The sequence below is a fragment of the Micromys minutus genome, assembly GCF_963924665.1.
Source record: "Micromys minutus genome assembly, chromosome: 9".
Lineage (NCBI taxonomy): Eukaryota > Metazoa > Chordata > Mammalia > Rodentia > Muridae > Micromys > Micromys minutus.
The window spans coordinates 50856493-51141299 of record NC_137978.1 but is presented as its reverse complement, the minus strand read 5'-3'; the positions used below and the strand labels follow the sequence as shown (position 1 = coordinate 51141299).

The 284807-nt window shown below is 50.3% G+C and overlaps 6 protein-coding genes across 19 annotated transcripts in view; 2 read left to right on the top strand and 4 right to left on the bottom strand.

Annotated features, from left to right (window-relative positions):
* The window catches only part of RAP1GAP (RAP1 GTPase activating protein), a 23496-nt gene extending 1800 nt beyond the window's left edge, over positions 1-21696 (bottom strand). Inside the window, exons 1-20 of one of the 2 annotated variants that reach the window (XM_080921186.1) lie at positions 21617-21696; positions 15950-15985; positions 15265-15312; positions 14913-14951; positions 14392-14577; positions 11465-11568; positions 11152-11230; positions 10726-10779; positions 9851-9934; positions 9567-9667; positions 9314-9443; positions 8214-8369; positions 7913-7984; positions 7311-7397; positions 6890-7027; positions 5182-5313; positions 3267-3344; positions 2305-2414; positions 1537-1650; positions 451-574 (exon numbers count right to left, since the gene is read on the bottom strand). In XM_080921186.1, coding sequence (XP_080777312.1) covers positions 451-574; positions 1537-1650; positions 2305-2414; positions 3267-3344; positions 5182-5313; positions 6890-7027; positions 7311-7397; positions 7913-7984; positions 8214-8369; positions 9314-9443; positions 9567-9667; positions 9851-9934; positions 10726-10779; positions 11152-11230; positions 11465-11568; positions 14392-14577; positions 14913-14951; positions 15265-15312; positions 15950-15967 — 1854 coding nt within the window. In that variant the 5' untranslated portion in view covers positions 15968-15985; positions 21617-21696. Of the gene's footprint in view, positions 1-450; positions 575-1536; positions 1651-2304; positions 2415-3266; positions 3345-5181; positions 5314-6889; positions 7028-7310; positions 7398-7912; positions 7985-8213; positions 8370-9313; positions 9444-9566; positions 9668-9850; positions 9935-10725; positions 10780-11151; positions 11231-11464; positions 11569-14391; positions 14578-14912; positions 14952-15264; positions 15313-15949; positions 15986-18245; positions 18355-21616 lie in introns of those variants that run through there. The other variant, XM_080921185.1, reaches the window with a different exon arrangement.
* A 43844-nt stretch (positions 21697-65540) lies between these two features.
* On the bottom strand, positions 65541-120761 carry USP48 (ubiquitin specific peptidase 48). Of its 6 annotated transcripts, none has more exons than XM_080921049.1 (29): positions 120699-120761; positions 120077-120289; positions 112479-112599; positions 111088-111244; positions 110358-110485; positions 109366-109490; positions 108615-108723; positions 107588-107721; positions 106815-106897; positions 104935-105114; positions 102943-103071; positions 102125-102274; positions 98030-98227; positions 96808-96922; positions 94971-95101; positions 92888-92959; positions 88478-88602; positions 88247-88369; positions 87881-87942; positions 86710-86820; positions 85061-85126; positions 84626-84756; positions 84226-84332; positions 83404-83508; positions 78229-78384; positions 73166-73291; positions 70694-70742; positions 68632-68658; positions 65541-67801 (listed from the first exon to the last, which is right to left on the bottom strand). In XM_080921049.1, the coding sequence occupies exons 1-29, from the start codon at positions 120701-120703 to the stop codon at positions 67779-67781; spliced, it is 3261 nt and encodes a 1086-aa protein (XP_080777175.1). In that variant the 5' UTR covers positions 120704-120761; the 3' UTR covers positions 65541-67778. The 6 variants fall into 6 exon arrangements, with proteins under 6 accessions (XP_080777175.1, XP_080777176.1, XP_080777177.1 ...); XM_080921050.1 differs by having other exon boundaries at positions 102943-103068; XM_080921051.1 differs by having other exon boundaries at positions 112479-112596.
* Positions 120762-125638: 4877 nt separating this feature from the next.
* LDLRAD2 (low density lipoprotein receptor class A domain containing 2) lies at positions 125639-134951 on the top strand (the record flags this gene model as incomplete). Its single annotated transcript, XM_080921258.1, has 5 exons — positions 125639-125717; positions 128536-128988; positions 132335-132466; positions 133308-133448; positions 134722-134951. The coding sequence occupies 5 exons, from the start codon at positions 125639-125641 to the stop codon at positions 134949-134951; spliced, it is 1035 nt and encodes a 344-aa protein (XP_080777384.1).
* A 900-nt stretch (positions 134952-135851) lies between these two features.
* On the bottom strand, positions 135852-230473 carry HSPG2 (heparan sulfate proteoglycan 2). 8 transcript variants are annotated; one of them, XM_080921417.1, is made up of 103 exons: positions 230350-230473; positions 199632-199767; positions 198514-198558; positions 193756-193865; positions 193592-193650; positions 192931-193091; positions 191467-191517; positions 190968-191096; positions 190477-190725; positions 190270-190389; positions 189321-189452; positions 189064-189208; positions 188825-188976; positions 188564-188710; positions 186377-186540; positions 185912-186091; positions 185606-185802; positions 185356-185503; positions 184512-184639; positions 184146-184232; positions 184010-184068; positions 183810-183877; positions 183054-183194; positions 182760-182936; positions 182470-182649; positions 182256-182374; positions 181797-181908; positions 181573-181686; positions 181363-181490; positions 181001-181087; positions 180402-180451; positions 180056-180150; positions 179687-179827; positions 179157-179348; positions 177991-178029; positions 177423-177524; positions 176711-176905; positions 175671-175754; positions 173484-173576; positions 173167-173247; positions 172836-173066; positions 170874-170987; positions 170050-170177; positions 169857-169943; positions 168414-168472; positions 168030-168194; positions 167814-167924; positions 165584-165684; positions 165321-165501; positions 164685-164810; positions 164460-164612; positions 164237-164379; positions 163830-163965; positions 163586-163740; positions 163142-163292; positions 162553-162698; positions 162330-162465; positions 161703-161854; positions 161477-161612; positions 161232-161383; positions 160483-160618; positions 160150-160301; positions 159651-159789; positions 159413-159564; positions 158800-158935; positions 158537-158688; positions 157777-157915; positions 156597-156748; positions 156260-156404; positions 155074-155219; positions 154662-154803; positions 154189-154340; positions 153667-153808; positions 153420-153560; positions 152645-152779; positions 152300-152481; positions 151603-151798; positions 151222-151401; positions 150718-150978; positions 149108-149312; positions 147573-147670; positions 146917-147183; positions 145579-145688; positions 145264-145411; positions 145075-145191; positions 144731-144748; positions 144182-144293; positions 142809-142953; positions 142616-142715; positions 142343-142452; positions 142128-142236; positions 140945-141043; positions 140446-140667; positions 139938-140182; positions 139576-139747; positions 139347-139469; positions 139199-139255; positions 138502-138577; positions 138323-138401; positions 138125-138192; positions 137892-137975; positions 137361-137464; positions 135852-137239 (listed from the first exon to the last, which is right to left on the bottom strand). In XM_080921417.1, the coding sequence occupies exons 1-103, from the start codon at positions 230410-230412 to the stop codon at positions 137067-137069; spliced, it is 13644 nt and encodes a 4547-aa protein (XP_080777543.1). In that variant the 5' UTR covers positions 230413-230473; the 3' UTR covers positions 135852-137066. The 8 variants fall into 8 exon arrangements, with proteins under 8 accessions (XP_080777543.1, XP_080777544.1, XP_080777545.1 ...); XM_080921418.1 differs by lacking the exon at positions 144731-144748 and having other exon boundaries at positions 135853-137239; XM_080921419.1 differs by lacking the exon at positions 191467-191517 and having other exon boundaries at positions 135853-137239.
* Positions 230474-243234: 12761 nt separating this feature from the next.
* On the bottom strand, positions 243235-244101 carry LOC308425001 (uncharacterized protein; the record flags this gene model as incomplete). The annotated part of the gene is made up of 1 exon (XM_080922195.1): positions 243235-244101. One exon carries the CDS (start codon positions 244099-244101, stop codon positions 243235-243237), a length of 867 nt encoding a protein of 288 aa, XP_080778321.1.
* A 24365-nt stretch (positions 244102-268466) lies between these two features.
* On the top strand, positions 268467-277553 carry CELA3B (chymotrypsin like elastase 3B; the record flags this gene model as incomplete). The annotated part of the gene is made up of 8 exons (XM_080921257.1): positions 268467-268506; positions 270406-270491; positions 272900-272997; positions 273124-273258; positions 274104-274240; positions 274504-274646; positions 276513-276665; positions 277536-277553. The coding sequence occupies 8 exons, from the start codon at positions 268467-268469 to the stop codon at positions 277551-277553; spliced, it is 810 nt and encodes a 269-aa protein (XP_080777383.1).
* Between the last annotated feature and the right edge of the window lie 7254 nt (positions 277554-284807).

Genomic DNA, 284807 nt, shown 5'->3' with positions numbered 1-284807 from the left:
CACCCCCACCCTTTGTTCAGGCAACACACATCTGCAGATGTTCTCCCGGTCTGGGTCTCGGGGATAGAACAGACCCGGTGCCTGAGCTCTGGGAGCTTGAAGTCTCAGAGGCCAACAGGCTGTGAAGGCCCCTGGACCTCCATTCTAGAAGGCCAGCAGGCAGGGCCTGTGTCTGTCAGGGGACACAGGCCAGGCTAGTCGAAGGTGCCACCAGTTAGGGACTGCAGAGGAGCTCAGAGTGTCTGAAGAGGTGAGAGACTAGTACAAGAAGCACCTGGGCCCTCAGGGTGTCTCTGTGGACAGCGCTGGGGAGCCATGGAGGGCTAAGATCTGTCTGCATCTCCTGCAGGTAGGGGCACCCTTGCCGCCAACACCTCAGCCAAAGCACCTCCAGAGGCCTAAGGGAACCCTGTCCCACCTCCATGGGGCCCTAACCCCTCGGTATCTCACCAGGCCTGTATCATCCCCGTCTACGCCTTCCGTCTCCTCCACCACACTGGTGAAGCTGCTGGCACTGGATGAGGATCTGGAAAAGCCTTGCAGCACTTCCGTTCTCTGGGCAGCCGACTCCACTCTGCCACATAGTGCCACGAGCCATCAGCTGTGGGCACTGTGCCATGGTCCCTTTTCCCCCTGCCTTCCCCAAGGAAGCTTGGCCTGGAGCCAAGCTGGCACTCTAGGAGCACCATTACGGCTTGACCAGCCTCTTAGCTTCCATGGATTCCCAGTGAAGCCCTTCCCATTCCATGGATCTGGATAGGTGTCTCCACCCTTAAACACCCTCTCGGGACTCCCCATCTGCCCCCAGGGAAAGCTGGATGCTCTGTCTTGGTGCTCCGTTACCGTGTAACTCAATGGTTTACTGAGCACTCTTTGGTCCCCTGAGACAGTGCTATTGTGGGACCCATCTCACAGGCCTGGAAGCAGGAGGAGGGTGGTATTCAGCCTGGAGGAGCCCTCACGCTTGGGGTCTTTGTGTCTCCTGCCCAAAGTCTGGCCTAGTCCAACAATTCCGAAACCCAAATTTGTCCCTGTCACACTTTTCCGTCTCTGTTCAGCAGTCTGACTCTCCAGCTCACAACGGTCCCTCACCCCCAACCCCTGGCCGTACCAGCCCAACAAAGCAGTAGCCTCCTTAGGCCTCCCTGCCTCTGGTCCTGCCCGTTGCCAGCCTCTCTTAACAGTGTGTTTAAAACATTGCTCTCACGTAGCCTCCAGAGCTATGAGCAGGTCTCTGCCCACCTCTCTGACTTCGCTCCTACCACTGCCCAATGGGTACAGTTCTTCACACTGCTCTAGCTGCCTGTGGTCTTTCCATCCATCCATCAGCATGCCGGGGCGGGGCTTGCACCCACTAAGGATGCCTCATCCTTCCTTGTGTCCCTGTTCCCTCTCCCTGTACTCTGTGCAGATACGGTTTGTTGGGTGTATTAACCGGGCCAGCAGCTCCTCGGCTGGGTGTGCACAGCAAGCACAAGTTGCTCAGTGGGACATCAGGAAACACCTCCCCCAAGCCCAGTGCGTCCCAAGCACTACCTGTTCTTGGTCGTGGGCATCTCTGGGGAGCTCTGAGTAGATGAGTTCTCTGACTTGGGCTCCTGAGAGACGTGTCCGCTGTCTGGGGTCTTCTGGCCAGCTGGAGGGCTCTCCCTGTGGGGTACACGGGGGCAGCAGAGGGAGGCCCACGATGTGAGGGGTGGTCATGGGCATGACGTAGCTTTAGAGGCCAACCCTGGCACAGTCCCCATGGGCTTTTTAGCTAGCTGGCTGGTCTTTTCTCTACCTGTAATGGCCTCGTAAAGGATGGCCAGCCAGGACTTGGTTACAGCAGGCCCTGAAGTCAGGGTATAGGTTCTGAGTTTAGGGGGTATGAGATCTACTGGCCGCTGCCTTGTCCTCGTGAAGAGGAACCTGCACAACAGCCCCAGGCTGCTGGCTGTTCCTACCTCACTTTTCACATTGTGGTGAGTCTCAGAGAACAGGCTACGGAGCTGCAAGAGGGTAAGGTCCTCTTGTCTGCTTTCTGGGCTCAGCAGTACCCGCAGGCACTCACAGATGCTGCCAGACCCTCTCCTGCTCACCCCTGCTGGGGATGTGAACTTGATCTGAAAGGTGCTGGCCCAGGGAACCGGTGGAACTGCTCAGTGTCAGATAGAAGTGGTTCCCCCTAAGTGACAGCTGTCACTGGAGGGGTATGAGGCAGAGGGCAAGCACAGGTCAGGGTAGGCGGGGCACTGGCGGCCCCGCAGGTCAGGGTGGGAGGTGCACCAGGCTCCCTGGTGGGTCTGGCTCCCACTCACCCACCTCTTCTCCTGCACCTCTTGGATGTTCTCGATGCCAATGGCGCTGCTGCGGCGTGAGCCAAATGGACCAGACTTCTTCCTTGTGGGACTCTTTCCAGGGACAATTAAGGACTGTGGGGAAAGACTCTGTCTCAGCGCCTATCTGCCTAGGAACACCAGTGGTCCCACCTCCCACCCGGGGCCCTGCCACCGCGCCCAGAAGCCAACAGGTTATGAGCAAGAAAGGAGAGAAACTGTGCTCTCCGGAGGGCTGCCTGATAGATAGGCAGGCCCACGGAGGGCCAAGGCTGCTCCGGAGAACACTCATCAGGGCTGCGTTTGACATTAGTCCGAGAGAGGGAGAGGGCAGCCACTGGGGTGAGAAGGAAGGGCAAATCCTCAGATGGCCCCACCTCTTGCCCCTGGGCCTCATGGGAGCTGTAGTCTAAAAGTAGTGAGAAAGCAGTGGCCAAACCCAGCCCCCACCAGGGCACCTCCACCCTCAGACATCAGACTATTTGGGAGGTTCTGTGCTCCCAGTAGAGACATCCCCCTTTACACACACTATGGTGGGAGGCATTGGGGGGTAGGAAGTGGGCCCTGAGGAGGCATGAAGGGAGGGACAGGATCTGCAGGCAGCTCATGGTAAGGAGGGGACACCGGGAAAGGGAGAGATGATGCTTCATGCAGAACCGGCAATATTGGGAGACGTGCAGCTGGGCAGAGAGTCTTTTGAGTACCAGATCTCAGCAAGGACCCTGTCAGGATTTCAGGGGCCAGGCCAGGGCCAGAGTCTCCTAGTGAGGGTCTGGGGACTCTGGCCCTGGTCCCAGTATCACCAGAGCCGTGGCACTCTGCCCTGCACGCCCTTAGGCCTGTCCTGGGAAGGGGGCAACGTCCCCAATATGGCCTCCGTCCTGAGAGCGAGAGGAGAACAGCGCGTGCAGGCAGCTCCGGAGCCGCGGCCCCTGGATGGATGACAACCTCTTCCACAGCTCCTATGCCTAAGGCGCTGCCCCGGCGTCCGAATCTACTCGCGCTTTTCCCGGGAATAAGCAATGACTGGTGAGGGACAGAGAGGTACAGAGAGAGTGGTGGGGTGAGGTGGGGAGGATGTGAAGAAGAGGGAAAGGGAGAAACAGAGGAGGCAGTGGTAGGTGGGTACCACAAGATATGGGGAAGAGAGAAACCGAGGGATATGGAGGGACGGTGGGACACAGATGGGGCAAGGGAGGTGAGGCAGGTGAGAGAAAGGGGGTCCAAGGAAGGAAACCGAGGGCAGGAGGAATAAGAGGGGGTGTAAGTGGACACAGTAAGGAAGGAATGGAAGATGGTCATGAGAAAAGGAGGAGGAAACAGGAAGGATAGGAAAAGGAAGCCACATGAAGAGAGGGAGAATCGTGCGAAAACAAAAACAGAAATGGGTCTGGTTACTGCCACAGCAGGTGCTGCGGGCCTAACCCTAACCCGGGGCCCCTCCACAGCCACCCACAGGCAGGAAGGGAGGGGCTGAGAACCTGGGCTGGGGAGAAGTTGGGCCAGGTCCTGGATGACAATGGACTTGGTGACCACTGGACAGCAGAGGCCTCACCTTGCTCCCCTGGCCAGACCAGACCACACGAGAGATGGTAGGGAGACGGAGACTCCCACCACATGCACAGTCTCACAGCACAGAGCACGGGGCCCGGCATGCAGCAGACAGTAAGCAAAGAATGGGTGACTGGGTAGGTGGACAGACAGATGGACAGATGAATGGATGGATGTGTAAGTGGGAGGACTATGGTTGGACAGATGGACAGGTGGGTGGATGAATGGGTAGGTGGATGGATAGTTGGATGGGCTGATGAATGGATAGATGTATAGGTGGGTGGCTGGGTAGATGGACACATGGGTGGGTTAGTGGATGGTTGTATAAGTGTGTGAATGCGTGAGAAGGCAAGTGGGGTGGGGGAGGGGCAGAGCAATCCATGCAGTGTCTGAGGTGACCACTAGATGGCGCAAAGTAGCTAAGTCATGATGTAGGCTTCTGGAATTCCTTGAGTGGGGTGGGGGTGGGGGCAGAATCACATAGAGCGTGGCAGACAGTTAGTAATCAGAGATGAGGTTCACTTAGGCAAGCCCACACAGAAGCCCAGTTCCAGACACACAAAAGGCAATCACAGGCATTGAGGCCCAGACTGCTGCAGACACAGAGTACCACACAAGAAATGAATGTCCACACAGCAACATATGTCCTGAGAGACAGCATTTGTCCCCTGATAATCAGTTTAGCAAATATCACTTGCTCACATAGCAGCCCAATTCCTGACACACAGTAGGTACTCACACAGCAGCCTAGGGTTGGGGCATACAGAAAGTGCTTACAGAGTTGATGTCCACACAGCAGCCCATTTTCCAACACACAGTAGGTGCTCACACAGCAGCTCAGGGGCACATAGTAGGAGCTCACAAGAACTCAGAGCTGGGCTCATAGTAGGTGCTCACAAATTACATGTTCACACAGCAGCCCAGGTCCTGACACACAGTGGATGCCCACAGCCTCACATACAGAGGTGCTTCCAGAGACTTAAGGCTTGACAGTAGATGCTCACAAAGCAGCCCAGTTTCCAGTACACAACAGACAGCAGGTATTCAGTAAGGACTGGGACAGAGGCTGTAGAAAGTCACACCCAAATAAACAAAGGGCCAGGAGGAGAAGGCCAGGGGCTTGAATAGTATACCCCAGTGCCCTGAATGGGGCACTTGGCCACGGAGAACGGTATCTACACCAAGTCCAGTGCACAGGGTGAGCACATGAACAGCAGGGCAGTGGGGAGAGGTTAGGCCAGGCCTCAGGAGGAAGGGAGCACCAAGGGCCCTGGGGAGGAGGGCAGGTCAGGGAAAGCCTGGGGGTACTCACTATGCCAGCTGCCTTGGCCAGGTCAGGGTTGTTGGGGGTGAAGCTCCCGCTGTGGCTGGTAGACACGGTGTTGGGTTTCTTGTTGCTCAGTCCCATGGCGTCCATGGACTGGCTCCGGCTCCGGATGACCCTCTGTGGGAGGAGAGGCTTCCTGTGGTTCCTTACCCTTGGGAAACCTCCGGGATACATGCATCTGGCCCCTTGCCACCAATGCCATTCTGGGTGACCCTAGGAAGCCCCATCCTTTGAAGCATCAGCTTCTCCGTGTGTCACACAAGAGGCAGGCAAGCAGAGAGCCTCAGAGTAGCGGGGCTTTGGATGTGTCACCAGCATGCTGAGCATCTCATGTGGATGTCATGAGGGGGACGGGTAACACTGAGCATGTGTGTTGTTGGTCATGCTCACCAGGGGCCCTCCAGGACCCTCTCAGGATCCCTTTCCCTCCCAGGGGTCCTCCAGGGCCCTTTCAGGGTCCTCCCTTCTTTCTGTCTATTTCCAGACCTTGCTAGACCAAGTGCTTTCTCTATAGCCAGCATATAAACTCTGCGTCTAAGCCTCTCTATAAGGTGGGGCGGTCTAATGGCTACTTTAACCATAAAAGAAAACCCTAGGCAGAGGTGAGCCCGGGGCCCACAGGGCCAGATCATATGCCTTTCCCTGCAGGTTCTATTGCCTTAGGAGCACACTTTGACCTAATCTAGGGTTCCTACTTGGCACCAGCCAGATGAGAAATTCCTGGACCCTGCTCAAAGCAAAAACTAGACTTGTGATCAGTCTTTGGGTCCCCTCTGACTCTGGTTGGTGTCCTTTGTGGGCTACTAGATTAATCTTCCTATACAAGCCTACAGTCCTCACTGCAGCGGAGCCTGGGTAAGGCCACCTCCCTGCTGTGAACCAAGAAAAACCACTGTGCACCACCCTGCAGCTGGGTGAGTCTAGGCCCTGTCCAAAGGAGGCAGAAAACCCTCCTCTGCCTACCTCTAGCCTGTTGTTGCTCTGATAGATGGGCAGGATTTTAGACCCACAGGATGCCCACCTAACTGCTTTGTAAATAATTCAAAGGCATGTGCGTGTGGTGAGCTGTTATGAACCCCCATTTCCCTATTCAACAGATAACTGAGGTTTGGAGAATGCTTGCACCAATAAGAGGCAGAACTAAGATGTAAACCCATGGAATCTGTGCTCTTAGCTAAACCATCAAGTACCATGGAGGTCACACAGTGAGGTCTCTCTGCAACATCACACAAACAAGACAGGCCCCCTCCCCTTAAACCTGGCAGCCACAGCCCATGGTACCATTGGCTCTTTACTGCTCTAGAGAACTTCAGCTTTTGGGGGTGCTCCCAGACAGACTCAGAGCTTCTCCAGCCATTAACCCCATCCCGGTCCCCACCAGAGCCCCACCTTATACTCTTCCTTCTGGCTCAGAATACTCAAGGCACAGAGCACATCTCCAAATGCACCCAAAAGCTTAGGTCCATCAAACTATGTCCTCAACCCAGCTACACTTCTAAGCAGAGACACAAACCCTCAGCCAGACCCCACCTCCAGCCACATGCCTCACATATAGACACGAGCGCCGCCTATGAGCCCTGCCTCAGACCTCATTTTTGGGCCCATCCACAACTGAGCTGTCTTGCCTCTTGCTAGCACACCCGACTCCTGCTCCATCAGCCCTGCCCTCTAGGGTAGAGCTCCGGGCCCTCACCTTGAAGGACTCGAAGAAGCCACCCCCACCGCTGCCGTTCTCCATCTTGTCATCATCGCCGCCCAAGCCCATCATGGATTGGCTGTGGATATGAAGCTCCTCGTAGAGCGTCTCCAGAAGGGCAGCACGCGTCCGCTCCTGTGGGTCAGCCATGAGAGAACCCAGAGATCCACACCCCCACCTGGCAATTCCAATCCTGGCTTCGCCTTCCCTGTGCCAAGTACGGGGAGTTCTTCGGGTATCTGTGCTGGTTTCCCCAATTCTCTAGCTCCTCCTATTACATGGATTCACCTCCCACCCCAAGCGGACACTACCCCCTCTGCAGCCTCTCACTTGCCCTCCCCAATCAGCACCCCAAAGCCAAGGTTTGAGCATGCCTTTCCCCTCCAGGGAGATGTCTGTCCCTACAGGCCACACTTACCTCCAGTTTGGCAAACTTCTCTGCTTTGTAGCAAGCATACTCAGCGTTGATTAACTTCGTCAGCAGAAATTCCTGGAACTCAGGCCCCTGGGATCCCCCCAGCGTGGAGGAAGTGAGAAGAGGGTCAGGTGACCATTAGAGGGAGGGGCTGATAGGAGCTCCCAGAGTCAGCTCTCTAGCCAGGCACCTGTGAGGGACCCTGAACCCCTGATGGACACCCCCTAACCACAGAGGGACCATCAGTACAGCAAAGGGAGGGGTCAAACCAAGGTATGCCATGTGTCTACTGAGTGGTTGGCAGAGACACGTGCGCCCTCCCCAACAAACATAGAGGAAAGGCTGTCAGAGAGAAGAAATGAATGGCTACCGTCAGCTAAGAAAAATGTAAAACAGCCTTTAGTTTACGCTGAACCTTGAAGAATAAGTCACGGCATTTGTTAAGACTAAGAGGTGTCAGATGAAGGGTAAAAAGGAACCTAGATTCCCACCCAGTACACAGTGAGGCTTCAACTCCTCCTGGGGCAAAACCATGGCCCCCTCAGGCCCCTCCCATTCTAGCCATGCCCTCCTGATGGGGTGTGGGGGGGCAGGGCTGGTCTTACCTTCCTGAACACGGCAGGATCTGGGAGGGGAGGCCCGAAAAAGGGCACGTCGTCTCTCGCAGTGACTGAGACCTGAAAGGAAAGGAAGCTGAGTCTGTGGGGTCAGAGACCCCTAAATCAGTTCCTATCCTGTGGCATGGGGGAGGCTCCAGAGCTGCTCAGTTTGGGAACCTCTTCAACCAGAATCTCAGCTCCATCAGCTGCTGCCGAGTTTGCAGACCAGAACAGGAGGTGTGCGGGCCCCTCTAAGGGGTTCCCACTCCTCACAGCCATGAGCCCCAGGAGGCCCCAATTTACCCACCTTGTAGAGGGGGCCATCGGGGCCACCCCCCTCTGCCTGCACCACCACATAGGCGTGCAGGAAGTTGGATGCAATCATGTCTGGCACGAAGGGCGTGTTTTCGTCCTGGAAGACCACAGCGACGATGTCGTTCCCAATATGTCGCTTCCGCTGCAACTGAGCACAGGGACACCACAGGCCTTCGTAGTCTGGCCATGTGGGCTGTGGGGCAGGGGCACCCGGAGGGTGTAGGGCTGGGGGGGATGGAGCAAGCAGAGAGCACATCCAGGGATGTGTGTTCTCTGCCCACCCCTAAAATGGCAAAACTTGTCTTAAAATGATTCTTGTCTCCTTGGTAACCTCTTGACAGATGAAAGAATGGAAGCTAAGCAGATCCAAGGTCTCCTGATGCTCTCAGGGACTTAAGCCCTGGTCTTAAATCCAGGTCCTACCTCTCAGCCCTTCCCTATCCCAACCCTACCTCAACACCCCCAAACATGGTCCATCACTGAACAATGGCATTAGCATTGCTGAGACAGAAAATCAAAGAAAAGACCCAGTAAAAGTAATTTATCTCCTTCATCTGTTAGCACCTTTTAGCACACTGAGCTGGGGGAGTAAAGTCAAGCAGACGGCCCAACGGGAAAGCTCCAGACAAGGGGAACCGACTTGTGAGTGTAGTAGGTCTAAGAGCACGCCTGAACTCCCATCCTTTCTGCGTGAGACTCTGTGGCTCATTCTCTTAGCAGCTTGACAGCCTGTCACTTCACCTTAAAAGCGCTTCCTAACTCCTGGTTCTTTCTGCTCAGTCTCAGGACCCCCACATGACCCCAGCATGTCTCTTGCTCCTCACCTAAAAGACAAGCTCACCCAGGCAGGGGTCCTGCTGCGATAATTTACTGTAGTCACATCCCCCAATAGATGCCATTATCACCATCACCTCACAGAGGTAGAAGCCAAGGCTTTCTCTCTCCCCGTCCCACCTACATCCAGCCCTGGGTGTAGATCAATTCCATATCTACAGCACAGGGCCACACTGAGTCTGGTGTGACTGATGCTAAACAGACAAATAGGTGAGGTCATGGGTGACTGCAGGCAACAGTGGATGGTGCCCAGGCTACCTGCTGGGCGTCCCCTTCTGTGTACGGCAGCTTGGTGGACACGTGAAACATGATCTCCTTGTTGCGGAAGTTGCAGTATACAGACTCCGTCCCCGTCTGCCCGTGAGTCACGTCCAGGCCTCCTCGAAACCTGTCCCCAGGTCCCCAAGGCCATGGCTCAGTCTCCAGCTCCAGTCAGGCCTTCATGGGGCCGGGATGGGGCTCCCTCTCTGCTCGGGGACATGGTCAGAACAGCCCTTTATCTGGGGCTTACCCCTTGAAATCCTGCAATTTGACTTTCTGGCCCAGAAACTCAAGGAATTCCACAAAGGCAGGACTCTCTTCGTTAGTGCTGAATAGTTCTTCCTCAGATGTCTGGAGACCACACAGAGGCAATGTCACAAAGTTGAGGCTCCTGAGTGGCCCTCCCTCAGCCCTACTTCCTCCCAGAGTGGCCACGAACAGTCCCCCAAGTTCCTGGGAAACTGAGTGCCTTGGCAGGTGACAGTTGAGGGTGGGCTGTAGGGCCAGGCGAGGGGAGGGAAAGGGTAAACACACCTGCCCAAGCTTCTGATAAATGACGCCAAACTTGAAGTTATTGCTGATAACATGTTCGTCAAAGGTGACAATGAGCCTGGAGGCCTGCGGACAGCGAGGGTGGTGTGTGCGGGGAGCATCACAGTGGTGGCCGCCCCACGCCAGGCACCACACACTACCACCCTCAGAAGGAGAGACCCCACCCTTACCCCTTGCTTTCAAAGGCTTCAGCTGTTTGCCTTAGGTCAGCAGCCTGCCAGGGTTAGGCCTTGGCCCTGATCCTGTTGGATTTCCAAGTTCTGCCTCGAGCCCTATCTTGGCCAAGGCCACTTCAATCCACTCAACAATGCCCAGCTTACTCCCTGACACTTGGGCAAACCTCCTCATGCTCCTAGACACCCAAAGTCTGACCAGCTGGCCGTGGGGGCCTTGAATGGGCGTCCCTCCTCACTTTGAGCTTTTGTCCCACCAAAACCAAGACATGGGGCTTGATTTATGTCGTCCCTTCCTTCACCTTTTGGGAACTCAGTCTGATCAAAAACCCAGGCAGGAAGCCCCAGCATCTTTCAAAGCCATGACTTCCAAGATTTATTATTTCAGGATCTGCCACCAGAGCAAGCAGCATGGGCTGTAAGTTCGAGGAGGCATGTATGGAGCTATAGGTGTTCTGTCCCCTGTATCCCCTGGAAGGCAAGGACCATGGAAAGGAAATCCACAGCACAGACCATCCTAGGTAGCTCCCCGATAGCACGGATGCTATCATACACTGTGGGTGATGTAGGGCTGTCAGGGGTGAACCAGAGGACCTGGGGGACATGCCTAAACATCCAGAGTACCAACAGGTGCTCACTCATCCGGCTGCCACCCATCCTTGGTAAACAAGGCAGGTCAGGTACCTTAGGGTAGAGCACGGGATAGAATCGATCCACATTGACATCTTCACACACCAACTGCGAGAAAGCACAGGGAGGGGTGGGAGTTGGGCTCAGAGAGAAAGGGAGAGACTTCCTGGGTCTTGGTAAGCAAGTCTAGGGAAGACAATGGCAGAAAGGCAAGGGGACGGCTGTGCTGGCTCAAAGCAGCAGGGGCTAATAAGAGACTAAGAGCCCTCCCTGCTGCTGCTCAGAGTGGAGTTTGGAAAACTGGGGCCCCCTGGGATCTGTGGTGCTGTAAAAAAGAGCTAGTATATGCAGGTACCCAGGACAACGCAGAGCAGTGTGCACACAGGGTAGAACCAGGTAAGAGGCTGCCCACAGAGGCAGATGACATATACAGGCACAGGGATCCGGGAAGCGCCAGATCCAGGATGCTCAAGGCCTCACCTTTGCCATCTGGACCACGTTGGGGAACTCGGTGAGGCAGGAGATGGGGATGACATCATGGTAGGTCCGACACTTGGTCCTGGGAACAGAAAGCAACACAGGTGAGAGACTGAACAGTGGGAAGGTCTCAGGGAGACCAAAGATGACAGAGGCACCAAGCTTGGCTAAGGCACTACCTTGCTGTGTGACCTCAGGCAAATTCTTGCTCCTCTCTGGGCCCCCATCAGGAAGGCAGGTCCAGTGAGCCAAGCACTCAAACTCTAGACCTCGGTCTTCCCTACTGCTGTGGGCTTTCCCCCTTTACTGCCCATACCTAAGCAATAGCCGCAGGTGCTCCTGGTCCCCGATGACATCGTACTTGAGCGAGAAAACCAGGTGGCCAAGGGCAGTGTCCAGTGAATAGTAATTGAAGTGCTCCTGCGGTGGGAGGGGCAGGGGAAGTGAGGGAGATAGATAAGTGGCTTCTGGAAACCAGGAGCCAACTCGGTCCCAAACAGCAGGTGCCATGGGTGACAACAGACTCTGCATTAGCTCCGCCCCTCACCAGCTGCTTTTCCAGGCCTCACATCCCTGGTCTATTAGACCAGAAGGAGGCCACCTAGAGGGCAGGCGAGCCAGGTAAAGTGCGTGGCATGGTGTTCAAGAATGTCTGTTGGTACTTTATGTCTGGCTGTATAAGTATGACCTAGTTCCTGAGTTCTCAGCAAGCACTCAATAAGAAAGGTCAGGTGAGGTTGTGGATACGTGGCCTTCCAGCCTAGGGAAGCTGAAGCAGGCCATCCTGAGTTCGAGGCCAGCCTGAGCATCACAGGGAGACTCTGTCAGAGAGAATAACTGGATGGGGCCGGGTGCCCCTGCAGGTGAGCACGTACCAGACTTCTGTTTCCGACACCCACGTCAGGTGGCTCACGACTGCCTGTGTAACTCCAGAGGACCCATCCCACTCTTCTGACCTCCACAGAATAAAGGGAGTAGGAAGGGAGGGAGGGGTGGAGGCCAACTAGCCAAAAAGAACCGGAAATTAAAAGGGAAAGAGACAGAGCCGCTGATTGCCCAGCTGAGGCTCAGTGGCTCCTGAAGCCGGGGCCCTGTGAGAAACAGGAAGTGAAGCATCTTAACTGACCAGGCAGGTTTCTGCCCTCCTGCCTCACCTAAAGCAGAGGGCACAAAGCTGGTAAGACAGTCCCACGGGGCACAAGGGATACCTTTGACAAGAATGGCACCCCTCTACGGTACCCAGGCCCAGCACCTTTTTAAAAGGGGAAAATCCCTAAGCCCAGAAGTGAGAAGCCCCAACCCCAGCCCCAACCTGGCCCTGGGCTCCCCCTACTGGCCCAGGCCTGGGAGTGGAGCTGTTCGACCACACCCGCCCTGAGAGTCATCCTGGAAGTGAGTCTTGTTTAAACAGGAACACTGCATTTGGAGGCAGGGTGTAGAAAGAGGTGGGGCCGGGAGGGGTGGTGCCCCTCAAATTTGCAGTTCAGGGGCCAATGAATGGATCTATACCAGGGCTCCTCTAACCCCTGGCCCAGGCATAGGGTAAGAAAAGCCCCAAATGCCTAAAACTATCCATAGGTGAGCGGCAGGTACTTGGCTAGGAATCCAGGGGCCGGGAGTTCCCGACAAAGGCAGGGGAAGGTGAGCTCAGCCTCTCTAGAAGTCGGTGCCTAAGGTCACCATCAGTGACTCTTCCTGCCTGCTCTGAGCACTGCTTTCTCAGCTACCCCACCTCCATCCCGCTGTCCTGACCCCGCCACACCTCCTCCAAGCACCTCCACCTGTACCTTAGTGTCTGCTGTGCTGAAGATCTCTACCTCCGCCTAGCATTGTGACCCCATTAGCAAGCTTAAGAGCGCCAACTATGTACCAGGCTCACGGCCCTTGATTCCTAAACACAGCGGAAAGCACTGGGCACTTGGGATGACGGTCTCCCTTCCTCCACCGCAGGCTCAGTCAGGAGGTAGAATCCCTTGTCTGTCCCCAGGCAAGGGATGGAGCTTGGGCCCCCTGGGTTAGTCAGTGGCACAGTGAATTGCCCCACCCACCCCAACCCAGACAGTGATAGTATTTCCTAGAGGTAGGCTAGTGCCCTGGGTCTACACTGAGACCCCAGAGCTTCCCAATTCTGCCAGAGTACCCCTTCTCCCATTATGTGCATGTGTGTGCACACACATATCCTTCATGCTTCGAGCCCCATCTTCTGGGACATCTTAGTGGGAGGCTCCATAACTGATCCTCAGCAGAGTTCCAGCTTCCTCTTCCCTTAGAAAGGGACAGCCTTGCTCTCCTGGCCAAGCAGACAGGTGTGGCGGCAGCTACCACCAACCGTGTGTTTATTACGTGCGTGCCTTGCATGCACTGGTCTTACCCCATTTTTTTTTACAGATAAGGAAGCAGTTCAAGAGGGTTAAATGAAACACCCAAGATAACAGCAAAGATCAACAGACGGAGGCACCACTGGCACTCAGGCCCCGAGGCCTCAGAGCCCACGAGATAAGTCTCTCTTCTCGGCACACTGACACCACAACGTGTAAAACCTAGGGATCCAACACAGGGTTCCCCTCAACTGTCACCCAGTCATTTCTTTCATTTGGTTTCTGTGAAACAAAGTCTCATTCAGTGGTCCAGGTAGGAGCCTTAAACTCCTGGTGATCCTCCTGCCTCAGACTGCCAAGGGCCGTGATTACGGACATGCATCACCATATCCGGCTCACACCTGGTAACTTTGGAGAGTAATCACCTTGCCCAGCCACCATTCAGCAGAGTGTCACCAAGGGTGTCAGTTACTGGGTCTGCCCTCAGGCCATGGTGACCCCAGTCCAGGTCAAGCCATGACACCCCTGTGTCTTCCCAGCCTACCCTGGCTGCTGAGGGCCAGGTCTGATCGGTTTTGTTTGCTGCTCCATTAGCTGGTGCCCAGGGCAAGACCAGGCATACAGCTGGTGCTCACTATTTGCTGACATGCAACACTTAGTTTCAGATGTCATTCAGAATCGCCTACTAGCACCTTCTCATTGAGGCTCCCTGTCATAACTGTCACTTTTACAGATGGGGAAACAGGCTACGCAATGGGGTGACCTGGCTGAGGTGCAAACCATGGTGGGGTTGCCTCTCCTGCCAGCCAGGCCCACGCCTTTTGCAGTGTTTGTTGGAGAGAATGAATGAAGCCACTTGGCACTCCATGCTCACCTACCCACCCCTTCCACCAGGGTTCGCCTCCCACCCCAGCCAGCCCCTCACCTTGCCGAGAAAGTGCTTCCGGTAGATTCGGGCTGTGGGGTTGCACTCCAGCTTGACCTTAGTGGTGGGAGACTGCAGCGGCTCTGTCTCAGGGATGCTGCTGATTTCATGGTTGGTGCCTTCTATCCAGTAGCCCCCAAACTGGGGCAGTAGGATGAGGGGGAAGGGCCCTTCTCGCCCCAAAACCTAGAAGGGGGACTCAGAGCTACTCCACACAGCACCCATTAAGGGACCCAGGGCAACCTCCCAACTCAGCCCTGGGACTATTAGGCATTACTGACAACCCAGGGCTATGAGGTCCTAGACTCTCACCCACCCCTCTAGAGAACCCACTTGGCCCCTTACCTCTCAGCGCTAAGCAGAAGAATGAGAGAGGGGCAGAAGAGGGTGTTGGCCCAGGGGTCTCAGATTCAAAGAACCTTGGAACCCTCAGAACCAGAAAGTGGGTCTTCAATGGGACAGCCTTTCATGGGGGCTTCCTAGGGTCATGAAAAGGGTGGGTGTGGGGCTCAGGCTGGTACCTCATGGACACTTGGGTAGGGAATGTAGTCCTCCTCCGTCTGCAAAATGTAAAGAAACCAAAGGCCAGCTGAGGTGGGGCTTCATCCTTCATGATCACGCTCGAGTACACACACACACACACACACAGCTCCAGGCTGCTCTGAGACTCCCTGGGTCTGATAACTTCAGAAGCAACAGCTGGCTTTGAGGCTCTGGCCAGGGTCAGAGCAAAGGCTCTACACACTGCTAAATTCCCAGGGCCAATTCCCCTGCGCACCCAGGGCCCAGTATTGACACACAGTGGGATACTCTTCCCAGACCCTACGCTGACCAGTAGAGTGTCTGTCCCAGAGTCTGGCCTGCTTCGCCTACCTTGAGGGGTGGTGGGAAGGAGCATCGTTGTTCATCCATCCTGCTTCCCTGCAAGAGAAGGTACGCTGCTTGTTATCCTTCTGCCATGCCTGTCACCAGAAGCCCTCCCTGGGCTGAGGGGAAAGCCCTCATGTATGTAGGAGTGTGCAGAACAAGGCGCTGGCTGGATCAGGGCCTCTGGCATCCTCTCTGTAATGCTGAGGGAGGTGTAGCAGCAGGGAGGGGCTGGGGGCTCTGTGCAGGAATGCATGTGCTGTTGGGAGTGAGGGCAGGGTGGTGTGTGTGTGTGTGTGTGTGTGTGTGTGTGTGTGTGTGAAGGGAGGGAGGGGGCTAGTGCATCAAGGAATACATTGATCAATTCACCCATGCCACAAACAGGCCCCGGCTGGGAGGTGGAGTAGGGGTAAAGCAAGGGTCAGAACTGCACCCCAGGCTGCCTGGTCCATCAATACCTGCCCATCTATCCCCTCCTCCATTCTGCCTGGGGTTCCTGCAGAGAAGCTGACCAGGACTCTGAGCTGGGTGGGTGTGTACGCGTAGGGGTGGCCTGCTGGGGACCCAGGGAGCCCAGAAGAGTCCACAGTCAGAGAGGAGGCAGGTGCCTAACACTAGTCCTTCGAAGCTCTGCAGAGGGGACCTTCACCTTCAGCCCAGGTGGTTCTGGGGCTCCCTGGCCCATGCTTACCTGCATCTTTTCAATCATCTCAAATAGATCTGTGTTCTGCAACAGAGATGGGAGAGCAAGGTCAGTCCCGAGGGAAACATGGCTGATACCGCCAAGCCTGGGACAGGCTCTCACCACCCCGGCTTGCCTGGTCCTCTCATGAGGTACTAAGAGGGTGCAACTGAGACTTTGTGGGAGAAGCTTTGTACAACTGACCCTCCAGAGTTTGCCCAGTTGCCTAGTGATGTGAGCCCAGAGCCCAGGACCAGAATCTCTGGCAGGCGCCCCAACTAAGGGGCTTTCTGGAAGGAGGAGGCTGATGTTGGTCTAGGGGAAGAGATATGTTCCTCTTTGCCAGAGCAATGATATCAGTTCTGGGGTTGGCATATGAACCCCTGAGAGCCCCCAGGACCCAGCCACGGAGCCAAGCCCCTCCAGTCATGTAGGGAGGGTCTGTTGTTCCACCGGCACCCACGAAGATGCCAGCTCACTGATGCCCTGGTCAGATAGCCCTCAGCCCTCCCTACAAGAATTTGGGGCTGAAGGCTCTTTGGGGAAAGATGCTAGATTGCCATTGTCCCTTCACCTGTGCATGGTGTCCCCCGTGCACAAGCCAGCCTGTCCAAGGCCAATCAGGACACACACAGGGTTAACGCAGTGTCTGGCAGCTGCTTGGCAGCACAGACCTCTCCAGCGCCAACTCCCTTCTGAGTCTTCCTGGAAGGCAGCATCCCTACCGGATGGAGGCTGCCGATTGGGGGCCGGGCCTGGGAAGCCCCCAGAGTCTCCAGGACAGCCTTTCCTCCAGCCCTTCCAAGGTTCAACTCTGGTGGCTCCTGCTGCCCAGGAGGGGTCATCTGACCTCACACACATGTGCTAAGGTTGTGAATCCAGGAATATTATCTCCATCTGTGAGACACACACATACACACAGACCTCCACACCTTGATTTGAACATGGCACCAAGAACACCTTTTGTGTATCAAGAAACACACAAACACACACACACACACACACACACACACACAGAGAGAGAGCACACAGAGAGAGAGAGAAATCCATATGGAGTCTGTGAATAGTAATTCTTAGAGACATAGCTTAATATACACATCCACATGTCGGTGTCCTGACTTATACACTACACACACTCAAGTCCATTTACCTGATATTCACACATGTGCACACACCAGTGTAGGCCTGAACTGCACACAGTAGTAACTGCACCAACAAACACATTCTCCTGGCTGAGACCGAGAGACACGGTGGCACGTGAGAGATCAGCAATGTGCTCAGGAAAAAACAGATGCAGAATCCCAGGCATCACTGTCAGGACCAAAGCATGTGGTGGTGTAACAGACCCAAGCCAGCATCCCACATTGTAGACAAGAGTTCTGAGCAAAGAGTTCTGTACAAAAAAAATCTATGTAGAGTGTGAAGGTCATACAACCTAAGCCCTTGTTCGCATACTCTGAAGTCTACCTACAAAACAAGACCCCCCCAACCTGTAAAGTCCAATTCAGTAGAACCCAGAAGCCCCTGAGCCAAAGGCACCTGTGGCCACACCCAAAACCTCTGAGTTTGGAAGAACAGATAACAATAATTGTTTGGCAGATAGCATAGACTTACACCTATAGTCCAGGACGATAAACACACCTGTCAACGTGACAATGTCACAGCAGTGCCACCATCCTTTCAGGGTCAGTTCGTCTCTGACCTACCCATCCTAAAGAGACCCAACAGTGGGCTGAGGAAGAGAGGAGACCCACATAAGGTGACCAAACAGTCAGCCACAATGAAACACCACACACTGCTGCACCAGAATCACAACCACATAAACACTGACACATGGCACTGTCACCCAGAGTGTACACACACAGCAACAAGTAACACCCACAGTTACAGCCCCACAGGCAACAGCAGACGCCCTGACACATGGCAAAGGAAGGCTGGGAGTGGTGTGGCCAAAAGCCGGGCATCCCACCTGGGGAAGAGCCACCACAAAGTTACCCTGTGATATCGCTGCTCCATCTGTGTAGGGGAAGACAACAGGCAGTCCCAATAACAGTTACACACACGCACACACACCTAGTGTCACTGCAGCCCACGGCCACAGTGTCCCCACGTCTGACCCAGGGGCAGCTGTGGAAAACTACCCATAGGACTGGGATGCTCCGTGTAGTTCGGGTGTCAGTCCAAACACACACACACCCACCGTGACGGGGTTCAGGCGCACGCAGTCTGCCAGACTCTGGGTAGTAAGGCTGAGTGGTGGCCCTGGGTCCCCAGTCGGCCAGGCCGCCCCTGCCAGGGTCCTCACCTGCCAGCCGGCCCCCGCCGGCAACGAGCCCCTCCGCGGACGGCCTTGGGGCACTGGGGGCCGCGGCTGCGCCATCCTGAGCCCCAGCCCCAGCGGCTCTGTAAGCCGGCCCGGCCCGGGGCCCCGTAGCCGGAGCTCTGCGCTCCAGTCCCGCCGCGGCTCTGCCTTCTCTGGGCTCACCCTGCGGCCGGGCCCGAGGGGGCGGGGCGCCAGGTGCGGGAGGCGCGGAGGAGGGGCGGGGTATGTAAGCCACGCCTACTCGTGGGGCGGCCCGGCAAGCGGCCCAGGACACTGCGCCTGCGCACAGGAAGCCTTAGGCACTTCTGTTAGCAGCTGTGGCTTCCCAGACTGGAGACCCTGCCCCTGGGCTTCAAGGACAAGGTTCTCGAGACAGCTGTGCCCAGGGAATGAAAGAGTCCCGGAGAAGGTGCTTTACTTGAACACTAACTTAGCAGAACCCTTTGCATGTCTCACCATATGGCCATAACCAGGGAGGTACAAATGTCTTCATTAGACAGATAGGAAAACCATATTTCAAGAGATGCAATAGTTTATCTGCTAGGAAATCCAGGGATCCCTAAAAGAGCCTGGAGCTGCAGAGTCTCTGGTACCTCTGTTGGCCCAGTTGGCCATATGTAAAGTACAAGGCCTCTGAAGCTGTCCCTTACCTGCCCCCCTTGACACTGCTGTCCTTGTGTCTTGGGCTGGTGCAGCCACTATGCAGCAGGGACAGGCCCCAAGACAGATGCTGGAGAAGTATGGATGCTCCAGGGGCAGGGCTGTCTCCCAGCTGGGGGGCTAGACCTACTGCAACTCCTCAGAAGTGCTGTCTACTACCCTCTGTCCCCAGGGCTGGAGAGCTCCTGACAGGGAAGCAGGCAGCACTTTCCCCTCTCTCCCAGACCTGGCTCAGGGTCAGCTTTGGACTGAGAGAACCAGCGGGAACACCAGAGATGTGCATTCCAGACACCAAGTAGCTTTGGCTTTAATAATTAACAACAGCAAATATTGATTTATGCAACCACTTCCAGGCCTGCATACTTCCGGGCACCCATCACAGTGCAGCTAGAGGAACATCCTTCCCACAGTGGCCCTGGGGGAGGCCAAAGCTGGCTCATATCACAGCGATATATAGGCCAGGTAGAGTGGATGCTGGGCATGGCAGTCTAGGTTCTGTGGATGTGTACGTCTCCAAGGTTAGCTGTGGCTCTACGTGACATGCTGCATGTCTGTAGCATAGAAGAGGGGGTGGGTAGGAAGGGTTAGATAGGGATGCTCAGGGGAGTTTACTCTCTCCTTCATGTATTCATGAGCAACTCTGAATACACTATAGACATTTGTAGTTGTGTCTGTCTAAATGTAGCCTGACCCCCAGGGTAGGTATAGATAGGCCAAGTATGTACATGTATGCAGATTTTAGAGTCCCCGAGTCTTTCAGGGGGTAGCTCAGTGTCTATTTAAATGTGGCTCCCCCAAAAGACGAAAATATCACCCCTTCCCAGCCCTGGGAGCACAATGGGACTGATTATTCCCAAAGCTCTTCCTAAGGCATTGCCCAGTGATGAGCCGGCAAGGTCAATAGAGAAGACATTCCCAGCCAGGCGATGGTAACACATGCCTTTAATCCCAGCACTCAGGAGACAGAGGCAGGCAGATCTCTGTGTGTTCGAGGCCAGCCTGGTCTGCAGAGTGAATTCCAGGACAGTCAGGGATAGACAGAGAAACACTGTTTTGAAAAACTGAAGAAGGAAGAGGAGAAGGAGGAAGAAGCAAAAGAGAAAGAGGAGAAGGAAGAAGAGGAGAAAGGAGGAGGAAGAGAAGAAGAAGAGGCAGCAGCAGCAGCTGTTATAGGTGGGTTTTGCCCTTAGGGAGGTTACATGCCCCTCAAACTGGTTCCAGTGTCGTAAATATGTACCAGCACTGAGGACAACTGGAGAGTGTCCCAGGCAGGTTCCCCAAGCCCACCAATAGCCTGCTGGAAATCCAGGTGAGTCACTCTGGGAGTTGGTTTCTGAGAACTGCTGTCACAGTTCATAGAACGGGTCCTTCTTTGGAGGAGGGGTGAACTGTGTGGATGTGGTGGTCTGAAACTCACCGTGTGGGCGGTTGTAGCACAATTGGAAAGTGGGAGTCAACTGGGTGGAGGCCAAGAGGATGAAGGATAGATGCTCACTGGTAACAGAAGGGCCCACCTTGGTCTGTCCGAGGCCCAAGGCTCGAAGGGTATGCTATATTAGCCTTCCTTCCAGATGAAATGGTCCCATGGCCAGGGGAAAGCCTCACTCTCAAACCCAGCTGTTCAAGCAAATGGCTGCCATCAAGTTGCTGTTTTCTGAGGGCTTCTGTGGCCTTGTCCAGAGCTGCTGCCCTCCAGGGAAGGCAGGAGAGGGTCCCAGGAGGCCCTTATGCTACTGATAGCTTAGGATCCCCATGGAGACCGAAGTCCTACACATGGGAAACATTCCTTGGACCTTCATCCTCCTGGCCTAGGAAAGATGTCAATCCTTATTCCAGGCCAGAGCTCTGGAGGAGGTGCCCAGCAGACCTTTCCTGTCTGTGTAACCCTAGGGAAGAGCCCTTCACCTCTCTGAACATTTGGATCCTGCCTGAGGCTGATGAAAGGGACAGGTGACAAAGTAGCTGTGTGTCGGTTTTAGTCACTGCAGAACATCTTGCAGAACATAACAAGAGATCATTCCCCTCTACTGGAAAGTCCACAAGCCACATACTGGCCAGAAAGCATCAGCCGGTCCTAGTACCACAGCATCCAGCCTGTAGCCCTTTGGGCAAATAGCAGGCATCTCTGGGCTTGAATTTGAATGACCGTGGCCACAGCACCCAGTGATTAACTGAGGGGCAGAGCAACCCTACAGGCAAGACACTATGTACTATGCAGTGCCGACCAAATGAACCCCCTGAAACACCAGCTCCCCCACCCCCTGTGGCATCTGGGGATAGAATGTGTGTCCTTTATGTTTGGTACTGAGCAGGTACCTGGCAAACCAGCAGCAGAAGGGTTTTCACCACAAGACTTGGAGCCAGAACTAGCCTGGGCTACTGGAGAGATAGATACCTTTCATTGAATCCTGGTGCATGTGGTCTGCTACACAAGGGCTATTATCACATCTGGACTGTAGTGGAGACGGCTGTGGCTATGACAATACTGGAGAGGAGGACATAGTACACTTATGCAGACTCTGAGACCACACTGGCCACCCAACAGTCAGGAGCCATGTCCTTTTGGGGACTAAGCCCCAAGGCACTGACCTGAACATTTTATATCTTCCCAAGGGTTATGTTTAGGCATCTCCTGGCCCTGGCATGGTGGTGGTGGTGGGGGAGACTGAGGTCATAGGTTGGGGGTCACTTACCTTAGGGTAGAGTGAAGCAGGGTGGGAGGGAACTGAGTCCACTAGCAACAGGTTTAGTGCCTGAGGGAAGCTCTGCTTCTGCCCATCACTCCTCCTGGAAGAGAAAGAGTCTGAGGTCAGACAGAACCCCAGGTTAGGAGATTCTGGTTCTTGGAACAGAAGAGTCCTTGGAGAGTTGAGAGAGCAATGCAGGTGGGAAGGGTTATGAACTCTGTAAGAGGAAGGACAGGAGGGGTTTCCTGAACAGGGCTGACAAGCAGGTTTCTCTTCCCAGAGGTCAGAGTTATGGACTCCCAAGTTCTTTACCTCAGCTCATTCTGAAGATGGGAGACTGAGGCAAAGACAGCAAGAGTTACTATAGAAGTGGGAGCTATTAGGGTCCCCATCTCTCTGGGCCCCTCCCTGAGTCTTTAGTGGGCAACAGCCTTAGGACTGCTATTTCCGATGCCAGTGGGTGCCACACAGTGAGTGCACCATGGCTTTTCAGGCATGTTGCATGTCACGCTTCCACTTTAGGACATGAACCGGAGTGTACACAGAGGTCACCCAGCCAGCCCACAACAGGCGTCTCTGTTCACGATCCATCGGACTGGACTGGACAATGTTACACCCATAGGCAGGAAACACGTGCAAGAAGGGTGAAGTCTGCGCCTGTCTCCCCCCACAAGCCTGCTGAGTCCACCTCCCATATCAAGAGGAAGACATGCCCATTGGTTCCCGGATCCAAGGAACCTGTGGCCTGGTGAAGCAGGCCTGGCTTCTGTCGCTGCCAGAGGCCAACCTTACATGGCTACACTCCCACCCGCTTCCACCAAGGCAGGCTGGTCCAGAGAAAGTGAGTCACCTTCCAGAAGAGCTTCAGTGGCCTGTGGCAGGCTTGAGTCAGGCAGAGCGAGGTAGACACACCCAGGAGAGGGAGGGCCCTTATGATCCCAGCCCTGAAGGAGACCCTGGAAGTTCTAAGTCCCTTTGCCTCTCTCTGGGTCATAGGAACCAGCCTCAGCCCTGCTTAGCATGGGAACTCCTACTCCCCCACCCCAGGGGGGTCAGCTCTGCTTAGCACAGGGGACCCCTACCCTCCAGGGCTGTCAACTTCTTACAAGGTTTGTGCTTTGGCACTACTTGACTCAAAAGGTAACAATCTTTTAAGCCCATGGCATCAATGTGGGCATGATATCAAATACCTACTGGCTAGTGTGCCTTGAGTCCAGGACACAGCAGCTCCTCTGGGCCTCAGTCTCTAAAACAATTCGTCAACATGACTGGGGCAGTCATAAGTAGTCACACAACAAACTTGCTCCCAAGTAGGACCTCATAGAGTATTTGCTGACTGATGGCCTTACTGGACATGGGCAGGAGGAAGCCATAGAAGGTTGGTGAGCAAGGGAATGAATGCACTCAACATAATTTCTGTCGACACAAAGTGTGCTAACAGTGAGGAGGGGGAGGGGAGACATGGGTGGAAAATTAGACAAAGGCCCAGGGAAGTGTTCTGGTAGATTCTGTGAAGACCCACTCTGTGCTTAGTGTGCTGGAATCTGAGGTTACTTAGCCTCACTGTGTGTGTGTGTGTGTGTGTGTGTGTGTGTGTGTTTGTATGTGTATGATGTGTGGTGTTTGTATGTGTGTGTATATGTAAGTGTGGTGTGTGTGGTGTGTGTGTGTATATGTGTGTGTGTATATATGTGTGTGTGTGTGTGTGTGTGGTGTGTATGTAAGTGTATGTGTGGTGTCTGAATGTGTATGTATGTGTGTGTATGTGTGGTGTGTGTATGTGTATGTGTGCATGTGTGGTGTCTGGATGTGTGCCATTGTCCCAGCGTTTTACCTGGGTGCTGGGGATCTGAACTCAGGTCCTCACGCTTGCCCTGCAAGCGCTTTACCTACGGATTCAGTTCCCAGGCCCCTGCTGACCCCCCCCCTTTTTTTTTTACAGACAATGGGACTAAGTCCCTAGTAAGTGGGGACTTGACTGAGCACAGCTGGTGCCCGTGGAGTGTGATGGAAAATGTGCTCAGTGGCCAGGAAGCAGCAGTATAGCTGGAGCAGAGCTGGGTGCTCTTAGTGACTGTTCTGGGACCCTGGCTTCCACAGCCAGGCTCAGGAAGTGTTACCTCTGTCTACCCATTTGTTGGCCACAGAATCATGCTTTGCCCACTGAGGTCAGCTTGGGAGCAGCTTCTAATAGAGCAACTCCTCCTCCTGTTTCCTGTGTCCATCTCTCTCGGAACAGCTGAAGCTGGACCAGGACCTGTCCCAGCTGGAGGGAGATGCTCCAGCCCCATCCTCTTCACTTAGGCCCCGCCCCCACCCGCACCTCCCTGCTCACTCTGGCCAGAGTCCTGTCCCTCCCCACAGCAAGGGAATTCCTCTAATAAGCAACAGCTGGGTCCTAAGGGCTGGGGAAGTCAGAGGTGGGACTAGGGCAAGGGACATCCTGTGCTCAGCCCTGAAGGATGGAAGGACAATCTCAACAAAAGCCTTATCATCTAATGAGGTAGCGTTCTCAGACTGCCCACTTTCTACGCGGGGAAACTGAAACTCAGAAAAGGCAGACATCTGCACCCAAGTTTATAATGGGCCAAGTCAAAATCTAAACTCTGTAGCATGGGGTCAATCCCAAGGGCCCCAGCCTGACAGACCTTCCCAGCCTGAGGGCTGAGCGTTGCTCATCACACACTGTAGACAGCTGAAGAGATATCAGGATCCAGTAGCAGAGCCAACCACAAGGTGTGTATAAAGATAAGAGGACATCTCAACTTGTAGGAACTGGGTCTCTCCCTCCACCACGGACCCGGGGATCGAACTCAGGTCCTCAGGCTTGGCAACAAGCTACTTTACATCTTACTTACAAATTTTTTATTTTTTAATTAATTAATTAATTTTTTTTTAGAGAAGACACTGAAACGCTACAAGATTGATTGATTGATGGCCCAAGGTCATACTCTGTGAGTCCAAGATCATAAAACTACCGAGGGTCACGGTGAAGGAGTTAACTCTTTAACTACACATGACGGAGCTTCTTAACAAATAGGAGCTACTCATTTAACACTCATTTTAACAGCAAACAACAGACTTGGCCTCTCCTTCTCCTCCCTTCCCTCCTTCCCTAACGAGTCTCCCTCTTCCTTCCCTCCCCTCCCCCCTGCCTTCTGCTCAGACATTCCTGCTTCGGCCATCAGTCCCTGCAGCCTCTAGCCTGTGCCCCTCCCCACCATCCTCAGTTTGACCTTCCAGGTCCCTCCTGACTCATCTACTGGACCCTTGTCTCTGTCATTCTGTTCACATGTGGGGGGGATAGATCCCCTAAACCTTTCTAAAACCCTTCCTGACCCTCAGACCTAACTCAGTTAAAATATCTTCCATTCTTCCACCAACGGCAGCCAGGGAAAACTTGGCTTCTACAATTCACACAGGAGGTCTCCTCCCACCGCTCCAGTGGCTTAAAAATAAATTGATGTGTGCGTGCGTGCACGAGTGTATACACACGTGTGCACGTGTGTGCTTGTGTACTACAGTGTATGCAGAGGACAACACGTGGGAATTGGTTTTCTCCTTCACCATGTGGGTCCCAGGAATCAGACTCAGGTAGTAAGGCTCAGTGGCAAGAGCCTTTACCTGCTGAACCATCTCGTTCCTCACCCCTGACCAACACACATACAAATAGCTTTTTGAGGTGTGTCTCCATCAACCTTTCATCCAGATGAAAAGACGAGGCTGGGGTCTGGCTCCACTACCTATATCCCAGCTGTCTGCCAGGATGAGCTAGACAGGTCCTTTCTCCTGTCAACCAGCTTCCTGCCTACAGCGACTTCTCCACCCCAGCCCTGGGCTCCTGCACACAGTGCTAGGACCTTCCTATGTCCAGTATGTGCTGGCACAACCTTGAACATATGAGCTGGCTGCAGCCACAGAAGAGGTGACTTGCTTAGTGTCACAGGAGAAGCCAACCTGAAGTCTGGGCCAGGCATACTCTCGAGTGACCTTCAGCTCCTGCAGCTGCCTGGTCGCCAGCCAGTTGGCGGGGTGTCTTCACCTTTTGGTGGTGTGCACTTTTCCCTGAGAAGGAGTAAGGCAGGGGTCTAGGGGACAGGGGACAGCTGGAAGCTGCTGCAGACAGCTCCCGGTTTCTTGGCAACTGCTCTGCGTCTCTCTTATCTCCGCATCAAGGTAACAGCAATAATCGTACACGCGGAGTGGGGGCGGGCTCTGTGATTTCCAAAGGCCTCTTTTCTTTATCCTTTGGTTTATCTGCTCTCTAGGACTCTCACCGGAACTGAGCAGCTGAGCCGGCAGATAAGGCACTGGGCTGAGGCTACACACAACCAGAAAGGCAAACTGAGGCTTGGGGGAAGTTGAGGCATCTCTTGGAGGTGGCCCAGCATTCCATAGCAGGTCTAAAATGAAAGCTCAACCTTCCCCCACAGGACACCCCTCAGGGCTCTGGACACCTCACAAGGGTAGGACGACCCCAGAGATCCTGCCCTGGTGAACAGCGGGATCCGAGCCAGGTCTGGACACATCTGGAAGTATCAGCAGTCTGAGGGTGGCTGCTAGGCTCCTCCCCAGGATACATTCCCCTGTGACCCAACAGGAGGGTGGTGGCAGAACTTCATCTTTTCTTGATACAAGGCAAGAGCCGAGGGACTGTCTGGGACAAGTCATGATGCCAGGTACCAGAGGAAAGCCCAGCTGACCCAGGTATTCCAAGCATGGAGGACCCAGCTGATGCTCCTTCCCACCCCCCACTTCTCACTCCCCTCTCATGGTCCTGCCCTGAGCACACCCACCTGGCATACATGGGTGACCAGATACTGGAGAACTGGCCAGCCAAGGAAGGCTTGGGAGGGAAGAGGTAGCCAGAGACAGAGGGACTGAGGCCCAAAGGGTGCCTGCCAGCCTCTGCCTGCCAGCAGGAACTGGAGGAAGGGATTGTCAGCCAAGTCCTCTGCCCTCCTGGTAAGTGGGAAAGGGGCACTTTCCCAGTAAGAAACAGGTTTGGGGGGGCATACCTTCTAGGGCCCCAGCTTCCCAGCATGAACCTGGGGCTTTGGGTCTAAGAAGGTTCTATTATAAAACAGGAGCCAAATGGTTGCCGGAGAGCTTCCCCCACCCAGGGGGCACAGAGGCCCATTGTTTTCAAAGCTCAGCCATCTGGCACAGTTCTCCTCCATGCCCCATGCCCTGCCTGCCCATCCCTGCCTGTGCCCAGGTGCCAAGAAATGTGGCTAGGCATAGCCAGGTGAACAGGTTTCAAAGCAAGGTGTGTGTGTGTGTGTGTGTGTGTGTGTGATAGGTAGGGGGCTTCTGTTCAGGTGGAGACAGCCAGACATAGGCCTGAGCTATTCTGCTTCTGGCTTCTCTCCTTAGGTACCTCTGACCTCATGGCAATTGGAAGGGAGCGTGAGGCTGGGGGTGGGGAAGGGCCAAGAGCCTCTGTTGACTGTGAAGTCATTTAATCCCCATAAGAACACTCCTGTGGTGGCTGCCACCACCCATTTTTGAGATGAGCCCAGGGTCTCCCAAAACCGTCTTAAGATGGACTTAGGGATGCAGCTACCAGAGCCCCCATAGAGCAGGTACAGGAGAGAAGCCTTGTACTCCAGGCCAGGGTCACCAGTGGACAGGAAGGTGGCACATGAGACCCTTACCTTGAACTGGCTGAGAGCCCAGATACCCGGATCCCGGAGCTGGGCCAGGCAGTGGCCTCCTGAGCAAACAGCAGGTTGGCAAGCCAGAGAGGAGGTCATGGGCTGGCTCTAACCTGGGGTGCTGGTCTGCCCGGCTCAGGTGGCCTAAGCTCTGAGCTCTGCTCTCTCCCAGTTCCCCTGGTTCCAAGGCATGGATTCGGCCCTCATGGTATATAGGAAGGAAAAACCACCCATGAGAGGACGTGGGCATGGGGACCTTTGCTGCTGGGGACAGCATCTGCTAAATGCAGTCTGGCGCCTTCCAATCGACATACCACCAGCCCTCCCTAAGGACTGCTGTATCAGCTACCAAGAAATCCACTGGCAGGTAACACAATCCACATTCTACCTGGAAGAAAACCACAGCCCCAACAGATAAACAAGGACTTGCCCACAGGAACACCTGAAGCTTACACCTTGTATTTCTAGTCCTTGCCCACACCACCGTAAGACAGAGTACCATGTGCCAGCTCTCTCAGATGGACCTGCCACCCCCACCCTAGACACAAAGCCAGGATGGCCAGGGTGCCCTTTCTAGTACCCACAGGCTACAGAGTTCCAGAGCTGCCTCTGTGTCACCCCACCTACCCTTGACCTATTGTCCCAGCCAGCCTCTGCAGCCCAGGGGGTCCCCCTTCCCCAAGCTCCTAACATTCCTGTGCTCACTCACTCCTCAAGGCCCACACACCCCCGCTCTCATTCCTATGGTTGGTCATTTATCCACAGCACGTGGCTTGCCGCCTGCTCTGAGCCAGACAATGGTGCTAGATGTTGACTGGGGGCAGCGGGGACAGATCCACAGAGATACCCAGATTCTCTAGCTGTGCCCAGAACTCTCTGATTTTACCAGCAAGATGTTCAACTCCACGACCAAGGCTTTATTTCATCCACCCCTCCCCCTCTGCACCAGCCCTGCTAAAGATCAGATGTATCACCTCGAGGGCTCCAAGCTGCGACAGAAACTCCAGGACAAGGTCACCGGCTTCTGACTGGAGATGACTAGGGCAAGAAGCAACGGTTCTGTCTCGACATCGGTGCCTATGTGGTGATCTCCATAGAGATCCATCCCTTCTCCGAGCTGGAGCCTTGACGTTGGACAGTGGGTCTCAGGCTAGACAATTCTAAGGTTCAGCTGTGCGGGCCCACGGGCAAATGGAAAGACACAAAGGTGGTCTCTCAAGTCTTGTCTGGAACCAAACCCTGGAAGGAAACTTTCCCTGAGGAGAGAGACCTTAAACCCCTCAGAAGATCTTCTCTGCTACAGGTCTCAGGTTTTTTGTTTTTTGGTTTTTTTTTTTTTTTTTTTTTGTCTGCAAAATGGAATAATAAATACCTACTTGGCAGGGTTGGTTGTTACATGTGATAAACTAAGTGCTATATGTGTATCCTGACTAGCCTAGACCTGAGTATACCATAGGCACTTATTTATAACTTATGGGCTCCTGCCTGCAGAAACAGCGTGCATCATAGTGTAGGCTCTAAAAACAAGCCACCAGCCACCCGTATTTTAGTCCTAAGTCTGACAACCGCTCTGTAATACTGGAAAAGTTACCTAACCTCTGTGAGCCTCGGTTTCCACATCTATAAAACCAAGATGAAGAGAGGCTGGAGGGATTTCTCAGTGGTTAGAGCACTGCTGCTTTTGCAGAGGACCCAGGTCCAGTTCCCAGCACCCACATGGCTCACAACCATCTTTTTCTAACTCTAGTTTCCAGGGGGTCTAATGTCCTTGTTTAGCCTCAGGACATACAATGGTGTCCATACATACATATATGCACACATGCGTACAGGCAAATATCCATTCACATAAAATTTTTAAAAATATTTTTTGGTGTTTTGAGAGAGGATTTGTCTGTGTGTAGCCCTTGTTGTCTTGGAATTTGCTCTGTAGACCAGACTGGACTTGAACTCACAGAGATTTTCCTGCTTCTGCCTCCCAAGAGCTGAGATTAAAGGTGTGTACCACCACTGCCTGGCATAAAATAAATATGCCTTTAGAAAGAAATACCCAACAGAATCAGAAAGAAGAGCTGGAGATGTAGCTCAGTGCCAGATTGCTTGTCTATCATGTGTGAAGCTGTGGGTTCCATCCCCAGTGTGTGAGTGTGCACACACCCACACACCCACCCACCCACCCACCCACACACACACACACACACTTAGAATTTAAAGGAAGAATAACAACAGAGTTAGCATGTACCATTCGTAAGTTTGCACTTAGAAAGTGTGTATTAAATGAGAACCTGGAACCACCCCTTTCTCTGCCTGTCTTCTTTCTGTGCTGACAACAGGCTGGGCTCTGTTCCAGAAGGTAGATCTGAGCTCTGAAGCAGCCAGCTGTGTGGGGGATTGGTCTCCTGGTTGGTCAGGCAGGGCAGGCAGCCCCGGAACTGCAGCTGGAGACCAGAGGAACAGAGACAGAGGCCTGGGCAGGGCTTTTAAAGAGCCTGCTCCCCCTACTCCCAGATCCATAAGACCCCCAGGGCCGAAATAAATCCCCCTGGCTCCCAGGGTTTCTCCAGATGCATGGGGCAAACAAGGTTTAACCCTCTCCTAGCCAAGAACAAAGGACACGTGCTTTGGTCTGGAGACTCCATTTCTACGTTCTCCCCTATCGACACGCGCAAGGATGCGCAGAGATCTGGGAAGTCAGTGCAGCAGGGTTTGTAGTAGGTAAAGTCTGGAAGGTCCCCCTCATCAGCCACCAAAGGGTAACAGGACATTCAAGGTGGCTGAGCCCACCCATGGCATTGCACAAAGTAAAACAACTGCTTGGTCTGATGGTCTCGGCCTCTACCCATCATTCTAAGGGCTGAGACAGGATGGAATGTTCCAGGATAGCCTGGGCAACTTAGTGAGACAATGTTCCCAAATACATGTAAACAGACGGAGCATATGTGGCTCTGGGTTTGGTTCTCGCCACCATAATAAAGTGAATATTGGAAAACATTTCAAGGTACATACAGGCTATGAAGTGCCAGGCAATGGGGATAAAGCAGGTTTTCAGCTCCAGGGGTTTGGGGCACATTAAGTAAACAAAGCAAGCTCGGCCATGGTAGTGCCCGCCTTTAAATCCCAGGACTTGGGAGACTAAGGCAGACAGTTCTTTGTGAGTTCGAGGACAGGTTGGTTTATACAGTGAGTTCCAAGATTAGATAGACTCTGTCTCAGAAAGACAGACAGAAAGGAAGGAAGACAGAAAGAAGGAAAGAAAGGTAAGATTCGATACGAATATATCGTTTTCCTAAAAAGTCAAAACTACATGGGAATGTCCCCACAGCTGGCGTCTAAGAAGCGGGATGGGGCTCCACCTTTTTCTGTGACACATTTTTAAACCTTCAATTCTAGTGAGAGCCGTGTGTGCTGTCACATGAGCCTCCAGGTTGGCACATGCTAGACAACCATCTACCACTGAGTAATAGCCTCAGCCCTTTCTGAGGACTTAGTATTGTGATTTTTAAAAGGAGAAAAGTCAGGCCTAGGGGCACACATGCCCATAATCCTAGCACTTGCGAGGTGGAGGACTGAAAGTTCAGAAAGACAGAAAGAAGGAAAGAAAGAAAGGTAAGCTGCAGTACAAAAGTATTATTTTCCTAAAAAGTCAAAACCACATGCGAATGTCTTGTTGGCCACACAGCGAACTCAAGGCCAACTTGGGCTATATGAGACTCTGTCTCAAAAAAAAGAAAAAATTAAATAAATACACTGACAGCCCATGGAGGTCCACCTCTTCAAGGAAGCCACTCACAGGCTGGGTGGCTGGGTAGCAATTAGACCCTGCCTTTTAGACTGATTGACACTGTCTCGCACTGTAGCTGGCTGGCCTGAAACTCACTGTGTAAACCAGGCTGGCCTTGAACTCACAAGGGTCTGACGGCTGGGACTGACGATGCATGCCACCTCTCCAAACACCCTCACTGTGTACTCAGGGAAGCACATGCCACCACGCCATCACACACGTGTGGCGATCAGAGCACAGCTGTGGGAGCTGGTTCTCTCCTTCCACAGGGTGGGCTCTAGGGCCCAACCTTAGGTTGTCAGGCTTGGGAGCAGACACCTTCACCAGCCCCTACTCTGCATTTTAAGAAAAAGGGGAGTCATGTGACTCCGGTCCTTATTGTCTACCCCTTGCCTGCATCCCCCAAGCTACTGCCTGGGGAGCCCAAGCCGGCTGACCAGTCACTCAGCACCACCTTAAAGCTATGGTGATAGGCCCAAGACCATGCACTCGTAGGTACAATAGTAGGTCCTATGTGTGAACTGCCAATGTAACAACACACCAGCTTTGATATCCAGCAGAATCAAGGATCTGATCAGCCTATGTCTGTCCTGAAACTCTGAGGTAAGACTAACTGGCAAAAGGCTCAGTAGAATGGCATTTCACAGTAGGTTGGCAAGACCTGGGCTTAGACCGTGTGGTCAGAAAAGAGGTATCCCAGCCAGGGAAGACAAATGTGGGTTTGGAATTGCAGATATAGATGTGGAAGAGTTAACGGGTTCACAAGGAATTGTAGATAATTACACTGCAGATAAAAAGGGCGTGAAGGAAGTATTCCACAACTAATCAGATAAGAGAAAGAAGAAGAAAAGACCAAGGGAAACTTAGCACTTATTTAGGCTGTTAGGACCTGGCTCCTTTGCCTTCTCCAGTTCCCTAGAGAAGGGGATGCTGACCCAGGGAGAGCAGAACCCCCAGAGTCAGGTGGGAAGAGCTCACCTCCCTGGTACTCCACACACCTTCCCTGAGGGTTGAGGAAGGATACTGGGGTCACAGCAATATCCAGGAAGCCAATTCTGCCCATCTTATTTGTAAATGCAAACACAGGGTCTGTGCCTAGCTGGCCACCAGCTGCAGGCTCGTCCCACAGCACCCCACTCCCACCCTAGAGACCTCCCAGTCACCTGGCAGGTGGGTACTGGCTGGCCCAGCCCCCTCCCAGAGCTCTGAATAACTTGGTGTCAATCAATTTGTTTGTGGAAGACTTTGGCCTTGAAAGTCACCTGTCTGGGTCTCAGGGAGAATGGCAGACCAGCCCACACCTGCACATGCCCAAGTCAGAGGCTGAGAACAGAATGGGGGGTGGGGTGGGGGGAGTTCAGTTCCTGGATGTGTCAAGATGAGTATGTGGTCTGTGCCTCTAAGCCCCAGTTTTCTCCAGTGTGCAGGGGTGATAGCACCCCCACCTTGCAGGTTCATGGGAACATCTCAGACAGTCAGCTACCTCATGCACAGGGGCTGGGCCCCAGGAGCCAGGCTGTTTACAGTGGGTGTGTCTGTCCCTTCTGAGTTTTGGGTTCCCTGCAGATGAGCAGGAGGGGCAGGCAGTACCGGGTGGGAAGTAGCTGGGCGTGCACGACAGGAAGTGGAGGTGGCAGAGAATGCTCTTGTGTCTGGGGCATGCGTGGGTTTGGGCGCCAGTGTGCTCACATGGGACTGTGCCACCCACACCTGCCTAATGGCTTCATTCTGCGTGAGGATGAAGACACGCTGCCTCACGTGGCTCCCATCTCCCCTTCAGAACGGTCCTCCCTCCCCAGCCACTGTAGCTCCCAAGCTCCTGGGACACTTAACAACTTCAGGTCTTTGCACACACCCTGTGCCAGTCCTCACCGGCTCTGCCCTTCTTCAACCTCTCCTGAACCCCCTACAAACCAGGAGAGGCGTCTCAATTAACAGCCTGCTTCAAAAGCCTGGGCCAGGCCCACAGAACCTTGTTACCAGAACTGGCTCGGTGCACACTGTGGCCCACTGGACGCCCACCTCGTTGGGTTGTTGCCTGCTGTTCAGTGAGGGGTGTGATCCTATGTTCACCACGCAGCTGTTTGCTAGACAAGCCTGTGACGGTGAGCTTGGAGCTCTGTGGACACACGGGCAACCATGTAAGAGGCCCCATGGGCATCTGTCTGAAGGTAGAGAGGACTGTTGCCAAGCTGGCTGGGCTAGGAGACAGGAACATAAAATCTCATTTCTGACTCCTAAAACAAAGCATCTGCAACCTAGACCACCCTTTACCACAACAGACTTTTCCTTGGGACCACCCCAACGTCCTTCCAAGGTAGGCTCCTTTACTTGTCTGTTCCAGAGCATGCTAACCGTTTGAAATCACCTCAGTGGCCCATTAGCTCCTTATTTCTGTCTGTTACTCCATCTAAAGGGAAGCTGTGTGAAGCTTCATCCGTCCAGTTCCCTGCGGCTTCAGGTAAATAACTGGCCAGGGACATGAACCTGGGAAGTATCTGTTGAACGAACTATTGGCTAATGAAAAGCCTTACAGGTCCAGGCATGGTGGTAGTACTTGGGGGACAGAGGCAGGAGGATTTCTGTGAATTTGAAGTCAGCCTGGTCTTGATAGAGTCTCAGGGCAGTCAGAACTAGATAGAAAATCCTTGCCTCCAAAACACAACAAAGAAAATACACACACACACACACACACACACACACACACACAGAGAGAGAGAGAGAGAGAGAGAAAGACAGACAGACAGAGAGACAGAGAGACAGAGACAGAGAGACAGACAGACAGAGACAGAGACAGAGAGAAACAGAGGCAGAGAGAAGAGAGAGACAAGGAAAGCTCTAGCCCAAACATACACAGCAAATAGCCAGACCGGGTCAAACAAGCTAGCCCCTGAATGTATGGGGATGACCTTGGTTTTAGGAAGAAGTGATTTATCCACAGGTCACTTGGGTCACCAGGCAGGCTTCCCTCCAGCATGTTCTCCCCATGTCATTGGCCCTGAAGTGGGGAATCCCAGACATCCACTGCGTGAAGGAGAAAGGAAGACTCAGGTGAGGAACTTGGGGTCATCAGCTGAGATAGCCTGCCCATGTGTGTTCATTCACATAGGAAATGGGAAAAGTGTCATTGCCTCTAGTTATATACATGCTGGCAGCTGCTTGGGGTCTGGGCAAGATGCCCAGGGCCTAGCTAGTTCCTTACTTATCTATTAAAGTCTCTCTCTCTCTCTCTCTCTCTCTTCTTTCCCCTCCCCCTCCCCTCCATTCCCTTTCTCTCCATCCCCCTCACCTCTCCCTACCCTCTCCCTATCTCTCTCTCCACACACACAGGCTAAAGACCTAACAAGTGGGGAAACTGAGGCCCACAGAGGCTCCCTAGCTTCCCAAATCCAGACTGTGGGGGCAGTCAAAAGCAGGGTCCAGAGTCAAGAATCTGAAGCTCAACCCAGACTGAGCACCAGCAGGATACTGGTTTCCAAAGCCCCAGACGATTCAGCTTTAAAGAGGAGGTCAGGATAGGTCATGGTTCGAGGGTTCAGAGACTCCCGAGTCCCCCCCGCAGGAGATCAGACACGTGGCCTGGGGTGTAACTCTGCTGCTCTTGGTGGCCAGACATGGCCGAGGCTATGTGCCTAGCACATGCCATCTGCTCTCCTCTGCCATGATCTTCCAGAACATTCTCTTTCATGGGGCTCATACCCCACCAGACACAATCCACAATCTGTCTCTCCACCCGTCTGTCGTACACATGCCCAGTGCCTTGCAGTCCACTTCCATGTTGGGTCATTGTTGTGAGATGGTCAGCGTTAATTATCAGATTGATAGAGTCTAGAGCCACTTGACGCAAGGGTCTCCGCGCATGCCTGTGGGGTTGCTTTGGTTGGACAGGAAGAGCCCGTTACTGTGGATGGCAATCTCCTGGCTGGCATCCTGGACCCTCTAAGCAGAGTGAGCAAGCTGAACCCCAGACATTTATGGCTCTCTTCCCTGGTTGTGGATGGGATGTGTCCGGCTGCTTCAAGCTCCTGCTGCCTTGATTTCCCTGCTACGATAGTCTGTACTTTAAACTTGGCTTCATCCTTTTCCTCTCTGGACTGAGAAATTCCAAGAGTCACAGCCTCTTCCCTGTCTCAACTGCTTGTCACCCTGTCCCCTGGTTTGCACAGGCTTTGACCCTCGGAGGGTTGCCCCACATTAATACCCCAATTTGTCTACTTTGGCCAGTAATCTTGCAAAAGAGCCTGTACCCCAAGATACCAAGAGAGCCTCCTCCTAAGCCATCCACTCCCCACAAGTACTCAGGCGCATGACACTTGCTCTCTGTGGACTAATGAATCTTTTCTTTCAGCTCCAATACATACGGAGGCAGAAAACATCCCTGAAGGGTTACAGTGCAGTGATTTCTAAGTGGTAATGTGGACCATGGAAGGCCCAAAGGCAAAGCAGGCTGAGAAATGCCACAAGGTAACTGAGAGGAAAGGCACTAGAACCCAGTCTGTCTAACTAGGGAGCTCGGAGCTTTCCTGACAGAGCAGGCAGTCTGAGCATCAGCAGAATGTAGAGTCAAGCAAGAACAACCAGGAACCTTGAACAGGGTGTGGGTGCATGGTATTTATGACAATCATAGGCCAAACTGCAGAACCACAACAGTCTAGGATCAAAATCTATCTAAGCTGGTCTCCAGAAGCTACAGAGAAACTTCTTTGTAGATTGCCCAGCTGCTGTTTGTATTTCGATGCTAATTCCGCTTCCCCAAGAGGGGCAGCCAGGACGGGGAGTGAATCTTGTACTCTGGTGACTTCTCCCCATTTTAACTTGTAAAATAAAGGCTAGAGCCGGTGATTGGGCAGGGGAAGGGAAGGTGGAGCTGAAAAGTTTGAGAGAGAAGGAGAGAGGATCCACAAGGGGACAAGGGAGAAAGGAGGTGGAAGGAAAATGGAGCTGAAGCACGTGGCCTGGAGAAACCGCTAGTTCCAAGGGGTCTCATAGCTGGAAGAGTAGTGTAGTGGTGGATCTGCGAAATCTAGGTGCGCAGCTCGTATTCACACTGAGTTGTGTTTTCTTTGCACAGGCTTATTTGGGTTGGAGAGGTTACCGAAACACTTCCTGGCAGAAGGCATCTATCTCTCTTAGGCCTCTTCCAGGGGTTGCCCTTTTTGTATAGCATGATGGGAAGGGTCAAGGAAAGTGGCTTCAGCTAGGGCGGCAGTGACTGAGCTGGGGGGTGGGGGTGGGGGTGAGGGTAAAGGGGAACCAGGATGCAAATATGCAATCCTGCGTAGGAGGAGCGGTGTAGGCATGCGCGTGTGCATGTGTATGTGTGTGTGTATGTGTGTCTGTGTGTGTCTGTGTGTGTGTGTGTCTATCTGTGTGTCTGTGTGTGTGTGTTAGACCCCAGAACATACACGCAAGCTCAGGTAGCTCAGAAAAGAAGACCCTTTGAACCCCATCTAAGGTGTTTAGCAATGCAAGGGACCACTTCAAGGGCATGGACTGTCACTGGGAACAGACAAGAAGATGTGACAGGCAGGCCAGTGAGGTGACTCAGCAGGTAAGGGTGCCATCCAGCACCTGAGTTCCCTCCCTCAGCCTCCCCAGGACCCATCCAGTGGGAGGAAAGAACTGTTTCCTCAAAGCTGGCCTCTAACTTCCACAAGCAAGCTGTGGTGCTTCATACCCCACCCCCACACAACTAACTAACTAACTAACTAACTAACTAACTAACTAACTAACTAAAAGACAAATGTAATAAAAAAAATTTAAAGGGGTGGGAGGTGACGGGTTAACCGAGGAACAGGGGGCTCAAGAGGCCCACGGAAGTTACTGAAAGTAGAGATGTGTTTTTCTCACAAGGTCCCAAAAGCTTCTAGTGCTTGAAGCGGTCACGAGCTGATGAAGTGGTTCCTTGCCAAGCGGGAGGCTACAAGAGGTACTTCGATGGCTCCTCTACTGCCAAAGACTCCAGGAGGTCAGTAGCCCTTAAGGTTCCTCAAAGCCAGGCAGCTGAGACTTGGTGCTTCTGTACGTTGTGGCTGACCTATCTAAACCCCACATCTTACCTGCAGAACTCACTCAGTCCCGGCCTCTCTCAACCTCACACCCCCCTCGGGTTTCCAGCCACCTGCTCCTCACTGTTCGTGGGACATACTGAGCTCATCCTGCCTTAGGACCCACTGCCCCTAGATACCCCAACTCCACGTCTGGGTCCACTGCTTCCTCAAGTTCGAGTCTAAATGCTAGATCTTCTAAAAACCTTTCAGTACTTTCTGTCCCCACCTCAGCCTCTTCCTGGCCCAGGAACAATACATGGCTTGTGGAATCACTGGGACAAAGCAGCTCATCAACCTGTGTGAAGGGCAGTGGGACACAGCCCAGAGTGGCTAGCCTGTTTGTTACTTCAGTGCAAGGCAGAGGCAGAGGCAAGGAGATCTGTCCCTTACAATCCCTTTTTCCCATTCATTTCTCAAATGAGAACACCAAGGCCCAGAGAAGTACAGCTAATCATGGCCAAACAGAGATGTCTCAGCTTGTCTCATATTTTACTGACTTCAGCATCTGGAACCTTGCCCCCACACAGTAGGTGCTTAGTGGTTGCTGCAAACTCCTCGAACACAGTAGGTGTTTAATGGTTGCTGCTGGTTCTCTGGTCTTAGAAACCCGTAGGTGCACAACAGTTGCTTGAGGCCAAGTAGATGCATAGTAAATAATCACATCTCTACTCCACTCTGGACAGCTAGGAGTGTGTGTGTGTGTGTGTGTGTGTGTATCTCAGACTCTATCAGCTACCTCTGTTCATTTACATCTAGGTCTAGGAACTTGGGTCCCTCAGAAATGGCTGCTAGGATGTATTCTTGCCCCCATGCCCAGTAGGATTCCTCACTCTGGTTTAGCTGGGGGAGACGACATTCATTGCTATGGCCAGCTCAGCCTTGGTGTTTGCCCCACAAGGTCCCCTGCCAGAGCCGGGAGCAGGTGTGGGCTCAGGAGGCAGCTGCTGGCTCCCGGCCTGGGCTCTGCCAGCTGCCCGCCGGGGGCCTACCCACCAGCTACATAATAGATGAGGTGGCCCAGGGTGCTGTGCCTACTTGGCATTTCAGAACTGCTAATGAGGCCAGCCCTGTGCCAGGCCCCAAGACCTCTGGCTTTATGATGGCTGAGAGGAGCCACTGAGGGCAGGGGCCACCACTGAAGCCCACTGCACAACTGCTGAGTCTGGAAGACTGAGCTGGCAAGCCCCGTTCACCTGCTCTGGGTCAGCCGCTTGCCCTGAGTCTGTTTCCTCTTCTATAAAGTGGGAATGAAAATCTATTCCGGAATAAAATAATCCACATGAAGCACCTGTCATAGGCCCTGGCCACACCTTGGAGGGGACACATCTTGGTGACAGGTGAGTCCCTGTGAGAGGCTCAACTGAGCAAAACACCTATCTCTGTGGTTTCCATGTTTGACCAAGGTCCCCTCTCCAGCAAGAGAGGGAACTTGGTTTCGCCCCAGCATCGGCTAGACCTTTGCCATCCTCTGGCTAAACTGCGGCCTGTGAAATGCAGGTCTACTCTCAGGCCTGACCACGGCCATCACAGAAGAATGACCAGCACCCTGTAGGCTGGACTTCGTGCCTTTGCCTCCAAGGTTCTAGCTTTCAAGACAAATCAATTGCCTCTCTCACAGTTCTTCCCAGAAGCCCCTGCCTCATGCAAGTTCATCAGCTGCCCCACCCCCACACCTTTTGTCCTCCTGCCTCTGTCTGGATCCACCTTAGCTGCCCAGCCCTTAGGATAGCTGTGTCCTTAGGGCTGCAGGGGCAGAATCGCACCTCCATTGTGAGATCTCCACCCAGGCATTTGTCTGGGTGCAGTAGCCCTGTAGGGGACAGAGCCCTGCTGATCTGGGACTCACAGGTATATGAAGTGAAGCCCTGAAGGGGTTCTAACAGAGGAGTGCAGAGCCTGCCTCAGACTTCAGGGTCACATGGACACATGCAATGTCACGGACGTCGCCTTCTCGGAACTCCCATCTCAACAAACGTGTTGAGCTTCGAGTGGGGCTCTGAGAAGAGACTGACCTGCCCAAGGTCCCCCAACTAGAACATGTCAGAGGCGGATTCCTCCCACACCTGTCAGCCTTCCCAATCCTTGCTCTTTCTGCTAACTAGGGAACAATCAGTAACGTGTGCAAGATAAACAGTCGGCGGCGGGGCGTGATGTGGGATCAGAAAAGAGCTCCCTCCCCCGCCGCCCAGCAGCTGAGGAAGGTGTCTGGAGGAAGTGCTAGATGGCAGGGGAGACACCTGCGCAAAACATCATGGTGGCTCTAATCAAGTGTCCCTGATGACCAGAGATGCAGGCCATGTGAGCAATAAAGTCCTGCTAGAGAGGAAGGCAGAGGCAGGCCACGGGTATCAGGAGATAACCGTGGGAAGGCTGCCATTCAGGGTGTAGGAATGGGGTGGGGCACACCCAGATTAGCACCTTGGACAGCTGCTCAAGCAATGGCCAGGCAGGGGAAGGAATTGGGGGTAACAGGTGCATCCTGAGGACTCCAGATCCGTACATCCAAAGAGTGTCCAAGACACACAGCCGGTCAGTTGCTCTCAGCCAGGGGACCTCTCTAGCTCTTGGTTCAGAGTACTTGCCCAAGTCAGACTGGTATATCTGACCCCACTGGAACCTCCAGGGCTTAGAGGAAGATAGAGACCTGAAGGCAGCCCTAAGGACCCGGGTTCTACTTCGGGTCCAAGTTCAGTTCTCGGTGGCCTTGGGTTCGTCGCTTGCCCTATTCTGTCTCATCCTTACATAATTAGAGATAACAGTCCTAACATCAGGGCTGTGGTCGGGATGACTCGAGTCAATACATGCCGAGCGCCCCACAGTCACAAAGCCCTTGACAAGCGGCAGTTACTGCTGTCTGGAGCTTTGCAAGGGCCCCAGCCGCCCTCCTCACCTCTGCCTGCATCACCTCACTCCACCCCTGCTCTGGGCAGAGCACGCCAGACAGACTCCGCACAGCATCCAGAGCAGAGCTCAGAAAGGGAGAGTCACTGCCCCCAAGCTGCACAGTGAGCAACAAAGGGGACTGAGGAAGTGGCCCTGGAGCTGAGTACCTCCTGCCAGGACACCTGAGTACCTCCTGCCCCGCTTCCCAGGGCCCTGGGCCCATTCCAGCAGCTGGAGCTGTGCAGACCCTGGGAAGCCCCCAGCAGGGGCAGGAACCTAGAATGGGGACCAGAGCCACCAGGGGAGCTCCCACTGGCAGTGAGGTAACTGCAGGAACAGCCGGCAGGGCCATGTGATGCCAGGAAAGCCGGGAGGTGCCCACCTGTGGGGCATCAGGTGCCTGGGGCTGTATGAATCTCGGGGTGAGGCTGCACCTCCACCCACTGCCTGGCGCCTCTTGGTGTTGGGGAAGCTGCTGATGCCACCTCCTCCAAAGAGAGGGCGGCCTCAGACACAGGAAACAGCCTCAGGGCTGGGTATGAATCGGATTAGAGGATCTGGGGTGTCAGCAAGAAGGCAGGATCCTCCTTCCCTGCGGGAAGACATACCACACTGGAGAGTGAGAAGGAAAGGGAATAATCAGAGGGCCTCTCCTGGGTCTGCACACCTGAGTTCTCCAACCTCACACTACTAAATAGGCATTTATACCCCCATATCCCAGATGAGATGACTGAGGTTCAGAGAAGTGGCAAAGCTAAGATGTGACTCCCAGACGGAGCTTCAGAAAGAACTGTGCGGAGAATATGTGGGTTCTGGGGGAAAGATCTCCCATCTCCTTTCCTGAGGGGCTGTAGGTCTGATTTGTCATTATGGTAGGTGGGAATGGGCTGGGGGGTGTCCCCCCAGGGAACAGCCAAGGCAGCCCAGATGCTCCTGAGGATCCCCGGTACTCACCACACACTTCGTCGAGGGGAGAAGGATTTGTCCACCCTGAAACACAGTAAGTGGACAACCCATGAGGAGAGACATCCATCATGGTCTTGCCGGGTGTACCAGACCCATTGCGTTGTATCCTGCCCCCTGGTGGCCCGAGGAGGCACTGCTGCTAAAGGTGTCAGAGGTCCTCAAAATCCGACCCGACCCTGAGGTCAGTGTGGACACCTGGGAAGGCCAAGCTGAGGCTAGGCAAGTAATAGAAGCAGGAAATGGGAGTGTTGGCAGGGGTGGAGTCAGCAGTGGGTCTGAGCCAAGCAGAGAAGGACTAATGTGATTCCATTTAGGGTCAGAGTAAGGCTGTAAGGTGTCAGCAGGCTGGGAGGTATGCTAGGTGGTTATGGCTTATGGCAGAATTCCATGTCCTCTCCAAACCCCACAGCCTTATACCAGCTCATATTCTCCCGAGGGCCAATCACCTGGGGACCTGGGCATTCCTCCCCTCACCCCAACACAGACCCATGTGCTTGCGAGTTCATGGGAACCCCCAGACTACACTCCCCATTCCCTGAAGGCCTGATCTGGAGGAAAGCGGGTGGGCAGGGCTTTGCCCACCTTCTTGTTCTCTGAGAGGGCACCTTGATGTGGGGGAGTGCTGAGGCTCCGCCCTCCTTTCTAGTGGGGGAACCACAGGACTAGGCCACTGTTGGGAAAACAAACAACCCTTGCCTTTTGCCCGAGGCAAGGGGGGGGGGTTAGGGGAGATGAGGGGGCTGGGGCTGGGCAGTGCTGAGCTAGGGTGCATGGAGAATCCTGCTGGGGAGAAAGTAAGACTGAAAAAGCCAAGACCCACACCCAAGGTTACAAAGCAGACCCTGCCCTCACCTTCTGAGCTGCCCTCGGATATCATGACCAGGAAGCTCCGGGATTCACTTGACAGCTAAGGCCTTACCCCCAAAAGGGGCTTCTCTTTCTACCTACCCTGTCCCTCTGCAGGGGGTCTCCTCTGAGGTTGAGCAGCCAGGAAGAGACTGTCTCCCCTACACACAGCTCAGGGATCCCACGGCCCCACACCAAACTCTAACTGTGTCCCTCTGATGGTTATGGGGCTGGTGAAGGTCACACAGCCAGCCCCTTGGCTGGCCCAGGAAAAGCCACTGGGTCCAGTCTGTGCAGCCCACCTCCCTGTGGTTTGCCAAATCTCTGCTACTGGCAACAAACCCATCCCACCTCTGCATCCATCCCTCAGGGGTGGGTGCTTAGGGTCAATGAGGTGAGGCACCTTTCCAGCCTCCAGAGGCAAGCAAGAAGCATACGAAGAGATCAAGCTTGCACAATATGGGGTGCTCAAAGAGGGAGGGACCGACTTCCAAAAGCCTCAGTAGAGGAACTAGAGACAACATAGAGCCTTCGGAGACTCTCTGCCCCACCACACACACCTAGTCCTGCACCCACCCAGTTGGGGACACACACAGAGGCATCCTCCAGTCTCACACGCATGTTTATAGACACTGCGATCCACGCTTACTCTCACCCCCACATGTGCACGTGAACACCCAACAGAGCACGCGGGAGCTCACGAGCCTCGCGCACGACTTGGGTGTATGCTTGCCTCGCAGCCTCCGCACCCCTCCCCTCCGCGGAGGCCACCGCACCCAAGCAAGACCCCGTGTGCGCACACGCACTCGCGCACGGGGGCGCACCTACCCTCCATAGGCACCGAAGGTGAAACTGCGCTTCCGGCCGCTCATGGTATCGTTGCCGCTGCCCGTCGCCAGCCCAGCGCGGGGTCACCTTGGCAACGCTGCCCCAGCCGGGACCGTGTGCGCCCCGGGCCGCCTGCCAGCTGAGGTCCCGGCACAGAAAGGGCTGCTTGTTCGCTCCGGGCCGCGGGGCTTTCCGAGAGCGCCACCCCCACGCCGCCGCCCGGCCCAGTCCACAGAGCCACCTCCAGTCCTCCCCAGGGAGAGGTGCCAAGGGTGTCCCACAGGGAAAGTTGGATCAGCCTGGCCTCCAGCTGAGTTAAAGCTCTGGGGCTGATGGCCCTGCGGCCCGGGGCCAACCTTGTTCTGCAGGTCAGACAGAGAACGAGGGACCCTCCTGTTGTCCCAGTTGAGACCCCCTCAGAACTCTCCACTACCCCCGTGTGAAGAACAGCAAGGAGAGGGAAGGTTCAGAAATACATTTAGCCCAGGATCCTCCAAGAATCCACTTTGGGACACAAACAGGGTTGAATCATACATTTACTCCAGAGGTAGATCTCCCCTCTACTCTGACAGGTCTGGAGATATCAGCTAACAGCGGGAGTCAAGCCCAACCCCCTGCAATACTCCCTCACCCCTGTCCAGAGAGGTTCCAGGAGCCTTGAGTGTTTCTATGGAGTTTTTCTGCTTAGGGAACTTCAGGGGCAGGCTAAGAGGGAGGAGGGACCACCGAAGGAACCAGGCCGGGTGGCAAGGATTCTCAGAAGCTTTTTGGTAACTGAGCTAAGATGGGGCTAGCCCTCCTTCATCTTTTTGAATTGATGAGGGTCTAAGACTCCAATTTGCTTCACCCAGACAGGGCTGGGCAGGGCTCACAACAGTTCCTGAGCCAACTGCCCCTCCAGCCGCTTTGCTCCCTGCTCCGATGACAGATGAGGAGGCCCAAGGAGGGTCCTGCAGGGTTCAGAGCTTCTTTGAGGTTGCTAAGAACTCCCGCCTTAGTATCTGGCTCCCTCATGGTCCTCTGGGCAGAGTGCTCAGAATTGGGTTGGGGGTTGAGGCGGTTGTGCTGGATGGGACTCTGCTGAGGAGGGACCTCTACCACAGGGCAGTGTTAGAAGCCCATGGTGTACTGAGCTAGGGCTGGAGAGTGGGGAGGGGTGAGTCTGGAAGCACCAGTCACCCACGGAGGAGAGGACAACTTGTCCCCACTTCTGTGGAGCAGCAGAGGTAGGGGGATGGGCAGTATGTATAGTGGGGGCTGCGTAGCCCTGGGCTCACCCAGGACTCCAGCCCTATCCTGACTGCACTACCTCCTTGAGCACGGGCCTCAGCCTCCCTAGGTTCATTGAGGGGGCCAATTCCTGAGTAGACTCTGAATGCCCAGTTGGCAGAGTGGCCAAGAAGCCACCAACATGCCAAGTTTCCCAGCTGGGCCTGGCCCCAGGGAGGCCCCCCTGGTACTGGGACAGAGGGCCCTTGAGACAGGCCATGGGGGCTACAGGGTTCCCACCAAGGACAAAGAGCCCAGTGTGGGCTCCAGCCTCTGAGCTCTGCCCAACTGCAGCTGCCTGGTTGGCAAGAGACGGGGGGGGGGGGGGTGGGGGGGGACGGTCAGCAAGCAAGCTCATGTTCTCTCAGCCACAGATGTGGTGGGCCCTCCATGGCTAGCTCCTAGCCCCCCTTAGGCCAGCAACCATTAAGTACACCCTCTTAGCCCAATTCACCTATAAGAATTCACTCTACATCACGACATGGATGCTGAAGACAAACAGGCAAGAACGAGGGGCAGGGGAGGCCTGCGCTTACATCCTGTGGGCTCTCCTAGGGTCCCAACCCAGCTCTCTCTTCTGTCTGCTGTATGACCTACGGTACTTAACCTTTCTGTGCTTCGGTTTTTTCATCTGCAAAGTGGGGCTGGTAATGAAGGTACTGATTATTCAAACGGTTTGACTGTACATTAAACTACCATAAAACACTGGGGATCTTGCCTGGCACTGTGTGTGTGTGTGTGTGTGTGTGTGTGTGTGTGTGTGTGTATTAAGTAAAACCTTCACTGCAACATGATTTGGAGGAAGCTTAACTAGATGAGTTTGCCATTCTACAAGAATAGCAAAAAAAAAAAAATTTATTCGTCAAGAAACTATCTGGCCACCCAGAGACGGATACAGAGCCACGGTGCTCTGAGAGAGGATGGGCCAGGTGTGGTAACCACGCTTGAAAACCCAGCAGAGGGAATTGGAGCTCTCTGAGTTCAAGGCCGGCCTGATCTACATAACCAGTTCCAGGACAGTCAACATTACTACGTAGTGACACCCCTGTCACAATAAACAAATAAAACAATAGAATCAGACAGGGTGATACACTCATCCATGTATCTCAAAAGAAAAAAAAAGGCATGGGGCGGGGGGTGGGGAGCGCTGCTGGAGAAATCCTCAGAGCACTGGCCGAGAACTTTGGTTTGTTCCCAGCCCCTGCAGGGTGCCTCACAACCATCTGTAACTCCAGTTCCAGGGGATACAAAGACCTCCTCTGGTTTCCTTGGGTACCAAGCTTCTTATGATACACATGCACGTATGCATGCTTGCACACACACATACATACCTACATACATACATGCAGGCAGGCAGGCAAAACCACTCATGCACATAAAATAATAGTAAAACTTGAAAACAGTATTGAAGAAAGGCAGATCTGTATGAGCACTCAGAACAGCCTCCCAGATAAACAGAGAGAGACGGCACCACGTGGGACTGGTCCTGGAGCAGGCTCTGGAAGACATCAGCCCCCACAGACCACAGGGAGCTCACCGTCCCCACTCAGCACAGAGTGGGTGCTTGCAGGCTGGCCCTGGGGATCCCCACTGCACTCTGAGGAGTTTCCTTTCTCTGGTCTCTTACCTAGGAAAGGAAGCCACAGGCAAGGGGTGGGACTCAGTTGGCCAAATGCTTACCCAGCATGCATAAAACCCTGAGTCCAATCTCCTGTACAGAGTAAGAGCAAGAATCAGGCTCACGTGTGGCTCCCACCTTTAGCCCTAGTACTCGAGAGGCAGAGGCAGGCAGATCTCTGTTAGTTCAAGGCCAGCCTGCCTGGTTTACATGTCCAATTCCAGGTCAGACAACATTATGTAGAGAGAGCCTGTCTCAATAAACAAAAACTAACTAACTAACTAACTAACTAACTAACTAACTAACTAACTAGCTAGCTAGCTAGCTAGCTAACAGAGCCAGGGATGCCTAGAGAGGTAAGGCAAGAGAATCAGAGATTAAATGGCCTCCTCAGCTACATGCGACCCTGTCTCGAAAGGAACACGGAGCCTGCTCTTCAGGCCTGGCCTCCTCCGCTTCTAGGCCTCTTGAATCTGCAGGTGAGTTAATCAAATGCATGCCAAACATGGTGAAGAAGGGGAGATGAGGGGGCGGGGAGTGGTTCCTTCCCCAAGCTCACCCGAAGCTGAACCCTGAGCACCCAGCTCTCCTGCCTGTAACAACATTCTTCCCAGCCCTCGGCAGGGAACCAGAGAACAACAGAACGAAGGGCAAGCCCCAGGAAGATCTCAGGCTGGGCTCCACATGCCATCTGCCAGGGTCCTCAACCACCTTCTTCCCTCTCAAGTTATTCGGGTGCAGGGATGTGCTCAGGCACCCCTGGGCAGGAGGCATGGCAGGTCTCCCCGCCCTGCTCTTGGCAGCTCCTGCGTGACTTGGCTGGAATCTGTTTCCTCCCTGGGCTTAGGTCTGCTCACGTGCTAATCAATCTCCCTCACACAGGCACACTGATCTCTCTCTCCAGGCCAAAGGCCCAGCACTGACCAAGTACACTAGCCTGGAAGAAGTTCCACCAGCCACAGAAGCACTGGAATCCTTCGAACCCAGTTACCCCCATCCAGTCCCAAGAGCGGAGAATTCTCTGCTCTAAGGTGTCCTGCATAGAGGGCATCCCCGGGTCCTGGGGAAGGAGTGTGGCCCTCTCTGAGCAGCTGCCTGTGGTCCATCTGCTGTCCTGGTTCTGGTGGCAGAGCACTAACATATACACTTCCTGGAGGGCCCGAAGACACACCTGTACACAAGCTTCTCCAGGTCTGCGAGCACCTGAACTTGTACAGTGCACACGCATAGATATCTAACCTGTGGTTAGACACCACATGTAGACCTGATTACATAAAAGTCAGTCCCGACACTGTCAGTGTGCATGTGTGCACAAACACACAAACACACACACACACACACACACACACACGTGCAAAGGCCAGATGAAGTTTGCATGCCTGAGTCCCAAATCTAGATGTACTCAGCTACTGACTGTAACTTGGCTTGCACACCCACAGGCACCCAAGATCTGCGCACTGAAATCATACCTTCCAATAACGGTCACCTTACATTTATATGGCATGCATATAGACACACATACACACGTATGCCTATCTTTTTTTTTTAAGATTTATCTTTTTTATGTGTATGAGTACACAGTTTCTGTTGCCAGACACACCAGAAGAAGTGTCAGATCCTGTTACAGATGGATGTGAGCCACCATGTAGTTGCTGGGAATTGAACTCAGGACCTCTGGAAGAGAAGTCAGTGCTCTAACCACTGAGCCATCCCTCCACCGATGCCTATCTTACATGGCGCCCAGCCACTGCTGAGAAGAAAGGAGGTGCAGTGGGTGTGGAGAATGACCTTCTGTGTGCAGCCAACCATAGCACCCCCGAGGAGAGCACAGGAGAGAGGTCAAGGCCACTGTCCTATGGTACAGTAGGGGACCCGTGCACCTCCCTCTACTCCTTTACTAAGTGAACCTTCCCTGTTCATTTTCAGTGCTGTTAGTCAAAGCTCAGGCAGATACCCACAGCACCTGCCAGGGCAGCATGTTAACTGAGCCCCGGTCCCCGGGTCAGGAGACCTGGATCTAGCCCCCAGGTTTGTGAATCACCTGCTGTTTCCCAGGACAAGCCCCTTCCTAGCCTTGCCTCTGTTGGCCTACCTATAAGACGAGGGAGGAGGGCTCTAACCATTCCTTAAAACATCCCCCTTTCACACAGCAGGCCAGTCACGAAGCTCCCACCTTGGCCGTGGTTCTCAATGAGGACAACTCCGCCTCCAAGAAGCATTAGGGAAATACCAGAGGGTGCTTTTAATTTAGCAATTCCTGAGAGTTACCAAGGCCATTCAGAGGGTGGCGGCCAGAAGAGCTATTCAAGGAAGAGTCCCACTCAACGCAGGCTCCTGCACACGTTCTGTCCCGCCTTGCATGTGGCACAACCTGGGAAGCCGGCCTAGCCCCTAAGTACTTCATACACCAGTATTGATCTGTGATTTTTCTTTAAAAAAAAAAAAAGATTTATTTACTTTATGTCTGAATACGCCGTCACTGTCTTCAGACACATCGGAGGAGGGCATCTGATCCCATTACAGATGGTTGTGAGCTGCCATGTGGTTGCTGGGAACTGAACTCAGGATCTCTAGAAGAGCAGTTGGTGCTCTTAACCACTGAGCCATCTCTCCAGCCCCCAGATCTGTGATTTTTCTTGTTCTGTTGCAATGCTGGAGTTGGTTGGAACCCATGACCTTGAACAAGCCAGGCAATTGGCCTACCACTGAGCTAAAAGCCCCAGCCCCATGAGTATCTTTTTGATGTGGCTTTAATCCTTAATGAAATTTTCTGAGGTTCAGTTGCTAGAGCCATCCTGAGATGGAGGTCAGGTGCAGCCGTAAGATTTTCCCGTTAATGGAAAAGTGTCTCTGTCATAAATACCCAGGGTTTGGTTTCTTCTGCAACTATTGTGGTGTGGTCGTGCCAGGGCATTCACCCAAAGTGAGCACTGTTTGGTTCCCTTACGGTGAAATGTCATTGGCTTTTGAAAGGAGCTGAGCAGGCTTATTATCTGGAAACGAAGACTGCTCTTAACACTCTCTGAATGCAGTTTAGGAGTCAGAGGCGGTCCCTGGCGCCCTCATCTGGCCATTGGTGGAACTGCAGTCTAGCTCAGGCATCTCTCCAGGACCAGGGACAGCGCCCCAGCCCCCAGAGCCACCAGAGAAAGCGCCCCAAAACCCCGCTGTGCCCCACTTCCTCCCTCCTTCCCTAACGCGGAGGCGGCCCCACAGCCTGTCCTCGCCCTTCCCTCTAGACTGTGCCTCTCCAGGCCACAATGGCACACCTGCTTCGTGGCACCGGCTTTGCCGCCCACCTCGTTCCCTCCACCCTTTGCTCCTCTGAGAGGATTACTGAGCTGCACCTACGCACCATGTAGCCTTTGTGATCTCCACAATAGGCCCAAGAGCTAGATCATGCAGGAATAGTGTACCTTCCATGTCTGATGGGGAAACTGAGGCTGGCAACGACTCCCCTGAGTGCGCCCCAAAACCTCAGTCCCATTATTAATGCTTCAGCCCAGAACATTAGCTACCCACTAATGAGGCTCTGCACCAAGCACATCTCTTGCTGTTCCATAAATCAGGTCAAACTGCTGTCCCCATTCCACAAGCCAGGGAACCCAGGCTCCTGGGGGCTGAAGGGCCTGCCTGAGAGTGGGGTTACAAATGACTGAAAACACTCTATGACACATTTATTCTGCCTTCGAGGAGAAAGCAGCTATCCTGCTCTGGTCCTCACAGGCTGGAGTGGATGGGGCTGGAGCCCCACGCTACTCACAAGGAACATGGTATCCCTATTAGGTCAAGATTTTAGCCTTGAAAGACACACAGTAGGTTCTTAATAGATACATGCTGATTGGTAGACACTTGCTTCCCAGACCCAGTTCTTTAAGCACAGCCACACAGACTGGGCACAAAGCCCGGGCACATGCAAGCCCAGCCCGCATGACTGGAGGCTGATGTGGAGTAGAGGCGATGCCCAGGGCTCACAGGGGGGCTTGCACAGGGTGGTTATTTATACCAATAGCAGCAAGTGCACCTGCTGGGTCCTGCCCCATTTCTCTCCAGGGAAGGTCAGGTACACCATGGACACTCAAGAGGGAGCCAAGAGCATAAATAATAGGAGAGAGGCAGCCATCATGGGTGAGGTAGAGAGTAGAGGGGAGTCTAGAGATCCCCCACACCTCACAGCCTAGTCCCTGACTCTCAGCCTTACTTGACATGAGTTCATAACGATACCCTGGGCCAGCTATGACCAGAAGGAAAGGAAAGCAAAATGGACCTGTACTGGCTGCTTTTGTACTTGACACAGCTGGAGTTATCACAGAGAAAGAAGCCTCAGTTGAGGAAATGCCTCCATGAGATCCAGCTGTAAGGCATTTTCTCAACTAGTGATCAAGGGGAGAGGGTTCAGCCCATTGTGGGTGGTGCCATCCCTGGGCTGGTAGACCTGGGTTCTATAAGAAAGCAGGCTGAGCAAGCCAGGGGAAGCAACATCCCTCCATGGCCTCCATCAGCTCCTGCTTCCTGACCTGCTTGAGTTCCAGTCCTGACTTCCTTTGTTAATGAACAGCAATGTGGAAGTGTAAACTGAATAAACCCTTTCCTCCCCAACTTGCTTCTTGGTTGTGATGTTTTTGCAGGAATAGAAACCCTGACTAAGACAGGATCCCTATCAGAAGACACATGGTCTAGTGCTGGCATGAGCTTGGAATCAGTCAGGCCTGGGTTTGAGTCCTAGCTTCATGATTCCTGCATGGTGACTTAGGGTCCTTTTCACAACCTTTTCAGAGCCTGGAATTTGTAGCAGGTGATGGCATTGGCAGTATCTGGGTTTTTGTTTGTTTGTTTAAGAATTATTTAGGGTTGGAGTGATGGCTCAGAGGTTCTGAGTTCAATTCCCAGTAACCACATCTTCTATTTTTTAAATATGTATTTATTTATTTTATGTATGTGAGTACATTGTAGTTGTCTTCAGACATAACCAGAAGAGGGCATCGGATCCCTTTATAGATGGTTGTGAGCCACCATGTGGTTGCTGGGAATTGAACTCAGGACCTTTGGAAGAACAATCAGTGTTCTTAACCACTGAGCCATCTCTCCACCTCAAATAAATCTTTTAAAAATAAACAAAAGTCCAAGTTTGCAAAAGCAAGATGGGTCTTTAATATGGTGGCTATTAAGTTCCCAGAAAACTCAGGTCCTGAGCTTAGCTCCACACTGGCTCACAGAGTAAGTTGGGGTTAGGTCTCATCCCCTCTCTAGGCCCCTTTCTCTGTCTATAATGAGGGCTCTCCAAAGGCCTGTCTCATGCTGTTTCCAAGGTAGCCCAGCACAGTGGGAATGGCAGGCAGCGGTGTCTCTTGGGTAGGGGCAGAGGTGAGGCTCAGACTCGGGGACTCCTCTCAATTTACAGGACCTGGCCCTGAAGTACCCAGCCTCATCTCCTTACCAACTATTTTTGGGGCCCAGAACCCCAGAGTGGAATGGGGCAGGGAATAAGGGGTGCCTTCTGACTAGCCTGCCCCTCTGTCTGCAGGGTCCTCCAACCTGGTATACAAAATGTCCTCAGCCTAAGATCTGGAGAGAAGCCCGTAACAATGGTGGTCTCCCTGAGAAGGAATGAGTCACCTAGGGCTTCACATCCAGGTGGCCCCCTAGACCCTGGGATGCAATGTGACTCGAGGGGCCGCTGCTGTCCAATCTCACAATGAAAGTAAGGTCTGGGCCGCTCAAGACATTATGTGCGTGTGGCTGTTATACATCCTGTACTAGCACAGGCTTGGTTCTGAGAGACTCACATGATACAGGGCAAGAATTAGAATCTTGGGTGGCCAGTGAGCCCCTCCTTTCTCCCTGTCATGGGACATCCACTTTTGCCATCTTGGTACTGATAGGTCAATGGATGGAACTAGTAGAAAACCCTTGTCCTGGGGTTAACCTAGCCCCTGCCTCTACCGAGAGCAAACTTCTCAGAGCGTCTAGGGAGTATCCTATTCCTCTCAATGGCACCCTTTCTCTCCATGTCTTACTTTGTAGACCACAGTGGTTAACAGAGGCCAACAGAGCCCTAATTAAAATTTCAGCCTACTGAGCGACCTCCAGAGGCTGCTCAACCTCTCTGAGCCCCTTATGGCTGATAATGACAGTTTCACAGAAGTCGATGGGATGGGTCTATGGAAAGCATTCAATACAGGACTCTGGAAATCTATAAGTTCTCAATTAATGCCCCTCTGGGGCTCTGCCCCTCAGCTCATATTCGACATGCTCTCCCAGAATCCCAAAGGCAGCTGGGAAGTTCCCATCCTGCTGGTAAGGACTGAATATATTTGGGGTACTAGGGTAGGGACAAGCCCCGGGCTTCTCTATCCTTATGATCTCAGCTCCCTATACCTTTCTAGCCGGAAGCCTGGTAGCAGGATGAGTGAGAGCTCAGCCCTAAGGGCCCTGCCCAGTTTTGTTCTCTGTGGTACTTAGAGCTCTCGGAGATAGGCTATAAGGTGGGAGGCAGGTGTGAGAAGGCAAGGTTAAGGCCCACTCATGCCTAGCTGTAGCCCTGTGGCTTCCAGAAGACCAATGCTAAGGCTGGTGCCTGCAGCCTTATACCAGAGGGAATGTGGCCACGCTTGATCCAAGATCAGAGAGAAGGTGGCAAGGCAAAGGGCTTGCCAACCCCCAGTGCCGCCTCATTCCAGCAATGCCCTGAGGTCAGTGGTTTGGCCCACTCTGAGATTAAGAAGTCAGAAATGTCCCCCAAGTTCTGCTCCTACGCAGCCAGGCAAGGGACATTCCCCAGGTCACCCTCCATTAACCAACTCCATCTGCCCAAGGAGGGGACCCTGTCTCTCAGAGATTCAAGTCAGATATCAGGAGTGGGGAGAGGGCTGAATTCCACTGTCTGGCCTCCACTTTCTTTCCCTCTGCAAATATGTGGCTCCTGCAGGCTTTAGGAGGTGGCCCAGGTACCTGATCGCCACCTGTTGTCCCCGTGCACCTTGTCAACAGCTTCAAATTCCCGGGGCTGCCCGAGAAACAGGCAATTACAGAAACACCTGCAAGAGTAACACCCCTGGGGGCTCACACAGTTATCAGCCACAGGTATCTCCGGCACAGATCTGTCAGCCGGCTCAGAGCCTACCCCACACAGTAAGGCAGAGAGGCGGGGGCCAAGGTACAGACTTTCTGTGCAGATGACAGTCTTGCTTCCTGCAACTCTCAGCTACCCAGTTCTCTGCCAGGCTACCCTTGACCCCTCACCTGCTCCAGGGAGGGAAGACCCAGCGGCCCTTTCATCTGTATACCTGAGGAAGACAGGAAGAGGAGGTCTGGGGAGAAAGGCATTGGGCAGCCTCCACCCCACACAGCCAGGCAGAGAGCTGCACAGTGCTGGGGTGCTCCCTATCCTGTGCCTACTGAGTCTGGCCGTGGAACCAGAAGCTATGTGTACCACGCCCAGTGGGCTCCCTTGTGACTTTGGGGTAACAAAGAGTCCTCAAGCTGACATTTAAGCCAGTAATAAGCCAGGTCATGCGTCACCCTTCCCTGAAGCCAAATGCCCCCACATTGGCCTCAGTGTAGCCTTTACCCCTCTCAACATGCAACTCCGACATCCATGTTATCACGCACCAACACCTACTGTGTGCCAGGCCCTCACTCCTCGGTTGCCAATTGCCTTGAGAATGTTAAGTCACGGAAGGAGAAAGGGAGGCTCTTTTTTTTTTTTTTTTTTTTTTTTTTTAACTATAAAGTTTGGGCTGGGTGTGGTGATGTATGTCTGAAATCCCTTGCACTTGGGAGCTGAGAAGATTTCAAGCAAATTGTGAGTTTAAGGCTAGCCTGGGCTACATAGTGAGAACTTGAAAAAATAAAAAGATAAAGGAGTAGGTGATATGGCTCAGAGGGCAAAGGTGCTTGCTGACAACCTGAGTTTGATTCCTGGGACCCACATGGTGGAGAGAGGGAACTGACTTCTACAAGTTGTCCTCTGATCTCCACAGGTGTGCTATGTCATGCCCACGCATCTACACACACAAATAAACTAATAAATGTCTTCTTAAAAGGAGAGAGGAGAAGACAGGAAAGTAAATACACTGAAGAAGTAATTTGTTTTTTGTTTGCTTGTTTTCCTTTTCTTTTTTATGAGCACACTGTAGCTGTCTTCAGACACACCAGAACAGGGCATCAGATCCCATCACAGATGGTTGTGAGTCACCATGTGGTTGCTGGGAATTGAACTCAGGACCTCTGGAAGAGCAATCAGTGCTCTTAACTGCTGAGCCATCTCTCCAGCCCCTTGTTTGTTTTTTCAAAACAGGGTCTCTATATGTACCTCTGGCTGTCCCGAAATTCACTCTGTAGCCCAGGCTAGCCTCAAACTCACCGATTTGCCTGCCTCTGGGATTAAAGGTGTGCACCACCACCGCTGGCTTATTCATTTTTGAGTCAGGGTTTCTCTGTGTAGCCCTGGCTGCCCTGGAACTAAGTAGGCCGAACTGGCCCCGAACCCCAGAGATCTGCCTGCTGTGCTTGCTCCCCACGTGCTGAGATTAAGGTGTGAGCCACCTGACCATGTTCTTCAGTTTTAGAAAGGATTTCTCTCCAGGCTTCCCTGGTGTTTGCTTGTCTCTGTACACATCAGTTCCCAGAGCTGTTTATCCAGAGTAGTCCTCCGGCGACTGTGCCTCCGTCTCCACGACGCTCCCAGGAAGACAGCAGACAGGAGCTCAACACACTTGCTTTGTGGAGAACCCTGAGGTTAGAAAGGTTGGTGGCTTGTCCAGAGCCACACAGCAGGGATCAGAACTGGATCTTTCATTTGCAGGTCCAGTGCCTGAGCCCTGTACGTGGGCTACTGACCAGCCTTCTTGCTTCTTATTCTGAGACAGAGTCTCACTAAGTTGCCCAGGCTGCCCTTCAACTCATTCTGCACCCTAGACAGGCCGTGAACCTTCGCTGTTCCACCAGGGTCAGCATTTTTCATTGTTTTAGATATGATCTCCACATGTAGCCTAGGTTGGCCTTGAACTCAAGATCCCCTGGCTTTTCCTCCCAATATACTTGCTATCATAACCTGCTTAGATTGGATTTAGATTCTTTGTAAATCTTATCCTGTGTCTTTATTTTTTTATTGTGCTTCTCGTTTTGAATATGTTCTCTCTCTGTGCATACATCTGGCTGGGCTTGAACTTGCTATGTAGACCATGCTGGCCTTGAACTCCCAGAGATCTGCTTGTCTTGGTTTTCCAAGTGCTGCTATTAAAGCTATATAACACCACTATGTTAATCTTTCTAAAAAATAATTTATTTACTTTTATTTTATGTATATTGGTGCTTTGACTTGCATGTATATCTGTAGGAAGTTGTTGGATCTGTTAGAGCAGGAGTTGTGAGCTACCATGTGGGTGCTGGGAATTGAACCCCGGCCCTCCAGTCATTGCTCTTAACCACTGGGTTATCTATCTATCATTTTTTTTTAATCTGGTTTCTTTTTCTTTGAAAATATTTTAATTCCACTTCTGGGCACATACCCCAAAGATGCTTCAACATCTAACAAGGACACATGCTCTACCATGTTCATAGCAGCCTTATTTATAATAGCCAGAGCTGGAAAGAACCCAGATGTCCTTCAGTAGATGAATGGACACAGAAACTGTGGTATATTTACACAATGGAGTTCTACTCAGCTATTAGAAACAGTAACTTCATGAAATTCCTAGGCAAATGGATGTATCTAGAGAATATCATCCTCAGTGAAGTAACCCAGTCACAGAAGAACAGACATAATATTCAGTCACTGATAATTGGATACTAACCCCAGAAAGCTCTGAATACCCAAGAAACAACTCACAGACCATATGAAGCTCAAAAAAAAAAAAAAAAAAGAAAGAAAAAAGAAAGAAAGAAAGAAAGGCCAAAAAGTGGAAGCCTCAGTCCTTTTTAGAAAAAGAGCCAAGAATGTAGCCTTGAAGCAATTCTTGGTATTTAAAATTCATTATGTTTAATCTTTACACACCAAGAAAACTTTGACTATTTCCATGTTATGTTTTGTTTTACATGTACGTTATGCTCATTGTAGCTAGTAAGATTTCAATGCATACTATCAAACCTTTAAAAAATCAAGTACCGACAAAAATATATTCATATAGTTTTATGCAAAAATGCTTTTAAAAAACTGTACATTTATTTCTGTTTTTGTTAAAATAAAGTTGAAAACAAAAAAGGGAAAGGTTTTATTTATTTATTTATTTATTTATTTATTTATTTATTTACTTAATGTATGTGAGTACACTGTCACTGTCTTCAAACACACCAGAAGAGGGCATCAGATCCCATTACAGATGGTTGTGAGCCACCATGTAGTTACTAGGAATTGAACTTAGGACCTCTGGAAGAGCAGCCAGTGCTCTTAACCACTGAGCCATCTCTACACACACACACACACACACACACACACACACACACACTGCTTTAAAGATCAATTTATTTAATGTGTAGAGTACAGTGTAGCTATCTTCCGACACACCAGAAGAGGGCATCAGATCCCTTCCCTTACAGATGGTTGTGAGCCACCACGTGCTTGCTGGGAATTGAACTCAGGACCTTTGGAAGCACAGTCAGAGCTCTTAACAGCTGAGCTATCTCTCTAGTCTCTGTGTTCATCTTTTTAAATACTTAAAAAACAAAACCAAAAGAATCCACAGTCCCTGCTTTACAGATAAAGAAATGGAGCCTCAGAAAGGCGAAGAACAAAACGCCAAACCATACAACTCGCCAACGGAGTCCAAGTACAAACTCAGGTCTGTTCAACTTGACAGGAGGGTGGCCTCATACTGGCAGAGCAGCCAAGGCACAACCTCAGCAACACGTACCATGGCGATGGCCACACCCAGCTCACCTCTGTCCCCAGTCCTGCCAGTCTGTGTGACGCTCACTGAGTGTTTCCTCTACCCAGTGCTGGCACATAGGCCGATCACACGCCTGGTTTCCTATCTGCCGATGTAAAGGGCTGATATCTCAGTGAGACCTGCCTGCTCTGTTTTGGGGTGCCTTCCTACCGGTGCCTCTGAGATTCCTCTCCTTCCCTATGTTTTCTTCAATCACCCGCTTCCCAAGTGTCAGTCCTCAGCCCTAAAATTAGAGCCTGTCTTGAAGGCTAAGAACATCCACACGACAAACAAGCACTACAACTGCCACCCCCCACCCTTGTATCCTTCTCCTCCTTGGGCTGATTCCAAGATGGCTGCCTCTGAAAGTCCAGAACCTGGCAACCCCTTGGCTACTCCAGCCTTGACTAGACCTAGAGCTTTTAGCCTTTAGAAAGTCCCCAGCCAGGGACTCTGATCACCCTGCTCAGCTGAGCCCTTTCCCCTTTCTCTTTGGCCAGGGGCTACCTCTTCACACCTCTGACCCTCCTCGCTACTGAGCTGGGCCAAGCTGCTTCCCAGAATTGGAGCTGGGCCCAGAGAGGTAAAATGATTTGCCTGGCTGCAGTCAGAGGAAGGGCCGAGCCTGGGCCTAGGATAGGCACTCTTAAGCTGTCCAGGTCGGGGAAACAAATGAGTGTGACATCTCCCAGAATACCTATTATCCCCAACCTGCCATCCACCTGGCCAGGAGGCCTCACCTCAGCCTACCCAACACCTTTCAGCAAGAGCTTCCCAGTGATGCTAGCCTCCGAGAGGCACAGCCAGGGTACCAGGCTAGCAATATCTCTGCCCTGGGAAAGGCTGTGGATCTCCAAGGACCCCCTGTATTCACACTAGGTGATCCCCAGTCCTGCTGGGAGAGCAAAACAGAAACCGGGGCCTGGGACTGTTCTAAGACTTTGCTGGGGCCCTGTGGTCTCAGGAGAGATCTGAGGAATGGTTTCTCTAGGAGCCAGATGAAAGGAGAACCTCAAACAGCCCTTTGAGTAAGTGTAGGAGCAGGGACGGGAACAGGAGAGGAAGGAAGAAACACGAGGCGGCTTCAGTGGCTGTGTTCCTATTCCTTGCTGGGTTCATAAGGAAGCCAAAAGAGGGAATAAGGTAAGGGTTTGCTGGGGAAGGGGGTTCTGCTGCCCCCCAAGGGTGATAAGGCAGTTACATCCCACTCGTAGGAAGCTGGTGCCAGGAACGCATGCAAGCGTGTATCCATGTGGGCGCCTGAGCGTGTCTGCCAGGTTCATTTTTAAGGGCACAGGGCCTCCACGTGTTTCCTGAATGTTCATGTCTCCTGCGGGCACGCTGGAGGCCACTGAGGTAGACAAGCCCCTCAGATGAAGGCTTCCAAAAGCCTTTCCTCTCAGCCACAGAGGTGGCATATCTCTTGTGGGTGGGGTCAGAGAGGATAGAGAATGGGCCTCAGGGTACTGGTGAGTCAAGTCATGTTTGGGTTTAGGTCTGGCTGTGTGGGGGTCGTGGTTGTTTGACTACCAGGTGTGGCTGCTGACAGTCTGTGACAGCTGGAACAAAGGCCTCGAGGACACACAGGTGGCATGGAAGACAGACCTGCCTCAGGAGTCCTTGAAGGGGCAGGAGCAGAAGGCAAGGCTTTCCAGTCTCCCCACCTTCTCCCTGTGCAGCCTCCCCCCCTGCTGTGGGACTAAGGGGTATTCCCTGAGGCCCAAGGAGAAAAGCACCTCAAGGCGAAGGGGAGTCCTGTTGTACCCCAACATCCCAGAGAAAGAACCCTTCCTGGACGGTTGGGGGGCTTCTGAAAGCATGCCAGGCAAATGTCCTGGGAAGAAGGGGAGGGCGGGCTTTTCTCAAATAAAATAAAGCAACGAGCTGGCACAAAGCCTGGGTGGGGGACATAAAAGCCAGAAGGAAGAGCATCGCTGCAAGCAGAGACTCACGACCTTTTCCATCCAGAGGCACCTCCCCTCCCCCACACACAGGTAGGAAAAGGCCAGGAGTCCATGGCGAACCCACCACTTGGCAAAATCTCCACTTTGGATCAGAAGAATTCTGACTGTAGCCAGCTCCCAAGAGGCAGAGCAGGACAGACCTGTGGTCTCCCACGCTAATTTCTGGGCCATCCAGGGCTATATAATTAGACCCTATATCCCCCCCACCCCCCACCCCCGTCAAAATCGATTGTTGATCAGCACCAGGTAACTCAGAGGTCACATACAACCTACTTAGCTTGGCCAGGCCTCAGTTTCCGACTGTGTCGAGGGTGGCTAGGGAGGGTGGACAGGACAGGTGTTCTCCCTGTGGGTTAGTCATCTCCCTGGAATCTTCTTAAGGGCTGAAAGGTGCATCCACTTGTGCAGATGCTTCCACTGCCAGGGGGGGGGCAGAGTCATGAGGTCCCACAGGGGAGCCCCATGGGGCAGGAGTATGAATATTCCTTAGTCCTGCTGCCCTCAGGGTTCTGCTCTTATATGAGCAGTCTCTTCCCTCGGATGTCCTTAGGAAGAAGAGGTAAGGTCCTGTATAGGTGGGGTACCCCACATTCAGTTAGCTCCCTTGGAGAATAAGAGGTATTATCTCACCCCCTCCTACTTCCTCTTGGCTTCCTTCTGCTTTGTACCTGGCAGGATTTGTCTTCCTACCTTTCCTGCAACCACTAGGTGTCTGGCCCTCTGACTTTGGCAGGGAAGGGACTGAAGGACAGGGACAAATGCCAATATACCATGTGAGGATGGGGTGGGCAGTCTTTCCTAACCCCATCTCAGGTCTCAGGCCTGGGCTGTGACAATCGTTCACAAGGTCAAGCACTGGAGAGAGATGGATACAGGACACACACACACACACACACACACACACACACACACACACACACACACACACACACACACGCAAAGAGTGGAAGCAAGGTTTCTCCACCAAGCTGGCACATCAGCAAGGCTCCCAAAGGGCCTGCAGGGCACAGTGGTGACTATGAGTGGATCTGACACCAGCCCTGAGATCCAGCAGAGCCTGGGGTGGCAACAAGGACTGTGTGACGCCAGTGCCCAGCTCCGCTGTGGGTCGGGATGGGCAGGGATGCGTTCTGAACCTGGAGATACAAGGACATCAAGGCCCTAGCGGCTCGGCTCAGGGCGATGGCCAAAGGACCCCCACTTCCCTGCTTAGAGGAGCGGAGTGTCTCCCCTTAGGGATTCCGGGCTGGCCTCTCCCCAGCGTGCCCACTTCGCAGACATCCCCTCTGGAGGGTAACAGGGGTGACGGAGCCTGGAGGCACCTAAGGGTGGAACGCGAGCCTTCCCCGCGGCATGGCAGATGCCCGCGGGGTCTCCCGCCCCGCTGCGCCGCCATCTAGCCTGGCCGCACCCCTCCCTGCCGGGATCCCATGCACGGAGCTGGCACTCACCACAGGCCTGGGCCGGGTTGTCCTGGGCTTGGCACTCCGGTGCCCGCGGCTGCCGCTGCAGCTCTGCCGGGACTCGCTCACCACCGCCGCCGCCACCGCCGCCGCAGTTCGGGGAGGGGGGGCGTCACGTGACCGCCGAGCGCTCCTTCCCGGCGCCGCTCCCCCATCACTGCGGAGCCGGAGCCCCAGGCGGCGGGAGCGGCAGGGAGGCCAACCCTGCCACGCGCCCCTATCTAACAGGTAGGGGAACTAAGGCTCAGAGAGGCGTAGGGACGAGCTTAGGGTTGCACGGCCAGACTGGCAGTGCTGGCGGCTCTAGCGGACAGCCTAAGCAGTGAAAGGCAACTTCTGGCCCAAGTGGGGCAAGTGGAGAGTTGTAGGGGGCACTCTTACAGGGCGGCACTGGGCTGGAATCACGAGAGGCCCAGTTAATGGCTTCCTGCCTTTCCTTAGGTTTTTTTTTTCCCTTCCCTGCTCCAGGTTACAGGAGAGAAGGGAAGGCAGCAAGAGGACCAATAGCAAACACTATCTAGGCAGTGACTTTGGAGGACCCAGGAAGAAAAGACTTGTCCAAGGTCACCCAGCAAGCTAACAGTATGGGCTCTTGGGTTTACCCACCAGCTCCCATTACTGATGGCCAACAGAACACAGGGCTCCCTTATACTGCTCTCCCTGAGGCCAGGGGCAGGAGTTGTCTGCATAGGTGAAGAAGACCTGTGCCAGACCCTTCCTGAGAGTTCAAGATCCTGACCAAGCCACAGAACAGCAGAGCAGACCTTTACTCTCTCTGGGTTTCACTCACTGTTCTAACTGGGGAAACTGAGGCTACATGAGCTAACGGTAGAGAGAACTTCCATCCTTTTCGTCCCATTATATTTGAGGTTGTCCAAGGTCAAGGTAGGACTTAGGAGAAACAAATCACGAATTTAATTTTCTTGAGCACCCTCCACTCCCACTCTTGATTTCCTCAGCCACGGGAACTGCATTTCATTAAGGAAATGATCTGGGTCTTTGGCAACCCTTACACCAGCTGCTTGCAGAACTTGGCCAGATTTCAGACCCCCACTTACCTCCTCAAAGGATATTAGAGGAAATCCCTCATGCCATCCCCCCTATGGAAAAGGCTGAGCAAGCTCTCCTGGCAGTGTGGAGGCCACAGAAGAATGGAGAGAGAGAACACCTGGAGCTTGGGCGGTTCCAGTGCTGCTGGTGAGGTAGTCCTGGACAACACGGAGACCAGAGCTAGCTGAGGTACTGAGGGGGGTCCTGGAGAACACCCCAATGTGCCCTTTGACTTTCTACAGAGAAACACTCCAGGAATCAGTTATCGAAACTGAATAAAGCTGTCCAAAGCCTTGTGGGAATGATGGGGTTAGGACCCTGTGGTGTGGTACAACTGCCTCTGGCAGGGTTGATCTATGGAACCTTGGTTCTTGACAATTCGTGGCGGAAGTCCTAACTAAAAAAACAAAACAAAACAACCAAACATACCTTCTGGTTAGAATGTGACAGACTAGCTTCACCCAACTCGTAAGTCCAAATTCCGGGGTTCTCCTGGGCATCCTTTGGCTTTCGGTACACAGCAGAGCAGAACCCTGAACTGAGTTTCAAGCATGATCCCCGTGCCTCTTCCTGCTTCCCCAACTCTTTTCCCATCAGAAGCCACTTCCTGCCCAGCCATGTGATAAGTGGCTCAGTGCCTGGAGTCCGACAAAAGGTCCTGAGATGGACGGATGGACAACGGCCTGCTCCAGGCTGCTTATTAGACTGAAGTGTCCCATCTGGGCCCAAGGGAGAGGCAGTCGGTGGTGTAGAAATACACTGGGGAGTTGGATCTGATGGTTCATACCTGTAATTCTAGCTCCCTTGTAGGTAGGAAGACACCAAGTTCAAAGCCTGTCTTGGCTACTCAGAATTCTTTATGTAGACCAGGGTGGTCTTGAACTCAGAAAGACTCATCTGTCTCCGTGTCTCGGGTGCTGCGATTAAGCCTATGAGCCGTCATGCCCAGCTTAAGAAACAACATAAGCAGGGCCTGAAATGTAGTCAGTGGTAGAGCACTTGCCTGGTACCTGCAAGGTCTGGGGTTTGGTGTTCAGTACTGCAGTGACAGAGAATCATGAAGTGAGGTAGAGCTAGTTGGTAGACTGCTTGCTAGCATCATGAGACCTTAGGGTCACTCCCATCACATAAACCAGGCACTCAGGAGTTAGAGGAAGATCTCAAGGTCATCCCTCAGCCATATATTGAGACCCTGTCTCCAAAGGAAAAAAAACAAAAAACCAAAAAAACCCACCCAAAAGAAAAAAGCTCAGCTGTACTGATATGGGCCTTTGTCCTTCCATGATCTGGACCCATCGATTTCAAGCTCAAGGGCCTTGGTGCTTATGTGCACGGGGACTGCACATGCCCGGCATTGGCTGAGTAAAGAATGAAGGCTTTTCTGTTCCAGGTCTGCCTCTTTAGAACCAAGGAGCCTTTCAATTACAGCCTTTTCCTCTTTATAGAAAGCCTCTTCAATGAGAGGTTTATAATCTCTCGTGGGTCCAGGAGGGCGCCATTCTGAGCCAGCAAGAGTCCCCAGGGAGGCGGCAACACGTGCCCATGAAGGGGGCTGGGTGCACAGCCTGGCATGGATTGAGGGGAAGATTGGACAAAGGCCCTAGAGCTTTGCTTTCTCTGGCCTATTTCAATCCAAACCACTCAGCACTGACCACTCACACATGACTGCCTCTAGGCACAATCTTTCTTTCCCTTAATATGCTCCAACCCAGTCACCACCTTACTCTTATAATCACACACACACACACACACACACACACACACACACACACACACACACGCACGCACATACACTTGGGGGGGGGGGAGGGGGAACACTGGCCTCAAACCTTTTACCATCTAAGGCCAAAGAACAGAAATGTACAGAAAGTACAGCCTCTGAATGGCTCTTGTGCTGGGTATCCTAAAACTGAAATGATGCCTTTTGGGAAAAACACACTTCCACAGTCAGTCTGACAAAGGGCAGAAAAGCAAGGCAGGGACTTCCCAGAGAGCCTGCATCTAGGAAACAGGCATGCTGGGCTAGGGACTAGATAACAGAGTCTTCAGAAAGGGAACTTTGGCCCAACCCCAAGAGCTCTCTTCTCAATGTCCTTACTGGAGGAACCTCTCTGGCAGACCCTGAGAGAACACTATGGTCAGGGCTGGCAAGCAAGGTGGCCAGGCACCGGTGGCAGGGGCCTCAGCCAGCCCAGAACCAAGATGTTTCCCCTGCAACAGAATTAGGGACAGCCATTTCAGCCTCAACCTCTGGCTCACTCTAGTTCTAGATTCTGACAACCCTGAACAACTTGGCACCTCTTTCACCTGGAGAAGCAGCGGCGGGCTCTGGAGGGATGAGATGCTGCTGCCAAACCTTCAGACACAAACCATCCATAGGCAGTTCGAGGGGTGCATGACGAGCCCTCAGCAACATCCACACACCTGGAGCATCCTCCAGGGAGTCCATGAGTGTGGGAACAGCGCTGGGGTTGCTAGGCGGCCCCACTTTCTCCTGCCATCCAGCAGAAAGCATGTTTGACAGCATTTACACAAGAAACTTCCGATTCTTCCACCAGGAACACACTTGTCCATAAGAGGAGCTGGTTGCTCTTGGTTACAAAACAGGAATGGCAGGAACAGGAACCCAGATACAAGTGTGCAGAGGCCAGTGTGCCAGCCGGATATGGTCCAACCCAGGCAGTGGCTTCCCTGGAGTATGTGCCCATTTCCTGTGGCCCAAGGCCTGCATGGCTTGGCAGCACTAGCCTAGATCTGGAACCTGGCAGCCACAAGTTGCTGCTACAGGGCTGGCTTCTCTGAGCAATTTCAATGACAGGCCCTGGCTGCCTGAAGTTGCTGGCCAAACCAGTGCAGGATGTGCCTTTCACTGTGTATGTTGGAGGGGAGGGAAACAGATGATGTTCTTTAAGGCCTTTCTCTAAGTAACAGGGTACTGTTCTGGTGCATACCTGGTCTCCTACAAGGAGATCACAAGTTCAGGGTTGTTACTGGCTATAGAGAGTACAGGTCAGCCTGGGCTACATTCAACTGGTCTCCAAAAGGAAAAGCAAACACAATACCCCAAACAAACAATACAATCAGGAAATGATAGAGAGGCTGGGAACTTTGGTCACAAGTTCAAGGCTAGGCTGTGCTACCAGTGATGTTAAAAATAAGAAGGCAGGGAGTGGCACCTCAGGACTTTAATCCCACTACTCAGGAGGCAGAGGCAGGCGGATCTGAGCTGGAAATCAGCCTAGCCCCACAGAGGCGGTTCCAGGACAAGCAGGGCCACACAGAGAACCAATGTCTCAAAACAAAACAAAATCCACAGTTCTGCTGAATCAGCTTTCCTGCATAAGTATCTACTTTGGGATTAATCTTGAGCTTGCCTCCCCTAGACAGGACACAGCAAAGGCTCAGCCCGGGACAAACTTGGCAGGTTTCGATGATGATGACAGACTGAAGAGGACCTAGAGCGCCCAGAAATAACAGTGATTCCACCCCTACTTCCTACAACCTGGCGAGTCTCAGATGCAACTGGCTTATTAGCACAACTGGTTCTGGAGTGTGTCAAGGAACACACAAGAAAGCCTGTTACCAGTCCCCAATTCTTGAATCACTGCTTGCTTCAATACTCCACAAACAAAGTGGGTTCTGGCCAAGAAGTCCTATAGGCCCTTGCCTCTGCTGTTCCAAGCATGTTCTTTTGATGCTCTTGGCAACGGCCATCCAAACAAGGACCCACCATCAGAAAGGCATAAATCTTCTGCAGTCAGACCATGCTTTCAATACCTAGAGATGAACAGTGTGCTGCTTAGCCACTGGCTCTGGTGATACTTGTGGGCTAAAGGGGAAGATCTATAAAAGAGGCTAACCAAACATCTGTCCAGCAATTGCCGCAGCCTGCAGGGTTCCTAGCACAAGGTGTACTTAAGTTCTTGGTGAAGTCTAAGCAGGAAGCTTGGCCGGGTGGCTTCTGGATCTCCCCGGACTCTTCCCATTAAAAGCAGTTTTTCCCACCAGCATGTTTGAACTCCCAATTCTCTGGATGCTAGGGTGAAGAACAGCAGCAGCTATGCGGCTGTGCAGAAAGCCAGACCATAAAGGACAGCTTTTCATGCTAGCAAAGGCTGCAATGACTGGAAAACCTGGTGGGTCCTCCCTACACCACCTGACACACCATGTCAGGGCTAGGCACCACCTCCAGGAAGAACTGCTTCCAGGGAAATATCTGTTCAGGGTGTTATCTGCCCTTTATTTTAGGGTTCTGGAGCTTTCAGAACATATACCTCTTACACAGTTGCATTCTGTCCTACTGCCCTGTACCCTGATTGCCCCTTGAGCACTTAGTGCCCCTGCCTGGCTAGTCCAGAACAGGTAAGACAGGATTCTCCACTCTGTAGGGACAAACCAACCTCTAGGCATCAAAGCCAGGCTACTGAAGCCAAGCATCAATGACTGCTGTTGACCATGATCTGGTCAGAACTGGGACCAAAGACATACCTAATAGGTGAAAGGACAAGAACCCACTCTGGATAAAGGTCCATGGAAACAGACACAAGTGTCTTTAATTTGGCAGAAAGGTTAACAGTGATTCTTAATAATAAAGTTCATAAATACAGAAAAGGTATCTCTCAGGGAATAAAGACATCAAATAATAGCCTACATGTCTGTTAATGGCAAAAACCATTTCAGCATAGGAGACTATACACATATGCGTGGGATTAAAGAATGATTAGAAATATACAGGAGCAGAGCTGGGTATATGGGTCAGTATGCAGAAGGCTTTGTCTAGTGTGCATGAAGCCCTAGGCTTGAGCCTCCTCGCAGCACAGGAAACCTGTCACAGTGGCCACATGCCTGCAAATCCCAGCACCTGGGAGGAGAAAGTAGGAAGATCAGAAGTTAAGGTTATCCTGGTTACATAACGTATTCCGTGACTCTGCCTGGGAAAGAAAAAGGAAACATAAAGAAGTCTGGAGATTCATATGGTTTAATGCGGTTTCTGAACGTAGCTTTAGAACCCAGAATAGCCAGCCTGCACTGTCAGGCGCATCCCAGCTGAGAAGACAACCAAACGGCATGGATTAGTAAGCAGGAACATGGCAGCTGTCAAGTCCAAGTGCATACTCTTTGAAATTTGACTGCTTCAAGCTGTGAGGAAGTTGAGGCTCGGGGGGACCCGAAGCTTTTCGGGGATGGCCTTGTTTAGTGGGTGAGGAGTCTGAACTCAGTTCCAATAAGGCTCGGTAGTGGTGACAACTGTGGAGGCAGTAGCAGCAGCACACCAGCACGCTCAGGCTGGCTGTCCCACCTGCACTTGCCTGACAAGGGTTAATGGCTGACTCTGCTAACCGTATGTAAAGAAAACAAAGGACGCCTAAGCAACCAAGCACAGTGCTAACTCTGGCTTGTGCACATACAATCCCAGGAAAGGGGGGCAGGAATAGCTTCTTCTTTTCACTTATCCCCACAACCTTTTACGAGTGCTGAGATCCTGCCCAATGCATTGTCACACGGCCATAAGCTCCAGGTTGCTTTGTAAGGGCAGTCAAGGCCATTTGTCAAACGTCTTGGCCTCTGGGAAAAAGTAGGATCTTGGTGAAGCTTGCTTGGTCCCATTTCTGTGGTGCTCGTAAAGAACAGACCTGAAAACTAGGGTCATGTGAGTCCCTGTATCCCCAAAGGCAGGAGCTGCATGAGTAGTCTTCCAGGAACGTGTGCAGCTCTCCGGGCTCTTCCCTGCACTTTTCACCGTCTCTAGAACACTCTTCATTGCAAACATAAATACATTTGAGACTGACCCAGCAGCCGTAAGCACTGGCTGAAAGCTACCAGAAGATGCTGCTAATGTTGAGATCAGCTCGTATACATCAGGTAGTCTTCAAACAAACTAGAGGTTTAAAAAAAAAAAATGTATATGGCAACAACTGGGCCACAAACATAGCAACATCCACTTGGTAGAGAAGATGCAAATTTTTGCCCGGCCCAGCCCCACATTTCACTAAAACCTTTCTCTGTTCCTGCACATCCTGATGCTGCGTAGTAGACTGCCATCAATGTGATCCTGAGCTGGTGACACAGCACACCCTGTATAGTTCCTTTATCCCTCCTTTCAAAATGCCCCTGTAAGGTGTATCAGAAGAATGGTTTCAGAAAAAAGTGAGGTCCGAGGACAGTGCAACTGGAGAATGGAAGGGTTGTCTATGAAAACCCGAGCTGTCTGTCCTATGTAGCTTCATTCAGCCGAGCATTCGCTCTTCCGTCTGGCTTGTCACATGATTGGGGATACTTTCTTCACTGCCACCAAACAGTGAACATTTCCATCACCTCTGGAATGAGGGAGGAAAACTGAGCCCCTGGCTTGACAGGAAAGCACACAGGTGCCTTCTACCCAGCACTGAGACTGCGAGCATGTGGCAGGGTTGTAGCTGTCCTGTGGGAGTGGTGCTCTGACTTCCTTGTTGACAAGTCCTTCCCTTTCATGCTTTACTGAAAGATGAGTGCAGGTCAAAGACAGAGAGGGTTAGCAGGCCGTGTCTCTAGGCAGTCACTGAGTTTGCAGCGGAACGCTAGCCCATGTACTGTGACACAAATCCACTACTGACAGGACATCTGTATGAAACTGACCAGGACTTTATTCCCTCCTGTGTAAACATGATTTACTCTCACTGATACTCTGCCTGTTCAGTCCTCACACTCCCTCTCCCCACACCTTAAATAGAAAATCTGAAACATTTCCTTCAAGTCTGGTGTCCATCAGTGCAATCTGCTTTTATTTGACATAAGGCAATTAGGACAGTCTCTGTGAATGAATTTTTGCCTTTTGGAAGAGCAAGGTAAGAGTTTAATTATAAATCCACATTTTCTTTAATGCCCTAACATGTCAGGTCCGTCTTCCTTTCTGGTCATCATTCCTTGGCAGTCAGCGGGTGGTCAGAGATTAATGTCCAAGCAGGCCCGTACCTGGAACAGAACACACGTGGAGGGATGGCTAAAGTTATGTGTTTGTGTATTCAGTTTGGCAAGAAATGTGTCAGCAGAGAATATCCACCATAATAAATAAACTCAGGGGCCCTTGGCACCAGCAGACTCCAAGCTCTCAGTGAAATCCCCTTCTGCTTGCAGCCGTGTTTCCTATGCACATCACAGTTAACCTGGGCTGACTGATGCTTTCCTTTCCCGGCCATGTTCATAAAGGAGTTTTTTGCTTTGGTTTATTTAGATCCTGCCAGGAGTTCCTTTGTGGCATTCACATGCAGACAACAGAGCCACATGGGAACGAAGATGGTATTCAGGCCAGGAGTTGTGTCACTGCACAATGAGGAACTGCTGGTATTTGATCCAGTATCATTTGGGGCAGAATCATTGCCACAGACCTTGGGAGCGGTGGACAGAGGAATCACCACAGAAACTCCTGCATCTGCACATGACAAAGGTGCAGTGGCTGAGGAGTCAAGGTATCGCTGTGTCCACCAGAATGGTTTCATGAAGCCTGCATTGACCTGATGTCATTCTGCAAATTCTCCTGCCCGAGTTCATACAGTTACACAGCAGCTATGCTGTGATGGAACGTCTAGAAATGCTACCCACTACACCCCAGCCTCCCCTGAAATGAAACCGGGAGAAAATGTTCTCACACACTGGCCTCATCTGAGAGAAGCTGGGATAAAAATTCTTCCAGCTAAAATCAATTCCAGTCTTGGGTTAGACTGAAATTTAAAATCAAATTGCAGCCTTTACTTTACCAGTCACGGTGAGGCTCTGGCACGGAAGTAGCATGACAAATGCCTTACCTTTAAAGCCCTCTTCCGGCATACAAACTGCAGAAAGAAGAGAATTCCAGAGTGAAAGACAGCCTGTCAGCTAGCAAGAGCATGTCAAAGGCTTCAAGATGAGAAGTTGAAAATAACTTTTAATTGCCTTAGTCACCTGGAATGGATGGATCCCTTTGAACCTGTGGTAGCAATCAACTACTGATGAGCTGTCTTTCTCTTCACACACGTGGGCGGGCGCATGTGTGCGCACACAGACAACCCCCCCCCCTCCCCGCGCACGTGTTTAGAAAAGCAAGTGTGTGTGGTGAAGGCCTCATGGCTGACCTCTAGTATCTGTGTCTTCTCTCCTGTCTCCCACCTGAATGGAGTCACCATGAGGCTGTGGCAGTTTCTTCTTTCTGATATCTAGTTTCCTTCCTTTTTATGTTTCAAAGATTTAACTTTTATGTGTGTTTTGTCTGCATGTATCTTTCAGTGACCCTATTTATCCCTGGGCATCAGGGCCCCTGGAACTGGAGTCAACACATGGCTGTAAGCAACCGTGTTGAGCTGGGGAGCAACCTGCATCATCCACAAGAAAAACAAGTGCTCTGGCTCTTCCAATTACTTTTGAGACAGGATCTCACAATGCATAAGCCAGGCGGCCCTAGAACGTGGGCAATTCTCCTGTCTCAGACGTACCAGTGCTGAATTACAGGAATGAGCCTCCACACCTGGCTTAGTATTCTTTTTAAATAACATGTTTTCATTGCTTCCCATTATCTTAGCCTCTGATTAACTTCCAGCAAAGAACATTCAGCTCTTCTACCACCTGCCCCACCTTAGCAACACCAAGCCTGCCCCTGGCTGCCATTGGTTGCACAGCTCCTGTGCTCTTTCTCTGCCTGGCAACTCCTGCATCAATCACCTGCTCTGGGCTGCTGCAATCGCTCTATCCATCACCCTAAAGCCCCCGGCCTGCCCCAAACCTAGACCAGTGCTTACACTGCTTGCCATACAGCCTGAGATCTTCCTGTTGATGCCTGGTCCTTTCTCACCAGGTCACCAATCACTTCCTTTTTGATCTGCCAACCCTTTGTTCAAGAGCGCAGTTCTATGCAGCATGCTGGCAGGTACTTTCTGAGTGTCAGGCATGTTAGCAGAGTCGGTTTGTCAGAATGGAGAACCAGAGCCTCCTTGTCTCTGGGCATCACCCACACTTCCTGCCACTGGCTGTGGCATACCAGTTTGAGAGTCAGTCAAATTTTACTCCTATGAATTAATTTTTATTTTCTTCTAGAACTATGCCTTTAATATATGGCCTAATCACCATCTACCCATTTTCTCCGTAATTTTGTTAAGTGTTTTATAGCAAAGTTTGATTTTAGACTGAAATTTGAGTTCACAACCCTCCTGCTTCAGTTTTCCAAGGGCTGGGACTGAAGGCATGTGTTTCTATGCCCAGTTATTTGCACGCCATTTTAAAGCTTTCTGGGGCTGCTTATAATGCTCTTAGTTTGTTCAATGTCCCCCTTTATTTTCATGTTCTCAGTTTGGCTCAACTGTCACCAGGCTGTCTACTGATACTATGAAGCACCGAGCAAAGCTTCGAGGGCTCTAGTGTGCCCCCCCCCCCCGCATACCGCCACTCTTCTGTTTGTTATGACCCTACTAGTGCAAGTTCTTCCACGAGCTGAACTACCCCCTATAACTGCTCTGAGGTACCCAGTGAACAAAGGGTAATAGAGACATGAAGGCAATCATAGTGTACACAGTTGTCTGACAGCTTCTCATACAGGCGAGAAATGAACACAAGCAAAGTGTGCCCAACTTCGGAGCTGCAGGGCTTCCTGCTCCCGTGTAAAGTCACACCCCCTTGTGACCTCTTACCCCTTTTTCCAGCTTTCTCCTGTTAACAATGACAGTTCTCCCTGTTTTCCCAACCTTTACCCCACGTTATGACCAACACCAGGATGTTCTCTACCTTAAGAGCATGCACCTTTTTTCAAGGTTACAATTGAAACCCAGGGCCCTTTAGCTTCTATCTATAACCTTTTATATTAGGTTCATCACCAGGTCCTGAAAGCAGACTGGTCTTTACCTTGCATGACATCATCCATTGCAGCGTAGTCTGCAATTGGTTCATCAGCCTAGAAAACAAAGGGAGACAATTCAGAGCCTCATGGAAGAGAGGCTGAGGGAGGAGCAGGCTAGACACATCACCCTGAAGCCTAGCTGGTGGTTCCAATACTACCACTACTACAAAGCCTGTCCCACAGTTCACACCCTTCTACTGTGTCTCAGCATCAGGGTAGCACAGCAACACTCCCAGGCTACAGAGAATGTTTATGTGGAAAAGAGGCACCTGTTCCCTAAGGGCCAGCAGCAATGGTCCTCAACTATTCAGTGTTGCCTAGCTTTGTATTAACAGCTGGTACCGGGCAGGAAGAACCTTGTTCGGACTTAACAGATGCTCTGCCAACTATGGGTCTAGGCTAATTAACTCAAGAAATGCAAAGGAAAACTCAAGAAACTGCAAAGGAAAAGAGGTCGATGGCCAATCCAGAGTCCACTGCTACCCTGCTACAGGACCCTTGGAAAGAGCTCTTCTAGAGGCCGACTTAGCAAATAAACAGGACTAATGCATCATTCTGCAGACTGAAGTTCTGGGTAGAGCCAAAAGTCAGCATGGGTGCTCTGCCATCTAAGCTTACTGAATCAGAAAAGAAACAGGCCCACTCCAGGTCAGTCATCCCTGGACTTAATTCTGCCACATAGTTTACCATTGTGTGGCACAGCAGGGTCATTCTAGCCATCAAGAGACAAAAAAGACAGGGAAGTCACAAAGTAAGTTCTTGGGGAGAGGAGGAAGGAGCTAATGAGCTCTCAGAAAACACCCAACTCCCGCTAAATCCAAAGTCAATTTTCATCCAGAACAAGAGTTTCCTCATTTCACTGGGGTTTCCGTTGCATCTGAACCATGTGCCTTAAGCATCTGAACCCCCCCCCCAGCAAGTGAATACAGGGTAGCTCTTATTCCAAAATCCAAATTGTCTAATTTTCTTTCTGAGCTTGCACTAGGATATTTGAAATACCCAATTTTCATACCCAAACTCCCTTGATGGGTCACAGTTACAACACTATATTGTATGAAATTACCTCAACATTGTGCATATGGGGTATATATGAAATATATCACATATCTATGCAAATACATAAAATTCCAGGATCTCTGGCCCTTAAGCATTTTGGTCAAAGGAGCCTGAGCCCATGCCCCTGAACACAGCAGTGGAGGCTAAGCCATTGTACTGTTTGTAACAAGGAGAAAACAGCCTAGAAGTTACTTATTAAGTCACAAGAAGCCCTACTGTCAATGAGATTTTTACAATTTTGTGTCCTGATTAGGTTTTTGTCAGTTTGATAGAAGCTGTAGTTATCTAGGAGGAAGGACTTTAATTGAGAAAATATGTCCATCAAATGGGCCTGTAAACAAATCTGAGGGACAGCCTTGATGAGTAAGTGATGGTGGTGCTGTCCCTGTGCAGGTGGCCATGGTTGGCACAGGAACGCAGGTGTGTCTAAGCATGGCTCACACCTTTAAACCCAGCACTAAAACCATATCTAAAAAGGGGAGGGCAGAGAGAGCTGGTTGAAAAGACATGAGGTGCGAGCAGTCAGCAGTGTTTCTTTACCTCTAGGTACCTGCCCTGAGGTCCTGACTTCCCCACCTCCCCTTTTGTGGTGTTTATCAAAGCAATAGCAGGAGATCTGATCCTTTCCTGTCATAGCTCTACCCTCTGCTCTTCCTTGAAAGGAGGAAGCCATAATTGTTTTTTGTCGTTGTTGTTTTGTTTTAAAGATCTCTAGTAGGCTCTCAAGCTAGTACAAAACAAAGTATGATAAGACACAATGGAACGTGTCTGTAATCCTAGCACCCAGGAACATAGTCAGGAGGCCAGCCTAAGCTACACAGACCCTGTCCCAAAGCAAACCCAAGTGTGTGCACACAAAGCAAGCAAAAGAGAATGAGAGAAGAGGAAATGGCTCCACTAGAAACCACAACTAGAAACCAGGTCATCGGAGTGAGCCCAGTGTTGTGGTTGCTGGGCTGATCCTAGGTTCTGACCCAGGCTCCTCCTGCACTTGCTTTATATGAGGAGTGAAAAGAGATCTAATGTTTGGAGCAGCCGGCCCCTTGTCAGAGGAAAGTCAACTGGAATAAATCAGATGCAGACAGGAGTTTTCTTGTCAGAGCTGTCTTTCTGACTCTCTACAGCAGACACCAAGCTACATAAAAAACCAGAGAGGACCAAGAGCAGGTAGGTTTTGCTCTCAGGGTCAGGTGGCAGCTGATGTTCTTTCTGTCATCACTACAGGCTAGGATGGCTTCTGAGGACAAGACCCAATGCTCTCTGTGCAGGTATCCCCTCTGTCTCTAATAGAGCTGGATAACAGAGGAGGGCAAAAGCTCCAAGCCTCCTGAGCACTCATGTCCTTCACCACAACTATGTGTCCTTTAGCCAAGGGCACAGCACTGAAGCCCAGAGGCCACAGCTGGACAGTTGTTACTCACCTTTAATAAAATGACAGATTCAGGAATGACGCCCAGGGTCCCAAGGGTAGCACAGTCATCATTTAAAATCTTTCCATCAATCGACAAATTCTGGTCAAACGGAGCAACTGAAAATGCATGCATGATCTGTGGCAATAAAAAGCAACAAAGTCTGCACACAGGAGAACACTAAGACCTACTCCCCCCTCCAAAACATAAAACAGATTATAAAAATCACAGGAAAAACCCCAAAGGCTCCAGGGTACAGAAGCAACCAGCCCACTTGCTAGTTGTTAGAGTGCCCCTAGGAGGCTAAGCTGGAGGAGCTCAGAAAAGGGGTTCAATTATACGTTCAGGTTGGTGTTCCAGTGTCCTGCCGCTTCCACAGTCTATGGGGTGAGTTCAAATGTGCTGCTCAGCTCCAGAGTTCATCAGGATCACCCCGATCTAGGCTGTCCCACATCTTTCCACAGCAAGTGCATGCTCCCTCTCAGAACCATTTTTTAGACTTGAACTGTCTGGTACATATAATTCCTTTTATGTATTATTAGGGGAGGTTAAAACATTAGGACTCCCTGAACAAAGGCTACCCTGAGATGGACCATCCCCATCTCAGAACAACAGTAGTAGCAAACATACAGATGTTTAAATTATTAAGACATTTGGAAATTTTAAAAATCTTTCCTCTTTCTTTAGCAAATAGCCTGGATTGTGGCATTCATACCTCAGAACTGTCATATATCCTTAGGCTCCGTACTAAGTATCTAGGAACCAAAATATGACTCCAGGAGAAGGGCCACATGACTTATACCAAGACTGGCATTCTAAAACACTGTGATCTATCTAATTCCTCAATGTCTTCAGATTCGGAAAGTTAAAATAAACATATATATGACGGGTTTGGTGGTACAGGGCTGCATTTCCAACCATCCATGAGGCTGAATAGAAGGATCAAGTCAGTGTAATTCTGGCTTAGTAGTAGCAAACTCGTGGTTGGCCCTGGGTTCAAGCCCTGACCTCATAAAATGATAAATAATAGCAGTTTTCAATAATTTCTGGATAGTGATTACATCAGAGGGCAATGTTGAAAAGGTTCTCTCACACAATGACATTTTCTATTCTTAATAGGAAAGATGACTTCAATGATAGTCACTTAAAGTTTTACTTAACTACATTACTTGTTTTGATGCAGGGTCTAACTATGTAGCCTAGAACTTATATTTATTTATTTACATATGCTGGCCTCCAACTGTCAGAGATCCACTCAACCTCTGCTGGGATCAAAGGCATACATTACCAAGCTCAGCCAAGACAGTCTTAAATATATTCGGTAATCACTGCTACGTGATGCTAAAGGACTCAAAGCTTTCACGCTTTCTTCTCTGTGGTGGCAGACAGGCCACACGTACCTGTACAAGTAAGGGCTGGAGACACTTAGCACAAGAGTGGCCTTAAAATATGGCCTACAGATAAGAACCTTGGTTAGGAGGGACGCTACCAGAGATCAATCAATATGGCACTGACAGTGATCTTCCTGAAGCCTCTCCCTGAACTTTAAGTGTAGAAGAACTGACAAGGCTCTTACAGTCCCAGACCAGCACATTTCATACAAGGAAGGTACTACCCAAGCCTCTCCAGAGAGGACAGCTTACTTCTTCAAAGCACCAAATCAGCAGTGCCGTCTCTGAGGGGCCGGGAAAAGTGTGCAGAAGAGGTGCAGGGAGGAGAGAGACAATCAAATTGGGGTCCATAAACATATCTCCCTAGCTGCATGGGTGTCAGCAAACCAGGAAGGAGGTACTGCAGCCACTTTAGCCTGTGCCTAACACTCCACTTCCCACAGGGGAATAGAACTTTAGACTAGAATTTCTTACTTTACATGAGTGAGTCTGTTGTCTGCATGAATGATGTGCACCACTTGCTGCCTGGAAATTACAGAAGTTAGAAATCTCCTAGAACCGGAGTCACAGACCACTGTGAGCTACGTGGGTGCTGATAACCAAACCAGGGTCCTCTGTGATAGCAGCATGTAGTCTGTAACTACTCCAGCAACTGTAATGTTCTAAGCAGCAGTACATAGTAAAGCGTCTACAATTATGTGCTTACTTGGTTGCACAAGGTGTTACTCTATTCACCCTACAAAGCAGTATGCTGAAAGGAAAGGCTCTCTACCAACAAGGACCGTGTGCATGCACACACAGCTGAAGCAGGAAAGGGGCACGGTAGCTCTTACAGCTACCACTGAGCAGCGAGGGTAATTTATCCCCCCTTTCCATCAGTTCCATTTGACTCTGAGCTCTTTAAAGCGAGAGTGGGAGATGAGAGGAAACACCAGAGAACAGCACGTGTGGAGGTTTCATTTGAGCAGCTGCTGCCGCGAAGCAGCTCATCCGAGCAGGTAGCATGCTCCTGGGTGGAGAGGTTATTTCTGCTGCCTTCGGATTTATTCTTCAGAACTGTGATCCATAATCAGAGCAGCACAGGCCTTTACAAAGTCCCTGTCCACAGGGGCTCTTGTTGTAATTTAAGGGTTTTGAATGCTGGAGGTTTACCACTGACAGGCAGAAAGCCGGTGATGGAAACAGGCCTTCTCAGATGTAAAGGGCACAACAACAGAGGGAAGATATTATGCCAACACGCTTATTTCAGAGCCGTGGGTTCAACCAAGGGAAATGCTGTTCTCAGGACAATCTGGAACACATAACACCCTGAAAGGAAGCCTGTACTTTTGCCTCAATTACAACGATAAATATCAGCAACGAGAAAAATGCGCAGCCAGTGAATGCCACCACATAAAGGCAGCAGACGGGGAGTGTGGTCAGCTTCTGGAGATTCAACAGTGACTCAAACCACAGGGGCCAGATTGGTTTTCATGGACATCTTGAATTTATCAGCTCTTCCTGCCAAGGTTTAGAGACAAGCCATTGGAACACACACTTATACAACTTTTACTGATAGCACCACAAAGCATTTGAGTAATTGCCTGTGTCACAATCACCTTATTGATTTGGAAGTGATTATTTGGGGGCAGGAGGGGGGGCGTTAATCAACAACTGGAAAAGACTGCTGTAGGAAAGGGGTGAGGATGGCCGAGCAAATGGGCCACTGAGATGGCTCAGTGGGTGAAGGCAATTTCTGCCCAGCCTGCTGACACTGTGTGACCCTGGAGATCCACACTGCGGGAAAACACCACGTCAAAACTGCACATGCCACCATACACCACATCGTTTTTAAAAAGCATACAAATGGACAAAACAAAAGAGTAAACAAGTATAATCATATTCCAGCAGAGATCACCAGAAATACTAGGGAATGAAGCAGAGGCAGGAACACCGCTTGACGTTGACTTTGGTCAGCCTAGTTGTTAACACAATGAGTTCCAGGAGAGTCGGAAGCATACAGCTGTCTCAAAAACAGTAGGAGCTGAAGAGACAGTGGAGTAGCTAAGAGCACTGTTTTACAGAGGCCCCAAAAATGCCTTTAAATTCAGCTCCAAGGGAACCCACACCTCTACATTTTCTTAGGCATATCAGACATACATGCTAATAATGACGAGAACAAAATTTAATTTGACTTGGTATATTGGCTAGTTTTAAGTCAACATGACACAAGCTAGAATCATCTGAAAGGACATAACCTTAGTTGACAAAATACCCCATAAGACCCAACAGTAGGGCATTTTCTTAGTGAGTGATGGGGGAGGGCCCAGCGCACTATGGGTGGGGCTGTCACTGGGCTGATGGTCCTTTTATGGCCTCTGTATAAACTCCTGCAGCCAGAGCTGGGCCCCTTCTACAGTTCTTGTCTTGATTGCTTCTAGTTATGGATTTACAAAGCATGAGCCAAATAAACTCTGTCCTCCACTGCATGGCGGAGGCAGGCAGGCAGATATTGAAGAGCTCAAGTAAGTTCCAGGCCAGCCAAAGCACCGTTTCACAAACAAACAAACAAACAATACAAGCACAAATCAAACACTAACCAAAACCAATCTCCACACATGTTAGGGGCTAGAAAGAGGGCTCAGTGGTTAAGAGTACTTGCAGAGGACCCAGGTTCAAGTCCTGGCACCCACATGGTTACTCACTGACATTGTATTAGTGTAGCTCCAAGCAACTGGAGACACAGATTTCTCTTCTCTGTGAGCACTGGTGCCCACATTCAAGCAAAACACTCATACATTTGATAATAACCTAAAAAAGTTATAACACATACTCTCATGGGAACACGCATGTGTGCAAACCATATAGAAAACAAAACAACAAAGTGAGCCAGGAACTTATGAATCATTCTAGGGAGACTCTCCCAATGATGTTTCTCTCCCTCAGATTTCATAGCAGATCCTGGCTGGAGTCTCACATACTATTAAGTGGTCTAAGAGTAACACACTAGCCATGTGTGCAACCTGGATTCCTGGGAAATTGGATTAACCAGCTCTCCTGATGCCTTCCACAGCAGCTACAGTGAAAACTTTTTAAAAGTTATTTTTGTTCCAAGGAAGGGATTGTGGCCACAACGATCGTGTGGTTTGCAAGTTCATATTGAGTGTGACCCTGATAACACAATGGGGTGGGGTAGGGCCTGAAGAAACTAAGAACAATCCCTCACAACAAGGCTGTTCTTACAAAGTGAGATTTGTCTCTGGAAAACTATGTGGGACCCACACTGCAATGGATCTGAAACTTTACTACCAGAGAGGAATTTGGGTTTTTTGCCCTTGAATGCTCTTCTTAAACAATTCATATGAACAGCCTGACACAGTGCATGCCTTTAATCCCAGCACCCAGGAGACTAAGTGGTCTAAAAGAAGTTCTCCGGCAGCCAAGGCTATATAGAAAAACCCTATAATAAAAACAACAAACAAACCAAATAAATAAAAATGTTAAGGGGGTGCGCTATTTTAACTTGGGGTCCTATAAGCATATTTAAAAAAAAATCAAAAGTATTCTCCTATTGGCTTACTACAAGTAGGCAGACTAATATTAAAACTCAGCCCCAGGAAACAGTTAACTACATAAAACAGACATACAAAATCCACACAGGTCTTGAGATTTTAGGCAGACAGGAACAAATACACATTCCCTCACCTGAATCTTTAATTCTTTTAATGTCTGGTTGGCAGATACCAGCAGCGCCTTCTCTCCCCGAACCTTCCGGTGTCTCGTGCTCCTTCGGATGACCTGCTTCTGGTAGGCCACATAGCCCTGTTGGGATGTCTTCTGTCGCTTGGTACTTCCATTGCTCTACAAGATGCCAAAGATAAAGCTCTGGGGTTACCCTGCTCAGAAGCTTCTCTGGATAAACAGAAGCTGGATACACCCACTTATCCAAGATTCTACAGAGGTTAGCAGGTTCACAAATAATGGGTGTGTGTAAAAATCAACTTTAACTACATGCAAGTAATCTAAACTTGGTATAAGAAGCATTTAAAAAAAAATGAAGTTTCACCTACAACCAGTTGTGGCTGCCCTCTTCTAATCCTAGCACTGGAGAGGTGAGGCAGAGATTGAGTTCAAGGCCAGTTGAGGGCTGCACAACAAGGCCAAGGACTAGTGAGATAACTCTCACTGCCAAGCCGAACAGTGAATCGGTTCCACAGGACCCACCCAGGCCAAGGTGAGAACCAACTCCTTCAAATTGTCTTCTGACCTCTAATGACTGTAGACACAGAGACACACACACACACACACACCCCATTTGCATTTAGTAGTTTAAAACAACAAACATAAGCCAGTAACTGTCAAGATTACAGAACTTCATAAATTCTAATTTTTTTTGTTTTACACATTTTCTTCTTGGGGGTGGGAAGAGTTCGTGCACCACACATAGGCTGGTCTCCAAATCCTTGTGACTCATTTGGTAACTTTGGGATTCTAGTCCTCCAGCTCCACAGTGCACAATTAAAGCAGGTTTATGGAGCTGCGGATGGAACCCAGGGCTTCTGCTAGGGCTAGGCAGGCACCCTACCACCGAGCCACATCTCTGGCACCCTTTCCTTTTGAGAATGATATGGAAGCTAAATGCCAACTGTAAAATGAGAGGGTAGACTGTACTCAAGAAATCAAACATACTTTTACAAAAATGAAGACACTGCTTCTTTTGGTGGTATTGGTGGGGGAGAAACAACTAATAAGTATTCATGTTAAAAACTATAAATGACTTCTCAAGCCCCCCTTACAATTTATAGACAAGGTAACACACAGTACAGGCAACACAGATAGGAAACCGGTGTAGGTGCTCTCCAAGACTAGATGGAAGCCACCCGGTTATGCCAAACGTGCCAGTGGCAGTTTGGGTTGGAGAGGGAGTTGTACACAATGTCATTCCTGCCAGCTTCTCTTAAACCAACTGTAAGCACTGCAGTGCTGTGTTTATCCTTGCAATACACAGGATCAAGGATTTAGAACATCACCACCACTAAACTGACCTAAGCATTCATCAAAAAAGCAGGAACTATATATGGGCACAAGATACAGGCTGTTCCAGTCTTTAGAAAAGAGAATAGCAAGGGGCCAAATGTTCTAGAACATCTTTTGGTCTGTTTTGAAAGCGTCTCATTACTTATGTAGGTCTGCCTTGAACCTCCCATGCGAGCATTAGTTTGTCAGTGGCTCTCTACTTACAAAGCCCTCGCTGAGGGGTTAACAAAGCCAGGGAGTGAAAATTAATTATATATAGATAAAATGACTACAGCTCTCCTCCGGTCTCTAAGATGTCACTGAGAGCCAGCTGAGGTGATCGGAAGCACAGGAATCGCTGTGCACAGTGTACCCCATTCATGTTATTAATGTGTTTTGCAATTCATAAAGCAGCTACCAGGGCAGAGACTTTTCACAGGCCCCTGGCAAGGCTCTGCTCAATCTAGCCACAACTCCCCTGCCCACGGGCATGATTCTAAAATTCACAAGAAAAAGTCAAATTAGCAGTCACAAAAACAAAATCCAACTGAAAAAGAAGACAATTATCAATAGACAGAAGGTATCTCATGTACAATCCTAACCTCACCCCACGCGGCAACCAAAGATCCCAGGCGTCAACTAGAATCTTTCCAAATTGATTTTAAGAGGATCTAAAAGCTTTTCCTGGAATTATATTTTGTTAGCCCATGTCAACCCACTAAAACCAGTACAGTGTGGTGGTTGTTTTTTTCCCCCCAGTCACTGGATTTAAAAGGCTTCCAATTACCTAAGTGATACCTACTAAGTATATCATTAACCTGAATTTTAGATAAGACAGAAAGAACTCGGTTGATCTGGCTTAGAGGGGAGGAAAGGGGATTTGCTCAGCTCCATTAAGAAGCACTAATGCTTGGCTTTATGGTATGGATTTACTTCAGTGAAACCAGCCACCAAGGCTCTCAGATATATATATAAAAGGGGGGGAGGATTCTGAAGACACTAGGAATCCCGAGGAACGAACTACTTACTATGCTCTAACAGAGGGTTAGAGCCGAGGTCCCTGCCCTGAACCAAAAGTATTTAAAACATTCTAGAATATTACAATATCCAAACATGGAGAAGGGAGACGGGGAAAATTATAACATGTGCAAAATAATTATGGCATAAAAAGCAGACCTCTCTAACATTCTGAATCGTATTGTACATGTGAAATCTGTTGCAATCCGCAACTGAACGCAGGAATCCCACACACCCACCTGAAAACACTGCTGTGGTCATGACCACAGTGAACAAGACTGCATGTTCAGAGAAAGAGTCACCCTTTCAAAGTCTGGGTCAAAGGAAAATAAATGTAGAGTTTGCTAAACAACGCTTGGGCTGAGAAACAGAGAGAAACACATCTGCAAACTCCTAGGGAGGGCCAAGTTACAGCCAGTCAAGAGTGTCCACACTGGCAACCTCTGGACGCTAAACAAGATTATGGGATCAAGGCCAATGTGGGTTACGTGGCACAGCAAGCCTGTGTCTCAAAAGGAAAAAGAGGCAACAATGAAAACTTGTCTCTACCATGTCAAGAGACAGGCAACAAACAGACAGATCTGAATAGGGCAACGGCCCCTCAGTTAGAAAGCCCTGCATCATCACAGAAAGCTCTGAGGCTGAAGGCCATCAAGCTTAACCCGGGACAGATACTAAATCTGCCTGCCAACTGTCCACGGGAAGGGCATAAAACTGAAGGTTTGTTCATTCAGGTTTTTGTTGTTATTTTTAAACATTTTATATGATTCAACAAAGCATAGACAACAATGACATATCCTTCAGAACATTTATCTTGGGGTGATCAAGACTTTCTAAGATGTATTTATTATGTACAGTGTTCTGCTTGCATGTATGCCTGCATGCCAAAAGAGGGCACCAGATCTCATCGGCTGTGAGCCACCACGTGGTTGCTGGGAATTGAACTTGGAACCCTTGAAAGGTTGTGAGCCATCTCACCAGCTCCAAACTTAAAGACTTTTAGAACCAACATTAAAAGTAAAGCAGCAAGTCAGGAGGTGGTGGTGCCTGCCTTTCATCCTGGTACTCTGGAGGCAGAGGAAGGTGAATCTCCAGAGTGAATTCCAAGGCCAGGGCTACACAAAGAAACCGGGGGGGGGGGGGGGGGGGGGAGACGACAAAAACCACCCCAACCAAAACCAAACCAACCAACCAACCAACCAAAAAACCACCCCAAACCAAAGCCACTAACAACAACAGACCAGCAAGCTCAGAGACTGTGCCTCAGATGAGGCAGAGGCCGTTCAGGGAGAAGTAAACTTTACTACTAGATCTTCGGCTAAAGATATTTATTCCTACATCAAGTAGAAATTCCGTGGTTTCAAAAGAATCAGAGTTAGCTGGATGTGGGGGCACACACATAGAGGTGGGAGAAAGAAGGGGCATAAGCAGACAAAACCTGTTTCCAAAAAACGAAAGGAGGGGGAGGATAGTGGAAAGCGTGGACTTGGAGGTGAGGTGCAGCAACTCAAGAGCTGGACCCAGAGTTAAAACCACTTACAGCTTTTCCAGAAAACCCAAATTTGGTTCCCAGTGTATGGCTAAGAGCCTTACAACCAACCATCTATAACTCCAGTTCCAGAAATCCAATGCCCTCTTCAGGCCTCTGTGGGTACCCAGCACATCTATCTGCTCATGGGTGCTCACCCACCCACCCAGACACATACGTCTTTTTTCATTTTACCATTAAAGTACTTTCTATTAAGGGAAACCATCCCTTCATTTGTTTTTAGACAGTTGATCACACTGTGAACCCTAAGAATGTGGTGATGCTCAGCCCTAGCATCATAATTTAACTGACATATCAGATATGTGTGCATTTTGTTTTAGTATTTGTTTCCAACTTAAAATGATTTATTGTCTTTAAATTTTTATTTTATTATTATTATTTGAAATTCAAGGGGCTACTGAGATGAAGTAGCAATTACATATGAGCAGTGCTCTTGCAGAGGTCCGATTTCAGTTTCCAGGAGCAGAGACATCCAAGGCCTCTGGATTCTGAGGGCAGGTAAACTCATGTATACATACTCAAACCCAAGTATACTTAAAGATATCATCCTAATTACATTTTATTCATCGTGTGCACAGTAGTGTTTGTAGATCTTAGATTGTTAGAGCTGGTTTGATCCCCCTGCAGTAAGTTTCCCAGAAAATGAATGAATTCATGTTTTCAGGTCTGCCTGGTACCTTTATCCACTGAGCACAACAGATCTCATGAAACTGGAGTCCAGACTCCTCAGCTGCCTGGGGTGGGAGCTAGGAACAAAACCTCGATCTTCTGTAAGACTAGGGCCTGCAAACTTAATCCTCCTGCCTCAGTTCAGGAAAACAGGATTGTGCTTGTGCCACCATACCTATTGCCACAGACCCCTTGCTGCTTTACTTTAGACAGCCTTACTGTGGGCCAAGATGGCTTCAAAGGCACAGGTGGGCAATCCTTCCTCAGCCTCCCTGCAGGCCCTAACATGAATAGTCACATTCAGCACTTTTCATTTGTTTGGAAACAGGGTCTCACCATACAGACCAGGTTGGTCTCAGACCCACAGAAACCCACTTGCCAATGCCTCTAAGTGCTTTAACATAAAGTGCTGCCACCACAGCCATCACACGGGTACTTTTCCTTCCTTAAAAAATGAATTTTGAAAGATATGGAGCCCCTCCCTGCCCCCAAGAGGGAGGTGTGAAATTAGCTACAAGAATCAGAAATGTAAAACAAGTAGACAGGGACCAGAACAACATCCAACCAGGGAAGGCAGTCAGCAGGTGGCCGATGTGGACGAAGGTGCAATGGAGTACATCAATACGTACTTGATTAAAGTCAGGATCTTTCTCTCCATCTGGCTTAGCTTCCTCCTTGTCTTCTTCCGTCTCAGAACTACTCACATTCAACTCTGGAGCTGAGTCCTTCATCACCTGAACACACCAGGAGCAGAAAGAGTCAGACCCAGGAGAGCATGCAGCAGAGGGGCAGGGCTTGGGCCTATGAGAGGTGAGTGGATCAGGAACTACCTTCACTGATCTTTAGCTTCTTATAGTCTAACCATGTGGATTATTGTTTCTTTATTTACATTTTGCTTGGGGGTTGGGTCCATCTGACTATTGTAGCTCTTGCTTTTCTAGAACTCGCTAAGTAGAACAGGCTGCCACAATCCAGCTTAGTTTTACTTCTAATTCTGTATCTGTGTGTGTGTGTGTTAAGTGCACAACTCAGGCACAGAAACAGCAAAACCCCTAGAGTTATAACTCCTTTGACAGAAAAAGGGGAATGGACAGAAGTAGCCTTCTGCATGATACTGTGGACAATGCTATTAAACTCACATTTATAAACAATGGCTTAAAAGCTGCTCCATCTACTAGCTAAGTGGGCCAAAAGTCAAAAGGATTAAAGAAATCCTGGGAGAAGCGGAGATGCTTGTATTATTATGTTCCTATTCTCAGCAAGTTTGGATAGAAGGGCCGTTATTTTCATCTGTGAAACCTCACATTCCCTGCCCTGCTATGCTCCCACCAAGTCTAAACCCAACTGGCAGGGCAACTCTTTAATCCAGAAGTTTCTCCTATTCCTCCTTTTCAACCATTCAAGTCAACCTATTGTGGTTGGATTTGATAGGCCACGAGAAGAACTGGTACCTTTTTGTTGTCCACAACTTTGTGGACATAGATGGTGGCTTGGGTATACTCTCGAAGGTCCCTCTGCTGCTGGCACAGCAGACCTTCTCTGCAATCTGGACAGAGATCTAGAAAACAGTAGAGCAGAAGCAACTAAACAATCACTGTCAAAACCTGTCGCAGCTACTACAGCATATTCAGTCCTGACATGTAAGGCTGCAAGCAAACCCAAGTGTGCAGGAAAGCTGAGTGCTGTCTGTCTGTAACTAAATGTTCAGATGATGGCGGCTCACAGGTCTGCCAGAAGCATCTAAATGGCCACATGATCTTCAACATTAGGTAGAAAGACAGTACTGAGGGACCCCCCCCCCCAAACACTCAACTTTTAATGAAAGGAACCAAAAAGAACATGAAAACTTACTAGGCTCAGAAATATACTGTGTTTGAGAAGGGTTTACATCTCCTACTTCAATTCTTGTGATTTTAATTACTTTATCCACAACAAAGAGCTTTTGAATCATTTGCCATTCGCTGGGCCATATGAGAGCTATACTGTGCAAAAAAAAACAAAAAACAAAAAAGAACAACAACATGCCTTAAGACACGTGGAGATCAACAGAGCAAACACCCCATAGCAGAATCCACACCACCCATTTAATGCAATCGGAGGGAAGGGCTCCAATAGTAAACCAAACCAGCAGTGAAGCTATATGACCAGGTCTGGGGAAATCAGCAGTGTCTGAGTGAAGTGTGTTAGCCACAAAGGGATATGCACACAGTAATGCCATTTATAGAAAACACATTAGATATACTATATAATTAAAGAGCAAACACATCCAAATTATGTACAGCTTACTTCTGCTTTGGATTTTGAGTAGGGCTCCCAACAAGTAGATGAAATAAACTACATCCCGTCTTCACCCTAGGGGAAGTTCCCTTATTAGGTGCTGCAATGGGCCAGCATCCTTCTCCTCTCCTAAAGGCTGACAGCTGTCAAAAACTATTTATTAGGTGTGTGCAAAAGCAACTACAGGTTTTTTAATACTGCTTTAAAAAGATTTCTTTATTTTATGTATATAAGTACACTGCAGCTGTCTTCAGACACACAAGAGGGCATCAGATTCCACTACAGATGATTGTGAGCCACCATGTGGTTGGCTGGGGATTGAACTCAGGACCTCTGGAAGAGCAATCTGAACTCCTGAGTCACCTCTCTAGTTTATTTTATACTATGGAAACGATGCCATAAAAACCAGATTCATGTGACTTTCTCTTTATGGGTTTATAAAGCAGTAAAGACAATTCACACTAACCACAGCATCTGCTCCAGGAACTGCTAAAAACATACAGTGCAGTGGAAACTCAAAAGGAGACAAAAGCCAAAGATGAGAATACAGTAGCTGGCCAATTCAAGTTGAGAATAAATGATTCACTAAGAGCTGCCATGGTGCTGACCCTCTTATGAGAGCCAAGAGCTGCCCATGAACTTGGTGTGGATGTATTTTTGGTGTTTGAAGCAAACTAGAAAGGTGAGAAGGCTCGGTAACTGGGTACCTCATGAGGTAGGGTGTGTGTGTGTGTGTGTGTGTGTGTGTGTGTGAGAGAGAGAGAGAGAGAGAGAGAGAGAAGGAATCAATTCTCATCCAATAGTGATCTACAACAGTGATGAATATGACAATTTGCAACAAGCCCAGTGGCTGGCCCAAGAATCTCCAAAGCCACCCGGACAACACCAAAAAAAGACTTCTCACTGCAACTTCTGAATGCCCACAAAACCCTTACCCTGAGAAAAACTGCAATACCTCAGCCAGTATCAGTCAAGGCTTATTTCTCTATGATAATGTCCAACCACACAACTAACACCTCAAAAGCTGAGTGAACAGGACTGTGAAGCTTCGCCTCCTCCACTAACTACCTTCAACTGACTTTTTTGCTAGCAACTTTGACTCTTTTAAGAATACTAACTTTTATCACAGAAAAAATGGTTCCACAACCAGCCAGATATAGAAAAGGTCTTTCATGTCTCTGTTAAATACTGAAGCACAGAGTTTTAAACTACAGGAATAAACTTACTTCTCATCTGCAAAAACACTGTTTATAATGGTTCCTATTTTTATTAGTAAAGATACTTGAGCCTTTTAATGATTTAAACATCTATCTGAAGAAACTGCCATTCCTATTGCACAAACCTAATACAACCAAGACCATGCTGACCCCATGGGTGGTAATGATGTTGACCTAGAGACAGTCCGCTGAACACCAGTAGAACATCCAGGCAACTGGTTGGCAGTGGGAGAAGAAAGTACAGGAAGGACACATTTCCCTCTTAGCTGCTTATCTTGTCTGAATGAGCAGTCAACCCATCTCCTTTTAAAGACAAGTGTTCACGTCATAGAAGGAACAGAGTGAGGTGGTCAAGCGGATTCCTAATGGAAACCCCTCCCCTAACCAGAGTTGACTGCTGGGGACAGGCAGCCACATGAAACAAGAAGAGAAGAAACTCACAGTTTCGAGTCTTCTTTGGTGAGGGAAGGAAATGTAAACATGAGTCCTCCATGTGGACACAGAAGGGCAGCGTTCCCAATTGATGACACAGGAGTAGACCTTGCAGGCTTTCTATTCAAACAAGACAAAGAATAAATGCAACCTCACTGCTGCATGAAGAGAGGCCTGTCTGTCTACACACACATCCACCCATCTGTTTATTTGGTTTTTTATTTAATTGGGTATTTTATATATTTACATTTCAAATGCTATTCCTTTTTCTGGTTTCCCCTTGAGAAACACCCTATCTGGAATTTGTTATTTGAGACAGGGTCTCACTATACCACTTTGGCTATTCTGAACTCTAGATGTAGACAAGACTAGTTTGGTCTCCAAATCATAAGAGATCTGCCCACATCTGCTTGCCAAGTGCTGGGATTTGCTTGCCACCGTACCCAAACAACTTTAATTTGAAAAAAAATGTTTGCTCAGTGTTTGTGAGAAGAAAGTGGTGGGAGAGGAGTATATATGCATGCATGTTCAAATGTGCTGGCACACATCACATGTGTGTGACAACTTAATCCTGCTATCAGTCTTTACCACTTTCCTTCCTGACCTCTCAGTTAACCCCGAGTTCACCTATATGGGCTCGTAGTCCACCAGGAAGCTGGTTCTGGGGATACCCAGGATCTGCCTTTTGAGTACTGAATTACAGCTGAGCTTCTATTTGAATAGGTTCTGCAAATCCAAAAGTTCATGCTGTCTGTCCTTCTAGCTACTGGGCCATCTGGCTCCATAATGTGCAAATGTTTAATGATTTATGTATTGTGGTTTTGGATACAGGGTCTTACTGTGTGTATGGCTTTGGCTGTCTTGAAGCTCACAATGTAGACCAGACTGTCCTTGAACTCACCTGCATCTGCCTCTGAGTGCTAAAGTTAAAAGCATGCAACACTACACTTGACACCACATTTTTAAAGAATTAATAATTTTAAACTAGAGATATGCGTAAATGAATATTCCTGAATTTTTGGTTTGGGTTTAGTTATATAACTTATTTAGAAAAGAAAGCTCTTTTATGCATTCCAGGCAACATAACCAAGACTGCACTGTTAAGTGAATCCATTGAGTTTTAAGACAAATACCAGAGTCAGGCCACAGAAATTAACACAAAGAAACTTTTCATTTCTACCTCACAAATTTCCGCCACTCATCTAAAAAGAAATGCGACACAATGTAGAGAACGTCCGTGTCCTGTGAACAGAAGGCAGAGAATTAGCTCTGACCCCGACACCCTTCAATTTCCACGGTGATTCTCCCTTTGAAGGCTCAGGTTGTCGTCTATCTCAGACATGCCTCCCACACCAGGGTCACAGACCAGAGCTGTGAACCCACCGTGAACGACATCACAGCACAAACTTCTTGTTAATATTCAAGCTGTGCAATAAAATGGAACTAGTGAGCTGGTGTGTCCCCAATGGGGAAGGGAGTGAAGGACCAGAAGAGGGCCCTGTTGACCTCACGAAAATCTGACTGAGGCCTTAAAGCATCACAGTACCTCTGGCCAGTTACTGAGACACGGTCTGTTTTTGTCCTGGAACAAGTTTGGAAGTGAGGTCTTCTGCTCGTTTGCGATCATTTTATGCAAGGCTTCATTTTCTTCACCTTCTCGTTCTAGTATCTGAAAAAGATCGAAGCAGTCAGCTGACTCCCACTGACCACAGGCAACACCCTCTGCCCGCCCCCGACCCCAGGAAGGGGGGATAAGCCATTCCCATAAGCTGTGTACCTTGCAGTGTGAGCAGCACTCTTTGTAACTTGGGAACTCAGGAGCCTTTGGGAAATACTGCTGAAGTTTACTCCAAGCCTCTTGAGAAACGAGCCTTCTTTCATTTTCAGATATGCTTAACTCTCCTAAATTAAAAGGGAAAAAATTAACATCAACACAGGGATGAAAGAAGTCAACATCTATTTCTGTGTGCAGGAGGGTGGGGCTCACAGGCACTTTCGCCCAGGGCCATTCCTACCCTCTCTTTCCAGTCTCTTCAGTCCCCTCTTTGATTCGTTTGTGTCAGCACTGGCTCCAGCTGCACCACAACCAGGCAGCACACACAACTGTTCAACTTCATTGTAGTTAGGTTCCACAGGTTCCACCCACCTTAGGATCTTAGTTCTGGCAGGGGTTAAAAGCATTTTGTCTCAGGCCACACATAAAATTCCTAACTTCCCCCAAAGAGTTTGCTTGACTCTTAAAGCACCTTGCACTGAAGCAGTCAGTGTGTTCAAGGCTGTGTGGACCTAGGTCTGCTCTTTAAATCAATGTCTTGACTCATCTGAGCTCTTGCCATTCAACCTCCAAATTGGTTCTGGTTTTCCTGTTTTGTTTTGTCTTTTAAATCCTATTTTAAGTGTGTGGAAGCTTTCCTGGCTGTTTATCTGTGGATACATACACTACATGGGTGCCTAATGTGAACAGGGGTCAGAACGCATCAGCATCCTAGAAGAGCAAGAACTTGGCTTTCTATGAAACTGTAACAACAGAGTTAGTCCCTATGCTGGGATGACGGGTGTGCACCACCCCACCCAGTCTGCAGTAAGACAAATGAAGAATGCTGACAGGAGGGCTATGTTCGGAGCCATGGTAATCCCAGAATGCTCAGATTACTGCTAAATGGCTGCAGCCAGCTGTCAGGTACATCCCCTGACTGGTTTCTATTCTGTCCAGATATTCCAAAGTAAAACAGGAGTGAACCAGGCCGACTGATAAGGGCCTCACTGCTCAGAGACCCACCTCCAAGTTCATTCCATGCCCTCTGGCCAGGAAGCTACAGATGTTAAGATATACAGCCACATTTCAGAGTAAAAAGTCAATCTACCAGAGGCAGCACAGCACCTGGGTTAACAAGGCTGTCTTTGCCATGACCAATACATTCCAAAAACAAAATGTAATGTGGTCCTTTGAATCATCTCAGGAAAGGCTACATCTCAACCACCAGTGTGGTTGGTGGTGGTGAACGCCGTTGCAGCTAGACCCTGGAGGAGGTCAAAAGCTCAGGATCAGCCAGTGCTGCAAAGCAGACAGGGCTCAAGCCAGCCCTCTCCTACTGTCCACCCTCCAACTCACCCTTCCTCCCTGTCCCTGACTCAGGGCCAGAACAACCTTCTCCTGTACCTCAGAGTGTCAGGAACAAGAAAACTCTGGAAAGGTCCAGAGAATAGCTAGACACAGGGGGAAACCGAAAAATAAAACATCTTCCAAGCTTAGAAAACAATCATGGATGGATTCAATTCTGGCTGCTTTGGAGATGAGTTCAACCAGGAAGATGCTGGGTGGGCTGGCAGCTCAGTGGTTGTCTATGTTACATGAAGCCCTAGGCCCTATTCCTAAAACAACTGTATCTTGCTAATAAACTTAGCAGTCAGGTGGCAAGCTGAGCATTTAGTGGGTCAGTGAAATGGCTAGGCATTTGCTGTGCTAGACTGACCTTTAAATTCAGTCCCTGGAACCATGTAAAGGCAGAAAAGAGCCACTCCCCAGAGTACTTTGTTTCACAGATGAGTTACAGAATATCACCCCCAGATATCAAAACAATAAGAAAACAAACAAACAAACCAACAAAATCCCAGGGACTGGAGAGAGCAGTTAAGAGCAGTTGCCAGTCTTTCAGAGGACCTGGGTCCAGTTCCCAGCATCCACATGATGACTCACAATCACCTGTAACTATGGATGTAATGCCATCTGTGGGCTTCCATGGGCACCTGCATACAGGGTACATACACATGCATATAGACAACACGCATTAAGGCTCAACTCTGCTCCATAAACTGGCTAGCCCTGACCTGCAGATTAGCAGTTAAGGGTAACAATGAGGAAGTATGCTTCCTGCTTGTCTCCCCAAACCCTGACACAGCAGGAAGGTTGTCAGTTACAAAGAATAGAAGATGAAATAGAAAACCTAACAGGAAGTTATACTGCACAGCAGAGAGAAAGCTTTACTGGCTACAAGTCAAACATGCACAGGGTATTAGAGACACAAAAGACAAGTTTTGCTATAAGATAGGAAAATTCAATGGGGCTCCCTACATCAGTGGATAAGAGCCCTTGTCGCTCTTACAGACCCAGGTTCAGTTCCCACCACCCACAAAGCAGCCAGCTCACTACCAACTAACCCTAACTAATTCCAGAGAATCCAATGTTCCCTGTAGCCTCCACAGACAAGGATGCTCACATGTAACCCACAAACACACATACAGGAAAGACAACCATGCACATTAAACAAACACACCAGTTAATAAAAACCAAAAGCATCATTCTAGTCAAGCATTTACATGATTATGGTCACTGCCAGCTCAGCAGCACACACCACAACCTTGAGGTGCTTCTCTCCCACTGAGCTCAAGTTCCAGCCCCCAAAATGGGTCCTTTAAAACGACAATTATTTTCAGTGGTCAATCAACAACATTTTGTCCTCTTCTTTGCTTTGATTTTTTGAGACAGGGTCTCACTTATGTAGCCTTGACTAACCTGAAACACTCTGTATGAAGACTACAAAGAACTGGCATCCACAAAAACAAGCAAACAAACAAAATAAAATAAAGCTTAAAGGGGGTTAGGAAAATAGCTCAGTTGGTCAAGCGTTTGCCCTACTAAGCTGCTCCCAGAGCCTAAGAGAGCCTGAGTGATGTCACACACTCAGCACAGGCGAGGTGGAGGCAGATAGATCTGATTGAGCTAGCTAGCCAGAGAAAGCATCTCTATTTTGTGCCCACGAGATCATTGGGTCCCTTAGAACTGGAGTCACAGACGGTTCTAAGCATTTTGGGCAACAATGTGAATGCTTGGAATCAAGCCTGGATCTTTCTGCAAAAGCAAGCACTCTGAACTGCAGAGCCATCTCTCCAGCAGCAGAGGTGCTTTTTTAAAAAGGTGAAAGGTGTCCATGATTGATTGTCCTCTGGTTCCTATGACTTGTGCGCCCAGACATACCACACAAAATATACCCACACACTGGATGTATACAACACCAGAAAAATTACACAAAGTTGGCAAAATCAAGAGGTGACCAGAGGGACAGGCAAGATGGCTCAGCAGACGCCTGCCAACCCGAGGTCAACCCTTGTGAATCATGTAAAGGCTGAAGAAGACCAACCCTATGAAGCTGTCTTCGACCTAATACTTGCACAGAAGCATGCCCCTTACCAGAAGCTTAACACTTAGAATCTCAGCACTAAGAAGGCTGAGGCAAGGGGAGTAATTTAAGCTTGAAACTATACCATAGCTATTGAATTTTGTCAAAAAAGAATTGATTTAAAAACCTATGGTACTGCTTTGATTAGCTTAGAAATCGATTTGATAAATTTCTAATAGAAATCACCTTTCACCTGACACTTCCACCTGACTGCTGGAATTAAAGGGGTGCTCCACCACACTTAGCAAAAGGTCCCTTGCAAGCTCTTCAGACATGTCACTCTATAAACACTGACAAGATGCTCCCCAAATTTAATATAAACTTAAGACTACAAATGAGCCTTTTCAAAAATAAATGAGTAGAAAACCACACATCACCATTATTTATGAGATGGTTAGCTGTCAGCCTCTGTCCTATAAGAGGCATTTAGCAACACATATAAAACCTAAACTACAAGGTTGACAAGATTCAATGCTCTGCCCTAAGGGTGGGGGAGGTCACAAGATAGAGCAGAGCTGGGTTAAGTATGTTCTACCCTCAACACAGGTTTGCTGAGCCCTCTTCCTGCATGCGGTCCAACAGTGAAAACAGGTCTGTACTTTCCAAACAAGGAAAGAAATAGCAACCCTAAGCTCCTGAGATTGTACTTAACTTCTAGAGCCCAAGCACTGTAAGTGAACAGGGACAGCACTGAGTGGGGCAAGTCTCATGATCTATACTGACTTTTGAAAACAGTGGTGTAGAATCTACCTAACAGAAAAACGCATTTGGACTTCCGACTCCAATTCTGGGATTATAAATTCTCAAATACTCGAACTTTCGGGAAGGTGTTCTGACATATACCTATAATCCCAGCACCTGGGAGGTTCAGGGCTATCCCAAGTTGCTACCCAATAAAACTCTAGCTCAAAAATCAAAATAAACCATTAGGGTTGCCACCTCAGGGAACGTGTAGAACAAGACCTGTCAAACTGATGCAAACCAACAACAGACTCAAGCTTCTGGCTTACCGTGAGGACACAGAATGTCTTCATTAAAATTTAGTTCCTCCTCCTCTTCTTTCTTTTCTTCCTTTGATTCATCTAATCAAAAGGAACAGAGAGTTACCACTCATGATGGTGTAATTCAAAGGTAAAAGCAGCAAAACAAGATAATTCTGAAATCAGACCCTCATCTTATACCATTGTGCAGAGAAGGGCAGCTTTCCTTTCCCTTAGAAGGGGAGACCTCAGTGAGAGCTAATCATTTTAAAATAAGCCTGCTGTGATCCCAACACAGGGGACAATGAACACAGAAAAATCTGGAGACAACCTGGCCTTTATTTAAAAAATAAATGGGTTGAGGCTAGTCTGGTCTAGCATGAGTTCCAGGATATCCAGGGCTACACACAGAACTAAATAAAAGAAGGATAAAAAGGCAGGCAGGCAGATCTCCCCACACACAGAACTAAATAAAAGAAGGATAAAAAGGCAGGCAGGCAGATCTCCCCCAGGAGTTCAAGGCCAGGCTGATCTGTAAAGCAGAGTTCCATGATAACCAGTATACAGAGAAAACTTGTCTTAAAATGAATGAGTAAAGTTATAATAAACCACTAAAATTTGCTTTTTCTAAATCTGACATTTACAAGTCCAATGAACTCTGGTGTCATTTGTCATTCTCATCATCCGCTCTTACAGGGGTCGAACAGAAACATGAGACACATACTGCTGTTTAGGAAGTCTGTGTTACAGTAAATACCTGCCTGCCCTTGCTTGTCTGTACTCTCGCTGCAAAATGGATCAAAGGAAGGAATCTCGAACATTTGGAAACCAGACTTTTTTTCAAGGGCTTTTCAGGTCAAGACAGGAGACAGCAGAACACACTAAAGTTTCATAAAGGTTCTTACTGCCAAGTGTGGAGGCACACACCTATAATCTCAAGTGTGTGGGAGGTAGGAGGCAGCCTGGGCGGTGTGCACACTTGCAGCTGCAGCACTAAGCTGGGCAGAAAGACGCCAAGCTCAGGCTCCCCTGTGCGGTGCAGTGAGTAGGGAAAAAGGCAGGGAGTAGGACTACCATGGCTAGGTGTGGTGGAGCACAGGAAGAAGGAAGGTCAGAAGGTAAAGGTCATCCTCAGCTATAATTTTGGGAGCAGCTTAGGCTACATGAGACCTTATCTGTTAAAGGGGGGAGGGTAGTGTTTAGTGTAGAAAATACATAACTTCAACACAGCTTAAAAAACTGAATGAATATAAAAATAAACATGCATGTATGTACATCAGTATTTGAAAATAAGACAATAGCAGAGGTGGTCAGGGCTCTTGCCTAGCTCCTGAGGCCCTGGGTTCCATGGCCAGTACCGTAAGTCTGGGTGAAAATAACTGCTCACAAGACATCCTAAATGCAACTGATCTCAAAATTAGTAACAGAATCACAATCTCCATTTGAGACCTATAAGTCACTCTAAATGCCTTAATTTCCTTTGGTATCTGTTTACTGCTAGGTATAAAATAACACGATTTCCTGTCTAAAAGCAGGGCTCAGTCAAAGAATGGACAAGCAATAAACTGCCCAAATCCTGTGCTCCTTGGGGCAAGGTGAAGAGATCACACTGCTAAAATGGCTACTATCCTCAGCCAAAACATGAATTGAACTCACTCCCTTGCTGCTGGAACAGAACAGGCCCTGCTGAGTCTGTGAGTAGAACATTAAAAGCTTGAACATATTATTTTTGCCCCTAAGAGACCTTGAGACTTAATGAACATTTTTAACATACATGGACATAAATTTTACACAGGTGATTTCACTGTAAATGAAGACTGAAAGGCCCTGGCCTAGTGTTGCCGCCTAGAACACAAGAGCAAGTGGAGCACAGCACAGCCCTTACAGACTTCTGATCAGACACCCCAAACTAGGAAGGGGACCACAGTGAAGATTTATTTGCCACTGAGATGTTCCAACTCTCTAAGTAGACATGAGTTCCCTCAGAAAAGGCTAGGGACACAAATCTACAGAGTAACTGCAATCTAGCAGCTGTGGTGGTACGAGTTGCCCTGTGGACAAAGAGACTGGTGCTCACACACAGCACACAGAGTAAGCATGGACAACCCATCACCTTTATTGAAGGGGGTCCCATTTATCTTCCCGTTGCTTTGCTCCGCCTCACCATCTTGCTCATCTAGTTGTTCGAGAGCCAGCTGGCGCCAGCTACGCAAGGAAGACTTTCCTACCCAAAATCCATCAGTGCTGTGGAAAAGAGAGATCATTAAAACCCTAGCAAGTGATTTCCAATTTCCCTCCTTTCTGTCCCCGGAAGCCCACAACTAAAATGAATAATTACAAACATTCAAATCAATCACTGAGCACACAACTGATTTTTTTAAATCCAATTCCTGATGTGAGCCATTTTCACACTTTACTACTGAACTTCAGGTGTTACTTCCGTCTCCGCTCTTGCCCTCTTTCTCATGCATCAAACTAAAATCCACTGCTAATCATATCTGGCCTTCAACTTGATCACTTTCTGCACAGCCAGCTGTACCTTGGCACAGACGCTCTTACCACACACACACAGGTCCTGTAGAATGACCCCAAAGGGAGCTCAGGCCAGCTAGAGGAGTGAATGACATGAGTGCAGCAAATGCCATCACTTCATTGCTCTTGGTTGAATGACAGGTGCTCTGGAGTTGGGGTCAACACACTTCTAATATTGTTTCCTAAGGATGTCCAACTTAGGTCCCCTTTCAACTTCACATCGTCCTTGAAAGAAGGGCACACTACTTTCCCAGGCCTACTGGGATACTTTCTCTACACAAGTTCCTGTACAACCTGAATGAGTCACACAGTCAAATCAAGACCTCTCTTTTTCCTTTCTAGCAAATAAAGTGAAGGCTCTATCTGGCTTTTTTTTTTTCTTTTTTTTAAACAGAATAAACACTACATAAATTCATTTTTAAAAAATCCTAGTTTAAAGGCTGGAAAGATGGCTCAGTGGAAAGACTGATTGTTCTTCCAGAGTTCCTGAGTTTGAGTCCCAGCACCCATGTTGTAGCTCCCAACTGTCTGTACCCTAATCTCCCAGGGATCCAATGCCTTCTTATAGCCTCCGTGGGCAACAGCCATACATGTGAGGTACAGAAAAACACGCAAGCAAAACACCTACACACGTAAATTAAATAAAAATGCCTTTACTTTCACTTAAAATATTTGTGGGGGTTGGAGAGATGGCTCAGTGGTTAAGACCACTGACTGCTGTTCCAGAGGTCCTGAGTTCAATTCCCAACAACCACATGGTGGCTCACAACCATCTTTAATGGGATCTGATGCCATCTTCTGGTGTGTCTGTAGACAGCGACAGTGTACTCATAAGTAAATCTTTTTAAAAAAAAATTTGTGTGGTGCATGTTAGAATTTGTGGGGGTATAGGGAAAGATAAGTACAAAGTTGTGTTGGGGGTGCTCCTCTTTACTTTGAGATCACTGAATCTCAACTCTTCTTCACATTGGCAAGGCAAGCCAAGCCCATCATCCACAAAGCCATAGAAAATCCAATGAAGATTTTGCTCTTTCTTTAAAAGAGTCCTGGGTTCACCAGTAAAGGCATTAGCTGCCAATACAACGAGCCTAAGTTCAATCCCTATGACACACATGGTGGAGAATGGCAATGCCTGAAAGTTGTCCTCTTTTATGTCTGCGCATGCTTCCTGACACAGGCACACACATAAAATAAATGAATGTAAAAAAAGTTTAAAGGGCAACCACTCATGTAGTGCAGGCTGCCCTCTTGCCTCAGTCTCTAAAGTGCTAGGAACGGAGATGTGAGCCATGTTCCCCTTACAAGCTTTACCTGACTGCCCTGCTCTGTCTACCTACCCCACTTTCAAACAGCCAGCTCAGCTGCCTGACAACCACCTGGCAATAGTGTAGGCTCTCAGAAACAATGCTGTAACATACCCCTTTGTTGTTGCTTTCAGCAAATTGTTGACAGTTTTGTAATCTTCATTTAGTTGATTCTTCAGGCGCAGTACGCGACAGCGTTCCACAACACAATCTTTACAAAGGGCTTTCACTAGAAGCAAGGTATCCAAGAGACGTCATTATCATAGCAACTGGCTATGAGAATCTTTTTTGTGTTGAACAAAGTACAATTTTAAATCTAAAGCACAAAATTTTACAGCACATCCTAGTTTTGCTGATTCAGACCCTCGTACAGAGATGGTATTTATCAGCTGTAATTAACTGTGGCATTAAAGCACCACGTACCACACAGCAAAGGTACTGGAAAGCAAATGACTGACCAAAGCAGGAAGAGTCAACCATCTGACCTTCTAAGATGTAATGAATGGTCTTCAGGCAGACATGACTCAAGAGCACAGATATTCTAGGAATCACATGCAGTGTAATTCTTTTATTAAATAAAATTTCATTTATTATCACTGTGGGCACATACTGTGTGTGCGTGCGCATGTTTTCGTCCATCATGGGGATCCCAGGATTTGCTCAGGTCAGCAGGAATTGTGGCAAATACTTTCACCTTCTGACCACCACATTGATCCTGAACTCTGATTCTTTGAAAGAGCTTGTGGGCTGGAGAGATGCCTCAGCAGTAACTCAAAAACAAAAGCACTGAGCATTTGTTCTTGATTGGACTCAGGTTTAAGTCCTCCTAAGTCAAGTCTGATGTCATCTTCTGACCTGCTTCTCCTTGGCACCGCACATGCACATGGTGTAGCTAAACATTCATAAAATTAAGATTAAAAAAAAAGTTTCCCACTGATTGCATGATTTATTAATTCTGAATGAATAATTTAGAATGCAAAATCCTATATATAGACAGAGAAGCCTATAGCATTTAATTAAATGCTGTGCATAAACAAAGATAGAACTTGACTTCAGGAAAGGGGAACTGGAGGTCATGCCTCACCAGAGATTAGAAAGGAATCCATGTTGCCAGCTCCTCATGCTGACAAAAGATACACTGAACAAATGGAAAAAGTTAAGTACAAATGGATAGAAAACTTCTTGAGAAGAAGCCAGAAGTAAACAGATTGGCTGTTCAGTTATATACAGCAACGGTTTTGTCTGCAGCCCCTCAGCTGCCCAGCTTCACTCAGCAAATCCATTCTGCAAAGTCTAGGCATCACTCTGTGCAAGCAGAGCAGTTGCCCTGACTTACCAGTAAGTCTTGGGCCTCCTCCATATCGACTATAGAAAATGTCAGCAGCATATTCTGATATTCTCTTCATAATTGGTATTTTATCTGGATGAAGCTTAGCATGGGAGCACAGGCAAGCATTATTATCAATAGGCTTGGTGGGTGTTGATTCATCCAACCACTTCTGCAGCCATTCAAGAGAGACAAACTCGTAGGGCTCTGAGAGAGAGAGAGGAATGAAGAAACTATGTATTCTACAGTTTGGACTGAGTGATATAAGCCATTGTCCTCTAGACAGTGCAAGCTTGGTTCTAAGTCAGCAGGATCAGAATTGCTGGGAGGTGCCTGATGTGTAACTACAAACCCAGTTAGCTAGCACTCCTGTGAGCTCCAGGTGCCCATGGAAACACATCTGTACAGAGCCCTATGGGATCGGCGGGTATTATTAGCCACATTCTACAAGAGGCATCCACACAGAGAAGTGCCTTGCTTGAGATCACAGCAGAGCTTCCCTGTGCTGAACAGAAAAACTGCCACTTCCTCCTTTACTTTTTAAAATAAGTAGCCAGTACTGGGCTCTGAGTTACAAATTAACCTTGTCAGCTACAACCACCTGCACAGGCTCCTTTCAACACTCAGCTTTCCTGCACCCAAGGGGAGGCTGGGGTTGATTAAGGAAAAGGTATGACTTCCCAAAATCTTTATGATATAGTCATTTCATTATTTCAAGAAAATAACATATTTGAGATGCAGTGCACGACAACAGAATTAATAATTTTGAAGTTCAAAAATTAATACCAATTAATCTCAAAATGAATTTTACTTTGGTGAGAGGGAGTCCCAAATTTCCACAAAAGGCAAAATTAAAAATAAAGGGACAGCTTTGTTTACTTACAAAATCTCCAGTGAGTCCCAGCATAAAACATAGGAGAAAACATACAGAGGTTGAATTCATGAATTTGTATTGTGTGCTACTTCTGGTGAGATGTGAGGGCAGACACTGCGAAGCTCGTTCTGACCAGCTCCAGTCTCCCCATCACATACAGAAAGCTAACTTCCTCTGAATCTTAAGTGTAAAACATTTCAATGTTTTGGGGAGGGGGTGAACAAAGTGTCAGATGTTTTTTTGCTCTGAAACTGGACAGCCATGGCCTCTTCTGATCAGCACTAAGGTACACAAGGCAAGGTGGTGATTGCCAGGTGAGGCCAAGTCCCTTAGACTCTCTATGCTGCAGAGCTTTCTAATTTGCAAAATGAAGGTAATAATACCTGCCTTCTACCTACCTCACAGAGATGTTGCTGAGTGTAAAAGATAAGATATGTGAAGCATTTTGAGCTTTTTGGAAGAAAAGAGATATAGAAAAGTTAATTATACATCTAAACAATATATATATAAGAGAAGACCGTAAGACATAGAACAGGTAAAATGGTAGTGGTATTCTACAAGATATCAGCACAGCAAGGGCTGGGGCTGTAGTTCAGTGGTAGATTACTTGTTTAACACAAGGAAGCCCTGGGCTGAATCCCCAGCATCACCAATAAAGAAATGAGAAAGCAAAACTGTAACACAAGCGCCTTTCTGAGGCACAGCCCGGAGGGAAAGTGACAGCTCTGAATGAAAGTGTACTGCCCCCAAATTCAATCCCCAGGATTAGTCATTCTGAACCCCAAATCAGATCATAGCCAATTATACTCAAAACATCTCCGGAATTTTGGGCTTTTTATCAGGTTAGACTAGGTATCAAAAGAATGAGGTGCTGGGGTGACCTATATCCGAGAGAAATAAAGTTTCCAAGATAATGCTACTTCCTGATACAAAGTCTAGGAGTAGGGTTTTGAGGATTATTTATTATTAAGTTTTTCAAGGTAGTCGGGCTGATATAGGGTCCCACTTAAGGACTAATTCTCCAGGTGTGCTGTTTTTCCAGCTCTCAGGAGGAGGTGAACAGAGGACAATACCTTCTATTCATGATGGTGATAATTATAATAATAAACCAAACGCATTTGGCTATTAAGATGCTTAGCCCCAGAGGACCGACTAGAGGCTCACCATGCTTGAGGCCATCGGGTTATATGGTGAGTTCTAGACCAGTCTGAGCTAGGGTGAGAAACTAACCACTGTAAGGAGGGTTCCTAGGATGACTAAAAATACATACAAGTGGTACATACTGGGATGCAGGGACAGGTGGGTCAGAGTCCAGCTGTCTAAGCTACTAATTCCACCAAAAACATACAATGTTTATTTGCAGTTTTAGCTTTTTAATGATTATGAATAGATTTAAGATCCAAAGACTGGGGGGATCACTTCTGGCTTTAAAGTTAAGAACAGGAAGAAAAAAGCAGAAGCCATGGCCACAATTCGGATCTTACATCCTATATGTCCAGCTTTTGAGTTCGTTTACTAGGGTAATAAGTCTTGCAGTGTCTAGGACTATAAAAGAGTGTGGCCTACACACAGTGATGATGATCCTTTAATCCTAGCACTGGGTGGATTGCCATGAATTCGAGGCCACTCTGAGCAACAGAGTTAACCATCTTAAAGCCAAATATCTTAAGTCAGTTTAAAGCAAGGTCCCAAAAATAAAAATCAATGAATTTTAAACAAAACAGTCAAGAAGCTTGAATAGTAACAGCACTTTTACCTAGAAGTCAGGCACCTGAGTGTAAATACAGAGCCAAAGAGTTGGAGTTTCTGGTGAGACTTGGATTTTCAAGAGAATGTTCACAGGCTAAAATTTGCCAACCAAGGCAATATAAAACAATGGTGGCTTCAGAACGAGGAGTCTCTGCTAGTGAGACTCCTGATGGGCAAGGCACAGAGGAGATCTCAGCACCATGAAGGGTGCTCCTGATCGGGCCTCTCCAGATCCCAACACTTGTTCTCCCCCGAGGCCTTCACTTCACTGCCTCATGCCGTTTTGTCTTGGGGCAGAGGTCCTTCACGTGCAGTACAGAAACTGCCTCCAGTTGGTAGAACAGAAAGCAGGGCCAACTCTTTTAATCAGAATGGAGTGATGTGCCTCCTGGGTTCACTTCCAGTAAGCACAGGTCAGTGACTCTTCTAGCACAGTTCAAGAAGCAAGCCACAAAGAAGGAATTTAATCAAATTAAGCAGCAGTTTGGAATGATCCCCCCCCCCCTTTGAGTGCTAGGGTAGAAACCAGGATCTATCTGAGTGAGCAGTGTGCTCTGTCCTTGAGTGATACCAGTCACCAGAGAACATCTAGACTTTTCATACAGACCCAGTGACTTCAAAGTTAGTTTTGATTTAAAATTACACCAGGAATGGGAAATTAATTTTAAAAAGCAAAAAGACTTCAATATATTTATGCTTGAACAGAAATTTTTTTATGTTGACGCACTGTTCTCTTTCACATGTAGGAGTAAGGCTGGCTTTGTCACAAACAAATTGCAGCCTCTGAAGGCACAAGATAAATTCAAATAACACACAAAAAAGAACAGGTTGTGTAGATAAGTCTAAGCCAGAGAAGTAACCAAAGATTCCTACTTCTAGCTTAATATTTCATATTAAAAACTGTACACATGTATGTCAGTTAATACTCTTAGGAAAAACGCTTTACTACATAGCTGTGGCCAGCCTGGAACTTGCCTATATCTCAGAGATCTGCCAGTCTCTGTTGAGATTAAAGGCATACATCACCACATCTGACATTAAAAATACTCTTTTCTTTCATTCTGTGTCTGTGGTGAGGAGGGGGAAGCACAGGAGCTAAGCTCAGAACAGCCTGTAGGAGTCAGCTCCCTTCCGCCACGTGTCCTGAAAATCAAACTCAAGGTTGGCAGGCTTGGTGGCAAGCACTTTCCCTAAGCTGCTCACCAGCTTAGGTGAGCTTTACCGGTCATGAGTGCAGAATGTGTTGACCTAGGATTTCATTCATTAACAGTCTCCCTCTTTGAAAAGGAGGTGACAAAGTGTATATGGGATTCTCTAAGTCTATTCTGCCAATTAGCATAATGAGTGTTAATGAAGTTGGACTCTAAGAGGAGGAAACAAGTTTTTCATATACATTTTGCAACATCTAAAGACAAAAACACCACAGAACCAAACCCCAGGCATTCAATGGCAATAGTGTTGTCCTGGAATATCTCACAGACCAGCTCCAGCAGGCAACCTTTGGTACAGCTCCTTCACCTCCTCGTGCTTCGCTTTGCCTTTGTCCACGCTCTGCTTGCGCATCTCAGCCATTTCAACACACCACTCCTCAAATTTGGAATTATCCCGATCTACCAGCTCTTGAAGAAAGGCTATCCAAAAGAGGAACACAAAAACCAATCTTATCCCTGTTTCCAAAGACAAAGACTACACTGGTGTATACATTATTCTAAAATGGATAAGTACACATTAATGGAATCCTCCACTAGAGTTCACCTTTTGCTAGACCTCCAGGTTGAAAATATTCAGGCAGAATGCTCAGAATTGGAACCACCAAGTGCTCCGACTTCTTTTGTTCGAGAAGTTGAACAAAACAAAACCAAACTTCAATCTAGGTTACCTTTTCCTTTTAACATAATTAAAAATTGCTTCTGGGGCTGGAGAGACATTATCTTCTGGGGCTCAGTGGTTAAGAGCACTGGCTGCTCTTCCAGCGGCCCTGAGTTCAAATCCCAGCAACCACATGGTGGCTCACAACCATCTGTAATGAGTTCTGAAGACAGCTACAGTGTACTTATAATAAATAATTTTTTTTTAAAAGTTGCTTCTGACTTTCTTTGGGGTGGGATAATAGAATAGCCCAAGGTTCAGTCATTCCAAAAGCTAAAAATTGGTAAATTTGTGACCAGCACTTACTTTTCAGTAACATTTACCACACTGAACAGATCTGTCCCAATGAGCACTATGGTGGCAATCTTTAATTGACCTAGAGTACAGAATTCTAAAGCATTCCCAAAAACAATCCAAGAAAAGAGGTTACCTGGGACTTGAACCATTGTGTGGTTCTTTTCCTGGGTTTGCAATCTATAAACCAACATGTATGCATTTCTAGAGCAGTGAGTTCCTTTGCCACACTTGGGTTTACGGGTCTGGGATTTAGAAGGTTCTGCTGGGAAAAAGAAATTAAAAGACAACTAGATGGGTTAAGAGGTTTGGTGGAGGAGGGGAGTACATAAAATATGACTTATATGGCTCAGTGAATAAAGGTCTCACTGCACAAACATGACTTGATTCCTTCCCCAGGGTCCACATTTGAAAAGCTGGGCACAGCAGCATATACTTGCAATGTCAACGCTCAGGCTTTGGAGTAAGGCAGATCCCTGGGGATCACAGGCCCTAAACAACAAGCACCAAGCTATTTAGAGACCCTGTCTTAGAAAAAACAAAATGGATGGTACCCAGGAGACCTACACACAAACAGGATTTCTAATAGCTGAGAAGCTGGCTCAGCAGTTAAGAGCACTGGCTGCTCTTGCAGAGGACCAGTGTTTCAGCTCCCAGCACACGAGTGGCAGCTCCCAACCTATGCTTCCTGTTCTGACACACTGCTGGTTCCTCGGGCACTAGAAGCACACGGTGCACTTGGACAGCAAAGCAGGCACACATAAGAAGTCTAAGACAGCCGAAGACCTACACCATTAAAAGGCAACATGTAAAAAGAAATGTAACATGTCCTGGGATAGGTTCTGTGCCTTTTGCATGCACAAGCAGAGGCAGCACCGGCAGAAGTCAGGACAACTGTTAGGAGCCACCCACCATGCGGCTCTAGGACTCGAACTCAGGCAAGAGGCTTTTCAGCGAGCACTCTTACCCACCGAGCCATGAGATGTGTAAGAAAAAGACAAGTGCCCATTCTCACTTGTCACACTCCATTCATGTTTTGAGACAGTCTCACCCTATAGCCAAGGTTGGTGTCAAACTTGTGGCCCTTCTGCCTCAGGCTCTACTGTAGAAGCTAGAATTAAAGGTGTGTGTCACCATGTCCATTTTTAAAAGATGAAAATACATCCTGAGGACAAACTACAAAAAAGCAAAGCCCTAACTGCTGAGCATAAAATATGTAATAACTATACTCAGGGGCAGAGTTGGAAAAACTAAAAAGGAAGTCAACTTGATCTATACTGTTCCAGTCCAACCAGGGCAAGATCAAACACTGCCCTGTTATTTCGCACCCCCAACCCTTGGTGGGCTTTTTTTTTTTTTGGAGACAGTGTTTCACTACATATACAGTTGGCAGGTCGGGAGTTGCTAAGTAAACCAAGCTGGCCTCCGTGTGTCTGAAGACAGTGATGATGTGCTCATATACATAAAATAAATACATCTTGAAAGGGAGAGAGGAAACTTAATTTAAAGGGGGGGGGGCATAATTGCCACAAGAGAGTCCGAGGACAACCTGGGCCTGGTTCAAAACAGCAAAGCTCTCAGTTCAGACCCCAGGAGAGAAGTGCTGAGAGCACTGGCTCCCATGAGACCTGGCCACTGTGGCAAACAAAGCTGTAGATGGCTGAGGGGAAAAGCTGTCGTGAGACTGGCTCACAACAGTTTCTCTGCTGCAGGTATTAAGTAAGTCTTGACCTCGGGAAGAGGAGGACACAATCACTCTCTACCTAACAATATCCTGCTGGTCAGCCAGCTTCCCTGTAACTCTCACCTAACTCTTGCCTATACCCTTTTCATGGCAGTCCTCACTGTGGCAATATAGGTTTGGTTATCCTTGAAGCAGGAACTGCTACAAATGATGCCTGGTGGTGTTAAATAGCCAGACACTACCAAAGATTACGATTGCCAGTAAATAAATTTATATTCAGTTCAGGCAAAGTAGTACATGCCCTTAATCCAGCACTCGGTTCAAGACCAGTCTTGTCTCTATATAACAAGTTCCAGGACAACCAGGGATATATAGTGAGACCCTGTCTCAAAAATCAACAAAAAAGTTATATTTTAAAAGGCACTCACAACTTAAAGATTTTACCTAGATCTTCCTCAATCCCCAGCTGCAGTTTCTTCCCCTCCATCTTCTCTATGTCCTCATCATTGAACTTGTACCACTCTCCAGACTGAGGGTCTTTCACATGGGCAATGTAGTGGCCAGAATAGGCACTGACCCCCCTGTGGATGAGGACTGCACTGAGCTCGTACACGAAGGACCCGCCTGCAGAGAGAAAGGCATGAGAACGGCTTCAACCAGCAGCCAGGCACAGTCGTTTCACCCCACCACTCAGCACCCAAAGACTGTGGTAGGCGGTATGACAACTTCACCAGGAGGATTACCACAGCTGGAAGATGGTGTGGGCTATTTGGTAAATTCTAGGCAGGGATGAATGTCTCAAAATGACTAAACTACAAAACACAACTGTAGGCTGATGTCAAGGCCATACATGATTGGACAGTAGAGAGTAGGGGGGAGACAAAGTTTTTGTGAGGTGGGAGAAGGAAGGAATAAGAATCAAGAGAATCAAGGGCTGGAGGAGGAGCAAGATCCAGGTGGTCTTAATTGGTGATAGGTCAATTTGTCTTATCTAGGTGGGTGGTTTATATCTTTGTCAACCAGTTGTAAGCTTATTGTGTAGATGTATTAGGATTGAGAATTTAACATATAAATCTGACTGACTCTTGAGCCATGATTTTATCAAACTGTGGGGAATGTGAGCAAAGTTCCCGGCTGGATGAGAGAACCGGGAGAAGGTGGCTCGTGGTAAGAGGCAGCGAGAGCATTCGAGAACTGGTAGCCACCGCTCATGTTTTATTTTTACCACATCACACAACAAAAAGTGCAGAATTTTTGACATGTTTTCCCTAAGTGGTCTTGTCTGACCTGGAATGTAGCTATGTAGAGACAGCACATAAATTCAGCTATCTACCTGCCTCAGCCTCTTGAATGTTGGGAAACAAGTGTGTACCATCATACACAGCTTAATAAAACCTTCTAAAGTTAGGAAAAAGTAGCTGGGTGTGGTTTGTATTTTTAATTCCCAAACTAGGAAAGCAGAGGCAGGAGGATCTTTGTAAATTCTAATCTAGCTTGATCTATATATGGAGGTCCAGCCCAGTCAGGACTACATATTGATCCCATTTCAAAAGAAAAAAGGTACACAAACATACATGCAGACAAAACACTGACATAAATACAAAGTTGCAACAAAAATCAAAACAAACATTAAAAAAAAAGATAGTTTCAACATCCACTCATACCCTCTATAACTCAAGAGGGAGGCTCATCCCCTCAATAACTGAATCTAATGGCCTCCCTCTTCTGACCTTAGCAGGCACAAGGGATGCACACACAGATAAAACAACCACACATATAAAAACAAAACACCTAAAACAAATTCTTAAAGAAAGAAAAACAAAAACTATTTAACAATGACTAACCACACTGTATGGAGTTACTCCTATACTGAGTGTCCCATACATAAACCCAAGGGTCTTATGGAGGAATCCACATGTTATCTATGCCTGGCATTATTACCCCAGGAGGTAAAAATAGTGAACTCAACCATCAAGTCCAGGGAAATGCTTAATGGACAGGAGGAACAAGGAACAATTTGTAACCATCCAGTGGATATTAATTTGCTGGGATGGTTTCCTCACTTTTAGGTGGTTCATGCAGATGTTCACTTTTATACTATGCAGAACCACATTTCTACTCTGAACTTTAAAAGGAGCTGGGACAGGATCTGGTAAGACGTGTAAAATTTAAGTGTGCTAACTCTGACAAATGAATGTAACATCCTTCAAAAAGCTGCTGTTCAGAGTCTGCAAACAGGAGTTCAAGGAACACCACAGCTGTGCACATGGATAGCAGGCCAGGGTTCCATCAAGATAACAGTCACAGTTTGGTAAAAACAGTACCTTTGTGCTCCACATAAGGCCCCATATCTAGACTCTCCGAGAAGCCAATGTAGGCGTTGAGCTTCTTCTTGTGTCCAGTTTGCCTGCCGTGAAGAAGACAGTTAAACCATCAGGACGAGTGCACATGCTGCCAGATCCCTGACAAGCTCCAAAGCAGCTGGAGTCCATCCAGAAGTCTATACACACAAGCAAGGGCTGAGCCCCCTGCAATGTTCTGACACCGAACAGTCCATTCCTGAAGCAGAGACTGCCCTTCCAAGTGCAGAGCTACCTTAATTATATGATGAGAAATGCCTTCCCATGTTTTTATTTGTATATAATTATACAAAAATATCAAGGCAATTCATATCCTTATGGTTTTTTAATTAAAAAGCTAAAATATTAAGTGTTTCTAGAAACACAGATTCCCTTTCTACCTCCAGCTACTATCTGTATAGTACTGGCCTCTGAAAAATTTACTGCTCCAGTGCTGGGATGCACTGTTTCAAGTCCCGTGTATTACTCAATTTTTAATTCTGTAGAGGCTCCGGATGAACTTTGTCACTGTTGTGATGTGTACTTGGATTGTCAGCTACTAAGTTACATGAGCTGGGAAGCAGCCTAAGCCAAGACCTAAGGTACAGCACAGTTAAGTCTCTGTATCATTATTCATCTGCTGCTTTGTCCAAGAAAGTCCAGCAATACACCATCATGAAATATATTTGGAAGAGCCAAAGGCTCCATGCAAGCCAGTCTACCATTGTCTTCTCTGCCGGCTGCCTGCACAGACTCACCTGTCAAACACAAAACGCATCAGCTGCAAGTTCAGAGTGCAAGGGAGGCTCAGAAGTCGGATTTTCCGTGTAGCATTCTGTTTGCTTTGACAGTTTTCACAGAAGTATCGATTGTCTCCTTCTAATCTTTCTTCCTGATTAGGAATAAGACAGACTAGTTTGCAAGAGTGTGTAGCAAGCATGGAAAACTAAAGCACAACTGTGAGTTAGCAGCTCCCACACTTCTTCCACCCTCTTCCTGTTCACCCTCTTTCCCTCCCTCCCCTGGGCCTTCTGCAGCTTCCTCCCCTCCTTCATGTTCTATATGTTCTTGAAAATCCTCATTTCTCCCCCTTCAAGTGAGACCTGTTTAACACCAATTTCTGCGTGCGTGTGTGCCCATGTGCAGTTCTGGCATTCAACATGCTGAGCAACATAGAACAGTCTCTCCCTAAAGTAGCTGAAGCTGGCCCACTGAAGGCTGAGCTGAGGTGGGACTGGTTTGAGGACAGGAAGGTGTGTATGGCATAGTGCTTGAGTGCATGAAGAGTGACCAAAAAAGTCACAGCAGGGAGGCCTGGCTAGAAGTCTGACTTGGACATCAAGTGACACTCAAGGGCCATCACAGTTGTGGTCATGGGCCATTGGTGGGTTCTCAGAGGATGACTGCAGGTTCTGTCTCTTGAGGAGAAGCTGAAGGGCGGGGCTGCCAGGACTGGGTTAGCAGAAGTGCTGAGGATGGCTGGCTGGCTTTTCTATTTTCAGGGTGGAGTCAGTCAAACTTATACACTGAGTCTGAAGGTGAGAGTCAAGGGGTTTTAGGTCTATGGCCTGATGAGCTGGAAGAATGCCTTTGCTAAGATGGAAGAGGACTGAGGAGGATTGAGAAGAATTGTTTGGGAGTTGAGGGTAGACTTGATAGTCAGGAATTCAAGGCCAGCAGGTATATCTTATACCTCCAATAATGGATGTACCTAGGAATCAAAGTGCTACCCAAAATGACACAGCCACAAGCAAGCAGAAACCACCCATGATGACATGTAAGTACCTTCAGGAACTCAGAGATGCAGTCTGTTAACTGCTTATGGCCTTGGATGTTTAGCTCCAGTTCATAGAACTTCGATACAAGCTTAGACTCTCGGCCACACTGATTGCACCTGCGACGAAGCAATTAACACCGAGTCAGAGTGAGGAAAGCAGTGCCTCACTGGCACCCAGTGTCCTACACCAACGGTTCTCAACCCGGGCACTCACATGCCAAATATCCTGCAAAGCAGGTACTTAGACTGCGACTCATGACAGTAGCAAAGTTACAATCATAAAGTAGCAATGAAATAATTTCATGGTTGAGGTCACCACGACATAAGAAGCTGAATTAAAGGGTCCAACATGAGGAAGGTTGAGAACCACTGCTCTAGACGGAGGGGAGGGAATATTTAAAACCTTAATTATTTTTATTACAGAAATTGTAGCACATGTATTACATGTAAAATAAAAACAAAACTGACTAGGCATCAGTCACTCTTGGACTAAACCCTCCCCAAGAGACAGACGTTCGACATGATTTAGTCGGCCAGCCCATTACAACCTTACATTTCAGCCCACATTACACAGCCATCAAAGACTTTAGCCAGAAAGCACAACACCTGGAGCACTCAACTGCAATAGGCAAGGAAGCTGCTTCAACGCGTTCCCATGGAAATGCATTGCTATAAATACCTCAGGCGCTGTGATAACCCACCACCAGGATAACCTGGGCCTGAGATGAGAGGGAATGGCAGGGGAGCTGCGATACTCACACAGTCACATAGGCGTACTCCCCACAGAACTGCTGCTGCACGACGTTCCGAACATCCGGGTTCTTCTGCTTAGATAAAGTATCTTCCAACAGCGACATAAAGAGCTTGGAAAACTCTTGTGCATCCTACAGTTTAAATTAATGAGGGGGGAAAAAAGTTGTACCCTGCTTCCTGACTTCTAATGCAAACACTACTCAGAAACTACCCATATTTCCAACTTGGCATTTCACAAAGACTACAGCTATACTTGATCAGTCCCACGATTCAGTTTTAAGGAACAGTTGGCAGACTGGACAAATGGCTGCTCTGGCATTTCAGTTCCCAGGTTCGGTTCCCAGCACCTACAGGGTGAATTGCAGCTGTATCAGTTCCAAAAGACCCCACACCTTAGCCTCTTTGGGGAAGAGGCACGAGACAGAGACAGTGCACAGATATCTGCAGAACACCCTGACATTTAAGAAAACAAAACAATTTTAAGAAAGGGAGAGTAAAGAGGACAGTGAGCTGGAGAGATGGCTCAGCAGTCACTCTTGCTCTTCTGGGGGACCCCCAGTTCCCAGCACCACATCAGCAGCTCACAGCCACCTGTCTCTCCAGTTTCAAGGGACCCAACACCCTCCTCTGGCTTCCATAACCACCTGAGAACACACGTTATACACACATACATTAAACAAAAGCAAACGAAATGGCAAGCATAGTAAGAAAGACGGTGGTCAGCAAATAAAGCCACTAAGATCCAAGGTACAACTTCTTTTAGAAAGATTATTAGTATGTCCTGATACTAAGCAGACTGGGCTGGCCTCAAACTCAGATCTTGCTGCTTTTGCCTCCCAAGTACTGGGATCACAGGTGTTCGCCACCACACCAAGTCCAAATTTACATTTTAACAAGCACTCTGCTTCCGTCTTCCCCAGAGAGGTGCTAAGGAGCACCAGGAGCACCTGTGGAGGTGAGGATGAGGGGTGGTGGGAGCCCAGGACTGACGTTCTCACCTGCTGCTGCCCAGTGTCCAAGCCCAAGGCTTTAACAAATCCCGAAGGATCGATGTATCGTCTGTTACTGTTTTGCAACAAAGCAAACAAGTACTGAAGATGCTCACAAATTGTCTGAGGCTCATAATCTATTAAAAGAAAGAAGCAAGTTTCGATTTAAAAAAACAAACAAACTACCTACTTCCAGCCAAGCATGTGGTACATGCTCATAATCTCTGAACCTTATGGTTGTTGGGAACTGAACTCAGACCTCTCTGGAAGAAGTTAGTGCTATTAACTGCTCAGCCATCTCTCCAGCCCCGAAATGCTGTATTTTTACTTTATGTGTATGAGTGTCTGGCTCTGTGTTTGTGCTCCATGTGTGTGCTTGGTCCTGGTAAAGGGCACTAGACTCCCTGGTGGAGTCACAGATACTGGAAACCTGAACCGAGTCCTTTACAAGAATAGCAAGTGTTCTAAACAGCTGAACCACCTCTCTAACCAAAATCCAAAAATTTTTAAGTTTTCTTGGAGGGGCAATGAATGGTCTAGACTCCTTGTGTACCTGAGGATGACCAGAGAAGAATAATTTTTTAAAAAGCCTCACTTATTGATGTATTGTGGATCCCCAGTGTATATCACCCTTGGCACGGAGCCAACACTCCTATCTCCTCCTTAGCAGGTTCATAAGAGTAGGCTGGCAATACCCTCAGCAGGAACCCCCCCCCCCCGCTCCCCATTCCCTACAGACCTTTTCCTCCATGGATACCATCTCCCTTGGTGTAATCACTACAGGTGCTTGGGCACAAGTACAGCGCCTGCCGAAGCTCCAAGTTGAGGAACCACACCTGGAGAAAGGTGTTGACGTAACAGGTGGCTCCTAGGTTAGTCAGGCCCACAAAAGAGTTCTACAGAAAACAAGAGTTACAGTAGCAACGTTAGCCTCCACAAAACTAAAGATTCATAGAGAGCATGACTTTTAAATTTACAGACTGAAGATTTTAAGCCTGTCTTCATCAGCTTGGCATGAGCACCCGAACTCCTCTTAGCTGCAGGGAGAGCAGAACTTTTTTAAAAATTTTTATCTATTTTATGTGAGTACACTGTAGCTGTCTTCAGACACACCAGAAGAGGGCATCAGATGCCATGACAGATGGTTCTGAACCACCACGTGGTTGCTGGGAATTGAACTCAGGACCTCTGAGCAGCCGGTGCTCTTAACCGCTGAGCCATCTATCCAGTTCCCAGGGCAGAACTTTCATGGAAGCCTTTTCTGTTTGACCACCATTGTGTCTGCCCAAAGTAGAAAGAGACTTTAGAGCCACAGAGTGCATTACTGTCACCTCCCGCCTTCTAGCCTAAAATTAGAAGAGACGTTTCTAGATCTGTCTGCAGCACTTGTGCTCAGGTTTCTCCTTATAAACACCAGCACCAAGTAGGACAAAATTCAACTTCTAAAGAACTTCAAGACAAGAGGAAGGAAGGACCTCCTATCACAGAGATCTAATAAGTGACCCTTTTAATCCAGAAAATACCAATACAACACAGCAGACTGGTGCGTGCTGGCTTTGTAAGAAATAATGCATTTTTTAACCCCTAACTGTGCCAGAGAAACGCAAGTATACTAATTACACAGAACAGATGACACCCAAGAAGGCAAAGGGAAGCCTCTACAAGAACTGCTGAATTAGCGCCACTCCTTTAAAGACATTCTAAGGTCTAGGTTAGAGCACAGATGCAGAATGCAAACCAGAGCCTTTGGCTTGGCTAAGGGCTTCCGCACTCCGTGATGAACTCCTTTATAGTATTTGGGGGCTGTGGGTGCAGCCTAGTGTGTGCAGAGAGTGACTGGCATGTGCATAATGGATTTCATTCCCTGGCACAACTAGTTTTATACAATTATAATGTCACTAAACTTTCTGCAATTAAAAAGCAAGAGTTCAATTGCACATGACCATGTGTCTCCAGTCCTCTGACACCTACACAGGTCACCAAAACCATTGACACCTGTGGTGATTCACTTTTTTAAAGGGGGAGGGAGTTGTAAGAATGGCATGCAGCCCCACCCCCCTTTTAGCAGGTTTCCGATCATAGGTACTGAATAGTCAAAGTAACTAAGTCCTACCAGCTGCAGTCACTCACCTTTTTTCTCCTCTCACAGTTGGGATCATCAATGTTATGAAAACTATTCTCATCTATCTCTCCTAACCAAATGTGCTCGCCAATCCCAACCAAGCAATTCGGATTTCCTCTGCAGTTTCTTCTACAAGGAAAGAAAAAAAAAAAAGAATTACAGTTTAAAAAATACTCCCAGGAATGAAAAGGGGATTGAGCTGTTAAGTTTGTTTACATTCCATAATCCCCAACCCTTAAGATAGGGTCTCCATGTGTCCCTGGCTGTCCTTGAACTCAGACATCCAGCCTGCATTTGCCTCTGGAATGCTGGGGTTAAAGGTGTGCACCACCACTGCCTGGCTGAGATTAAGCTTCTTAAATATAAGCATGGTGTGAGAAATGGAGATCCATGGTGGGTTGATAGTGTTACAGCGCTACACAACTGTAAATTAAAAAAAAAAAAGAATTAAATAAATCTAATAGTTGATTCTCTTTTTTTATTTGAGTGCACTGTAGCTGTGTCCAGGAACACCAGAAGAGGGCATCAAATGCCATTACAGATGGTTGTGAGCCACCATGTGGTTGCTGGGGATTTGAACTCAGGACCTCTGGAAGAGCAGTCAGTGCTCTTAACCACTGAGCCATCTCTCCAGCCTCTAATAGTTGATTCTTAAAAAGGATTAGTTAAGAAACAGTTACTCATCTGTGTTAAAAGAAACATAAACAACCCAGACTCTAATGGCACTACTGACCTGCAGGTTGTGAATCAGAAGATGGTTAAGTGGGTGTGAAGCTGGTCTCTGAATACTGAGTCTCCGTGTTACTGGGGTGGGGTTGGTGTTAACAGCTTCTCACCACAAATAAACAGGAGCCCAGCAACAAAAGCAGAACATATTTCAGCTGAATAAAACACCCACAGTTGGGGGATGGGGTGAGGCCAAGCCACTTGAATACCATCCTTAACCAGAGCATTCATTAAGTAGTATCCCCAAAATAAAAACAAAGGAACAAGGACCAAGCTCGTTAGCAAACCTTCATTTCTAAATATTTCCCACTAACGTCTCAGGCTCCTGCGAGCAATGGTAAGATGAACCTACAGTGAAGGCACATAACAGACATGGATCCCATGGGGGAGGGGCATGGCACCTACTGGTCAAATCTAGCAACATAATGGGTAGATCACCAAACGTGGGTGTGGTGGCACACGGCTGAGGCAAGGTCTCAGTCAGCAGGGGCTACACAGAAGACACTATCTCAAAAAGGAAGAGGAAGCCACAGAGGCTCACAAGTGTAATTCTAGCAGTCAGGAGCAGAAGGAAGTTGGAGGCCAGCTTGGGCTACACACTAAGCTTCCAGGTCTAAACACTGAAATCCTGTCTCTAAAGACTCCACCAATTTTACTGTAAGACAAAGGGACAGATGGAGAAAAGCCACTTGGGGGGGGGGGGGTGAGAGGCGAGCAGCTATGGAGTACGTAGCAACTCCAACAGGATCAGAAAAGTAAGAGACCCAAACCAAACTCTAACCAAACAAGTTATATCACCAAGAACAACAGATCTACCTGACAGCCACTTGCCCACCGGGCTCTTGCTTATGTTCACTTCTATAGTGTTCAGGCCAAAAGCACATGACATATGCCCACCTCAGAAACATCCCACAAAACGTCAAAATCATACACACAAAGAAACAACTCCAGATTACAAGAGACTAGAGACCCAAATGAATGTAACAGAACCTTGGACTCTCCTTTCCTATTAGAACACCTTAAGATGTGTTCCATATTTGTGAAGGTGACAATTCAAGACTGGAACATGGGGCCAGGGAGATGAGCGATGGTTCAGAGGATTAAAGCACTTGCTCCCAAGCCTGAGAACGTGTGACAATCTACCTGCCTCTACCTCCTGAATGTTTGGAGTACAAGTGCGCACCACCATTCCCAGCTGCTTTTGAATTATTTTTATTTTTGGTAGGGAAGAAACATACATACCCACTCACAACTGTATTATATATGGGCAGGCATGTGCCACACATGCACGAGGAGGTCAGAGAACTACATCTCTTCCACTGCATGGATTCCAGAAATGGAACTGGGAATGGCCACCAGGTTTGGAAGCAAGTGGTTTCTTTACCTCCTGAGCTACCCTGGTGGTTCTATTCTCTTACACTCTCTACAGTGAACATACAAATCTATTCATGAAATAGGTAAATAACTTTCATGGTTCTATAAATATACTGTCTTCCAGGGACAAGCCCCCTGATAGTTTTTGAATCTCACCCCTTGACACATGTATAGATAACCCACATTGAGTAGACTCAGCAGGTTGTATGTGTGTGTATACAGGAGATCATGAGAACGAGGGTGGGCACACTGTAAAACACTGGTTAAAGAAAAAGATTTGGGGGCTGGAGAGATGGCTCAACAGGTAAGAGCACTGACTGCTCTCTTAGAGGTCATGAGTTCAATTCCCAGCAACTACATGGTGGCTTTTAACCATCTGAGTTCTGATGCCCTCTTCTGGTGTTCAGGTATGCAAACAGAGCACTCATATACATAAATAAATCTTAAGAAAAAGAAAAAAGAGGTCAAGAAGTTGAGAGGGAGTGGCAGGAGCACGGGAGGGGCTGGAGTTCCATCCTGTGCGATGGGAAAGGTATGGATGAATGAAGCCTGGTGTGCTCCTGCACTTTTAGTCCAGCACTCAGAAAGAGGCAAGCCAATCTGGGTTCCAGGCTAGCCAAGATACCACAATGACACCCTGCCTCAAATGAATGTCATGTAATATGGCTGGGCAGAAAGTCTCAAGGGTCTTTCAGGAAGCAGTTCTGGTGGATAGCTTGGGACTTGTCTCCTGTTGCTGCAGGCTTCCATCTTTCTCCACCCTCCAAAACACAAGGAAGTTACTCACTCAACTGGCTCCTAAGCTGGCTTCCAAGAGTGGAGGCAAACAGTAAGTCTGTGGCCTACAAACTTCAGTAAAATGTTCAAAAGCTAAAAGGTGTGGGTGATTTGCACTGTTTAGCCTTTGTAATTCTGGCCTCCCCACCCCCTTCCCTCAAAGACATAGGTCTCATTGTGTAGTCCTGGCGTGGCCTCAGATTCAGAGATCCTCCTCTCTGCCTCTGCACTGGAGATTAAAGGTGTGAACACCATATTTGTAAATTAGTTTTATTTTGTTGCCTTTAAGACAGAGTCTCACTTAGCCCAGGCTGTCCTGGGAACTCCACAGTCTTGACTCAAGCTTTTACTCCAGGAGCAGGAATTATAAACATGTTACTATGCTTGACTTTAATTTCTTAATAATTGTTATTAAGTCTCAAATCAGCAAAAAGACCACCTCCTCACTGGTGAGATAAAACTGCCTTTTTTCTGGCCTGCAGCACTTAAGAGGGACTGGGGCTGACTAGAGCTTTCCAAAATGGTGGCTGTCCTGACACAGCCCAATGTTGCTGTAGGCATTTCTGTGTTGCTGTTAGAGGAATAAAAGACATTTCTTTTCCTCCCCCCCCCCCTTTTGAGACAGGGCCTGCTATGCCATCCTGTGTGCCCTTCATGCAGGTTTTTAAGCTCATTTAGTGGGAGCAATAGACCATGGTGACAGCCATGGAAGTGGCACTGGCTTAAGACCCCTGTGCTGATGAATATCCATTTGGGTAGTTTACACTGAGTGATGCTGTCACAAAGCTGTCATTTCGATACTGACATATCTGCTGGCAGCATCTGGCCTTCCATCCATGTCACAAGACACCCAAGTAAAGGTAACAATGTGATTATGTATAATTAAATCCTGTCACCTTAGCACAGCAACAAGGCTTTGCAGGTTCATGAAGTCTCAAACACAGATGTCCAACTAAGGAGGACAGACCAGGGATGCCTTTGATGAAAGACAAAAGGTCCCAGTCCTTAAAGAATGGCTGGGAGAGGGGGGGACAGGCCCTTAATTCTAGCACTCAAGAGGCAGAGTGGATTGCTGTGTTTGAGACTAGCCCATCTCAAAAAAACAAAGAGACTCAGAACAGGTATAACAAACTGGTAAGTACACAGACATCAGATAAACAAGTGCTATCGCTATGGTAACGGTGGACGCAGAGCACTGGTGCAGAAGCCTCACAGAGCCAGAGGGGAAAGTGCTGCCCCACTGGGAGTCTCCAAGAACAAGCAGAAATGCACTCACTGCAGAAGACAGCAAATGGAGAGATTAGGCTAGGGAAGCCGTCCAGCACGCCAAATGGGAAAGCTTAAGAAGCCACATCAGGTAGGACAAGTCCCCCAATGAAAAGGTAGACCTACCCAGGAGGAACACATAGCCACAAAGAACCTGATCCTCACTGCAAAGGTCCTAACTGCTTCTCCAAGCTGTGTGCACCATGTAGGTGCAGGAGCCCTTGGAGGCTGTAAGACAGCAGAGGCATCAGATTGCTTGTCACTGAGTTACATACAGGAGCCCGTGAGCCACCAAGTGGATGCTTAGAACCAAGTGAACTCATGTCCTCTGCAAGAACAGTCAGTGGTCTTAACCAGAGTCATCTCCCCAAAAATTCTCCTAGACACGCAGTTTTGCAAAGCAGGTTTTCTAGCCCTCTGAGCATTGGCTACTCTTCCAAAGGTTTCTGAACATCTCCATTTACCTTTCATCTAGGAGTCAAGCTGCCACTACCTGCTATACATCATTAAAGCAAGAACTTTTACCTAAAGCTTTCGCCTCCTCGGGACAATCTAAACAGAAAAAAGTTCCTCATGGCAAATATACTACCAAAACAGTGTTTAACAGACCTCTGGAACAAAGATATCATCTCTCTTTGCCAGCAAAGTGTCAAAAGCTGCCACACAGGTGCCTCTTCCAGGCTTGAAGAGGCCCTTCCTGGTAACATTAGCTTTCAAACTGAAATGAAACCAACTAAGCTGTTTGCCTACCCTTGCTTACTAGATGAAAATACAGAAGACAGGAAATAGGACTTAGGGCTTGGTGGTACAACATATGCTGATTGGCACTGTTGAAGCCCAACAGAACAAATGGCATCCAGTGCCTCCTATCTTACAGGATAGGCATGCTGTGTCTTCACAGATCACCATTTCTGCTGTGACAAGGCCCGTGGACCAGCCCTGGAGAGACCTGGCTGACCTTGCATTTCTAGTAATCAATCTGCCTCTGCTTCCTGAGAGCTGGGATTACAGATATGTGTCCTGTCTATGCAGCAGGAACAGAACACAGGGTTTCCTGCACATAACACTCTTTCCAGAGCCAAAGCTCCAGCTTGACTTTATTTTATTTCATGAACATTGGTACTTTGCCTGCATGTACTTCTGTGTGCAGCTATCAGGTCCCCTGGAACTGGAGCTACAGGCAGTTGCCATGTGGGTGCTGGTACTTGAACCCAGGTCTCTGAAAGAGCAGCTAGTGTTCTCTTAAAGACTGAACCATCTATCCAGTACCTTCACCCCTACCACCTTTTTTCCCAAATTTTCTTTAAAGAATTAGTGGTGGTAGCACAAGACTTTAATTCCAACAGGGGGAGGCAGAGGCAGACAGATTTCGCTGAAGCCAGCCTGGTCTACAGAGCAAGTTCAAGGACAGCCAAAGCTACACAGAGAAACTGTTTCAAAAAGCCCAAACAAACAAAAAACAAAAACAAAATTCTACATTTTGTCTCAAAAAAATAATTCATTTATTTATTAATTTTATAAAGGCCAGGGCAAAAGAATCTCAAGGAAAAGGTGGGCTACACAATGAGACGTGTCTGAGAACATGGGCAATAGGCTGAGGCCTGTGGTTAGGGCCACTCTCACCGTGTTCCCAACGGTGCCCATCTTTAGTCCTAACACGGGATCTCTGAACTCAAGGTTAGCCTGGTCTACACACCAAGTTCCAGGCTGACCAGTGGTAGATACATAGTGAGAAGAGTTCATACCAAAAGTAGGCTGTAGGGATGGATGCCTGCTGGAGAAGCAAAGGGAGAGTCCCTCTAAATGCAAGGACAGTTTAAGCTACAGTCTAAAAACCCACACAAGAGGCCAGCAGAACAGATCCTACAAGGTAGGAGTGCAAACTCCAAAGTGACCTTTTCTTACCCACCCAAAGGAAAAGCTTAGTCCCATTGTTCTTAACCCCATTGTTCTTCAAAATAGTTTCAGAAATACAAACTGTCCTAGAGGCAGGGTGTGGAGGCACACGCCTTTACTCCTAGGGGCAGAGGCAGGCAGATCAGTTAATTCAAGGCCTACCTCCTACCTGGTCTAGGTAATAAGACCCTCTCTTCCCTCCCCCAAGCCACCTCTCAAAAAGTGGGAGAGAATGGGGTGGGTTTGAGGGTGCCTATTATACAGCAACCCCTGTGTATGCACCCCAGCAACTCACAGATACAATATAGACTCAGGAGGTAGAAAAGAGGAACAGACATTTGAGGACATCCTTGGCCACAGAGACTAACATTAGCTGTAAGTCTCAAAACAGACAGACCCCCTAAAAATAGTTTCTCTAAAGAAAGTGTGTGAATGAGCTGGGCACGGTGGCACACACCTTTACTCTCAGCACTTTGGAGGCAGAGACAGGCAGATCTCTGTGAGTTTGAGGTGTGTATATTAGTTAATACTCAGGTACCCAGTGTCTAGTAGGCTCTTCATAGTCCGGAGCTGAGCTGGAGTTCCAGGTGAACCACCTGATGTGGGTTCTCAGAAAGTGGTACTGGGATCCTTTGAACCAATCTTTCCAGCCCCAGACTGAACTTTTTTATCCCCAGTTCCGGGAAATTGAACCAAAGGGCTCAAGCCTACAAAACAGCCACTCCCAAACTAACCCACCAGCACTGTAACTACACTTCAAATGAGTATCTCAGTAAAGCTGTTTAAATTCCATAATATACAAATTGATGCCATTCCAGAACTTTGAAGAGTCCGAACTGTCCTTATGAGCAGACACCTACAGTTTAGAGCAAGGTAACTGCTTTACTTTTGAAAACTTTCCAACTTGCACTATATCTCAAATGAAGCAGTTCCGAGGCCAGGAACCAAGGCTTCCACGTCTTCCAGATCTCCGTATATGCCCGCTGAAACGGAGCTACTGAGCATGCCTAGGTCTATCAATTCGACTGAACACTCGCCGGTGCAGGCTACCGGGTGGGAAAAAGGAAACCACTCTACGGAAAAAGCTATCAACCAAGGGCTAAGCAAAAGCAGCAGAACTTGCACAGGTAAAAGCACTTTACTCTGTGAAGTGGTGTGGAGTTAGGGTGACCAAAAGAAAACACATTGATCAAAGAGAGCCGACCAATGATAGTGGAGGTCCGATGACGCAGGCTAACCAAAGGTTTTTCTAAACCTGCTCTTTGCAAATGATACTTAAGTGGTCAGGCCTTCTCAGCGTGCAATGACAGATGATGTCGATGAAGTTCGCTGCCCGCAAGTTCCCTTTTTACAAATGAAAAGGGCACAGCTCTGGCCAAGACCAACCAACCCTCCAGCGTCACTTACTAAGCCCTATCTCCAACTATCTCCACCGCCATCTTCAGGATGAGAGCCCAGCAGCAGCATCACTTCGGGGCTGCCTAACTCTCGGGTCGTGCAAACCCAGAAGAGATGCATTAGCACCTTGCATCGCAGTGGTCCCTCCTCGTCCACGCAAGGTCCTTACCTGCACACGCCTCGGATACAAGGCTCCAGCCAGATGCGGTAGGCGGTTTCAATGTGCTCCTGCGACACCTCCTCGGGCCGCACTGTCTCCGTCCAGCGCCAGGCCGCCTTCTCCAGCTGCAGTCGCGGAGCCATAGCCTTGACCGAAATAGCACTTGCTGAGCCGGGTGGCCTCCGGCGCCGCCTCCGTCTCCGCGCGAACGGGCACCGGCACCTGGCAGCCGAAAGAACCAAGCGCTCCCCTCAGCAAGAAGACCAGTCAATCACCTGCGCGCGCCACAGCCGCCGCACCCGCCCGCGCCCAACTTGCACGACCAGCCGCAAAGCGCCGCTACCCACACCCGACAGTCCCCGCGCCTGCGGACGTTGGAGGCGTACTCCCAGCGGCAGTCTGCGCATGCGTGCTCCCAAGAGTCCCTGCGCCGAAAGCGCCTGTAATCCGACTGGCGGAAGAAAGCAAAGCGAGTGCCCTAAGGACGCTTGCCACGTCTTTTCCGCTACGGCGAAGGCAGCTAGCTACGCTTCAGCCTCGGTTGTCTACTTTGACGAGCAGGCACTAGTCCTTGCTCCCCATACTTCCCCAGTAACCGTGACAAAGTCACATTAAAGAGTTCTCAACGCACACCATAGGGCTACCGGGACTGTGGACGGGACCTCTGAATAGTAGAAACCGGGTCAGCCAGAACTCCAAAGTCGGATCCCTGAAGGATGATTTAACTTGAGACTGGGCCGGTTCCGGTTCCTTTCCCGTGCTCTCTGACGTCACGAGGCGTTACGTTTTGCCGAAGCTACAATCGGACTACATATCCCAGCATGCACTGCGTTCTGCCACTTGCAGACTGCGAGGCATCCTGGGATTTGTAGTCTTAGACGTGATAGGCTCAGTCATTGAGTTGCAGATTTTGTTAGACACATTCCTTAAGGCGTACCCTCTCAGGTTTGGGGCGTATTCTTTGCTGTAGGCTGTCTCTGGTTTACATTTTGACCTCTTATTTCTTTTTGAGGCTACACCCAAGCTCCAGGCTATGATACTACTTCCTTTTTGCTACCCCTTAAGGCTAAAGGGCATCACAAGGTTTTGTAACTTTACTACTAAAGAAAAACTATTAAAGGACTTTAAAAATGTAAATGTCCTGGGGGGGGGGGAATTTAAGGGCTAAATTCTTTCCTAATCTACTCTGCCACTCCCAATTCATACCCCACCCCACCTGCCCCCAATTAACCTTGAATTGAAGTCAGCTAATTTACTGAAGGAAAGCAAGATTTGGTCCTGTGGTTGAGGTTGACTTTTAGGTTGAAAATAAAAAAACACAAAGATCTCCTCAGAATGTGGTGTGTCAGGGGATGGTGGCCAACCTGATCTACAGAGTGAGTTCGAGGACAGCCAGGGCCACACAGAGAAACCCTATCTCAAAAACAAACAACAACTAAAATCAAACAAACACTGAATTCCTACAGCACTAATTAACAGTTGACCACTGTTGTGGGGCACAGTGGTGACCACCTTCAATTCTAGCACTCTGATGGTCACAAACAGATCCTTGTGAGTTTACTTTGTTTCAAGACGGCCAAAGCTACATGATGAGATCCTGTTGCAAAAACACAAAAAAAAGTTGGAACAAACTACTTTCTTAAGTCAGTAAAAGGCACCATTCCAGATTGATAACACACTCGTTAAAAATCGTCAGGAACAGCTGAAAGTAGTGGCCAAGCTGTGCAAAGGTGCAAAAGCTGGGAATGACAGGGTGGATATTTGCTTCCTCTTCAGTCTGGGTCAAAGTTAAACACAGAAATGTCATGGGAGTTGCTGCAAAGCCAACTGGGCACAATCCTGTCATTCCAGCATATTCCAGGAGTCAGAGGCAAGAGGATCAGGAGTTCAAGGTCATCCTTGAGGAAGAGGAGACAGTGTAGATTAGAGCCTGGGCTATAATGTAAATCCCTGTCTCAGAAAGACGATTACAGTAAATATAGGCTCGAGATAAAGCTGGGGCTGTGTAGAACTGGGAAATGAAAAGGCTGAATTTCATTCTTTTTTTTTTTTTTAAAGATTTATTTATTATATTTAAGTACACTGTAGCTGTCTTCAGACACACCAGAAGAGGACATCATATCTCATTACAGATGGTTGTGAACCATCCTGTGGTTGCTAGAATTTGAACTCAGGACCTCTGGAAGTGCAGTCAATCCTCTTAACCACTGAGCCATCTCTCCAGCCCCTGAATTTCTATAATGAGGATGAGTTCACCACTTTGTATCACCTTCTAGTAATGAACTTTCTTGTTGTTTTTAAGATTTATTTATATAAGTAGCTGTCTTCAGACACAGAAGAGGGCTTTGGGTCCCATTACAGATGGTTGTGAGCCACCATGTGGTTGCTGGGAATTGAACTCAGAACCTCTGGAAGGACAGTCAGTGCTCTTAACCACTAAGCCATCTCTCCAGCCTTTGTTGTTTCCTAGACAGGGTTTCTCTGTGTAGCTCTGGCTGTCCTGGAACTCTGTAGAGCAAGCTGACTTCTAACTCAAAAATTCACCTGTCTCTGCCTCCCAAATGCTGGAATTAAAGGTCTGCACCACAGTCCCATTTAGTAATTTACCTTCAGTCTCAGGTCCTGGGCCTTTCCTCTCTTCCTGGGCTTCCTGTTCCTCTTTGCTTCATTAAGCATATGATGACACATTACTGCACTGCCCACTATGGTATCCTGGTTTCTCTACCATGAATAATGAAGGAGACAGAATGTCTACCAAAGACCTAGAAACCCCAGAAGGAGCAGATTCAGAAGGGAGAGAAATGGAAAGGGCTGAAAGTGGGGCCTTGGAGAGTGGGCAGTGAAGGGTTAATAATAAAATTAACCCTGAAGGTGGTTGAGCATCCTCCTAGTGCTCCTGGGAATGGTTGAGAAAGTTTTTACTGAAGTTATGAGGGAATACACAGCCAGAGGCATGTACAAGGCTCCAGACTGAACCAGGCCAGGAGAGGGGATGGGAAAAGAAGGGCAAGTGAGGAAAAATGGGGAGAAAAGAAAAAGAGGAGAGGACAAAGTAGACCAAGCAAGGAGCCAAGAACTAAAAGGCCAGGAGCAGGGGCAAGAGAGCTTAAGGTCCAAATGAGTGGTTTATATCAGAAGGGGAAGCTGGATTAAAGCAAGGTCAGCCCCTAAACTGGAGATGTTTGGGGTAGGGGGAGGATAGGGAGAAGAACTGGGAGGAGCCACAGGTGCCAGGTGAGACTTATCCTGTTTCTTAGGGACCTGACAATGAGCAAAAGCCTCAGGTGGACTGAGAGCTCTGGACTGGAAAGCTGACTTGATTGAGGGCACCTGTGGACACATTGGATAAGGCAGTGCATACCCCAAACCCACTGCTACCTACCATTGTGAGACTGCAGGAAAACTGCTCTGTGAATGAAACCTACCATCACCAAAGGTCCCCCTTTTCAGTAAAACCCAAACCTCCTGTGTCACGTGGGCAGAGGCTCCACGAACTGTTGCCCTTCAATTTTCCGTCAGACTATTAAAGGGACAGAACCATGGAGGAGGGGGAAGAGCAGAAGAAAAAGAAGAAGAGAAAGAGGAAGAAATGGGCTAGAGAGGTGGGTTAAGACCTCTTGTAGGACCCAAGTTCAGTTCCCAATACCCAAGTCAGGTGGCTCACATGCCAGCCAGCACTTGTACATAATCACAACCAGACCCACACGCTCATACACATAATTAAATAAAGCAACATTTAAAAACCGGTAAAGAGCTGGAGAGATGGCTCAGGGTTTAAGAGCACTGACTGCTCTCCCAGAGGTCCTGAGATCAATTCCCAGGAACCACATGGTGGTTTGTAACCATCTATAAAAACATTCAAACCTTTTCTGGTGTGTTTGGAGACAGCTACAGTGTATCATATATATAAAATAAATAAATCTTTTTAAAAACCCGGTAAAGATGACATCTGGAAAAAACCCTCCCCCAGGTAACATTTGTTAAAGATCAAAATATGTGTTCAAGGTCACATGTCCTTCTCAAAAATTAAGCATGCTTTGCTTAGCAACCACGTTGTGCTTTTAAGTCAATAGATCATGTACTAAAGTGAGAGAGCTCTGCCCACACAGAGAAAAGAAAAGGACACCTTTGTATCAAGAATAAAAACCCAATGTAGCTCCTGACCTAAAGCTGAACATCCTTCTGAGGAAGGAAAGCCATGCTTTTCTGGAGTGCCTAGGATTGGGGTAACTTTCTTTAGATCCGTCTTCAGTGACCCATTTCTAGATACAAGATACAAGACTTGCATTTTCTGAGCAAACTGGGATTTGGGGTCAGAAATTTAAGAGTCAGGGATAGAGATGCACATAGCAGCAGAGTGCATTACTTTTAATTGTCCTTCTCCCCATTTCCTCCCCTTTATCTTCCTCCCTCCCTCCTCCTCCCTTTCCTACTGCTCCTCCTCCTTCCTTTTCCCCTTCTTTTTTTTTTTTTTTTTTTTTTTTTTTAAAGATTTATTTATTTTATGTATGTGAGTACACTGTCTTTATCTTCAGACATACCAGAAAAGGGCATCAGATCCCATTACAGATGGTTGTGAGCCACCAAGTGGTTTCTGGGAATTGAACTCAGGACCTCTGGAAGAACGGTCAGCGCTTTTAATCCCAAAACCATCTCTCCAGACCCTTGAAAACTAAATTTATATTGTTAATTTAACATGAAATTTCCCAATAGCCCAATAAGATATTTTAGTGTTGTCCCATTTTGTACAAAAGAGAAGTGAGAAACTAAAGGTTAAGACCATTCTGCAAGGGTCATGAAGGTAGGAAATGTGGTAGACCACACCTCCTCCTAATAGTGCCACTTTCCATGGGCCAAGCATATTCAAACCACCACCACATGAAAATCAATCGGTCAATTTCTAGAGAGTGCTGGGCAGAGAAATTCAGAGAGATGTGATTGAGTTATTGGTTGGGAGCTTAGTCAGGTTTAGAAGCGGGTGGAGAAAGGCATTCTGAAGAGGTAAAATGTGAGCCAAGACCAAATGGCCTAACATACTAGTCATGGACAAACAGCTATGGGCACTGAGCACCATGGATAGAAATGCCAAGACCCTGGCCCAGAAACCCTTGGTTAGGAATTCAAGCAACTCCTGGTGCCATATGCCATCCCTTACTGATTCTTTAGCTCTCCAGAGAAATTCCTTTGGTATTCTAGGACTCTGTCAAGCTCAGTCCCTCCACCTATCTGGGAAAACAGCAGTTCCTGGAAAGCAGAGGCCTCCCTTCTAGAAGCCCTGCAGCTAAGCTGGATCTGCGTTTCCTGGTTCCTGTCTGGCAAAGGGTGAGCAGACATCCTTGTCTTCTCCAGCTTGGGGCCCCAAATCTCCATGGCAACCCTTAGACGCAATTTTGATCCAAAGGAGGAAGACCTGGGAGGGAGATCCCAGAACACAGTGAGGAGACCTGAGGAGCCTCCCTGCCCCCCTTGTGTCCTGTTCACTTCCTGGAGCATCCAGGGTCTGCACTCCAGTCTCCCAAAGACCCCAAAGGAGATTGAATAGGTCTGTCCCCTGTTGGGCACAGACCCAGGATGGCTACTCTTGGGCAGCTGCTTCAAAGGCTGCTCCTGCTGGGGACAACAGCCTTGACTGTGTCTGCCTTAGGGACAGGTGAGTAGGAAGGGCCTGGTGACCTGGGGTTCCCAGGCTCTCCCCAGGTAGCATTCATTAGTATTCTTGAATCTATTCCAACCCCTTCTGGAAGGCTGGAGATCCAAATGGGTCAGAGGCAGGGTTCTGGGGGTGGGTGGGGTAGCCCTTGGGTCTGGGGCTGTGCTTGGGACAGTTTGTATTGGGTATTCCTGGTCACTGCTCCCATCTACTGTGTCCCCTGCAGTCAACAAGCCAGGGGTCCAGCTCAGTTTTAGAGCATTGGCTTAAGGTGTGTAAGGCCCTGGGTTCTAGTCCCAGGACCACGTTAAAAAACAAAAATTCTAGAATTGGGGAGTGGTGACACATGCTCCCTCATTCCTCAGGACTCTGAGGCAGGGGATCTCTCCCAAGTTTGAGGCCAGCCAGAATGACATGAGTTTCCATCTCAAACGAGCAAACAAACGGAACGGAGATCAAAGTAAGATGTGTTTGTGAAAGCCAGGACTTTATTTATTTTATCCTTAACAACAGTCATAAGTAATTCCAGGGATGGTAACTCCAGCAGCTAAACCATATCATAACCCCATCCTTGAAAGAGGGCCACCGTGGCTCCTGACATCGGTCAATTTCTGCGTCAACAGCTGCTAGAAGCTAGAAGGAAAAAGACGTTCTAGACCACTCCGTCTTTTGTTTTTCACAATGCTGGATGCTGTGCCTACAGTCTCACTCGGGTTCGATACACACTCTGTCTCTGAGCTACATCCCAGCCTGCTCTTTTCAGTCTTTATGAGAAAATACCAGCTGGGCGGTGGTAGTGCACACCTTTGATCTCAGAGGCAGAGGCAGGCAGATCTCTGAGTTCCAGGCCAACCTGGTCTACAGAGTGAGTTCCAGGACAGTCAGGGTTACCCAGAGAAACCCTGTCTTGAAAAAAATTTTTAAAAAAATTTTAAAGGCTGCCTTTGAACACACATTATAGCTCAGGCAGGCCTTGTGTTTATAATCTTTTTAGCTGGGATTATAGAAATGACCCCCCCCCCCCCAGTTACTCCTGCTCCGTCATCATTGTCAGCATCAGCATCATTTACTATTGTTTATATGTTGAGTGAGTAAGGGCTTGATATGCAGTGTAGATGGTCTCAGACTTTGGGAGATCCTCGCCTCTGTCTTCTGAGTGCTGAAATTAAATGTATGTGTCACTATGCTTTTGTGTTTGTTTGTTTTTGTTTTTCAAGTCAGTATTTCTTTATGTAGTCTTGGCTGTCCCATCCTGGAATTGAAACCAGGCTGACCTCATAGAGATCCAATGACCTCTGTTTCCCCAGTGCTGGGATTAAAGGCATGAGCCACCACCAGCCTCCTCCCCACCCCACCCCCCCTTTTTAAAAAAGATGAGTACACTGTAGCTGTCTTCAGACACACCAGAAGAGGGCACCGGATCCCACTACAGATGTTTGTGAGTCACCGGGAATTGGACGGAGGACCTCTGGAAGAACAGTCAGTGCTCTTAACCACTGAATTCCATCGCCCTTTGCTGAAAGCAGGGAGGAAAACTATTCCCCAGAAACTCCCAGCAGACCTCTCCTTAAGTCTTACAGGTCAGGGCTGGAGAGATGGCTCAGCAGTTAAGAGCACTGACTGCTCTTCCAGAGGTCCTGAGTTCAATCCCCAGCAACCACATGGTGGCTCACAACCATCTGTAATGGGATCTGATGCCCTCTTCTGGTGTGTCTGAAAACAGCTACAATGTACCTATATATAATAAACAAATAAATCTTTAAAAAAAAAAAAAAAGTCTTACAGGTCAGAACTAGGTCACATACTAAAGTATGGAATTAGGAAAGAGAAATAGAGAATGGGAAACAGGTGGGTAGGCTCCCAACTGTATCCACCCCATCCTCGCACAAGATACTCTACCCCAGGTGGCTGACACTTTAGAAATTAATAACATTTTGAGCAGAATGGGAAACTTAGAAGTCTAGTTTTTGTTGTTGTTGTTTTGTTTTGCTTTGCTTTTTTGTTTTTTTCTTGTTGGGTTTTTTGTTGTTGTTGTTGTTGTTGCAATCCCAGCCTACAAAATACGTGGGAAAGTAACATTGTTATCTTGACCACAAGACCCAATTTGACAGGAGACATTTGTTGGTCTGGCCCTTTGACTGTTTCTGTCCGTCCTTCCTGTCTTGAACACAGTAGTCCTTGGGGTAGTATCTGATCTAAGAGAGGTCTGCAGATTCTGCAGCTGCCTCGGAAATCATTCCCGGCCCTTTTATTGAGACAGGAGTCTCATGTATCTCAGCTGGCCTTGAACTCACTGTGTAGCTAAGAGTGACCTAATCCTCCTGCCCCCCACCCCCCAAGTATTGGGATCTGAGGTATTCGCCACCTGAGAACCTTATTTTCTGTTCAGATTCCAGCTCTGGTCCTGGAATTCACTCCAGACCAGAGCTGACCTTTAACTCACAGAGATCCGTGTGCCTCTGCCTCACGGGTCCAGGGACTTAAAGGCGTGCATAACCAAGGCCTTATTATATTTTTCCCTTTTGAGACCCGGTCTGGATATGTAATCCAGGCTAGTCCTGACTCACCATGCTTCTTCCTGTCCTCCAGAATACTGGTTTTTACAGGCAGATACCACCACCCTAGGGGCTGAAGTCCAGGGATTTAAAATGAGGAGTTATTACTTTGAATTAAGTCATAATGTGCTCACAAAAATTCATCCTTGTTTTGCCGATGAGGCTTATAGAGGATGCGCAACTTCCTGGATCGCACAGACAGGGCGGGCCCGGGACAGCGGGGTGATGCCGCATGACCCCGTCCCTGCACTCTCTCCCCACAGCGGACCTGACCGACCTGTGCGGAGAGACATGGCAGGGGGACGCGCTACAGCTGCGCTCCCACTCGGCTTCGCGCAAGTTCTACTTCGTGACTCCGGACACCGACTGCATGCTGTGGCTGCGGGCTGCAGCCCCTGAAGATAGGATGCGCTTCCAGTTCCGCTTCTTTCTGGTTTACAGCCTGTCCTCCGCCACCCGGACCACCGCCACCACCCTGGCCACTGAGGCCACACCAACCGCCAAAGCATCCTCCCGCGACCCATGCGCACCGGGCTCCTACCTGCAATTCTACGACGGCCCGCAGGAGGCGCCCCGAGCCCTGGGACCCCCGATCTGTGGCCTGACCATCCCAGCCCCATTCATGTCCTCAGGGCCCTGGCTTGGCCTGCGCCTGGTCACCAGGGGCCGCCAACCTCGGGTGGATTTTTTGGGCGAAGTCACCTCTTTCCGCCTGGGTGGGTTTGGGCTAATGGCTAGGGTGAGGTGAGAAGGAATAGAGCAGGAGAGGACAGGAAGGGGGGGATGGGGTCACAGTGGGAAACAGTGGGTGATGGGGACATGGTTGGGGAACCAGTGAGGAAATCCTGCCTCCTAGCCCCAGCACACACTTTGAAGGTACACTTGGGCGAGGTTCACACAGGACACCTGTTCACACCCAAACTTTACCCATATCTCACAACTGAACCCAGACTTGCACATGCCCCTCACATACTCACTATTTTCTCACCTAAATTGCCACACACCTCACACCTGGAACTCAATAGCACCTCTCACACAGATACAGACACTGGCCCCTCTGTTGGGCCAACCTGTCAGGTTTGTAGAAGGCCTCAGCTAGGACTCTCCCCTAAAATTCACTTAGGCAAGGCAGGGTCCTCTCTGGGTCCTCTTTGGCTGCCAGCTCACCCCACTGCAACTCTGTTGTCAGAATTTTCAGATTTCTTTGTTTCTTGGTTCTGTTTCTTGGCAGGGTCTATGTAGCATAGTCTGAACTTGAGCTTACAGTCATCCTCCTGCCTCAGCCTCTTGTGTGCTGAAACCACGGGCTTAGAACTGTGTGTGTGTGTAAGAGAGACACTCAAACAGCACATGTGTGTCACAGCTTTTATGCTCCAAGCTATGTTATTGAAACTGGTTTGTTTGGTTTTTTTTTTTTTTTTTTTTTTTGTTATTTTTACTTGTTTGTTTTGAGACAGGGTTTCTCTGTGTAGCGATGGCTGTCCTGAAACTTACTTTGTAGACCAGGCTGTCCTTGAACTCACAGAGATCTTCCTGCCTCTGCCTCCTGAGTGCTGGAATTTAAGGAGTGCACCTGGATTGATATTTTCTTAATAGTATAGAGTTTATTCAGGTCATGGGGAGGGGAGTTAAGAGGGTGGTAAGGGCAGAGAGAGAGAGAAGAAAGGAGTAAAATAGAGGCTGGCCATGAGCATGTGGAGAGAGAGAAGAAAATGGGAGAAGAGGAGCAAGGGGGAAGGAAAGCAAGGGTGAGAGACCAAGAGAGCAGGGAGGCAAGAGCTAGCTTGATTTTGTTATTGTTCATATTTTTGGTTTTTTGAGCCAAGGTTTCACTCTGTAGCCCAAGTTGGCTTTGACCTAGAGATCCTTCTGCCTCTGCTCCCGAGGTCTTAGATCACAGGCTTTTAACACGATGCCTGGCTCAAGCTGAGGTGTTAAATGCTGGAATCTGTCTTGCAAGTCAAGATCAAGCCCCAGTCTGTAGAACCCTGCAGGTTGCCCTAGTGTCACATGCTGATGTCACTGCTGCAAGGGAGATCAGGCTAGCTCTCAAAGCCCAGGAGAGCCCCGGCTCAGTAGGAGCTTTCCAACCATTTCTGGCTAAATCTCCAGGTGGAGACTGAAGCATGAGGCTTGTGAGCAGGCCAAGGTTAGGGGTCTCTGGCTCTGCCTTAGGTCCTAGAGATTAGATGGTGGGCCAGCTCTTGGCGATGAGCTACTTGGCCCTTCAGGCAGGCTCATGTGTCTACTCGACTATCACTCACCTTTGTCTGCCCTAGAATTGTGTGTGTGTGTCTCAAGGAAAGGATAGGAGGTTTTGTCCCTTCCCTGTTGAGTCTCTGGCTCTCTATAAGTGTGCCCTAATGGTATGTATGTTAGAGGTCAGAGGTCAACTGGTAGGAGTTGCTTTTTCCTCTGCCTTGTGGGGAAAGTGCCTCTGCCTGCTGAACCATCTTATTGGATTCTACCTTATTATTTGAGAAAGTCTTTTATTGAACCTGGAGACCCCCATTTCAGCTAAACTAGCTGGTTACCAAGTTCCAGTATCTGCCTGTCTCACATCCCACCCCCAGCATAATAGGAGAACATCACTGTGCCCAGAATTTACATGGGTGCTTGGGATTCAAATGTAGGTACTCATGGTTGCACAAAAAGTACTTTATCAACTGGACAGCCTGCCCAGCTCCTTGATCTTTTGAGTCAGGGTCTCATGTAACCCAGGCTAGCCTTGAACTTACTATGTAGGTTATCCTTGAATTCTTGATCCTCCTGCCTCTGCTTCCCAAATGTTGCCATTGCTGGCCAGCTACCATTATAAATACCTGAAGCTAGCTTTTGTCCACAGCATGGGATCAGTCAAGCTGTATACTGAGTCTCATTCTTTTGCTCATGTGTGGTCATTCATAAACATGAACTGAGCACCTGCTGTGTGCCAGGTGTTATCACTGGCACCAAGGATACTGCAGAAAGCAGTAGAGAAGGTGCTGGGTGCTGGGTGCTGGGTGCTGGTAGGGAAGGTAGGCTCTAAGCAAATGAACACACGGATCTGTGTCTAGCGGTTTAGGGGACCCTCCGTTGGGATGAGCATCCATGGGGTGGAGGAGGCTTGTGGTTCTAGGTGAACTGAGGGATAAAATAGCACTTGAGTGGAGATTTGAATAGAGCATCACTAATGCTAAGTGCAAAGGCAGGAGCCAGTATCTGTGGCAGAGTCTGTGGCGAATGTTCAGAGCGACGGTGATTCTCTTAAGATTTATTTATTTACGAACGTGGGTACTTTTGTCTGCATGTACTCTGCACACCAGAGAGATGGCATCGGACAGCTGTGAGCTGCCTTATGGGTGCTGGGGATTGAACTCAGAACCTTCAGAAGAGCAGTCAGTAACTTTTAACTGTGGAGCCATCTCTTCAGCTCCCACTGTGACTGTAAGTCATGGGCTCCTGCAGGAGCACAGACCCACACTCAAATTACTTTATGAACTTCACACTCAGATAACAAGCCCTGTGGCCATAGTCAGGTGATCCAACCTCCCCCTTGCTTTCAGTCTTCTTAGCACTGCTTCAGAGTTAAGATACTCATGGCACAGAAAATGTTAGAGTCTAGACTGGGTCACAGCAGGAGACCCTGTCTTGAAATAAAAAACAGAACTTGAAAATATTAAATTGGAGGTGTTGGGATGTGGCTTGCCTAGCTCAAAGCCGGCCCTGAGTTTGGTCCCCAGCACTGCAGAAATTGGACATGGTGGCTCACCCCTGCAATCCCAGCAGTTGGGAGGCAGAGGTGATAGGACCAGAGGTCAAAGGTCATCAGCACAACAAATTCAAGGACATCCTGGGCTACCTATTTTATGAATTCAGTGTTAGCCACTAAGCCACCATGGCGACCAGCACCACAGACAGTTGTCACTGTGTTGAGCACCCTAAAGATTGTACTGTATCTCTCCAGGAAACAGCCGTTCCCCTTCTGTGACCATACCAACGACAGCTTTGTCTGCCCCCCAGTTCTCTATGGGACCACACTGTTGTAGGATCCTTACTCCCAGCTTCCCTTTTCTACTCCAGGGTCTTGCGGCACCTACTTCCGCTGTCGGAACGGCAGATGTGTGCCCCGGAGCCTACTATGTGATAACTGGAACATGGACAACTGTGGTGATGGTAGTGACCAGGACTCCCGTCCCCCAGCCAGCTGCAGAGGTCAGTGACAGGGATCACTTGGACTCTATTTGAACAGGAAAGTGAAGAGGCTGACCGGCCCTAACGTTCTTCTCCTGGGTAGCAGGGCCTGGGTAGGGAGGTAACATGCAGCAGAGGAGGATCCAGTCTGGCTTGTGCCCCTGAGACCTGGGGAGAGATGCTTCACAGGACCTAATGACCTGTCATCATTTTCAGTCCCTATGACACCTCTGGGTTATGGCAGATGCTTGAGAAACTATATCTCTATCTCTATCTATCTATATACCTATATATTCTATCTATCTATATACCTATATATAGGTATATCTATCTATAGATATATATACCAGAAGAGGGTCTTTGATCTTATTAAAGATGGTTGTGAGCCACCATGTGGTTGCTGGGATTTGAACTCAGGACCTCTGGAAGAGCAGTCAGTGCTCTTAACCACTGAGCCATCTCTCCAGCCTGAGAAACCACAGCTAACTGATTAGAATAGCAGATTTCATGACTCCTTGGTTCTCTCATTGGCGGGGTGTGGGGTCATCACATCTAACCCTGCAGACCTCTGACCTGCCAGCACCGTCAGTTAGCTGTTCTGCTTAGAGGGAGACACTTGCTGCCCGGAGACTAATCACCCCAGACTGCTCTGTCTTGAGAAGCAGCAGCTCCACTTACCAGCCTGCTGGATAGACTAGACCTCACTTTCAGCTGCGTGACTTTGGCCAGATGTTTTATTAACTCTTTGTCCCTTGTTTCCCTTCTTCTAGTAGTGAGGAACGCAGAGAACCCTCATGGGGAGGAAGGGACACTACAGAGTCCCCTGAAGCAGAAGCTCTCAGTGTGCTCTTACTGCTCACAGGTCCCTCTCTGGTACCCAAGGAGACCGGGACAATGGAAGGTCACACTTCGAAGCCTCTGACTCTCCTTGTGACTCTTGGTTCTGCAGCTGAGCGGACCTCTCCAGCAGGCCTGGCGCCCACCACACAAGAAGCGTTGGAAGGTAGGAAAACCCCTTACTTTCTTCTACCAAAGTGCCACCGGGGTCAGTCAAGAAAATGCTTGGATCCCACCACATACGCAAAAAGCCAGGCTCAGTGGGGGTGAACCTGTAACCCTAGCACTGGGAAAGCCAGTCTAGCCCAACAGACAAGCCTTGGGTTCAGTGGGAGAGACCTTGTCTGGGAAAATGAGGTGGCAAGAAAGAGACTGAGCAAGGAAGTATCCTGGGTTAGAGATGATTTGGAGGCTAAGAGTTCATACTTTTGCGGAGGATTTGAGTTTGGTTATCAGGACCCAAGTTGGGCAGCTCACAACTACTTGTAACCCCAGACCCACAAGGATCTGAACGCCTCTGGCATCCCAGGACACCTGCTTTCCCATGCACATGCCCACACACACACATATAATTAAAAGTAAATTAAATCTTTAAAAAAAGATTATATATATATATATATATATATATATATATATATATATATATGATTACACTCTAGCTGTCTTCAGACACACCAGAAGATGGCATCAGATCTCATTATAGATGGTTGTGAGCCACCATGTGGTTGCTGGGATTTGAACGTAGGACCTTTGGAAAAGCAGTCAGTGCTCTTAACCACTGAACCATCTCTCCAGCCCCAAATTAAATCTTAAAACAACAACAACAACAACAACAACAATAACAAAAAACCCTTCCTGCTGTCAGCCTGCATCTCCACAATCAAATGCACACACTTGTATCTACACACACATGAGAATATGTATAAAAAGACAAGCAAGCTGGGCAGTGGTGGAGCACGCCTTTAACCCTGGCACTCTGGAAGCAGAGACTGGTGGATTGCTGAGTTTGAAGCCAGCCTGGTCTACAGAGTGAGTTCTAGGCCAGCCAGGGCTACACAGAGAAAACTTGTCTCAACAAAGAACCCCCCACACAAGCACATACCATATAGACACATGCCAGACAGCAATAAATGCAAAAAAGAGGGGGGGCTGCCAGGAAAGCTTAGGGGGTAAAGGCGCTTGCTGAGTGAGCCTGAAAGCCTCACTTTGATGTTACCCATGTAAAGGGAGGAAGGAGAGAACAGAGTCCATGAAGTGGTCCCCTGTCCTCTACATATTTGCTGTAATACACATGCCCTCATTTCGCCATAAATTATCCTGTGGTAACACACTCACACACACACACACACACACACACACACACACTCACACGTCTCATCCATATGACAACAGGACATTAGGCCCAGTAGAAGCTGACCGGACTCTCATTCCTCCCACAGGTCCTTGGCTCTGGTGGGTGGCTCTGGTCTCCTCCATACTGTTGACCTGCACTGGCCTCCTGGGGTGCTGCTTCTGCCTGGGATGGCTGGCCTGGCACCCAGATGCCCACAGGCTTCGCCTCAGATGCTGTGCAGCCTGCAGTGTCTGTCATCTATGTCCTGGCCGGGTGGCTCCTGGAGATCTGTGGCTGAGCCGGCCGGCCTTCCAGAACCAGGGAGGTCATTGTTAGGAGGCTGTAGTCATCAGCTGAGTGGGTTCTGGGATCTGACAGGCCTGGGTTTTAAGCTCTTTTAGCTGGCTGCCTTGGAAGAGGTCACTCAGTTCTTTGAACCTCAGTCAGCCTCTCTGAGAAATGGGCCATGTCCTATTTCCCAAATAAGGTAAAGGCTGCAGAAAGCAGAAGGATCGGGCCAGCCTGGTCTACATGTCTCGAGTTCTAGAACAGCTAGGGCTACAAAGAGAGACCCTGTCACAAAGAAACCAAACCAGCAGAGATGGCAAGTGCTTAAGAGCACTGGCTGCTCCTCCAGAGGACCCCGGTTTGATTTCTAGCACCCACATGGCAGCTCACTGTCTAGAATTCCAGTTCCAGGGCATCCAACACTAGACCTAAGAACCAACAGAACAATGAATGATGAAATCTCTTGCTCTGGGTCATATACAAGGAAGGACACCTAATGCAGGACTACAGTGGCCACCAGCAACTGGTGGTGTCCTAGATGGAAGGGTGAAACATTTGGGACAGTGTCCTGATATGGAGTCTCAGTGCAGCAGGATCCCCTGCTTGTCTTGTTTTAGCTGCAACCTCTTGGGACCCAGCTCCATGGTGGGTAGCCATGCTAACTGGGCTGTTCAATTCTAACTACAGCAGGGCCTCTCTGCATCTCAGCCACTGCTTTCTTCAAACCTTCTGTGGTCATGCTGTAAGACAGCCAGCCACACACCGATATACCCACAGATACACAAGAAGTGTCCCGTGACGTCTGAGAATTGCCATCAGTCACGAGGGTTGGAAGGAGAGGATCTGAGATTGCCAAGTGCCACGTCTGAGAGAGACGCTGTAGCCAATGAGATTGACTTTGCTTATATGAATAGTGCTGATGTAGGTTATATGAATTTATTGTCATTCAATAAAACTTGGTTTGTGGGAAGACAATCTGACCATCTGCTTCTGAGGCAGAGTGCTCATGACAGAGAGAACAGGTCCTGTGGGTAGAGGTGGGTCACTGTGCCCGATGGGGGAAGGGTGCCTGGGGCAGGAACTGGGGATTTAACTCAGTTGGGGTTTGCTACTCTTCCATATCTCAGAAACACAACCCTGCCTTACCCTTCCCCCACCAGTACTGAGTGAATCCTTTGTCATTGAGACAGGAGACCTTTAGCCTTTATATGGATAGCACCATTTATTAAGAAAAAAAAATCAGATAAAGACCACAGGGGGCTCCCCCTAGGACCCAAGAGCCAGAGTCTGGGCCTGCTTACCCCTTAGTTGGGTTCTCAGGTTCCCAGATGGGCGGGGCTATCCTCATTCCTCTTTGCCTTCCCAAGCTGAGGTCTCAGCTGCCCCAACCAAGCCACCGGTGTTGTTCCTGATTCCTGCTCCCCTACACCCTGGGCCTTCACCTCCAGAAGAGTGGGGGGTGGGGAGTGGCCTGGTGTAGTGGGACCTCATAGCTGGGCTCTGCCTACCAGTTCTAGGAAAGAGTTGGTTTCCCTTGCAGCTCCTGAGGGCAGGGCCCTGAGCTGTGAGTGTGGGATGTGGGGGAGGGGGGAAGCAGGTGGAGGAGGGCTGGGCGGGAGGGGAGACTGCCAGGGACCTGGGACCTCTGGCTAGGTGGGTGTGGTGGAGGCTGGGATGTTATGTGGCCAGTGGGGGGTGAGCTGCCTTCTGCTCCCAGAACAGTGGCTCAGGCCATTGCCACCCACCCCACATTTCGGTGTGACACTGAGGTACCAGGTGATAACTGAAGTTGGCGCTCAGCAATGAGGGCTGTCCACATGGACTGCTGAAGTGGGCAGCCCGGTCCGGCTTTGAAGCAGGGAAGGAGTGGGAACAGTTCTGAGCCCTACCGGGTCACGTCATGATGCCTGACTCCAAGTCCCAGGAGCCTTCTTGAGGAAACCTCTTCCAGTCCCCTTGTCCCGCCCACTAGCCTCAGGGCTCTGCCCACGCATATGTGGGAGCTAGCGCACCCACCCTCCAGTCCAGCCCAGGGTGGTAGCAGCGAAGCGTGGTGTTGGTTGCCTCAGTCTCTTACAAAAAGTCATAATAATATTAATAATAATATACTCGACACTGTCAGGCTGGGTGTTGCCCAGGAGTCCGTGGGAGGCAGGCGGGTGCCTATGAGGGGCAGGGACGTGTGTTGGTTCCTGCCTGGGCACGATGATGCAGGTCCAGGGGCTGTGGGGGTGGGGCTCCAGGGTGGGCTGAGTGCAGAACCAGATTCTTGATACAGCCTGTGATCCCAGAGGAGAACTTGCCCCTGGTCAGTGTGGCCACATCTGGGGCACCACCTGAGGCAGGAAGAGGATCATTGTGACAGTGGGTCATTTGGTGGAACAGAGAGGCAAGGAAGCCAAGCTGCAGCCCTGAAGGCTGCCATCCCCTCCCCCTCAACACCCTTTGGGCACTCACCAATGTAGATCATGTCCTTGGTGTTGACTGCTACATTAGGACCCGGGGACTGGCCGCTGACCATCTCCTCACCGTCTATTTGGATGGATCCTTTCTGGCCCTCTCTGCCGGTGTGACAGGGTCAGGTCCCTTGCTCTGAATTCCCATCCTCCCCTTGTCATTGAGACTCCCAATAAGCAAATCTAGGCCCTGCTTGCTCTCAGTTCTCTACTTTTCTACTGGCCACACTTCTGAGGTCTGTCCTCAGGTTTCCCCTTCTTTAAGAAGCCAAGGCTGGGCTCGAACTCAGAATCTTCTTGCCTCCACCTCCCAAGTGCTGGGATCACAATCAGGCATCCCTGCCTGGGTACTGGTGGAGTTCTGGATAGCTAGGAGTTCCTTTTGCCAGCAATGTATCCACCTAAATCAGTTACTTTGTCTCTCAGATCTCAAAGCCTCCACCTTGCTCCAAGCCTGGGGTGGCAAGGCACGTGCACCTGACCCTATGCCCACCTCTGGTCCCCTCCCCTAGTGCCAGGCTGGACTCCTTACCTCAGCGCTGTTACCCGATGCCGTTCACCATCATTGATGGGGTCTTCAGAGATAATAGTGGCCTCCCCACTGCCCAGTTGATAGCTGAAGTAACAGAGAACCCACAAAGGTGTGAGTTTTGGGGTGGGATGAAGGTACAGAGTACTGGGATGTGCGGCTGGGGCACCTGAACCTGCAGCTTCCCTTGGGAGAAGTCAGGGTTAGAAGAGGGGGATAGAGGTGCTGGGGCTCACCTGAAGACAATATGACCATTCTGTAGTCCAAGGCCAATGAAGTCCGAGCTGCGGCTGGCCTCTCTCATCTGCCAAGGAAACATGGGGTTCCTAGGGTCCCACACTGGAATGCTGAGACCCCAGGTACTGCCGTGACCAGGAAGGAGGCCTGTTTCCAACCCCAGAAGCCCCAGGACCCCTAGGACGATGTCCACTCACGTCACCCTGCCAGAGCAAGAGGCCATTGTCTGTGTTGGTCTGAACCTCGAATTCGATGGTCTCAGGTATTTCAGGCAGGCTGGGAAGAGGGAGCAGGAAGAAATGGGTGGGGGGGAGTCTGTGTCTCAGACTCCTGTTAACCCTGCTGGGCCCAGAGAGTCAACTAACACCCATCTTACCTCCTTAAGAAGCTGTTGCCAGGGAGGCCTAGGAAGCCATTGTCATGAAAGTAGGCTCCATATTGCCCAGGGGCATCTGTGGGAGCATGGGAGACAGTGAGTGTGAATCTCTAAGTGTGAACCTCTATTGTTACTTATAGCTAATTATCATTGTGTTATGTATCTGATGTGCACATGTGGGCATGCTCATGCCACGGGGTTTGTGTGTGTGTGTGTGTGTGTGTGTGTGCACATCAGTCTTGTCGAGGTTATTAGGTTGTCAGATCCCCTAGATTCATAGGCAGTTGTGAGCTTGATGTAGGTGGTGGGAAACGGAACTCAGGTCTCTCTGTAGGAGCCTCCAGCCTCTTAACCGCTGAGCCATCTCCCCAGCCCTGTCACAGATTTTTACTTTTAAATATGTGGAATTCTAGAGAATGAGAGTCCTGCATTGCTCACACCGGCACACCACAGATGCTTGCTGACCGAAGGGAACTGATGCTAGAGCAGTGGTCCAAAGGCTTGCCCAAGGCTACCTTGCCAATAAACTGTGTATGGCTCTGTCCCTCTATGTTCCTGCCTATCTATCCCCATAGAAATTCTTCACATGGGCTTGTTTTCCTCGAGGACCAACAACTGAGGAAAAGGGGCTGGGCGTCCTAGACCAAGGAGAAGCCAAGGCCACCGTTCGCCTAGCTGGCCAACAGTGGGTACGTACCATTGCCTCCACTGCCTTCAAGGTGCCAGTCTGACTCCACTATTCCATATCCAGTGCCTATGGGGAAGGGAGGGATCTAGTTGGTGGACACAGATAACCAGAAACTGTGTCTGGCCCCAGAGGAAGGTACAAAAGAACTAACAACCACCTTTCTGGCAGCGTGGACCAGAGAAGCCAGGCAGACAGAGGCAATGGGCACCCCGGCAGGTGCCACCGTTCAGACAAGGTTCTCGGAGCTGGCAAGGGTTCTCCTCGTGCTCACAAAGGTCTCCTGTAAGTCAAGGTCGAGGTGGGTGGGTGGGCAGGAGCTAGAGTTACCCTCTGACCCTTGGGCTGCTTGTCCTATGGCCTGCTGTGCCCTGGGCTGGTCCTGGTACCTTTGAAGCCATCTTGACAAAGGCACTGGAACTCGTATTCGCCCGCAGGCATGCACGTGGCGCCATTCCGGCAGGGCTGGCGCTCGCACGGGGAGCTGTCATAACACTGCCCCACACCCTGGCTGCCCAAGAAGCTGTAGGTGAGGTCCAACCGCTTGCCATTCACAGACACCTGTGGGTACAGGGCCACCAAGGGACTCACGGGATGTGGAAGCCCGGGTGTGCCAGTAGAGTGAGCATGTGATACATTTTGGAGAAACTGGCTCATCAGAAAAATGTATGATCCCAGGGCCCTTGGGCGTGACAGGTGGTCCCACACTGAACCCTTCCCTCCCACTGTTTGTCTGGGGGCTGCTCCTCACCTCACCCACACAGCCACGGAAGTGAGCACTCATATTGGTGGCAGGGGACAGCTGTACAGAGGGCTCCACACCACCCAGGTAGAGTAGGGTGTGCAGGTTGAGGCCCTGGCTCTTCCCTGGGGAGGAACGTAACACAGGACGCCCTCCATCCACCCGCAGGCTGCCATCTTTGTTCAGGCGTTCTGCAGACACTCGGTGCCAGCGTCCTAAGGCCAGTGGCTCATGGCTCCGCAGAACAGCCAGACCTGCGGAGACCATAGGTCGTGCTGGGTAACAGAGGGATCCTGACACTCCCTTACTCCAGGATATGATTAACGGGGCACTTCTCATAGCTCTGAGGAATCCGTGAGGGCTTTGTTGTTAGGGGTGACTTGAAAGTCACAGAGAAGTGTTCAAGGACAGACCTCACAGCTCTGATTCCTGAACATACCTCCTCTTGCCTCCTGGCACCAGAGTGACCCAAGGACAGTGACACCCGAGGATGACACACATGGCACCTACTGCTTACCTGACCCTAACTCATAGCGGAACTCCAGGTGGCCACCAACCATCGCTAGGGACACAAAGTCTTCCACAGGCCCGGTCTTGCCCCCACTGAACAGTAAGATCCCATCAGGTTCCAGTGGCTTGAACTCTACATCCAGGCGTAGCTCGTGGTGGGTATTGGTGAGAGCTGGTAGTACCAGGTAGGAGCCAGCACCAGACATCGATGGGGTGGTCACCGTTACACCTGTAGCAGCCATAGCCAGGAGCAGTTCAAATAGCAGAGTCCTGGGAAGGGCCCCCACCAACCCCCTACCCTAGCAGAGTCTCAGGACCAACCCTGCCCATCAGGCTGAGGATCCCCAGGAAAGAGAAGTCCTCTTGGGGAGCCCCAGGTAAGGGACTCAGGCTTCTAGGAGAGTGGCCAGTTGATTTTGCTCTGGATTAATTTCATTATTGACAGGACGTGTTCTAGCCACAGTGTACCTTGTACAGTGTTCCCAGCCACCACAGAGAACACTCACCTTCTTCACACCTCGCTCCCGAGCGGCCCAGGTGGCAGCGGCAGGTGTACCCTCGACCGTCTGGCCGGTTCACACAGGTGGCATCGGGCCCACAGGCCTCTGCAGGCACAGAGATAAGTCAGCACAGGAGACTCTCATGCCTAACCGCTACCTCTCACCTCCTGGGGACCTCGTAGGGCCCAGCCAGCCTGGGAGAATTGTCTGGGACCGAGGCCCAATATGTGTGGGGTAATCAAGGAAGAGAATATTACTAGGGGAGAACCCCTAAGACAGCTGTGGCAGGGGTGATTGTACCTGTGTTTGTTTCTGCTTTTAGGCAGTCAAGCGCTGTGGAAGGCAGTGGCTCAGTCTGGTTTTGAACCGGTACATGATCCACCTGCCTGTGCTTTCTGGGTGCTGGTATTACACCTAAGTGCTACCACCCAGTACGGTTTTGGTGTTGTTGTTGTTTGCTTGCTTGTTTTTGTTGTTGTTTGTTTTTCCGAGACAGAGTTTCGCTGTGCAAGAGCCTGGATATCCAGGAACTCATCTTGTAGACCAGGCTAGCCTTGAACTCACAGAGAGCCACACCTACCTCTCCGTCCTGAGTGCAGGGATTAAAGGTGTGAGCTCCCATGCCTGTCCCTTGTTTGCTTTTTGAAACAAGGTCATCCAGGCTGGCCTCAAACTCACTCTTTGATGACCTTGAACTTCTGACCCTCCGGCTTGCCCTCATTTCCAAATGCTGGGACTATAGACGTGCTTCGGTATACCTAGTTTAGGAGGTGCTGAAAGCGGAAGCTAAGGCCTTGGGAATGCAAACACTAGGTGAACGCTCCACCAACAGCGTTAAATCCCCAGCTCTGGGTACGGTTTCTTTTGAGTCTTTGTAACCCAGGCTCGCCTCGAACTCATGGTAATCCTGTCTCAGTCACCCAAGTCCTGAGATGTGTGCCACCTTGCCCAGCTTGTGATATTAAGACTGGGGTGGGGTTGGGTGGAGGGAGGGTCAGGGCCGTGGTTAAGTGTCAAGGCACTTGTCTAGCATGTGGGAGACCCTGGGTTCAATGGCAGCGCGTGTCATGGAGAAACAGTAGAGGCCTAGACAGCAGTGTCTGGACTACACAGAGAGGTTAGTCACCATCATGAGACAGGTCTTAAGTTCTCTTGGAGGAGGAATGAGGAACTGGCGTGGGGTGTTCACCTGGATGGCAGTGTAGGGCTTGCGAGTGTTCACAGCGGCTGCCGGTGAAGCCAGCAGGGCAGACGCAGGTGTAGCTGCTGCTCTCAGAATCATGGCACTGACCCCCATTCTGCAAAGCAACCCCAGACATCAAGCCAAAGAGACCACAGCCTTCCCCCTCCCCATCCCTAGCCGGGCAAGCTGGGGCAGCCAGGGAGTGGTATAGGAAGAGGCACCTGGCAGGGCCGGTCCTGGCAAGTAGGGCAGTGGGAGATGCCATGTGTTGTGAGGTTGACGTCATGGAAGACAATCTCCTCGCCTTGGATGCGCAGCTCACGGACACAACCTGGCATGGGGGGATTGGGGGAGTCAGGATGAGCATCTGGAGGGGATGGGAAGCTGACCAGCAGCAATCCATGTCTGCAGTGCCCCCCCCCCCCCTTAGCTCCTGGGGCTCTATAACCAGCCAGGGGAGTTTAGCCAGGGAGGCGGGGAGAAGGAAGGCTCACCTACAAAGCCGCTACTCAGCCCAGCCTTGGGGATGGCACCGTAGTCAGGATAGCCACCCAGGTAGAGCTCCTCATTCAGGTCTAAACCTTGGAACTTGCCCTGTGGAGATGGGTAAGTCAGGTCCAGCTATTACAGTGGGTATCTCAGGTCACCTAGGCTGAGAGCTGGGAATGGGGACAGGCTGTGTCTCACCTGGGAAGTCCCGTTGACAGGGGATAAATTGCCCACAATCAGAGATCCTTGAGTGAGGCTTCGTAGCAGGGTCACAGTGTGGAACTGGCCTAGGGCCAGAGGTGTGGGGTGGCGGATAGTGGCCATGCCAGAGCCTGCATCAAATCTGCTCCATGGGGTGGGACAGGGGCAAAAGAGTGTTTGTAAGCATGTCTGTAAAACAGGCTCGGGCTGGGCAATCGGATCCAGAGGAATGACATCATTATTCCTTACTACTGTCCTTGATTTGTCCCTTCCCCCCAATCACCCAGGCCAGGCTATCCCTACCACTTTCAAAAGTTTTTTTTTCCCTCACCACTTTTTCCCTGGAACATCTTCAGAGCAGGCTCTTAGGGCTGGGAGAATTCTCTGCTCTGAGGTCCTGAAGCCTAGTGCCTAGCCTCATTTCATTTGCCCCTGAGATGACCTTGATTTAGTTATGGTTTTGGGTTCCCCAACTAGAGTGGATACCCCCATAGGGCACAATCTGACCTGTTGTTCATACCTGTTCATACCAGTTCATACCAGTGCCTGACACATGGCAAGAGTCAAGCAATTAGTTATTAGATGGATGAATGATTGGTGGAAGGATGAATGAACAAATGGATGAGTGAATAGATGAGTTGATGGTTATGTGAGTGGATGGATGCATGGGTGGGTGGATAAATGGGATAGACAGATGGGTGATGGATGGACAGGTAAGTGCATGGATGGATAGATGGATGAATGGGTGAATGGATGGATGGATGGATAAGTGGGTGGATAGATGGATAGGTGAGTGAATGGATGGATGGATGGATGGATGGATGGATGAATGGGTGGGTAGATAAATGGGATAGACAGATGGGTGATGGATGGAGGGTGGATGAGTAGATGGACAGGTAAGTACATGGATGGATAGATGGATGGGTAGGTGAATTGATGGAGGGATGGGTGGGTGGGTGGGTGGGTGGGTGGGTGGATGGATGGATGGATGGATGGATGGATGGATGGATGGATGGATGGGTAGGTGGGTGGGTGGATGGATGGATATGTGGGTGAGTAGATGGGTAAATGGATAGACAGATGGACATGTGGATGAATGGATGGATAGATGAATTAATGAATGGACAGACAGATGAATGGATTAATGAGTGCTGGCCTATAGTAGTCCTAAATCTTTGGAGGCTCTCTGCTCCGCCTGCCTGGGATATGGCACCTACTCCAGTAGACCAAGTGGTCATTAACAGTGACAGCTGCAACTCCCCTAGAATCACGACACTGTAACTCAACCTAACACAGGCTATGCCCAACTAGAAACCTGTGTCCAGTCCCCAGTCCATCTCTCCCTAAAGACAGGGAGGAAGAGATCTCACCGGAACTCAGGTCTTCCGCCCACGAGGCCAAAGGAGATGAAATCCGGTTGTCTGTGGGCTAGGTTGGTGGGACGCCCTGGGATCCGCTTCTGCCCGTTGTACAGCAGCATCCCTGGAGGACACAGCAGAGTGAGCGGCTTCCCTCAACCCGCCCCTTCCGGCCACCAGCCGTCCATCACTCTCGCTTGAGCTCTTAACCCAGCCTTCAACCTTTCTAACCCCGTGACCCCTTCACACAGCTGACCCCCAACCATAATATTATTCTCGTTATTACTTCATAAGTGGAATTTTGCTACTATTGTGAATTATAATGTAAATATCTGTTAAGCAAATAGTCTTAGGTGACCCCTGTGAAAGGGACCCCTCAGGTTGAGGACCACGGTCTTGAGCCTTTCCATTCTTTGCTATCTCACTCTGGCACGGGCCAGGGGCCTCCCAATCAGACACTCGGTGGCCTGAGGAGAAGAGCCATGCTAAGAACTCCAAGATGACTTTTGGGCGTGTATCCTTGGGGTGTGCTTGAAGGAGAAGAGGGAGACAGAAACTCACCTGAATAGAGAAGGAGACCTGGACAGTGAAAGTCAGAGACCAGCAAGATGAGGAGATGAGGAGAGAGAAGGGGCGGGGAGAGAGAATGAGATCGATCAGATAAAGAAAGACTTTGAGCAGGACAGGAAGGCTGGGCATCAAAGCACCGATGCAGCAGGACCAGGTGGAGGCCAGAAGGCCACAGGGGAGGAATGGGAAAGCAAGGAGGCAAGAGAAAGCCAGCGGGGCTCTGAACAGGACAGAAGTTTCTGTCAGGGTTCATATTGTGATGACAGATCCAAGAGACAGGTCCCCACCAGTCCCCAGGCCAGCCTCCTAGCTAGACCCACGAGGTGCCTGCTCACCATCCGCAGAGTCTGGCCGGAAGGTGATCTTGATCTCAAACTTCCTGTAGGCATCTTTGATGGTGGGAAGTGGCAGGAAGGAGTAGGGTGTCTGGGTGAAGTAGGGTACCACCCGCTCTGCAGAGAGAAGACTGTCAGACAGAGCCCCGTGGGTGAGTTGGCTGCTGATTAGGGCTGGAGTCCTCCTACCTGGCACCTGCAGATAGGCAAAGGCTTTGACCTTGCCCTGACGGTTGGTGGCAGTGCACACGTAGGTGCCAGCATCCTCGGGGCGAACTGATGGTAGCATCAGCATGTTGTTCTCCAGGCGGCTGTTGGGTGGAAGGTCGCCATCCACCTAGAAACACTGGTACTGAAGGCCTGGCCTTGGCTCATGCCCCTACCTCTGCCCCAGGTTGGGCTTCAAATTGGACATTCACTCTCGGCCAGGTCCTGTAGCACTGAGCTGGCTCAGCGCTCGTCCTGGCCTGGAGGAATGTCGGCTGGCACCTGCCCAGCATTTACCTTACTCCAGGTGATGGTAGGTGTCGGGTAGCCTGAGGCCATGCACGGGAAGACAGCTGCAGAACCAGCAGGCACTCGGACCTCTGGGGGAGTTGAGATCTGGGGCAAGGCTGAGGGGACAGAGAACCATCATGTGATGGCATTTGCCAACTTCATGTCACCTTATTATTATTATTTCTTTTAAGTCTTCATTTGACCTTGAGAGAGAGAGGCACTGTACGAATGAGGGGACTATGACTGTTTGCTCCTGGTTCGGCAGAGGGGCCCGGGCACAGCTGCCGTTCAGGCCCAGAACTGGTGACATCACTTCATGCCTCAGCAGACATCAGTACAACCGGGACCTCAGAAGGGGGAACTGAGGCAGTGTACACGAGCAAGTCTGGAGTTCGGAGTAAAAGGAATTGCCTTTATAGGAAACAGGCTTGTGTCTATACTGTTTTTCCTTCCCTTGATGTCTTTTTATTTATTTATCTAAACATTGTCTGCTCATGTCTGTGTGTGTGTCCATGCGCCATGGTCACATGTGTGGAAGTCAGAGGACAACTTGCAGGAGTCGGTTCTCTCCTTCCACCCTGTGGGTCCTGGAGCTTGGCAGCTAGTCTCTTTATGCTACCTCCACCCCTTAAAAAAACAAACAACAACAACAACAAAAACTGGGTCCCTCATAGCCCAGGCTGGTCTGTACCTGCTCTGTGTAGCACAGGGTGGCCCTAAACTTGCCTTCACCTTGGAGGTGCTGGCTAATAGGTGTGTGTTGATTGATTGATTTTGAGATGGTGTCGTATTATGTAGCCCAGGCTGGCCTCAAACCCAGGCTTTCTTCCCCAGTCTCCTGAGTGCAGGAATGGCAAATGTGCATTCGACACTCCAGGTTTCGCATCGTCTGTTTCTGTAAAGTCTACCATCAGACTAGGGTATGGGTCTCCTCCATCTTTCCCCTTCCTCTTTCTGCTCCTCCCCCTCCTCCCCTTGCTCCTCCTCCTCTTTTATTTTTATTTTTGAAGACAGGATCTCGTTATGTACCTCTAACTGCCCTAGAACACGATAGTAGACCAGGCTGGCCTCAAATTCACAGACACTGGCCTGTCTCTGCCTCCGGAGTCAGTGAGCCCAGGGACCCACCTGCCTCTACCTCCCTAGAGTGTTAGGATTAAAGGCATGCACCACCACACCAGGCCTACTTTTTCTCCTCGATAGCCCTTGGCATGCAGCCTGCTCCAAAAAACACCCATATTCACTCATTTGCTGGGAAAGCAGGAGTGACAGCACCATGGAGCTGGCAACACTTCAGGGTCCCGTTCCTCCCAGGTCCCTTCCATTGTCCCTCCTGGTCTCTACCTTGTACCAGCAGCCGCACATGGGACTGGGTGGTGCCAGCAGCGTTGGTGGCCGCACAGCGGTACTCTCCTGCATCAGCCAGCTCCACATGGGCAATCCTGATGATGCTTCCGCTTTGCACGATGCCAGACCTTAGGCGACCTCCGACTTTGCTCCATGTCACCTGAGGCTTAGGGTCACCCAGGGCCAAGCACTCAAACTCGACAGAGTGGCCGACCACCACGGAGTGCACCGACGTGCGGACGTTGATAAGCACTGAGGGCAAGGCTGGGGGAGGGGTGGGGTGGTGAGCCAGGCCAGGGTGAGGTCAGATCTGGGAGAGGGATGGCTTGGAGCACTACCACTTACTATGTCTCCTGGTTTGCTTTTTTCGTGGTCACTCACGCATCCCTCATTAAGCTTCTGTTTATTTATGCACCCAAGTATCTGCTAATTCACCCTTTACTGCTCTGCTGAGCACCCACTCATGCACCATTTCCCTTCTTCCCTTCCTGCAATACTGGTCACAGCCATTACTCCATGCAAGGTGCAAGCAAGGAAAGTAATTCTCTTTCCCATGCACATTTACGGGGCTTCCTGAGGAGCACCCTGAATCACCCCTTTCCTTTCTGTCTCTGGCCTTGCTCTTTGCAGAGAGGCCTGAAGCCACCTCCTACCTTGAACAATTAGCTGGGCAGTGGCCTGGGCTTGTCCCCAAGGCCCATGGGCCTGACAAACGTATGTCCCTTGGCAGCTCTGGTCTAAGTTCTGGATTCTGAGAAGAAAGAAGGTACTGTCAGAAGTAAAGCCAAGAGTTTTGCAGCTGTGTGAGTTAAAACAGAACATGGGGCTGATGAGATATGGCTCAGTGGATAAAGGCTTTTGTCCCTCAGCCAGATGACCTGAGTTTAATCCCTGGGTTTTACATGGTGGAAGAGAAGAACTGACTCCTGCAAATTGCCCTCTGATCTACATACAAGTACATGAGTATGCACACGTACAGACACACATGCAGATATGCATAGCATACACAAACATAAGACCAGATCCAGGGCCAGTATCAGAGACCAGGATGCGGGTGGGCAGGATGATATACCATACCACATTATCTATCTATCTATCTATCTATCTATCTATCTATCTATCTATCTATCCATCCATCCATTCATCCATCCATCCATCCATCCATCTATCTATCCATCTATCTATCTATTATCTGTCTGTCTATCTATCCATCCATCCATCTATCTAGTATCTCTCTATCATCTATATATAATCTATTATCGATATATAATCTATCATCTATATATAATCTATTTATCTACCCATCATCTATATATAATCTATTATCTATATATAATCTAATATATCTATCATCTATATATAATCTATCTATCTACCTATCATCTATATATAATCTATCTATCTACCTATCATCTATATATAATCTATCTATCTAAACTATCTACCCACTTATCATCTATCTGTATAACTGAACTTTAGGCCTCACCACAGCAGGCCAGTGCTTTAACCACTAAGCTACTTTTTTTTTCGATTTTCACTATTTATTTTGAAACATGCTCTCAATTATATTGTGCAGGCTGACCTTAATTCTCTCTGTAGCCTTGAACTAAGGCTCTTCCTCCTTCAGCCTCCCTATTACAGGCCTGTGCCAGGAGGCGCGGCTCCCACACCCATCTCAGACAGATTTTCTGCTCTAAGGCTCACTGTCACACTGGCTCAAGGTCTCACGGTGACTGAGCTGCAGACCTCCGACACCGGAGCCTTTAATAATAGTAGGAATGCAGAGATGGGCACAGTGGCTCACACCTGTAATCCCAGTACTTGGGAGACTGAGGCAGGAGGATCACAGCTAGTTAAGAGGCCAATCTGATCTACACAGTGAGTTTCAAGCCAGCCTGAGCTACAGAGTGAGGCCTGGTCTCAGAAATCTAATACCAAAAAGCAAGCCGAACCGGAAGCAAAGGAATAATGTCCACTCTTAGCAGATGGCCTTCGGGGCGCAAGGAAAGCATTGAGCATATTGGGGACAACAGCACCTCAATTCCATAACTTACAGATGTGAGGACTAAGGAGTTAAGGTCACTCAAGGACATTGTTCTGAGGTGGGCCCCATAGGCAGGTAAAGTGACTCAGTCTCAGTGAGCCTTAGGAAGGGCTGAGACCAGTCCTCGCCCAACACGGGACTCACCGGAGGACTCCATCTTGTACACTGTGTCCAGGAGGCAGCTGACCGCCCTCCTTGAGCCAACGAAGGTGGGTGCCATGCTCATTGGGAACAGCGCAGTGGAACTCAACGCTGGCCCCTATGTTCTTGGTCTCTAGCTGAGGAGTGACTTGCACGGTGCGTGTAGATCCTACTGGGATGGAAGTGTCAGGGAGCTCGCCAGAGGAGCCTGTGGAGACATGTAAGATTCACTTATTCATCGAATGATTGAGACAGGGTCTCATGTAGCACAGGTCATCTTCAGTCTCACTGAGGATGACCTTGAACTTTGAACTTTTGATTTCCCTGCCCGAATGCTGGGCTTACAGGCAGGTGTCCTCACATCTAGTCAGTGTGGTGCCGGGGATTGAACTTGTACGTTAAACACACTCTCCACCCACTGAGCCACAAACCCAGCCTAACCACATGAGGTTTTATGATAGGACTCTGCTGGCCAGACTGGTGCTGGACTCCTACGCTCAAGTGCTCCCTCAGCCCAGGGTCTTGATGAGCTTGGACAAAGGTGCACACCGTCACATCTGACACCAACAGTTCTTTTGTACACACGTCATATCCTTGATGCGCAGGGTACCAGGACACCCTCATCTCAATAATTCAAGGACTTTCAAAGTCCTTTCAGTACAGAACCATTCGCCTGTTTGCTCACTTAGGCATGCATTTGACGCATGTAAGAACCACTGTGGGGCTGGGCTCTGTGTCTCAGAGTCTGGATCCTTGGGTAGGAAGGGTGGCTTAAGACAAGAATGAGAAGGGGACACATTCTCTCTCTCTCTCTCTCTCTCTCTCTCTCTCTCTCTCTCTCAAGATTTATTTATTTATCATTATATTTAAGTACACTGTCACTATCTTCAGACACACCAGATCAGATCTCATCACAGACGGTTGTGAGCCACCATGTGGTTGCTGGGAATTGAACTCAGGATCTTTGGAAGAGCAGTCAGTGCTCTTAACTGCTGAGCCGTCTCTCCAGCCCCCCCCCCCCACCTTTTTCTCTTTAAAAACATGAAAGAAACACTGAGGATCAAGGTGAGACAACTTAGCAAAAGTTGTCTCTGAGGCTCTGAGGCCATGGTCCAGGCTCTTGACCAGTAGTAAGCTAGGTGCTTTTCCGATCCTAGAATTTCCTGTCCAAAGGCTTGTGTGGCTCTGTAGGAGGCCACGAGGATGTTAGAGTCATCAAAGACACACTGGGATCCTGGTCTTGTGAAAGATGGCCCTGTCACTTGTTCTGTTTCAGTCACGTGTTTACTTTCTCTGGGCCTATGGAGGACAAGCTTGGGGGTTTTCTGGGGCAGCGCGGTCCAGGCCCTACATGGAGTGTCCTCCCTGTCTGGCAAGTGATGTAACTTTCCTGTAAGTATAGAGTACATAGAGAGAAGGCCAAAAGCTAGGGTGAACAGGAATGGAGGGAGGGGTTTCCTGGGTATGCAAGCTGCCTCGGGCCTTAGAGATGGACGCTCGCTGAGGATGGGTAAACCATCTGGGGCCTTTGTATCCCAAGTGTATACTCGGTCAAGTAAAAGCTTGTGGGGAATTTGATTTCTGGCTTCCCACTGAGACTCCCAGTTGCTTACCTTGGATCAGCACTTGAGCAAAGGCCTCAGCAGAGCCCACCTTGTTGGAGACCTGGCAGCGATAGCGGCCGGAGTCTGCAGGGCCCGTGGGCTCCAGGCGCAGCAGCTGGTTCCTGGCATCAGCCTTCTCAGGGAGAATGCCGCCCACACGGCTCCACTGGTAGGTGAGTGGGGGTGTGCCATGAGCCAGGCATTGCAGCTGAACCAGTTTCCCTGGCTGCACTGAGGTATGTTCGGGAATTATGGTGGCATATGGAGGACCTAAAGGACACACAAAGAGACCAGGTGGGAAAGGGCAGAGGTCACTGTAGGAAGCTGGTTCTTTGTAGTGTAATGAAGGGTCCAAGGGGAGAGACATGGGTGGCACCAGGGCAGGCACTGGAATCCTCTAGATTCGAGATGGATGGGGATCCTGAGGTTCTGCCGGAGGAGGAAGATGGCAGGAGAACATAGACCTCCATGGAACACTGATGGAAGTCTGAGGACAGGGTGTGGAAGCCTTACTCTCCACGTGCAGGACAACAGTAGCTTCAGCATGCCCAGCAGAGTTGGTGGCGTTACAGATGTACTGTCCTGAGTCCTGCTGGGCCACCCTGGGAATGACCAGTTTGTTGCCTTCTATCCGGTGCTGCCAGGGCAGGGGTGCGCGAAGCTTGGACCAGTGGATGGTGGGTGGGGGGTTGCCTATGGGGTTGAAGATAGCACTGGTCACTAGGTTGTCCCAGTGACCAATCAAGCATAGGGGTGATAGGGAAAGGTTCTAAGTGACCCGTCCCTCCAGGGAGTGGCTAAGCGGATGTTTCTGGGATGTGGAAATCTTCAGATGCAGTCCAAGCCCAGGAGCAGTACTGATCTGCCTTTCTGTGGGTCCCCACCACACCACACCTGTGGCTGAGCAGTGTAGAGTGGCCGTGTGTCCAGCCTCCAAGGTCAGCTCAGCTTCTTCAACTTGGACCTGTGGAGCACCCGGGGCCACCATGCCAGTGTCCACGATCAGCTCCACCTGCTTTTGTGCTGTGCCTAGGGCATTCTGGGCTTGGCACACATAGGTGCCTGCATCTGATGGTTTCACTGATGCGATCTAAAAGAAAGAAGTCAGCTTTGGGGGCGCACAGCAGAAAACATAAGCATGGATCCCTTCCTTTGAATGGTGATTACTCCTTGTTTTCTGAGCAGTGGTCTCAAGGAGCCCAGGCTAGCCTCGAACTCTACCCTTGATGATCATGATTTCCTGAGCCTCCTGCCTCCCACACCCTGAATACTTCAAGTGCAGGCAGGATTTGGTTCATGGTAGGCAAGCCCTTTCCAAACTGAGCTACATTTCCCCAGATGCCTTCTTTTCTAGCTCCTCTGTGTGCTGCCGGATGGTTCACCCTCCCAACTTCCCGTGAGTCAATTCACCTGCTTAAGTACCAACCTACCTATCACTCAGTCACCTGACCACCCCGGCTTCTGAGCCATTCCTCCTTCCTTTCCGTCTTCCACCTTTCTCTGCCCATCTACTTATGCCCCTTCTAGACACCTGCTTCAGTCAGATCTTAGAAAGGACCTCAGGTGCACACACAGAACAAGCCAAGCTCACCTTCAGCATCGCGTGGCTGTTCATAAGCCCAAACAACCGTGGCTCCAACTTGACGGGGATGCCGAGTCGGGTCCAACGTGGGGAAGAGCGGGGCTCCCCAGAACTGATGCACTCCAGGGTGATGTCCTTGCCCATCTTCACATGCACAGGGCCCTCAGGGAGCACAGACACGGTCGGGGGCCCTGAGAGGAAAATGACACGCAGAGCTGTGGGTTACATCCGAGTCCACAGCTGAACACCACATGTGTGAAAATTAACCTACAGGGTGGGCGGTGGTGGGGCAGGCTTTAAACATGGAGGAAGTGTGCTGGAAAAGGGGCAGATCCACTGGTTGGTGTCTCTTACCATGCACACTGAGATTGACGACACTCTGGGCCACGCCATAGGCATTGGAAGCCACGCACCGATAGGCTCCATGGTTGCTCGGCCGGGTGCCCACAATGGTAATGATGGAGCCGTTGGGGCTGATGTGGACATTGTCTATAGAGTTGCATTGAGAACATGTGAAGGTTAGTATCAGCTGTCTCTCAACAGGTTCTAGAATGATCTAGGGGACAGGCCTATGAGGGGTTATCTGGAATAGGTTAATTGGCGTGGGAAGTCTCGAGTTACCCGCGAAGAAAGCTATTTCTTGAACAAAGAATTCTGGACTTTATGAAAAGAGAGTGTGAGCCAAACAGGGGTATTCATTCATTCATTCATTCATTCATTCATTCATTCCTCTCCGCCATCTGATTGTGGATGCTCAGGAGCAGCTGCTTCAAGCTCTTGCCGCCTTGGCTTCCCTGCTTTGATGGACTACATCCCCTAAGCTGGGACCTGAAATAAGTCCTCCCCCAAAGCCCCCAGTTGCTCTCATCTGGGTATTTTATCACATCGACACTAAAAAAAAGGAAGGCCAGGGACAAGTAGCCCACTGTCGATCATTTGTGCCTGGGCATGGGATTAAAATCAAAGGTGGCAGAAAGTGGGAGTCCTTGGAGTCTCCTGGGTCCTGCTCCATTATTACATGGGTGGGTTCAAGCCTTACTCAGAGTGACTTAAGAATATGGTATGGACCCTGACCACCACACTGGATGGCCCTTCCTCTTCCCTCCAGCCTAGGCCGTCTGCCACCCACCCTCCAACTCTTGATTCCGAGTCTTCCATTCAAGGCTGATGGGTGTTGCTCCCTCGTGGATAAGGCACTTGAAACTGGCATCTTGGCCCTGTTGTACTGTGCTGCTTGGTGGTTCAATGGAGATGACAGGGCTTCTGAGGCCTGCATGGTCAGATACTAGACTCAGCTGGGTAGGCTGGCTCTACCCGAGTAGGCCCTCCCTAGGCTTGAGTCTCTCTTTCCCACTCCTGGCATTCCCCACACTCACGGTAAGATGACCCTTCACTGGGGGGTACGGTGATCTTGAAGGAAGCCTCATGCTCAGGGCGGGAGCTACCAGCCACTTGGCACACATACTCGCCAGAGTCAGCAGGGGAGATATGGTAGAGCCTCAGCAGGGAGCCGTGAGTCTGCCAGAGAAAAAAGAGAAGGAAGCCATCAAGGGTTCTGGACAATGAGGCAAGTTCCCAAGTGAGACTGTTTCTCCAGGAGACTCGGGAGCTAGGCCTCTAGCTGTGGGGCTGAAGGAGCTTCCTGCACAGAATCTCTGAAACCCACCCACTCTCTTTACTGAGGAGGAAACACGTTCAAATGCTAGCTGCCAAACAAGGCTAGTGGGGGTGGGGAGGGGGGAAGCCCAGGTCTCTCAGCAACTGTCTCTTGGTCTAGGGAACAATTCTCTGACAGATACCTGGCTCCTATGATCCCATGGGTCTGCGTGAGGCGTAGGCACAGAGGAGACTGTGAGACTGTGCCTACCCTGGGTTTCTCCGCATCCTGACCTAGTTACCTGGTGACGAGCAGGCAGGCTGCTCCCTCGTTTGTGCCATGTGACCTGGGCATGGGCTTGCCCTGGTACCACACATTTCAGATCCACAGTCTGCCCTTCAGCAAAGTGGGAGGAGGAAGATTCTATGTAGATGGGCTGGACCAGTCCCGGGGCTGTGGGCACAGAGATGGAAAACAGCTAAGGCCCCTGGTTTGAGGTCAAGGGCCTAACTGTGGTGATTCTTTTAGAGGTGACATGGCTGAGCCATATTGACCAAGGAAGTCCCTTCCCTGGGTCTGCAGTGTCTTCTTGAGACACAGGACTAAAGGACTAGCAACCCAGACACAGATCATGGGAGCTTTGACCTGGGTGGGCTTGATCATCAGCCATAGCAAAACCAAATGCCCAACCCAGCCAGGTGTGCTGACAAGTGCCTGCAATCCCAGAACTTAAGGTAGAGAGGAGTGCCTCACCCACAGTCACTTGTCACTCACCAGGGATAGGGCTGGGCTCAGAGGCCTCGATGGTGACCAGGACTGAAGCCTCCAGGGTACCTGAGCTGCCAGTCACTTGGCATGAGTACTCGCCAGAGTCCGCTGGGGACACACGATTCAACCTTAGCACGTGGCCATGGACCTGCACAGAGGGAAGAGAGTGGGGAAGGGCTGGGCTCCCCTGCGTTATGCAAAACTCTGTACTGTTCAGGAAGTAGGGCCTTGAAGAAGTGTTCTCTCTTATAGAAAGGTGTTGGGGACTGCTTTGTGTCTAATCTACTGGCAACCACTTGTCTCTAGTGGCTGTACAAAGTCCCCCAAACTATCATTGACTGCTGGGGTTAACCTTCCTTCGGGGATGGACTCGGGAAATGAGGAGGGGGCATATGCTTGCTCTTCCCAGGCTCTGTACCTGGTGCCCAGCGGGCAGGCTGCCTCCACGTTTGTGCCATGTGACCTGAGCATGGGCCTGCCCAGGAACCACACAGCTTAGATCCAGGGTCTGTCCCTCAGCGACTCGGGAAGAGGAGGTCTCGATGCGGATGGGCGGGACTCCACCTGGGGCCAGGACACAGCTAGGGGTCAGTGATTAAGGCCTCTTGGCCTCTCACCGGGTGCTCTACTGTGTAGACTGGATTCGAGGGTTTCTTTCTCTTTCAAGCCACTCAGATATGGAGGATAGAGCTCCCTGGTCCTCTTTTTCCTAGTCCATCCCACCTCCACCCCAGGCAACTTTGAACTCTCGGAGTCACCATGCCAGGCCCCTCGACAGAGTAGCTGACACTCCCCAATCTCCAGTAAGATGGCAGCTAAGAACTCAGACCTTGGGGCCAAGCTGCAAGAGGTCAGCTCCCAGCACAGCCATTTAATGTGTGATCTTTGGAAAGCCCCCCCCCCCCCCCCCCCCGCTTTCCTCAACCGTAAAACGGAGAAGAGGATGAAATGTACTTCACATGTATACGGTGAGGATTGGTATCTGGGCACTTTACAACTCAGACATGGCTTCTGCTGGGAGTTCCCATCATGGTCGGGTCCCAGTTCCGCATTATTATTTCCTGTGTTTTCCTTTAATTACATCACTGTTAAAACCCTGAAGTCCTTGGCCCCACCCTAGCTCGACCTACCACGAACCACAACAGGTCTGAGGTGCCACAGTTGTTGCTGTACCACAACTAGTACCTACTCCCTGAGAGCCACCTCAGATGACTGCTAACACCCTGTAGGACAAGCCCAGGCCTTAGGGACCTCACTGTTCAGTGAGATGGCAGAGGGTAGGAACCCCACTATCCTTTCCCGTTGGGGACAGCAATATGAAGAGGCAAAGTTCTTTGTGTGACATCCCCAGGTGGGGACATTAAGACCCAAGTCCACTGATGCCACACTAGCAAACTTATGTTTTCCAGCCCTTAGTGAGACAGGACCCACACCACACAGCCTGGCCGTCTGTTCTGTAACATCAAGGGTGGCCAAGAGGCAGGAGGCAGAAGTCTGCAATCAGATGCCTACTTGTTTCCAGGTCTCAAAGAGCTTTTCACTTGCCCAACTCAGCTGCTCTCTCTCCCTTGTCTCTTTTGCCAGACCCGTACAGGGACCCTCACCAGGCACGTGGACGTTAGAGGCGGCTGCCGTAATGGAGACCAGGACGGAAGCCTCCAGAGGACCAGAGCTGCTCAGAACGCTGCACACATATTCGCCCGAGTCAGCTGGGGACACCTGGTACAGCCGCAGCCTTGAGCCGTGGGCCTGGCCAGGGATGGGACAGAGTGAAAGGAACAGGAGTAAGATGTCAAGCAAGAGCCCTGGAGGGTTGGCAGCCAGGGTCCAGCCTCCTGTTCAGGGGTGCGAGGCATCCCCTGAAGGGCTCTCAGGCCTCCCTCTGGGGCAGAGCAACCGGGGCTCCCAGACAACACTTCTCATTTCATTTCTAGTTCATACCTGATGATGAGTGGGGAGGCTGCCCCCTCGCTTGTGCCATGTGACCTGGGCATGGGCCTGCCCAGGGACCACACAGTTCAGATCCAGGGTCTGTCCTTCGGCCACATGTGAAGATGAAGACTCGATTCTGATGGATGCAGGGTTGGCGGGGGCTAAGGACAGAGGAGAGCAGGATGGCCTGAGTCAGATTCTCAAGTGAGGTTGAGAATCCATAACACACCAAGCCTGTAGCCCAAGGCAGTCTCAGATACCCCTTGACAAGCACCAATAGTGTGCTAGGCTGTGCTCGAAGGGCCCGCATCCTTGACTAACTCATTTAACCGTCACAATCCCATATTCTGTTATGATGGAAATGTTCCTTCATGTGAATTTTATTTATTTATTTCTATTTTTTTAAAAAATATTTATTCATTTTATTTATGAACACACTATAGCTGTCCTCAGACACACCAGAAGAGGGCACCAGATCCCATTACAGATGGTTGTGAGCCACCATGTGGTTGCTGGGATCTGAACTCAGGACCTCTGGAAGAGCAGTCAATGCTCTTAATTGCTGAGCCATTTCTCTAGCACCTTGGACTTTCTTTCTTTCTTTCTTTCTTTCTTTCTTTCTTTCTTTCTTTCTTTCTTTTCTTTCCTTCCTTCCTTTCTTTCTTTACAGGTCCAAGCTGTCATGTTTGACATAAAATGTAACTGTGTGCTTGTGTGAGTGTGTGTGGTGTGGTGTGTGATGTGTGTGTGTGTGTGTGTGTGTGTGTGTGTGTGTGTGTGTGTGTATCAGCAATAGGCCAACCTTAGGTGTTGTTTCTCTGTTTCTCAGAGCCACGCATCCTGATTTTATTTATTTGTTTACATTTATTTGTGTATTTATTTTGGAGACAGGGATTCACTCTGTAGCCCAGGCTGGCCAAATCTTGTCTTTTTGAGATACGTTCTCTTAATGGCCTAGAATGCTCACCAGGCAAGCTGAACTGGCTGGCAGATTAATCCTCCTGTCTCTGTTTCCCCCACACCAGGGCAACAAGCATTTGGGCATCACACCCAGCGTTTTTATGTGGGCTCTAACTCAAGTTCCACCCCGCTTTCGCCTACACCCGGGTCTGTGGGCCTCAACTCGAGGTTCCTCTTCCTAGGGAGCTATGTCTTTCTGTCCCTTTCCTGGATCAGGGGTCAGACTCACCAGAGGGGCTGTTGGTGCTGGGGGAGACAGAGATCATGATGGAGGTCTCCTGGGCGTCAATGTTGTTGTTGGCTCGGCACACATACTCGCCGGAGTCAGCCACCGACATCTGGTGTAGCCGTAGATGAGAGCCATGGGCCTGGGACAGGTGGAAATAGGGCAGGGACAGAGCTGGGGTCAGCAGCCACAGGGTCCCTGATTCTAACTCCCTTGCCAAGCCTGCTGAGGCTATATCTTCTTTTGTTTATTTCCGTGTATATGTGTTTTGGGGAGTCTGTAGGGTATGAGGGTAGTGTCAGTAAATGTACATGTGCCTGTACATGCACAAAAAGGCCAGAGGAGGGCACCAGGGATCCCCCACTATTGCTGTTAGCATGGTTGCTTTGAGGCTGAGTTTTGGCCTTGTAGACTGGCAGCCAGCAAGGCCCAGAAGCATTCTGTCCCTGCCCACTTCAGTGTTGGGATTACAGGTAGGTGCAGAAAAATGCCTGGCTAACACTTACACGTGAGTGCTGGGATCTGAACTCAGGTCCCCACATAGACTGGAATGGTTTGGATTTTTCTGGATCACAGCACAACTCCTGGCTTACTGTTGGGCTTGGGAGGAAATCCTCATGTAAAGCATAACTCTACCAATTGAGCTGTCTCCCTAGCCTGCTGGATGTCTCTTGTCTACTACCCAAAGTCCAGATCGATGGAGGGCCCCGGGCATGAGTCGCGCCGCCCCGAGAGATCCAAGGGCTACAGTTCTTCTCAGTACCTGGTGCTTGTGTGGCAGGCTGCCCCCACGCCTGTACCATGTGATGGTGGCCTGGGGCCGCCCGACCACCACACAGTTCAGATCCAGGGTCTGTCCTTCCGTCACCGTGGGAGATGAGGTCTCAATTCTCATTGGCGGGGAGACACTGGGCACTGGGGCCAGAGCAAGGGGGGGGGGTGAGAATACAGTCAAGCAACAATGACAGTGCTGACCACTGACTCCCCAGTGCTCACTTTCCCAGTCCCTGTTTACCACATTCTCACCATGGGACGGCCCCCTGCTCTCAATAGTAACAATGAGAGAGGTCTCCTGGGAGCCAACACCATTACTGACGTGACACACGTACTCTCCGGAGTCTGCTGGGGTCACTTGAGGGATCCGGAGGCGGGAGCCCACGATCTGGAGGGAAGAGGGCAGCGAATGGAAACAGCACCCAAGTACTGCTAGGTGTGAACGCCAGATGTCGGAAGTCCCCCGCTCCCAACCTGGCTCAGGTGCCCAGCAGTGCCTTCTTGAGGCTCCTAGTGTGACACTCTATGGGTCCCGTGGAAGGAGCCTCTAGTCTTTGTGATTTTCCTATACCTCACCCCTCCAAAGGCCTACTGAGAGCCCACAGTGGGTCCTACTTGTTACTTCTGTCATTTAGAATGCCAGCTTCCCTTGAGACCAACAGCTGCATGTGGGCTGACACCTGTCTTACTCTACAGGGCTCAGCAGTGGCTCCAGCAACCTCTTCCGAGGAACTGGAACCAGGACCTGCAGGCTGGGTCTATACCCTAGTGCCAACCCAAGCCTACCTAGAGGAGATGCTCAGTGCTTGTTGAGTGACTGAATGACTGCAAGGCCAGGGGCTAGAATCCACTCTGGACTTCCTACCTGATGCCGACTGGGTAAGCTGCCTCCACGTTTATACCAGGTGATGGTGTGGGGGGTGAGGCTGGCAACCAGGCAGTTCAGGTCCAGAGTATGCCCATTGGCCAGTGAAGGTGACGAGGATTCAATGCGCACGGGGTACACCACGCTCTGGGCTGCGAGGAGACAGAATACAGGCTGTGGGTGCAGCCGGACCCCTCACAGGCCCTGCTATATTCACTGCCATCCCTAAGACACTCACAGTGGGAGGGTTTGAGGTGCTGCTGGATAGTGACAAGGACAGAAGCTTCGTGGGTGCCCGAGCCACTGACGACTCGGCACACATACTCCCCAGAGTCGGCTGGGGTCACCTGGAGCAGTCTCAGCCTCGAGCCGTGTACCTGGGAGAAGGGGGTCAGAGGTGCAAGGTTCAGAGACCAGCATGGTAGTCACCCACCAGACTGGCTGCCTTCTCCACCTCCCTCCCAGCCCAGTCAGTTAGTGATTGCCCAGGTTAGGACCCGTTAGGTCCCCTGGGGCTTGCCACCAGACGCACACGAGGCCAGCACTCATGATATGGTCGTCTACTTGACAGATGATCTTAAGGACCAGAGAAGTGAAGCAACTGGCCCAAGGTAACTCAGCAGGCAAGTGGCATAGTGCATCTGAACTGCTGTAATATGCTTGAACTCACAGCCAGTGCCTCTTACTTCCGGGCTACGAGGGCTCTTTAGGCTCTTCCTTAGCTTCCCATCTCCTACCTGATGCCGGGCAGGGAGGCTGCCCCCACGCTTGTGCCAGGAGATCTGGGGGTGAGTCTGCCCAGCAACAAGGCAGTTCAGATCCAGGCTTTGTCCTTCTGACACGTGGGAGGAAGATGACTCGATTCGGACTGGAGGGGTGACGCCTAGTGCTAGCAACAGAGGGGGCAGAGTGTTGGTCTTCAGCAGCTGAGAGACGGGTGTGAGAGGGGGGCAGGGACCCCTGGACTCATGGGGTGCTGTCTCCAGGTCTTGCCATGGCTGCAGCAAGGAGCCTCCATGTGGGGTATCCAGTTCTATTCTCTTCCGTCCCCTCCCAATCTGGCTACTTACCAGGCACAAAGTCTGCAGGTTCAATGGCGACCAGGACAGAGCTCTCCAGAGGCACGGGACCTCCCTCCACTCGGCACACATATTCTCCCGAGTCCACAGGAGACACCTGGTTCAGCCGCAGCAGGGAGCCATGGGTCTGGCCAAGAGAGGATGACATCATTGGGATTCCTCCCAGGACCCCAACACAATACTCATAATCTGTGAACTGCTGCCCTCTTTTAGCTCCATGGTTTGGCCATCAGCTCTGGGTCAGCTGGGTCTTGTCCTAGGAGTGGGGGCTTCTAGGAGAAGCCCCTGGAGAAGTGGCACACGTTTCTCCCACACTGCACCAATGCTAAGCACACACCCTCCACTCCTAGGCAAGAGCCGGTGCAGCTCTGCTCTGGGGATTGTAAACACCCCCTCCCCCACAGAGGTGCGCTGCAGTCAGTGGGATCCAAAGGTTGCAAATGCCGGCACAGCACATAAGCCACAAGGATAGCTAGGCACACTACACACAAGCCAAACAAAAACACAAAACTGAACTTGGTCCCGAGACCACTCTGAGCACACGGATCACTATCTTCTTGTAGACCCGGAACCTACAGCACAGAGAGGCTGAGCAAGTGGCCTAAGTTCAGGGTAGTAGACTGTGATTCATACCTAGGCACTGGCTTTGGGAACACACCTGAGTGATGGGGCCCACGCTACCATTCCCATTCAGAATCTCCCTTCTTCTTCGTGACTCCTTTGCACCCCTTATCCTCTACCTGGTGCCGGGCAGGGAGGCTGCCTCCTCGCTTGTGCCATGTGACCTGGGCGTGGGCCTGTCCGGCCACCACACAGTTGAGATCCAGCGTCTGACCCTCGGCCACGTGAGAGGAAGAGGACTCAATGCGAATGGGTGGGGTGCTCCCCGGGGCTGGAGGAAAAGTCACAGTCAGACATCTTCTCGAGAGCTGCCCCAGCCTCTCCCCTCCTTCGACATCGCAGCCCAGCTGAGTAGGCTACTCACGGTAGGCAAAGTTGGCCCCTTGGTTGCCCGTGACCGTGACTGTGATGGTGGCTTCCTGCCCATTGCCTGCCCTGCAAACATACTCTCCTGCATCTGCTGGGGAAGCCTGGAAGATGTACAGGCGGGAGCCGCGGACCTGGCCAGCCATGACAGAAACATAAGAGAGCTTCCCAGAGCCCAGCAGGACCCCTATATAGCCTACCACCCACATCCTAGGAGTGAGTACCTGATGCCGGGCAGGCAGGCTGCCCCCACGCTTGTACCATGTGACCTGTGTGTGGGCCTGTCCTGCTACCACACAGTTGAGATCCACCGTCTGACCCTCAGTCACTGTGGAGGACGAGGACTCAATTCTGACAGAAGGGACAGGTCCAGGGGCTGTGGGGACAGGGGGAAGGTAACAGATACTTCCCAAGAGACAGGGTTAAAACTCCTCCCTCTTGGAGCTGGCTCAGCCTTGTAATCTGAGGTCAGATGTAATCTAGGGTCAGGCCCCGTTTTCAGAAATTTGACAGCCCTGTCTTGAGGCCCTGAGCTCATTAACTCTGATGAAGAGCCCAAGTTTTCTTCACAGCAGGCAGCTGGAAGACAGACAGACAGAGTAAGTAAGACAGGCAGGCCATAAGGCTAGGAGGGAGAAGGGAGGCAGGAGACCAAGGGAGAGACTTGGCCAAGAAGAGTTTGATGGAAGATCTGGGTCATTCACACAAAGCAGTCTGCCTAGACAGGGCCTTGAAGCCAGAGCCCAGGTGGTCGCCTGTCCCCAGCTAGCGTTAGGAGTCATAGATAGGAATGCCACACCCTGAAAGTCTTCTGCATCTTGCAACTTTCTGTGTCACCGGGGGCCACTCACCAGGGATGGACCCAGCAGGTTCGATGGTGACCAAGACAGAGGTTTCTACATGCTCAGAGCCCAGGACGACATGGCAGACATACTCGCCTGAGTCGGCAGGGGACACCTGGTGTAGTCTCAGCAGGGGACCATGGGTCTGCGAATGGGGTGGATTGGGGTTGAGGCAGGGCTTAAAGTGTACTCATCCGTCCCCTCTAGCAGGCTGGCCCTAGGGAGGCTTTACCTGGTGCCGGGCGGGAAGGCTGCCTCCACGTTTACGCCATGTCACCTGGGCCTGCCCAGGCGCCACGCAGTTCAGATCCAGGGTTTGTCCTTCGGCCACATGGGAGGACGAGGATTCGATGCGGATGGGTGGGGTGCTGCTGGTGGCTGGGCACAGAGAAGGTGGTTAGAGAGGCCCAGCCTTGAACCTCTGACACCCTGAGCACTGAGTGCCCTCGGGACTCTGTTACCCTGATGACCTCAAGGGGACAAGATGTACAGTATACCCAGAGCAGGAAAATGAGGTCACCAGAGGTCAAAGAACTATCTCAGGGTTGATGAAGGGTAAGTGCTGGGATTTGAACCCATATCAGCCTAACTCCTGACTCAGTGTGGAAGCCAACACTACTGTTTGCAGGGAGAACCTTCTGGAGCTTGAGACAAGCAAGATCAGCATTTACTCCACCCCCAGCCTGTTGGCTTCCGGAGCATGCAGCAGAGGCTGACAGGATGTCCCTGCATCCTGATGGCCCCAAGGAGATCACAGGCATCCTTCTCTGTGTTGGGGAGAGCCTATGGCTCTGTCCCTGTCAGCCCAGCTGGCACCTCACCTGGGGTGTAGCTGGGACCTGAATGGGGGCTGTGAAGGACAGAGACAACAATAGAAGCCTCCTTAGGGCCCAAGTCACTCTCCACTCGGCACACATATTCTCCAGAATCCGCTGGTGAGACCTGGGGGAGCCGCAGCCGGGAGCCGTGGACCTGGGCCGGGTTGGGCAAAGTGAATAAGGATGAAGCGGCAAGCTATGCTTACACCTCCCTCTGAGCCACAGTGGTTCAGTCATCCAACTCATAGGCTCTACTCGGAGTCATTCTCCCTATGCTGGGTGCCAGGAGGAAGGGAAATGTCCTGGTCCTACAGGACGGCTCAGCAGCTGAAGCACAAAGACCCCCCCACACCTCCCCACTACCCACGCCCCCCCTCCACTCATAGGCTATCCACAGCCTGTGCCTCTGTCTCAGAGTACCAGCCCCAGGCTGGAAAAGCCTCCTACCTGGGCATGGGGAGGCAGGCTACCCCCTCGCTTGTACCATGTGACCTGGGTGTAGGTCAACCCCATCACCGCACAGTTGAGGTCAAGTGTCTGTCCTTCAGTCACGGATGGCGACGAGGACTCGATCCTGACTGGCACCGAGCTGGCACCTGAGGCTGTAGCCACAGCGGAGTAAGCATGCCTCTGAGAGCTTCGGCTCACCCATACTTACCCACAATGCCAACCCCGGAGGGAGGCCCCGTACCTGAGAGGACGACCACCTGAATGCGGGCCTGGGCGGTGCCTGTGGGGCTGGTGGCCACACAGAGGTAGATGCCAGCGTCGGCGGCTGTGATGGCTGGGATATGCAGTGTGGGAATGTCTGTGTTCTCTGAGCGGGCCTGCCACGTGGAGAGAAGGCTCAGGTACTTGTCAGGGGCCAGGGCAGACTTGGAAGGATCAAGCCTTACACCAAGATGAGTTGGGGGGGGGGCGGACTATTAGAATAGAGTCACTACTGGATCATAGACCCCGAAATTAGGGTGTAAAGGGGTGAGTGGGGTGCCAGACTGGAGTATAGAGTCTAAGTAGGAGGAGGTTCAGGGATCCTGAGGGAGGGTAAGAACACGGAGGGACAGGCGGATAAATGCTGGGATAGCCAGGCTGGCTCACCTGTGAAGGCAGGCTGCCTCCCTCCTTCCTCCAGATGATGCTGGCACTGGGTACCCCTACTGCCCTGCAGTACAGCCTCACCGTGTGGCCTTCGTGCACCTGGATCCTCTCAGGGCTCACCTGGACCCTGGGCCCACTGCCCCCTGAAGACAGAACCCACGTGAGAATGCCTCTCTGAGGCTGTCCCATCCCCCCTCCCCACTCAAGGCCTGCCCCCTCTCACCATGCACTTGAAGCATGGCCCTGGCCACATGCTGCCCAGCGCTGCTGACAGCACGGCACAGGTACTGGCCCTGATCGGAGGACTCGATGGCTGGGAGACGCAGGATCCCTTGGTGGATCTGAGCCTTCGCAGGAAGCTGGCCACTAGGACCCCCTGGTGGGGAGACATGGGTCAGCAAACCCTGGGACCGGCCCCGTCCTCCTTACCCAGGACATCCGGTCTCACCTATCCATTCCAGAGTGGGGGTGGGGTTCCCCGTGGCACTGCAGCGGAACTCAGCCTGTTGTCCGGGCTGCACAGTAAGCTGTGGTGGGTGTATGGAGACCACAGGGGCAGTGGAGGTCCCTGAGACTAACGAGAGAGCAAGGATGACGTCAGGGTGGGGACTGTCCTCCAACTCACAGCTATAGCCCTTGCCAGTCTGTTTCCATTCTAGTCTTGCATAGCCATTCGTCCATGCAGGGGTGAAGATGGGGGTGGGAGTGGAGGTGAGGTCGGTGAGGGCTTTGGAAACATCAAGGACCCTGTTGCTTCCTTACCTAAGACCTGCCCTTTGACTCCCTCCCTCCTCTTTCTGAGGTTTCACAATGCTGTCCCGACTCCTCAGCTTCACAGTACTTCTGCCTCAACCTCCAGCTACTGGGATTATAGGTTCCACCATCTTCCCCTCACTTCTCACCCTCCAGTCCCTCCCGACCCTGCACAAGTGTCTGGGTCTTTTCTCTCACTACGGTCACCTCAACTAGGACATACACCTCAGGAGGGCTGAGATACAGTTTGTCCTGCTGTAACCCACTTCTTCAGTGCCTAGAACACGTAGGGGGAACCCCAGGGCCGGGCTTGGATCACAACAAGGCATACCCTGAACATGCAGTGTGGCTGTGCCCTGGTCCATGGCGAACATGTTGGAGCCAGTACACACGTAGGTGCCCGCGTCACTTGGCTGCACGTTTCGAATGGTCAGGATGCCGTTGAAATCCATAGCTCGGGATGGTAGCTTCCCGTTGTGTAGACGGGTCCACACCAGGGTATAGGCTGGTGACTGCAAAGCAGTGAGGTGAGGGACATGTGTGGGCTCAGGGAGCCAGGGAGAAAACTTCCCCCACTGCTCTTAGTTGGCTCACCTTACTCTTGGCCGTGCAGATGAAGGTGACGTCAGCTCCGGGCCGCACGCTCTGGCTCCGCTGTTCCTCCACTGTCACTGTGATGGGCTTGCTGGGAGCCTCTGTGAGTGGGAAGTCTCCAGTGAGCTCCACACCGTGGTTCTGTGCCACTTCCTCTTAGGCCGGCTTTCCCCACCCCTCCTATGAGATCGGTCTTCCTCCGTTTCCCTGGCTGGCCTGGAACTTACTATGGAGACCAGGATGGCCTCAGACTCATGGAGATCCTCCTGCCTCTGCACCTCAAGTACTCTCTCTTTGGACATGGAGTCTCAGGTACTGTAGGCTAGCTTCAAATTTCTTTGTAGCTAAGGATGACACTAAATTCTTGATCCTCCTGCCTCAACCTCTCAAGTGCTGGGATGACAGGTTTGTGCCACCACATCTACATCTAGTTTTAATATAATATATATTCTAATATATAATATAAATATGCAATATAACTATATATAACATATAAAATATAAATGTATATATAGTTATATATTGATAATAATATATATGTATAGTGTGTGTGTGTGTGTGTGGATCTGTGCACATGTGAGTATAGGTCCCTACAGAGGCCAGAAGAGGGTATCGGATCCTCTTAAAGCTGGAGTTACTGGTGTCTGTAAGTGGCCTACACTAAAGATCAACATATGATCTTAACCACTGAGCCATATTTCCAGTCACACACCCGGGTTTTGTGCGAATGGTTGGTAAGCCCTCTGCTAGCTAAGCCACATCCCTGGCCCACCTCCTTTGGACATTTCTTTCTTCCTAGTACAGCTGGGATGCCTTCCCACTTCCTGGTGCCTCCCTGACCCTTCCTGGCTGAACCTTAGCCAGTCTCTCCCTGTTGACACCGAGCAGCCAGCATGTGGTCCAGTCCCAGCATACTGGCCCCAGTTCATCATCCCAGGCCACAGATGAGCTCCCAACACTTCATGTTTCATTTGCTTCCGGTTTGTGTTTCGGAGACAGCTATTTCTTAGTTCCAGCTCCCTCAGCCTGCCAACCCACCCTCCCACCTTAAAGCCCACTTGCTTAGAAGACAGAACCCGACAGTCAGGTGTATTTCTGTGCCCATCCAGTGTCTAACCCTTCCCTGTGAAGTCTACCCCTCCCCCTCACATAGTTGAAGTCTCCCTTGGTCCCTGAAAGATGTGACCATGCTCTTGTCACCCTGTACTGCAGAGCTCTGGGTCCTTCCTGAGGACTTCCTCCTACACCATATCCATCCCTGCTGCCTGCTTCACTCACTGATCTGTTCTAGAAATTTCCATGTCTGAAAACATCCCCATCAAGTTTCATGTATTTCCAGATGCTTACTTGACCTCTCGTCAGAGCTAAGACTTTTCTTCCCTCCTAGACAGGGTCTTGCTTACATAGTCCAGGCTGGCCTCCATCTGGAGATCCACCTGCCTCAGCCTCCTGGGCATGGGCCTTAAAGGTAGGTGCCATGGCACCCTGCTCAGAGCCATGGTTCTTGGAAGTTTCCCCATGTTCCGTGTGTCTGCTCACATTCCCACTTCTGTCAACCAGTCTTGTCAGAGTCCGACCTTCATGTCTTTTCCCTGCCTATACCATATTTTCTATAGACTGTTGGATGAGCAGCTTTCCCAGAAGCCTTTGCTCCAGCTTGCATCCTGGACACCTCCTCCCTACTTCCTCCAATCTCATTGGCTTCTCTCCCGGCTTTTCCCGCCCTTCCTCTTGAGCTTAACAGGTTGGCCTTGGAGCTTGATAGGTCCTATCCAGGTCCCGTTCTGAGTTAAACTCGGCTAATGACCAAGACAAGCTGGCACACACAGACAGGTAGGACACAGTGACTCTGGAGTTCCCAAGTTCCTCATCCTCATTAAACAGCTCAGAAAAATCAGCTTATAGTGGCCATTCACTTGACCATGTCCTCCCTGTCGGACACATTCTCTTCTCTGCTCCCCTTCCTTGTTAGAACCCTACAGTATCTCTGCTTTGGGGAGCCCAACTAAAGACACTTTACAGGCTGAGCCTTCCTCAGCTCAGTAAATTATTCCCAGACCCAAGGCAGCATCTTCCCCTTCAGCCTTATGGACCACAGTGAGTCCTGTGGATTCTGCCTCAGGAACAGGTGTGACATCCCCTCCCAGCTTCTCCGAAACTAATATCCTTGTCCAGCAGCCACGGTCCTCTCTAGGCACATTCTAGTGGGGACAGGGAAGTGCGGACTCACCAGCAACCAGTAGCTCAGCCCTGCTGTTGCTGGTGTGAATCAGATTTCGGCAGGTACAGATGTAGACACCGGCGTCGGAGGGCTGCACGCTAGGGAAGTGGAGCTCAGAGCCTGGGGTAAAGGAGAGAGTTGTCAAAGTCCAGCTCCACAACACCCCCAGTAGGACAGGAACAGGGCTGACTCATGGGACAGAGGGGGAGATAGGTGCGTGAATACCTTGATGCCGCTGTTGAGTACCACTGGGCAAGGGCCGCCCATCTTCACGGGACCAGTAGAAGTAGTGAGGCAGACTCCCACTGACCTGGCACCTCAGGGAGTGTGGACCGCCTTGGGGAACCACGCTCCTAGAGGGGTGGATCTGAACCTCCAGGGACTCTTTTGCTAATGGAGTAGCAGAAGAAGGCCATTCAGCCAGAAAAACAAAAAAAAAAAAAAAAAAAAAAAAAACAAAAAAAAAAAACAAAACAAACAAACAAACAAAAAAAAAACCAGCATAAGTATCTCCCAAAGCCTTAGTCCTGGACCTCAGAACTTTCCCCCTCACACTCCCTAGGGTCCACAACACCCTCTCCCGCCACCCTAGGCCATGGTCCTACTTACTCAGTGGCCGGCACCGGCCTCCTTGTACATTGGGGTTACCCTCATAGCCGGGGGCACACCTGTTAGGAGGAACAGGGACCAGTTCTGTAAGCCCCAAGGGATCTAATGTCTCACAGTGAACTTGAGGAGTCGGCTCAGACAGCTGCCCATGGTATACTGAGGAAGAATTCAGGGTCCTAGAAGAACTCTGGGGACTTGGAAGCTCTAACACAGGGCCTCAAGGAGCTGACAGAAGTTGCCAGAGGGCTAAACCATGGAGAGGTAAACCTGTTACATGCCACAGAAGCATCCATTCAAAACATTTATTAGGGAACTAGTATGTCCCAGACACCACGCTCTATGTGGAGGCACAACAGGAGACACAGTAAGGTCTCTGGTCTGGGACAAACTTTATGTACAGTGAGAATGAGGGAAAGGAACAGGGGTGACATGGACTCAGGGAGAAATGAGGTCACATACAAAACATGACCTGTATGCTGTCATGGGTCCCTCTCGAGCATGTTACACAGTGCTTCCAGAGAACAGATCAAGTCCGGAAATGTTTATCTCATAGCTGGTTTTCCTCTCATTTGTCTATTTTGGGTTGCAGACTCCACAGGGCCGACACAGTTTGCCAGGCTATCCCCGGCACCTCAGCACATTGCACAGGCACACAGTAGATGCTCAATAAAACTGTGCTGAGCCCTGCGTGGTAAAACCCACATCTGTAGTTTGGGAGACTGAGATTTCAGGCCGACCTGGATTACACAGAGTTGGAGGCCAGTCCAGGCTTATGCCGAGACCCTGTTTTAACCTGTCCACCCTCCAAAAAGTGTTGAATAAATGCAAGAGGCTGAATTTTGAAGGCTGAGAGGAGTTAACCAGGAGGGGGTGGAGTTGGTGCATACAGTGTTCTGCACACAGGGAACAGCAACATACAGATCTGAATAGTAAGAATTCAAGAAGTTGCCAGGGGTGGTCGTACACATCCGCAGTGTCAACACTGGAAGCCTGGGCTACAAAGTGAGACCTGTGCCTTAACAACAAAGGGCTGGAGAGATGGCTCAGCGGTTAAGAGCACTGACTGCTCTTCCAGAGGTCCTGAGTTCAAATCCCAGCCACCACATGGTGGCTCACAACCATCTGTAATGGGATCAGATGCCCTCTTCTGGTGTGTCTGAACACAGTGACAGTGTGCTCACAAAAAAATAAATAAAAATCTTAAAAAAAAATAAAAATAACAAAACCAAACAACCCCAAAGGATTCAAGAAGCTAATCCCAATTCCAGCTGATGTGAGGAATGGGGAAGAACAGTCATATGCCTGGAGCACACAGTCGTAAGCACCTGCTCACCCCAAGGGTGGCATGAATGCATGTTTGGAACAGTGAACCTGGTAGAGACTTTTCTGAGCCACACCCTGCAGGGCTCTCATTCACCCGTTCTCTCCCCACTCTCTACTTACTGCTCACAGTACTGCCCGGTGTAGCCAGGTTCACAGGCGGTGCAACGGTACCCTCCGGCTCCGAGGCTCTCACAGGTTCGGGAGAACCTGGGGCAGACAGGCAGAAGTCAGGCCCCGAACACCTCTCCTCCCAGCTTGCCTCCCACCTTCCAGCAGGAGTTAGTGCACCCTTGGATCGGAGCAAAGTACGCACATGTTCTCTGGGTTGGTCAGTGGGCAGGCGCAGGGCTGGCAGTCCTCAGGAGTCCCAGCCGTAGCATCTCCATAGTAACCAGTTGCACACTGCTCACAGAACTCACCGGCAGTGTTGTGCTGGCATCGCTGCAGGGCACAAGGGTGTCAGACAGCAGCCATAAAGCAAAACTCATCCAAACACCCTGATCCAGAAACTAGACACCTACAGACATGTCTTAAAGAAGAGTCGTGGAAGGACATACGGATTTAATGACAGGGATGCCTAACAGCTCAGTCACGCTGAAAAGAATGCCCCATAGAGACCTAAATAAATCAAAACATCTTCCTGAGCCTAGTGATGCGTTGGCAACATCAGCAATTGAGAGGGATGCAGGAGGGTCAGGAGGTCAAAGCAACACACCCATATACATAATAAAACCAAAAACCCAATAAGCAGTATATACCACCTTATGTAAAGACAGTCTCATGTGGGATGTTAATAATACACATACTACACCAAAAATGCATGGGAAAGTATATTTACCAAGGTTTGATCCCTACCATTACCACCACTACCACCACCACCACCACCACCAACAACAACAACCCCAAGCCTCTGTTAACCTGTCTCTTTTGCAATAGCATTAGCCATTTGGGTGTGAGCCATGAGGAACTACCGCTTCCTCTACAAAGAATGGCATTCCATAGTTCTGGACTCCCTACCGTGTTTGCCTGCTGTATTCACCCAGATGGTGCTCTCCCGTGAACTTGGTAAAGGCATACCTTACCGAGACCTTTCCCATCCCATTGTCCACCCCCAGCCTAGCTCTGCTTGCAGCTCACCGAGCAGGCTCCAGTCTCCGGGTGACACAGGTCAGAGTGACCGTTGCATTCGCACAACTCGCAGTGGCCAAGGTACAGTCCGCTCCCAGTGCGAGTGTAGCCCGGGGCACAGTCCTAGTGGACAGAGGAAAGTTGATCTCCATTGCCCACGGGTTCCACCCAGAGCCAGCAGATCAAGCCTTCTCCTGCACCGACCGGCGTCTAGTCCCCATCGGCTCTAGAAAAGAGCATCCCAGGCCAGTGTCTCTCCATAAGCTCTCTCAGAGCATCCTGTCTCTCTTCTCTCATGGCTCCAGAAGGAGACAGGGTTTGGTGAGCTCAGGCAGTGTTAACTCGGAGAGATGAAATATATCCTTAAATGGGGAACCTGCCTCGCTTCAAGACCTTGGTTTCTGAAAATTCTGGTGGGAAAGGTCTTCATGGAAACATTTCACAGCTAAATGGGGAAGTGAGCTGGAACGATCACTTGGGAGAAAGAGCCCTTGAAGGTATTTCTGCATGTATTCATGTGTTTGTGTGAGTGTGTATGAGCCACAGGGTATGTATGGAGGTCAATGGGAAGCCTATAGGAGTCAGGTCTCCCCTTCAACGATGTAGGTCTTGGGAGATAAACTGAGGTCCGATTTGTGGCAAGCGCCTTTGCGACCTAAGCCGTCTTGCCAAAGTCTATCACTGGTTTTGCATGCATCAGTTAGTAATTCTGCTGGGCCTGGTGGCACACACCTGTAATCCCAGCACTTTTGGTGTGGCGACAGGGAGACTGTGATGTTCAAGGGTAGCCTGTGCTATATACTGAGCTCAAAGCTAGCCTGAGCTACACAATCCCCTACCTTGAAAATTCAAACTAAACCCAAAACCAAACAGGCCTAGCGATGAGAGAAGCATGCAGCGTGGCGGGTGTTGGAGATGAAGAATCCCAGGTCTGGAGAGCAGGCAGTTCCCTCCCTCTGCCCCCTGCCCCACTTCTGTCAAAGCAGCCAAAGGCCTCCTCTCCACGTTCCACAGTAAGCTGGTGGATCTCTTGGGCTTAGCTACAACAGTATGCACAGGGCATAGAGGTGCTTCCCAACAGCTCCCCCTTCAAATGAGGCAAACTTGGCATCTTTGAGGAGCGTGAATCTCTGCACCGGGACTTGGAAAGTCTGTGGCCCCAGAAAAGGCACAGGGACGTTGAAGTGTAGAGACATGGGCTTGCTACAGCTTGTACCCACTCCTGACCTCCCTGCCACCCACCTGCAAAGGGTCCTGCCACCTCATTTGATGTCGAGTGGGCCGATGCCGTGTGTAGGGTAAACTCCTGTCCACCTGGAGCTCAAAGCTTAGGCAACATCTAGCAGAGGCTCCCGGGTGCTTCAAAGGGACAGCCCTCTGTCCCACCTTGCTGACGCTCTCTCTACACAGTACGCCATGCCTCTCTCGATCATTTTGTTCACATCCAACAGAAGCATTGCCCCTGCCTGGCTCTGATCATACCTACAGCAGTGTGACTTCCCCACCCCAAGGGACCTGTTCTAGGCTATTCACAGTGACCTGACTGCAGGCCTGGTCTCCATGTGCTTCTCCTCAATCTCACATCACCATCGCTCCGTGCTGTGCGCCTGAGGCCTGTGCGTCTCAGCCCTGAGAGTCTTATGGGCTTTGTTTGGTGTATCTCCCCAACTGAAGGTATGCCATCCTTTAGGCAGTACTGGCTGGCGGTTAAGACAAACAGACTTTGGAGTCCATCACATGGTTCAAGTTAGTCCTCCACGTGTTGGCCGTATGCCCTTGAGTATCTTGGACAGTTTGCTTCTGGCAGTTAAAGGGATGGCTTGGCTATTAGAGGGCGACCGCAATAATGTAAGAACAGGAGCCGCCTAACTCAGAGCAGTTACAGCCTACAGCAATGGTTACTGGCCAATCACTTTGCACAAACCATGGCACTGGAGCAGATGCAGCCAGGCCAGCCAGACACACACCCACCTGGCAGGACAAGCCAACATAGCCTGGGGGGCAGCGACACTCTTCCACCTCGAGGGCTCGGGGTCCACCAGAGGGCCCTGGCTGGGCCACCTCTAGGCTCACACCACTGATACTGGCTGCCCGCGGCACTGAGGAGAACGTGGCCCTAACCAGAAGTTCATCCAGATCTGCCAGGGCCATGAGCAAGTGCTCTCGGGTCGCAGGCTGTCCATCTGGTCGCCGCCAGAACTCCTGTGTAGAGGGACAGCAAGTGTCGGTGGAAATCTCTGGGCTAGGCCTCCTGAACTTGGAGATCTGCGTGCCCGAGCAATCAAAGCCAAGTGCCACCCACCTCTCGGAAGATGATCTCATAGCTCCTCCTCTCTGGGCCCAGGAGTGCCGGCTGGGAGGCAACTAGCATGATGTTATTGCCCTGCAGAGACACCAGAAAGGTTAGGAAGGACATTTAGGGCTACTTAAGACAGGAGTATCTACCAACACCCCCAAACTCATGTGCCTGCCCACTGCCCCCATGGCCAGCAGCCAGGCTGAGATCTAGGGAGTCGCCAGTCAGGTAGGGGCAAGGACACCATATTGGCTGGCTGGGTACTTGGAACATGGCGTCCACTTTCTCTTCTGCCCGACTACTGTGGATTCTAATGAGCTCACCGTAATCTGGATATCAGGGTCGGAGAGTGGGCTGCCCTGTGGCCCGGATGTATAGGAGAGGGTGTACCGTAGCTTCCCGCCATAGGCTGCCACCTGTGGAGGGAGAAGATCATATAGGTGAGGGGCACCTCTTGTTCCTGTGTGTCACACTCCAACCTCAGAAGGCCAGAGCTCTCTCACCACAGAGAGCTGGAAAAGGCCCCCTCTCTCAGTTCCTCCCAACCTCCCCTGTAAGAGGACATCTTTCCCATTCTCCACTGCCTGACAGTCAGCCAGCAAGCTCCGAGTTCCTTTTTATGTATAGGTGTTTCCCATAAAATGACAAGAATAGCAGTAGTAACTCCCATAGGGAGGCTTTCGAGATCAGAAATTTTAGCCCAGGGCTTGACTCTGCATGGGTTCTGAGGCTTTGTCTCCTGGGCCACCAGCTTCAAGTCTTCCTAGAATTTACTTTCTTCTTTCTGTGAACTACATCCTTGTTCCTTCTCTCTCCCTTTTAAAGTATTTACTTTGTTTTAGGTGTGTATGTATGTTCCTGGGGATATGTATGCATGTGAGTACAATAAACCCAGAGTGTACGGAAGCCTGTGGAGGTCAAAAGAGGCCTTGGATCCCTGGCGCTGGAGTTACAGAGGGTTGTAAGCCACCATGACAGTGCTGGGATTTGAACCTGGATCCTCTGAAAGATCAGCCAATGCTCCTAACCTCTGAGTCACCTCTCTAGTCCCCTCCTTGAATGAGAAAAAGTCCTAATGAATGCCTGGATCCAGCCGTTACCCTTGGACCCTGTGGTTGCATGAGACAGTCTATTGTTTGATTGTTATTGCTTGTCTGTTTCTTCTTTATCGTGGACATGCCAACTGGGCTTGTGTCTTTATAGTCACGAGTAGAAGGCTTAGGTTTGCAAAGGGCTCTTTCATCCTGGCACCTGAGGTCCCAGCTCTGCCCATTGGACTTTCCTCCCTCTCCTCCATCACCAGGGCTGAAAAACTACCCAGCATGGGATGTCTTGCCTGGTTCAGTGGATGAACGTTGATCAAACACCAGTTGGCTACCCGCCAGGCCTGGGTGACAAAGGCCCCGGGGCTATTCTCTAACAACTCAGGGTGTGGTAAGGAACTCAGACTCATCGCCAATTAGAACCGAAACAACTGGTTTCCTGTTTGTTTTGGATGCCAGTGAATTTACAGTGTCATCTGGGAGCAGCTTTCTAGGAAGTGGAAGGCGTGTGCCACCCAGGGATGTTAGGCAAGGGCTCCAGGGTGGAGGCTCGGATGCCAACTCTGCTGTCCGGACAACTGTGGACAGGTCACTTACTCCAAGCTCTACTTTCCTCATCTGCAAATAGGAGTAAACATACTTCACAGGGCACCTTGAGGATTACATAGCTCAGGACACACTCATCTTAGCGCAGAGAACACACTTGAAGGCCAATGGCTCTCCCCTACTTATGGTATTAACCAAGATTCCGTTAGACTCTTACCTCACTTCCTCTGGACCTGCCTGGCCTAGCCTGGCCTTTGAATGCAGTCTCTCATGTGTTAATCAAACCCTGCCTCCCTCCCGACACTGCTGGAGGGAGTGGGCCTTATGGGCCTTAAGCACTCTACCATTGAGCCACTAACCACTAGGTACACACAATCTGAAGAGGCTCTCAGTCATGAGGGGACAAGGAGGCAAGGCAGGAACCATATCAACTCGAGTGTTAATGTCAGGGTAACAGCATCCAGGGCAGTGGTAATGGCTCTGCTGGTAAAGAGATGTTTATGTGCAAGCATGGGGGCATGGGTTTACTTCTCAGGGCACACCCCTCCCCCAAACGTCCTGGGCATTCTAACACCAGTGAGACAGAAAGGCTGATGCTAGGGAGTCTGTGGCAGGCCAGGCTACAAGATGAGCTCCAGTCTAATGAGAGACTGTGTCTCAAAAAACAAAGAATGACAACCGAAGTTGTCTTCTAGCCTCCATAGGCTCCTGTGCATATTCAAGTTCGTGTGCATGGACACACACATACACACACACACACACAAGATAGTGACATCCAGAATGCAGAGCTGGTAAATAAGAACAGTGGAGAGTTCTGAGAGGCCAGCACTCTAATTGCCTCTATTCTGACAAAACAGCACACATCAAGTGCCTAATAAATGCACCCTCTGAACACCCGTGGCCCTTCCATTCCCTGGTTACCTTGTTCCCTAGGAAGGCTTGGGGCAGCTGCCAGTAATAGAGGCTTCCGGGCAGCAGAGAGAAGCCCTCGTAGGAAAGTGAGAACTAGAGCAGAGAGTAGACAGTAAGAATGGAGTGCAGGCGCCCCAGCAGGGACCTGGAGCCCACCCAACTCCACAGCACACGCCCACCATGCTCTCTGGGCAACCTGCTTTCCCCTTTGGGCTCATGTCCTTTAGAAGTTTTTTCTAAGCATGTTCTTGGTCTGTTTTGCCTCGCATATGGTGTATACTTCTGGAAGACACCAAGATCAATGGGGTGTACTTGTAAACATCTAAAAATCCAGTGGCTCTGTTTTACATATATTTAAAAATGTAGCTGGAGCTGAATGTGATGGTGCACACCTTTACATCCCAGCATTTAGGAGGCTCATGTAGGTGGGTTTCTGTGAGTTTGAGGCCAGCCTGTTTTTAACCTGGTGAGTTCCAGGACAGCCTTGGCTACATAATAAGATCCTGTCTTAAAAAAAAAAAAAGTAGCCAAAAAGAGCAACAATGTAGCCACTGGGCTGTGGCTGTAACTCACTTGGTAGCTTTTACTTAACTTGCATGCAGCCCTGGGTTCCAGCCTAAAGATGGGGTAGACAACATAGTAGCACACATTTATTATCCAAAGACTTGGAGTCAAAGACAGGAAGATGAACACAAGTTCAAGGCTAACCTGGTCTCTATAGAGAGACTCTGTCTAAAAAAAAAAAAAAAAAAAAAAAAAAAAAAAAGAAGGCAAGAAATGCCAAGTAACAGGCAGACGTGCTTATTATCCCAGCACTTGAGAGGCTAAGACAGGATCCTAAATTTGAGGTCAGCCTGGGCCGAAGTGAGACTCACTCTGTCTCAAAACGTAGGCATAACTATAATTGACTCAGTATCTGGTGCAGTTAAAGAGATGCCTGAAGTCAATGATAGTCTAGGGAGTCTCAAGAAATATCACACCGGTTTGGAAATGACCAGAGTCTAGGAAGCATGGTGGGCAGGCACCTCGGTGAGCGACTGGGTACATACCTGAGAGCCTGCAGGGGAAGATGGAGAAGTGAAGGAGGAGGAGGAAGAAGAGGAAAAAGAGGAGGGACCTGCTCTTAGAGCTGTGGCTAGCTGGGGCTTGGGGTGCAGCCCATGAGGAGGGGGGTGGGGTTGGGCAGCAAAGCTGGCAAGGAGCTGCCAGATCTCAGCATCCATCCGTCTCTGAGCCTCATCCACCTGGGGGACAAGGGGAGGAAGAAGAGGAGAAAGAGGAAGAGGAGGAAAAGAAGGAGGAGGAGGAGGAGGGGAAGAAGAAGGAGAAGGAGGAAGAGGAGTAGATTGACAAAAAAAAAAAAAAAAAAAAAAAAAATTCATAAGGTGTCTTGTCCCCAGGCTGAGCCCGCCCCATCCAATTCCCCTACTCTGGGTCACCCATGTGACTGTACTGATGTCCTCTTTCCTCTCCTTGTGTGTTTGCCTTCTCATTCCTCGAAATCAGGCAGAGCATTCTGGCTGAGTGTGGGCTGTGTCTGCTGGGGAGGAACCACGCCCAGGATAGAGAGTTTTGTGACAGCCATGGGGGATGGTGGAGAGCTGCCCAGGGCACTACACAAGCCATTCTGGCGTGTCTGTAGAACATTGGAGTGTGGCAGCCTAGACAGGCTTGGGGAAAGGCAAACCAGGAAAGCCTGGGTTTTGACTCAAGGTCTAATCTCTAGGTCCCCAGACATAACCTGTGCTTGCCCTAGGTTACCTGTGATGCCCGTTGTGCCCGGCCCCTGCCCTCTGGGTTTCCAAGGATCCTCCCAGTTGCCACAGCTGCCCGCCACTGTTCCTCTGAGAGGGATGTGCGGTTCTGATGGGGTGGAAGTCACAGGCCGTCTAAGCCCTCACAGGGTTCAGAACTATGAACAGCTTCTTCCCCATACATGGTGCCAGGCAGGCAGGCCACAGTGACTGGTGAGGAAGGCATGCCCCATCTTGGGGCTGGCACACAAGGTTACTCCAGGCTACTGAAAGGTCACATGCATAGGTTAGTGGCGATTGCTGGCAAATACTCAGGGAACTGGGGAGCCAGGCACAATCACATGGATTAACGTCAAGCTAGTTTTCCTGTCTGCAGACCTCCAACTGTTGGCACCAGAAACACACCACAAGGCTGGTGGGCCATAGCACAGGACACACCCCTCCTAGGCTCCTAGTGACATTACAGGCCCAAGCAGGGCATCCACGGGTACAGGGCATCTCCCATGCAGGCCAAGGGCAATCATGGACAAGTCCTATATAGCATCCCCGTTTCACACCAGTCAACAAGGGCATACCTGGTGAGCCCGGCGTAGCCGTGTAAATTGAGCCTCCCTCTGTGGGACAGCGAGAAGCACCAGGGAAGGAGACAGAGAAAGGTTTGAGAGAGACCAGGAGGGAAGGAGCCAAGGGGAGGGACGCACCGGAAGGTGGTCAGGTTAGACAGAAGGTGGCACCTGTTTCACTCCAAGGAGTAGGGACTGGAAGGCCTCAGAGCCCCGCTGCAGCGGATAGACTGGGGTGTGGCTGATTGGGCCCCAGATAGTAGGGGACTCACAGACTAAGTCCCATGTGTGCCCTGGTACTATGACTCCTTGAGAACCGTATGTGGCTGTCCTGAGGGTGGGGGTGGGGTCACCTTTTATTCAGTATTTTAATTTTTATTAGTTTTTATTCAGGGACATTGGTTGATGCCTGCATGTGTGACTGTGTGAGGGTGTCAGATCCCCTGGAGCTGGAGTTACAGACAGTCGAGAGCCACCATGTGGGTGCTAGGGATTGGCCGAGTCTTCTGGGAGAGCAGCCAGTACTCCTAACACCTGAAGCATCTCTCCAGCCCCCTGGCGTTCACCTCTTAGACCCTGCCATCCACATGACCATTCCTAATCAGACGTCATATCAGAGCTGCAAAGATGGCCCTTTCCACTTAGCTCAGCTTGTTAAGGGCAGCTCTGACCTGGATGCAAATCCTGCCAATATCACCCACTCCTCCAGGGACTCGGTCGAGCCCTGGACCTCTCTTGGCTTTATTAGGAAATGGCAGGAATGAGGGCCGGCTCATCCACTTGTGACTTAAGATACCTTAAGTGGGTGTATAGTCAGAGCCCAATAGAGATGACCCAAGAATGTCCACATTCCTGCGCCGAGCACCAATGAGCACCGGAGGATCCAGACTGAAACCGTCTTACCGCACATGTGAAAACTGTGCCTAAAAGCTCAGTCACTGCCAGCTGGGTGCTCAGTACGTATCAGGCGCAACTGTCCCAGCTGTGCTGGGGCTGTCAGGTGTCCGGTTAGCAGACAGCACAGCTGAGATGTGACCTGAGGTCTGTTGGACCCTCAAAGGCCATCCACTTCATCATGACATGGCAGAGCACAAACTTGTACCTGAGTCCCTGCTGACCCCATGTTCAGCAAGGACCTGGCATGGAGCTGGCACTCCAGGTGCCTACCCGCATCTTACCTTGTCTCCTTGGTATGCTTCTGGCAGCTGCCAATAGAAGGATTCTTGGCCGAGGTGGGCAAAGTTGCTGAAAGAGAGCCGGGCCCCATCAGGCACTGGTTCCACGGTGAAGCCCCCTGTCAGCTGGCTGTTGCGTTGAGGGTTCACCAGAGCAAAGCCTTGAAAGTCCCCAGGAGCAAAGTGGGTAGAGATCTGGCATCAGGGGGAAGAAGAGGGGTCAGCTAGGTCAGACACACCAAAGTGGACAAGGCACAGGAAGATGTCGGGGCAGGACATGGGGGATTGCTGAGACCAGGGCTGAGAGAGAAACGCTGGAGGCATGGACATCTGAAGTTAGACTTTTAAGAGTTGTGCTCAGTGCTGAGACAAGTAAGAACAGAGACCCTGGAAGGCCTTGGAACAGGAGTCAGGTCACTGGGCTCAATGCCGAGGTGAGCCAGTAACGAAGGCCTGGAGTTGGATACCCTTCTGGAGGCTGGCACCCAGCCAGGACAGTGCTCCTGACCTGCAGGGGGCAGACTGGCTCTTACCAGCTGGCGTGAGTAAGAGGAGCTGGCACACTGCTGGGTGACACCCATGCAGAAACAGGGCAGGCAGCCTTCTGGGTTGCTGGCACTCAGGTGGAAGTGGTGGGGTCGGCAGTGACTGCAAGTACGGCCTTCCACCTGGGCCTGGGGAAGACAGAGCGAAGATGTGTGCAGGGACTCAGGGGTGTCTTCTGGACAGCAGAAGCCTTTGGGGCCAGTCTTCCCACCCACTACTTACTAGCAATTGTGAGCAGCCCTACCTACCCCATCCCATGACTAGGCCCCAGGGTCCCCTCAGATACCATCTGATGTCTCCTTAGCCCCAGTGGTGGACTGAGCTGGACCTCATAGAAGGCAGGACTTTGAACTGACCTTGCATTGGCACTGACCAGCGGCGTCACAGTGGCTGCTGATGCTGCCGTGAGGATCACAGCTACAGCCTGGCACCTCTGGCACCTGACCATCTCCTTAAGTATAAAGAAGCCACAGATGACACAATCGCCAACCCAACCCCGAACACCCCCATCTCCTCCTCTCTCTAGTTTGTCAGCACCAAGAGGACTGTGCAGCCTGCGTTAGCTCCTCCTGCGACAGATGCCAAAAATCACAAAGGTAAAGCCATCTCTCCTGGGTCCCAGGGAAACAAAGGACCCGTCCTAGCTTTCTCTGGAAAGAAAAGCATCCCCCAGTGCCCTCCCAAGTCTGTAACTCTACTCACTGTGGCAGGGCTGGCCCTGGCTGGGATTGCCATAGTAACCTGGGGCACACCTGCAGGGAGAGAGACAGTGGAATCCTGGGAAACGGGTGAAGAGCCTGGGCCCAAGCAAGGAATCTGGGCTTGGACTCAATGATCCCACAGTAAGGAAAACAAAACAAAACCTCATGAGCCTTGTGAGCCCATTTCATAGATGAGGCATGCATGGGGGGAGAGAAAAACAAGAGTAGGGCCAAGACTGCAGCCGGTGAGTTGACTCCATCAGGCCTTGACCCCAAGGTTCAAGATCAAGAGGCCTAATGTTGGGCCTGATGGTGTGAGCCTATAGTCACCCTCAGGTAGGAGAGGGTCAGTAGTTCAAGGCCATACACGATGATGCAGTGAATTTGTGGCTATCCTGGACTACATGAAACTCCACAACAAAACAAAACAAAACAGAGCAAAGATCTAGGGCAAGGGTTCCCAACCCATGGACCATGCATGACCCACTGGGGGTCAAATGACCCTTTCAGGGGCTCCTTATGAATAGGACGGATGGGGCTCGCTGATGGCGTTCAAGTATCCCCTGCTGGACCCCTGGCTCTTCCCACCAGACATCTCACCTCTCACAATGACGCCCGCTGTGGCCCGGTGAGCATGAGTCACAGGTGGGGTGGCCATCTGTGTCCAGGAAACAAGTGTGGGCAGCCCTGAGAGAGTGGGCAAGTCCAGTCAGTAAGGCATTGGCTGCTCCTGCTCGCAGAGCAAGGAGGCGGGGAAATCTACACTAAGAGTTTCTTTCCCATCCCATCATGCAGTTCTCAGGGGCTGAGGTGGGTACACTGTCCTCGTTTAAGAACCTAGAGCTCTGAAATTGAGGGTACCACTCCCCAGTGGCCAACCCGGACTTAACTGTAACCCCTCTCCAGTGCTAGGCAAGAGAGGAAGTAGGAAGGGTGGTGGGCATTTAGGGGCCCAGACTCACTGGCCAGCAGCAGGGGCTCCATAGCATGGGCAGGGCTGGCAGTCCTGCGGTGTGCCCCGCTGAGCATCCCCATAGTACCCTGGCTGGCACTGCTCACAGCTAGCACCTTCCGTGTGGTGCTGGCAGCTCTGGAGGGGCAGAGAGCAGGTTGAGGCTGGGCCCCTGAAAACCAGGGCTTCCAGGATGGAGGAGTGAAAAGGCAGGACTTACTTGGCAAGCCCCTGTCTCGGGCTCACATGTCTCTGAGTGGCCGTGGCAGTTACAACGCTCACAGGTGCCCAGGTAGAGCCCACTGGGCACACGCGTGTAGCCCGTGTCACAGTCCTGGGGACAAAAAGATAGTGGAGGGCTGGGAATGTGGGAAGGGACAAAAGGCCAGAAAGCACTGTGGAGGATGCCGGACAGATGGGGGGGAGGGGCAGACCCAGGCTCACCTGGCAGGAAGAGCCACGGTAACCAGGGGGGCAGGTACACTGTTCCACTTCCCTTGCTGAGTCCTGGCCGGTGCTCTCTGGCATAGCCACATCCATGCTGAGACCAGAAAGCCTGGGTATGGAGAGATTCCGAGGTAAGGGGATGTTCGTGGTACACTGGGAACACCTGGCGTCCCGTGCTCTATCATCATATGCGCCCCGTTCTCCAGCAGCTTCCAAGACACCGCTCACACCTGCTGCTTTCTCCAAAGGGCTACCCCTCCTTGTCTGGACGCCCTAAACAACCCAGCTCCTCTGGGGACCTCTGGAAAGCTGACACAGGAGACACTGGCTCCTAGCATCTTAGGATTCCATGAGAGACGCAACGGCACGCTCTCCATGCTACGGGCGGAGTGTGGGGGCGACACCATGTTTCTGCTTGCTCTGGAGACTCCTCTGTTCTGCCTCAGCCCCCGCTACCTGCTCTCGGCCGGCTGCTGGGTGTGGGATGCTTGGATGAGGAGGGCATCAATGCCTGCCAGGGCCATCAGCAGGTGCTCCCGTGTGGCTGGCTGCCCATCAGGCCTCTGCCACGCTTGCTGTAAATAAAGGAAGTGACATGGAATCCGTTCCTGACACCCTCGGTGCCGAGGTCCCAAAAGAGAGGAACAAGAAGGGACTGGAAGGGGCTCACCTCTTGGAAGGGCACTATGAAGTTACTGGGCTGGCCAGGGCTGGGCTCCCTTGAGGCATGGTGCTCCAACACAATGTTGTTACCCTGCAATACCACCAATGGCTGTCTGTGCAGGGGCGCAGAACCGGGCCGGGGACGCTGTGTCACGGTGAAGCGCAGCTCTCCTCCATAGGATGTCACCTGGAACGGGGTGGGGGGAGCAGGTTTTCAGCAGGAGACTTCAGTCGGGCCACGCTGTGGCCATTCTCCCAATGCCCTCCCTGCCTGTGTTGTTCCTTTGCCCCACCCACCTTGTCCCCTCGGAAGCTGGTGGGAAGACTCCAGAAGTAGGGTTCAGACAGGAGGTTGTGGAAGGAAGAGAACAACAGCTCCCCGGGGGCGGGGGATGAGACCCCCTCACTGGTGGTGTGGGTGCCGGCGCCGTTGGTCAGGCTGAACTGAGAGGGTTGTTCTGAGGCCCCGAGCACCTGGAGGTGGAGAATATGTGGACTGGGCAGAGATTGGGGTGGTGGTGCCCACCCTCTCTCTATCCCTCCAGCTCCAGGCATGGCTGTCCCACCCAGGTGCCATCCTCTTTCGGGTACCTGGGCACGGCTCCAGGAGGAGCTGCTGCATTGGCGACTGACTCCCATGCAGAAACACTTGAGGCAGCCATCCAGGTTTTGCTTGCTCAGGTGGAACGAGCCATCCGAGCACTCGTTACACAAGCGCCCCACTACATTGTTCTGTGGATGCAGAGTTGAGGGCTGCAGGCTGGCCCGAGGAAGGGGCTGCCTGGAAGCAGCGGTCGAACCCACTCCCAGGTCTACATGGGGGTGTCCCAGAGAGCCGTGGAAAGAGCTCACACATACGCAAGGCATCACGGACATTATTAGATCGATCGTGGTGCAACTGAAACTGTTCTCCCTTTTCTCACTGGCCACTAGGAGGCTCACAGAGGAGTTTAGATTTGAGGCTCAGGGATATGAAAGGACACAAGGCTCACCCCGCACGCTAGCCCCTGAGCCCTAAGATCAGGACGGCCTGACTGCAAAACCTGCCCGGTTCTTTTCTCCACCGACTCTCTGAATTCTGACTATTAACAAGATCTGACTATTGTCAAGATGCAGCCTGACAGAGCGGTGGCAGCTGAGGGCCAGAATGCACGCAGCAGTTGCTGCAAGCATGCCAGGATATTGGACTCAGGGCGGCTGACTCCTTAATCAGCGCAGCCAGGTCAACGGCCTCATGCAAGGCCAGTGCCCACTCGCCAAGGTACTTGAGAAGCTGGGATCAGTTTCCTCCCTTGGCCACGGTAAGGCTGGGCCCAGGGGATTGGAGAGAGTAGACAATGCATGTACCTTACAGCGGCAACCCTCTCCCGTAGTGCTCAGGCTCCCTCGTTCATCGCAGCGTACAATTTCCTGGTCTGGGGGCAGAGGGAAGCATTGGCAGGGTGGGTGGGAATGGGTGGCTCTCCAGGGATTCTGGATGTGGGCTGGGAAGTCGGGGGAGGAGCCCAGCCCGGCAGGTTATAGCAGGACGTGGTCACAGTACTCACTGGTGGGCCTGCACTTCCCGCCTGGCTGGATTGGGTTGCCTTCATATCCAGGAGCACAGCTGGGAGAGAGGACATTGTCACACGGCAGCCAGGGCATTCTATTTCCTACCCATAGCCTCTGTCGGCTCCCCATTACCTCTCACAGCGGCGGCCTGTGTAGCCTGGGGCACAAGCGTCACAAGTGGCTTGGCCATCTGTGTCCAGGAAGCAAGTGTTTGAGAACCTGTGGGAATCGAGTGGTTAAGGTAGAAGGGTAGAACTCAGAGCTGGGCTTGACATGCTCACCCCAGAGAGACACACAGAGAGGCATGATGCCATCTCTGGCCTGCTGTGGATGGGTTATGGACCCATTATACAGAAAGGAAAAATGAGGTCCACAAAAGGTCAAAGAGCATGGACAACTCAGTGAGCAGGTTATGACTGGAATCCATGTGGGAACCCAGTTTCCCTGACAGAGAATGTCCTCACTTGCCACGCACCTATATCCTGAGAGGGCTCTTACCTTCTGGAAGCATCGATGTATGGGCAGGGACAAGGCCGGCAGGCAGTGGCTGTGGCCTTTGTGGCATCTCCAAAGAAGCCAGGCTTACACTTGTCACACTGAGGTCCTTCCGTGTTGTGCTGGCAATTCTAGAACAGGAGAGGGTAGACGGTGAGTAGACCTGGGCCAGACGGGCTCTAGAACTTTCCACAGCTTTGCAGCTGGGAGCATCCAGGTGCCTCCCCTGGTAGTAGTAGCCCAGCATGGCAGCCAGTCCCACAGATGGTTGCAAGCGCTTCGTGATATGGATCCAAATCTGTCACCCTCTTCCAGGCTGCACCCAGGACCCATTCTGTCCCGGAGTCCATTCTGTGATCCTTTAGCTACCTGGGGATCTGCAGACGGTGGCTCTACCATGTCTGTGCCTTTTCTTTGGTCAGCTCCACAGTCCTAGACCTCATTACCCTTCCCAAGAGATAAGGTGTGACGTGTAAACCATGCTCCCCTCAGCCCTCACTAAGAGAAAGAGACCTTTATTTCCCTCGTCTGGACACTGCATCTCTTGTTTTGTTTTAAACGGTTTATTTTTATTTTATGCACATTGTTGTTCTGAATGTATGTATGTCTGTGTGACGGTGCCAGATCCTCAGGAACTGGAATTACAGACAGTTGTAAACTACCATGTGGTTGCTGGGAATTGAACCCAGATCCCTTAGAAAAGAGCAGCCAGTGCTCTTAACCTCTTGCTAATGTATCCGAAGGTCATGACAGCCATTCAAGTCGTTCTAGAAATGACGCAATATTCAAGAATACAGGAGAGCCCCCACTCCCATCCAACGTCCAAGTGCTATCTTGCGATACTCACCAGACAGTGGCCATAGACGGGGTCACAGGAGCTGGCATGGCCATTACAATTGCAGCCAGAGCAAGTCCCCAGGTAGGGCCCGCCAGGCACGCGGGTGAAGTGGGCATCACAGCTCTCACAAGACAAACCAGAATAGCCAATGGGGCATCTGTGGGGATAGGACCAACGGCTGCAGGAACCACATACCCTGCTCATTCACCTCTACCCCAGAGAGCATCCCTGTGGTTCACAGTCCCGCTGGGGCAGGCACCTGCACTCCTCCACACTGTGAGCCCGGCCATGGATGGTGGTATGGGTGACAGTGGTGTCCATGACGACGTCACTCAGCCCCACACTGGCCATCTTGGTGTTATACACTGTCTGCAGCAGGACAGCCTCCAGGCTCGCCAGGACCTGCAGCATCTCAGCCCGCTGGACAGGCCGGCCAGACTCATGTACCCAGTGTTCCTGGAGGGGACAAGTTTGTCCTTTCAGTGCCTGCACGGCATGTAATACTCCCACCCCGGGGAAACCTCCCTCCCCCTCCACCAATCCCTGAGATTCAGGTGTTACGCACCTCTGAGAGCTGGACCTGGCGCTGGTTCAGAGTTCCAGGATGGGTGGGTGTGTGGCCTCGAGAGTGGAGGCGGTATCCCGCGCCCACGAGGATCACGTCTGGTTTCTGCACTGGCTCCAGCATGCCTCGTGCCAGCTCATAGCGCACCTTGTAGCGCAGGAGGCCACCATAGGAGTCCACCTGGCGGAGATAGGACATCCTTAGGCAGCTGCATCCTGTTCTCTAGTTCCTCACTCTGCCCACCCAGCGGAGGCTCATTGGGGAACTGTCATGGCTGAAAACATGTAATGCTGTACCCAGGGAGGCCAGTGTGGAACACTCTAGCCAGCCCACAGAAGGGTACTTAGGTAAGAACCCAAAGTGGGTTGGAAGAGCAGCCGGCAGAGATCTTGCCTGCCTTGTCCCTAAAGATGCAGTTGCCTGGCTTCAGGATGAGCAGGACGGAGTGGGCCCCGCCCTCCTTACCTTGTTCCCTAGAAACTGCTTGGGTAGGGCCCAGAAAGCATCATGGACAAGGAAACGGCGGGACAGGTCAACCAGCTGGAACTCCTGCAGGGCGGGGTCTATCTGCAGCTGGGTGGAGGAGAGGGGGGGAACCCCGGGCTGCGAGGGCATCGTCACATTCACACCTGCAAGGACAGAAGCCAGGTGGGGATCTCAGCCCATGCTTAGCCAAGAACAGCCAGCCTGGGAGCTGGGACCCAGTTAAGACTGACTGGGAGAAAACAGAGGCTTCCCTCATGAGATCAGGCAGTAGCCAAGCAGGGCTGGGAACGGCACACACCTGTAATCCCAGCGCTCCTGCACAATCATGAGTTTAACTTAAAGGCCAGCCTGGGCTACATAAGTCTCTGTCTCAATCCATCCATTCCCCCCCCACACCCAATTTTCTTTTCTTTCTCATTGTTTTTATCTTCTAAAACTTTTGACGCATGCCCCAGGGAAGGCCATCACTGTAGGGTCACAGTTGGGAACCATGTTAGCTGCCACAGAGTCAAGCAAAGGGCAAAAGGCTCACTGCAGTAGATTTCTCAGTCTTTGGGCCAATGAGGCTGGCAGGAAGGAAGCTCTCTAAAAGGGGTTCACTCTTATCGTCATGGGGATCACCGGTCCAACCCTTTCCTGGCATGTGCAGAGACAAACTCCCCCCAGGATTTCCCTGCAGCGCCCTGCCAGCCCCTAGGACAACATCACTTCACATGAAGGTAGGAACGCTTGGAACCTACACTCTGCCATTTGGTGCCCTCTTGGTGGCAATTCAACAATTTTGCTTTTTATGGTGTGTGTGTGTGTGTGTGTGTGTGTACATGTTTATGTGCAGATGTGTGAACTTGTATGTGTGCGCCTGCAGAGGCCAGAGGTCGATGCTGGACATTTTCCTCAATCATTCCCTACCTTAACAAAACAAAACAACAACCACACAAACTTTTACGTTTCACTCATTTACGTGTGCGCACACGCACATGCCTCAGCACGGCTGTGGCGGTCAGGGGCCAACCTGAGGTAAACAATTCTCTCTTCTACCATGATGATTGAAGGGAGTGAACTCAGGCTTGGAGGCACCCCTCAGCCATCTCAGCAGCCCTCCAGCTTGGTTTGGTTTGTTCGGTTTTGGTTTTGACTCTCTACAGAACCTTGGCTGTCCTGGAACTCGCTATGTAGATCGGGACAGCCTCGAACTCGGAGACCTGGCTCACTGTGGCTCCCAGTCATGGAACTAAAGGCATGTTCCACCATGCTTGTCCTCCATCTACTCTTTTTTTTTTTAATGATTTTTTTTAAATGTATGAAAGTATGTTTTAGGAGGTGTGCATACACAAATAGGTACAGATACCAGCAAAACTCAGAAGATGTTGGATCCACTGGAACTGGAGTTACGGTGTTTGTGAGCTGCTTATCGGGGGCTGGGAATTGAACCCGGGTCCTTTGGAAGAGCAGCAAGCACTCTTACCCAATATATTAACACCACCAATCTGCACCTATTTTTGGAGACAGGGTTTCTCACTGACCCTGGACCATGACCACTAGGCTGACGGGCAGGCACAGTCCCTTCTGTTTCTGCCTCCCCAGGGCTGGGATTTCAGGTTCACATCATGGTATTTGGCTTCACACGGACGCTGGGGCTCAAACTCAAGTCATTAATGCTTCTGTGGCAAGCACTTCACTGACTCAGCTATTTCTCCAGCTTTCTATTTACTTGTGTGTGCGTGCCTGAGTATGTGCATATGAGAGAGAAAGAGTGTGTGTGTGTGTGAATGTGTAAGTGTGTGTGTGAGTGTGAGTGTGTGTGTGTGAGTGTGAGTATGTGTGAGTGTATGAGTGTGTGTGAATGTGTGTGTTAGTGTGAGTGTGTGTGTGAGTACGTGTGAGTGTATGAGTGTGTGTTTGTGTGTGAGTGTGTATGTGTGTATATGTATGTGTGTGTGTGTGTGTGTGTGTGTGTGTGTGTTTGGAGAGGCAGGGCCTAGGCTCCAGAGTCTGTCCTCCCTGCAACCCAAGGCAGGGAAGCTGCAAACAGAGCAGAGGTCTGACTTGAGCTAAAGGCTCTCCTGACATAACCCCGTGTTTATGGGTCACTCTCTGCCCTTTGGCCCTGTTCCTTGTCCACCTGTCCCAGGTTCCTAGGAGCCTGAAGCCCACACATCCACATACCCTTGAAGTCATTGGGCTGGTCAAAGCTCAGCCGGATCTGATCCCGGAAGCGCCGGCTGCTCTGGCACACGTTGGTCACACCAAAGCAGAAGCAGGGCAGGCAGGAGGCACTGTCCTCAAGGTAGAAGTGCCCATCGGGGCAGGGCCCTACTTGGAGGGATGGGAGGTTCTGTGGTTAGCCACCAAAAGGAGGCACTGCGGCTCTGGTTCCAGTCACTCACTCTGTGCAAACCCACCCACCCGCCTGCCCCTCTATAGCACCTCGCTGGGGGACGAGCTCCAGCACGCCGTCTGGAATGCCGAACACCATGCCACGGGAGTTCATGGCCTCACAGGTATACGCGCCCTGGTCTGCCTCCTTCACATCACGGATGATCAGTGTGCCACGCCCACCCTCGCTGGTCATTGTCACCCTGGCAGGCCCCGAGACAGTGGTGGGTTAGGTTTGAGCCACAGATCCAGCCTCTTCCGCAGGCAAGTCACCCCCACCGCAGTCGCACCTGGGATGAGCAGGGATGTGGCCCCAGTTGAGCCTCCAGTTGATGATGGGTGTGGGGACACCAGTGGCTACGCAGGTGAAAGTCACTGTCTGGCCCCGGGAAGCCTGGATGGACTGCTGGGGAGGGGTGACCACCTGGGGAGGCACTGGGACAGGAGAGCAGGAGAGAGGCATTTAATCAGCAGTAGAGAGTGCAGACTTGGGGTGGAGATCAAGTAGAATCAAGTGGGACCCGCCCACCCCCACCTCCTCACTCACTGCAGCCAATTTCATCACTTCGGTCAGGACAGTCAGGTTCCTCGTCACAGTGGAAGCTGGCCGGGATGCAGCGGCTGGTGGAGACGCACTGGAACTGCGTGGGCCCACATACTTCCCCAGGTTGCTTGACGGCTGGGGACAAAGCCAGGTGGAGTGAGCACAGAGCACTGTCTGCCGGGCAGCACAGCTCATCTGTCACCTTTTTCAGGTGTCCTCTGGGTCATTTTCTCCATCTTTCCCACTTTACCCACAATGCCTCCAAAACTGAGTCAAATACAATGAGTTATAGAGTGACCAGCCGTCACGACAACACAAAGCAGACTGAGTAGCCCATAGGTTTAGGCTGTGGCTAGCACATTAGTCTAGGATAGCCCATCAGTTATGCTGTGGCTAGCACATTAGTCTAGGATAGCCCATAGGTTTAGATGTGGCTAGTACATTAGTATAGGATAGCCCATCGGTTAGGCTGTGGCTAGCACATTAGTCTAGGATAGCCCATAGGTTAGGCTGTGGCTAGCACATTAGTCTAGGATAGCCCATCAGTTAGGCTGTGGCTAGCACATTAGTCTAGGATAGCCCATAGGTTTAGATGTGGCTAGTACATTAGTATAGGATAGCCCATAGGTTTATATGTGGATAGTACATTAGTATAGGATAGCCCATAGGTTAGACTGTGCCTAGCACATTAGTTTAGGATAGCCCATCAGTTAGGCTGTGGCTAGCACATTAGTCTAAGATACAATCTTCACAGAGTCCCACATAGAGGGTACTCTCACTCCAACACTGTAACAAAGAACAGACTAATGGCCACCAAAATACAGAGAAAAGGAAAGACTGGGCCAGAAGGCTGCTTCCTAACTGTAGTTCTAAACACAGAGAGCCAGGTCCCTTACTAAGCAGTAAGACCAGCACATCTCCCAGAACAGGCCCAGGGGTCTGGAGTACTCACGACAATTGGCCTCATCTGTACGGTCCTCACAATCAAAGTCACCATCGCAGCGCCACAACTTGAGAGCACAGTGCCCGTTTTCACAGGAGAACTCATTAGGCTCACAGGGTGGAGGGGGATCTGTGTAGACCAGGCATGGGGTTCACATCGGTAGGTCGTCTGCTGAGCAGACCCCAGCCCCCACTCTCCCGACTACGATGTGCTCACCACAGCCCAGTTCGTCGCTGCCATCCCTGCAGTCTTCCTGCCCATCACAGAGGTAGTCTCGGGGGATGCAGTGCCCACTGTGGCACGAGACCTCCCGGGGCCCACAGGCCGTGGGCCCAGCAACACCGGGTAACTGAAACTGAGGTCCGTGTGGCAGTGGAGGTGTTGTGGCTGCCTCTGGCCAGAGTGGTAAAGGTGTCACCTTCACCACAGCAGGTGGCAAGGAGCCGAGCTCTGGGACTGCCTCCTCTGTGGGCAGGATTCCTTGATGTTTAGTGAACGGGGCATCTCTCCACCCCTCACCCCACAATCCCCCATGGTCCCTGGAGTCTACCCATGACCAGCCTCTGCCATCAGTCCTTCCTCATTCCTACCTCTTCCAGACCTGCTTGCACCAAACCCTCGTAGCCCAGATGACCCAGAGCCTCAGATGTAGCCCTACCCTGGGCAGGCCACCAGGGGTCCCTTAGAAGTTCCCAAGGGCTTCTCACCACAATTGAGCTCATCCGACATGTCTCTGCAGTCAGGCCGCCGGTCACAGCGGTACTCCAGGGCTACACACTCATTATAACTGTGGCAAGCAAACTCTGTCTCCGTGCAGACTCTTGGGAACTGGGGCACTGTGGGGTGTGGGGGAGGAGGGAGTCAGGGAGCAGGCTGAGCGAGCTCGTGGAATGACAGTACAGGTAAGGCAAGGCTTGGCTGTGAGTGGATCTGGACACCCGAGTCAGACCACGGTAGCAGAAAGCAAGAGCAAGAAGCAAGTGGCGGACGTACTCCTGGTACACATGGAACGCAGTGCAGAAGTCTCTGACATGGACCTTCACACAGGTGACATGCCACACACATGCAGCCACCATGCTATACACGTGCAGGCCACAGCCTGGCCCAGAGTGGAAGGAGGCAGCCAAGTCCGTCTTTGCCCTTCTTTTCTCCCTCCGTTAGGTTCGCTAGGAACCCCCTGGACCTCGACCAGGTTCACACGCTCACCTGGTGTCACTGTGACCCCCACAGCAGCTGGGGGTGGCGGGGGGGTCTGTGCTGAAAAGGAAGCTGTAGTCAGCAACCATACTTAACTACCTGGGACCTGGAAACTGAGGCCCAAGCCCAGCCTGTCCCCTCTCCTCCAAGTCAGAAGGTGGGAGCACATGGCTAGGTTTCCAGCAAACTTTAGGCCTGGGTCTAAAGGCCCAGAAGAGCAAGTACGGTTACACACAATACAAAGGAGCCCACTAGGTCTGTTTGCTTGTCTGGTTGGCTGTCTTGCTTTGTTTTTTCGTCATAGACTTTTCTTTCTTAAGATCTATTTATTTACGTATATGAGCACACTGTGGCTGTCTTCAGACACAGAAGAGGGCATCAGATCCCATTACAGATGGTTGTGAGCCACCATGTAATTGCTGGGAATTGAACTCAAGACCTCTGGACGAGCAGTCAGTGCTCTAACCACTGAGCCATCTCTCCACCCCCCCTCATAGACTTAATACCGTGTAGGGATAGAATATGTCCTGGTTGGAGCTTCAGTGAGTAAGAGGCACATGATGTGACAAATGAGAGCCTACTAAGGGCCTATGAGGGACGGAGTAGCACAGCCTACGAGAAATAAACCAGAAGCGGTCGAGGAAAGACTTGGTGGGTTAGACAGGGCGGCGGGTAGAGTGACCGGGAGCCCGGACTGATGCTGAGAACCCGGGCCTGGCTTCTCCATCTAACAGCTGTGTGGCTTTGGGCTCGTTTCTTGTCCCTCCTGGGCCTGTTTGTCTTCCGTTTCCCTTCCAGCATGGCTCCCGTGAGGGCAGCACACAAACAGGGCCTAGTTTGCATCCCCATCGCTGTGAGTGGCTACTTTTCCTTTCTGAGCCTCAGTTTCCTCATCTTTAAAACAGGAGGAATACTTTAGGGAACTTGGGGGGCCCAAGTGAGTGCTGGTTATCGGAGCCTTATGCACAAGGCCTGCCTGCACGTGGTGCATGAGAAACAACTGATGGAATTCACCTACAGACACACACGAGATGAGAGTATGTATATGCGGCGTGTGTGTGTGTGCTGTGTGTCTTTGCATGTATAGAGGCATATCATGAGGATGTACATGTATGTGATGTGTGTGGGGCCTGAGGTTGACATTGGGTTGTCTTCCTTGAGCTATCTTTACCTTTTATACTGTGGCAGGGTCTCTCTTTTAACTTGGGAGTACAGTATGAAGGACTTTAATTTAGTGTCAAAATACAGGGGTCTACGGGGAGACAGTTTCTGAGGTGCCATGTAAAGGAAGCAGTTTGGCTCCAAGTGGAGACTATAAAAAAGACTGACGGTCAGGCTCCGGCTCAGGATGGAGTGAGCTCCTTGTCTCCAGTGATATGCTAGCCCGAGTCAGGAAGGCCCAAGGTAGAGACGCCAAAGTAAGTCAGAGAAACTGGAGAGGAGGGGTGACCCAGGTCTAGAGGACAGGCTCACCTGTGCCCAGGCGTCGGAACTTGAACCCCCAGGGGGAAGTGACGTAGCGGCCGATGGAGCCACTGGAGACCACTCTATGCAGCACCTCTTGAATCTGAGATCCGTCCGGGTTCCCTTCAGAGCCAACATCCAGCTCAACAAAGACCCAGCCATCCAGCTCCCTGGGAAGAAAAAGGCCTGTAATCCACATGCCTCTGTCAAATGCCTGCATGACTCCCAGCCCTGTACAGCCTGTACCTGGGCAGCCTGTGCCTAAGGTAGGGCCATTTCTGGTACTGAATGCCCCACCTATGCTTCCTGAATTCCCATCAAGAGTGACCCATTTCAGGCTGGAGAGATGGCTCAGTGGTTAAGAGCACTGACCGCTCTTCCAGAGGTCCTGAGTTCAAACACCAGCAACCACATGGTGGCTCACAGCCATCTGTAGTGAGATCTGATGCCTTCTACTGGTATGTCTAAAGACAGCTACAGTGTACTTATATAAAATAAATAAATCTTTAAAAAAAAAAAAAAAAAGAACGACCCATTTCTCCAGACCTTCTTTTCCCTGTTCTTGGTACCCAGGTCCCTTCCCATCCTTGGCCACCCCTTCTGGTTGCCTCCACTCTTCCCATCCCCAGCATTCCTGCACCCAGAATCCTCCACCATTCCATCATCTCACTTGATGAACACCACACTGACAATCTGGTCTCCAGGGATCTTCAAGTACTCGGTCTCCAGCTGTGGGGGGACACACACCAATCAGATGCCTCCTACATACTCCATCTGGAATTTCCCGTGCCACCCCTAGGAAGCTCCAAACCCCAGGCACTCTCTCTCACGTACCTTATCTACCACAGCCTCCGACACCTCTCGGAACTCCTTGGCACCCGCATCCTCCAGCTGGGGGCTGTACTCAATGGACCGAGTAAAATTTACCAGAGCCCGGAAATAGACTATGGAAGAGAAGGTGGGGGAAATCATGGTGAAGGGCCACGGCAGCCTGGCAGTGGGAGCCCAGCAGGAAGGCTGAAAACAAGAGGTTGAGCTCCCACATAGGCTGACACCTGTGTACCCACAGAAAGGCACAGCACCGCTTGTCACAACACAGCCCACAGCAGCCCGAAAGGCCCGTATAGGGTTCGGAGGAGGTTGGGCAGGAAGGGACCATCTGCAGCACACTGGCTAGTGTGAGGATCGCTTTATTGTGACATATTTTCCAGTCAGTTCTTCATCCCTCTGGACTCAGCTCAGTAGCCATACTTGTAAGATGGCTGCCATCTTGGCTTCCCTGGCTGCTGTGTGGCCACCACTTTGGGCTCTCACAGCACCTTTACTTTCCAAACTGGGAACCTCGCTTCCCTCTTCACATCAATTCTGCTGTGGACGTCTGGGGCCACCCAGCACCACAGTGACAAAGGTCTGGAGTCTGCTACTTTACACGCTGACCCGCCTCACTGAAAGTCTCATTCCTTCTCCAGGAAATGTGGGGGATCAGGGGGGGGCCAAAGCTCTCACACTCTAAGGCTGCTGCGTGGAGTAAAGGCTTGGCTTCCCCACACTGCTCCCGTGCGCAGAGCCAGCACTTGGGAACGAGAAGTGTGGTCACCCATCATCCTGCCCCAGCAAAGCTCCATGAGGAAATGAAGAACCCACCCATGCATGGACCAAGTGCTTATCTGTGTGAGTCATGGTCAAATAAACTCATGTCATTCTGCTGTGAATATAACATACGACTACTGTTTCCGTCAGTACCGGATGCATACGACACAGATTCTAGCCACCGGAGTATGGTTTGGCTGGAATTTGGGTTTCATGTCTCCCAAAGGCCCAGAAGTTGTCAGCTTGGTTCCCAGCTTGCAGCGCTATCGGAAGGCAGCAAACGTTTTAGCAAGTGTTTTTATTCAACTAAAGCCATATCTCCAGCCTCTGGTTGTTTTGTTGTTGGGACGTGGAGCCTAATGGATGGATGTTCGGTCACTGGGGGTCTAGCTGTACAAGAGAGCCCTTCTTACGTCTCCTCTCTCTCTGCTTCTCAGACACTAGTAGGTGAACCAGACTCGTCTGCTAAACTCGGAAACTCTAGAAACTGTGACCCAAAGCAAATCTCTCTTCCTTCTTCGCTGACTACCTCTAGGGCCACATCACAGTGACAGAGAGCTGGGCGGCACAATGTCCTTGAGTTCAAAGTGTGGACAATGAGTCAGACATCTGTATGTATGCCCTCATGTGCACACACACATATACATGCACACAGCACCTGGCAAACACACACGCATCTAGAAGATTCCAAATTCATCTATACAATATACCTATGTTACACAGAGGACGGTGTGTACACACATAAATTCCCAGTTATTCTGTGTGTGAGTGTGACGTATATGCATACGCGCAAGCAGGTACACATGTCTATGAGCACGTATAGGCCAGAAGAAGACATGGAGGGAGTGTCTTGCTCTGTCAGTCAGCCCTCCTCCTTTGAGCTGGGGTCTGTCACTGAATCTGAAGCTGGGTTGGCAGCTTGCAAGCCCTGGAGATCCTGACTCTGTGCCTATCACAGTTGGGGCTACAGGGCCTGGGAGCCATGACAGCCTTTAAATATGAATTCTGGGGGTTTAAACTCACGGTCTCATGCGTAGGCAGTAAGTGTTCTTTTGTGTTGTTTTGTTTTCGAGACAGGGTCTCATATGTAGCCCTGGCTATCCTAGAACTTACTATGCAGACCAAGCTGGTCTCAAACTCAGAGATCCAGCTGCCTTTGCTTCCCGAGTGCTGGGATTAAAGGTGTGCGCTACCACGCCCAGCTCAGCAAGTGCTTTTATTCAGTAGAACCATTTCCCCAGCCTGTTTGTCATTGTCAGATTCTGGGCTAGTCTTGATATATAGCCAAGATTGACTAGGACTCTTTCCTTTTCTTCTCCCAGCAGGGGGAGGAGGGATAGGGTCTCATTTTGCCCAGAATAAGATCGAATTCAATATGTATCCAAGGATGAGCAAACTTCCGATGCTCCTGCTGCTACCTCAAAAATCCGGGGATCAAAGGCACATGTCACCACGCTCAGCCTGCCAATTTCAGCACAGGTTATAAATATCAGGTTACTAAGAGTCCCCAAGTAATCTGAAGTGTGTGCACAGTGCTCAGAACACTCCCCAGCATGTCTGAAGGTAGAGCAGCTCACTAGTTTAGGACCCTACTGTTGGAGCAGAATGTCCCCTCCCTCCCACTGGCAGTGGCCCGTGACATTTCTGAGCTCTAATGTTGCATCTATAATCTGAGGCCAACAGTGACCATCCCAAGGGCTGTTGTGAGGATCTACACGGTACCTGGAGAACAACGAGGGAGTGTGGTTGACAATAGCTATTAACCCAGAACTCCCGGACAAGCCCTAGGAAGAGCCCTAGATCAGAAACACATTCAGGTAAGAAACAGTATGAATGGTCTCCTGTGTGTCGGGTGGTGTTCCAGGGCAGGGGTACATCAATGGGTTCATCAAATGGAAGCTCCCATCCCCAGGGAGAGCATCTTTTAGTTGGGGGAACAGGAAATAAACCAAATGGGTAAGAGTGTGTGGACTATAGGAAATTGGGGGTGGGGTGAAAGCCTGCTAGGGTTGGGGGAGAGTATAGTTTTCTATGGGAGTTGAAGGAAAATGGTGTGCCACAGACAGCATCTGTGAAAAGACACCGTATGCAGGAGAACGGACAAGTGCCAAGGCCCCGAGACCAAAGCAGATGTGTGACATCTAGTCAAGATGTATTCTGACATGGAGGTTGGGTGGTGTCTTCTACTTTGCTATCTTTTGGGACTAGAGGTGCACAGCCCCCAAACCAGGGTGTTCTCTCTCTCTATGGCTCTACGGCTCGGACTAAGGGTCCTCGGGGTCCTGGGCCAGGTGCAGGAGTGGACCCTACACTATGAGGGCATGCTTGTGTCTGCTTTGAACCACAGCCAATGGTGGCGCTGGGCTCCTGGGTGCTGAGTAGGTGGAGCTTGTGGGTGGAGTGTAAGGTTGTGAGTTCCACCACAGAGGCTTCTTGTGTGCAAGCACAGAAGCCCATTGAGAGCCCCCACCCCGGCCCCTGGCCTCAGCCCACAGCCAAGTTCGGGTAAGGAGGCCAGGCCTCTGCCCAGGAATGTGCCCACTCCTGAGGAGAGTGTCAGAGTGCCACAAAGCCCCTTTCTACCAGGGCCTGGGAAGGGCTGGAGTCCTTCAGCCTGACCCCTCTCCTTGTCCCAAAGCAGAGGCAAAGCAGGGCAAGCACCCTGAGTGGGTAGGCAGCCAGTGCCGAGGCCCCACCCAGACTCAGATTGCTGGATCTGTGAGGCTGCCTGGGGGAGGGAAAAAGGGGGGTGCTCTGGGTATATGCTCTGACCAGACCTCCCCCACCTCACCTCCTGACCCTAGTGAAAGCATTCACTGAGATCAGAGGAGGAGAGGAGGAAGATTAAGCTGCTCTGAATCCTAGTAAGTGGGAGGCATGCACCCCTAACCTCTAGTGGGCACCCCAGCTCCAAACATCCATTCCTGCTCAGCAGAGTCCTCATGACTGGGCTGAGTCTCCAGGTTTCGATCCCTTAAATGGGCAGCAAAAGAGCTGCTCCCAACTCCAGAGCCTGGCTGCATCCCGGGCACCACCAATAGAGGAAGGACAGCAAGGTCCCAGCACCATGTTTTAATCTGGAGCCCTGCTGAGGAGGCCCAGGGACTGGCCTGGATTTGTCTGTTCAGAGAGAGCCACCTCTGGCCTCCTGTGTGACTCTTGGCTATGGTGGGCTAGACAGAGGACCACACAGAGAGAGAAGACTGAATGTCAAGGATGAGCTGGGAGGAAGGTCTGCAGAACAGCGTGACAGACAAGCAGGAAGAGCAGAGCTTGCAAAGGAGACAGAGAACCAGAGACATCGGGGAAGGGACACACAGAAAACAGAGTGCCGATAGCGGAGAAATGACTAGGCAGCGGCAAAGATGGGGAGGTAGAGGGAGAGGGAAGAGACAGTGGTAGAGCCAAGGACTCAAGCAGAGAGTGAACAGAAGTTACCACAGGGATAGAGAAACAGGCAGTCTCCAGAGCAGGACCCCAGCTGAGGGGAAAGGCTGACAGAAAGCATAGGAGAGGAGAGGCAGAGCCAGGGGGGTCTGTGAAGGGCGTGGTCCAGATGAAGCTAGAAGCAGCTGAAAAGCTACAGGTTTGCCAGTCTGCAAGGGACATCTCAGGGGCTGGGTTCTAGAGTCAAGTCAAGGGAACAACCCAAGCATGGCCCTATTAGAGTCAGGGCAACCATTCTTATCTGCACAGGAAGGGCATCTGTCCTGAGCGAGCCCGTATGATAACACACACACCAAGACCTTGGGCATCAGAATACAGACCTGGGCCTTCCAGATGGGACTAAGCCCAGCTACTGGCCATACCTCAAGGGCAGCCAGCTGTGCAGGGTTGAGGCTGGAAGGTTCAGGCCCATCAACACTAACTAGTTCATCAGTTCACACAACTGCCATTCAGCAGGAAGGAGACTATCACCACAGGGCCCTTGAGTCTTCTGCCAAGAGATGAGGCCTCTGCAAACCAACAGAACCTGCTCTGGGGATCCCCTCAGCAACTTACCCATCTGGAAGTCCCCGCTAATCTGGTCTCCACTGCCGAGGCCATCTGCAAGAAAAAGGGAGACTTAACTCAGCATCTGTAAATACTCACTGAGAACCAACATGGTATCAGGCATTGTTGTAAGCTCCTGGCCCGGTGGTGAAGGGTCATTAGAACACAGAACAGTTTACCTTACCTACATCCCATGCCTAGTTAGTTTGGGGGTCTCACTCATAGTATATGGTCTGAGGTCCCAAGTTCCAGGGACCATCTGTCAGTGGGTGGGGCAGAGGAGCCCGGTCAGCCTGACCTCCAAATGGGGACAATAAGGAGAGATAAGTGCCCCCTACTATAAACTATCAACACTTCCCCTTTGGTCCTGCTGGTCCCAGGGAGTGGTGGCCAGCCTAGGGTCAGAGAGATGGGCTGATCCTGGGGGCATGAGGCCAGGGACACAGGACATACACACCCACATCTTTTTTTGTTTGTTTCTTCTAGTGTGTATGTTTGTGAGCACATGAGGCCCTAGCTTGTTCCGTCTACAATGCCGGCTCTCAAGATTGGACTGAGTTCATGAGACTTGGCAGCAAGCACCTTTACCTCCTGACCATTTCACCAACCCTAGCCTATTTTGTGCGTGTGCTGTTCTTAAAATAAAATTTATTTATTTGTTTATTTATTTATTTTATGCATATGAGTACACTGCTGCTCTCCTCGGACACACCAGAAGAGGGTATCGGGTCCCATTACAGATGGTCGTGAGCCACTATCTGGGTGCTGGGAATTGAACTCAGGACCTCTGGAAGAATAGTCAATGCTCTTAACCACTGAGCCATCTCTCCAACCCCTATGTGTATTGTTCTTTTGTGTGTTTTGTTGTTGTTGTTGTTGCTGTTGTTAAGACAAGGTCTCATTTATGACAGGCTGGCCTCGAACTCATATATAATGGAGGCTAGCCTTGAACCCCTGATCCTCTTTCCTCCACCTCCCAAGTTCAGGAATTAAGTAGGTGTATACCACCACACTCAATTTATGGGCCGTCTCTTGAGGTCCTACCTGGGGTGAGTTTCATAAAACTTTCTGCAGCCAGGGCTGTTCCTGGAAACCTTCCATCCCTAGTAGGGGGACAAATGGCTTACCTCCTGATGCATCATCAGCCAGCAGGTCCTCATCGTCAGAGAGATATGAGTAGGTCCAGCCATACCTGCCCACTGTGACAGTCTCTGTGTCCTCAGGGAGGGAAAGGCCATCATAGGCCCTTAACCCGTGCGTCACCTATGGGAGATGACAACCCACCGGTCACCCTCTCCAGTTAACTGCCAAACCCTAGAGCCCTCTCATTTCAGAAGGGACCCAACATTCCATCTCAATAGCCCCCCATAGTTGTTAGATTCACTACTACAGCTAAGAGAATCAGGAGGAGTCACTTTTTGTGACTCAGCTACCCAAAGATCTGCCAACCCCTTGGAGGCCTCAGAGCCCGATGTGCAGATTCTCAAGGACTCTCTGAATAAAGCAAAGAGCAAAGGAAAGGTCATTTGAAAAAAGGTGGCTTCGCTGTCTTTGGAGAATTCGAGGGACATCCAATACATGAGAGTAAGCAAGGGGACAAAGGTAGATATTAGGTAACCTGGAGAGACATGAGCGGGTAGAGGAGTGGCTGGTTTAAGTGTGGAGGGGACATGGGCAGAAGTGAGAGAATTAATGTAGGCTTCTGAGACAGTTCCTCTCTCCTCAGGCTCGTGGTCTTCGACACCGGGTCTGGTGTCCAAGCCTGGCTGCAGGCAGCACATTCCACCGCTCAGAACATGTAAAGCCCTGCAGCTAAATGCTTGGGTCTAAATGGAGGCAAGACAGACATCAACTCCCTGAGACCTCAGGCTCATGCTAAGCTCAAGTGCATCTGAGGCATCTGTCCTGGGAAAGCAAGGGGGAGGTGCGGGCAGCGGCACAGCACAAGGCTAGGCAAGAGGTCCAGGCACCTATGACCCAAGCTTTTCTAAGAACTGGCTGTGGGCAATGAGCGCCTGCATCCGCTTGGACAATATCTAGATGTTTTCAAAGGCGTTGTCCAGGTAACTAAGAGGAAAACACCCAGGGAGCCCAAAGGCTTGGGAGGCCCCAGGCACAGGAATTCGGTCGGTATTCAGTGACCCCAGAACAGTCCAGAATCCCTGGTGAAAGGGCTTCAGGCACTGACAGGGTTCGGTGGTGTCTGGACAGAGAGACACAGTTCCCGGTGAAAACCCCAGTTCAATCCAGTCCAGGTCTCCCGTGCCTAATGCTACCTGGCTTTCTGCCACAATGTCCTTCCTTGTCTGGTTTCTGGATCTAACTCTTGTTAAACTTTGCATCTATGTCACCCCTCTAACCGCCCAATGACAAAGGGGGCACATTCAGCCTGGTGTATTGGCTCACACCTATAATCCCTTATTATAGGAAACACTTAGGGTTGGGGCAGGAGAATCCGTTTAAGGTCAACCTTGGCTGCATAGCAAAGTGGAGGTCAGTGTGGATTACCTAAGACCTTGTTTCAAACACCCCCCTCCCACACACACACACTCACACTCTTATGAACAAACTGCTGGTCTTTCCTTTATTGTGTGTGGCATCCTCTTCTACCCTATGTTCCCATAAGTAGACACAAGATTCCTGGTCCATCTTATCTGCTGCCAAGCGATCCACACGGGAGCTGAGGCTCATTCTAACTGCCAGGCACAGCCATCATCTGTGAGTGAGTATGTGTGTGTGTGCTCGCATGCGCGTGTATGCACGTGTGTGTGCACACATGTCCAGGACTGAGCACCACTTGATCACTTAGTGTGTGCCTGACTGGTGACCCTAGGAGAAGAGCTACACTGCCCTCACCCAAAACCCTGGTATCTGCCTGATCCTCATAGTCAAAGAGCCATGTTACCATCTGATCCTTCTCTCTCGACCACTTAAGGGCTCATTCCTGTCCGCAGTGGTAGCTAAAGGTTTGCAGACTATGTCCCTGTGCATGCAGGTATATGTCCTCAGAATCTCCAGGACTGGTAGCCAAACATGGTGGGACATGCCTATAATACCAGGCACTCAAGAGGCAGAAGCAAGAAGGTCATGAGTTCAAGGCCAGCAGGGGCCTTATCGAGGCCTTGCCTCAAAAACACAAAGGGTCTTGACTAGGTATGTCTTAGTGGTTCGATGATAGAGCATTTGTCTCCCTCAATGTGCAAGGCCCTGGATTTGGTTCCAAGTACCACCATCACCAAAACACAAAAGCAGAACCACCCCTCAGGGATGGTGAAAAACAGATTACTGGCTCCTTCTCAGAACCCCAGAGGCAGCTTCTCCTCCCAGGCTTGACAAAGCTGTACATACACAGGAGATTCTGAGAGGCACACTTAAGAACAAGAAGGGCTAGAGAGGTAGCTCAGTGGTTAAGAGCACTGACTGCTCTTCCAGAGGTCCTGAGTTCAAATCCCAGCAATCACATGGTGGCTCACAACCATGTGTAATGAGATCTGATGTCCTCTTCTGGTGTGTCTGAAGACAGCTACAGTGTACTTACATAATAAATAAATCTTAAAAAAAAAAAAAAATAAGAAAAAGCTCTGCTTCCTTCCCTGCCTGGGTGGAGACCTTCACTGACACAGAGGATTAAGAGACTAGAGTTGGGTCAGGGGCACTGATGAGGGGCACAGGGGCTTTGAGAAAGGGCATCCTTGGGTTCTTTCCAGGTAGGAAAGTCAGTGTTACGCTCGCACCCTCCCAATGCCTGTTCAAGCAAGGATACAGGGGTTAAGCACGAGGTGCAGATTCCTGGCACCGCTTAGACGCTGCTGTCTGGAAAGGAAACTCTTGCTGCTAAGCAAGATCCAGGGCTTCTTGTAGGGAGGAAGGGGGTGGGGGGAGCAGCCTGAAACCGGACAGGAAATAGCAAAGTAAGACTCAACAAGAAAAAAAAACGGCCAGGAACACACATCTGCAGGAAGGCCGAGGGTACAGGACACTGAGTCACAAGTCCCGCAGCCCTAGACACCCAGGTTGACAGAGTCAGATGTTTTCCCCAGCTTCCTCTCCAGTAACAGAGTATACAGAGACATCCAGAGCCCTCAGGGAGAGAGAGGCAAAGCAGCCAGAGGCAGAGACTTCATTTGCAAAAAGCTGTCCATGCAAAGGCAGCTGTGTTTCTCATCTGGGAGGGAAAATGGAGCCAGAGGGAAAGAGGCTCTGGAAAGAGCAAAGTAGGGCTGGGCACCTGATGGTAGAAGGTTCTGAGAGCTGGCCAGCCTAGCCTTTCCTTGGGACAGTCAAGGATGGGCAGAGCCAGCACTGGCTCACAGAGTGATCTGGCTGCAGGTGCTGAAAGGAGGGAACAGGGCAGAGAAAGATAAAATTTACCCTGGTAGTCTGACTCCTAAACCTAAGGTCTCACTAGTGAGTGCTAAGGACCCTGGGAGTCCCCTTAGAGCCTCTTTCAACATAATGCACATCATCCAGGAAACCACTGTTCACAAAGACCCTCTGAGGTCATTGGGTAGTGGTGTGTGGCTCTTCTACACAGACCTTGCCTAGATCACCATGGGGCTGACCTGTGCTTCAAGCTCTTCCTTAACTAGGCAAAGTCGAAGCACTGGGCTAGACCTCACAGAGGCTGCAAGGCCAAACAGAATAGCAGTACCAAATGCCTAGGGCTACCCAAACTCTAACCGTCCCCTGAATGACCCAAGGGGATGCTGGGCTGGCAGCAGCCTGGGCAAGTGTGTCCCCTAAGTCTTAAGGAGGGCCTTGATTAGTTCCAAGGTCAGAGGCAGAAATAGAACCCAGGCTTCCTGCCCTGTAGCCTGTCTCCGGCCATGCGGGAGCCCTGCTTCCTCCCAGAGGAATGGGAGTACTCAGGCAGGGCTGGAGGAGGGAGATCTGAGCCAGCAAGGAAGGAGCCAAGCTGAGAGGGGGATTTTCCAGACCTGTAGGTTGCTGGGGGAAGGGGAGTGACTGACTCAGGCAGGCCAAGGCCAAAGTCTGCTTCTAACATTTGGAGAGTAACTCCTTGAGGCAAGGATATAGGCAGGGTGGTCCCTAGTGACAGCAATGCTCTGAGCCCAAGCAGGTGGTCGAACGAGAGCTTCTGGGAGGCTGCAGCAGTCTCAAGCCCTGGGTGTGTGTCCAGGTTTTCCCAATGAGGACAAGGGACATACAGAGATCAGTCTAGATTAAATGCCTATAGAGGTCCAGAGGGACAAGGAAAGAGGGGACAGAAAGCAGGCCATCCTCTGCAGCATCCCTGATGCTTTGGAGGGAGTCAAGGCTGGCTAGGATGCTCACAGAGTGGAGAGACAGGTAAGGCATAGAAACCAGACAAGTCCTGGAACATGGGGACACGGGTACACACAGGACAGAGCATACTGGGCTTCTGCAGTGTTGAGTGTAAACCTTTCAAAGGTTATACCATAGATTGCTTCTAAGACTGCTCAGATCAAAGCTGCTGACCCACCAGAACACAATGAGAGAACGGTAAGAGCCAGAGGGGCTAAGGCTGACCCAGTGGAAAAGATGCTTGCTGATCAAACAGGAGGACCTGAGTTCAAATCCTACACACACACACACACACACACTCACAAAGATCCAGACTTCACGAAGGGTCTCTCCACACACTATGTAGAGTAACCATTCACCCTTGCAGCAATCCTATTGGTCTGATGTCACCTACAAAAAGGGAAAATCCAAGAGTTCCTTCATCTGTTCCTAGATTCAGGGTCCCACTGTGTAGCTCGGGCTGGCCCAGACCCTCCTGCCCCAGCCTCCCAAGGGCTGGGATCATAAGCATGTTCAGCCATGCCTTGGGCTTTGCTTTGGGGCGTGGTGGGGTCTTTTTTTTTTTGTTGTTGTTGTTGCTTTGTTTTTGTTTGAGTCAAGGTTTCCCAGACTGGCCTCAAACTCACTATGCAGACAGGAATGACCCAGGATTCACGATCCTCCTGCCTCCAGTCCCACAACGTTGGAATTACAGGAATAAGAACACTATGCCCAGTATGTTTTTGCTTTTTTTTTTGTCTTTGAACCCTGGCTGGTCTAGAACTCACTATGTAGACCAGGCTGGTATCAGACTTCAGGTTTCCTTGTCTCCACCTCTCAAGTACTGAGTCTTAAAGCTTGAGACACTGAAACCAGCGGAACTACAAGATTTTGGCGGCAATGTTCATGTGTTTGATTGTGGGGCCCGGCCCCAGGTCCCACGAAAGATGTCACCTCACAGCTGGCAAGTACTCTGTGTCTCCTATCTCAAACTTAAAAGTTCTGGATTCCAAACTACATCTCAGGAGCTTCCATCCTGCCTCTGGAAAATTAATTCCGTTTCACAGACGAGGACACAGAGGTTCAGAGAGGACGGTGTATACCTATGATCAGGCAGGTGAGTACCTACTGTTAAGCGCTGTGGACAGCTCAGTAAGTGTGGAATTGGGTACCACACAGGGAGGGGTCAGAGGGGAAGTGAGGGCGGGGCGTAGCTAAGGCCCGGTGCTAGCGGAAGGTGTGAGCTCCCTGCCTGGGCTCACCTGCTGGTTTGGGATGAAGGAGGCCAATTAAGTCACAGAGCCTAGGTTGAGGGTGAGCCACAGAGCAGGGTTTCTACTCCAGCGACCGGCCAGTTCGGAGGCTAATTGAGGGTGGGGAGTGAGAGGGGGGTTCTCCAGAGACATTCTTCACATGCCTTGGGTGGCCAGCTCCCAGACTCTGTATTCAGGGCCCAGGTCTGGAACTGAGCCCCATCCACCCCCACAGCTGGCCAGGAAGTTCTGAGCCCCGCCCCCTCCAAGCAGTCCCCAGGGTAGCTATGGCTGCCCAGGGCAAGACTCCAGGTATCTGGGGCTGAAGTGAGCTCACCTCATCAGAATCCAGAGACAGTGGGGGTAGGTCTGACCACTTGCCTCCTCCCATGGTCCACAGGGCCACGGCCCCAAACCTCAGCCCCTCTGCCATGATTCAGGTTCCTAAGAAGACCCCCCCATACACAAATACCACTTCCCCTGCTCCAGCTCAGACCATAGGGACAGGGCCAAGACGCCCCCTCCCCCGCTGCCCAGTGTCCTGTCGAGGGCAACAGACGGCTGAGGGGAAAGGAATCTGTCAGGGCAGCAGTTTGCAGTGCAAACTGCCAGGGGCGGGTGAGCTGAATACAAAGGCCCAGAGGCCTTTAATCCCCTGGCAGTCTGAGAGGGCCCCGGGCCGGAAAAGAGGTGGCTGTGCCTTCTCTGGCAGACCCATGTGCCCGTGCCGCTCGGGAGGAATGCCAGCTTCTCACACTTGGGCCCTCAAGGCGGCAGTAGGACCTCTGCCAGCCACTCAGCTGGGAAGAATCCACTCCCCCAAAGGAGGACAAGGTTTGACAGAGTGCCACGGTGAACGGACCACGGGGTGCTGACCGCACAGAGCACTTAAATCCATATCAAGTAGTGGAAACTGCAACTCACATGTTAGGAAACTAGGCACAGAGAGGTAAAGTAACCTACCTGACAAGGGCGCGCAGCTAATGGGAACTATGTTTGAAAATAAGGTCTCAAGGCTTACCTGCTCTTACTAGCTCAGTAACAGGGGCCAGGACACCCCTGCTTGACCCCTGACACCCACTCCCCCAGGCCTGGGATCTGGAAAGGCTGCATTCCAGCCAGGGCACTATAGGGAGCACCAACCAGGGAGCACCAGGGAGCACTAAGAGAAATCAGGCTCGTGGCAAAAGCCCAGGATGCAGGAAGTTGGAGCTGGAAACTTTTCAGTGTAGCTTTGAACAGCATCCACAGCCTGCTGCTTTTCTTTTGAGCAGCTTCAGGGGATCCCCCTCATCTGTACACAAGGTCCACACCAGCCCACTTCAGCTATTTTGTATGCCAGGAAGCTGGTGACTTATTGCTACTTTGCTTTGTTTTCTTTTCTTATCCAATTATTTTACTTTTATTTATTCTTTTTTTTTTTTTTTTTTTGAGACAGTTTTACTATAAACCCCTGGCCAGTCTGAGACTGTAGAGCCCAGGCTGGACTAAATTCCTGAAGGGAATCCTCCTGTCTCAGCCTTCGGGATACTGAGATTACAAGTGCACTATGCCTGGCAGGCAAGTGGAGCCTGGAGAAGTGAGGACTCTGCAGCTGGGTCGCGTCCCCCTAGGAGGCCTCGAGGTGCCCGACGCCTCAGCACTCCCTCATAGAGCTGGTATCTAGGCCCATTTGCTTCCGACTAGACAAGACAGGAGAAAACATGAGACCCCTGGATCTCGGGAGTCTCGGAAGTGAGGCAGGGAGAGCCAGACACCTTGAATTCAGACCACCATGCCATGATGGGTGGCCCTGGTTTGCCCAACTGTTGAGAGAGGCACCAGCCAGGCCTGCCGGTTAAGACTGAGTTCAAATCACCTGGAATGCCACTTCCTGAGTTCTGTTCTGCTCGGCCCACGTAGAGAGGTGAAGCAAGCCAGGTGTGACACGTAAGCCTGCAATCTCAAAACCAGGGAGACAAAGGCCACCCACCCAGTGATGATCACACAGTGTGACAAGGAAAGTGATGCAGATGGACAGAGGCTGGGGGTACACAGAGAGGTCCCCTCACTTAGCAAGAGGGTAGAGGAAACTGGTCTTGAGAAGTTTGGCCCAGTGAAGTGGAACTGAAGGGTATGCTCGGGTTCAGAGGCGCTTGGGGAGGGCCTGTGGCATGTGGAGGAGTGGGAGGAGGCACAAAGGGGACGGGCGTGAAGGCCACCAGGGCTTTCCCACATCCAAGTGCTTGGACTTCAGTTGTGCTGTGAACTCTGAAGGCTCCTACTCTCCACAGACCCTACACTTCCTGCAAGCTCTTAAAACCATCCCAAGAACAGGCCTCTCCTGGAGGCTGGAGTGCTCCCTGCAGCTCCAGGGAGCACACAGGAATCCCTCTGGGAAGTGCTCCCACCTCACCCTCAGGTCAGGTATGGTGAGAACAGGCTTTCAGGCACAGCTGCCTTGGAGAAAGGTCCCTGGGGGCAGAACACTCTCTGCCAAAGCACAGCTGGTGCCAACCGCCTGCAGGTTCACGTGCCTCCTCTTGTTCGCAGCCTGCCTTACATCTCAGGTTCGCTGGCTCCTGGCAGCCCCGCTGCTGTGGGGCACTGGTCTGCCTGTAGGATCCTGAGGACAGTCCCACTCGGCCCGGCCTGTCCACACCTGCAGATTTCTCTGAGGAGGCTGGGGTTTGCTCCCCATGCGTCTACTGAAACAAGACACCAGTAACAAGAATGTCTACTCCCTGAACCTATTGCCTCAGGCCTTTCTGTTGCCTTCAACCCACCAAAGGGTGAGAAGAAAGACCCTCACTGTGGTCACCAGTGAGTAGACAGAGGGATGGACACACACACACACACACACACACTTGCCAACCTCCTGTTTCATTCTTTCTTTCAGCTACATTGCCTTCTCCAGACTATCCAAAAACGCCTAGCCTCTTCCTACCCCAGGGCCTTGGCACTTGCTGTGTTCTCTTCTTTGGTCTCTGTACCCACACATCCCATCAGCCAGTCCTCTCTTCCCCCAGTTTATGCTCAAATTGTGTTCAGGTCACACTCCAGATCTGGAACCTATGCTAACTCCCTCTCACTCCCTCCCCATCCTCCTGGCTCTCACTGGCTACTCCATTCTGTTGGCACATTTATTCGTCCATCCTCCTCTCCACTAGAAGGTTCTACCAAGGCAAGGCCTCTGCCCCTGTGCCCTGTAGCTAGCTGTTTCCCCAGCTCTCTGTCCATGGCAGGTGCTTACCATAGTTGTTAAATTCAAGAATGGACAGGGGTGGGGTATGCTGCAGAGATGGCTCAATGGTTAGTGCTGCAGAGATGGCTCAGTGGTTAGTGCTGCAGAGACTGCTCAGGGGTTAAGAGTGGCATTTTGCTTTTTCACAGGGCCTTAGTGTGGGTCCCAACACCCACACTGGACTATAACTCCGGCTTAGGGATTAGAACCCTCTGCAGACACTTTCACCCGGGTTCCTGTACTCATATGCACATACCCACATGCATGTGATTAAATTAATTTAAAAAATCATCTTAGAAATAAAATTTTGGGGGCTGGAGAGATGGCTCAGTGGTTAAGAGCACTGACTGCTCTTCCAGAGGTCCTGAGTTCAATTCCCAACAGCCACATGGCAGCTCACAACCATCTGTAACTCCTGTTACAGGGTATCTGACACCCTTACATAGACATACATGCAGTTAAAACAACAATGTACATAAATAAAAAATAAATTTAAAAAAATAAAATCTTTAATCTAGTTTTTATTTTATGTACATGTATATATGTATGTATATATGTGTGTGTGTGTATGTATGTGTGTGTGTGTGTGTGTGTATGTATGTATGTATGTATGTATGTGTGAGTACCTGCCATGTTCAGTATGGAAACTCGGGAAGGCCAAAAGAGAATGTTGGATCCCCTGAGCTAGAGGTGATTACAGGGTCATCTCAGTACAAACTCCAAATTAAAAAAAAAAAGTTGGGGGGATTTACCAGCAAAGAAACTGAGGTTCTGAGAACCACCTTGCCCATAGTGACAGAGTTGTAAGACCTGAGACTTGAACCCAGGACACCTAGGCACAAGCCTAGAAGGAACTCTACCTCACCTAGTGGCTACTTCCTGGCATCTCTTTGCCCCTTTTTTCTGGGCTTTCCTGCTAGATGCCCACCTCTGGGGGATGGGCAGTGATCAACCTCTGAAGCGTGTCTCAAGGAGGAGGTAGAGGGCTCAGAGGTGACCAGAACTAGCTCGCCAGCTCCAGGGCTTTGCTCAAGACAGCTAGGGAACCTAGGGAGTCAGGCTCTGTGACATTTTCATCAGTACGGCTGACTGCCGTGGGCATCCAGCACAGGAAAAAACAGGCTGAAGGGAAGCTGGACCCTGGGCCGACGAGGCCAGCACCCCTGCCCTAGGATTTCCTCATCTGCTTGCAGGAGGGGAAGGAAGCAGCAGCGGGCTGGGCCATAGATGTTACAACAGAAATGAACAGGGGCTCCTGTGTCTTCACAATGAGTGTCATTCCAGGGCACAGTAGCTCTGGGACAGGAGTAGCTATAACTATGCAGACAGGCATACCAGCAAACGCCTGGTGTAGGGAAACTTATTTACCAGTTCCCAAATGTGTGTGACTTGGAGCGTTCCTCCATGCAAAACTCCTACTGTCCTGAGCTTGATCCCTGGCACCCACAGTGGGCCACTCACAACTGCCTGTAACACCAGGTCCAGAGGATCCCAACCTCCATGCGCTCTGAGTTTCCTCCTGGCTTTAGCACACTAAAACCTCAGAACCTCAGGATTCTAAAATCCTAGCCCGTGTCTCCCCCTCAACAAAAGGGGGGGGTCTGGCTACTGGGGAACATTGACAAAATCAGGATGAGCCACGTCATGGGAGCTGAGCTGGGGTCTCCCTGCCCTTCCTGCTTCAGGCAGGATGAACGGGCAACAGCAAGAGAGAACAAATTAAGTATACGTCGGAAACCAGGGAGGGCAGGCAGATAAGCCTGCAGAGACACGCTGATCGGAGAGTGGGTGCATATTTCAAACTTCCCAGAGGTCCGAGGGAAACAGGAAAACACCACCTGTCCAGGACTTCACATCTTGTTTCTTAGAAGAGAAACAAATATTCCTGACACAGCGAGTGGTTGTCCCCAAAGGATGAGGCTGGTCTGGTGAACTCTGCCTTCCTTGCAGAGCTGGCATTTATTCCCTCACAGATGGAGACCCTTTGAGGCTGAGGCCAGAGACAGAGGCTCCAGAGAGTTGAGGGAGTGGCCTCCCCTACACCTCAGCCCAGCAACATCGGTCTGGGCAGGATCACCCCAAGCCTAAATGCAACCAGTGCTCAAAATAGCCAGAGCTGGCAAAGGTGCCAGGAGGCCCTGGCCGGGGGCTGGGCTAGATCTGCCCACAGGAGGGTTCGGCAGGCCAGTGCACATAGATCCCTCACACACAAAGGGGCGCGTTATGCCAAGCACACAGGCCTCCCTGGGAGTCCCCCACCCACTGGCTCCCTCTTTGGCAATTCACCGCTGCCCTGCCCTTCCCCAGGCCTTCCTGCAGGAGGCAGATGGGAAAGAATTAGCAGAAACACCATATAGGGAAGTATCCCAGACCTCCTGCCCCCACCTCCAGCCCCAGCCTCCCTCAGAACCTGCTGGGCTCTGTCAGCTCTCTCTCTCTTTCTCAACCTTGGGCTAAGACAATGGGGACTATTCTGGGCATCGTGGGGTATTTAAAGAACTGGCCGGACCTCCTCTCTGGGGAACCAGAAGCCTTGTCCTCTACAAGACCTTCCTGAACTTGTCGCTGGCTGGCCCTCAATGGCTGCATCCCCTAGCGCTCCAGCTCTGATAACCTCTACCCTGGGGCTGGGGGCCCTAGGCATGGGGCATTAAGCTGTCCCTTGTGCTCAGCAGCAGTAGCAAGTCACACACCCTCTGAAAAGCAGGGTTCTAGGCCCTGAGCAGCCATCTACCCACGATCTCTGCGTCCGGAGCTTTCTTTCATCTGCAGCCCTGATGTGTGCGGATCACGATATACCCACGTATTGTGCGGATCACGATACCCACACATGCAAAGCTAGCTTCAGTGGTTAACATGGAGGCATGTCTCCTTGTGGGCTACAGGAGGAGGGAGTAGATGTAAGCAGGGAGTTGGGGAAGCGAGGGTGATTTTTTCTTCTTTTTTTTTTCAGCACCTGACACCCAGTAGGTGCCAACTATTTACTGAGCGATACAAATGTTTTTAGGATGTGTCTGGAACTCCTGTAGAGTGTACACGTGGCTAGCAGCCTATGGTCACTGTGCTGTCTGCTCCGTGGGTGAGCCTGGGCTAACTACGGCTGTAAACTCATTAGCTCATGCAATTGGCTCAGTTCCAAGAGCATATAAGCAAGAACACAGAATGGTTGATCAGCTTGCCTGAGTGTCCAAGCTAGAAATGGTCTGTAAAGTTTCTGTCAGCAAGCACTGCGTAACGCTCCTAAAAGACAGGAGCAGGGGGCACTTGAATGGGGGCCAGGAGCCGGCAGTTAACCGGGGCCACATTGCTCTGTGACTTTCAGCCAGTCACTTCGCCTCTCTGAATCTGTTTCCGCTCACAGAAAAACAGGACATTCGTCTCTGACTTCAGATCTTTAGTGGGATCAAAGCGATAAATGGTGTGATCATGCCCTGCCCCTCCTCCCCAACACCATGTGCCCCAACCTCTTCCAGAGGGAGGGCTTAAAAACTGATGGTGGGAAGCTACTAGAAGGAGGCTCAAATCCCAGTGGCCTGTAACAGTGCTGGGCTTGGCCCCAGCTGAAGGAGAAGAGCAGTCTGGGAAGTCACCTCTGGCCTTCCTCTGTCACCCTTCCCGGCTGACAGCTGCTGGGGCTTTAGGGCCAAGGGCCCCACAGGCAGAGGAAGAGGAGGAGGTGGTGCTAGCTGGCCAGGGTTATCTCAGTCCTCAGGCAGCCACTGACCAAGTCCCAGGAGTCTAGTTAGGCCCACTGGCTGGGATGCCGGGCACACTGCCCCATCCACCCCCAGCCCTTCACCTAGTTCTGGAGGAGCCTGGCAGAGAGTGGAGGGCTGGAGCAAAAGTCTGTGGGTGGAACATGGGCTGGGGGACCTATTGGCTTCTCTGCCCACAGTTCCCTTTGTCCTTTGTGAGCACTTACGGGGGTCCTTCTTAGAGCTTGTGAACTTGGCCTTCCTCAAGCCTAACTCAGCTCTCCACTCCTGACCAGCTCTAGCCCACAGGCCTCCCACTCTCCTCTGAACTATTACACACCCATAATTAACGTTGACCATATTTTCCAAGGCAAAACTTCAAGAAACTGTAGAACAAAGGCTTTCTGGGCTACTCCCAGGCACCAGAGGCAGCTTGGGAAATGTAGTTTGAACACAGAAGTGATCATATTACTAAAGCATGTTAACACATCTAGGGAAAGATTAATGTATTAAATATACTCTTTTAACAAATCAAAGCCATCCAAAGCAGTGGCCACATTCCACTTTCTGCCACTGGGCACTGGACTCTCTAGCCTGGCAACTTTCTGGCTGTGTGGCCCTGGGCAACTCATTTGACCTCTCTGATCCTCTGTTTCTCAACTAGATAATGGGAATAAAAATGACCACCTTGTTGAACAGAACAACCAAAGGTATCCTGTGCGCCTCCCCTCTCTTCCTTTCCACCCCTCCCTTTCCTCAAACCCAGCACAAAGAGTGTGAGTACCAAAACTGCCAGGAAGAACAATTCTTGTCACCAAGCCTCAAGAGGAACACACATCCACAGAGAGTTCCGAAGTATTCCCCAGAACATGGGCCACCAGGGTCGAAAAGAATCATCTAAGCAGATAGCCTTCATTTATTCGAATGGGCAAGAGAGGCACCGGGAGGGGACGTAACCATGATTAGAGTGACCAGCAAAGGTCACCTCATCTCAACACCGCTGGACCCCAGGGATGCAGCATTTGAGCCTCATATTCTTATTTCAAAAGCCTGGGTGGCAGTCCAGGGCAAAGCTGGATGCAAGGAGAAAAGCCGGCTCTGGAGAGGAAGAGCCTGCCGGGGGGATGTGATGGGAGAGGAGGACCCAGGACCCAGGCCTCCTTGGCTGCTCACACAAGGCTATTGCTTTCCCTAGTCACCATGCATCTGAGAGTTCTGGGAGTATAGTAGCAACTAGGGCTGGGGCTGGGTTAAAAGGGGACCTGAGACCCATCAAGTGTCAATCTCTGGGACTATAGGTGTTCCCTCCAGCATGTCATTATGCTAGACAGGCCCCAGACAGGACATCCCAGAAGAAGGAACGGTAGGAATGACCAGCAAGCAAGGGGTGCCTGTCCTTGGCAGGGAAAGCTACATTGCCAGGGACTCCGGTTACCGGAAATGGTAAATCCTCCTGCTGCCTGTCACCTCTGACTAGGAATGTCTGCGGCTGAGGGGGGGGGGGTGGGGGGAAGCATACTATCCACCTGCCCTAAACACCCCAGAGACACCAGGGACCTGGGCCCACTCATGGGACCACAGGGCAAATGTTATTCTGAATTAGAAAGCCCTGCCATAACTGACCGGTCCCAGAAGAGAAGGCAGGAAGGGGGAATCCCAGGAGATGGAAATCACCCCTAAACCTACTCTGATCCAATTACAGTAGATTCTGAGCAGCCAGTTGGGGTAAAGATCCTCACTGGTTAGCCCAAAACACAGGACGGCGCAGTATGAGTTCCAGGGTTGGACCAGGCAGATGGCCAGTGAGGAAGTTTCTACAGCCCTTTCCACTCTACACTGGATACAGAGGTTTGCAGAGCCCCTGGGGGGAACACGCTTTAATTCTTAGAGATGAGTTCAGAGTACAAAGGGCTAAGCACCAAGGCCAGCGGGTCAGCATGCAGAGGGAACAGAAATCCGGTAAGGACAGAGCATGCCTCAATCCTCAGGGAACTGACACTAGTTGGAAAGAGAGAGAGAGAGAGAGAGAGAGAGAGAGAGAGAGAGAGAGAGAGAGAGAGCGCATAAATTCATGCCCTCCAATGTGTTTGTCAAACGGCAGAAGAAGAAAGCTAACAGTGAAGGCAAACGGCAGAAGAAGAAAGCTAACAGTGAAGGAGTGGGCAGAGAGTGAGCCTCGTACAGATCCTTAAACATGCCTGTACGGGAGGGGCACAAAAGGGTAAAGGAATGGGTGCTAGTGATGAGGAAGGGCACAGAGGAACAGGAGCTGTGTCAGACCGGAGGCAGAAGGACCCTAAAATGCTTTGGAAGCTGTTAGGGAACAGGTCTCCTAAGTGTACAGCTCCCCGGGTTGCTGGGTATCGCTCCCCTGCATTCCCATGGGAAGGTGGAAGGGCCAGGGTTCCACTTCCTCCCCAGAGATGTGCTCAAGTACGGTGTCCTCAGATCTCTAGCGGAGAGGGAGGGACAGATGGGTGAAAAGTGCCCAAGGCAGTGGGGTCAGAACTCGGATTTCCGCCCAGGCCAGCCTGGGGCTCTGAGAAGTTGTCTCTTGACAAGTTTCAAGTCATGAACCAGATGTGATTTTTTTTTTTTTTTTTACCTCCTATGGGATGAAGGAGAAGCCAGATGAGAAGGGGGAGTGGGGTGGGATAGGAGGCTAAATAAGTAGCTGGACCTCAACTTTCCTATTAACCTAGACCAAAGCTCCTCCCCAACAGATACAGTGTGGGGTTGAGACCATGCCACCGTGAACTGCCAAGGATCGTATCCAGCCTGGTCCCTAAAGGTCCACAACTCCGCCTATGCCTGTCTGGGCCTTGTCCCCAATCAGCACCCAGGACCCAGCCACAGGTGGCAGACATGCCCCTCAGTTCCAGGACTCAGCCCAGGCCTAGCTCCCCATGCTGCAGAGCAGCCTGGCATGCCAGAGCAGACTGGCCCTCATGGGCACGGGGCCAGCACAAGGCCCAGCCAAGTGCAAACAGCACTCTTAGCGCCCAGGTCCAGGAGCATTGGAGCAGGCAGAATGCCCACTGCCCTTGTCACAACAAACCATCACCTCCACCCCGTTGAGGGGCCAAGGCAGCCGGCACCCCTGCTGGGAGTTCAGGACTCAGAGGAAGGCCATCTCCCTCCCCTCCTGGGAACCAGGAGTGGGAATCTTACAAGCTAATGATAGAGTCCAGATGCCAGCAGCTGGACAAGGAGACCAGCAGAACAAGCAAAGAAATGGAGTGGAGAGTCAAGGCATGGTGCCAGGTGGTCACAGATTTGGTACCATTGTGATGCCATACTAAAGGAACAGATGAAGGGACTCTACCCTAGTGTAGTGAAGACACTGGGGTTGATGCAGTTCAGCAAGAACAGTGCAAGACTCCCCCTGAGGATTGGGTGGCACCAGATGGGACAGAGAAATAGAGATGATGGCCCAGGCAGCCCCTAGCTGAAGACATACAGTACTTTGCAGAGCTGCCAAGATGGCGGGTCCTGCTCCTGCGCCACCGAGCTAAGGTGAAAAGTCACCGCATTTGCCTCCTGAGGACTTGTCACTAAGCAAGCGAACAGACAAACTGTGTACTTCAAGATCTTGAATAACATCCTTTCACTAAGTTTCCTGTCTCTACAGTCATGTACGGCTCCCAGCCACTACAGCCGACGACGAGGATGCGCAGCGCCATCACCATGCCCGGAGCTCGCGCTCGCCTGGAGGGAGGACGGGCTCCATCCTCAGAGGAGAGACCTGAAGCTTGCCCGAGGTCAGAGCTACACAGCTGGCAAGCCTCAGTGGAGATGGGAGTGCGTGTCTGGCTCCGACCCAGCGCTCCCCACCCAGGGTTATTGTCGGTGGCACTGGGCAAGTCTAACGGAAATCATACATGAATGGGAGATAAGGGCACCTCGTTAATCAAGAGATCAAGTCCCTTTGCTTTCCATCCCAAGTCTGCCAGCTACAACGGTTATCACACACGGACCAGAAGTTCTGGAAGCCATTTATAAAAAGGACTTTGATTTTTCTGACACAGAAAAGAGCAGAAAGAAGATAAAATATCTCAGCTGGCGAGGGTGTCCAAGTCCCTGTGGGCATGGGGACCTTTTCCTGGCAAGAACTCGGAGCGGTGTGTCCTTCTACATTACCCTACATCTCATGTGGGCCCCAGAAGTGGGTGGTACACGTTCAGAGAAGCATAGGGCTCCTGGGTCTTTATGTATGTGGTTCCAATTGGTGTGCTGTGTTCCTTACTCTTTTATGCCCACCGGCTCAAGCCAGTTCATCCGTAGCCTTTGTTTTGAGATCTCTGAGCAAGATGCCTTTCCCTCTCACTCTTCTGTAGGCCTTCATCTCTGCCTTACAGCACGTGACATTGGGTCCTAATTATAGTCATTTGAGTTGCTCTCCTTTGGAGCCAGAGCCCTCGCTCCGCTCCTCCTCCTGAACTCCTTCTTTTCCTGTCTTGCTAGGAGAGAAGGTCCTATCACCACCACAGGCCACATCAGCTGAAACTCCCTTTCTGGGACAAGAGTATACACTGGAAGTGACTAAGGGAGACACCGGTACCTAAAGCTAACAAGCCTAGGGTAAAGGAGTGTCCTGTGTCCTCTGAGCCCTACCCCCAGAAAAGACTCTGACTGATGGTCTCTCCTATGCAAATTCACAGTATCTGGTCACTCCCAACACCACAGGGTGTCTTCCAAACTAAAACAGACAAAGCAGGCCTTCTCTTGGGTGCCTTGGGACTCTTGTGAAGGTTTGTCTCCGGTTTAATATAGTAGGTCCGGGATGGGGCTGTGGCCACATTCCTGAAGATGTCCCAGGTGAGACCCACCCTGCAGATACACGAGCCGCCCCTACAATCATAAAGCCACAAAGGGCTCAGACTACACGGTGCCTGCCACAAAGAACTTCTTTCACTGGGCCATGAGGACCAGTGGCCTGCCTGGGAGCCGAAGGCTTAGAGAGAGAGAGAAGCAGGATCCAAGGCCAAAACTGCCCATCCGTCCTTCCAATGCATTACCCCAAACCCTACCCACATCAGACAGCAGCCACAGGCATGGAACTGTGACGCCAGGCCCTCTACCCTGCTCCTTACCAGGCCAGCCCAAAGAGGCCCAAAGCATGGCCCCCACCTCAGCTGTGGTTTCCAGCATGGTCCAAACTGCTCTGCTCCAAAGTGCAGTGTCATTTTCTACAGAATTACCCGCCCTGTGCTATCCCTGCAGCCTAGGTGACCAGACTCCTCACACATTCCTCCTGGAGCAACATTGCCTAATTTAACCAGCACCCCTGTTCCCAGGGCTCTCAAAATAGCCTAATGGCTCTAGAATAGTCACCCATCTTCCAGGGACACAGTGGGCAAGCAGGCTGGAGGAACGAGGTGGACTCCAACCCTACCCTTCCCTGGGCCCCCTCACCCCCCTTTTTTTGAACCAGAATCTCATGTTGCCCAGGGTAGCCTCAGGCTTTCTATGTAGCTGAGGTTGATGTTGAATTTACAATCCTCTTGCCTCCCCCTCCCTTCAGCACCTGCTGAGGCAAGAAGTGAACCTGGGGTTGGGGGTGGAGGGCTAGGGAAAGAGAGGAGGGACATCTGAAGCCATGGGAATGCTAGGATTACAGGCATACACCCCCAGGCAGCTCTGGGGATTGAACCTGGTGCTCTGTGCATAATTGGCAAGCACGCTATCTACTGAGTCACCTTCCCAGCTCCTACCTGCCCCTTTCGTGTGGCTCCTTGGATGTTCCACTTCTCCCTCCTCCTCCTATGCTGGCAGGCTCCTGTGCATGGGTGGCTGTTGACTGGTGATTGCCCCACTAGGCTTCAGCTTTCACTTTCTCCCTCATGCAGTCACTGAGACAGTGGTGAATAGCCCCAGTCATTAACTATGGCCTACACACTTGCCCAGAGTATCTCCTTCTTGGAGATAAGGAGGTATCCAGATGGGGAGGGGACTTCTCCAAGGTCACACAGTCCAGAACAGGCAAAGGGGGGTGAGGAACCAAGTCTCACCGTCTCAAACCCTCCAGGGAACCCCATTCCCCCTTTAGGAAGAGGTCATGCTCAGAGGAACATGGAGGTTTCAATGTTAGGAACCCGCTTGCCGTGGGGTATTATTCTTGGGCATGCTCACATAGACACCGACCACAGTTCACCCTGATATTATGGCTTGAAGCTCCCACGAGCACAAGCTGTGACTCTTGTGACTCAGAATCCCCTTCTCCACCCCAGGGTCTCAGATTGGGGCTGCCACATTAAAGCGGGGAACACCCAGGCAGCTGACAGGGTGGTTAGAGTGTTGGGAAGGCGGGCACTCCACGGTAGCCTGAAGTGATCATTAACCAGGGCAGAACAGGGTAGAAAGTGAGGCAGGCCTTACAAGCAAGCACAGTGAGGCCAGTGAGGCCAGTTCCTCCCTGTCTGGGTCTGGGACGCCTTGCACACAACTAGGTTAGTGAGGCCTGGGGCACCAGGTAACCAGACAACTCAAGACTCACTTTTTTTTTTTTTTTTTAACATGTTGTCCATCACTAGGCCAGGTGAAGCCAGCAGGGGCCTGGAGGGTATTAACAAAAATCTCTTGGCAAGGACTGAAGCTTCCTTCGGGTAAAGAAATGCAAACCACACCATCGAGTTTACCTCTTAAAGGGAACCAAGAAAAGCAAAAAGTAACAGCTCCCTGTTGGGTGTGAAGGCCTTGGTTCCGGTTAACAGTAATTTATACAGCCTCTGGTCTCCAAAACCCTGCAAAGGAGCTATTATCATGTCTACCTGACAGATGGGGCCCAGAAAGGTTAATCTACCAGCCCAAGGGCAACAGCACCGTGTTAGAGCTTGGACTCCACCCCCCCTTGCTTTTCCACCTCACAGCCTCAAAGTCCGTGCAGAACTTGGGGGTGGGGCAGCTAAAAGGGTCCTCAGGGCTCCTTTCTGGACTGACCAGTTTCTTGTTTCTGGTGCCCTAGGCTCAGACCCTGGAGAGAGCGGAGACAGGAGTGTAGAGCTGGAGATTAGTACAGGTGGATCTTCCAGCATCAGCCAGGGCAAGAAACAGGCCTCACTGGGGGAGGGGAGGGAACTGCAGAGGTGGGGGAGAGCACAGGGACCGCAGGAAGTGTGGCAAGCAGGAAAGTGGGACCCCACCCCCATCCCCTGGGAGGCCAGGTCCTCTGACCTGGAGAATTCCCACCAACTGCTCAGGTGAAACAGAGGTGAGGCCCAGGCAGGCTGCAGGCTTTGATCTTATCACAAAAATTCCAATCCCCGGTGTCCTGGTTCCCTCCCCTTACTAGGCACACTTAACCCTTTCTTGGCATCTCCACACCTCAGTTCCAGGTTAGAACTGACCTCTGTCTCCCCCAGCCTAAGAAAAGCGAGAGAGGGGGCTGGAGAGATGGCTCAGTGGTTAAGAGCATTCACTGTGCTCTTCCAGAGGTCAGGAGTTCAAATCCCAGCAACCACATGGGTGGCTCACAACTATCTGTAATGGGATCCGATGCCATCTTCTGGTGTGTCTGAAGTGAGCAACAGTGTACTCATATAAATAAAACAACAAATAATAATAAAAGAAAAAGAAAAGTGACAGAGGAAGGTGAAAGGGCTGTGGGAAGTCTAACATCCTCTCTGTCCCCTTCCTTCCTGTCTTAAAGACAGGATTCCTTAATCTTCCTGTGCCCACCTCCAAGGACTGGAGCCACTACTACTAGCTGTTGTCTTGGTTGGTTTTGAGGCAGGATCTGTCTATATAGTCCAGACAGGAACCTGCGATCCTCCTGCCTCAGCCTGCAGAGTACTGGAATTACAGATGTGCGTCACCATATCTAGCCTTCTTCACTCCTGGGCCGAATCCCAACCTGAGAGTCACTTCCCAGCACCCTAAAAGGAGATGCCCAGAGTGTATAATCAGTAACGCACTGAGACTCACAGTGGAGCGTGCCCCCACCTCTCCCAAAGATCTTCTCCTCTGCCCTAGCTACCCCAGAGCCCCTCCCCCACCAGCTCATTGTCAGGGAAGGAGGGGTACAGACTAGCATTGTGAAGGTAGCAAAGGGAGCAAGGTCAGCTGGAGAGAGAGCTCTAGACTCTTCCAGGCCTTCTGCCCAGCAGCATCTTCTCTCTGCCCGCACCCCCAGCAGACTCGCAGTTCCTCGAGCCATGTGCAGGATCTGAGAGATGAGTGAATGAATTGTCTCATTTGACACCTGAGGATTAGGTTCCCAGAAGCTAAGGTTTGCCCCCCCCCCAGTCTCAAATGCTGCCCAGACTCTTGAGGCTCTTAGTCCAGTGCTTAACTGACAGATGCCAACAGTGACCCTGGCTGCCAGCATCTGGGACCCACAAGACACAGAGGTGACAGGGGTCAGGTCACCGCAGGACCAACATACAGGACAGGACAGTATCAAGGATGTCTAAGGGCATATAGAACAGTTCCCAGACTTTCATTTGTTTCGGGGCTCAGCCCTTGCATCGAGGAAGGAGGGTGTTCCGAGGCTTGAGGACTTTGGGCTTGAGAAGGTCTTCCCACTTCTGTGAGAAGCTCCTTTCCTCCGCCTTCCACTGGCGGAAGACTGAGGAGCAAGAACACACGTAACCCACTTTAAGAGAGGGAAAGTGGGGGCGCAGCGAAGAGAATGAGGTGTGGCTAAGTGGAGGCCGAGCCTTAACTTCTTGCCTACATGTCTGGCTAGGTGGGTGGATGGGGTGCTGAGGTGGATGTTACCCTCAGCTATCTTGGGGACTTCCTCTCATTCTTTCCTCAGCCTTAACAGCTCCAGCAGCAGGCGAAGGGTTCTTCCTTCCAGTTCCTGCACAGCCAATACAATAGAGACAATAGGATCCAGGCTGAGGGCCAGGGGGCTGGGAGTTCTGCCTGATGCTTCCTCTTCCCTAAGCACATCCAAACTCGCTCAAAGTCCAGGGCCACTTCCTCCAGGAAGCCAGTCCTGACAACAGGAGGCAAACAGGTTGCCCACCAACATACCATGAAAGAATGGCTTCTGAGCTGGGCCGTAATGACTGTCTCTCTCAGGCCTAAGGCTCCTGCAGAGCAAGAATCAGCCTCCAACTCCTTTCAGAGGTGGAGATGCTAGTCTTAAGTCTGGGTCTTGGGCAGGTCACTGTTTTCAGAGTTACCCCTATACTGGGAACTACGGTATCCTCACAAAAAGGTTCAGAATGTTTGGTGAATGACTGAAAACATGAATGAATGGGTGGCCAGATGTCCCAGCTGTCTGAATGACAGTTTGGGACTCATCCTTAGATTCCCTATGTGTCTGTACATGGCATATCACTCAATCTCTCCATATTGAGGGCACATGGGCTGGCTCCACCCACTAGCTGCTGGAACCTAGGCAACCAGAGGGCATGGCTAAGAAGCCTACAGGGTATTCAGAGCCACACGTCCCTCCTGGGGAACAGTACCAGGGTTGAGATGGAAGTCCAGGGGGAAGGACAGCCAAATCTAAGAAGCAAGAGTCAGCTAAGCCCATGTGGCAGATACGCACCTTGTTCTGTTACATTGCCAAGACCAACCTGCGTCCCCTGCAGAACCACCAAGTTTAACCTACCGAAGAAAGGGTGAAAACTGTGGGGCCAGATAACCTGGGTCCCATTCCCAGAGGTGAGGTGCGACTGACTGGGATAGGTGGCTGGGCCACTCTGTGTCTGCTTGCCCCTCTTAGGGGAGCTAGCGCAAGGTCCACAGGCAACAGGGAGTGCTCAATGAGTTGAAAGCCACCTCTAATCGCAGGCTAGTGACCTAGGCAACCAGGGGACCCTAGGTCAGAGAAAGGACCACAGGAAACTCTGGATCTCGGTTCTCCTGGCCCCAGGTTCACAGGATGGCATAATGCATAAGTAGGTAGTGATCTGTGAACGTGACAGAAGCCATCGAGGCTGGGCTTGATGAGGTCACGATCTCAACGTACTCAGGGGCAGCCAGGGCTCCAACGGGAGGCATGATCCCATTTCTCAGCTATTTGAAAATTGGAACCGCCAAATATGGACAGGGATGAGTCAGCGGTTCGTTCGGAGGGGCTGCCAGGAGGTGGGGGCTGGGCTGGCTCCTTCATGGGAGAGAGGTGGGCTGGGGAGAGGCCAGAGGCAGCTGGGAATTCCCAGCCTAGCCCCAAGAGAAGCATCTGTGGAGGTCACTCCGGGCCACCTCTGAAGCCCTCCCCTTGCAGAGCCCCTGGCTGCCTCCCCTTCCCAGAGACCAGAAGATGAGGAAGCTGGCAAAGATGTCAAGAGTTAAAAATGAACCACCTGGGCGTGACCCACCCTGGTAGGCAGTGAGGGCTGTCTGCTCCACACCTCACCCAGCGGGCAGGATCATGCAGCAATGTGTCCCTCTTTCTTCCTAGTCCCGCTGACTCTGAGGGCCTACAAGATCCAGACTCAAAGCTCTGTCTGTGGTGCTCCAGCCATGCCAAAAAGACGATGTGCTATGATTTTGTTCGGGGCTCCCTGAGAAAGCATTCTCCACACTAAGCATGAAAGGGTGGAATTGTGCTGGGATGGGGTCCCAGGACACCCCCTCTCTTGTTCCTCTCAAGACGCTCAAACATCCTCTCAGCACCCATGGGAGCCATTTGGCCACACCTTCTGTTGCTCAGAGCCTATTGACTGCACACAGCTGGGAAGGGTACAGATTTATCCAGAAGCCCCAGCCTTTCCCAAGCCACACCCTGGGGTGTGACACCCCCCCCCCTTCCTTCCCTACTCCAGGAAGGAGCAATCAGGATAGAAGGGTGGACTCTGTCCTGCAGCTGTGGCCTCAGCGAGGGAAGGAGGGCAGTGACGTATCAGGCACAGCCGCATCCAGGCCTCTAAGCTCTAAGCCTGCAGGAGAAAGGCAGAGGGAGCCATTCTGTCAACAAGCCCAGGATTCTTCCTGTCCCCTGGTACAGAGAAATAGAGCATCCCAGGTACTATGAGTCCTACATCAAATGGCAATGCTGGCCTTGCACCAAGGGAAGAACAAGTCTAATAACTAGCCAACACCTAGCATATCCCAAGTATATTCATCTGGTCAAGCCATAGCTACCACAACACAGGCAAGGCCTATTTCAAAGCCCATCCAAAGGTCAGAGATGTCTAGCAACTTGTGCAAGGTCACACAGACAGTCAGGGACAAGCTATAGAATTGAAAGCAGACTTCTCCAAGAGGGCTACTTATTCTGTATCGCAGACTCACAGACAAGGGGAAGATGGTAGACTGGGTGTCGTAGTTCATTTCATTCCCTCCAGACTACAACACAGAGCAGAGGCTGGGAAGCTAGCTCATCTGAGTCGAGGGGCCAAGGAAGATCTTATTTGCTGGACCAGTGTCTGCTACCTGCCTAGCAACCTGGCACACCACTACATGGGATGCATGGGACCTCACCCTGCTTCATGAATGCATTCTCCACACACAACACAGACTAGGGGCTTGGCTATGGGTTCTGGTAAGTTCCACAAGTAGACACAAGTGCCCTCCACTTTGCCCCAGGTTACCACAAAGTCCCCAGCATGGGCAAAAAAGGATTCGGTGACTGAGGGAGCCCAGAGGCCACTGGCCTTGACATTACCGAGTCACCCCCAGCCCACACTGCCCCTCTGCAACCTACCACACTCTGTTGTCTTCCATGAAGCTTCCTGGAGATATCCCATAATTCCACAGCAGCTCTAGCCTTCTCGATGCTCAAGCCCAAGACTCCAGAGCCTCCCAAGATACTACCCACTCCAAGAGCCCTGTGAGCCCAGCTTTCAAGATGTACTGGATATTCAACCACTTCTCTCTGTTCACGGACCCAGGACTAGCTCCAGCCACATCTGGTCTGGGTTACAGACTCCTTGATTTTGCCCTTGATCAGGCAACTACAGCCACCCCGTTAAAGCCCCAAGGCTGGAGAGCAAGAGAGGCAGCTCAGCAGTTAAAAAGGGCTCGCTGCTCTTGCAGAAGACCTAAGTTTGGTTCCCAGCACCCACAGCAAGCAGCTCACAACCACCTCTAACTCCAGCTCCAGGGACTCTGACACTGTCTTCTGGCCTCTGTGTTCACATAGATGCATGTTCACACATGCGCAGACAAAGTCTTTTTAAAATGTACCAGGACCCTTCAATACCCCCAGGACTTTGCCATAGCCAAAGCTCTACGGTCGTCCCTGCTGCCAGCTTTCATCTGTACCTTGCTACCCACCACTTCCATGGTGCTGTCCCCACAGACAAGGCACACCCAACCTCCAGGCTTCATGCTGACTGGTTCTTTTGCCCGGATGCTCTTCCCCAGCCCACCCCCCTTTCCTTCTGATCTCCAGTATGTGTTATCTGGGCTTTTCCTATCCCCACACCACCACTCCCTATGCCTTTCTCTGCTTCCTTCTCCCCTCTGACTATGGCCGGCTTCTGTACCAGCAAAAGCACGAGACACAGAGGGGATGAGAACTTAAAGGATTTTTTGGTTTTTTGCTGCAAACTTAGCATCTAGAACAGGTTCGAGTATGGGGCCAATGCACCATCAATACTTGTTAAGTGGATTTTAAGTGCGATGTGCACCCGGTGGCAGCTGCAGCCTAAAGACTGTTTACCAGCCCACACCACTGTCTCACTCACCAGTCTAACCCACATTGTCTGCCTCTGTGAAGTTTTCCCCAGACCCCGAGCCGTAAGGAGCCCTTCTCTATGTCGCCAGGAAGAAGGGTGTTAGTGGTTGGTCCTGAGGACACCTATGATGTCCCTGCAGCCCTGGCCCAAGCAAACATCATAGGAAGGAGGGACCACGATCCTGGTGTACGCTCAGACTCAAGGCTTCACATTCCCAGGCTTCAAAGAGCCAACTTGTTCTCGGCCCTCTGTGATGGTGTCCCTCAGCACAGCCACCCCAGGCAGCCACGAGCCACACCCCTCTCAAGGCTGATATTGACACTGCCTGACGCCACCAGGCTGGGTAGTGAGGCTGGCGGCTCCCCACGAAGTGAGTTCCACACATATTTCTGGGTTTCAGTCAGCCAGCTCCAGCCTCTGAGATCGGGAGCGGGTGGCAGGGCCAAAGAGGCCAAGACTTGGGCTGGGGCAAGCTTACAAGAGGGCAGGGACCCTCAACACAGTTCCCCTTGTCTTTGATAGGAGCAGGAGGGAGAGGAAGAAAGCATTGTTGGACCTTTAGGAAGCCACTGGGGAGCTGGGTCTCATTTCCCATCCTCCTCCTGCCTGGCCCTCACAGCTGGAGCTGGACAGGGAGAGGAGAGAAAGGCCAGGGCTGGGAGCCCACCCCTTCCATCCCAAAACTCAGAAGTCTGGCCTCCAAGTTGCCTGAGATTCATCAACCATATCATTCCAAATCCCACCCACAGCTCCTGCCCCAAGGCCAGGCAGTCCTCAGACCTCTCCAGACCCATCCTAACCTCCAGACCCCAGGGAGCAGCTAAAGGAACAAAAAGAAAGAAGCAAAGCTCCCTGCAGGTCAGTGGGCCCCAGGGCATGTATATATCTCCCTTCCTCCCTCACCATGAACAGCAAGACAAGACAGAGACCTTTCATAGAGACCTGGTCCTCAGAGACTATTTAATGAAGAAATAAATTAACAAACATAAAAAAAAAAACGACTGTCCCACAGAGTCCGGTTCCTGGTATCACCTGGGGACCCACAATCACCAAGACACCACCATCCTGAGCCTGTGTCTCCACTGTGCCTTGCCCGAAGTCACCCCGTTCCACCTGGGACCAGGGTTCTCATTGATAATGACATCAGCAAAGGGTTTCATTAGATTGTGATGGTGGGGCCTGGGACCTGGCTGAGTGGGAGAAAGGGCCTGGACACAGCCTAAAGACCTGAATCTGATGCCCAGGAATCATGTGGTAGGAGAGAACAGATACCTCATGGCTTATGGGCCTACTACATCCTTAATAAATACAATAAAGGTTAAGAATCTGGCAGTGGCTGCAGGGGGTGGGACAGTGGGCATCGAGCATCAGGAGAGCTTTGCCTACCTCCTGACTTGGACTCTTATAAATGTGGACAGGTCCCCTAACCTCTGCACCTCCATGTCCTCTGCTCAGGTTCCAGAGCCCACACTAGTCTCCATGTCTTTGTGCACTTGAACGAATGCATTTACGGGGAATCAACTATGCCAGCTAACAAAAAAAAAAAAAAAAAAAAAAAAAAAAAAAAAAAAAAACTGATGGTATAGTTACCCACACTGAACCCCACACAAGATTGGCCCTGTCAAAGATCAGTCATGGATGGAGGCGGGACTGAGTGAGGCATTCCCTCTCACTGCTGAAGTTTGGGCTGCCCTCAGATTCGGGGAGATGGGGAGTCACCGTGTGTCTACTGCTGTGCCCACGAGGTTCCAGTGGACAGTTCCAAACCCGTGGTCACACATATAGCCTTGGCGAAACTCATTGGGTTAAAAAACAAAGCAGACACATAAGTCAGAGGGGAGGGGGTGGGTCGTCAGGGGAGATAAGAGAGATAAGTCAGGGTGAGAAGTCCATACTTATGTATGGACCTGCCAAAGAACAAACTTAGTGATAGTAATTGAAAGTATTCAGGCACAACGAGAAATGAATAAAAACAGAGAATGAGTAAAAGTAAGTAAACAAAAATCAGATAACATGGGCCCATGAGATGGCTCAGCAGGTAAGGGTGCCTGTGGCCAAGCCTGACGACCTAAGTTCAATCCCTGGGACCCACAGCTTAGGAGAGAACTGGTTACAGCAAGCTGTCCTCTGACCTCCACACATGTACCATTCCCACCACACACACAAACACACACAACATCATGGAACTTAAACTACCCAGCCTGCACCCCAAGATCTTCCTAGCCTTGTGCTTAGTGCCTTCCGTGGGTGGGTAAAAAGTGAACAGATTCAGGTTAGATGGTGACAAGAAGCAAACAAAAGGTGTATCTCAGCACGGAACATAAGGTCATTTGTGAAAAGCACTGGGTTCCATTCTCAAGGCTGCCCAGGGGAAGGGGTGTGAAGATGGAGGAAGGGGTGCAGGTGCGCTAGGCAGAATTATAAGGACCTGAAGGAGAGGAGGCCTGTGGTTTCAGGGACAGGTGTCCCATGCTGAAAGAACAGCAGATACAAAGGCCCTGAGGTAGGAGTTTACGTGGCACCTTTCTTCAAAAAACAAAGACAGCCAAGCACAGTGGCTAAAGCCTGTAACCCCAGCACTCAGAAGTTACTACGGTAACTTCTCAGCCTGAGAAGGCAGTAGGGTCAGGAGTTCAAAGTAGTCCTCCACATAGTCACTGAGGCAAGCAAGCCCAGGATATGCATGACACTGTCTAAAACATACCAAAGAGAAACATATAAATAAATACTAAGGATGAAAGGAGGTAAGGGGGAGACAAAATGGCCAAAATTACAATTATATACAAATACAAATTGTCAAAAATGTATAAATGTTTTCAAAAAGAAACAAATTAACAAACAAACAAAAAAAAAAAAAAAAAAAAAAACTAGCAAGGAAAAATCCAAAACAAACCAGAAACCTAGTTAGTAAAGCACAAGGCAAGAGAGTGGACAGTTGGAGTCCCAGAGGGACTGGGGCCCTGGGGAATGGGGCGGGGCTATTCTCGGTAAGGAGGAGAGGCGGTGACCAATAGAAGCGACGTGAAGGTCTGTTGAGAAACCTCGTGTCCATCGGTGGCCACCGAGTACATAAGATCCATCTACTGCACTTTGCCACTACCTCGCCTGTACCCCAAGACCTGCACCCCAAGACCTTCCTATCCCTGTACTTACTGCCTCCCAAATCCTGAAGCTACTTTCCCCTTCAAGCACCTCTTAAAAATCGTCTCCCAGACAGGGACTGAAGCCCACAGATCCTAACTTGCCCATGCTCATCCTGAGAGCAGGCCTGGGCCAAGCCAGACAAGGCCCAGACGACTCCCCAGACACCCAGGGCTCAGCCTGGAGATGGGGGTGGTGGGAACCACACCGCTGCAGTCAGGCTGCCTCGGCCCAGACTCTGATGATGGTCCTACAGCCTAATTAATGCACATACTCCCTCAGTGCTGTCCTTTTCCTGGGCACAGGTCTGGAACAAAGAGGGGTAAGTGCTGGGGGACAGGGTAGCCAGCTGTTTGGAGGGGAGGGCTGAGGTCACTCCAGGAAGGAGAAATTCCTCAGCTCCCACCAGCAGCCTGCCCTGCAAAGAAATCTAAGGAAGGCAGGAAGCAGGCAGGTATCTCAGCCACTTCCCTCCTCAGCCTGGAAAACACTGTCATTATCCTTGCTGTCCCTCAAAAGTCTCCTATCAACAGTGTGGCTGATCCCAAGAAAGGAAGGGTTAAGACTGCAGTCGGAAGGAAAGGGTCAACAGGCCAGGGCAGGCCCTGAGTCAGTTTGGTCCCATCCTATCCCCAGAACAGAAATTACTCCCCCGTGTAATCACAGACCACTGTCTTTTTTCCTCCACGGAGGCTTAGACTCCTCGGCCTGGGGTAAACTGCCCTCCCCCATCTGATGCTGCCTCAAACCAAACTGAAGTGCTGAGGAGATCAAGGGCCATGGGGCAAGGCTTGCCCGAGACACAGGCTAGAGAACGGATCTTCCTGAAGCTGCACCCATTTTACAGATGTGGACCTCAGGCTTGAAAAGCTAGGACTAAAACCGGGTCTATAAGACTCTTGAGGCTGAGATCTTTGCAGGAGGGGGCCCGACTCGGAGCTTGGGTGGGTCAGCAATGACTTCCACGTGACTGTGCACAGCATCCAGGATTCTATAGCTTCAGGGCTGTCCGCTCTCTCCTCTGAATCACTCACTGCCCACCAGTCTGAGTCCTAGAAGGCACTGAAGGGCGTGTCCCAACTCACCCTAACCGCCTCAGCCCTGCCGTGCGCCAGCACACAATTGCTGTAGGGAACGTATCTTCCCAATGAATGAGCCTGCGGGACTCCCGTGGCTGTCACAGATTGCTGTTCAATTAAGATTTGGTGAATGCAAAATCGAATGGCACAGCAGTGTCAGTACAATTCCTCGAGCCCTCAGCAAACAGTTCCACCCACCACTCCTACCATTGTGCAGCCCAAATAGGAGGGAGCCCTTCAGCAGGGGGCAGAGCTGAGGGGAGGTCAGAAAGAGATAGCATCCCGGGTCTAGGTCATTGCCTTGAGAAAGGAAAAGTCAGTTTTAGGAGTTACAAGTTCAGGCTGAACAGGGAGCAACCGCAGTGCCCCACAGTAGAGTGTTGGGGTGAGAGGCCAGACAGGAGGTTAAGGGGAGAAGGCTACTCAGTGGAGGGTGGGGAGGAGAGGTGCTGTGTGGGTGCGGCAGAAACAGTAAGGGGTCAGGCCTGGTGGGCTGTTAAGGAGTGACTCAAGAGGGCAGAGGTGAGAGAGAGCCAGTCAGGCAAAGACAGAGAATCAGTCACTGGGTAAACACTGGCCCAGTTGGAAAAGTCACCCTCTTGGCTCCAGGAACAGGGAACAGGGATGCAGACTGTCTAGGAGCACCTGGGCACTATGGCTCACCACAGCAGGCCCAGATGGACCCCACCCTCATCTTCCACCCTCTGCCAGTCCGTCAACCCCACCCCAGCCCTCCTTGAGGTCACTCGGGTCCTGTGGGCCTCTCTTGCCAAGTGCCTTCTAGGTCTTAGGATTCCTGACTCAAAAGTTCCCTTCTCCTCCTTGTGGCCCCTTGTGAGCTCAGAATAAGGGCAGAACTGTAGGAGCACCCAGCATCCCACTTCGGAGATGTAGGAAGAAGTTGCTCTTGGACCCACTCGTAATAAGCCCTGCACTCAGCTCTCGTTCCAACCAGGCCCAACTGCCCTGAGGCTTCCCATTCCCTTTATCCACGTGGGGCTGCCTCTCAGAGGTTAACTAGCTCTCTGCAGGTCTCACGGAGAATCTCTGCAAGGCAGTGATTGATTTAACTTATGGCTTAGAAGACTCCAGGGCCCAGGGGTGCTCCACACAAGGCTCAGTTTTGTTCCAAGTTTTTACTTTTGACTGCCTGATTATAATCTCCCCCAGAGGATAGCATGGTAAAGTTCCAGCGAAGATTGACAGGGCACCCATCACCGTGAAGTGCCCCTTCTGCCAAGTTGGCAGCAGAAAGGAGTACCCTTGTCCTGCCAAGTTCCCACCCTGCTAGAAGTTTCTTCGTCAGCCCCCCCACACACGCCAGAACTGCAGGCCGGGCCATGCCCAGAGGCGACTTTGAGCCTGAACAACGTGGCCGGCGACCCTCCGATTTCCACGCTTGCAGGGACAGCCCCTGACCTCCACTCTGGGTCCCTGGGGCGTCCCCTAAGAAAGCCCCACGCTGCAGGGTGGCGCTGGCCAGTGCCAACCCAGGGTCCTTCGCGGGCGCGGCCGTCCCGGGCCGGAGTCCCAGACGAGGAGCCTCCGGTGTCCCCGCCAAGTTGGCGCGCGACCCCCACCCTCGGTCCTTGGTCACGCAACACTCACCGCGAGCAGCCGCGTATGCAGCAGCAGCCCCAGCAGCAGCGAGCCCACTGCCCGCCGCCCCATGGCCCGGCCTCGTTCGCTGGCTCGCTCGGCGCCGCCCGCAGCCACCAGCTCGCTGTCCTGCCGAGTCCTTCGGACTGCTCGTCTCTTTCCCCTAACTCCCGTCCCCGCCCTCCCGTGCACTCCCCGCCCCCGGGTCTCCGGCTCCGCCCCCGAGGCGCCAAGTTCAGGAGGCCTAGACCCCACCTCCAAACATCTACCCACGCCCCACAAGACCAGGTTCCGCCCACGAGACGACCGGTCCAGATCATGTAGATCACGCCCCCACAAGACATGGCCCCGCCCCCTCAGCGTCGATCCCCGCCTCCCGGCCGCGAGCTAGGCTCTCCAGAGGAGCAGCGCGGCCGACTGTGCCTTTGTCTGGGCCCCAATCCCCCTCGATATGGGATGAGGCCCAACCGGCTCTACGCCAGACGTGGCTTGGAGTGTGGGTTAAGACTCAGACGCCACCTGGCCCGGCCTCGAGCTCTCCGCACACACGCCGCTCCATCACACCACGTGCTCCACACGGAGAGCACCGGGAACAGTTTTCGAGGGGGGTCCCACATGTATGCAGCTTTCAGAGTTTCACACAACGTTCAGTGTGTGCTGTGTGTGTGCTTTGTAGGGCTTCTACTTCAGTTTAGTTTAACGTCGTTAGAAGTCAGTCCTGTTGCTTTGGAACAATGAGATAGATGTTGGAACCCCCAGGGCAAATGCTCTCTGGCACTGAGCTACCCCCCTAGTTGTCACTTGCACAAGCCTATACGCAGAGCAGCGTAGGTCACTAACAATCCTCACGTGCACTCAGCTGCTCACATCGACTTCGTGTTTGTGTCTGCATTTTTGTTTATGTTTCTACAGACACAAGTATCCCAACAAGCTATAAAGTGTCATTTACTTGTTTCTTGTACCTGTGCAGGAGTATGTGTGTGTACTGCATACATGATGCAGTACACGTGTGGAGATCAGAGGTGTTTTGGAGATTAATGGTCTCCTAGCATGTGAGTCCAGGGATCTGAACAGGGAGGTAACGGAGCTTCATGGCAAGTTCTCACTCTGGTCTGTCTCACACACTAATACACGGGTTTCTCACATATTTTACACTAGAGCTTATGTGCTTTTTCACACACTCTCCAGCCTATATAGTCTAGATTTTTCTCACATATTCATGTTGGTGCTTGATACTGGACAAGATGGGGCTCCTACCCTTATACCACAGACGGTCTGAACCACTCAGACTTGCTCTGATTCACACACATCAGTCCCAGAGACGTACCAATTCTCATAGCCAGGTTCAAACACAGAAAGACTGCCAGAGCCTGGATCTCAGGTGTTCTTGGTAAATCATTGGCATCGAGGCAACCCTGATGCCTCCCATCGGCAGACACTCAAGCCTGGAGCTGGGGAGTGTCTCTACTACCTACCCACAGCCCCTTTTTTGACTGAAAATTTCCAGGAAGCCCCAGGCTAATGGGTGGAGAGAAAATAACTGAAGTGTGTGTGTGTGTGTGTGTGTGTGTGTGTGTGTCTTTGAGGAAAACCCTGATAGAGGGAGAAAAATACAACCCCAAGTTTCCATTGTTTCCTGTGAGTTGCTAGGTTCCAGAAACTTTGTAGCCAGGAGTGAGGTGGGCTGTGGACAGAAGGAAATGCCCAGTTCACTGAACGGCGCCAGGCCTGTCCGGAAAGTATGTTCTCTGTGATAGGAGCCAGACACTTGGGGACCTGAAAAAACACTGACATCCTGACCCTATTCCACAGAGACACCATCTCCGAAAGACTGGGCTCTTCTCTGGCCCATGGGCATAGCTATGAAGGACCAACTCACAGCATAAGGAGCAGAAAGCACATTCAAGTGGGCCTGCCAACGCTCTGGCCCCAGCCCAGGCTCCAAGCATAGCACCTAATAAGGTCTGCATCCAGGAGCAGGAGGGTGGGACAGACAGAGAAGGCATGCCCAGTCGTGACCCTTAGTGGTCCCCGGTCTGCTAAAGGGGAGAAAGGAGGATACAATCCTGCCTCCTGTTGTTCTCAGTACTGCCTCCACCATCTAGCTGCGCAGTCCCGAACAAATCCTTCAGCCTCCACTGTCGGCCTCATTCAGAAAACAAGGGCGATGCTGACCTTTCTCATAATAGACGCTGATGAAGGGGGGGGGGGGGAGAAAAACAAAACCAAGAAAAAGAGAAAAAGAAGAGTCAGGCCAGAGAAACGACTCATCGGGTAGATCAGGTAGAGATGCTTTTCAGTGAGCCTGAGAACTTCAGATCAGAGCTCCATCCGTGGGACCTACAAGTCAGCTGAGGACCAAATTTACAAAGTTGTCCTCCGAGTGTCACTCATATGCTGATTCCCTATACACACACACACACACACACACACACAAGTAAACAAATTTAATATGGGCTGTGAAGATGGTTCATCAATTAAGACCAATGCTTGCTCAACTCTCTTTTGCAGGGAGTCTGAATGTTGCTCCCTACACCCACATTAGGCAGCTCACAACCACCTGTAACTCCAGATTTGGGGGATTCGATACCTCTGAGGGTACTACACTCCTGTGTACATCCCCACACATACACATACACACATACATACACAGAACTAAGGGTAGCATAAATATTTTTAAAGGAATTTCAGAAGTTGAGGATATAGTTTAATTGGTAGCATGCTTGCCCTGCATAAATACAATGCTGGGTTTGATTCCCAGCACTGTACAAACAAGTGGTACTTTCCTAGAATCCCTGAACTTGGGAGGCTGAGACAGAATTGTCATAAATTTATAACCAGCTTGAACTATGAAAGACTTTGTCCCAAAAGAAGAAAAAAGGGGAAGGGGGAGGAGGAGGCATATAGCTAACACTGAATAGGAAGGAAGTGGTCACTCTCATAATATTTTATTTTTTTGATATGTAACCCAGTCTGGCCTTGAACACACAACCTCCCTGCCTCCTAAACTCTGGGATTACAGACATGTATAATGCTTAACTCTGTTATTATTTCTGTGTGCACTCAACCTAATAAGGAGAAGAACCAAGGCGTCCCTCTAAAAGTTTCAGTCTGAGGGTGGAACCTCCCCTTTGTCCATTATGGGGGTCCTCATCTGATGGTGAGGCACAGCCATTACCCCAGGATCTCCAGCCAGATGTGCGGGGGGGTGCACATCCTGGCACTCCTGGGAGGGAACTCCCTGTCTGATGAGGAAGGCTGACTTCAGAGTTGGCAGCTGACCAGCCTGGTGGCAGGGTTTTTCCAAGGCCTTGCCTGTGTGTGGAGGGGTCAACATCCGTGACAAATCTCATGGCATGAGCTGCCTCAGTGTCCTTTCTTTGCCTCTGGCCTTTTTCAGGCTCACAGATTTAGCTTCTTGCATGATTTGTTCATGGCTGCAGGGAGAGAGGAACAAGCATGTCTTTGTAGATATCTGGTCGTGATGAACCCGGTCCTGTAGGCCTTGCTTCCTGAAAAGGTTTGAGGAAAGAGATGTGAAGGCTGACTTGGAGGGAGGGAGGCTGACAAGGGAAAATAGGGCTGGTCCAGAACATCCCCCAGAGAAGCCCCACCCACCTGGGGATCAGTCATCCACCTATTTATTCTGAGTCCTCCCCTTTCCACGAAGAGATTTGGTTGGCTGGCTTATAGCATTCGGTTCTTGGTATCTTTAGTAAATGTTCTCAAGTTGTTCTGTCTGGGGCCAGCCAGGCTGTCTCCTTGTATGGCTTGCTGGGGTTTTTTTTTGGAGCCTCAGAGGTTCCTGTAACTACATTGTATGTGCTCACGGCTTCGAGCGTCTGTCAGAATGTTTAGGACAGAAACAGCTCAAGCATCTCAACAAGGTTCCATAGGTTAGGAGACAGGACCATGAGAGTTGGAAAGGCTGGTACCTGGGCTGGTAAAACGGGAGCTGGGAACTTTTGGAACGGTGGCTATAATTTTCGTTTGCCCCTCCAAAATTGTAGGACCAGCTGCTTCTCCTGCTTCCCAACTGATTCCAGATCTTTCCCCTGCCTCAGAGCCTCTCTCCCATCTCGCTTTTTCCTTTCTTTTTCCTTTTGTTGTGGCTAATTCATTCAGGACCGCACTATACAGCTAGGCAGACAGATCTCATCACACACTTCGAAGTGAATGAATAGGTCTGGTGATGTGTCTTTGCTGGCTTGATCTGGCCAGAGGGGTTGTTGGTTTGACACCATGAGTAAAGGCACTGCGTGGGCTAGCTGTGTGCTACATTCTTTGAGTAGTAAAAGCAGTTTCTGTGGCCAAGGGTTTCCATTGCCTCTGTGGGAAAACAGGCAGAGACAGGCTACATCCTTGGCTTGGTGCAGAACCAGAAACTGATGTAAAAAATGTTGTAGCTGGTGGCAGCACTGATGACTTCTTAGGAGGCAGTAAAAGTTCCCATAAGAAGGGATGGGACAGGGTAGGGGGTGCTGGCAAGATCTAGTCCTCATTTTTGCAGTCTGTCTCTTCCTCCATTTTTCTGTCACCTGACGTGCACCTACCTTGACAGAAGCCAGTCCCCTCCCCCCCCTCCAGCTTCCCACAGAGTGCATGCTCCCCAGCTTTCCAGTACTTCCATGCTTCTGTGTCTGAGCATCTGGACAAGGAAGATAGTCTGGGAATGATTTGTGGCCGTGAGACTTCTCGCAAATGCTGACAGCATGCTGTTCTTGCTGGGCCTTCTTTCCGGTGACCTTCCCTGTGAAGAATGCAGCTCGTGAAGTGGAGCCGGGCCTGGGGGCCATTTTTATCCTCTTTTGGGTTAAAGAGCAAGTTGCTTTGAGCCTGGCTTGATGTGAATGCTCCTCTGCATTTGTTGTTGTTGTTTTTTGTTTGTTTGTTTGTTTGAAAATAGATCTGCCTCCAGGTGCTGGTTGGTACTAAAGACGTGCATGCACCACCATGCCTAGCCAAATGTTCCTCTGCTTTTCCTCAGTCCCAGGAATCAAACCCAGGCCCTCATACATGCTAAGCAAGCCCTCTACTACTGAGCTATATCCTTATTCTTCTTTTTATGTTTGGACACAGGGTCTCACTAAGTTGCCCAAGCTGGCCTTGAACTTGTCTGTAACTCAGGCAAATCCTGAGATTGCAATTCCCCTGCCTCAGATTTTAGAGTAGCAGGTTTTGCAACTTGACATCATCAGTCCTGGCATTCAGTTTATGTCTCAAGTAGAAATAAATCCCTTTCACTGTTTAGTCAGCCATGGGTCTTGTCTGATCACTGACAAGACGTAGGCAGGTATACATTTTGTTTCTGATTGCGGGGGGGTTGTTTTGTTTTGTTTTTAGACAGTATGTCTCATTGTGTAGCCCTGGCTGGCCTAGACCTCCTGATGCAGACCAGGCTAGCCTCCAACTCAAAGAGCTCTATCTGCCTGCCTCTGCCACCTGAGTGCTAGGCCATGTCCCACTGACTGTGTAGCCCTGGCTGGCCCCAGACAGAACAACTTGAGAACAGGATCTTTGGTAGCACTGGCTCATCCCAGGCACTCTGAATGCTGCCTCCCCTGGGGGGATTCTCTTTCCTATCTAGGCTGAGAAGTCCTCTCAGCTTAGACAGAATGTGATTCCTCTAAACATGGCCAACCACCTCACCCTCAGGGTCTTTATACTACCGAACACTTTCTTATTGCACCCCAGGTGGATCCTGAGGCTCCAGGCAGGGACCCCACACTGCAGCCTGTGGCTCTCCTGCTCCACCCCCGCCAGATACCTCATGGGAGAGGGGGTTCTTTGGGCAAAACAAAAACAAAAAACCTTTGAACTATCAATCCTTTTTTTTATTATTACATTTTTATTTAGAGGGCGTGGCACACATGCTGTGGGCGCATGTGTGGAAGTCAAAGGACAACTTTTGGAGACAGTTCTCTCCTTCCACCACGTCTACCACGTGGGCTTCAGAGGTGGAAGTCAGGTTGTCAGATTTGGTGGAGGCAGGCTGAGCCATCTCACCTACCTGGAAGGCCTGCATTCTTTCCCACATGGTGACCAGCTCCCGGGACGCTGACACGGGGAAAGTGTTTACACAAGTCTTGAGTGAGTTGACCTATTTAATCTGTCCTTCCTCAACGAGTGTGTGAACAGGCCCCACCTGTCCTTGTGGGGGAAAACTTGTAACATCTCACGGGGCATGTGTTGCTTAGGACATGGTTTATGAATGCTTCAGTCTGGTCACTGTGGCTCCCATCCCCGAAGCCGCTTTAGTCAGGCTGGGATGCTTGGGGGCCCTATCTACCCTCTCACATTCCCACCCACAAGGCCCAGCGTTAGCCTAGAAAGCTTCTATTAGGCCAGGAGTTGGACCGCTACCAAAGTCCTTGACCCTTCTCCTCCAAGCAGTGTGTGCCAGTGAGCTCGGTTGGTTCCTCGGCTTGCTTTTCTCACTTAACACTCTTTTTATAAACACAGTTCTATGTGTCGGCAAGAGCAAGGCTACTTAAAAAATGAATCTATGGATCAGTGCCAGCCCCCAAACTGTTTATGGCCAGTCTGAGATAAGGAACTGTTGCTCCAAAGCATCAATCAACACTGAGTATGTTCTTTTGCCTAGCTGACATTTTCCTCTTTGCAATCCTTCCCAGTATTGGAAACAGCACAAAGATTTATATTTTGGCAGGAGCCTTAGTCATCTATCCATCTTTCTCTCCTGTTGCTGTGGAGAGAACCCAGGGCCTGGTCCATATCTGTTGGCATCTCTAGACTGGGGCAAGCTTCTAATGAAAGATGGGAAGCGTCAGTAATTTGTGAACCGGTGACGTCGGGTGACACTCTCGCCTCCTTCAAATGACCTTGTCCCTTCTTTCTCGCTCCTCCCTTTTGCAACAGGGTCTCTCTCATATCAAAAGGCTGGCTCCAAATTTACTGTGTAGCCAAGCATGACCTTGAATGTCTGACCCTCTTGCTACCCATCACCCAAGTACTAGAGTTACAGATGTGTCTGCTCAGATGTGTACCACTGTGTTTATTCAGCACAGGGGGTCAAGCCTCGGGCTTCGTGTTGACTAGGCAAGCAGTCTATCAACTGAGCTACATTCCCAAGCTTGTGTGCAAAATATCTCTAAAAACCAATGGCTTGATGGTATATCTCAAGGAAACCCTGTAGGTGTGTCATTAACCCTCTCCTGTTGCTGGACCTTTATCCCGTCTGCAGGTCTTGGTTACTAAGCAACCATTCTAGCAATGGCTTCTTGTTCATTCACGTGCTTACTGTTATAACCCCCTCCTTTTTTAAAAACCACAAATCTGGGGCTGAAGAGATGGCTCAAAGGTTAAGAACACATGGTGGCTCACAACCATCTGTAATTGGATCTGATGCCCCCTTCTGCTGTGTCAAGAACAGTGTGTTCATATATATGAACTAAATAAAAAAATCTTTAAAACAAAACAAACTCCCACAAATCTGAGGCCAGAGAGATGGGGAGACTTCTGCAGGGACACAAGTGGCAGGGGAAGTATCCCCCCACCCTCAGCATGGGCCTTTTGACCCCTGGTCCCTTTGTTCCTTCCTCCGATCTGCAACGCCTTTCCTACTAGGCAGACTTTCCGTCTCTTTCCTTCGGGATTGTCTTTTATGAGGCTGTGAGCTCTCTGTACTGTACTGTTCTTGCATGTTGTCTTTTGCAGCCTGAGAGAAATCCTTTTGGAATGTCCTGTGACTTCTCCCTCCAAGTTCCAGGCTTTGTTCAATTGTTCCCCAGAAATTCCTGCCTGGCTGAGGGGATGGGGGATGGGAGGGGGGCTGTGCATGAGGCTGAGGAAAAGTTGGCCGAAAATGTCAAGAGCGACACAGCCCCGAGCAGAGCATGGCCTTTTGTTGGTGTTTTTATTGTTCCCCCTGTAAATCTTAACCCGGGAGGGGATGAGTGCAGTTTGGGATGGTGTGGAGTTCTAGTCCAAGTGTAGACAGAAAAAGCAGGGGAAAACAAAATGGAGCTGAGGAGGGATGGGCGAGCTGTGACCTAGAGGGGCCGGGAATAGAATGTGCATCTGGTACACACACTGGCAATGAAATAAAATGTATATCCAGATGGGTGGGTGGTAGCACATGTCTGTAATCCCAGCATTCAGGAAGCAGAGGCAGGCAGATCTCTTGAGTTTGTGGCCAGCCTGGTCTACAGAGGGAATTCTAGGACAGCCAGAGACCCTGTCTCAAAAAACAGAAAAGAGACAAACAAAAACACCAAAATCCAAACCAAAAACCTCCAACCTGTATTTGTTTTCCAGACTCCTGGAACTGTGGTTCCAAGTTATCTGTTCACAAAGGACAGCACTAAACTTTATATTTTGTTTTATTTTTGAGACAGGGTCTTGTGTATTACAAGCTATTCTCAAATCTTTCATATTGCTGAGGATGGCCTTAAACCCAACCCTCTTGTCTGTGTCCCAAGTGCTGGGATTACTGGCATGTCCCACCATGCTGAGTTCTTTGAGCTTTTGCGTCCTAAGCCCAGGACTGCACTATGCTAGGCAAGTCCTCTAGTGACCAAGTAGCATCTCCAGGTCCCATTGTAAAAAGCTTTTAGTGTATTAAATTCTCAGTATTATGCTCCCGTTCCAGTAGTGTCACATAAAAAGGACCTTAGAGATCACATCTAAGATTGATGGTGGCTTCTGAGGAAATTGTTCTTTTGGTCACTACTTTCTGGAAAACACCTGGTGCAGGCTTACTCTGCCCTGTTTAGATACCCTGACGCCAAAGCACAGTGTGGTGTTACACACCTCTCATCCCAGCACATGGGAGACAGAGGCAGGAGGACCGACAAGTGCCAGGCCAGCCTATTGAACATAGGGTTTGAGTCCAGCTAGGGATCCATAGTGAAACTCTGTCTCAAAAGGAAAAGTGGGGTGCAAGGGGAATATTGTTTTGGGGGACTAGCAATTCCAATGTTTAATCCTCCAGCTAAACATTGCCCATGATTCGTCCAGTGCATTGTATTTTGGAGGCCAAGTTTCTCCCCCTATTTATCTCAGAATCTATTCAATAGGTCCAGCAAGATGGCTCAGCAGGTGGAAGCATTTACCACCAAGCCTGACCATCCAAGTTCAGTCCCTGGGACCCACCTGATAGAAGGAGAAACCTCCTGACATTTGTCTTCTCACCTACACACACCTGTGCGGTGGGACTTGTCCACGCGCACAGGCACACACGAATAAATACCTGTGGGGTCAGGGGAGTATGGCAGGGCACAGAGCTGAGGGTTTGTTCTAAGCCTGGTAGTGTGAGTACTCGGTGAACAGTATCACATTTCAGCAGGTATGAAGGACTTTCTTGACTCGGCCCCACTCCCCACCCCCTCCCCTGCCAAGCTGTGCCGACACCCAGCCCACTTTACATGTGGGAGATAGCATGTCAGGGACACAGCATGTCACGGCCACCATGCTGTTTCCTATTTCCATGGTCTCTGCAGATGCGGTTTCAGAAGCAGGGAACCTTGTCAAATATAGTTTCTCTGAGCTTGTGAGAAGCGAGCATCCATCCCAGGGAGCCATTCAGATCAAGGGTAGTGATCCTGTCCCTCCCAACATGATACAATCTAATTTCTAGCCAATGGGCAGACTTCATCTGAGCACCTACTATGCACTGGGTCCTATGATAATGTGTGACACACATTACGCACCCACTGCGTGCATTTGCAGAGCACCTACTCCTTTCACAACATAAACATGAAGATAAAGACGAAAGAGCACCATTTCTAGATGCAGTGCCCTCTGATGATGACGGGCAGGCTTTGAAAGCCACTGAGCTCCAGGCACTTTATGGAAATCACTCACATCTGGTCCCTTTGTGCCACCGTGTCCTATTGCCATACAGTGGCAGTTGTGCTTCCTTTAAAGTGTCACCGTGGTGATTAAATGGCTTGGCACAGCCAGGTGCATCAGCGCAGTGCCTCAGATGTTAGCCCAAGTCTTTGTCACTTTTTTTCCTGGTGCATGGCAGTGGGGTGGATGAGAGAAGGACTTATGGTGCCTCAGTTCCTGTCCTCTCCTCTACTTCTGGCCCAAGCCTAAGTTAGGTGAAACTGAGTCATGGTCCTGAGATGTCTGCATTTTTAAGGACTTGACATATTTTTCTCTCAGAAATAGGCATGCCTCTTTTCACTGTTGTTTTGAGGAAAAGGTTCTGATAGTCCAGGCTTGCCCTGAATGATTGATCCTTCTGCTTCAGCCTCTGCAGTTACAGCTGTCCCCCCCCACCCCACCCTACCCCGAATCCCCAGCTTCCTCCATTGTTTTAAAGGAACACACAGTCTGTCAAGTTAGGATTTAGAGACTAGTCACTAGATAAACAATTAATAGGCGGATCTCATTTATAAAGAAAAATCCCAGGCTGGAGAGTTAAGATGGCTCAGTAGTTAAGAGCACTGACTGCTCCTCCAGAGGTCCTGAGTTCAATTCCCAGTAACCACATGGTAGCTCACAACCATCTGTAATGGGATCTGATGCCCTCTTCTGGTGTGTCTGAGGACAGCTTCAGTATACTACTATACAATAAATAAATCTTTAAAAAAAAAAAAAAAAAAAAAGGATTTACTGTGAGCCAGACTGGGCCAGGCACTGGTGAGGTCAAGAAAGGTGCCCTAGTCAAGGGCCCTGCATTCCAGTTTAAGGAGTCTGGACCATCTTGGAGGTAAGTTTCTAGGAAAGCCAGGGAGTGGTATGCTCTTAATGCCTTGGAGCCAGATGAGCACAGAACCAGGCGCAGAAAGATGGTGACTTTGAGCAGCTACACAGAGGATTCCCAAACCAGCTGTTTCTCACCCTAGAGCAGAATGGAGTCTGACCAACTGTGTCCCTGTGACTCATTCAATCCTGTGGGGAATGAGAACTGGTGGGTATGGACTAAGAGAGCATCCCATTCTGAGGAGAAAGAAGAGAATTGAGATTTCTACTTGCTGAGCCCTGGACCAAAGGAGGAATCAAAACTGTGAGTGAACTCGGTGGACCAGGAGTTTGATATCTCCATCCCTTCTTCCTCCTATCCTTGTGAGCCCATGAGGAGGATATCTGGGCCTGTTACCTTCTCTGCTTGAAGGTAACTTGCCAAGCAGAGGCTTCTGCAGGTCACTGTGGCTTCTAAGGGCAAAAGAATTTTGGGAGCCTCAGAGTTCTGCCTTTTCTCAAGCGACTCCCTTCTAGACTCAGAGGTGCTACTGGCTTTCCTGTTGCCAGGGAGATGAGGGAGTATCATTAATAAGGACAAGGTCTCAAGTTTACAGCCATACAGAATTGGACCCTAAGGTGGGCAGTGACTGATGGGAAGCCAAGCAAAGTGGCTGGGGATTGTGGGAAATAAAGTACTTGTGTAAGTCACTCTGTTCTCAGACAAGAGACTGAGACAAGAGCACACACTCAGAAACGAGTTCAGAGGCCCTTCTATCAGTGAGGCTCTACATCTAAACCTTTGATTTGGAGAAAACAGGTCTGGAGTGGGGAGCAAAAGATCTGAGGCCTCAGCTATAATCTGGGGCTTCTGCCAGGGTTCCTTCGCCAACAGGACTGAGACTGATACCCTGAATTTAAATCAGCTGGGATCTGAGCCCTCAGTGGCTCAGGTAATATTTTCTCAGACATTCAAAGTAGTTGCGGGGAAGGTCCCCTCATTCTAACCCTGTCCAGCCTCACCCAGTCCAGATGAACTAACTCAATGAATGACCTCAGCGAGTACCCCGGCAGGGCCACCCTCCCTCCTGTGGGAAAGTCTATTCACATCTAACGCTGCCCTTACAAAGGTCTGTGTGTCCATGTGTGAAAGATCAAATAATGCCTGATCCTGGCTCAGTGGCTGCACATGTTAGCCCAGAAGTCCAGAGTTCTGGGCTAGCATAGGCTATATATGAGACCCCATCTCAGAAGGAAAAAACATGCTAAGAACAGGGTCCCCTGTGTAATAACCATTCTGCTAGAGGTAAACCAGAGGCTTCTGAGATGTTTCACACTCATCCTGCAAGTAGTTTTGTTCAGTGCATGGGGTACTGTGTCAGTATTACCTTTGTTCTTAACATGTGAATGAAACTCAGGATCTGCTGAGGTGGCTCAGCCCATAAAGGCATCCGCTGCTAAGTCTGAGGATCTGAGTTCAATCCCAGCTAGACCCACTAGGAGAGAACTGACTTCTGCAAGCTTTCCTCTGAGTTCCATACTCACACACACACACACACACACACACACACACACACACAAACACACAGTATGGCAGTACATACTTGTCACCCCAGCGCCCTGGAGGTAGAAGCAAGGAGTCCTAGGTCATCCTTGGCTACACAGAATTTGAGGAAAGCCTGAGCTATATAAGACTCTGTGCTGGCTAATTTTTTCAGTTGAGAAAATGCCTCCATTGCATCAGACTGTCAGCAAGCCTATAGGCCATTTTCTCAGTTCGTGATTGATGGGTGGGGAGACCCACCTCTTATGGGTGGGGATGCCAGGCTGGTGGTCCTGGGTTCTATAAGCAAGCAAGTTGAGCAAGCCATGGAGAACAAACCAGTAAACGGTACCCATGCATGGCCTCTGCATCAGCTCCTGTCTCCAGATTAGCCCTGAGTTCCTGTCTTAACTTCCTTCAATGAGGAACAGTGATGTGGAAGTCTAAGCCCAACAAACCCTTTCCTCCCCAACTTGCTTTTGGTCATGGTGTTTCATCAAAGCAACAGTAGTCCTAACTAGAACTACACCATCATCGACAACCACCAAAGGATTGCTTGTGTCAGAAGTTCCAACCTAGGCAACTGAGTTGAGACTCCACTTTGGGGGTGGCGGTAAGGGAAGACCCCGTTTTGTCCTATGATAATTTATTTTTTCACACTGTGGTCATGTGCCCACTGGACAAAGCTGGTATCTATGTCACCACCAACCCTCAGACTTAGGGGTGGGCTCAGGAGCATTCCATCCGGAGCGGATTGCTTCCCAGAACTTGGGCAAACGACCTAAGGAAAAGAACCCATTGCCAAACAGAGGGATCTCTGGCAGTTTTACCCCGGGTCTCTGAGGCATCTCGACATTGAAAGTCTGGCTGTTAGGCCGTGGCTGGTAGTTCAAACCAGTGGGACCACCCAGGCACTGCAGGGTTTTGGTGTCCCGAGTGGAAGGGACCAAGGAGTTGTTGGCTGGGGGGTGATTGGTGGCCGTGCTGGTGCTGGGGTTGGAGTAGCTGCGGGGTGGGGGGCGTTCCGTTTGGTCCAGGTAAAGCGAGTTTGCCGCTCTTTCTAGGTATGTGGCCGCCAGCTGAGGCAAGCTCAGCGCTTTGGGGAAGCTGCTGTTGTTAAAACTATTGGTGGATCTGTCCAGGTAGCTGATGCCTTTGATGAGTTGGTCCAGGAAGGTAGGGCTGGAGGGGCATGATGGACGGTCTGTGCAGATCAGGCAGTGAGGGCTGCTTCGATGACAAGTGGGCTTTTTGGCCACCTTGGCGCCTCTCATCAGGTGACTTGTCTCTACACACCTGGAGTTATAGGGACGGCCCATGCAGATTTTCCCCAAGGGAAGTCTTGGGGAGGCAGAGTCTAAGGACTGCTCGGAGAGGCCAGAGTGGCCGGAGTAGCTGCTGGACGTGCTTAACTCGGAGGCATTTGAAAGACGGGTATGCAGGCCCTTGCTGTTGTTCATATTGGGGTACTGGGTCCAGCCTGGAGTTCGAGGAGGGAAGGAGATGTTGTTGGGTTGGTTCAAGCGGCTGTAAGTGTTGGACCGGCTCACCTGGCGTCCAGACATCTTTCTGGCTGGGTCAAGTTTCTGAGGTGTGACAGACAGCCTTTGGTTGGTTACCTGTCAGAGAGAGAGAGAGAGAGCCAGGTCAGCTCCAGCTCCTCATCACCTCCTTCTCTGGTCTCCTCTTCCTGGGTTTCCTCAACTTCCCTTTCCCCTTTCCTTCCAAGCTCAGAACTTCTCCAGAAAGTACAAAAGAGGGATGAGAGATGAGGAGAAAGGTAGGGCCATCAAAATGACTGAAACCTGATGAGAGCAGCAGGAAACGTAGAGAGAAGCTGCCCTGTGGAAAACATGGGGCAGGCTCTTCTTTGAGCCCACATTTCTCAAATTCCAAAACAGGGACCCCATGAAAGCCAAATGGCAGAGTTTCTGAGGTTGACTGATAGAGACAGGCCTTAAATGACACCACTAGTGTACTTCATCGCCCCTTTCCCACTCCCACACCCTCCAGACCAGCTTATAGACTAGCCCTCTGCATGCTGGCCTTTGCCACTTTATGTCCTATGCGACTCATTTATTCTTGCTGTGACATAAGGAGGGAGGTAGCCTTTCATTCCCAGTTGACAGACATCCCTACCCCCAGCACCAAAGAGACAAGGGCCACGTTAGCCAGCCGCATAGTGAGTTCAAAGCCATCCTGGGCTTCATGAGCCTCAAACCTTTGACAGGATGGGATTTCTCTGTTTGCCCCACTTGAACGGAGAACAGTGGAGTTCCTACTCTTTCTGGTCCCATAGTAAATATTTTACTAGAGACTAAAACCTGGCCAGGCAAAGGTATGCCTCCTCTGTTAAGCCCTGTCCCTGGGTAATGAAGTCCCCGTAGTTTCTTCTTGCCCCTCTTGGGTCTCTGATACTGGCCAGTCCACCACAGAGTGGTGTTTGAGCTCGCCCCACCCAAAAAACAGCTGCAAATCCCTCTCCCCGCTGCGGCCCCTCAGCTGCCCTTGTCTTTTGGGTCTAAAATGGGTGGAATGTCCTGGCCTCTTCTCTGTCTGGCCCAACCCCACCTCAACCCCTACTCTAGAAAAACAAGAGAACACCAAGAGCTGCCCCTTTCCTTTCCTGGTCTGTGGGACCCCATTTGTCAGCCATGGGGCCTGTTCCTCTCTTACCCTTTCTCTTAGGAGGTAGATGACATAGACCTCCCTGTCTCTCCACTGGGGACACCCTCTCTCTGCCGCTCCAGACTGCTGGCCATGTCATAGAATCATGGAATCCTAAGGCAGTGAAGGGCCTTCTGGGTCATTCTGACCAGGCCCCAGCCTCAGGGGTGGGAACTACTAGCAACCTGCTAAGACAGATGGGCCCTATATTTGAACCCAGACTAAAGTGGCTGGTTTTGATTTTGGTTTTTGTTTTTTCCAGTTTTCTTTGTCTTTCTTGTGTTGAATTGAAAAAATTGTGCTAGCCCAGACACACCTCTGACTGTCTACATAACATTATTTATCCTTTCTGTTGGGCCTCCTCCAAGGGCTTTTCTTTGGGGAACCCATTCTAGCTGAGGGCAGTCGGCAGCTCTCTGCAGAGTCCCTTCTGTGCGTCAGGCTTGGGAGGGAGTGTGAATTCCTCAGGAACAAGTCTCACTACTCCTTCCTGAATCTCATGGCCTCAGCTGGGTCTGGCTGTCCAGGACTTTTCCAGTGGACTAGTGGGAGCCAATGGCCCACGTCCTCCCCTGAGATCAAGTGGTATTTCCCAGGAAGAGTGATCCTCCCAATTCACCTCACGTTGAAAATGCAATTTTGTTCTGGGCGGATCAATTAAATTTTTGACTAAGGTGTGGCCGTTTGTCCACTCCCCGAGCCTGGCAAAGAGAGTCTGGTCAGCTCTGGCTCTTCCCTCTCTGATCTTCTCTTCATGGGTTTCCTCTGCTTCCCTTCCCCCTCCTTCCAGGCTCAGGACTTCTCCAGAAAGTACAAAAGGAGGATGAAAGATGAGGAAGAAGGAACTGCCAGTGTCCAAGACCTGATTGGACATGTTCTTTGCCTGTTCAAAATTTGGGATTTCAGCCTCATCACCTCAGAAAACAAAAAGGGGGAAGACTGAGGCACAGCTTGGTGGTATAGGGCTTCGTGAGCTCATACAAAACAAGTTTAAATGCCAGCACTGGAAAATCAATTTTTCTCGTATAAGGGGTGTGTATGTGTGTAGTCTGTATATAATATATATATACTTTATGTGTATATGTGTGTATATCTATATATATAATGTGTGTTAATATATACTCCTATTCTATACATATATACACTATATATGATGTTTGTATATAATGTGTATATTACATATATTTTATGTATATGTATTAGTATGTATATACTATATACTTTGAATTTATATATAGTATATATAATGTATACTTTATATATATAGCATTGCACTACATATATATAGTATTATATAAATATACATATACACATACACATATACATCATTCATATACATAAACATACACATACATCATATACATCATATACATATACAAACACATACATATACATCATATACATATACACATACACATACACATACATATACATACACACACATGCACATACACACACATGCACATACACATATACATATATTGCTAAAAAAACAATGAGCTGCCATGTCTCCTCTCTTTTTTGTTTTATTTTCTGTGTGTGCTTACATGTGGGTATGCACACGTCTTAGTGGAGATTCGAAAATAGCTCATAGGGATCGTTTCTCTTTTTTCACCATGTGAATGCCAGGAATTAATCTTGGGTCTTCTTGCTTGGAAAGCAAGCATTTCTTCATGGAACCATCTTTCTGGCCCCCACATGTTCTCCCTCCAAATCCTCTAATTAAACATTGTATCCACATTTGGCACTTAAGTCACGCACATGAACATGACTGTTCAGCAAGCTGCAGACCACAGCAGCCTCTGTGCTCGGTGGCTTCAGTGTGCGTCTCTTCCCACGGAGAGGACACGATACTTTCTAACTCCCACAGGCTCCTGATCAGGATATTGAACACTGACTTAGAGCTTCTATTAAACAGACAGATCTATCGTGAATCACCATCCTCAGAGCATAGCAGATGCTACCATCTCAATCCAAGAGACCCTCAGGATCATGTCTGTTGCTGTTTCCTTATAGAAGGAAAGAACAGGGAGGGACATTGGACACTCACACAAGATTTCAGCCACCTAGCCCTATACTCCTCCCAGCTGAATGGGATTCTGCCCCAGGGATGTGTGGACTTAGGTTCGACTAGTGTGTACTCTAGTAGTACAGAAGACACGTGCAGAAGGCTGTGGGAAGTCACCACCAATGGTGGATTTTTCAGTGGCATGGCTTTTAGGGGGTTACCCACACTCCTGTAAGTCACCCCTCTCCTGTGTTTTATAAAAGCCAACCAGTTCATTGGTTCATCGGTCTAACCTTGGATGGAGTTGCTTCTTTTGGCTGGTCATTGGTACCCTATCTAGGGTGAGTAATGTTTAAGTCTTTCCGGGAGACGTTAACCCATTAATTTACCTACCCAGAGTCGGATTTTACCAGTTGCTCCTCAAATGTTCATCTTGACCAGAATGCACTCCTTCAGTCTGGAAACCTCTCTCTCTTCTCTCTGTGTGTGTTTATACATGCTCATGTATGTATGCATGTATATGTTCATGTCTGTGCATGTGCTTATTATGCGTGGGTACATGTTCATATGTGTCTGTGCATGTATTTATACATGTGAGTGTGTGCATGTTTAGAAGCTGGAGGCTGATGGGTAGATGTCTGGTGTTATCCTCCATCACTTCCTACCTTACTTTTTTTCTTTTTTTTAGGGCAGGGCATCCCAATGAACCCGAAGCTTATCAATTTGTTATGGGTAGGTGTCCAGAAACCCCCAGAGATCCTCCACAGTGCTGGGATGCTGGGATCCAGACCTCAGTCTCTCACTCTTGCAAGCTCTTTACGGGCAGAGACATCCTGCCAGAACCTCTTCCCCTTCCTTCATCACTGGAACCTCTGACGGTTTAGACTAGAAGAGACTAGTTATTGGCAGAATGTTCTCCAGTTTGGGTCCAGCCCACGTTTCCTAATGACCAGATCACGTATGGCAAGTCACTGTAGTCCAGTGTCCTGTGACCTTGTCTGTGTTCAGGTGTTGAGAACAAAGAGTCTTCTGCCCCGGAGTGGGAGTCAGTCAGGCAGGGCACAGAGGTGAGGGACCCAGAGGCTCCCTATAGACAAAGAGCAGTGTAAAGGACTCAGTGAACAAGGCAAGTGGTGGCCACTCTTTATTTGAGGCCTGAGCCAGGGCTGGGTACGGGCCGGGCTGGGGATCGGGAGGCCAGGCAGGAGGGCAGCCAGCTGAGGGCTGGGCCTCTGGGCTGTTTGTCCAAATGGTATCCAAGCACAGAGATCACTGGCCATTTCTGGCCTGGGCATGGTAGCACTGGAAATAGCTGTAGAATTATTTCGGGAGGAATGTGCTGTTTCTCCATCTTCCCAGAAAGCCAGGCCATGTCCTAGGAAGATCAGCAAAGTACCTCAATGGTGTCCCCACTCTATAGGACCTTCAGGCCAGCTGGTGACTCACAGAGACTTTCAGAAGGGGACAAGAAGAACTCAAATCCTCCTTTGCTGATGGAAGAGGGGTGGTTTTGAGATCCTAGCCCAGGTTGGACCCATGAGGGTTCAGCTAACTCTCTGCCTGTAAACACAGGATGGGCAGCATCTGCTCTTTCCGGCCCATTTCCCAAAGGCTGACACCTATGGAGCTCCTACTGTATATATTGGAACCTGATATTGTTTTTTGCCAGCCTCTGTATATCCACCCTCTTATTCAATCTTCATAGTACCCCTCCCAGGTAGGTATTTTGTTTTCCATATGAGGTCATCGGCAGTTCAGAGAGGGACGGGACTTGCCAACACATGCCCAGCAGGCTGGAATTAAGACCGTAACTTCTGGGTTCAGAGAGGAGATGAGAGGCTGAAGTGTGAAGGAGGAAGATGAGCAGGGTCACTTTTTCATTCAGGAAATAACCCTGTGGATGAATCAGCTTTGGGAGAGGAGGCAAAGTGACCAGGAGCTGTAACTGTACTCCACACAGAGCCCTAGCCTCTCCCAGCTAAGCACTTTAGTACTAAGCACTCAGTACTCCCAGGACTCACAATGCCCAGGGTGGATGAGACATCCCACCCTGCACGGTCTATAGTTACAGTTTCTATTCTTTACCTCACCTGGACCACCTCCAGCCTTGGCTTCTTAGCTCCAAGGCCAAACCAGCTACAAACTGTGGCCTTTCAGTTACTCTCGCCCCTCCGACTCTCCCCTCCCCTGTCCTGCCAATAACCCCACCCTTTCTGTTCCCTTCTAAACCCAAGAGGTCCCCCTTCTCTTCACACCCTCACCCTAGGCACAAATATTCCAGGCTATCTCACTCCTTTGGGGTCCCTCAGGACTCAGGTGACAGCCCTTCACCTGAGAGGACTCCTGCTCTCAAGGGAAGGTGGTAGTCGGTACATTAACCCCTCCCTTGCCAGGTAGTTTCTCCTGTCCCCCGGATGTCCGAGACGAGGGGTGGGATGTCCTTTGTGACCCTTGGAAACATCACATGCAAGCAAGTTCCGCTCAGCAGCCACTTGTGTGTGACAGCAGACAGAGACAGCTAGAGGCACGAGAATTCGGTGCTTCCATCACGCCTGAAGGGCATCTATGCCCAGCCTCCAATGACTGCTTGGCAGGGTGCCACCCCTGAATCCTTACCTGGCATGAAGCCAGCCTGCCCGCAGCACAATAAATCTCTTCTGGGCAAGGAACTCTGCTCTCCCCATTCCCCATGCTGCCTGCAGCCTTCTACCCACCAGGGTGCATGAGTCATACACCCCTACATCCCCCAGAACCCTCAGAAAAAAGGCTTCTCCTTTGTACCTATTGCCAAAAGCAGTGCATCCCCAAGCCCACGTACGGCAGGTACAGGCCCGGACAGGTTCCAACTCAGGAGGTCTAGGACGGGTGGGGCTTGGCCAGGACCCCAGCCAAAACCAGCTCCCTCCTGCCAAGCTGCTACAGGGCTTTGGAGGCAGAGCCACCAATCTGGGAGGTGTCTGGGAAATTCCCTCTAGGGGAAAATGGTCACAAATAGATTTTTGTGCACGTTGCCTTGAGAGAGGCTGATGCAGGAGGAGGAGGAGGTAGAGACGGGTCGTGCTGAGCTCTGGGACAGGTAGATGATTTGTCTAGAGTTCTCAGTCTCCCTGTCTGTAAAATGGGCAGGCGGTTGCCTAGTGAGCATGACCAAATTGCTGTAATAGCAAATGCAAGACCTCCAGGCTCGGATCTAAGCCTCCACCAACGCACCAGCTGCTGTAGTGATGGCCTGGAGCTGGCTGGAGCCAGTTGTTCAACATTCTGGAATTTGGTGGGCTGTTTTCTTTTGTTTGCTTGCTTCTCAATTTTTTTTCCTTCTGATAAGGTCTCAGAATGTGGTCTCTGCCTGCCGAGTACCAGGATAACAGGGAAGCACCCCCCAGGCCGGGTGTGGTGGGCCAAGCACAGTGGGAACCTTCACCCTAGGAACGAGCATGTGTGACAAAGCATATGTGACACATTAAGACTTTCCTTTGAGATTCTGTTGCCAGCACAGCACTGAAGCAGGGAACCCTGGCCAAAGGATCGCCCTTTTGAACTTATGTTTCCTCAGCTAGGAAAATCGTGATAATAAAGTTATAACAGACTCATGCATGTACACACACAAACATGAGTGTGTAACACACACACACACACAGGAAGTGGGAGAGATGTCCTGGGTCCTGTGCTAAGTTTCATGTGCCAGCTCATTTTTTTCTCATTCCAGCCTTCTCACTAGGAATAGAGTGTGTTCAGTCTGCAGCTCATGGACTTCATGAACCTCAGGCTGGCTGGGAATGTGACCCAACACAAGATCAGAAGCCTAAAACATAAGAATTGTTCTGCCTTTCTTTCTTCCTTCCTTTTTTTTCTTCTTCCTCCCTCCTCTCTCCTCCCCTCCCCCCTCTCACTCTCTCTTTTCTCTCTCCCTCCCTCCCGCCCTCTTTCTTTCTTTCCTTCTTTCTCTTCCCTCCTTCCTTCCTTAACCTTGATTATGGGGGCTGGAGAGATGGCTCAGCTGTTAGAGCACTGACTGCTCTTCCAGGGGTCCTGAGTTCAATTCCCAGCAACCCATGGTGGCTCACAACCATCTGTAATGGGATCTGATGCCTTCTTCTGGTGTGTCTGAAGACAGCGGCAGTGTACTCGTATACATAAAATTAATTAATTAATTAATTAATAAAACCTTGATTATACAGTTCTCAGACTTTGTAGGTAGCCAGACGGTGCCACAGTGTCAAAAGGCTGGAGACACTTGACTATTAACAGTGAGGACATGCTGAAAAACTGGAGGGCAGGCAGTAACTGGTCTAAAGGAACCTGGCACAGCCTGACCCCTGACTTCTCTCTACTCTCTCTACAATGCAGTCCTCACAGCCATTCATGGAAACCATCAGCAACTCCATTTCCAGCAGATCTGATGTCCTCTTCTGACCTCTGTGGGCACTGCGTGCACATGCATGATACACCAGCGTGTACGCCAGCAAAACACCGGCACACATAAAATCAACACTCTAAAGAAGATAGATATTTTTATTTTGGTTCTTCGAGATAGGGTATCACGGGACTAAAAGTGTTAATTTACACTTATTCATTTATTTCATGTATGCATGTGTGTGTGTGTGTGTGTGTGTGTGTGTTTGTGCATTTGTGTGTTGTGTGCATGTGCATGTGTGAAGGCATGTGCATTCCACAGTACAAATGTGAAGGTCAGAGGACCACTTGAGTTTGTTTCCCTTTCTGTCACGTAACCTCCAGGGATTAAACTCAAGTCATCAGGTTTGCAGAGAAAACTTTCTGAGTCACCTCTCAGGCCCTGTTTGTTTACTTTTTTTTTCTTTTCAGATAAGGTCCCATATATTCCCCAGCTAGCTTTCAAGTCACTATGCAGCTAAGGATGACATTGAACTCCTGATTCTCCCACCTCTAATATGCTGGGATTAGAGGTGGGCATCACCACACCCAGTTTTATGAAAAGCCGGACACTGAACCTGGGACTTCATGCATGTTGGGTAAGCACTTGATCCACTGAACAGCATCTCTGCCCTCATAACTGTAATTAAAGAAAGATCCAAGCTGGGTTTGGTGGCGTATGCCTTTGACCCCATCACTCTAGGAGGCAGAGGCACGTCTCTGTGAGATTAAAATTGACAGCCAGAGATACAAAGGGAGACCCTATCCACAAGCTGGGGAGACAAAGATGGCACCTGACTTACGTTGGGCAACAAGGCCCCAGTGACCTGCAGAGAATACACTGGGCGGTGGGTTCTCAAGTGGCTTGTTGGCTTTCTATAAACATTTCTGTACACTTGGGCTTCTCATGATATATTTGGAGGGAGAGGGAAGGAGAGGGGTAGAGAGAGAAAAGGAAGGAAGGGAGGAGGGATTGAAAGAAGTATGGAGGAAAGGAAGGACAGAAGGAAGGAAGGCAGCCAGTCAAGAGCCCTAGGTTGAGTTTGGGATTCCAGCTTCAAGCTTTCCTTATGCCTTGAGCCACCCTGTGACTTTTAGAAAGGCATATTTTGTGAGCCACACAGACATTTCTAGTGGCCTTTCCAGTGCTAATGCCTTGTTGGCTAGTTGCTCTGATTGTTTTCTGCTACTGTAACAGAATGCCACAGGCTAGGTAATTTATAACCAATAGAGGTTTGCCTTTTTTAAAAGATTTGTTTGTTTGTTTGTTTGTTTATTATGTATAAGTACACTGGAGCTTTCTTCAGATACACCAGAAGAAAGCATTGGATCCCATTACAGATGGTTGTGAGTCACCATGTGGTTGCTGGGAATTGAATTCAGAACCTCTACAGGACCAGACAGTGCTCTTAACCACTGAACCATCTCTCCAGCCCCAGAGGTTTGCTTTTTACAGTTGAGGAGTCTTGTGAAACCAATGTTGAAATGGCAATACAGATTCTGGCTGCATTATACCATGATGGGGGAGGTCCCTGTGACCATGGGTTTGAAGACAGGCCTCTGTGGGAAGAAAGTCTCATGACCTTATCCTTTCCTGCCTTCTTCTTCTTCTTCTTCTTCTTCTTCTTCTTCTTCTTCTTCTTCTTCTTCTTCTTCTTCTTCTTCTTCTTCTTCTTCTTCTTCTTCTTCTTCTCCTCCTCCTCCTCCTCCTCCTCCTCGTCCTCCTCCTCCTCCTCCTCCTCCTCCTCCTCCTCCTCCTCCTCCTCCTCCTCCTCCTCTTCTTCTCCTCCTCCTTTCTCCCCCTCCTCCTCCTTCTTTCTCCTCCTCCTCCTTCTTTTCTTCTTCTTCTGGTTTTTTCATGACAGGGTTTCTCTGTGTGGCCCTGGCTGTCCTGGAACTCACTCTAAATAGCTGGCTTGGAACTCAGAGATCCGTACCTGCCTCTGCCTCCTGAGTACTGGGAGTAAAGGTGTGCCCCACCACCACCCACAACCTCATCCAATCCCAATAGCCCTCCAAACTCCAGCATATGAAATTGGGGATTGGGTGTCCAACACATGATTCTTGGGTGCTGGCACCTTCAACATAGCTAGTCTTTGCTTTCTTCAAGCCACAGTCATAATGGTGTGCATTAGGCACTCATTTTTATATATCATCTTCCTGATGAGAGCCACTGGGGCTTTGGAAGGTACCCCTGTATCCCCAGTGTTCGGTACAGACTTCGGCACGTAGGAAAAACAGACAGTGTCCAGTGTGTACCTCAGCATGTAGGAACGACAGAACAAATGGCTGTCAAGCCATCATGTCCTGGAATAGCGCCACCACTGATGGGCTTGGAGTCTGTGTTGAGGTTTCCTGTCAGGGAGGCTGGGATCTCAACTTGATGGTTCCAAGGTTCTACTTCTTGAATCAGAAGCCTTGCCCAAGCCTAGCTCCATTGTCTTACTGACAATCCACCAAGAGAGTTTAGAGAACATAACCAAAGACAGGAAACTTGCCTCAGGCTTGGCCTGGACCTAAGTTCTGAGGTTCCCTTGGCCCAGTTCAACGGAACCTGCTACCCTCTTTAGCCCTGCAGGTTCCATCCAACTCAACAAAACCTAAGTCGTTCTGTTTATCATGGAAGGCTGCTGGATCAGGCTACCTAGGTTTGTTCTCGCCTCTGTTCCCTAAGCGATATCCGGTGGAGGGCTTCCTGGCCAGTAGGGGTTTCCCCTCATCTCCCTGCCTCCCGGAGCCTCATTCTACTCCCTACTCAGGGTTGATGTGGGGTCGCAAACTGCAAAGGTCTCATTTTGATTCCCTTCCTGCTCTGTCTTGAAGGACTCAGAACAAGTTCAGCTTCCAGACAGGGTAGCCGCCTGCAGCCCTGGCCAGCGCCACCCCTCCCTTCCGGGCTGGCATCCTCTGCTCTTTGATTATCTTCTTATGCATATTTATCCCACTCTTACCCTTGCTATACATGGCACAACCCTAATTTGCATGTATGCAAATATTCTCTGTATTTTGACATTTACTGGATGCATTATTCAGGAATCTGTTTTTTTTTTTTCTTTCTATTCTGTGGAACGCTTCTGAGAAGTGGCTGTAATCACACAGGGGCCTCTAGATGAGCGAGTTGAAGCTTTTAGTGCTGTGCTCTCCATGGGTACCACAACCCAGCCTCTGTCATATGTATTTAAGCTGCTTCCAACCATGATTCACACTTACTGTCACTGTTTGCATTTTGAGACAGGATCTCACGTAACTCAGGTTGTCCGCTAATTCCGTATGTAGCCAAGGATGGCCATTAAGTTCCGCTCTTTCTGCCTCCATCCCTCTCGCCCAATACTGACATTACAGGTGTGCACCACTATACCTAACTCATTTTAGCCTCCATGAGTAAATTGGGAGACCTTTTTATCTCCCTCCAACAAAAAACAGAAATTCCAGTTGGAAAAGACTGTGGCTCTTGGGCGGCGCCTGCTGGTCACTTGGATATTACATCAGAGCTGGATAATCCCAGATGTCTGTCCCAAAGGTTGTGCTCCACTTTGACTGCAATGTTTCCCTTCAAGGCTATCTCCGGGAGTGTAAGCATGTGAAGGGCTACTGGGAATCAAGGTGTGGCCGTATCCTGGGGTCACCATGTCATACCTCTGTGTGTGTGTATCTTCACTCTGTGACTATTCACTGACTATACACCAAGGCTTCATGCAGTGTCTGTGACCTGGGACACAGTTAGGCCTTCCCTTGGTTGGTCCCAGGATCTGTCTTTCCGAAACTCTCCCTCATCCTCACTCTGACTTGTACATTTTAAAATTATTTTTTGTATGTATATGGGTGTTTTTCCATGTGTAAAGCCAGAAGAGGACTCGGAGCCCCTGGAATCAGAGTTACAGCCTGTGGGCTGCTGCCTGGGTGCTCTTAACCAGCCAGCCATTGCTCCAGCCCCAGCTCGTCCATCTTTAACTGCTCTGACCCTGCACACCTGGACAACCTGTTGAATCTTGTTTCCCCTATGATGGTCCACTTACCTCTCCTACAGCTGCTTTCCAATCAGCAGCCATGCCCCACCATGATTTTTTCTTTTTTTAAAGATTTATTTATTTTATGTATGACTACATTGTAGCTGTCTTCAGACACACCCATCAGATCCCATTACAGATGGTTGTGAGCCACCATGTGGTTGCTGGGATTTGAACTCAGGACCTCTGGAAGAGCAGTCAGTGCTCTTAACCACTGAGCCATCTCTTCAGCCCATGACTTTTTTCTTAATGTTGTCTTTGTGGGGTTTTGGTTTGCTTTGTTTTTATTTTTGTTTGAATGTGGGTCTCATATAGGGCATGCTGGCCTCAGACTGAATGGGTAGCCAAGAATAATATTGCTTCCTGATCCCAGGGCTGGAGAGATGGCTAAGTGGTTAAGAGTGCTGGATGCTTTTTCAGAGGACCCAAATTTTTGTCTCAACACTCACAACAGTCTATAACTCCAGTTTTAGGGCATCTGATGACCTCTTGTAGTTTGCACAGGCAGCAGACATCTGTGCAAGCAATACATTCACACATAGAAAAGGAAAACAATAATAAAAACATAATGTTTTGTGGGTGGAGAGACACCTCCATGGTTAAAAGTGGTGGCTACTTTCGCAGTAAACTGGCATTTGTCTCCCAGCATCTGTGTGAGGTAGCTCACAGTTGCCTCCAGCCCTCTTCTGGACCCCTCAGGCATCCATGGCTCACACCCAACACAGACAAATATGCGTGAAAACATCTTCAACCATTTAAAGTAAAACTCATTTCCCTCCTGCCTCCAGCTGGGCTTTCAGGTGTGAGCTAGGGCATCGGGCAATGATGTTGCCACAGCTGTAGCGATGGCTTCTCTTGCTGGCCCAGAGACCAGAAATAGGAGGGCAAAGTGGCATCCTGTTGTCACCCCACCTGACCTACTTTCACTTCATCCATTGCCGTGACGAAACACTGCGGCCAAGCTGGGCACGGACACCGTCAACCGCGGCTCTTGGCTGGCAGAGGCATGCAGATAGATGATCATGGTCAGTTTTGGCCAGCCTGGTCTATGAACTCCAGTCCAGCCAGGGCTACAGAGTAAGACCCTGTCTCCAAAGACAAAAACAACAAACTAACGAACAAAACTACTCTGACCAAAGGCAACTTTGGGAAGGAAAGAGTTTGTTTCAGCTCACAGGTTACAGTCTGTCAGGGACACAAACCGAGGCAGGAGCTTGAAGCAGAGGCCATGGAGGAACGCTGCTTCCTAGGTTATGTTTACCTTGCTCTCTGTTTTATTTTTATTTTGTGTATGAGTGTTTATCCTGCATGCATGTAAGTGTACCATGTGCACACAGTGTCCTCAGAGGTCAGAAGAGGGTATCAAATTCCCTGGAATTGCAGTGACCAGTGACTGTAAGCTGCCATTTGGGTGCTGGGAACAAAATCTGGATTCTCTGCATGAGCAGCTAGAACTTTTTAACACCTGAGCCATGTCTCTTGCTAATTTCTAACCCTTTAGCTAATTTTCTTAAACAGCCCAGGACCATCTGCCCAGGGAACAGTATCAGTCACAGTGAGCTCGACCCTCAGTTATCTATTAACAACCCAAACCATCCCCTTCAGAGAGATGCCTGTAGGCCAATCTCATTTAGGAGATTGTACCTCGATGACACCAGGCTGTGCCAAGTGGACAGTAAAGCTGACGAGGACGGTCCATAAGATTGGTCCTTTCTGAGCAGTCTGAGTGAAGTCTGTGTATGGTCTGTCTAAGTGGCTCATAGCTACCATCTTCTCATGTGTGTCTCTGTCCCAGTATATTGGATGGACCCCAACAGTGAGCCGTTCATTCCAATACAATTTCCAAATAAGAGTTATATCCTCAGTCTGGAGAGATGGCTCAATGGTAAGGAGCACTGTCTGCTCGTCTAAAGGATCCGTACTTAACTTCCAGCACCCGCATGGCATCTCACAGCTGTCTGTAACTGCAACTCCAGGGGACTTGACACCCTCACATAGAAATGCATTCGTGCTAAACAGTAATGCATATAAAATAAAAATAAATAAATAATTAATTTTGTTTTTAAATAGAGTACATCCTGAGGCTCTGGGATGCTTGGGTTTGGATGTTAAGTGGTCCCCAAAGTAGGTGCTGGGAACATGATAGAGCTTTGGTTTTTTTACACATTGTATGTGTGTATTGGTATATGTGTGTGTGTGTGTGTGTGTGTGTGTGTGTGTGTGAGTGTATATGGGTATGGATGTGTGTATGGATGTTTGTGTGTGTGTATATATGTAAAGTTTGTGTATATAGGTTTGTGTGTGTGTATGTGTATATAGGTATGTGTATATGGATATGTGTGTGTATTGAGGTGTGTGTGTGTGTGTGTATGAGTATATGTGTATGTGTGTGTGTGTGTGTGTGTGTGTGTGTGTGTGTGTGTGCATGGGTATGTGTGTGTGTTTGTGTGTGTGATGGGTATGTGTGTGTGTGTGTGTGTGTCACTGCTCACGTTTGTAGGTCAGAGGACAGCAAGGACAGCTCTCAGGAGTCAGTTCTCCCCTGCCACCATGTGGATTTTAGAGTGAACTCAGGTCATCAAGCTTGGTGGCTAGCACCTTGACTTGCTAAGCCATCTTTCCAGCCCAGGAGGTAGAGCTTTTAAGTTGTGAGGTTGCTGGAGGTGGGGGAGGAGCAGGGGAGTTTTTGGATCCCTGAGGGTGTGTCACAGGAAAAGATGGTGGGACCTCTGTCTCTTCCTTCTCTGTTTGCTTCTTAGTGCTTCTGCCTAACTGCCCTGACCCGCAGGACAGTCCATGGGAACCCGGGATCACCTAGGAGAGAATGGGGGAACAAGAGGCTTGAAGAAGGCCAGCAAGTCAAGTGGTCTGATCAAGCTGACAAATTTTAATTTTTCACATGCTTAGTTTTATACAGGTGATAGAAGGAAATAAGGCCTGGGAAAGTAAGGTATGGAACTAAGGGAACTTTCCAGTTAAAGGATTTCTCACAATACCCTTTGTGAAGAATTTCTTGAGGAGGGGGATGACCCAGGTGCAGGAGGGAATGTTCTCCCAAGCAGGATCTGTTGTCTGGGTGACCGTTCTATTCGGCTAGCTAACTGACCAAAGTGAGATCACTTAATTTCTGGGAAAAGGCCTTTACTGTGGGAAACAGAAACCTAGGCTGAGATCTGTGTAAAATGGCGTTACTCAGGCTAAGGGAATTTCTTAATTCTGTCAGCTCCCGGCACCTAACTACATATTCCATCCAAGATGCATGAGGTTTCTTTTCATACTCTCAAGACAGCAGAAGGGCAGGTCATGAATGGATGACTCTAAAGGTGGGATCCAGCACACCCTGTTACATGCGTACTGGGATCAAATCCAGGGCTGCATGCATGCTGAGCAAACACACTACCAATCTGAGCCACAGCCCCAATCCTGTTTCTAAGTTGATCACCTCAACAACAGGTTACATCATACCCAACAAGTCCCTGGGCTTCTAGCTTGGGACATGGGATGGACCTTCAGCAAGGAATCCCAGGGGTCACAACTTGACCGCACAGCAGGAGCTTTATTGGGGAGGACACCCCTGGGGTTAGAGGGGCATGAGCCAGGCAGACAGGAGTATGGGGAGCAGAGCAAGTCTTGAGTGTGTGAAGTCCTGAGTTTCTGTTGTTGACATAAGTCAGTCATATCAAGGATCCAGCCTCAAACCCATGGGAAAATCGTTAAGCTTTCCCTTCTGGTCTGAGTGCAGATGTTGGTAGTTTGCGCATACTAGGTCCCCCATAGCTTTCTTCCTTAAAGTTTACTGCCTGACTACCCCTACAGAGACTGCTCCTGTGGGGGTTAGCTAATCCTGTTTCCTTGATCTGGCTGTATACCATAAACCCCATCTACCTCCTTGTTCATCTGTGCCTAGAGTCCAACTGTATGCAATTCCCCATGCCTCTGCTCAAATCTATATAATAAACACCCTGAGCTGTCAGGGTGTTGGGGTTTCCTCATCTGAGAGCACAGACATCCAGCCCAGGCTGCATCTGGACATCTGCTTAGTCTTCATCGACTCATTGCCTCTAGTCAGGTCAAACCCCTGAGGATGTGTAGGGGTGGGGGTGGGGAGTGGGGTGGGGTGGGGGAGGGGAGTGCTGCAATGAATCAAGGCTGCAATGCCAGCACCACTCCGATGTCCGAGGGAAGACATTTGCTTCACCATTTGTTCTTATTATTCTTATTTTGACTTTATTGTCAGGATCTCTTGAGTTCTGTGGTGACTGTGAACTCAAGATGTGGCTCATGCGTTCTCTAGTGACTTCGAACTCGCTATGTTGCTGAGGCAAAAACCTCAACTCTGATCCTCCTGCCTTTGTCTCCCAAGTTCTTGGATTACAGATATTCACCATGTCCTCTCTCTCTTGAAATGTTTCCGTGTGTGTGTGTGTGTGTGTGTGTGTGTGTGTGTGTGTGTGTGTGTGATGTAGATGTTGTAGCAGATGGGCGGAGGTCAATGGGCAACTTTGTGGAGCTGGTTCTTCTCATCCACCTTGGAATGGTGTGCTGATTAAGTTTTGTTTTGACCTTGTTTATTTTTCCAAGACAAGGTTTCTCTCCATGACCTTGACTCTCCTGGAACTCACACTAGATCTGCCTCCCTCTGCCTCTCCAGGACTGGTATTAAAGGCCTGTGCCGACACCACCTGTTGTTTTTCAAAGAATAATAAATGTTTGTTTGAAAACACAAGGTGGTAACGTGATTGGAGAAGTCACAAGAGGCAGAGACTCAGGAGCAGTTCAACTACATTTACTGAATACTTTACTACATTTATTGAATACTAGACACATCCTATACAAAAGAGGTAGACTTTTTTTTAAAAAAAAAAAAAAGATTTATTTAGGGTTGGAGAGATGGCTCAGTGGTTAAGATTTATTTATTTATTATATATGAGTACACTGTAGCTGTCTTTAGACACACCTGAGGAGGACACCAGATCTTATTACAGATGGTTGGGAGCCACCATGTGGTCTCTGGGAATTGAACTCAGGACCTCTGAAAGAGCAGTCAGTCTTAACCACTGAGCCATCTCTCTAGTCCCCCTTTTTAAAAATTGACACATGCTAACGTCATTTGGGAAGACCTTGAAAAAGTGAGTGTACTAGCTTGTTTTCTGTCAACTTGACACGAGCTGGAGTTATCACAGAGAAAGGAGCCTCAGTTGAGGAAATGCCTCCATGAGATCCAGCTGTAAGGCATTTTCTCAACTAGTGATCAAGGGGTGAGAGCCCAGCCCATTGTGTGTGGTGCCATCCCTGGGTTGGTAGACCTGGGCTCTATAAGAAAGCAGGCTGAGCAAGCCAGGGGAAGCAAATAACATAAGTAACATCCCTCCATGGTCTCTGCATCAGCTCCTGCTTCCTGACCTGCTGGAGTTCCAGTCCTGACTTCCTTTGGTGATAAACAGCAATGTGGAAGTGTAAGCTGAATAAACCCTTTGCTCCCCAACTTGCTTCTTGGTTATGATATTTTGTGCAGAAATAGAAACCCTGACTAAGATAGTGAGTGTATATGACTGGCTGGTAGGCAAGTCTGTGGGACCTTGTCTTGCTTAACCAATGTGGGAGGAACCAGCTTTTAGGGACAGAGCCACCTCTGGTCTGGTGGTCCTGAAGATATAAGAAAACAGGCTGAGCAAGCAAGCCATAAAGAGCATCCCCCTCTTCCAGGGCTTCTGCATCAGTTCAGGCCTCCAGGCTCTGGACTTGAGTTTCTGCTAATACTTGGATAATGGGCCATAAGTTGAACAATAAAAGTGAAGGACCCTAGAGGCTTTCTGCAGCCTTACACCCACCGCCTCAGGTCAAGGCTCGGCCAAGTTCTATTCTCCACCCACAGTTCTTGGGAGGAGCAGGAACATTCTTGAAAAACCACAGCATGTACTGATAATCACCCAACCCTCTGGACCCAGATAGAGTTCAAATACCTGTCACTTGCTTGCTAGCCAATAGATTTAAAGGTCAATATGTTTAGTCAATGAATTTAAATTATAACCTTGCTCATGTAACCTGTACCCCTAAAAAGTATAAAAACTGCTGGTAGCAGCCTTTCGGGATTACCTTTCCTCTGGATGTAGGCCACCTTAGTGCACTGGACTAATAAACTTCTTGCTTTTGCATCAATCCCTGATCTCTTGTCTCATTCATGGGAACCTCAAACAGATAAGACTCAATTTGGGTCTTACAAAAGAAGCCCTTTTCTTCCCTAGTTGCTCTGTGATCACGGTGTTTTACCAAGCAAGAGAAACTAGAACATGTGCATCCCAGGGATGACTACAGGTGCCAGGCTTGGGACTGGTACCCCAACGTGTTAGACTATTTCACTGGCCCTTGATCTCATTTTATATTATTCTGGGTCTCTGCTTTATTTGATCAAACCTTGACCAAGGCCTTGGAGGGAACAAATGCCAGTCCTAAGGAGTATCTAGGAAGGCTTAATCAAAGGAGGCACTAGTTGGGGAAATGGTCAAAGATCTGTGAAGCTTCCTGGGGTTCACGGCAGCAGGGAGCCTATAACATTGTAGGCCTGAAGGGGCAGAGGGAGGGGGAAATTGGTGGGGCTAAGAGATGACCTAGAAAGAAAATTGTAGGTGGAGCCAGGGCCTTTGGAGAGAAGCTGGGTGAGCCACAGGGGTTGGGGAGCATCACCCCCCTCACCTGAAATGGTCTTCCTTCTCACCACACCACCCCCAGAGACCAGGAGCACCCCAGCCCCTATCATGACTCTGGCGAGTATCTGTGGAGTGTACACTTGGCTAAAGAACATTTGGAGTAGACCTCAACCTCCACCTGCTACCCTGCCAGGCCTCCAGAAGGCATGGCGCCCGCTGTGGGAAAAGACTGCTTGAGCGCATTGCCTAATGCCTTCTGGTTCCCACTGAGGCAAAGCCTTCCTTGGGATGAGGGCCACCTGTGCAAGTCTCATGTCTAGAAGCCACAGATGGGCACTTGCTTAATATTAGGTGTCCTTAAACACACACACACACACACACACACACACACACACACACACACACCAGGCTGGCTGCCAATCTGGGAGGAGCGGGACTGGTAGTTGGGGAACTAAGAACAACCAAGTACCAGCAGGTTCCAGGCATAAACCTCCCAAATGTGTGCCTCACAGTGAACAGAGCACAGAAAACACTCTGAGAAGTCCTTTTGAATTTGGTCCTATTTCCCAATTCCACTGGTCTTTCTTTTGTTTCTTTGTTTCTTTCCTGCCCCCCACCCCCTTTCAAGATACAGTTTCACTATGTAGCTTTGACTGAGTAGTTACTCACTTTGTAGACCAGGCTGGCCTTGATCTCACAGATCTACCTCTGCCTCCCCAGTGCTGGGATTAAAGATGTATTCCATCCTTTTAAGACCATTAAACATGTCAAAAACAAATTTGTTTTTGTTTTTGTTTTAGCAGGTGCACTTTAAAAAAAAGTTATGTGGTGGGTGGGTGTGGGCAAGTGTGTGTAGACTACACAGCCCTCTGGTGGAAGTCAGAGAACAGCTTTTGGGAGTTGGTTCTTCCTTCCACCTGGTAGGTGCTAGTAGCTGAACTCAAATCATCAGGTATGGCAGCAAGTGCCTTTATCAACTGAGCCATCTAGACAGCCCCTCTGGTGGCTCGAATAAGCATAGCCCTCATAGGCTTATAAATTTGAATGCTCGGGTCAACAGTGAATATAATTGTTTGATAGGATTAGAGGGGGGTGTGGCCTTGCTGGAGGAGGTGTGGCCTTGCTGGAGGAGGTGTGGCCTTGCTGGAGGAGGTGTGGCCTTGCTGGAGGAGGTGTGGCCTTGCTGGAGGGGTTGTGGCCTTGCTGGAGGAGGTGTGGCCTTGCTGGAGGAGGTGTGGCCTTGCTGGAGGAGGTGTGGCCTTGCTGGAGGGAGTGTATCTCTGGGGGTGGGCTTTGAGGTTTCAAAAGCCAGGTCAGCACATAGTCTTGCTGCTTTCTCTGCCTAGGGATCAGGATGAAGTTCTCAATCAGTTCTCCAGCATCTGCCTGTGTGCGGCCATGCTCCCTGACATGATAATAATGGACTAAGCTTCTAAAGTTCTCAATGAAGTACTTTCTTTTGTAAGAGTTGCCATGGTCTTGGTGTTTCTTCACAGCAATAAAACAGTAACTAAGGTGGACACCCCAACTTTGCTCTTTTTTCTCTTTCTGTGTGTGTGTGTGCGCGCGTGTGTGTGTTTCTACCTTATTCATTGGGGCAAGGTTTCTCAAACCTACAGCTTGCTGACTTGTGGTTTGTCTGACTAGTCAGCCTGTCTTGGGATCCCCTGATTTGCTTGGAAGGCTGGAAATGACAGTTGGGACATAACCCCCACCCAGTATTTATGTGGGTGTTGGGGACTTGACCTTGGGAACTCATATGTGTAGCAAATACTCTAATTACTGCACTATCTCCCCCACCCCACCCCCACACCCCTGAGACAAGGTCTCTCTGTGTAGCCCTGGTTAGCCCCAAACTTGAAGCATTTCTCTTGCCTCAGCCTCTCAAGGGATGAGATTACAGACCTCGTCATCACCAAATCCAGCTTTGTTTTGTCTTGTTTTGAGGCAGGTTCTCAGTGCACAGCCCTGGCTTGCCTGAATTTTGATGTGTAGATTGGGCCTGCTTTGGACCCCCTCTGAGACAGCTTTGATTTTTTTTTTTTAATTGAGTGTCTGAGAGCTAAGATCCCGATGTAAATGAATTAGGCAAGAGTGACCCCCTCAGCCTCGGTTTTGTGGACAGGCTTATCACAGAATATCTCTTCCAATCTCCAGTGCCCACGCCACCGTCCACACACTGATCCGGTTGGAGCTCTGCTGGGACACCACAGGACTTCTACGTGTTCCTCATGAACAACAGGGTCAAGGGCAGGTCTGAGGAGGGCAAGGAGGTACGGGAAGGTCCTTTAGCATTGCCGATTCATTTTCCCTCCTCTGAAAAATATTGTTGAACACCATTTATGTACCAGGTTCTGTGCTAGGCATGGAGAGTGTGAAGGGGTGTAAGAGGGAGTTCCTTCCTACCGAGTAAGAACTAGAAGTAAAGCATCACCCCACCCCAGCCCCACCCTCAACCCCACCCCCAGATTCCCTAATCTTCCTTCCAGACCTGCTTTTTTTTTTCTTTTATCAGGTTGGAACTTTCTGTATAGCTGAAGATGACCTTGAACTCTTGATCTTTGTGCTTCCAGCTCCTGCCTGCTGAGGTTACAGACACCATGCTGGGAATTGAACCTGGTCTTTGTGTAAGTTACGGAAGATACTAGAAAAGCATTTTTAAAAAATTATTTATTTATTTTATGTATGTGAGTACATGGTAGCTGCCTTCAGACACACCAGAAGAGGGCATCTGATCTCATGGTTGTGAACCACCATGTGGGTGGTTGCTGGGAACTGAACTCAGGACCTCTGGAAAAGCAGTCCGTGCTCTTAGCTGCTGAGCCATCTCTCCAGCCCCTGGACAAGCATTCTAATTAAATTATATCTTCAGTTCTCTCCTCTTCTCACCCCACCGCCCCAACATAGGTCTCATACTGTACCTTAGACTAGCCTGAAACTCACTATGTTGTAGTGCTAAGCAATCCTTAAACACGTGGCAATCCTCCTGCCTCAGGATCCCAAGTACACAAGCCCCCAAATTCTGGTTCTTGATATACTCTCCTCCACCTAGCCTGCCAGTCCCACTCAAGAGACGGCTCACTTGCCAGGCGGTGGTGGCACACACCTTTAATCCCAGCACTTGGGAGGCAGAGGCAGGTGGATCTCTGTAAATTCGAGGCCGGCTTGGTCTACAGAGTGAGTTCCAGGACAGACAGGGCTACAAAGAGAAACCCTGTCTCGAAAACACCACCACCACCACCACAAAGAGATGGCTCACGTTATTTCAGCCTGAGGCCTGGAATGAATGGTAACCTTCCATTCTCCTTAAGCAGCTCCCTCTTTAGGGCTAACCTCGAGGATTCCCGCTGCCGCTATACCAGGACCTTCAAGGGTTTACCAGTACCACAGCTAGTAGCATCTTTCCCAGGCTTTGGGAAGGATACCCCACTTGGCTAAAGTGGCCATGGACAGTTGACCTCAGAGAGGCCATCTCTGAAAACACACTGGCCCTGGAGTCCCATGCCCTGAGCAGCAAAGCTCAAGGCTCTGTGGCTAAAGGCTGAGGAGCCTTCTGTGTTAAGTTGGGGGTCTCCGGTGAGTTCAGCTCTTCCTGTGTCCTTAAGATAGCTTCTGTCTGGCTAGGAACATGTGCAGACCTTGATCGAGTTCTAGCTGCTCCCTGGGTTGAGCACAGCCATAGGACCTGTCCCTCTCTCTCCTGTGTTCTTCCGGGCTCTCCCCACCTCTTCCCCAGTGCAGGGCCTGGGGAATGGCTCTGAGCATCCAAGCTGAGCAAATATGTCCAGGCTTACAGGAAGCAGGGAGGGCACAGCTATTTTTATCCTAGCTTGAAGGATTTTCACAGCTGTTTCTGTTGTGTGTGCACAAGCTGATCAACAACAACCCAGGCTGCTGGAGTGGTAGCCATCCCTGTGGGTATGACACAAGGGAGACACCCAAACCTCAAACAAACCCCTCCTGTCTGGACAGGACGACTTCTACCATCAAGGGTCTACTTAGAGTACCTAAGTCTTGCCCTCCCTTGGCTTTTATTTTTAGGAGTTAGAGGAAGGCTTATGCATGCCACACTGAGCCTGAACACATGCTCAGAGAAAGTCAGCAGTACTTAGCTGGGGGAAGGGCAAGAGGGTGCTGGGGGAATATATGTATTTGCTTGTTCACATAGTATGCCGGCCCTAAAGTGGACGGTGGTGGTGGTGTATGCCCTTAGTCTCAGCAACAGGGAGTTAGAGGCAGACATATCCCTGAGTTTGAGGCCATCCTGGTCTACCAAGGATACACAGACGTAGAAAAACAATGTCTCAAGGGGAGAGGGGGTGGAGAGATGGCTCAGTGGTTATGAGCACTGACCACTATTGGAGGCAGGAACCAGCTTTCACCTCTGAACCCATCGATGATATGATGATGTCACTCATAGGCAACAGGGACCTACACATCTGTTGCCATGGCAATCGCCATACATTCCCAGCGTCCCTTTGGTTTACCACCCAACTTTACCTGCGAGCGGTTATGTCACAGCCCAAATAAAAGACTAACCCTTCCTAACCTTTGCCCCTTCTTCTCTCTCTTTTCCCCCCTTTTGTCCATCGCCCCCTTCCCCCACAATAAACCCGTCTCTTGTGGAACTGCATTGGTCTGGTGTGGTCTGTCCAGACGCGAGCCATGATTCTACCACAACAACTCTTCTAGAGGTTCTGAGTTTGATCCCGAGCAACTACATGGTGGCTCACAACCATGTATAATGGGATCTGGTGCCCTCTTTTGGTGTGTCTAAAGACAGCGACAGTGCACTCACATACATAAAATATGTAGATAAATCTCAAAAAAAAAAAAAAAAAACAGAAACAAAACAAAGGACTGCTGGCCTGTGCCCTGTGCTAGTACGTGACTTGATGGTGCTACTTCACATGCTGAGGGGAAGGTTACATAAAGAAGGCACAGTGTGGCTGGTGCTCACAGAGAACAGGAGTCTGAACCAGCCGAATCACAAGCTCTGGGTACAACAGGGTGCTCGAGAAAGATACCCAGCATCAGTCCCTTCGGCTTCTTTGGCAGCATCCTCACCATGCTCCTGTTATTTGAAGCTTTTAATTGCATTTTTCTTGCCTATGGTGGGGGGGTCCAATGGGAGTGGGTGCATGTGCCAAAGCATGCATGGAGGTCAGAGGGCAACTCGCAGGAGTCAATGGCCCTCTCCTTGTAGCAGGGAATCCAGCTCAGGTTGTCAGGTTCCACAGGCACCTTTAGCTGCAAGTCAGCTTCTTCTTTTACAGTCCTCTCTTTCCTTCCACTCCCCTCCTCCCGTCCCCTCCTGTGGTCTCTTGTCTCCTCTTCTCTCTCCATCTCCTCTCTCTCCCCTTCCTTGACAAGGATGAAATCAAGGGACTCACTTGGAGGTGTTATGCTGCGCCTCCAGCCTGCATTTTGACTGTTTTGCTTTGAGACAGGGCCTTGCTGTGCAGCCTTAGTTGACTACCAACTCATATAATCCTCCTGCCTCAGTCTCGGAGCAGCTGGGATTACAGACCGTGACGACTCAGCCCCACTGCCCCCCTATTTCTTGAGCCAGTCAAGCCCGAGCTGAGTGTCTCCCCTCTACTCATTCCCATGGCTGGCTTCAGGCCTCAGTATGTCACTCTGCCTCTGCCACCCCCCCAACCAAATGGGAAGGGCGGGGTCCCATTTTTGTGGGTTCGTCTCGTGATAGCACTAGACAGGCTCTAGGCAGGCTGAGACGAATGTGCCGTCTGTGCTCCCAGCCCTAGAAAGAGCCAGAGGAAGTAATATACCGGAGAAAGTAATCAAAAAAGTCTTTTATTGAGGTGGATATCAATATTAATCCCAAATTAGAGACTAGAGCTCCGAGACTCAAACTAAGCACTCGAGAAGACAAAGCCAAGATCTGAACCCAGGCCTGGCCAGGGAAAGGCTGGCCTCTCTGATAGAACCGTTCGCCCGTCCCTCTCTTATCAGCTGGCCGTTCTTAGCCACCTGTGCAATCACAGGTTGGGGGCAGCCTGGGGTCCTTCCCTCAGCTCCTGCCTTTTAATCTACAGTGGTTGGTATGTGGCCTTGGGCTTTGAAAAAGCTGGTGTTCTGCCACCTGTTGTGGGAGTGGGGCCTGACGCTGTTCCCTCTGCCTCTGCCTCCGGCACTATATTAGAGCCCCGGCTCAGCGTCTCTTTCTCATCTCCCTGAAGCTCACTATGCTCCGGTTGCTGAGTTCCCTCCTGCTTGTGGCCCTTGGTAAGCCCTCATCCTGTCCCCTGTCTCCATGCTGCATCAGCCTGGGAGCCCCTGAAATATGACCGACCCTCACTCCTTCCCCCCTGGGTGAGGCTCGATGCCTGCTTCTACAAAAGGTCTCAGCTTCAACTAGGATGTGACTATGGGAGTTTCATCTTGGTTCTGGGCCAGGAGTGGGAGATCTCGGCAGACAAGCTGCCGAGGGACCAGTTTGGAAAGACTGGGAGTCCAAAGGGCGAGACTTCTTGACGGGACAATGGACGGCCTCCTGGGTTAAGGTCTGGGGTCTGTGGTTTGATGGCTCCAACTCGAATTTTCAGACTTCTGTGACACAGCCCACAAAGCTTCCCTTGTCATACCATACGGTAACAGATGGCATTTACTGAGTGTCTACTGTCTCAGGCCAGAGGCAGGGGGCGGGTTGCTTTTCTTATATGAACTCATCACAGTTTGGAGTCAATGGGAAAACTGTGCTTTAGAGTCAAACAACTCATCCTGAACAAGTGGCCGAGTTCTACTTTGTGCCCAGGCTGCCTCATTCAAACATCTCAAACATCCACTCTGTAGCAGTCACTCCATCCTCCCCCACCCCACACCCCAGAGCTGAGGACCGAACCCAGGGCCTTGTGCTTGTTAGGCAAGCACTCTACCACTGAGCTAAATCCCCAACCCCAGCGGTCACTCAAAAAAAAAAATTTTTTTTTTTTAGAAAGTCTAATGTTATAGTTCAGCCTGCTTTGACATTCCTGGCAATCCTCCTGCACACCCCCACCCCCGCCTCAAGTACAGGGATTTCACGCATGAGCTAGCATGCCACTTTTAGCTATCATTTAAAATATTTTTATTACATTTATTTATTTGTTGGCGACTGTATGTGTGTTATGGAGCTTGTGTGAAACCAGAGGACAACTTGCAGGAGTCGGTTGGTTCTGTCTTTTGGGATCCCAGGGATAAAACTCAGGTCATTGTTACCACCAGACAGCCCCATTTTGTTTGGGGAGGGGTCTTCACTGTGTTAACCCAGACTTATCTCAAACCAGTGGCTGATCCTTGGGTTCAGATTCTCAGTGCTGGGATTACAGCTGTTCTACCCAGGACTTTACTTCCAGAGTTTGAGGGCTCCTGAGTACCAGAGTTTGGGGGCTCTCTGAGTACCAGAGTTTGGGGGCTCTCTGAGTACCAGGAGCAGGTTTAAGTGTTCAGTCCTTGGCCGAAAAAGACCCTGCCCTCCTCTGACACTGAGAAGCCCCATTTTAGGTGTTTTATTAATTAATTAATTTTTTATTTATGTGAGAATACTGTAGCTGTCTTCAGACATCAGAAGAGGGCATCAGATCCCATTACAGATGGTCGTGAGCCACCATGTGGTTGCTGGGATTTGAACTCAGGACCTCTGGAAGAGCAGTCAGTGCTCCTAACCACTGAGCCATCTCTCCAACGCCCATTGTAGGTTAAGTGCATGCAAAATGTTAGTTCATGTGTGGCTAGTGAAGTCTAGAGAGGGGAAGGGCTCGCCTGAGATCACAAGTCTTGTTCCTTTGCTTTCCCTCCTCTTCCTCTCCCTCCTCTTCTTCCTTCTCTTCCTCCCCTTCCTCTTCTTCCTTCTCTTCCTCCCCTTCCTCTTCTTCCTACTCTTCTTTCTTCTCCTCCTCTTCCTCCTTCTCTTCCTCTTCTTTCTTTTTCTTTTTAGGCAGGATCTTTCTATATACCATTGGCTGATCTGGAATTCACCATGTAGATCAAGCTGGCCTTGAATTTACAGAATCCAGCTTGCCTCTGCCTCCAAGTGTAAGGATTAAAGGCATACACCACCATGCTCAAAAAGCCATCCACCCCAACCCTTCCCCCTTTTCCTTTGAGAATACTCTAGCTGACCGGCTTCTCTGTCATTGTCTCTAGCCTCAGGCTGTGGCCAGCCTTCCTACAACCCCTCCAGCAGAGTTGTCAACGGTGAGGATGCTGTTCCCTACAGTTGGCCCTGGCAGGTAAGAGTGGTAACAGCTGCCCCACTTCCACTGTGGGCTCTGAACCCCAGGTCTGATGATGTGGCAGCCTCCCTTGACCCCACTAATTCCTCTCCACTCCCTACTTTGACTTCAAAAGGCCCGAAACTCTTAGACAGAGGCATTTCTTGGAAGTTGTAACTGCTCATCTGTAATCTTGACTGGGATTTGAAAGTGGAAACTGGGGAAAGGGTGGTGTTTAAGGGATTGGCTTAATAGTAAATGAATTGTGGGAGCTGGAGAGATGGCTCAGTGGTTAAGAGCACTGAATGCTCTTCCAGAGGTCCTGAGTTCAATTCCCACCAACCATATGGTGGCTCATAACCATCTGTAATGGGATTTTGGCACCCTCTTCTGGTGTGTCTGAAGACAGCTACAGTGCACTCATATACATTAAATAAATACATCTTTTTTTAAAAAGCAATGGAATTGTGGGGCTGTGGTTAGAGGGAAGATTTTGTTTCTAAACTCCTCCAGTTTGACAAAGGAGTCAATGTTCTGGGCTGCTGTAAAAAGGTTAAGAATGTCATAGAGGTCAGTGGGGGAGATGTTCAGAGGGCTAGACTGCCTGTCTTAACAATAATCACAAGCCACATGTGGCTATTTAAGTTTAATATAAAATAAGGCAGGCATAGTTGTTTCATACAAACTTGTAACTCAGTAGAGGCAGAAGGATCAGGAATTTAAGGTCAGCCTCAGCTACACAGCAAGTTTAAGGCCACCCTGGCTTCTATGAGACCCTGTTTCAAGAACCAAACCCAGGCCTGGAGAGAGCTCAGGGGTGACGAAAGCTTGCTGATCTTCCAGAAGACCTTCGTTCAGTTCCTAGTCATGCGGATTACAGCTCCATGTAACAACTTCCCCAGGGGACCCAACACCTTCTAGTCTCTGAAGGCACCCGAACACACGTGATACACACCCAATCAGAGAAACACACGTGCACATAAGTAAACCTTTTTTATTGTTTGGTTGATTGGTTTAGTTTTCAGAGACAGGGTTTCTCTGTGAAGCCTCAACTGCTCTGGAACTTGCTTTGTAGAGCAGGCTGGCCTCGAACTTGGATTAAAGACACATATGACCACTGCCCGGCACATAAACATCTTTTAAAACCCACTGGCCACATGCCAGCGATGGCAGTGAGTTACTGTGGCCAAAAATGACACAGATCAAGCTATCCAGGCTTGAGGCCAGCCTGGTCTACAGAGCAAGTTCCAGGATAGCCAGGGCTAAACGGCTTTCCAGCCCTAGTCAGTTCTTTTTTTTTTTTTTTTTTTTTTTTTTTTTTGCTAAGGAGGTTTTGTTGTTCTTTGTTTTTGAGACAGGGTTTCATGTAGCTCAGGCTATCCTCAAAGTCAAGATACAGCTGAGGAAGTGGTGGGGTTGTAGGCACGTGCCACCACACCCCATTTATGCAGGACTGGGAATAACACTCAGAGCTTTATGCATGCCAGGCAGGTACTCAACCCACTGAGCTACATCTCCAGTTCCACCCTTTTATGTATTTTTTCAGGCTTGTTTGTTTGTTTGTTTTGAGACAAGGTTTCTCTGTATAACCCCTCTTTGATCAGATTGGCCTCTGACTCAAAGAACCACCTGCCTCTGCCTTCAGAGAGTGCTGGGATCAAAGGTGTGTGCACCCACAGCCAGACTTTATTCTTTGTTTGTTTCTTTGTTTCACTCTCTCTCCTTCCCTCCCTCCCTCCCTCCCCCTCCCTCCCTCCCTCTCTCCCTCTCTCCCCCCACCCCCGTCTCTCTTTCTCTCTCTCTCTCTCCCTCTCTCTCCCTCTCCCTCTCCCTCTCCCTCTCTCTCTCTCTCTCTCTCTCTCTGTCTCTCTCTTTCTTCCTTTCTTTGAGACAGACTCTCATAACCTTAGCTAGTCTTGAACCACAGTCTTTCTGCCTTCTTCCCTGATGCTGGAATCTCAGGTATAGACCACCATACACAGTTGTAAGAGAGCTTTTGAAAGTCAGAATGCATAGGGAAGAGGAGGCAGAGGCCTCAATGTGAGGCATGTTTCAGCAGACCCAAGAGGCCTTGAGAGATTTGGGGTTCAGGAGAATGGGAGGCTGGATAGGACAAGGGTCTTGGGGAGCCCTCAGGAAACAGGTTTGTGTATACTTCAGAGGGCAGAGAGCGTTGAGGACTCATAAGACAGCATAAAGCCTGTGGTGAGTGGCTTGGGCAAATCGAACTGTGATGCTAATGGGAAAGTGACAGTGCCCCCCTGAGAAGCTGTGTAGTTTGTGCACTGCGTATTTCAAAGGGTGACATTTTTTCCCATGTGAATAGAAACTTCTAGAGCTGTACAGTACATAACCTATGAAGCCACTGGTGGCAACTTACAGTGTTGGATCTAGGCCACCCAAACTCTTTCCTTCTTTGCCACCAGGTCTCCCTTCAGTATGAGAAGGGTGGGAGCTTCCACCATACCTGTGGCGGCTCCCTCATTGCCCCTGACTGGGTTCTGACTGCAGGCCACTGCATCTCGTGAGTTCCACCCCTGTGCCCGTCCCTGCCCCACTCACTATCTCTGCATGTGTCCTGGGAAACTGGGACAATAGGAGAGGAAGCAAGGTTGGCTCCAGGCTCAAACCGACCTCCATTCCTCCACAGGACCTCCAACACCTACCAAGTGGTACTGGGAGAGTATGAACGCGGTGTGGAAGAGGGCCCAGAGCAGGTGATCCCCATCAATGCTGGAGACCTCTTTGTGCACCCCAAGTGGAATCCCAACTGTGTGAGCTGTGGGTGAGTAAAGTCTTGGGTGTGGAGTTGGGGGTTCTACTCTGCAAGACGCCAAGCAACTCGAGAGCTCACTCTGGGGTCAGCTGTCTGAGTCCAAGTGGCACAGGCTGTGGTGGCTGCATTAACTAGAGCGGTGGGTTAAGGCTCTAGCTCATCTTGGCCAGAATCCCAGAATGAGCGGAGAGCTCTATCAGACCCCAGGGAAGTGATTTGAGTGGCAGGTAGGCAGTCGAGAGAGAGAGAGAGAGAGAGAGAGAGAGAGAGAGAGAGAGAGAGAGAGAGAGAGAGAGAGAGAGGGAAATGGTAACTACAGTGTGGTACCCAGGCAACAACATCCTCTTCCAGGGAGCTGTCAGAAGTGTGGGTTCTCATACATTAGCTCAGACCATTGCATAGGGAAGCACTGGGGTTGGGGGAGAAACTGTGACCCTGAGCCTTCCAGATGACATAACTGGATCATGGGGACCACAAATGAAAAGTGGCGTTGAGGCTTTCCAGAGCTGTTCCATTTTAAGAATGGATTTGGAGAAGAGGTGTGGTAACATGCACCTTTCATCTCAGCACAGGGAGGCTGAAGCAGGTGCATCTGTGTGAGTTACAGCCCAAGCTAGCCAGGGCTACAATGAGAAGCTACATTTTGTGCTTCTCAAAAAATGACTTAGGAAGAGCCAGAATGTAGGTCCGTCTCGCAGTACTAGCATCTGCAAAGTTCTGAGCTCAAGCCCCAGAGCCACAAAATCCATCAGTAAATGGGTTCAGAATCCAAGGAACAATGGATTCCCTAGAGCTGCAAATTCCTGGAGCAAAAGAGGTGCATGATAGTGGTCCATTCCCCCTCCTCCCTCCAGCAATGACATCGCCCTGGTCAAGCTCTCAAGAAGTGCCCAGCTGGGAGACACAGTCCAGCTCGCCTGCCTCCCTCCTGCTGGTGAAGTCCTACCCAATGGAGCACCGTGTTACATCAGCGGTTGGGGCCGTCTCTCCAGTACGTACTGACCACAGAGACAGTGTCTGGGGCAGAGACTATGGTTATACCGTCCCTAAGTTCCCCTCCAGTTCCCACCTTCTCCCCGATCCTCCCAAACACAAATATGTTTAGTGGATCATTTTTGGGGTATCCACTGTGTGCCCAATGCCCCAGAACACAGAGCAAGCAAGACCGCATAGTTCCTACCAGGCTGACGGAGCCTTGAAGGCTCCCGCTATGTAACTTTCAGGTGTCCCATGCAATGTCCTCTTTCTCCCCAGCCAATGGGCCTCTGCCAGACAAGCTGCAGCAGGCCCTGCTGCCTGTGGTGGACCATGCACATTGCTCCAGGTTGGACTGGTGGGGCTTCTCTGTGAAGAAGACCATGGTGTGCGCTGGCGGCAATATCCAGTCTGGCTGCAACGTGAGTCAGCAAACATCTGCCCGGGGAAGTATGTGTGTGGGGCCCTGAAGACCCTCCACCACATGCCCTGAGGTGGATAGACCTACTAGCTTTGCCTCATGCAGTCTGCAGGACTGGTGGGGTGAAGAGAAACTCAGAGGTGGGATTAGGATCCTGGGTTCTAGCCTACCTCCCACCTAGCCTGACAGCTCCTAACGCCCACCCCCCAGTCCCTCTATGCTCCTTTTTGCCAATCGTTCTTTGAGACAGGGTCTCACAATATAGCCTTCACTGGCCTGAGATCTCTATATAATATAGGCTGGTCTCGAACTCATAGTAATGACCTGTCTCTGTCTACCAAGTTCTGGGATTAAGGGTAGACACCACCACACTTGGCCAGTCACTGGTTTGAGAATCTAGTCTAGCACAGTCTGGGCTTCAAACTTACTATGTAGGCAAAAATTACCGGGATTTCTCATCTTCCTGTCTCCACCTGAGTGACAGTCTTACAGCATTACCCCCACATCCGTTGATTCAGTAATAGGGGTGGAATTCACAGCTTTGTGCATGCTAAGCAAGTACTGTATCAGTTGAACAAAAACATGTTTATCATCCTGACCTGAAATTCCAGCACTCTTGGAAGCGGAGGCAGGAGGGTTGTAAGTTCAAGATCAGCCTGGGTTCTACAGTATCTCAATTAAAACCAAACAAAACCTCAAAGCATTAAATGTGGGACCGATAATACAAGGCACGGTCTCTGGAGAGCTGATCCTGCTGGAGGCTGAGCTGAAGTCTTATATTGTCTCATTAATAAAACTGAGATATAAGTCAGATATAGAATTATAGTCTTTCAAGATAGATAAAAGGGTGCTTTATTTAATAGACAAAATTGATAGGCTAGATGTTAAGGCTGTCTTATACTTTATAAATATTCAGTTATATTCATCTTATAGTTGAAAAAAAAAAACGTTTTAACTGGACAAAGAGGAAAAAAATGTAAATTGTCCTGAAGCTGTTTGTATTTTAATGTTAATTTCACTTACCCAAGAAGGGCTGCCTAGTCTTGACTCCAACTGAATCTTCCCATTTTATTTAGTAAAATAAAGGAAAGCCAGTCACTGGGAGGTGGAGAGGGCTGAGAGGACAAAGAGAGGTCGTGGCAAGATGGAGGTTCCCAAGGACCAGCTAGACCCAGGTGATATTGGTTGGCGTTAAATAGCTATGAACATTAAGGATTTTTATAGGTCTAGTATCTCCAACAGAAAGGCAGTTTGTATCTTTGTCTGTTTGATGCAATCTTGTTGTGTAGAGTGTTGAGAGTTGTTTGTGGATTGAGAGTTGAATATATAAACCTGTATGAAAAGCTACCAGGCTGTAGAGTTGTATTTATGTGGGATTTTGGGGTACAAAAACACCCCAGGACAGAGGCGGAGAACAGGTGGTAGAAGACAGCCAGGGAAGGGAGTTTCCCAAACAAGTTGGGCTGGTGGCGGCTTGTACCGGGTGCTGGAGGTGCCTGTGGTTCTGTATCAGGGACAGTAAAGAGATAAGATTTTATTTTTTAATATTTACTGCAACACATTAACCCTGATGTCAGTAGTTCTCTACCTTCATAATGTTGTGGCCCTTTAATACAGTGCCATAAAATTATTATTGCTTCATAACTGTAATGTTGTTGCTGTTGTGAACTGTAGTGTATGTCATGCAGGATATCTGATATGTGACCCCCCCAAATGGTCCATGATCTCAGATCCAGAACCGCTGCCTTCCTTTGCCAACTGGTATCCAGAGAGGCAAAGTGGTGTGAATGTTTATTGATATCATTGAAGTCAGAGCCTGCTCCTTATCCTGAGACACACCCCACCCCAACTCTTGTCGCCATTGCAGGGTGACTCTGGAGGACCCCTCAACTGTCCCACTGAGAATGGCACCTGGGAGGTCCATGGTGTGACCAGCTTCGTTTCTTTCATGGGCTGCAACACCCTGAAGAAGCCCACCGTGTTCACCCGTGTCTCGGCCTTCAATAACTGGATCGAGGAGGTGAGGCGATGAAGGAGGCCGAAGCCTGCCAGCGACTGTCAGGAGGAGAATTTGCAGATCCCTTTGGAGGCCTGAGGCTCATGGGAGGCAGGGAGGAACCTTTAGGGACATTCTAGAATGATCAGGGATGTTTTATGTGGCCACACTTCCAGAATCTAACAGGTATTGAGAGGTGTCCCCTGGTCCAGGTGCTTCCTAGTCAAGAGGGACAGAGAGTATGTCTGCAGTGATTGATGGCATCCTGGTGGACATATGAGAAACAGACACTAGAGGGAAGGGTGCTGAGAACTATGATGTGGGTCCTTAGGGCCAGGGAGCTTGCAGAGCAGACCTCATCTGGACACAGGAAGTCTAAGACAATGGCTGCTTTTCCTGACGGAAGTACTGGCTGGGCTTTGTAGATCCACTGTGCTAAGAACCTTAGCCAATAACTCAACTGAGAATACCCATGAAGCCAGGAGATCATGGTGAATGCCTTTAAACCCAGAACTTGGGAGGCAAAAGCAGATGCAGGCTGATCTCTGAGTTCAAAGCTAGCCTGGTCTACAGAGCTAGTTCCAGGACAGACAGGGCTACGCAGAGAAACCTTGCCTTAGGGGAAAAAAAACCAAACCAAACCAACAAACAAAAGAATACTTAGGAGGCTATCATTACCTCTCCTATAAAGGCAGGAAACTAAGGCTGAGAGAGGTCAAGTCACTCACCCAGAGACACACAGTATCCAGTGCCAAGGCTAGGTCATTCCCACATGAGCCCCGACCCTCCAGGACCAAAGCTTTTAATCTTAACTAATTATTCCATTTTTGTCCAACCTTTCTTCTTCCTTTTCTCTTTCTCCTTCTTCTTCTTCTCCTTCTCCTTCTTTTTTAGACCATGGCCAACAACTAGATCCAAGGCTCGGCTAGCAGTGGACCCCAGGTCCTCTAAAGAATAAAGACCTTTCTGAAAGTCCCAAGTTGATGCTGTCTGCCTTCATTGATGGAACTCTTGTGCTCTGTGAAATCTTAGGTCTGAAATGTGGAGGTGGGCCCAGAGCCACCCCCTCCACTGAGGAGGAGAGAAGAAGGAACCTCTAAAAAAAGGGGCTGCAATGGGGCAACCAACCATGTGAGGACATAGGGCTTTAGATGCAGAAAGTGAGAAACTGTCATGAAACCCAGATAAGTTGTCACATTAATGGTGGCATATAGGGCTGTGACTGTAGTCGGTGGTAATAAATAGCCACAGAGAAACCAGTGGCTTCCCAGCCACAGAAATACAGAGACTGCAGAAAAATCTAGTCCTGTTGAGAATCATGGGAGAAGAGGAAAGACCATGTGGTTTCTATCTCTTGAGGGGACCAGAGGAAGAGGGCTGTGGTCATTCTTTCAATCAACAAACATTTATCTCTTGCTCTAGAGGAAGCCTCGGAGTAACCCTGATAAGAGACTTGCCTTGTGTCAGGTTCCTAGCTGGGCACAAACAGAAGTGACAGCCTCTCAGGAGAGTGCGGCTACATTGTGAGGACAATGACCTTCCACAGGGGTCGAGGATCAGACATCCTGCAGACCAGACATTCACATTACAGTTCATAGCAGTTGCAGAAAGTGCAGTTCTGAAGCAGCAACGAGAATGATTTTACGGTTGGGGAGTCACTACAACACGAGGAGCTGTATGAAAGGGTCTCAGCATCCAAACTGCTGCTCTGGAGTTGTGTTTTCTACTTTGCAAAGGCTGAGTTGTTTGTCATAGCTGTGTGGATTTAACCTTCCCTGACTGACAGGGGCCTCAGGGTCCATCTTTCTAATCCAAGGTGCTCGATTTTTAATCACACAGACAGAGAATGTATGACATGGTTTGGGGTTTTTCTTCTCTTTCTTTCCGTGTGTGTTTGTGTGTGTATGTTGGGCCAGAAGACAACCTTGAGTAGGATAAGTATATGTGTATGTTGTATGATGGATACATATACGTATACACACACATACATGAAGGACACAATAATGTACATGTTTGTGATCCCAGCATGCCTACCCGATGATGAGAGGCCAAGTCAGGAGAATCACAGAAAGCTCCTGGGACAGCTAACCTGACAGATGCAGCAGTGAACAGGGAGATCCCGCCTCAAAACAAGATGGAAGCTGGTCCTGCTGACACATGCCTTTAATCCCAGTACTCAAAAAGCAGCATGTCTTAGTTGCCTTACTACCGAGATGAAATGCCACAATCAAGGCAACTTATAGAAGGAAGGGTTTATTTGAGGTTCCAGTTTCAGCAGGATAAGTGTCTGTCACTGTTACAATAGTTGTAGTGGCTAGGACAGCAAGCTGAGAGTTCACTGGAGGCAGGAAGCAGAGAGTAGTGCAAGGCTTCAGATCCCATTACAGATGGTTGTGAGCAACCAAGTGTGGGTGCTGGGAATTGAACTCAGGACCTCTGGAAGGGCAGCCAGTACTCTTAATTACTGAGCCATCTCTCCAGCCAGAGGCTTTAAGCACTCAGAGCCTGCCCTGAGTGATGTCCTATAGCAAAAAGCCACACATCTCTGAGATCTCCCCCAAACAGCGCCACCAACTGGAGACCAAGTGTTGAAATGAATGAGACATTTCCTCATTCAAACCATTACACAACTGCAGGTAGAGAGCTCTTTGAGTTGAAGGCCAACCTGGTCTACATAGCAAGTACTTGGGCAGCCAGGGCTATAGAATAAGACTCATTTCAATTCAGACACACCAGAAGAGGGCATCAGATCCCATTACAGATGGTTGTGAGCCACTATGTGGTTGCTAGGAATTGAACTTAGGACCTCTGGAAGGGTAGCCAGTGCTCTTAACCACTGAACCATATCTCCAGCCCCACAGAATAACTCTTGCTTGGTCCCTTGAAGGCCTTTGGTCAAATATTTTTCCTTGGCTGACATGAAGCTTAGAGAGATAGGGCAACCTGCTAGGCTCTCCTTCCTGCTGCTGTGGCAGCTAGTGGGTGCTGGGCAACCTGGTGCCAGAACGAGAAGGCATGGAACTGAGCTCTCTGTCAATCCCTCATGGATACATACGGACACAACCAAGAAATACTTGTCACAGCTCTTATGATGCTGGGCACTGTTTGTTATAGCCATGTGGACTTAACCTACCCTGATTGACAGAGGGGCTTGGGGTTCATCTTTCTAATCTAAGATGTTAGATTTCATTATACGGACAAATATCCACAGAATGTGTTACATGGTTTGGGGGTTTTCCTTTCTCTCTCTCTCTCCCTACCTCCCTCCCTTCCTCCCTCCCTCTCCTTACCTCCCTCCCTCCCTCCCTCTCCCTAACCCTAACCCTCTCCCTAACCCTAACCCTAACCCCAACCCTAACCCTAACCCTCCCTCCCTCCCTCTCTCTTTCTCTCTCTCTCTCTCTCCCTCTCTCTCTCTCTCTCTCTCTCTATCCTTTTGTGTGTGTGTGTGTCTTGGTGAATATGTGTGTGTTCGTGTGAATGTGTGTAAGTATAGGCCAGAAGTCAACTTTGAATGTTGGTGTTTAGGTACTATCCACCTGTAGTTTTGTTACTGTTGTTGCATTTATTTATTTAGCTCTCTGTATAGGTCTGTCTGTCTGTCTGTGAGTGCCAGTTACACAGCACAATGTGGAGGTCAGAGAACACTCTTTGAAAATGGGTTTTTGACTTCCAGTGTGGGTCCTAGGAATTGAGCATGGGTTGTCAAGCTTGGCATCAAATCCCTTCATCTGCTGAGCCATCTCGATGGCTGTACCCTGTTCTTTGAGACAGGGTCCCAAACTGTAACCCAGGGCTCATCAATTAGGTTAAGTTGGCTAGCCAGTGAGCCCCAGAGATCAGGCTACCCCCGTCTTCCCAGTGTTAAGATTATGAGTGTACAGTACCAGACTCAACTTTTATGTGAGGGCCAGGGATTGGACTCAGAACATCATTCATGAATGCCAACTGAACATCTAATCAGCACCAACTTTGATTAAAACAAAAATGCATAGGTCGATGAGGTACAGTGGCCTGGACCTATAATCAAACTGCACGGGAGGCTAAGACAGGAGGATCAGAAATTTAAGGCTAGCCTGGGCTACATAATAAGATTGTTTCAAAATTAACTGTGGGGCAGGTGGGCAGTGAAGAGTACCTTATCGGTCAACGTAAGTGGAGCCCTGGGAACAATAAGTGAGACGGTAGGAAGCTTCCTAGTCCCCTGAGAATCAGGAATCTTCAGGCCATAAGCACTGCCCTGCACCTTGGGGTGTCGGCTATTCCCCAAGTCCCTCCTCCCCAGGTGAGGTCAGGCCCCAAGTTCCTCCCTGCAGGTAAGACGTGGCCACAAGTTACATAAGCTCCAGGCAGAAGCAGGACCACCCCCAAGTACGTAGACAAGCTCTTCCCAATCCCTCAGGCCAAGCCAATAGGAAGTACCGGTTGTCAGACTCCGAACCATTTAAAAAACTGTGTGTGTATATATATATATATATATATATGGAGGGTTTTGCTCAAGAGTAAAAGTGTGTGCAAGAATCATTTCATCGTCTGAGAGCCATTGTTTTAAGAGCTGTTAACACTGCCATTTGAGAAGAGATTTCCTCTCCTGAAGCTTCTTGCACCCCATGCTGGAGCCTCTTGCTGGTTGGAGCCTCTTCAGCCTGGCCCGGCGCCTAGTGGCAGCAGTGGAGACGGGCAAGCTGGGCCCAGCATTGGAAAGCAGGGGAACTGATCCCCCTCCCTGTTCGGGGCTTCTCCCCTTTTGCCTGAACCATGGGCCCAGCCAGACCCAGCAGCAGAAGCCACTCCCATCTCTGACCAGAGATCTGTGTGGAACCTCTGGCCCCAAGTCCCACAATCAACTAAAGATACAAATAAACAACAACAACAACAAATCATTAAACAATAAAAGACAGTAAATACTTTTTTTGTTGTTGTTTCTGTTTGTTTGATTTTTTGAGACAGGGTTTCTCTGAGTAGCCCTGACTGTCCTGGAACTCCTTCTATAGACTGGGGGGGTGGGGGGGAGGCCCTAATTCAGAGATCTGCCTGACTTTGCTTCCCAAACACTGGGATTAAAGGTATAAACCACCACTACCTGGCAGTTGGTGAATTTTTTAAAAAGCCCATTCAACTTATATGTTGGCTGTCACATGTGAGTGTCACTGCATTGTGGCCTCCTGATGGCTGCTGGCCTACGGTGAATGCCTTAGACAAAAGTTGTGTTTTTCTCCCCCACTCGCTGATGAACATTTAAAGCAGGGCCAACTTTCTGGGGTCACAAGTAGTGCTCGGGTGGTTGTCCTTGGACGCATCTCCCGGGGCACATGTGTGCGAACTCCCTAGGCTGTATTCCCAGAACTGGAGCTCCCTGGTGGGACAGCATTTGTCAGCTCTGCCAATGACCTAATTCTCCAAGATGACTGTGTCAACAGTATTTCTCACATTCCTCCTCCTTTCTCCTCTTCCCATCCACTGCCCCAGTGCATTGCAAATGGCCCCATAGTTTTTTTCCAAAGTCATTCCTGGGATCTCAAGCCTCCCCCATAAAACCCTCTTCCAGCTCTTTAAGAGAAAAAAAAATCTAAAAACTGATCTGGCAAAGGCCTGGGTCGGAAGGCAGGAGGGCAGGGGGCAGGGTGAAGCTGAGAAAGTTCAGAACTAGGTCAGGGTGTCATTAATCAGTTTTACTGAGTCGGACCACAAGGTCTGACAGACTGTGCATCCACAGATGTTGCCAAAGCTCACCTTCCTTCACCCAGTGGATCTGGGGAAAGCCCTTAGATAACACCTTCAAAATAAAGGCCAGGGAGATGTCTGATGCCTCAGGTGGCATAGCAGTGGTCCCGGGGACCACCACCCAGCTCCAAGGATAGAGCTTCTCACCACACACTGCCAGAAGTGAATCAGGAAATTGTTTAAATTTCAAATGGATCAAATCAACAATTTGATCTGATCAACGATCCTGTCATTTTGGTCGTCAGTCTCTCCCAGTCTCAACAGTTGATTTGGAAGCATTGAGAACCTGTTTTTAATGAGTCAAGATTAGAATGTCAACCCCCTTTTCTCCTCTGCTTCTATTTTGTAAATCATTAAAAGCTGACGGCTTCCTGTTCCAAGAAAAATGTAAAAAGAAAAATGTGGCATCACTTCTTCTGTTCCCTTTAGAGATGGCTCAGTGTCGTAATGCGCACTAATCCACAGCCCAGGACGGGAAGTTCACATTCATATTAAAGGCATTCAATACAACAATTCATCGCTTCAATAATTAAGGAGCTGTGGAGGTTTGAATGGGAAAGGCCCCCCACAGAATCCTGTATTTGAATGCTTGATCACCAGTTAGTGTAGCTGTTTGGGAAGGATTAGGAGGTGTGGCCTTGGGGATGAAATGTGTCACTGGAGGTGTGGGCTTTGAGGTTTCCAAAGCCCATCCCCCCTCCCACACACACCCCTGCCTGCTTCCTATGAATAAGGATATACTGCCCTCCAACATCATGATTGAATGCTTCCCACCATGACGATCGTGGACTAACCCTCTAAGACTGAAAGGAAGCCCCCAGTTAAAGCCTTCTTCTTATAAGTTGCCTTAGTCATGGTGTCTCTTCACTGTAATAGAAATAGTAACTAAAACAGGATCTAACAATTCTATCTCCTCCCCTCAATCCCCATAAGATTAGCAGTGGCCACATTTGCAGACCTTCGCTTTAGAAGGGAGATTTTCATTTTTTCCTTTCCTCTTCATCTATTTATTTATTTTTAACGTATGTGAGTTCACTGTTGCTATCTTCAGACACACCAGAAGAGGGCATCAGATTTCATCACAGATGGTTGTGAGTCACCATGTGGTTGCTGGGAATTGAACTCAGGACCTGTAGAAGAGCAGTCGGTGCTCTTCATCACTGAACCATCTCTCCAGCCCCAATATTTATCTATTTTTTTTAAGTTTTCCCCTTTGCTTCTCCTCTTCCACAGCTGCCGTTCTTTTCTTGGCCCTGTCCACCTGTCTGTATTTAGAACTTTTGTGCATAACTGAATGCAATGGGCAAGAGCATCTCTTGATCCTGTGTACCACATAAAGCTGAGAGAGGAAGACAGCTCATGCGTGGTGGTTCCCATCAGTCGGGCTTCTCACTTGGCTCAAAGCCCCAAATGTCAGCAAAGTTTTCAGGGTACGGACGACCCTCAATCCTGCAATGAGGCTCACCACCTGTCCCCTGTCCCCAGTACAGCAGTTAAAGGGATGTATAGGTCAGAGTGAAAAACAGAGAAATTTAATATGGCCACATCTGGGAAATGAACAAAAGAATATGGTCCAGGGACCATTCCCCACCAAATCCATCTTGGGTTCTGACAGGTTTAAAGATGCGAATAACGAAGCAGTTCCTGTCAAGGTGGCCTTGCCCGGTCTTGTCTCAGCTTCAGTGGTTCTACATAGTAGTCTGACAAGCCACTGAAACTGTGAAATCTCCCTCTGGGAGACTCTTCCTCTGGCTAGCATCAGGCCTTTTCCTTCTTCAAGCAGCTGTTATGGCTTGTCCTGGTGCCCTTGATGAAAAGTAAATCATGTACTCAGGTGATCTCGCTGAACCTTCTCCCCATTCTGACTGGTCAAATAAAGGCTAGAGCCAATGACTGGGCAGTGGAAGGGAAAGGTGGGACTGGAGGTCTGAGGGGGGAGCGAGGAAGAGGGGGTGGAAGGAAGATGGAGCAGAACCACATGACCGGGAGAAGCCACAAGCAGTAATGGGTCTCATAGCTGGGGAATAACTTAGTATGGTGATAAATCTGCCAAATCTAGGTATACAGTTTACAAATATAGTAAGTGGTTGTGTGTGTGTGTGTGTGTGTGTGTGTGTGTGTGTGTGTGTAATATGGGTTTATTGAGGTAAGAAATTACCACAACAGGAAGCTGCTGGGGAAACTGCAATTCCTTGGGGACCGTTGCTTCACTGCTCAGATAGCCAGAGGGAGGGGCAGGGATGCCTCTCTTTAGAACTTGTCCCTCCTGCTATGAGTTACATGACAGACATTCACTGGGATATGGGGCTCAGAGAGCTGGGGCCACAAGGGGAGAGGTCATCAAGCTCTGCCTCGAAGACTTTGCTTCTGGATGCTGGATTGATGGTGGGATTCCCATCAACTGTGGATTTGTCAAGTCTTCCTTTGGGACACAGCTCAGTG

Bases quoted from the DNA above. Each gene is read 5' to 3' on its own strand.
- USP48 (XM_080921048.1), bottom strand. The intron at 105,115-106,814 runs GTACTGTTTTTA...TTCTCTCTGCAG, and splicing joins GCCTTATGTGGAGCACAAAG to GCGGGTCCTTCGTGTACGAG. The intron at 96,923-98,029 runs GTAAGTCAGGGC...CCTTGCTTCTAG, and splicing joins AGGAGGCCCAAGACTTACTG to TGAAAGCCCTTTGTAAAGAT.
- HSPG2 (XM_080921417.1), bottom strand. From the start codon at position 230,412: ATGGGGCGGCGGGCAGTGGGCTCGCTGCTGCTGGGGCTGCTGCTGCAT. The intron at 182,650-182,759 runs GTGGGTGGGGCA...ACCCCGTTCCAG, and splicing joins CCAGCTTCCGAGGGGACAAG to GTGACATCCTATGGAGGAGA. The intron at 142,237-142,342 runs GTGCCTCTTCCT...GTTGCTTTGCAG, and splicing joins GCCAGGACCGGCCCTGCCAG to AATGGGGGTCAGTGCCATGA.